Source organism: Neolamprologus multifasciatus, chromosome 3 (genome assembly GCF_963576455.1).
Source record: "Neolamprologus multifasciatus chromosome 3, fNeoMul1.2, whole genome shotgun sequence".
Lineage (NCBI taxonomy): Eukaryota > Metazoa > Chordata > Actinopteri > Cichliformes > Cichlidae > Neolamprologus > Neolamprologus multifasciatus.
Window position 1 is genome coordinate 37,337,396 of NC_140441.1, and position 288,358 is coordinate 37,625,753.

At 39.8% G+C, this 288,358-nt stretch overlaps 16 protein-coding genes, 2 long non-coding RNA genes and 2 pseudogenes across 25 annotated transcripts; 11 read left to right on the plus strand and 9 right to left on the minus strand.

Moving 5' to 3' along the window:
- Nucleotides 1-7,995: 7,995 nt before the first annotated feature.
- LOC146522988 (type-2 ice-structuring protein-like) lies at nucleotides 7,996-96,438 on the plus strand. Of its 2 annotated transcripts, none has more exons than XM_085142822.1 (7): nucleotides 7,996-8,159; nucleotides 8,247-8,334; nucleotides 8,530-8,592; nucleotides 8,857-8,963; nucleotides 9,072-9,206; nucleotides 9,297-9,405; nucleotides 96,082-96,438. In XM_085142822.1, the coding sequence occupies exons 2-7, from the start codon at nucleotides 8,274-8,276 to the stop codon at nucleotides 96,156-96,158; spliced, it is 552 nt and encodes a 183-aa protein (XP_084998948.1). In that variant the 5' UTR covers nucleotides 7,996-8,159; nucleotides 8,247-8,273; the 3' UTR covers nucleotides 96,159-96,438. The 2 variants fall into 2 exon arrangements, with proteins under 2 accessions (XP_084998948.1, XP_084998940.1); XM_085142814.1 differs by lacking the exons at nucleotides 7,996-8,159; nucleotides 8,247-8,334; nucleotides 8,530-8,592; ... (1 more) ...; nucleotides 9,072-9,206; nucleotides 9,297-9,405 and adding exons at nucleotides 93,567-93,703; nucleotides 93,791-93,878; nucleotides 94,074-94,136; ... (1 more) ...; nucleotides 94,585-94,719; nucleotides 94,809-94,917 and having other exon boundaries at nucleotides 96,082-96,436.
- Nucleotides 9,757-25,633, minus strand: LOC146522989 (uncharacterized). Its single transcript, XM_085148067.1, has 16 exons — nucleotides 24,941-25,633; nucleotides 24,594-24,818; nucleotides 24,046-24,399; nucleotides 23,690-23,920; nucleotides 23,319-23,567; nucleotides 22,522-22,806; nucleotides 22,297-22,384; nucleotides 22,150-22,207; nucleotides 13,479-13,653; nucleotides 12,249-12,605; nucleotides 11,902-12,126; nucleotides 11,354-11,707; nucleotides 10,998-11,228; nucleotides 10,627-10,875; nucleotides 10,249-10,509; nucleotides 9,757-9,970 (listed from the first exon to the last, which is right to left on the minus strand). Exons 1-16 carry the CDS (start codon nucleotides 25,140-25,142, stop codon nucleotides 9,828-9,830), a joined length of 3,687 nt encoding a protein of 1,228 aa, XP_085004193.1. The 5' UTR covers nucleotides 25,143-25,633; the 3' UTR covers nucleotides 9,757-9,827.
- On the minus strand, nucleotides 44,856-47,694 carry LOC146522990 (sialoadhesin-like; the record flags this gene model as incomplete). The annotated part of the gene is made up of 6 exons (XM_085148079.1): nucleotides 44,856-45,202; nucleotides 45,715-45,963; nucleotides 46,086-46,316; nucleotides 46,442-46,795; nucleotides 46,987-47,211; nucleotides 47,334-47,694. Coding segments are annotated over 6 exons (1,752 nt in total), but the record flags the coding sequence as incomplete, so codon positions are not given.
- Nucleotides 57,087-59,848, minus strand: LOC146522991 (ladderlectin-like). The gene is made up of 5 exons (XM_085142934.1): nucleotides 59,613-59,848; nucleotides 58,147-58,256; nucleotides 57,757-57,891; nucleotides 57,479-57,590; nucleotides 57,087-57,405 (listed from the first exon to the last, which is right to left on the minus strand). Exons 1-5 carry the CDS (start codon nucleotides 59,674-59,676, stop codon nucleotides 57,338-57,340), a joined length of 489 nt encoding a protein of 162 aa, XP_084999060.1. The 5' UTR covers nucleotides 59,677-59,848; the 3' UTR covers nucleotides 57,087-57,337.
- LOC146522992 (ladderlectin-like) lies at nucleotides 82,428-122,468 on the plus strand. Of its 2 annotated transcripts, none has more exons than XM_085142998.1 (6): nucleotides 82,428-82,578; nucleotides 82,659-82,736; nucleotides 83,010-83,116; nucleotides 83,914-84,048; nucleotides 84,318-84,429; nucleotides 122,386-122,468. In XM_085142998.1, exons 2-6 carry the CDS (start codon nucleotides 82,676-82,678, stop codon nucleotides 122,451-122,453), a joined length of 483 nt encoding a protein of 160 aa, XP_084999124.1. In that variant the 5' UTR covers nucleotides 82,428-82,578; nucleotides 82,659-82,675; the 3' UTR covers nucleotides 122,454-122,468. The 2 variants fall into 2 exon arrangements, with proteins under 2 accessions (XP_084999124.1, XP_084999115.1); XM_085142989.1 differs by lacking the exon at nucleotides 122,386-122,468 and adding an exon at nucleotides 84,576-85,942.
- Nucleotides 113,376-114,158, plus strand: LOC146522993 (uncharacterized; the record flags this gene model as incomplete). The annotated part of the gene is made up of 1 exon (XM_085148092.1): nucleotides 113,376-114,158. A coding segment is annotated over one exon (714 nt), but the record flags the coding sequence as incomplete, so codon positions are not given.
- Nucleotides 122,469-130,093: 7,625 nt separating the features above from the next.
- On the plus strand, nucleotides 130,094-131,301 carry LOC146522994 (ladderlectin-like). Its single transcript, XM_085143057.1, has 4 exons — nucleotides 130,094-130,233; nucleotides 130,490-130,624; nucleotides 130,798-130,909; nucleotides 130,983-131,301. Exons 1-4 carry the CDS (start codon nucleotides 130,213-130,215, stop codon nucleotides 131,048-131,050), a joined length of 336 nt encoding a protein of 111 aa, XP_084999183.1. The 5' UTR covers nucleotides 130,094-130,212; the 3' UTR covers nucleotides 131,051-131,301.
- Nucleotides 131,302-137,457: 6,156 nt separating this feature from the next.
- Nucleotides 137,458-138,179, plus strand: LOC146522995 (uncharacterized). Its single transcript, XR_014871158.1, has 2 exons — nucleotides 137,458-137,934; nucleotides 138,095-138,179. It is a non-coding gene; the product is annotated as an uncharacterized LOC146522995 (long non-coding RNA).
- Nucleotides 138,180-140,970: 2,791 nt separating this feature from the next.
- Nucleotides 140,971-143,668, minus strand: LOC146522996 (ladderlectin-like). The gene is made up of 7 exons (XM_085143144.1): nucleotides 143,651-143,668; nucleotides 143,480-143,546; nucleotides 143,343-143,393; nucleotides 141,980-142,089; nucleotides 141,765-141,893; nucleotides 141,481-141,589; nucleotides 140,971-141,332 (listed from the first exon to the last, which is right to left on the minus strand). The coding sequence occupies exons 2-7, from the start codon at nucleotides 143,544-143,546 to the stop codon at nucleotides 141,250-141,252; spliced, it is 549 nt and encodes a 182-aa protein (XP_084999270.1). The 5' UTR covers nucleotides 143,651-143,668; the 3' UTR covers nucleotides 140,971-141,249.
- A 12,672-nt stretch (nucleotides 143,669-156,340) lies between these two features.
- Nucleotides 156,341-158,594, plus strand: LOC146522997 (ladderlectin pseudogene; annotated as a pseudogene).
- A 4-nt stretch (nucleotides 158,595-158,598) lies between these two features.
- On the minus strand, nucleotides 158,599-178,001 carry LOC146522998 (titin-like). The gene is made up of 16 exons (XM_085154177.1): nucleotides 177,686-178,001; nucleotides 176,811-177,167; nucleotides 176,464-176,688; nucleotides 175,916-176,269; nucleotides 175,560-175,790; nucleotides 175,189-175,437; nucleotides 174,413-174,676; nucleotides 162,322-162,546; nucleotides 161,774-162,127; nucleotides 161,418-161,648; nucleotides 161,047-161,295; nucleotides 160,669-160,929; nucleotides 160,309-160,390; nucleotides 159,568-159,622; nucleotides 159,175-159,317; nucleotides 158,599-159,079 (listed from the first exon to the last, which is right to left on the minus strand). The coding sequence occupies exons 1-16, from the start codon at nucleotides 177,825-177,827 to the stop codon at nucleotides 159,007-159,009; spliced, it is 3,495 nt and encodes a 1,164-aa protein (XP_085010303.1). The 5' UTR covers nucleotides 177,828-178,001; the 3' UTR covers nucleotides 158,599-159,006.
- LOC146522999 (uncharacterized) lies at nucleotides 162,523-164,299 on the minus strand (annotated as a pseudogene). The gene is made up of 2 exons (XR_014871089.1): nucleotides 163,898-164,299; nucleotides 162,523-163,025 (listed from the first exon to the last, which is right to left on the minus strand). The product of XR_014871089.1 is annotated as an uncharacterized LOC146522999 (transcript).
- A 10,457-nt stretch (nucleotides 178,002-188,458) lies between the features above and the next one.
- LOC146523000 (ladderlectin-like) lies at nucleotides 188,459-191,455 on the minus strand. The gene is made up of 5 exons (XM_085142963.1): nucleotides 191,211-191,455; nucleotides 189,543-189,652; nucleotides 189,153-189,287; nucleotides 188,875-188,986; nucleotides 188,459-188,801 (listed from the first exon to the last, which is right to left on the minus strand). The coding sequence occupies exons 1-5, from the start codon at nucleotides 191,272-191,274 to the stop codon at nucleotides 188,734-188,736; spliced, it is 489 nt and encodes a 162-aa protein (XP_084999089.1). The 5' UTR covers nucleotides 191,275-191,455; the 3' UTR covers nucleotides 188,459-188,733.
- Nucleotides 191,456-209,306: 17,851 nt separating this feature from the next.
- LOC146523001 (uncharacterized) lies at nucleotides 209,307-212,440 on the minus strand. Its single transcript, XM_085141797.1, has 2 exons — nucleotides 209,759-212,440; nucleotides 209,307-209,664 (listed from the first exon to the last, which is right to left on the minus strand). The coding sequence occupies exons 1-2, from the start codon at nucleotides 212,438-212,440 to the stop codon at nucleotides 209,428-209,430; spliced, it is 2,919 nt and encodes a 972-aa protein (XP_084997923.1). The 3' UTR covers nucleotides 209,307-209,427.
- Nucleotides 212,441-226,406: 13,966 nt separating this feature from the next.
- On the plus strand, nucleotides 226,407-228,308 carry LOC146523002 (type-2 ice-structuring protein-like). Of its 2 annotated transcripts, XM_085143069.1 has the most exons (6): nucleotides 226,407-226,831; nucleotides 226,926-227,003; nucleotides 227,109-227,159; nucleotides 227,405-227,514; nucleotides 227,615-227,651; nucleotides 227,991-228,308. In XM_085143069.1, the coding sequence occupies exons 2-6, from the start codon at nucleotides 226,943-226,945 to the stop codon at nucleotides 228,026-228,028; spliced, it is 297 nt and encodes a 98-aa protein (XP_084999195.1). In that variant the 5' UTR covers nucleotides 226,407-226,831; nucleotides 226,926-226,942; the 3' UTR covers nucleotides 228,029-228,308. The 2 variants fall into 2 exon arrangements, 1 of the variants encoding a protein (XP_084999195.1); XR_014871130.1 differs by lacking the exon at nucleotides 227,109-227,159 and having other exon boundaries at nucleotides 226,411-226,831.
- Nucleotides 228,309-238,161: 9,853 nt separating this feature from the next.
- LOC146523003 (uncharacterized) lies at nucleotides 238,162-239,692 on the minus strand. Its single transcript, XR_014871169.1, has 2 exons — nucleotides 238,623-239,692; nucleotides 238,162-238,402 (listed from the first exon to the last, which is right to left on the minus strand). It is a non-coding gene; the product is annotated as an uncharacterized LOC146523003 (long non-coding RNA).
- Nucleotides 239,693-240,330: 638 nt separating this feature from the next.
- Nucleotides 240,331-241,532, plus strand: LOC146523004 (ladderlectin-like). The gene is made up of 4 exons (XM_085143045.1): nucleotides 240,331-240,464; nucleotides 240,721-240,855; nucleotides 241,029-241,140; nucleotides 241,214-241,532. The coding sequence occupies exons 1-4, from the start codon at nucleotides 240,444-240,446 to the stop codon at nucleotides 241,279-241,281; spliced, it is 336 nt and encodes a 111-aa protein (XP_084999171.1). The 5' UTR covers nucleotides 240,331-240,443; the 3' UTR covers nucleotides 241,282-241,532.
- A 4,570-nt stretch (nucleotides 241,533-246,102) lies between these two features.
- On the plus strand, nucleotides 246,103-249,085 carry LOC146523005 (type-2 ice-structuring protein-like). Of its 4 annotated transcripts, none has more exons than XR_014871132.1 (6): nucleotides 246,103-247,055; nucleotides 247,216-247,609; nucleotides 247,704-247,781; nucleotides 247,887-247,937; nucleotides 248,182-248,291; nucleotides 248,392-248,761. XR_014871132.1 is itself a non-coding variant. In XM_085143085.1 (6 exons), exons 2-6 carry the CDS (start codon nucleotides 247,721-247,723, stop codon nucleotides 248,803-248,805), a joined length of 297 nt encoding a protein of 98 aa, XP_084999211.1. In that variant the 5' UTR covers nucleotides 246,109-247,609; nucleotides 247,704-247,720; the 3' UTR covers nucleotides 248,806-249,085. The 4 variants fall into 4 exon arrangements, 1 of the variants encoding a protein (XP_084999211.1); XR_014871137.1 differs by having other exon boundaries at nucleotides 246,103-246,944; XM_085143085.1 differs by adding an exon at nucleotides 248,768-249,085 and having other exon boundaries at nucleotides 246,109-247,609; nucleotides 248,392-248,428.
- A 19,871-nt stretch (nucleotides 249,086-268,956) lies between these two features.
- LOC146523006 (E3 SUMO-protein ligase ZBED1-like) lies at nucleotides 268,957-270,515 on the plus strand. Its single transcript, XM_085143167.1, has 3 exons — nucleotides 268,957-269,476; nucleotides 269,765-269,915; nucleotides 270,021-270,515. Exons 1-3 carry the CDS (start codon nucleotides 269,172-269,174, stop codon nucleotides 270,465-270,467), a joined length of 903 nt encoding a protein of 300 aa, XP_084999293.1. The 5' UTR covers nucleotides 268,957-269,171; the 3' UTR covers nucleotides 270,468-270,515.
- Nucleotides 270,516-279,039: 8,524 nt separating this feature from the next.
- On the plus strand, nucleotides 279,040-282,479 carry LOC146523007 (ladderlectin-like). Its single transcript, XM_085142878.1, has 6 exons — nucleotides 279,040-279,073; nucleotides 279,183-279,218; nucleotides 280,144-280,253; nucleotides 280,352-280,480; nucleotides 281,683-281,791; nucleotides 282,126-282,479. Exons 1-6 carry the CDS (start codon nucleotides 279,055-279,057, stop codon nucleotides 282,206-282,208), a joined length of 486 nt encoding a protein of 161 aa, XP_084999004.1. The 5' UTR covers nucleotides 279,040-279,054; the 3' UTR covers nucleotides 282,209-282,479.
- Nucleotides 282,480-288,358: the final 5,879 nt, after the last annotated feature.

The window sequence follows — 288,358 nt, forward strand, 5'->3', positions numbered from 1 at the left end:
AGTTTTCCTGCATCTTGACTCATGTGTGTAGAGAGTTCATAGCATCAGCATCATGTTTTTGTTTATTTGTTTTGTTGGGTTAAAAAATAATTAAATAAACTTGTGATCATATTTATGGATCACCATAGCACATGCCATTGGCCAAATGATTTATTTATGCAGATGAAAAAAGTGAGTGTGAATGTGTCTGACGTCACAGTGTTTGTGCGCTGTGTAAAAGTAATTGCCTCTGATTGTGAGAGCGGTGATTCTGCAGGTCACCAGCTATTGAGAAAAAAAAAAGGTACAAAAGAGACAAAATTTACATTGTAAATGAAAAATAATCATAGGAAAAAGGTTTTGTGTTTATCAGCCAAGAACAACTACTATCTCATTTTCTGCTTTTAAGAAAGGAGAGTTCACAAAAACAGAGAGAGAGATGTGTGTTGATTAAGCAGTGATGACAATAATGACAATGTCTTAGTTTGTCACTTTCAGATGAAAAGCAGACCTGAATCAATTTTCCACATGCAGCGGTCGGAAGAAAGTTATAGTTTAACATCATTGGAAATGTTCAGGCCAAGTTTCTGGCTAACTTATTTACAGCTCCATGTGTCCCTCAATCTCACAAGCGAGCTCTCACTCCTCCCTGAAGACAAGGAATGCAGCTCCAAAGAGCAATAACATGGCAGATAAAGAGACAGCAGCAGAGTCCTGAGCAAAAACTCCCGAGCAAAGACTCCCAGCAAGCAGCAGCAGTGTGGACAAACAGCATCAGAGAAGAAGAGCAAACCCATCATCCTGCCTGATTGGATGAATGGCACTGTGTTTCCAACAAGCTGCAACTTCACTGTGCATGTGAAAAGAACGTTTGAGGAGAACTGAGGAGACTGTTGGAGTTTGACATTTGCCACCTTTGGAGAAAATGGCAAGAAGAGACAGTGAAACACAGGACAAAGCTGAAGGAGAACTGCCTGCTATTGGACTGTTGAAGTGGGAGAGGACAACAGAGTGACAGCAGTGGTGAGAACACATAGGAATTTTGTTTTCAATATGGGAAATCAAACTTGGGGTTAGCAAACCTGGGGAAAAGAAAACTGACTGCTTAAGTTGGAAAATTGTGAAGGAGTCTGAAACACTGCAAAAAGAAACATACAAAATCACACACACAAGCAAAACATGCATTAACCCTACTAACACAAACACAAGAGAGCTCATGAAGATTAGACAACATCTTGAGCATGTGAGTCTTTTTATCATCTTGTCCAAGTCACCTCGTGTGATGAGAAGTGATGCAAAGACCAGTGGACTCATAGCACATCAGTTAAGAAATGATCAAATAATAGCAGAGAAGTGTGTAGGAAAGGCAGCTTTAAGAACATGCTCTGCTGGAGATGCAGCTCCACAGACATGCATTAAACCTGCCTAATAACACAAACACACATGCAATGAAGATCAGCGTGTTGTCTCTCATCAGTGTTAAAATAGTGTGAATTTAACAGACACTTGTTATCAAATACTGAATTTATCCAATGCTGACAATTGACTCTCTAGTTGCAGGACAACAGTTTAACTTTTGTGGAAAAAAACGATTCTGGTTTGATCACCCAGAAATCAGACAATAAATTTAGTTGTTAATATAGTGAATTGGGAGATGCTTCCTGCTTGATTGATGCAGCACAAATAATTTACTGTATGAGGGGAATTCTATTTTTGTGATAACATTTTGAACATGAATTTCTGTTGTCCTGCCAACTTAGTGGGTTAATAGCTGATATGCAAATTTGTTGATTGTTCTTAGATTAAGGAAAGGTGACTGAATTCTAGCACGAGTGAATGAGATGTGTTGGAGTTTGTTGTGTGTTGAGTGGAGACTCTAAAACACTGAGTTTCCTGTTTTGATGTGCGAGTGAATCCTGTACCTAGATACACAACTCTGAATACGTCAGAACAAACTTCTTTTGTGAAGTGCATGACAACATGTCACATGTTTTATGATGAAGGGAAAAAGGAAAACTGAATAAAATGGGTCTGTGGCCTAACTGAGTGAAAAGCACAGACCTGGCTTATGTTGTGTGTTGTGCAGCTGATGGTTGGTTTGGAGTGAATCTAGCTGATGATTTTTCTTTTGTTGTGAAGTTGAGCCTGCCAATTAGTATGATGGTATGATAAATCATGCTAATGGTATGATTTACCCTCCTGAGATGAGGAGCTTGTGTCATGACTTAACAAGGCCTTTTTATTTTGTTACTTTCACTGTGCACTGAAAGTTTTGTTCGATAATCTCTGTTTGAGTAGATCTGCACGATTAGAACAGAAAGCGCTGTACGACACGTCGTCGAGAAAATTGTTACAAGTGAGCTTCTCCACATTAAAATGGGCTTGGGAGAAAGTCACTTATCTGGGACAATTAGAAAGTAAGTTCCTGCCCAAAAAGGATTCAGCGAGGTAATCCGATCTAAAGTTCTTCTTTTTCTTTTTGAAATGACGTCATTTTGCTGAGAGTGGAAACTAAATGCGACGATAGGTTCCACTATCAGCAAAGAAAGAATGAATGTATGAATGAATGAGTGAAAGCTGACAAGACTTTACTGATGTAACACGACTGTGCGAAGTTAACCCCCACCTGACAAAGGTGCAGATGAATCTATGTGTGTTTCTTTTTAAAGGTACAGTAAGATGCCAGCAACATTCGAGGTTGCGTGACAATTTAACCTTTTAAATGCCACTTTCTGTGTCTGTGCATCTACCAGGGGTGTTATTCACTACCTTGTGTTGCTCACAGAGGAAACTGTGAGAAAGAGTGTATACATCTGCGCAGCGCTAACATTTGCATTTTCTTTTCTACAGCATTACAGTTCTTCATGTGACTTGATCATGTGATTTATACCAGGACAGCTGGTTGATGTTTTTTCCTACTACAGGATTTCTGGGTTTATGTGTGAAGAAAACTGTGTTTATAGGTTATGAGTGGTGATGCTGTTGCACTGAGTTTTGGGAAAATGTGAAGGTTACTTTGACAATGTGAATAACATGTGAGAAATTTCCTGTGTTGAAAACTAGTGTCACTTCTGTCCACAGCTATGGATGGTTAACTTTATGGTCCTTTTATAGCACCTCTGGAACCTGTCGACCTGCGTCTGACCACCGGGATGGTCAATGTGTGTTGCTAATGTTTGTTTTTCTAAGAGTACATGTAGAGGATTCGGCAGAAGCGGACAAGTGACATAAGAAAAACAAATAAGTTTTTTGAGCTCCTAGTGATACATGAGTGGAGTGACTTTGCTTAAGGGAAGTCACCGATTACATTAATATTAACTGAGTACATGGGATGATCCATGTCTGAGGCTAATTATGGAAATAATTGTAGTTTACTGATTTGAGAAAACCTGCACATGACACTTGTCTTGCTGATGTTGAATGCTTTATTACTCTTATGATACAATTGTTTACAAGTGTGAAGTTTGATTTCACTTCCAGATCTTGTTTTCCAGGCCATGATGGTGTGTATGCAGGCTCCTGGCAGAGCCGGGTGTTAAGCAAACTTAATATGCAAAACACACTAACATCTTTTATTGCAGGGTTACGGAGCTACTCCAGAGGAGACACCCTGTTGTTGCCTGAGACATGATCTAGCTAACCTTTTTTCTTTAAGACAGGAATCTAGGTTTGATGAGTTGACTCATGGGAGTGTCCATGAGTCAAGAGGAGGGGTCCAGGATTAACATGAAACAATGTTTTTTTTATTATTGTTGTGTGATTAACAGTTCATTTATGGGTATTAAACCTATGCAAGTGGAGCATCCATGTTCAGATGAGGCTTTGATGGCCTATAAGTGAAGTTCACTGAACTAAAGAATGTGGTTTGATGATTGTTGACATGCTCTCCAAATAGAAGTTTTTCCTCCTAGCAAGGAAATATAGGTGCAGCAGTCAGAGTATTGCTGAAAGGGATCTCCTGAGAAATCTCCAGAGGCCCAGTGAGAAACAAGAACCATTCCAGGCATAGCTGACAGCCCAGGCAGTGGTTGAGGTCAAAGGTCGAGCTGTTTGGGCCCATCATGAGATCAGATTCCGGAGCCGCAGCAAGGAACTGAAGCTGCGTTGGAATGAGCGCTGTGCCAAGGGGGCTTTCCAGAGGCCAACAGAGGAGATTGTGGACAACAGACGGGCACCTGAAGGATGAGGGGAGCGTGCCAAGCTCCATCGACAGCGCAGGGGGAGTCCAAGGATGACATCATGATTCTGTGAAGAGCACAGGAACCAGAAGCTATGGTGGTGATGACAGCAGTTTCCTATGAACATCACCTAATGCTGTGTCACTGTACTGTGCATATGATGACACTCTGAAGACTGCTGGGATCTTAAGAGCAGCAAGATAACTGGACCCAGCACCCTTTCCACAGAGGGTTTTTTCTGCAGAGCATGGACAATGGAGGAGTCATAAGTATCCCCCTCGCAGGACGAAGGCCTGAAGTGAGGTGATGGGGGTTGATAGAGGCCATAAAACTAGAGTGCTGAAGAGGTCTGCAGCTTTCAAGATAACTGAGACCCATGTTGACAAACAACAAAACTAACTGGTATGTTTGAATGTCTATTCTACATACATTTGGACTCTGGTCCTATGGACAGTGATGGAAACAACTGGAAGAGACATTTATGACGCCCTGCAGAACTTAAACCACTCTGCAGAGAGACATGTGATTTGCACGCCCAGAGGAGCACCACCAAGCTGAGATGTTTTTGAAAATCTTACTTTCTTATTTTAACTATTAACTTAACAATTCATTTGTTTGCTCGTAGGATGCAGTTTGCCATTGGATGACATCAATGAGGAATGGGATAACTGCTAATACATTTGTTAAACTGTGTACTTTTACAGTAATTTAGGGTGATTGACATATGCTGTGTATAAAAATGTTTGCATTGACACTGTCAGACATTAGATGATCATAACTGGGAACTTTTCTAGCATAAAGGTCAAAAAGGGGGGAATGTTAGGTTTTGCAATGTTGATTGTCATTTATGCTTAGAAATATCTACTTATATATGCTTAGAGGTGTATAATCAATTGTGTAGTGATAGAATGTGTGATCTTTAGCAGGCTGCAAAGGCTTGGTGTAGATTCCAGAGTGTTCTGGAATCCACACCTACATCCTGGGAGCATGGGAGGAGGTCGTACCTTGTTTTATTGTTTTATGGTAGGATAAACGTGGCTATATCTGTTTTAGTCTGAGTGCCTTTTGTTTAGATGAACTGGTGGACTTTCCAGACCAGTAGGTTTAGGGAAGTCATTTATGGGGTCACGCTCTGACCCCACAAACACACACACACACAATCCTTTGTTCACATGTTTACCTATGTAAGATGTTATATGTTAATGACCCTATGCATATTCATGTAACCACAATAAAAGGAGTGCTATGGGGAACCTGGCTGAGAGTCTGACGGGGGTCAAGTGGTGGAACGACACTTGGCTCCAGGCAGGTCTCCCTCATGCATGAGTAACATGAAGAACTTTGCCTACTTTGGGTCTTGCTTTGCTGTGTAATTATATTGTCTTCAACGTTCCAGCGAATAGGTTTAAGCTACAAACCTATCAGTGACGCTATAGTACATGTTTAACACATGTTTTGCTGGTTGCTACAAGGCCACATAATGTAAAATTTGTGGGGGAGGGTTTGTTTGTTTGTTTTTTGTTTCTAGTTTGAACATTAATATGAGTAAATCAGACTCTCAGGTTTACTGTTACGGGTGATTTCTTTTTCTTTTCTTTTTTTTTGAAGGCTTAAACAGTTAGAGCCCTGCTGTCTAGCCAGAGCCTTATTTTTGCATTATTGATATGATATTTTAAGACATCAACCTCAAACATGATGCAAACCTTTTCTTTTTAACTTTTGTTTAAGAACATTAAAGAAAACAAGATTATTTTAATAATGTAGTAAGATTAAGGCAACCTGATCTCCTTAACAGAATTGATTGTTGATTGCTATACTGAGAGAAGACACCAAGAGTGTAGTAAGATTGAAGGAATTTAAACCACTCAAAGTTAGAGAAAGAACCTTTGTGTGGTTATATCGCAATTTCTACTTTGATACGGTAAGTCACTGAAGAGCAGGCGGTTGTCACTCTGATATTTTGTTTCCCTCTAGTGACATCATTACTCACAAATGCTCAACACTGTTCCTACTAAAGCCACAAACTACCAGACCACGTTTGCCTGGAAGCTTGTAATTCAAAATGAAGGATTTTAGTGGCCATTAAAATATGTTCATAATTTCCAAATAGAAATAAAAATCATGACACAGTGCTCTCCTGTACAAGCTGCCTTTTTTTTTGGTTAAGAGTATCAGTATTGGTACTGGCATCAACAATACTGCCTCTGTATTTTCTTGGTATCAGATCAATACTAAAATCTGTAGTATCACACAGGACTGTTTTTGTGTCTCTTGGCTGACTAAAACACATATGTTTTATAGCAGCCACTATAACTAGGACCTTACACTTTTAATCTGGAGGGCTAAGAAATCTGACCTGTTATCTACACTTTACTGACATCTAGCTAACATTTAACACTGACATTTACTGACATAAATACAATAAAAATACAATATATAAACACATACTGATATGTACTAAAAAGTACATACTTTTAGAAGCATATATAACCCTATGTTCATACATATCCATTAAGATTTGAAGACTGGGTATAAGAATATTGCATGTTTGAACTGAAAATTAGTTATTTCCAGGCTATACACACAACTGGGGTCTTTAATCATTCTGCACTTACTGTGTGTGTGTGATAGAGAGTGAAGATGTGAGATGCTGTGTTTGCTCCAGTAATACGTGGCAGTGACAGAGTTCCTCTGCTTGTGTTTCCAAGAACAGAAAAAGAAACCTGGTGCTGGCGCGACTGGGAACAGGATGTTCTAAAATAAATAAATATTCGTGTATACACATATGTTGTAAATAGTAACATCCTCAAGGTCATTTATTTTACAAGTTTTACTCTCTGGTTCAGTTTATTTAAATGATTTCCAAATGTGTCATAGGTTACACATATTCTGCTGAACCTAATCAGTGTTCACAACCTAAATGCAAAGACATGTTTATTTTTGATAATGCAAGGTAAGGAGTTGCTTTTCACATTAGATAACTCTACTCTAAGAGATTATATTTTAATGGGAGTAATCGTCAGATGTTATTTCTAAAAATCAACTTTAACCAACACGGTGAATTAAACCTCGAAACAATTAAATAATCTTTTTCAAATCATTCCGCCAAAGATCATCTGCAGTTTGGAGGGTAACTGTTTACTATAATGCTGTTTGGCACTGTTGCTGCATCCTGCTACACTGACCAACAGACACCCTCATATCAAATACTGGATATGCAAATATGGGTGGGGAAGTTTTTCTGGGTAGGGTGACACAGGGTACTCAGAAAAGCTGTCAAGTACAGTTTATGCAAAACAGGGACCTTAAACACATGCAAGTCATGACTGTGACGTCTGTTATTATAAGCATTGGCTACAAACATATTGTGTGTAATTCACAGAGGAGAGAAATACACAGTACATGTTCATAGTTTGTTTTTTATGTGCACTGTTATCAGAGTGGTTTTCTAGTTGATTGCAATAATAAGCCAGACTAGCGAAAGACAGGGTAGAAATAGAAAAGAGGGAGAAAACATTTAAAAGAATGGAGTTGGAGGAAAAGGTCAAAGATAAAGTAAACAGATACGCAGGGTGTCTAGTCTAACTGCTGCTTTTTTAACAAAGAATTGCAGACATCACAGGATTAAATAATAAAGCCTCTTTGTGGATGGTAGGGCTGGTGCTGGGTCATGTCTCATATTCAAACACAAATCTATCACATTTCTTTACTGATAAATCCTTGAATAAACATGAACATTATAAACTGAACTTTGCTTGTGCTGGAGAAAAATCAGGTGATCTTCCGGAGGTTCATTGACACAGGATGAGGGCGTTTATGTGCCAGTAAAAGCCCCGGTTCATTTTTCATGCTAAATTTATATTTGCTTTTCTTTCTTTGTGTGTTATGAGTATGTATGACCTCTTTTCTTGTCCCCCCCTGTGAACAGGCATATTTAAGACCAGCAGTCTTCAGCTCCCCACACAGGATCTGCAGACTGAGACCAAGAAAGAAGAACAGAAGGTAACATTGCAAAAGTTTTTTCTTTTCATTAAAATGAATGTTCTCACCACTGGTTTGTAAACCCAATGCAAATGAAACCCCCTTTAGGTCTTTATGAGAGGTTAAGGCTCCGTGATGAAGGCGCTTACTGTGCCTCTGCTTGTGTGCACCATGATGGCTCTTGCCCAAGTTTCTTGTGAGTATTTAAAGGCAAATGTGTAGATATTTTTAGATTTTACATACAAAACGTGATTGAAGAATAGCAGATTTTAGATGTTTCAATCAGTCTGATTTTTTTAAGTGTTAATTGTTCATGAGCATTTTATCTTTGTGGTACTGAATTTATGATACTGTTTTAACTCTCTTGTTTATTTCTTGTCTGTGGCTGAAGCTGTGCCTGCAACTGTTCCAGTTTACAGTAATATACCCTTGACAGATGCTCCTCCTGTACCAGGTGAATGTAAGATGGTTATTTTAGGATGAATATCTCGATGATCCACCTGTAAAAAATTAGAAGAGCACATGCTCTACATTAGTAAAACATTTTCAGCCCATGCCGATGCAGACGTCTGCTGAATGAAACCATTTACAACAGATGCAATATAACAATATTTATTTATTTTAGTTTTTCCCATAAAAGCCAAAAAATGAAGAGTGACAACAGATTAACTATTCACTGGCAGCTCAATATCAACATTTCTTGTCCATTTGTCCTCAGACGACCCTTTTGGTGGCTGGTTTCCATCTTGCCCTGATGGATGGAGTATGCACAGTCAACAGTGCCTCCTCTTTGTTCCAAGATACATGACCTGGGCTGAGGCTCAAGTAACAAAGATATTGATTTTTACACTAAGTATACTATGAAAGCTTGGAGTACATTAATGATGTAAAATTTCTTGGTCACTTAATTCTGTCTGTTTGTCTGCGCTGTAGGAAAACTGTCAGAATCGTGGAGGACAGCTTGCATCTGTGTATAGTGCCAATCAAGCTAACGAGATTCAAAAGGAGGTGCAGCGTGCTGGACGTGGCTATGGACAGTTTTGGGTTGGAGGCCATAATACTCCAGCGGTAAATAGCATGGTGTCTAGCAGTTTATGAAACAATTGCATTTTTAATTAATATGAATTAGCAATTTTTTTTTAAATTTTGCTTTAACAGGATCCTTCCTGGTCCTGGAGTTATTATATGGGCGTGTCTGCTTTTGCTGAGTTTTGCAGAGGAGAGGAAGCTAAACATAAGCACCACTGTTTGCAGATAACTTTTGGTGGTAAGTCTACCCCCCAACCCCCATCAAAAAAAAGAAAAAAACTGCTAGATTCAAGAAGTTTATTGTCATATACACTGCAAAACATAAATGGTGATGCAGAGCAATGAAATTCTTACTTTGCAGGTTCCCTTCACACAACTAAATAATCAACTAACTAAAATAAAGAGTAAACTTAACTCTGAGCGTAGAACATAGCACAGAAGATAATAAAGTAAAACAAGGGCTTTGTAGCTTATCTGTGGGTGTAGACAGAATTTAGAATAAAGTGCAAGTAGTTGCAACACTGTCACAGTGGTAATATTTACAGAGTATGCAATATTAAAGATGCCATGAAATCACACAAATCTGACAAAAACTAGGTTATGAGACTAACATATCAAAGTTGAATATTTTTGACAGAAAATGTATTTCTGACTATTGTCTTAAGATTGACTTGAACAAAAAACACCTTTAAAATCCAAATCAGTTATTAAAACATCCCACCTAATCCAGAGCAGGAGAAAGAGGAGTATGATGACCAGAGCAGTAACAGAGACTGAGAGCATTACAGGAAGTTCCCATGAGCCTGGAAGTAAGTGAAACAAAAACATTGAACTTGATGGGTTAATCAGTGATTGATCATTAAATAATACAATTTTCTCTAAAAATGTTAGAATATCAGGACTTAATGCTGTGAACTAAAACCAAAACTGGATAATCGAGGATTCCAGGATGTTTTTTATTTTTTCAGTTTAATTTCATTTGTGAAAAATTACAACAGTCCCCTCACAGTAGTTTTTATTGTGAGGTGAAAACCAAACAATAATATTATCAGTTTCAACATCAGGTGCATCAGTAACTTACCTGTCACAACAGTGAGATGATGGGAGGTGGAGCTGCGACGTCCTCTTGTGTTCTGGGCTTCACAGTAATAACTCCCACTGTGTTCAGGTCTGAAGTCAGTGATGATGAAGTTCTGTCCAGATGCTTTTGCTGAGTTATCATTCTCCTTGTACCAGGTGTAGTTAGCTGCTGGGTTAGCATCACTGCTACAGGTCAGAGTCACTGAACTGCCCTGCACTAACTCAGAGGGACTGACTGACACAGAGGGAATCTTTGGAGCATCTGGAGGAAACCGAGAAAAATTATTTACATTCAGTGTGAGAAAATTTCCACCAAGAATGAAAACATTACAGGAAACTGTTATCCAAACCGATCACTGATCTGCTGATGTTTACTTACACTGGACATCTATGAATAAAGACACAGAGAGCTGATCCTCAGTCTTGCAGTCGTAGATTCCTCTGTCCTCAGAGCTGATGGAGGTGAAATTATAAATACCTTCTGGTGTTAGAGGCAAGATTTGGTTGCCTTTGTACAAAGTGTTCTTAGCTGCTGGATTAGCATGTGTACGACAGGTCAGAGTGACTGAACTGCCCTCCACTATCTCACCAGAGGGACTCACTGACACAGAGGGAAGCTTTGACGGATCTGCAGATAAAAGATTTCTTTATTAAAGTTGGCGTTTAAACTCATGTAACATTACAGCATGATAAACTGTAGCTGGTTTGGAGCTGTGATATGTTGTTGGTGACACCGTGAATTAAACTCACACACTGATGGAGAGCAGTAATCCTCGTATCCAGAGAAAGCACAGGAGATGTTGTCTCCAGGATTAAAGTAGTCTGTATAAGCAGAGGTTTGCTGTGTCGTGTTTTTCTGTCCGTTCTTGAACCAGACGTAAGAAAGACGACCAGCTGGACTGCAGCTGCTTTGACACTTGAGCTCTGCCTCAGTCTGAGTCTGCTGGACTGATATTATTCTGCTCACCTTCACCTGCAGAGCTGAATATGACAGCACAGCAGTGACATCATGTAGAGAGAGGCTTTATGTGTGGATATGTAAGTCTACATTTGATATCTGAGATCACAAAAACAAAAACCTGCTAACAGTGTGTGTTCTTCAGTACCTGTGACAGTCAGAGTTGTTCCAGGTAAACTACTCTTCAGTTCAAAGCTTTGTGTTTTGAATTTAAAGTGATACTCGGCTGAATCCCTCTCTGTCAGGTCTCTGATTCTCAGATTAGAGCGTCCTTTCCCTGTTTCAATGACCTCAACACGACCTGCATAGTGGGAGTCTGTTCTGAGGTCCTCGGGGTGTGAGCGATGCTGCCACTGATGACTACGTTCAGGACTGAACCAGAATTTGGACACAGCAGGATGTGTATGACTGTAGATGCAAGAAATGTCCACTGATGAACCTTTGAGGGCACAGATGCTTCTGCTGGTGTAAGTCACTCTGTTACAGGTTTGATCACCAACACCTAAAATATATGAAACAGATTTGTTAGAGGAAGATTTGACTGCAGCACCACAGAGCAGGAGGCTGTTGGGACTTATTGTTGATTTATTGGCTTTACTGAGATATAAAATAAACATGAAGATGCAGCAACATCTTTTTTATTAGAAACAGAAATGAATGATATGTTTTGTCAGTGTAAGACTGAAGTAAACTCACACACTGAAGGAGAGGGAAGCTTCTCGTATCCTTTTACAGCACAGGAAATGCTGTCTGTATGATCAAAGGATTTTTCAAAAGAAGACTCCCTTCTGTCAATTTTCAATTCGTTCTGGTACCAGACATATGAATGAGGATCAGGTAGACGACAACTGCTCTGACACGTCACCTTTTTCCAAGTAGGATACAAGATTGGCCAAGTTTTTATCACTTGTGCCTGGAGAACTAAAAATTATACACAGCAAAATATAAAATATACACAACATTTATAGCTTGTAGTGTCTCAAAGTTCCACCAAAACATTTTATTTTGAAAACATGTTATACATTTAAATATAAAAATCATACCTGTGACAGACAGAGTGACTCCAGGTGATCCAGTATATTTCACTCCTGGTTGGTTTGTCACAAATCTGAACTTGTACTCAGCTGAGTCGCTCTCTCTCAGGTCTGTGATTCTCAGAGTGCAGTCTTTGTTATTACAGTGATAATGAACACGACCTGCAAACTCTGCCTCTGTCCTCACATCCACATGTTCATCACCTTTCATTTTAGTAAACCACACAGCTTTTTCAACTACAGTCACGTTCCCATTTACTCTGGATGGGTACGTGTAGGTGCAGCGTATGTCCACTGTTGATCCTTTTAAGGCACAAATGTGAGTAGAGGTGTAAGTCACTGACCAACCATCCTCACCCTGAACTGCTGAAACACATCAGAAACAAAACAATGAATTCTTCTGCTTTTAAAGGTGTGTCCACGCTCTCTACAGTTAACCTGTATGTGAGCTGAGGCAGGAGGACACACACTCTGAAGGTGCAGCGAAGGAATTTCACCTGTGAGCCACGAGGAGGCTGAACTGAAGAGAAAGGTTTTTGTGAGAAAAGAGATGTGACCGAAATAAATGAGAAAAGCAGAAACTGATGTGTGGAACTTTACAGCTGATGGGAAAGTTTCTTAAAACATTGGTCAACCTTTGTCTGCATGTGAGCAGTTATTTATGATGCACTTGCGGGAAGAATTGTCAAACAGGAAAAGTGCTCTCGAAAAAAAACTGATGCTGAAACGAACTAAAAGCAGGTTACAGCTGAGTGATAATAAGAATAATAAGAATAAGACCAAGCAGTCCCAGCGTGACTGCATTCACAGTTGTAAACTCAATACATTTAAAGTACTGATTGTGTAACTGAGGATACAAGCTCTCTGTGAGAGAGGTCGAGACAATTTACGGTTCAAAATATTAAAAAAAAATGTTTTACAGACTGTGTTCAGGTGTTATTTTATATCAACATCATTAAAATGACACTTGGACCTTTGTGTGATTTTAGTGTAGCTTCATTGTTTAACTCAGTTTGTTTCTTTGTGTTGTGTCTGTGTGTTTTCTTGCTAATGTGACAAAATGGAGGCAGAGGAAAGTTTAACAGAAACTTTTTTCTCTTCAACTTTTGCATAAACAGAGCTGGAGCTTAAAATATTTAGAAAGTACTAAACTACAAATGTTCCATATTTCTGTGTATTTTCTTATAGTTAATCAAAAGTCTGTTATCTGTAAAATATGAAAATGTAAATATAAAATACCTGACAAAGTGAGAAGACAGATGATTGCAGCTTGTGCTCCTTTCAGTCTCATGGTTGGTGTCCTCCTCTCTTTGCTGTGGCTGCAGACAAGTTCAAACACATCAGCAGGTAAATGATATATACAAGAAATGATGTCCATCATATTGATCTGATGTGTAGCTGATGGTGCTGTCCACTATAGTTAGTGTGCACAGTTACTGTAAATGCCTAAAAGATTATCGGAGTGCAGAATTTCTGCTTTGCAATCTCACTGTGTTCGAGACACAAACTTCTTAGTTTAACCTGCTGCTTCCTTCCTCTTTCTGACAACTAAAAGTCCTGCAATTTCATCATTTTACTTCTGCATATCCATCCAGTTACAAGAATAAACAGCCAAAGACAAACTGAAGTGGTCCGCACAGCCGAGACAAATATACCACCTCTCACACACTATTATTACACATATGTGAAAATAATAAAACCCTATAGGGTACACGTGACATTTAGGTTCGATGCAGTGCTTTAGGTTCGGCATGCATTGTATCGAACAATACAATTTATTATTTTTATTTTATCAACTTTTCTTTTGACGATGCTGTCTGTGTTGAGCGCTCACTGGATCTGCGTTCGACTACTCCGCCTAGGCTGCACTCCACTGAACGCTACCCAAAATTGAACCTCCCCCACCCTCATTCAGATCTGGTGTTTGGAACTATTTTGGTTTTCATGTGAGGTATGACCCTGAAGGTAAGCGCGTCATGGACTAAAGTAAAACAGTATGTTGGATGTGCCACGCAATGCTCAATTACATTGGTGGGAACTAGTGTGTTAGCGCAGTTAGCTTGTTAACGTGTTAACGTGTTGATGCCGTCCAGCCCCACGCACGGGGCGATCCGCGGTAACTCGTTAACGGAGATTTGCCGTGTTGTGGTGTTAATGTCATTTTAACAAGATTAACGCTGACAGCACTAGTGGGAACACAACGAATATGACTGCACATTTACTCCGACATCATCCTAGTGCAAAGACAAGTGGAAGCAGACAAAAACAACAAGCACGCATGCTACAAACTTTACCCGAGTCATTTAGACAGCCGTTAGCACATGATTCTCCTTATGGGGACCTGATATGTTTAATATGCTGCTGAGAATATAGCCCAGAAGAAGTGTATAGTATAGCTTTTATTTTGGAAAGAGACATTTCTCTGTAATAAACTCTCTTTTCCAAAAATGAGTGATTTCTCGATCAGATAGATTTATTTATTTTTATTATTTTGTTGTTTCAGCGACATTAAATTTAAAAACTGTACTTTTGAGTTAAAATATATATTTATAATTTCAATAAATGACAAAAGGCATGAACATTTTTTTGTATCAAAAAAATATCGAACCGTGACACTAAAGTATCGAACCGAACCGTGAATTTTGTGTATCGTTGCACCCCTAATATATATATATATGTATAATATATATATATATGTATATATATATATATATATATATATATATATATATATATATATATATATATCAATACAGCCACGTAAGACAACTATTGCCTGTAGGGTTTATCTAGGCCAGTGGAACACAAGACCAACAAACTGCACGACAAAACAAGATAAGACAGAGTTTTTTGTCTTTGTGGCTCGCAAGGGAAGCCAGCCCAGGCCTTCACCTGTCCTTAGCCAACTTCAACTGATTCCTTTGCTACAGCACTTTTTATTGTCAGCATGCAATCATTCATGAATATGCCATTACAAATACATGTGACCAATATTCCCTCTAATTTTTTATGTGTCTGAGCGACTGCACAAACTTCCTGAGCGATCTCTTGGACCACTGTGAGCAACAGCAGACATGTGCACTGTGGTCACGCCAGCATCGAATCCATCCAAGTTACAAGTTAAATTACAGTATTTACATTTATGTTAGACTACTTTTAATTAACTGCTTTAGCCCACTTACAATGAAAATTAAAAAAAAAAATCTTGTTTATGACCTGTGTAGTATGTTAACACTCTTGGAAGTAAAAATAACTTGAACTCCAACTTTGAAAACAAATGAGCAGTGTTGGGACTAACGCGTTATTAAGTAACGCGTTACAGTAGCTACGTTATTATTGTGGTAACGAGCATGGTAACTAGTTATTATGCCAAAATCAGAAACGCGTTACTCGTTACTGGGATTTAGATCGTTATTCGTTACTTCGTGTGGTGGCTATTGCGGCGCTTCCACAGATTCAGTAACATTAGCAAGTGGTGGAGGCCAACAGGTGGATGAGAGAAAGGGGAGGCAAGAGGAGAGACCCGAGGCGGCCGCCCGTCCGAGTGTCAGGTGAACTGAACTTCAGGTAAGAAGTTATGACCTGCAGTCTATCTGGGTCAGATATAAACCAAGTTTAGGTGCAGTTTATTTTCGTTATTCTGACTTTTTCGTACTGCGTACTAGCTAGCATGACAGGGTTTCTATACAGCTGGGTGGGTGCTATGATGTTACTGAGCTTGAACTTTATTTTGTTCCTAAGGTTAATTATTAGAGTTTCCAACCATCCCCTAAAAAACAGAATCCTCTCGTATTCAGAGAAAACATTATGCGTTTTGTAATGAGGTGAAAAGGAACGCACTTTGTCCCGGACTTCAGATAGAATAAAAAAGACACAAAGCTGGAGTTATTCTGCGCCTTTAAGCTGTCAGCTGCCTCTTCTTCTCTCATTCTCTCTCCCTCCCTCTCCTGTTTTTACTTCAATCATGAAACTGATCAATGATCAGCTGATCGGCTTTTCTCTCTTGTTTGTTTATCGCCCACTTCGCGCCAGAAAGAGGAAACCAGCAGATGTCGCATTAAGCAACAGCAGCACGTTTGATCAGCTGTTGTTAGAATTTATTTAATATTAATTTCTAGTACAGCTGATGTTTGCTGGAGCCACAGCTGTAAAAGCTGCTGGTCATGATATCGGTTTGGATATCTGGTGAGAGGGAAACATGAAGATGAAACCAGGAGACGTCCTTACTGAATCATCAGAGCTGTGATGAAGAAACAGGTTTACATTTTAGGTGACATGAATGAGTTGAAGGGAAGTTATGAACTGTTTCTGAGAGATAAATAACACCAGGATCCTTTTCTAAGTAGCTGACAGCTGGTTACTGTGCAGGGGCGGGTCTAGCAAAGTGTTACCAGGGGGGCAGGTAGGGCATTAACAGGGAAAGGGGGGCACAAAGAAATACTTTCTTATTCTCATTTAAAATGTCTCACTTTTAATAAATAATTATCTGAGACTTACAACAAACGATTGATAGATTGATACATATACACCATCAAGACAGTGAACATCACTGTCACAACAGTGTTTGTTTTCATTCAAAGGCTTTATGATTTTTCCTATAATGGTGGGCCGGTCTCTAGTCAAAATGCCGATATTTTGTCCCAGTGACGTAGGCTGGAATTATGGCGGCGGTCAATGACGGTCCAGGCGTGGGATTTCTCTCGTGGAAATATGCACATTATCTTTTCCTTTCTATTGGTAGGTGGCACAGTGCACTTGTGGCAAGTAAGCAAGCTAGAAGACTGGCAAAGTTGCTGGGTATCCAGTTACGGAAGCAACACATTAACAAGAGAAGTCTGAGTAAAACCAAAGTTACTTTCCCTATAACTAGTTACTTTGAAAGTAACGAGTAACTTGAAGTAACTGAGTTACTTTTGATGGAAGTAACTAGTAATGTAACTAAATTACTAATTTAAAGTGACTTACCCAACACTGATTATGAGTCTGTGGTCTGGGAGAGAGTTCTGTAACTCCCTGTCTGCAAAATACAGTAAATAAAGACCAATGTTTGGCAATTAATTATATAGTTACTTCTTCAAAAAAGTAACTGAGTTTTGCAAACAACAATTTTTTTTGCAGCTGTTTATCTAAAAATGCAGCCAAGGCATTTTTTAAACAAACATTTTAAACTATTTACAGAACAATCAGCTGTTCTGCATCAAATTTGATGCCACACAAATTATTTGTGTCACTCCAAAAAATAATTTCTGTCCACTATGAGATAAAGGAGAACAACAGCCTGATACCTACAGTCCTGACAACAGCAGATGTATCACTCCTGTAACACCTGCAACATTCAGCAGTTGCCTCATTGTTCTGACACACACAACAAAACTATTGACTACACTACACACTAACTACACAACATTTGCGCTAAACGTTGCAAATGTCTCACATCTCAAAGCACCGTATCTTAACAACTAAATGCCATGTTTTGATTGGTTGACATGGTACATTTTTCGAGCAATGGGAAAGGGTAGGGGGTGTATTGGTTTTGTCTTTGCTCACAGGTGGACAGTGCATTCGAGCGTTTTCCTTAAAAATCACAGTTTTCAGCATTTCTTCCCACAGTAAATATGAACAACGGTAGTATCCAGGAAAACCAAACATTGCATATTTTTTTATCACAACTCTGGTTTTTCGTGGCCTATCAACACAATTTAAAAACTGGTGTAAAGTCCACAAGTTTTCCGTCAATTGTTCCGTCTGTCCTGCTCACATCTCCAGTGGTTGTACACGTTGTCATTAACGTGGCTTCAGTCCACGTCAGCTGCTTTGCTAGCTAAAACACCGGTGGCACATATTTACTTTAATTTCAATTCAGGTTAGAATCTGTGCAGCTTAGAGGGAACATTGTGTGACATTCTTAAGCAACATCAGTGTCTATATTCTGTATGTGTGTGTGTGTGTATGTTTCCAGCTATACCATACATAGACATACGACGTTTCCATCCAACCATCCATCCATTTGCTTCCGCTTATCCTTTTCAGGGACGTGGAGGGCGCTGGAGCCTATCCCAGCTGTCATAGGGCGAGAGGCGGGGTACACCCTGGACAGGTCGCCAGTCTCTCGCAGGGCCACATACGACCTTTCAATTAACTTAAACTGTGTGTATGAGGTATGAAGAAAAGCAGAAGTACGCGTCTTGCTAAAATATAAAAACATGAACTTGCAGTTTGACATTTAAAGGTGTGAAGTCTTACAATTTAAGACAACAAATAAGACAGTCTGGTTTCTACAGCTATAATGGAAATTATAACGTCAAGGCTGCTTCCGCTTATCTCATGGTGCACAAGTGCACACAGACTCTTATCAGACCTAATAAGGATAAGATACTTTATCGGCATACAAATGATTATATATTTCTAAGAATAAATGACAATACAAAAAATATCAATTCCGACATTGCCCATAGTACAAGATACTGAAAAACAAAGACTCACTGAAAGAAAAGAAAAAAAAAAGAATAAATGGCTAAAAATAATGGCTGGCTATTTTACAAAGGATGTGAATCTTCAAGAAACATCAACCTGCCATTGCTGTACCCGACTTGTTTGCATGGGTGTTTGGTTCAGCTGGTGATTCACCATTTAGCCAATTGGGCCACTTAACAGTTTGACTAAGTTTCTGTTGCTTACAGATATCCAAAACACAACACTAAAGAAAAAGAAAAACAGATTCAACAAATGCATGACAAAGGAGAATCATCATGGTTTAATCGCTGTGAAAATGAGAAACAAACATGAATATTGCTGGTGCCCCTTTTTGCACACAGCTTAAATACATCATAATAAAGCTTTGAATCAACACTGTTCTAAGATATTTATAACATTCAACATATTTCACAATGTGAGCTTTAACTGAAGTCTAAGAGAAATGATTTTGTGTGTATAAGTTATTTTATTGTAGTGTCTTTGCTTAACAATATCTTCAGGCAGCTGCTGTGATTTAGTGCTACATAAACTTACCTTTTTTGAGTGCAAGGTTTAAGTAAATGACTATAAATGTATGTTATCGGGTCCTTAAGACTTATTTATTATGGAGTGGAAGGCCAGACTCTGAGTTAGCATCAGTTAACTCAGAGTCTGAATGGAAGCCATGCAGAGTGACACTGCTGCTATTCTTTGGGTCCCAAAGGCTTGCTGTTTTTCTAAGACTGGACATGAACCAGCTTATTTGCAGCCATTTTGCTCTCCAAGTCTGCTTTATATTTCCGTCAGACTTTCAATTTTCAGCTCCTTACTGGCTATCTGGAGGTCAGAAGGTGTACCATGTTTAAAGATATGATTCCTTTTCTGTATGCTGGACTTCACAGATTTAGTCACCCAAGGTTTATTGTTAGGATACATTTTAACTCGCCTTGAAGGAATTATCATGTCTCTACAAAACAGTGCAAAAAAATAAAAATACTGACAGCTGGCCTTGCTTGCCAGGGGTTGAAAGGGTCCCACACCTTTGATGTCCTAGCTGATGCCCTTGATGACATTCATTGTCAATACAGAATAAGGTGGGAAGTCGTAAGAACTACACCAGACAGTGGCTCAAACTTTATAAAAGCATTCCTTGTGTTTGGTGAACAACGTCGGCCTGAGAAAGCAGCATCAGAGTCGGATCAAGACTTCTGAAGAGACCAAAGGGGACTACCCAGACATTCATCATCCTGGAGCAAGATGCCAGTCTTGAGTATCAGATTCTTCCACATCAAACGTGTGCATGCCACCTATTAAATTTAGTTGCCACAACAGATGCTGCAAGAGATGCATGATGCATACAAATGGCTATCACCTGGAATAAGTCGGGTCGGTCCTACATGGCAGAAATTGTGGAAAGTAAATGAATTTTCCAACTTATCCGGCCCAATCAAACTCAGTGGAACTCAACATACATAGATCTGGAAAGAATCACACGGCTCATGCAAGAGAAGGGGGAGGATGCTATCAGGAATGACTGTGAAGAATTCATAGTGAAAAGTTTTTTGTTTCTAAACTATGGAGTAAAAGACAAATGGAAAACAATGGCTGAAGCTACCTCAGTTATTAGTTTATTAGCCCCTCCCTGAGCCTGGTTCTGCCGGAGGTTTCTTCCTGTTAAAAGGGAATTTTTCCTTTCCACTGTCGCCAAAGTGCTTGCTCATAGGGGGTCATATGATTGTTGGGTTTTTCTCTGTATCTATTATTGTACGATCTGTACAATATAAAGCGCCTTGAGGCAACTATTGTTGTGATTTGGTGCTATATAAATAAAATTGAATTGAATTGAATGGGCAGTAGATCAGCTCTCCAAGGTTTCCTCATCTATCCAAAGAGCTGTGACCCCTATGAAACTTTGCTGGTGTGCTGTCCAACAATCTGTAATGGTGGCAACATGGCTGACTTTACTGAGGTGCAACATCAAAGTTTTTTTCTTCTTATTGGCAGCCTCCTCTATTATGGTCGAGTATGCCTGCAAATGACTTTTCATTGTGGATTCAGTGTCAATGAAAGTTATCTAAAAGAAGGTTGTTCAACCACAGAAAATGACCTTCACAAATGAAATTAATCACGAGCTTGTCAACCTTCGCCTGTAGTACTTGTATGTTTGCACCCACTGTCATCACATCACTGATTTTTATTTTCTTCCTACTCAGATTTTATGTTTTTTGTCTGAATTTAGATTAATTGTTCTAATAGAGTACGTGAAGGTGAATAAATGGATTCTTGTCCTGAATCACTGCTTGTGAGTGTGTCGGCTCCTTGTCACAGTGTACTACATAAAGGTAGACTCTAGCTAAATTGTTTGGTGCTGGTAAAGATCATTATGAGGTCAAGCTCATCATTATTTTTATCTTTGCATATGCATCCAATGACTGCTTTAATGTAGGTCACATATAGCATGCTGTGTCAGGTCTTGGGATTGTGCTTGTAAATCTATCCAGCTGCTGATAACTGGCAGAGTTTATAATCTTGGCATTTTTTTTTTCATATCAAATCCAGCGATGTCTGAATTCATGAAGCAGTTATTTTTGCTTTATGGTGTGTTCTACCTTTGTAATAATGTGTTGCAATGACAAGCATCAACCTCTGAAAGAGAAGTACATGAAACGTCTATTTTGAAAAAATAAAGAGTTTATTTCAACTCGAAAAACAAAACTTGTTGCATAATGATGACCTCTGTAGCATTCACAGGGAAGTGATCTTCAATATACAGAGCTGTTGTAGCTGCAGGTTTTTCTCTTTTGTTAACAAAAAACAAGCCGCAAGTGCTGTAAAATATTTTCTTCTAGATCAGCATCTTTTTGTTGGGAAAGCAGTTTTTACTGCATCTTTAACTTTTACAAACAAATGAATCTAAAAATACACCTCGGATAAGAACTTCTGTACTACACATAATCTGAACAGGTAACAGAAGACCAAAAATAAGCTGTAATTCTAGTCTAACGTCTAATGACAAATAAACTTTATATAACTGGAGCTAAAAGTAAAAATATAAATCTGTATGCATCAGCATCACTCTCCACTGTGCTGTTTTTTTACTTTCTGTTTCCATCAGCTGAGTCCTGTTTATGATTTGACTGCATCTGTACAAAGTAACAGAGTTTCTGATTAGATCTTCTCAAAAATTAGATGGTGAACTTTTGCTTGGAGGTTGGCCTGATGTTTCCATCCAACAAACTCAAAACAGATTGTCATGGATACAATCAGATTTCTTTTTAAAATGTGGTCAAATGTTTTTACAGAAATTAACTTTTCTACTAAAAATCAATTTGTAATAAACTACTAAAATATTTACAATAGCATGGATAATGATAGTATATTAAACAGAGTAAGAGATTAGACAAGATGTTTCAACAACATCAATTCAATTCTGACACTGTCTCTATCTCACTCTCACCTCCATTGTCTCCATACGTTCATTTGATTCAGCTGTAGAGCTCCAAGGTTTCTTCTTGCTAATAATAAATAATCACATTTTAAATGTAAAACTATTAAATTAGAAAGTCAAAGACCACTTCTGCAACAGAGCGATGTTTTATTTTACCTCATCCACAAAATCACAAGAAGCAGAGGAATCAGCATCAGGACCACCAAAGTTAATCTGATAATATTCTGTATTATTATTGATTTCCCTAAAAATGGAGAAAGAAATTTGATGGGATTGAGAGAGAGCATACACTTTGTTTTTGAAAACCTGGAGAGGAATCTTATTTTCTTTGTAACTGTTGTTTTAGTAATGCATCAGTGAAAATTGTTGCGGTAAACAGACTTGTAAATGTAGAAAGAGCACCTGTCACAACAGTGAGATGATGGGAGGTGGAGCTGCGACGTCCTCTTGTGTTCTGGGCTTCACAGTAATAACTCCCACTGTGTTCAGGTCTGAAGTCAGTGATGATGAAGTTCTGTCCAGATGCTTTTGCTGAGTTATCATCCTCCTTGTACCAGGTGTAGTTAGCTGCTGGGTTAGCATCACTGCTGCAGGTCAGAGTCACTGAACTGCCCTCCACTAACTGACCAGAGGGACTGACTGACACAGAGGGAATCTTTGGAGCATCTGGAGGAAACCGAGAAAAATTATTGTGAAATTTTTACAGCAACATTTTAATATTCAGTGTGAGAAAATTTCCATCAAGAATAAAAACATGACAGGAAACTGTTAATCACTGATATAATGATCATATGATGTGATATGATCATAATTCATATGAAAATAAGAATTCTTATAATACTATGATATTAACTATTATCATAATTTGTGCTATGTGTGCTGTATATATTATATTAGAAATACGTTCAATATTATTTGTGCAGATTTTATCAGTAAGGAAGCTCAAATATTGATCGATAACTTATGGTGAAAGGGGCATTAAAGAAGTGTGAACTTCTTCCAACTCATTTTTGATATTTAGCTGAATCAGAACAGGTGAAGCGATATTGAAATGTAGTTGCGTTATTTGTATAGCCTTTTGTATTCTTTGCTCAATGAACTTCTGTGTATTGTTCATATGATGGAAATAAATTGAACACAACTCCCAGCTGATCACTGATCTGCTGATGTTTACTTACACTGGACATCTATGAATAAAGACACAGAGAGCTGATCCTCAGTCTTGCAGTCGTAGATTCCTCTGTCCTCAGAGCTGATGGAGGTGAAATTATAAATACCTTCTGGTGTTAGAGGCAAGATTTGGTTGCCTTTGTACAAAGTGTTCTTAGCTGCTGGATTAGCATGTGTACGACAGGTCAGAGTGACTGAACTGCCCTCCACTATCTCACCAGAGGGACTCACTGACACAGAGGGAAGCTTTGACGGATCTGCAGATAAAAGATTTCTTTATTAAAGTTGGCGTTTAAACTCATGTAACATTACAGCATGATAAACTGTAGCTGGCTTGGAGCTGTGATATGTTGTTGGTGACACCGTGAATTAAACTCACACACTGATGGAGAGCAGTAATCCTCGTATCCAGAGAAAGCACAGGAGATGTTGTCTCCAGGATTAAAGTAGTCTGTATAAGCAGAAGTTTGCTGTGTCGTGTTTTTCTGTCCGTTCTTGAACCAGACGTACGAAAGACGACCAGCTGGACTGCAGCTGCTTTGACACTTGAGCTCTGCCTCAGTCTGAGTCTGCTGGACTGATATTATTCTGCTCACCTTCACCTGCAGAGCTGAATATGACAGCACAGCAGTGACATCATGTAGAGAGAGGCTTTATGTGTGGATATGTAAGTCTACATTTGATATCTGAGATCACAAAAACAAAAACCTGCTAACAGTGTGTGTTCTTCAGTACCTGTGACAGTCAGAGTTGTTCCAGGTAAACTACTCTTCAGTTCAAAGCTTTGTGTTTTGAATTTAAAGTGATACTTGGCTGAATCCCTCTCTGTCAGGTCTCTGATTCTCAGATTAGAGCGTCCTCTCCCTGTTTCAATGACCTCAACACGACCTGCATAGTGGGAGTCTGTTCTGAGGTCCTCGGGGAGTGAGCGATGCTGCCACTGATGACTACGTTCAGGACTGAACCAGAATTTGGACACAGCAGGATGTGTATGACTGTAGATGCAAGAAATGTCCACTGATGAACCTTTGAGGGCACAGATGCTTCTGCTGGTGTAAGTCACTCTGTTACAGGTTTGATCATCAACACCTAAAATATATGAAACAGATTTGTTAGAGGAAGATTTGACTGCAGCACCACAGAGCAGGAGGCTGTCAGGACTTATTGTTGATTTATTGGCTTTACTGAGATATAAAATAAACATGAAGATGCAGCAACATCTTTTTTATTAGAAACAGAAATGAATGATATGTTTTGTCAGTGTAAGACTGAAGTAAACTCACACACTGAAGGAGAGGGAAGCTTCTCGTATCCTTTTACAGCACAGGAAATGCTGTCTGTATGATCAAAGTATTTTTCAAAAGAAGACTCCTTTCTGTCAATATTCACTTCGTTCTGGTACCAGACATATGAATGAGGATCAGGTAGACGACAACTGCTCTGACACGTCACCTTTTTCCATATAGGATACAAGATTGGCCAAGTTTTTATCACTTGTGCCTGGAGAACTAAAAATTATACACAGCAAAATATAAAATATACACAACATTCATAGCTTGTAGTGTCTCAAAGTTCCACCAAAACATTTTATTTTGAAAACATGTTATACATTTAAATATAAAAATCATACCTGTGACAGACAGAGTGACTCCAGGTGATCCAGTATATTTCACTCCTGGTTGGTTTGTCACAAATCTGAACTTGTACTCAGCTGAGTCGCTCTCTCTCAGGTCTGTGATTCTCAGAGTGCAGTCTTTGTTATTACAGTGATAATGAACACGACCTGCAAACTCTGCCTCTGTCCTCACATCCACATGTTCATCACCTTTCATTTTAGTAAACCACACAGCTTTTTCAACTACAGTCACGTTCCCATTTACTCTGGATGGGTACGTGTAGGTGCAGCGTATGTCCACTGTTGATCCTTTTAAGGCACAAATGTGAGTAGAGGTGTAAGTCACTGACCAACCATCCTCACCCTGAACTGCTGAAACACATCAGAAACAAAACAATGAATTCTTCTGCTTTTAAAGGTGTGTCCACGCTCTCTACAGTTAACCTGTATGTGAGCTGAGGCAGGAGGACACACACTCTGAAGGTGCAGCGAAGGAATTTCACCTGTGAGCCACGAGGAGGCTGAACTGAAGAGAAAGGTTTTTGTGAGAAAAGAGATGTGACCGAAATAAATGAGAAAAGCAGAAACTGATGTGTGGAACTTTACAGCTGATGGGAAAGTTTCTTAAAACATTGGTCAACCTTTGTCTGCATGTGAGCAGTTATTTATGATGCACTTGCTGCAAGAATTGTCAAACAGGAAAAGTGCTCTCGAAAAAAAACTGATGCTGAAACTAACAAAAAGCAGGTTACAGCTGAGTGATAATAAGAATAAGAAGAATAAGACCAAGCAGTCCCAGCGTGACTGCATTCACAGTTGTAAACTCAATACATTTAAAGTACTGATTGTGTAACTGAGGATACAAGCTCGCTGTAAGAGAGGTCGAGACAATTTACGGTTCAAAATATTTAAAAAAATGTTTTACAGACTGTGTTCATGTGTTATTTTATATCAACATCATTAAAATGACACTTGGACCTTTGTGTGATTTTAGTGTAGCTTCATTGTTTAACTCAGTTTGTTTCTTTGTGTTGTGTCTGTGTGTTTTCTTGCTAATGTGGCGATCGTGGCTCAAGAGTTGGGAGTTCGCCTTGTAATCGGAAGGTTGCCGGTTCGAGCCCCGGCTTGGACAGTCTCGGTCATTGTGCCTTGGGCAAGACACTTCACCCATTGCCTACTGGTTGTGGTCAGAGGGCCTGGTGGCGCCAGTGTCCGGCAGCCTCGCCTCTGTCAGTGCGCCCCAGGGTGGCTGTGGCTTGCCATCACCAGTGTGTGAATGGGTGGATGACTGGATATGTAAAGCGCTTTAGGGTCCTTAGGGACTAGTAAAGCGCTATATAAATACAGGCCATTTACCATTTATTTAATGTGACAAAAGGGAGGCAGCAACTTTTGCATAAACAGAGCTGGAGCTTAAAATATTTAGAAAGTACTAAATTACAAATGTTCCATATTTCTGTGTATTTTCTTATAGTTGATCAAAAGTCAGTTATCTGTAAAATATGAAAATGTAAATATAAAATACCTGACAAAGTGAGAAGACAGATGATTGCAGCTTGTGCTCCTTTCAGTCTCATGGTTGGTGTCCTCCTCTCTTTGCTGGGGCTGCAGACAAGTTCAAACACATCAGCAGGTAAATGATATATACAAGAAATGATGTCTTTGCGATCTCACTGTGTTCAAGACACAAACTTCTCAGTTTAACCTGCTGCTTCCTTCCTCTTTCTGACAACAAAAAGTCCTGCAATTTCATCATTTTACTTCTGCATATCCATCCAGTGACAAGAATAAACAGCCAAAGACAAACTGAAGTGGTCCGCACAGCCGAGACAAATATACTCACACACACTATTATTACACATATGTGAAAATAATAAAACCCAATAGGGTACACGTGAAGTTTAGGTTCGATGCAGTGCTTTAGGTTCTGCACGCATATGTACCGAACAATACAATTTTTTTTAAATTTTTTTATCAACTTTTCTTCTGACAATGCTGTCTGTGTTGAGTAGTGATGTGCGGATCGATACTGAAATATCGATTCCTCCGATACCAGTCAGTTATGTTCTAGAATTGATACTCATATTAAAATATCGATATTTTAGTACTTTAGGGTAAATTTGTAGTTTATCATTAACAGGAACAGAGTGGGAAGAAACTATATCATTTGGATTGTCTACATTGGAAGGAACTACTTAGACTTCCGCCTGTCATAGTCATGTGCGAAGTACATCTGTATAAATGTGTCCAGCCCCTTTGGTGTGCACACTCACAACAATGGCTGAGCGTAAATGGAGTCATGTGCAGACGTATTTTACTTCCACAAACGGTTGAGACGTAGTTTGAAATACAGGTGGCAAGAAAGTGAGGTGTTGTGGCAACACTACTAACCTCATCAAGCACTTCAGAGTAAATCATATCACAGAATATGATAAACTTATGTTGAGGCGAACTGAAGAGGAGGACAGGGACAGGTGCTGCTAGGGCGAGACAGACGTCTCTCAGGGAGTCCTTTAGTGCTGCAGGCAGGCAAGGTGTTCAAATAGCGCACTTCAGTGTTTTTTTATTTCTATATGATAACTGTGCATTATTAAGCGATAAGAATAAGTAATCCGATGTCCATATATATATATATATATATATATATTTATATATATATATATATATATATATATATATATATATATATATATATATATATTTTATATATATATATATATATATAAAAAATATATAAAATATATATATATATATATATATTTTATATATATATATATATATATATATATATACAGCCACATCAGACAACTATTGCCTGTAGGTAGTGATGGTGAGATGAAGCCTCATGATGAACTGAAGCTTTCCACCCAATTGGTCGACTCATGATTCGAAGCATTGTGATGATTCATTTGCTCTACTGCGCCATCAAGTGGACAATTCAAGTGAAGCGGGCTCTGTGATTATAATGATGTGTAAACCTCTAAACTGAATAAATAAATTGTTTTCTTGGTTATTTATCCCGAATATTGTCTCAGTATGTCTGATACAAAAGAGAAAGTGGAAACTATCAGGACAGAGTTTTGGTATGATTGTGTAACTGTTAGCCTCAGACAGTCAGTCAATAGTATAATTCAGATCATAGATCAGTACATTTGCATATTTTTATAACTATAAAAAGAAAGCTGACACTTTCGAGACTTTATCTAATGTGTAAGCATCACATCAGATGCCTTAGATTAGAATCAGTGAGCTGTCGGCTTTCAGCCCCGACCGTGTCCGTGCTGTCTGGTGAGAAAGGCGACATCTCACTGATTCTGACGCGTCAGCGCTTTGTGTTTACGTCTTTGTGCAGAATCGGTGTACCTGCTCTCATTTACTGTTTTAGCTGTTTGGTGGTGGTTGAAATGTAGTAATATTTATATTAAAAATCGATTCAGGATTTTAATGAATCGATATCACGTTATCCAAGCTAGAATCGATTTTAATCGATAATCAAAACCCGCTAGTACCTGTGTAATCATGCTTATGTACATCTGGATAATGACACAAACTAGTATTTGGCGCTTCACTTTTTAATAAACTAAAAGACAGAAATCAGATTATAGGATCTGTAGTGTTGTTTATTTATATTATGGTGCTTATCATTTGTGATATTTATTACTGTGTGCATACTTTATTAGGAGAGATAAAATGAAATAAAAAATCTCTTCCTTCCTGGTTCCATCGAAGAAGAAATGCTCAAGTAACCATGTAACACGTACGTAATCCAATTCCACGACACAGTGTGATGGGAAATCAGCTGTGTTTTTCTGCCCATTTTATTTTGAATCTGGCGCGAACCGGTGAACCAGTCCCTGAATCAGTCACGTGGTACGGACTGCCCGCGAGGCCTCGAACGTCACTGCATACGTAATCAAAGCAAGCCCCGATACGCGCTTCACAGAAACGCCCCCGAGATTACCCGACACACGATTCGACGCTTCGACACACAGGACACATCACTACCTGTAGGGTTTATCTAGGCCAGTGGAACACAAGACCAACAAAGTGCACGACAAAACAAGATAAGACAGATTTTTTTGTCTCTGTGGCTCGCAAGGGAAGCCAGCCCAGGCCTTCACCTGTCCTTAGCCAACTTCAACTGATTCCTTTGCTACAGCACTTTTTATTGTCAGCAAGCAATCATTCATGAATATGCCATTACAAATACATGTGACCAATATTCCCTCTAATTTTTTATGTGTCTGAGCGAATGCACAAACTCCCTGAGCGATCTCTTGGACCACTGTGAGCAACAGCAGACATGTGCACTGTGGTCACGCCAGCATCGAATCCATCCAAGTTACAAGTTAAATTACAGTATTTACATTTATGTTAGACTACTTTTAACTAACTGCTTTAGCCCACTTACAATGAAAATTAAAAAAAAAAATCTTGTTTATGACCTGTGTAGTATGTTAACACTCTTGGAAGTAAAAATAACTTGAACTCCAACTTTGAAAACAAATGTGCAGTGTTGGGACTAACGCGTTATTAAGTAACGCGTTACAGTAGCTACGTTATTATTGTGGTAACGAGCACGGTAACTAGTTATTATGCCAAAATCAGAAACGCGTTACTTGTTACTGGGATTTAGATCGTTATTCGTTACTTCGTGTGGTGGCTATCGCGGCGCTTCCACAGATTCAGTAACATTAGCAAGTGGTGGAGGCCAGCAGGTGGATGAGAGAAAGGGGAGGCAAGAGGAGAGACCCGAAGCGGCCGCCCGTCCAAGTGTGAACTGAACTTCAGGTAAGAAGTTATGACCTGCAGTCTATCTGGGTCAGATATAAACCAAGTTTAGGTGCAGTTTATTTTCGTTATTCTGACTTTTTCCGTACTGCGTACTAGCTAGCATGACAGGGTTTCTATACAGCTGGGTGGGTGCTATGAAGTTAATGATGTTGAACTTTATTTTGTTCCTAAGGTTAATTATTAGAGTTTCCAACCATTCCCTAAAAAACAGAATCCTCTCGTATTCAGAGAAAAGATTATGCGTTTTGTAATGAGGTGAAAAGGAACGCACTTTGTCCCGGACTTCAGCTAGAATAAAAAAGACACAAAGCTGGAGTTATTCTGCGCCTTTAAGCTGTCAGCTGCCTCTTCTTCTCTCATTCTCTCTCCCTCCCTCTCCTGTTTCTACTTCAATCATGAAACTGATCAATGATCAGCTGATCGGCTTTTCTCTCGTTTGTTTATCGCCCACTTTGCGCCAGAAAGAGGAAACCAGCAGATGTCGCATTAAGCAACAGCAGCACGTTTAATCAGCTGTTGTTAGAATTTATTTAATATTAATTTCTAGTACAGCTGATGTTTGCTGGAGCCACAGCTGTAAAAGCTGCTGGTCATGATATCGGTTTGGTTATCTGGTGAGAGGGAAACATGAAGATGAAACCAGGAGACGTCCTTACTGAATCATCAGAGCTGTGATGGAGAAACAGGTTTACATTTTAGGTGACATGAATGAGTTGAAGGGAAGTTATGAACTGTTTCTGAGAGATAAATAACACCAGGATCCTTTTCTAAGTAGCTGACAGCTGGTAACTGTGCAGGGGTGGATCTAGCAAAGTGTTGCCAGGGGGGCAGGTAGGGCATTAACAGGGAAAGGGGGGCACAAAGAAATACTTTCTTATTCTCATTTAAAATGTCTCACTTTTAATAAATAATTATCTGAGTCTTACAACAAACGATTGATAGATTGATACATATACACCATCAAGACAGTGAACATCACTGTCACAACAGCGTTTGTTTTCATTCAAAGGCTTTGTGATTTTTCCTATAATGGTGGGCCGGTCTCTAGTCAAAATGCCGATATTTTGTCCCAGTGACGTAGGCTAGAATCATGGCGGTCAATGACGGTCCAGGTGTGGGATTTCTCTCGTGGAAATATGCACATTATCTTTTCCTTTCTATTGGTAGGTGGCACAGTGCACTTGTGGCAAGTAAGCAAGCTAGAAGACTGGCAAAGTTGCTGGGTATCCAGTTACGGAAGCAACACATTAACAAGAGAAGTCTGAGTAAAACCAAAGTTACTTTCCCTATAACTAGTTACTTTGAAAGTAACGAGTAACTTGAAGTAACTGAGTTACTTTTGATGGAAGTAACTAGTAATGTAACTAAATTACTAATTTAAAGTAACTTACCCAACACTGATTATGAGTCTGTGGTCTGGGAGAGAGTTCTGTAACTCCCTGTCTGCAAAATACAGTAAATAAAGACCAATGTTTGGCAATTAATTATATAGTTACTTCTTCAAAAAAGTAACTGAGTTTTGCAAACAACAATTTTTTTTTGCAGCTGTTTATCTAAAAATGCAGCCAAGGCATTTTTTAAACAAACATTTTAAACTATTTACAGAACAATCAGCTGTTCTGCATCAAATTTGATGCCACACAAATTATTTGTGTCACTCCAAAAAATAATTTCTGTCCACTATGAGATAAAGGAGAACAACAGTCTGATACCTACAGGCCTGATAACAGGAGATATATCACTCCTGTAACACCTGCAACATTCAGCAGTTGCCTCATTGTTCTGACACACACAACAAAACTATTGACTACACTACACACTAACTACACAACATTTGCGCTAAACGTTGCAAATGTCTCACATCTCAAAGCACCGTATCTTAACAACTAAATGCCATGTTTTGATTGGTTGGCATGGTACATTTTTCGAGCAATGGGAAAGGGTAGGGGGTGTATTGGTTTTGTCTTTGCTCACAGGTGGACAGTGCATTCAAGCGTTTTCCTTAAAAATTGCAGTTTTCAGCGTTTCTTCCCACAGTAAATATGAACAACGGTAGTATCCAGGAAAACCAAACATTGCATATTTTTTTATCACAACTCTGGTTTTTCGTGGCCTATCAACACAATTTAAAAACTGGTGTAAAGTCCACAAGTTTTCCGTCAATTGTTCCGTCTGTCCTGCTCACATCTCCAGTGGTTGTACACGTTGTCATTAATGTGGCTTCAGTCCACGTCAGCTGCTTTGCTAGCTAAAACACCGGTGGCACATATTTACTTTAATTTCAATTCAGGTTAGAATCTGTGCAGCTTAGAGGGAACATTGTGTGACATTCTTAAGCAACATCAGTGTCTATATTCTATATCTGTGTGTGTGTGTGTGTATGTTTCCAGCTATACCATACATAGACATACGACGTTTCCATCCATCCATCCATCCATTTGCTTCCGCTTATCCTTTTCAGGGACGTGGAGGGCGCTGGAGCCTATCCCAGCTGTCATAGGGCGAGAGGCGGGGTACACCCTGGACAGGTCGCCAGTCTCTCGCAGGGCCACATACGACCTTTCAATTAACTTAAACTGTGTGTATGAGGTATGAAGAAAAGCAGAAGTACGCGTCTTGCTAAAATATAAAAACATGAACTTGCAGTTTGACATTTAAAGGTGTGAAGTCTTACAATTTAAGATAACGAATAAGACAGTCTGGTTTCTACAGCTATAATGGAAATTATAACGTCAAGGCTGCTTCCGCTTATCTCATGGTGCACAAGTGCACACAGACTCTTATCAGACCTAATAAGGATAAGATACTTTATCGGCATACAAATGATTATATATTTCTAAGCATAAATGACAATACAAAAAATATCAATTCCGACATTGCCCATAGTACAAGATACTGAAAAACAAAGACTCACTGAAAGAAAAGAAAAAAAAAAAGAATAAATGGCTAAAAATAATGGCTGGCTATTTTACAAAGGATGTGAATCTTCAAGAAACATCAACCTGCCGTTGCTGTACCCGACTTGTTTGCATGGGTGTTTGGTTCAGCTGGTGATTCACCATTTAGCCAATTGGGCCACTTAACAGTTTGACTAAGTTTCTGTTGCTTACAGATATCCAAAACACAACACTAAAGAAAAAGAAAAACAGATTCAACAAATGCATGACAAAGGAGAATCATCATGGTTTAATCGCTGTGAAAATGAGAAACAAACATGAATATTGCTGGTGCCCCTTTTTGCACACAGCTTAAATACATCATAATAAAGCTTTGAATCAACACTGTTCTAAAATATTTATAACATTGCAAGGTTTAAGTAAATGACTATAAATGTATGTTATCGGGTCCTTAAGACTTATTTATTATGGAGTGGAAGGCCAGACTCTGAGTTAGCATCAGTTAACTCAGAGTCTGAATGGAAGCCATGCAGAGTGACACTGCTGCTATTCTTTGGGTCCCAAAGGCTTGCTGTTTTTCTAAGACTGGACATGAACCAGCATATTTGCAGCCATTTTGCTCTCCAAGTCTGCTTTATATTTCCGTCAGACTTTCAATTTTCAGCTCCTTACTGGCTATCTGGAGGTCAGAAGGTGTACCATGTTTAAAGATATGATTCCTTTTCTGTATGCTGGACTTCACAGATTTAGTCACCCAAGGTTTATTGTTAGGATACATTTTAACTCGCCTTGAAGGAATTATCATGTCTCTACAAAACAGTGCAAAAAAATAAAAATACTGACAGCTGGCCTTGCTTGCCAGGGGTTGAAAGGGTCCCACACCTTTGATGTCCTAGCTGATGCCCTTGATGACATTCATTGTCAACACAGAATAAGGTGGGAAGTCGTAAGAACTACACCAGACAGTGGCTTGAACTTTATAAAAGCATTCCTTGTGTTTGGTGAACAACGTCGGCCTGAGAAAGCAGCATCAGAGTCGGATAAAGACTTCTGAAGAGACCAAAGGGGACTACCCAGACATTCATCATCCTGGAGCAAGATGCCAGTCTTGAGTATCAGATTCTTCCACATCAAACGTGTGCATGCCACCTATTAAATTTAGTTGCCACAACAGATGCTGCAAGAGATGCATGATGCATACAAATGGCTATCACCTGGAATAAGTCGGGTCGGTCCTACATGGCAGAAATTGTGGAAAGTAAATGAATTTTCCAACTTATCTGGCCCAATCAAACTCAGTGGAACTCAACATACATAGATCTGGAAAGAATCACACGGATCATGCAAGAGAAGGGGGAGGATGCTATCAGGAATGTCTGTGAAGAATTCATAGTGAAAAGTTTTTTGTTTCTAAACTATGGAGTAAAAGACAAATGGAAAACAATGGCTGAAGCTACCTCAGTTATTAGTTTATTAGCCCCTCCCTGAGCCTGGTTCTGCCGGAGGTTTCTTCCTGTTAAAAGGGAATTTTTCCTTTCCACTGTCGCCAAAGTGCTTGCTCATAGGGGGTCATATGATTGTTGGCTTTTTCTCTGTATCTATTATTGTACGATCTGTACAATATAAAGCGCCTTGAGGCAACTATTGTTGTGATTTGGTGCTATATAAATAAAATTTAATTGAATGGGCAGTAGATCAGCTCTCCAAGGTTTCCTCATCTATCCAAAGAGCTGTGACCCCTATGAAACTTTGCTGGTGTGCTGTCCAACAATCTGTAATGGTGGCAACATGGCTGACTTTACTGAGGTGCAACATCAAAGTTTTTTTCTTCTTATTGGCAGCTCCCTCTATTATGGTCGAGTATGCCTGCAAATGACTTTTCATTGTGGATTCAGTGTCAATGAAAGTTATCTAAAAGAAGGTTGTTCAACCACAGAAAATGACCTTCACAAATGAAATTAATCACGAGCTTGTCAACCTTCGCCTGTAGTACTTGTATGTTTGCACCCACTGTCATCACATCACTGATTTTTATTTTCTTCCTACTCAGATTTTATGTTTTTTGTCTGAATTTAGATTAATTGTGCTAATAGAGTACGTGAAGGTGAATAAATGGATTCTTGTCCTGAATCACTGCTTGTGAGTGTGTCGGCTCCTTGTCACAGTGTACTACATAAAGGTAGACTCTAGCTAAATTGTTTGGTGCTGGTAAAGATCATTATGAGGTCAAGCTCATCATTATTTTTATCTTTGCATATGCATCCAATGACTGCTGTAATGTAGGTCACATATAGCATGCTGTGTCAGGTCTTGGGATTGTGCTTGTAAATCTATCCAGCTGCTGATAACTGGCAGAGTTTATAATCTTGGCATTTTTTTTTTCATATCAAATCCAGCGATGTCTGAATTCATGAAGCAGTTATTTTTGCTTTATGGTGTGTTCTACCTTTGTAATAATGTGTTGCAATGACAAGCATCAACCTCTGAAAGAGAAGTACATGAAACGTCTATTTTGAAAAAATAAAGAGTTTATTTCAACTCGAAAAACAAAACTTGTTGCATAATGATGACCTCTGTAGCATTCACAGGGAAGTGATCTTCAATATACAGAGCTGTTGTAGCTGCAGGTTTTTCTTTTTTGTTAACTCAAAACAAGCCGCAAGTGCTGTAAAATATTTTCTTCTAGATCAGCATCTTTTTGTTGGGAAAGCAGTTTTTACTGCATCTTTAACTTTTACAAACAAATGAATCTAAAAATACACCTCGGATAAGAACTTCTGTACTACACATAATCTGAACAGGTAACAGAAGACCAAAAATAAGCTGTAATTCTAGTCTAACATCTAACGACAAATAAACTTTATATAACTGGAGCTAAAAGTAAAAATATAAATCTGTATGTGTAACAGGTGTATTAAAAAATAATTTATATTTCACCAAAGATCCATCCTGCAGTGTTATCTTGCTTTGTTAGTATTGGTTATGTATATGTGTTTATTTTCTGTATTTATATTTTGGGAGCTTTTATTTTGTTTGTGTGACCTTTGACTTCCCGCGAAGTCACTTCCTGTAGCTGTGCTATTTTCCTCAGTCGCCTAGAGGCCCCGCTGAGGAGAGGTGAGCGTACGCTAGTGTTCTCAGTTACAGAGCGAATAAACACAGTTAAAGTAACTAAAAGAAATTCAAACACTGCTCGTTCCCTTTGTGCATTTTGTCTCACAGTTCTGTTTGATGTTTTAGTGTAAATTAGTTTTTCTGTCAAGTACAGCACTTTATTGTAACATGCTAGTTAGCTAATCTCAGATGAGAGCATAGGAGCATGCACGTGGCTTCACATGTGGTCCGCTATCCTTCTCTCTCCCTTGAAGGTGTTCATGCAGAAGTCCAGTAGTGAAGTGAAGTCGCTGTACTGTTTTGTTTTTATTTTAAACAGGTATGTGAGCTCCCTCTTTTATTTTTGTGTCATGTGAATTGGTTATATCTTTTGTTTGTGATTCATGTTCACTGTTTCAACTTGCTGTTAGATGCATGTAACTAAAAAAATATGTAAAATTGCCACTGGTAAATGAAGTCTCTCTAAAGTATAATTTTGTTGATGAGGTAATTGTCACTATATGTTCACGATGCAGTGCATTTTCGTTTGTTATATATGATTATAAATACATTTTAGTAGTATTGTTTGTTAATTGGATTTATTGTGATGTTGCACCTCAGTCGCCTAGAGGCCCCGCTGAGGAGAGGTGTTCATGCAGAAGTCCAGTAGTGAAGTGAAGTCGCTGTACTGTTTTGTTTTTATTTTAAACAGTTCTGGGAGAATAAATCCATCCAGCTGGCAAAGTGAGAGCTGACTCCTCTGGTCATTCGCACAACACAACGCAGAGAATTAACGGCAATCAGAGTTTAAGGCCAGACCGGCTACAGTGGTGCCGTGACCCGGATCCACACCACTTCAGACTTGCTCATCGTGGTTCGTGGAGACGCGATCAACATCAGTTTGGTCACCAGAGGTTGCTGTAATGGACAATGTAATGTAAGCTTTGAACACAAATTCCAAGCGTTCTAGGAAACACTTGCACCCTTTTTTTTGGACTGTTGTTTACAAGGTAAATTTAATTCTGCTGTTTGCATTGTACATATGTTAGAGCAATGGATGATGAAAAATTTTCAAGTGACGGGTTCAGCTTTGCCATGGGAAGAGGGAGGGTAATTGAGGGGTTGCCTAGTACACCAGTTCGTAGTGCAGGCTCCCCAGCTTTCTGTTCCACTTGCATACTTGGTTGCACATCTTCCAGTAGTGGTAAAGGTAAATCATTCTCAGACCCTTCAGCCACAGCAGACCCAGCATTAAATGACCTGATAACACACATAGCTCAACAGGTGGGGCAGACCATTAGGGATCAGTTGAAAAAGGAATGTGGGGAAAGGGATGACGGGGCCGCACAAGCTCAGAGCAGTGTAAGCCAGCCACCCAGTGAGCCCACTTACCTTAACCTGACTGGGGCAAAGCTAGTCCTGCAGTCAGATGTGAGAGAGCCTCCAGTCTTCAGAGGAGATGGGTCGGATAAACATACAGTCTGTGAGTGGGAGGAGCTGATGAGAATGTATGTCAAGAAGCGAGCAACACCCCTTCAGGAACAGTACCAAGAAATAATGTTCAAGTTGATGGGCAAAGCTAAGGACATTGTAAGAATAACTCTGAGAAGCACCCCATCGTTAAAACCTTGTGAGAATCCAAATGTTATATATGACATACTGAGGCAACATTTCAGTGACATGACATATTCGTGTATGCCTATGGCCGATTTCTACAGCACAGTTCCAGTGCCAGGAGAAACTCCTGTAGAATATTGGGTCAGACTGAATAAGGCAGTTGATGCAGCAGAAGAAAGCCTGAAGAGGCTCGGACGGCACATGGAGGATCCCTGCCAGGAGGCAGCCATGATGTTTGTGAAGTACTGCCCTGATCCCACCCTTGCTGCTGTTTTCAAGTTCAAGGCACCAGATAAGTGGACAGCCAGTGAGATTCAGGAGCATGTGAATCGGTACCAGCTTGAGATGAAAGAGCGTATGCTCCCCAGGTCTAAGTGTCTCACACCAGTTAAAGCTAACATCCAGACCCCTGCAGCTGATGGTCTAGCGACATCAATGCACCCGGGAGAAACACAGGTGCAGGCGGGATCAAATGAGACAGTAAAGGCCCCTTGTAACGACAGTTGCCTGAAATTACTAATCAGCCTTTTTGACCATGCTTTGTCGCAGAATAACCAGGTTGCAGACAAGCAGCTTCCTCCAGGTCAGGCCCGACCCAGATGTTGTAGAGTATGCCAGTCCCCTGAACATTCTACCCTTGCGCATTGTAGGCAGAAACACCTATGCCTTGCATGCTTTGAGCCAAACCATATTAAGAGAAACTGCCCTCGTCGCTCACCTATTCAAAGGCACCCTGCCTCCCAACCTCATGACACCCAGCCTTTAAACTAGCTGGCCCGCATTTGGTGAGGGAATGTGTGGGCACAGATGTTGAAACCCTCGGCAGTGATGATGTTGAAAAGCATTACATTAAAGCATGTGCAGCCGCACCAGATGGTGTTAAGGTGGTAGTACAAAACACACAGAGAGTTGGCCCGTTTGACAAACTGTTTTACACTCCTGTCAGCATTAATAACAGACACCACATGCAGGGTATGCTTGACTCTGGTTCCATGGCGTGCACACTCAGTGAGCAAGCAGAACAGAGTATGCTGAGTGAGAATATACTGCCAGAACCCACTCCCCTGCCTCAAGAAATAGTGCTAGTAGGCTGTGGTGGCACACTTACCAAGCCCAAATGCATGTATGAAGTTGAAATGAAACTGTATGGAGAGACCTGTATTGTTCCCATCCTTGTAGTGCCAGGTCAGCGTGATGATATAATCATTGGCACGAATGTCGTCCGGTTTCTCATGCATCAGTTGAAAATAACCAATGACTATTGGCGCCTCGTGTCAGGTGGCGGTTGTCCTCCAGAGTGTGAGCAGTTTCTTGACCTCATGGCTAATTCATCCCGATGGAGAGGTGAAGAACTCCCAGACAAGATCGGCACAGTCAAGCTTCAGCAGTCAGTCACCTTGTTAGCAAGACAAGAGCATCTAGTCTGGGGCAAGCTGCCGAGTAATGTTTCTATGTCACCAGGGAGCACAGTGATTGTTGAAGCCACTTCATCAAAGTCCATGCCACGTAACATCATGGTTGGCCGCATCATAACGCCATTGTGGGGTGATAGGTGGGTTCCCATGAAGGTCACTAACCTGTTGGATAAACCAGTCACCCTGAAAAGAAACAGTAAGTTGGCTGACGTGTCCCCTTGTGTTGCTGTTGAGGATTTTGAAGTTTTCCAGGGCACCTGTCGACCCCAGAAATCTGTGCAGGAGGAGGAGAAGGATGATGCACACCTCACTGATCTTAAACAGAGACTAAAACACGTTGGGCTCAGTGAAATTGATATTGACCTGTGCCATGTTGGTCAAGGGGGGAAGGAGAAATTGGTTAAAATGCTTGAGAAGTACAATGACATTTTCTCCAAGCATACACATGACTGTGGCAAGGCCGAAGGCTTTGTACACCGCATCAGGCTCACTGATGAGAGGCCATTCCGCCTTCCTTACCGCCGAGTCCCTCCAGCACATTACCAAAAGCTGCGACAAGTTTTGTCTGAAATGGAAGAACAGGAAATCATCAGAAGGTCCGTGAGCGAGTATGCCTCTCCACTGGTGTTAGTGTGGAAAAAGGATGGTAGTTTAAGAATCTGCACTGACTTCAGATGGCTGAATGCAAGGACCCTCAAAGATGCACACCCACTGCCACACCAGTCTGACTGCCTTGCTGCATTGGGTGGAAATACCTACTTCAGCACCATGGATCTGACCTCGGGATTTTATAACATCCCTATGGCAGAGGAAGACAAGAAATACACAGCATTTACAACCCCAATGGGATTGTTCGAGTACAACAGAATGCCCCAAGGACTCTGTAACAGCCCCGCCTCATTCATGCGAATGATGCTCAGTATTTTTGGGGATCTGAACTTCAGTAGTCTGCTGTGCTATCTCGACGATCTGCTTGTATTTGCTCGGACAGAAGAGGAGGCCTTGGAGCGGCTAGAGACTGTGTTTCAGCGCTTGCGCATCCATAACCTCAAACTAAGTCCTAAGAAATGCCACTTAATGAGGTCATCAGTCAAGTTTTTAGGCCACATTATAGATGGCAATGGAGTGGCTGTGGACCCAGCAAAGGTTGAGGTCATAGCAAAGATGACAAAGGCTGAATTGATGGAGGATGATGGCTGCACCCCGTCAGTTAAGAGGATTAAGTCATTCCTGGGGATGATATTCTACTATCAGCATTTCATCCCTAGCTGCTCCTCTATGGCCAAGCCTTTGTTTGCCCTCACTGCTGGACAAAAGAGGAGAGGGAGAGTTAAAACAGGCACCAATGCTGGTGTATACAGAAAGCTGAAGCCCTCTGACTGGACAGATGAATGTGACACAGCTCTGTCTAATCTGAAAGAGAAGCTGTTGAATTGTGTAGTCCTTACACATCCAGACTTTTCTTTGCCTTTGATATTGTCCATTGATGCTTCATTAGATGGGCTCGGTGCTGTATTGTCGCAAATACCAGCTGGACAGCAGAAAGCTCGTCCAATTGCTTTTGCAAGTAAGACCCTGAGCAATTCACAGAAAAAGTACCCAGCCCACAGGCTAGAGTTTTTGGCATTGAAATGGAGTGTGTGTGAGAAGTTCAGTCACTGGCTAAGAGGTCATCCCTTTACAGTGTGGACAGATAACAACCCCCTCACCTACATCATGACAAAACCAAAGCTTGATGCTTGTGAGCAGCGTTGGGTGTCCAAGCTTGCTCCTTACACATTTGATCTGAAGCACATACCTGGTACCAAGAACGTCGTAGCTGATGCTCTCAGCAGAGACCCCTTTGCAACAACAGTCAGCCATAGGCTGATCACAGAGCAGTACAGTCACCTCCTTGCTGAATCTGAGAGTGTCAGTTCTGAGGGAATACAAAATGCATTCCGTTTGAAGGTCCAAGGTCAACGTGTGGACACACCACCTTTCCGCACCACAGGACTGCAGCCGCCCTCGTCTCAGCCTGGGTGTGATGCTATGGATGTTAAGGCAATCCTGGATTTTCACAGTGAGTGGGATCTGGCTGCTGAAACAAGGGCTGTGGAACTGTTCCAGTCAGTTCAGGACTTAGTGTTGCCAGGACAGGAGTCATTTCCTGTGTCCACACTAGAGGAACTCCAGCATAGCCAGGAACTTGATCCCAGTATTTCAAAGATCTTACCATTTGTCACAAGGAGAAGGCGACCTTCCAGGCGTGAAAGGGCAGGATTTGATGCGAAAGCCATGGTGTTATTTAAACAGTGGGAAAGGCTTAGGATCCAAAATGGAGTTCTCTATCGGATCACAAAGGACCCCCTGGGTAAACAAAGGAGACATCAGTTTGTTTTGCCTGACAGTCTCAGAGCAAAAGCATTGAATGGTGTCCATGATATTGCAGGACATCAGGGGCAAGCGAAGACTTTATATCTGGCAAGACAACGTTTTTTTTGGCCAAAGATGGAGTCTGATATAAAAGAGTATGTCAAATGTTGTCAAAGATGCATCCTGGCCAAAACACCAGAACCCTCTGCTCGAGCCCCACTTGAGAGCATCAGAACTTCCGCCCCTATGGAGCTGGTGTGTTTGGATTTTTGGAGTGCGGAGGATAGTAAGCAATGCTCAGTAGATGTTCTTGTCCTTACGGATCACTTCACTAAGCTAGCCCATGCCTTCCCTTGCACAAACCAGACTGCAAAACAGGTGGCTAAGAAACTATGGGACCATGTTTTCTGTGTGTATGGGTTTCCTGAGCGGATTCACTCCGATCAGGGGGCAAATTTTGAAAGTGAGCTCTTGGCAGAACTGCTCAAGTTCTCGGGGGTCTCCAAATCCCATACTACGGCATACCATCCCATGGGAAATGGAGAGGTTTAATAGGACACTTGGCAACATGCTTAGGTCCTTGCCCCTCAGAGAAAAGAACAAGTGGCCTCAACAAATACAGAGTCTGACATTTGCATATAATGCAACTGTACATGAGACCACGGGTTTTGCCCCATTTCAGCTCATGTTTGGCCACATCCCGAGGCTCCCCGTTGATGTGATGTTTAAACAGGTGCTCTGTGATCCTGTAGTTGTGGATCAAAAAAGTTATGTGAAAACACTCATGTCACATCTTCATGAGGCAGCTAAGATTGCCCAGACTCATGCCATCAAGGAACAAGACAAACAGGCAAAAGGATATAACAGAAAAGTAAAGGGCACTCATCTGAACATAGGAGACAGAGTACTCATTGCAAATAAGGGTGAAAGAGGAAAGAAGAAACTTGCTGACAAGTGGGATGCAACAGTGTACACAGTCAGAGACAGAAATCTGCAGACTCACACATACAAGTTGGAAGATGGCAGAGGCAACATAAAGGTGGTACATCGCAACCTGGTTTTAAATATCAGCTTCCTGCCAGTAGTGACCGCTGAACTGTGTGACACTGGATCAGAGGGAGGGTCATGTGCGTCAGACCAGTTAGATTCCTTGGATGAGGAGACTGCAGAGGACAGGACCAGTGCTTGGATCAACTCAGATGATGATGAGAGTCAGGAGACCCTGAGTGAGGGACTCTCAGGATTGGGCAAGACAAGTCAACAAGCTCCAGAGGTGGTTGCAGGGGATTCAACCCAGTGTTCCCTGGTAGGAGAGGACTGCCCAGACAGAGACACAGACTTGGACAGTTTGGTAGCAGAACCTGACTTAGACTCCCCGTCTGTGTTAGATACATTTTCAGAAACTGCACTCACTCACTCGCATCCATCAGACACAGATCGTGATGCACACACCAAGCCCCTACCAGTAGCCCCAGTGCATGTCGCCGACGCGCAGATGCCTCCAACAGATGTGTGTCATGATGTGGGTCCACAAGGACAGCCACGGGCAGGCCCGGACAATGTTGTCATGACGCGAGCCGGCCGAGTCAGTAAAAGAGTTAATCGACTCATTGAGTCCATGGTTCAGAAGCCTTTTGGCTTTAAGCGTTTGGCAAATTCAGTTAGCAGAAGGTCTCAGTCTCTTCTTACGCTGTTTTAAGTAAACCCAGGTGTTTAGAGATCTTTCTGTATTTTGATTCTAGGGGACAGTATTATTATGGCACAATTAAATACATAGTGTGTTTTTAAGGTATTGATGTGTGTGGATGGCTGGGAATGTGTGTGGTGTAAATGGCATCACACTGATCTAAGAAAGGCTGAGGCCTGATCACCCTCATGCTCTTTCTGAACCTATCTGGTAGGTGGCTTATACAGCTGATACTAGAGCTTATAGCTCGGAGGTTTAAACCCGTGCCCAGGAGCCATAAATTCTGCAGATTTGTCCCTGTGTTCCAATTAGATTGTTCACCTGACTGTTCTGGATTTTGGTGAAATCTAGGAGGGGTGGATGTAACAGGTGTATTAAAAAATAATTTATATTTCACCAAAGATCCATCCTGCAGTGTTATCTTGCTTTGTTAGTATTGGTTATGTATATGTGTTTATTTTCTGTATTTATATTTTGGGAGCTTTTATTTTGTTTGTGTGACCTTTGACTTCCCGCGAAGTCACTTCCTGTAGCTGCGCTATTTTCCTCAGTCGCCTAGAGGCCCCGCTGAGGAGAGGTGAGCGTACGCTAGTGTTCTCAGTTACAGAGCGAATAAACACAGTTAAAGTAACTAAAAGAAATTCAAACACTGCTCGTTCCCTTTGTGCATTTTGTCTCACAGTTCTGTTTGATGTTTTAGTGTAAATTAGTTTTTCTGTCAAGTACAGCACTTTATTGTAACATGCTAGTTAGCTAATCTCAGATGAGAGCATAGGAGCATGCACGTGGCTTCACATGTGGTCCGCTATCCTTCTCTCTCCCTTGAAGGTGTTCATGCAGAAGTCCAGTAGTGAAGTGAAGTCGCTGTACTGTTTTGTTTTTATTTTAAACAGGTATGTGAGCTCCCTCTTTTATTTTTGTGTCATGTGAATTGGTTATATCTTTTGTTTGTGATTCATGTTCACTGTTTCAACTTGCTGTTAGATGCATGTAACTAAAAAAATATGTAAAATTGCCACTGGTAAATGAAGTCTCTCTAAAGTATAATTTTGTTGATGAGGTAATTGTCACTATATGTTCACGATGCAGTGCATTTTCGTTTGTTATATATGATTATAAATACATTTTAGTAGTATTGTTTGTTAATTGGATTTATTGTGATGTTGCACCTCAGTCGCCTAGAGGCCCCGCTGAGGAGAGGTGTTCATGCAGAAGTCCAGTAGTGAAGTGAAGTCGCTGTACTGTTTTGTTTTTATTTTAAACAGTTCTGGGAGAATAAATCCATCCAGCTGGCAAAGTGAGAGCTGACTCCTCTGGTCATTCGCACAACACAACGCAGAGAATTAACGGCAATCAGAGTTTAAGGCCAGACCGGCTACATATGCATCAGCATCACTCTCCACTGTGCTGTTTTTTTACTTTCTGTTTCCATCAGCTGAGTCCTGTTTTTGGTTTGACTGCATCTGTACAAAGTAACAGAGTTTCTGATTAGATCTTCTCAAAAATTAGATGGTGAACTTTTGCTTGGAGGTTGGCCTGATGTTTCCATCCAGCAAACTCAAAACAGATTGTCATGGATACAATCAGATTTCTTTTTAAAATGTGGTCAAATGTTTTTACAGAAATGAACTTTTCTACTAAAAATCAATTTGTAATAAACTACTAAAATATTTACAATAGCATGGATAATGATAGTATATTAAACAGAGTAAGAGATTAGACAAGATGTTTCAACAACATCAATTCAATTCTGACACTGTCTCTATCTCACTCTCACCTCCATTGTCTCCATACGTTCATTTGATTTAGCTGTAGAGCTCCAAGGTTTCTTCTTGCTAATAATAAATAATCACATTTTAAATGTACAACTATTAAATTAGAAAGTCAAAGACCACTTCTGCAACAGAGCGATGTTTTATTTTACCTCATCCACAAAATCACAAGAAGCAGAGGAATCAGCATCAGGACCACCAAAGTTAATCTGATAATATTCTGTATTATTATTGATTTCCCTAAAAATGGAGAAAGAAATTTGATGGGATTGAGAGAGAGCATACACTTTGTTTTTGAAAACCTGGAGAGGAATCTTATTTTCTTCGTAATGCATCAATGAAAATTGTTGCAGTAAACAGACTTGTAAATGTAGAAAGAGCACCTGTCACAACAGTGAGATGATGGGAGGTGGAGCTGCGACGTCCTCTTGTGTTCTGGGCTTCACAGTAATAACTCCCACTGTGTTCAGGTCTGAAGTCAGTGATGATGAAGTTCTGTCCAGATACTTTTGCTGAGTTATCATCCTCCTTGTACCAGGTGTAGTTAGCTGCTGGGTTAGCATCACTGCTACAGGTCAGAGTCACTGAACTGCCCTCAACTAACTGACCAGAGGGACTGACTGACACAGAGGGAATCTTTGGAGCATCTGGAGGAAACCGAGAAAAATTATTGTGAAATTTTTACAGCAACATTTTAATATTCAGTGTGAGAAAATTTCCATCAAGAATAAAAACATGACAGGAAACTGTTAATCACTGATATAATGATCATATGATGTGATATGATCATAATTCATATGAAAATAAGAATTCTTATAATACTATGATATTAACTATTATCATAATTTGTGCTATGTGTGCTGTATATATTATATTAGAAATACGTTCAATATTATTTGTGCAGATTATATCAGTAAGGAAGCTCATATATTGATCGATAACTTATGGTGAAAGGGGCATTAAAGAAGTGTGAACTTCTTCCAACTCATTTTTGATATTTAGCTGAATCAGAACAGGTGAAGCGATATTGAAATGTAGTTGCGTTATTTGTATAGCCTTTTGTATTCTTTGCTCAATGAACTTCTGTGTATTGTTCATATGATGGAAATAAATTGAACACAACTCCCAGCTGATCACTGATCTGCTGATGTTTACTTACACTGGACATCTATGAATAAAGACACAGAGAGCTGATCCTCAGTCTTGCAGTCGTAGATTCCTCTGTCCTCAGAGCTGATGGAGGTGAAATTATAAATACCTTCTGGTGTTAGAGGCAAGATTTGGTTGCCTTTGTACAAAGTGTTCTTAGCTGCTGGATTAGCATGTGTACGACAGGTCAGAGTGACTGAACTGCCCTCCACTATCTCACCAGAGGGACTCACTGACACAGAGGGAAGCTTTGAAGCATCTGCAGATAAAAGATTTCTTTATTAAAGTTGGCGTTTAAACTCATGTAACATTACAGCATGATAAACTGTAGCTGGCTTGGAGCTGTGATATGTTGTTGTTGACACCGTGAATTAAACTCACACACTGATGGAGAGCAGTAATCCTCGTATCCAGAGAAAGCACAGGAGATGATGTCTCCAGGATTAAAGTAGTCTGTATAAGCAGAAGTTTGCTGTGTCGTGTTTTTCTGTCCGTTCTTGAACCAGACGTAAGAAAGACGACCAGCTGGACTGCAGCTGCTTTGACACTTGAGCTCTGCCTCAGTCTGAGTCTGCTGGACTGATATTATTCTGCTCACCTTCACCTGCAGAGCTGAATATGACAGCACAGCAGTGACATCATGTAGAGAGAGGCTTTATGTGTGGATATGTAAGTCTACATTTGATATCTGAGATCACAAAAGCAAAAACCTGCTAACAGTGTGTGTTCTTCAGTACCTGTGACAGTCAGAGTTGTTCCAGGTAAACTACTCTTCAGTTCAAAGCTTTGTGTTTTGAATTTAAAGTGATACTCGGCTGAATCCCTCTCTGTCAGGTCTCTGATTCTCAGATTAGAGCGTCCTCTCCCTGTTTCAATGACCTCAACACGACCTGCATAGTGGGAGTCTGTTCTGAGGTCCTCGGGGTGTGAGCGATGCTGCCACTGATGACTACGTTCAGGACTGAACCAGAATTTGGACACAGCAGGATGTGTATGACTGTAGATGCAAGAAATGTCCACTGATGAACCTTTGAGGGCACAGATGCTTCTGCTGGTGTAAGTCACTCTGTTACAGGTTTGATCATCAACACCTAAAATATATGAAACAGATTTGTTAGAGGAAGATTTGACTGCAGCACCACAGAGCAGGAGGCTGTTGGGACTTATTGATTTATTGGCTTTACTGAGATATAAAATAAACATGAAGATGCAGCAACATCTTTTTTATTAGAAACAGAAATGAATGATATGTTTTGTCAGTGTAAGACTGAAGTAAACTCACACACTGAAGGAGAGGAAAGCTTCTCGTATCCTTTTACAGCACAGGAAATGCTGTCTGTATGATTAAAGTGTTTTTCAAAAGAAGACTCCTTTCTGTCAATATTCACTTTGTTCTGGTACCAGACATATGAATGAGGATCAGGTAGACGACAACTGCTCTGACACGTCACCTTTTTCCAAGTAGGATACAAGATTGGCCAAGTTTTTATCACTTGTGCCTGGAGAACTAAAAATTATACACAGCAAAATATAAAATATACACAACATTCATAGCTTGTAGTGTCTCAAAGTTCCACCAAAACATTTTATTTTGAAAACATGTTATACATTTAAATATAAAAATCATACCTGTGACAGACAGAGTGACTCCAGGTGATCCAGTATATTTCCCTCCTGGTTGGTTTGTCACAAATCTGAACTTGTACTCAGCTGAGTCGCTCTTTCTCAGGTCTGTGATTCTCAGAGTGCAGTCTTTGTTATCGCAGTGATAATGAACACGACCTGCAAACTCTGCCTCTGTCCTCACATCCACATGTTCATCACCTTTCATTTTAGTAAACCATACAGCTTTTTCAACTACAACCATGTTCCCATTTACTCTGGATGGGTACGTGTAGGTGCAGCGTATGTCCACTGTTGATCCTTTTAAGGCACAAATGTGAGTAGAGGTGTAAGTCACTGACCAACCATCCTCACCCTGAACTGCTGAAACACATCAGAAACAAAACAATGAATTCTTCTGCTTTTAAAGGTGTGTCCACGCTCTCTACAGTTAACCTGTATGTGAGCTGAGGCAGGAGGACACACACTCTGAAGGTGCAGCGAAGGAATTTCACCTGTGAGCCACGAGGAGGCTGAACTGAAGAGAAAGGTTTTTGTGAGAAAAGAGATGTGACCGAAATAAATGAGAAAAGCAGAAACTGATGTGTGGAACTTTACAGCTGATGGGAAAGTTTCTTAAAACATTGGTCAACCTTTGTCTGCATGTGAGCAGTTATTTATGATGCACTTTCTTACATCATGTCAGGGAGCAGCTGTGTGCAGGCAGGAAAAGACCCAGATGCAGACTCGGAAGTGGAGCATAACTCAAAAAATGGCTTCATTTACAGACTGGGGAAATAAACAATACAAACCTAAACTGGGAAAAGCTAGTTAGCTGACCACTCAGGAAACACATGGAGAATTCCACAAAACCAAGGATGACATGACACGGAACTGAGGGAGACTGTGACATAAATACACAGAAAGCTAACAAGGAACAGCACAGGGGACCCAGCTGACACTAATAATAATAATGAGATGGGGAAAGACCAAACACAATATGATGCACACTGACGAGAGACTGTTAAAGTAAAACAGGAAGTACACGACAGACACACAGACCCAGAATAGACACTGAACAGAAGTAAACCAACACAGAACATGGGGGTACAGAGTCCAAAAGCTAAGCAGTAGAAATCTCAAACCAAGGAGAACAGAAGAGCTAGAAGCACAAACTGAAACCTGAAACACAACCATCCTAAGAAATTAAAAGCACAAAGCTCAATACACTGGTTTACTGACCGCGGACACAATAGTGCTCAGCCTATGTCTGCATCTGATCAGTTATTTATGATGTACTTGAAGAAAGACTTGTCAAACAGAAAAAAAACACACTTGAAAAAGAAATTTACTGTTAAAGAAGTTTAACAGAAACTATTTTCTCTTCAAGTCTTGCATAAACAGAGCTGGAGCTTAAAATGTTTAGAAAACCATCAACTGCAAATGTTCCATATTTCTGTGTATTTTCTTATAGTTGATCAAGAGTCTGTTATCTGTAAAATATGAAAATGTAAATATAAAATACCTGACAAAGTGAGAAGACAGATGATTGCAGCTTGTGCTCCTTTCAGTCTCATGGTTGGTGTCCTCCTCTCTTTGCTGTGGCTGCAGACAAGTTCAAACACATCAGCAGGTAAATGATATATACAAGAAATGATGTCCATCATATTGATCTGATGTGTATCTGATGGTGCTGTCCACTATAGTTAGTGTGCACAGTTACTGTAAATGCCTAAAATGTGATCAGAGTGCAGAATTTCTGCTTTGCAATCTCACTGTGTTCGAGACACAAACTTCTTAGTTTAACCTGCTGCTTCCTTCCTCTTTCTGACAACTAAAAGTGCTGCAATTTCATCATTTTACTTCTGCATGTGCAACCAATGACTGTATTAAAGTAAGTTGCTGCTACAGCAAAGCTATTTCACACTGTGTTGTTTTATGTTGTGTGACCAGAAATTTACTTTGCAAAGGTTATAAATCATCAAGAAAGATCGACCTGCCAACTGCTGTAACCGACTCGTTTCGAGGGTGCTTGGTTCGCCAATCAGCCAGTTAGACCACTTAACAATTTGACTAAACTTCTGTTCTTTACAGATATCCAAACCATAACGATAAAGAAAAACATGAAACAGATTCATTAAAATGCAATAAAAGAGAATCATCACGGTTTAATCACTGTGGAAACAAACATGGGAATCACCGGTGGCCCTTTTTGCACACAGCTTAAAATTTAATTAAAGTAAAATTAAGCTTTGTATCAACAACTGTTCCCAGATATTTACTGAATAGATTCCACAATCTGGCCTTTAATAGAAGTTTGACTCAAAAATGAGTCAACACCTATTGTACAAAAAGTACATGCACAAAATCTGCCATAAAACCCTGACATAGCATTTAACCCTTTAACCCTTTAAGACCTACCATAGAACCAAGTCCGCCAGAGCTTATATTATATTTTTACATGCTGTAGTGCCATTTTTGGGAGCATTTCAAGTTGCTATACATCAATACAACCATTATAGCCCAGATTGTAATAATATGTCTGCATTAAGTGCATAGTAATAACATAAATTGCAAAAAAGTGCAATAAACTACAAAAAAATTGAAAATCGTTTTTGTTTTTTTAACATATATTTCTAGTTAGAGAAATTTAAGAGGCTTATCCCTCAAAACTGTAAATACAAAAAAGTTGCACAAAATAGTTTCCCACCACAGGAAATTTATTTTGAGTGTCTTCATAGTTTTATTTTTGAAATACACCAATTTTTATATACTGCAGGAAAAACAAAAATAAATATTATAATGCAAATTTGCATAAAAGCAGCATATGCATCAAAATAAACTATTTCCAGCAGTGCAATATGAGTCCTAAGCATCCCAGAAACGATACAGAAAGTCATAAAGTCAAAGATAACTTTTAAAAACACCAGTATAGGCTCATGAGGACCTGATGGTAAAAAACTACATTTCCGCGAGAATGACATCACTTCCGGTTTCGGGCAGGTCATGGCGGACATGCAAAAGTTCGCGCTGACTTCTATTCCAACGTAGGAAGTGTTGCAAACAGCTGATCAGATCAGCAAAGCGTGTTTCTGGAATATTATGTTTTTGTTGCTGCAAGTGCTTTTTATGCAGTTTTTGCAAAGCTATATGTGGAAGGAAACTGTGACCGAGGACAAGCTGATGGCATAAGATGTAAGTACAACTCCTCCGGTTTCATATGCAAAAAAAATTATTGCGCTAGCTCACGTGGTTGCAGAGCTACCGGGATTTAAAAATAGTGACGCAAAACAGAGCGTGCCTGCTCCGACCGGCTTTAAAGGGTTAAATGGGGATGGGACATTTGTGGTGATGTGTAAAATTATCAGAGGACCTTTTTAATTTTCAGAAACACTTCAAATGTTTTAACATAAAGAGCAAACCAGTGACACACTCCAGGGGAACCACAGACTCTAGACTGAAGGTGGACTGAAGTATGAGGTAGCTGAACTGAAGAGGATAAACATAAGAGAAGCCTTTCTGAGAGAGAAGTCACTGAAAAAATAGTCCCTCTGTTTAACACATTCATCATTCTTCATTTACTGTGAGATAAGATCACAGCATGCTTGGTGAGAAAAAGGCAGAGAAATGCAGAACTAACATGTGAAACACTGAACTGTGATGAAGGTATTTTGATAACAAAACGTTGCTGTAATCATGTTTTTTCAACATGTTAAATGTCTGTATTCTACGGAGCCCCGCAGGGGACATGGGAGGAAAAAAATTAAGACGGACTTTTGCGAGATCTCGCAAAACTAACTCGGGATCTCGCAAAAGTTTTGCGAGATCTTGCAAAACAAATTCAGGATCTCGCAAAACTTTTGCGAGATCTTGCAAAACAAACTTGGGATCTCGCAAAACTTTTGCGAGATCTCGCAAAAGTCCGTCTTAATTTTTTTTTCTCCCATGTCCCCTGCGGGGCTCCGTAGAATACAGACATTTAATAAGATCTCGCAAAACAAACTCGGGATCTCGCAAAACTTTTGCGAGATCTCGCAAAAGTTTTAGCCGCATTCTTCCCATTAGCTCGAAGGTAAGGGGAGGTCGAGACCTACTACAGCCGGGAGGAACACCGCTTTCCCGGCACATCAAGCCTCGACCTCCCGGTCGGCTTCGAGCCAGCGTCCGAAGAATGCGGCTAAAACGTTTGCGAGATCTCGCAAAAGTTTTGCGAGATCCCGAGTTTGTTTTGCGAGATCCCGAGTTAGTTTTGCGAAATCTCGCAAAAGTCCGTCTTCATTTTTTTTCTCCCATGTCCCCTGTGGGGCTCCGTAGTATTCGACATATAAGTCATACATAACACGAAGCAGAATCAAAGTTATATAAATGGCACTCTTATATTGGCTTGAAGGGATATAGAATAAAACACGAGTGTTTAAAGCCATTACATGTAAACGTTTTATTAACTTTATTGTTTCCTTTAGAATTAAGCTGATAAATGATTTCATGTTTCATGGTTGGTGTCCTCCTGTCTTTGCTGTGGCTGCAGACAAGTTCAACGACAATAGCAGGCAAATAAAATACAAGAAATAATGTCCATCACATCAATAAATACACTGATCTGACCTCAAATGTAGTTCATGGTACTGTATACTCCACTGTACTTGTTTGGCCAAATATCATGATTAAAAATCTGGTAAAATTAGTAAAATTGTAGAAAAAACATCTTTAATTCAGATTATTACTGAAAATTAAATGTGAGAAAAATATGATTATAATTCCCTCATTTTACTTTTAAGGTAAATGGTCTTTACCTTACAATATAAAGCCCATTAAGGTAACTGTTTTTATGACTTAACACTTCTTAAACAGGCCCTAGCAGGGCCTCCTGAAACTGCCCTTGTGGGGGTGTGGCCTCTTTCCGCCTTCTCCTCTCTTGCTCCACCCCTCTGTGTCTCTCTGACAGAGGGGTGACATCTGGTGGCCACAAATATGAAGAGCAGCTTGAATCCACAAAATAAAACCAACTGCTTCATTATGATTGCTCACTCTACAGAGTGGAGTTCTGTCTGATTGTGTGGAATTTGGTTGTATTGCTTTGAACATGTATTCTTTGGTGGTTAAAAAAATGTGGTTTATTTGTTTAATAAATAATCGTGACCAGTAATCTTTCCTTGTTCAAACACGCACCATTGTGTGGTCTTTCTTTGCTTGTGACTTCTTGATGTTGGTAAATACAATAATTGAAAAATACCACGTTACATACAATATACATATGATAATGTACAACACATTATGGAGTATGCTTCTGCTGTGAGGTCCTGCCTCCATGCACTTATGCAATCAACCGCTAGACGGGTATATTTATAAATAATATTATATTGGGGAAATTTTTCCAGACATATTTTTGACCTGGGGGTAGAATTGATTGTGAAATGGAAAGGGAAAATGCTTATGAACTTGCAAATTAAAAATATGATGCATTTAAAGTCCTTTTTCATTTGTATTTAAGAAGAAAATTTGTTTCACTGTGCGATGGCCAAACCTGTTCCTTTTCGTGGAGATAATTTCTTCTGCATTAAGGGAAATCCCTTCACATGGCACAGAAGATGCTGGAGTGCAGAGAAACTGGTAGAGACGCAGTTATACAGTCTACCTGGGCCCCACAAACTATCAGCTAAAGAGAATAAACAAATTAAATTGCTGCACATTTGGCAGACTAACATTTTCAGATTAATTAAACAATAAAATATATATTTTTACAAAATTACATGTAAAGAGTCAAGTGGAAGTTTTTCTAAAGTTATTTAATGATATTTATATTATGGAAGCAGATTTTTTGACATTTTACCTTTTTCCCGTTTTCAGATATAATAAACACGCACAAAACAAAAGCAAACAGCCAGAACACAAAGCTGGAAAACCCACCCGATCGACCAAAATCAACTCAAAATTCTCCCACACATCAGAACCTCCTCTATTCCTCGCTGGCTCCAAATCTCTCAGTGGAATGATCAGTGGTTCACTATCTGTCACCATCAAAACACCACAAATCCCACGAATGATTCATTTCCTTATAAACCATTGAATCAGATACCGAAGCAGTCACGTTCTAAATGAAGCTTCGGACGTCACTGATCACGTGACTCTGGCCAAACGAATCAAGCTTCGACACAGTGCTTCTGAAGCAGTGTGTTGATTTTTTTGACACACGCACCGGAGCTTCAGCTTCAAGCGGGCCATCACTAGCTTGTAGCCTTCATGTGAGTGGTATGGGCTTGTGGGCCTCGACAGCAGCAGCAGTGAAGCTTGCTGGGCTTGTGGGCCCCCAGATGTGCCTCTTCGTAGTGTGGAGATTTTTGTTTGGTTGTTGCGACATTTTTCTTTTTCTAGTGTTATTGGAAAAAACATTGGTGGTGTTGCCGGCTCTTTCAGTAAAGATTATTTGTAATAAAGCTGTAATATATACTGAACAGTCTGTATGGTTTCCTTTCATTCAGTTCCTGACCCATTTGTTACCAGTCCCCACACACCCCCCTAGACCTCTACGTGGGGACGCAACAATACAAAGAAACAAACTCAGTCAAACAATAAAGCTACACTAAAATCACAGAAAGTTGAGGCGGAGGAAAGTTTACGTGGAGTGACACAACCCTAGTAAAGTGCACACACACCTCATTACCCAAGCCACTCCACAAGGAGCTAAAGAAGTATTTGGAGGACCTGCTGAAGAAGAGGATGAATTCAGAAATCATGGTCCCCATACTCATCAACCACAGTCTGTGTGCGACTGCATGGGAGTGCACTGCTTCTCAGTGTTGGACGTATCATTAGGGTTTTCTGGAGGAGAGTAGCAGATCACTCACATCCTTTATTACACCTTTGACTTTTACTCGCCTCCAGTGCAGTATGGAGGAGTGCCGATGAAATATCTCAGCCATATGTGGATAACAATTATGTCCACAGCAAACAATTTGAGTACCATCTGTGTGATATTATGTACAACTATCAAGCACATGGTGTGGAGCTGACTCCAAACAAGTGTGAGGTGTTTAAGGCTTGAAGACCTACCATAGAACCAAGTCCGCCAGAGCTTATATTATATTTTTACATGCTGTAGTGCCATTTTTGGGAGCATTTCAAGTTGCTATACATCAATACAACCATTATAGCCTAAATTTTAATAATATGTATGCATTAAGTGCATAGTAATTACATAAATTGCAAAAAAGTGCAATAAACTATAAAAAAATTGAAAATTGTTTTTTTTTAACATATATTTCTAGTTAGAGAAATTTAAGAGGCTTATCCCTCAAAACTGTAAATACAAAAAAGTTGCACAAACTAGTTTCCTACCACAGGAAATTTATTTTGAGTGTCTTCATGGTTTTATTTTTGAAATACACCAGTTTTTATATACTGCAGGAAAAACGAAAATAAATATTATAGTGCAAATTTGCAAAAAGGCAGCATATGCATCAAAATAAACTATTTCCAGCAGTGCAATATGAGTCCTAAGCATCCCAGAAACGACACAGGAAGTCATAAAGTCAAAGGTAACTTTTAAAAACACCAGTATAGGCTCATGAGGCCCTGATGGTAAAAGACTACATCCGTCCTGAACCACCTGGATCTGGTGGTGTATTTTGAGGCTGTCGGGAGCCAGCTGGGGGTGGTGGTGGTGGTGGTACTGTCATGATCCTGGGTCGTTTACCCAGCGTTTTGTGTTTCATTTTGGATTCATCTTATGTTTTCTGTTAATTCTTATTTTGTATTAGTGCTTAGGGTTTGGTTCTTCTGTGTAGCACTTTAGTGTTCTCCCTCCTTTGCTCTGTTTGTGTCCCTGAGTTTGTCTTTGTGAATTTCCTGTTTTACTTTGAAGGTCTGTGTCTGTTATCACTGTGTCAGCTTGTGTCTTCCTGTCATCTTGTGAATTAGGATCAGCTGTGCTCCTCTCCTGTGTGCCATTACCTGATTACCTTGTGTGTGTATATATAGTGGGTGTCAGTCAGTGTTCCTTGTCGGTTTGTCTGTGTCACTCTGTGTTATTTTGGTGTTTCTCTGCTCCTCGCCTCGTGTCCTCCCTTTGTGTTATGATTTCAGGTTTGGTTTTTAGTTTTCCCAGTTTAGGTTTTGCTTGGCTTGTTCCTCATTTTCTGTTTTTCACTTTGCAACGCTGTAAATAAAACCTCACTCGCATCTCCATCGCTGTCTGCAACTTGGGTCCTCATTCACTCCATCACACGTCTGGTGCCCCAGCCGTGACAAATAAAGTTGGAATTATTTTCTTAAAAATAAAACATATAATTATTTTATTGTTGTTTTTAAATATTTTTTTTAAATTACACACCAACACAAATTCTCCTGTGTGCAGAGCTTCTCACCTCGAAGCTCCCCTGGGTTTACTGAAGTACACAACACTCTCCTCCTGAAAACGCCGGACTTGACCCTAGCTCATATTTAAATAGATGGAATCTTCTTGGAATGTAACGATTTGGACAGACGGCATTCTAATGTTTAGTTTCCCCAAACCAGTCCACCAGAAATACACATCCAGCAGGCTAAAGTTTCCAACAGGAATGGTAAAATATCTTCTTGTAAGACAACAGAAGATCAGAGAATTGTGCCCCAAGGCCTAAACAGTATTCAAGGTTATTAGGAAGAAACAACGATAGGAAAATAACACATAAGACCAAACAATTTAATGGAACTTGGAGCCTAATTCAATAAACACTGCTTTGTTTCACTGAAATCTGACAGAGCCCAAAATATCTAAAGATACAAAGATATGTTTCTCTGACGTGTGTGGTCTAAAAAGTGAACTCAACCCGTTAGAAATGTTGCTAAAGTCATGAAAGTTCCTTCTCTCTTTTTCTTTTCCAAGATTGCTTGATAAATTTTCTATAGGCTCCTCTTGTTCAGGTTTTTCTTTTATCTGTTTATTTCTTCATTTCCATTCGTGTTCTTTTTGTGCTACTACATTATTTGTGGTATACAATTTGACATGTCTGAGGCAGGACAGGCAGAAAAAAGAGAGGGTTGTAGGGGTATGTAATAAAAAGATACAACATAAATAGAAATGCACAATGTGTGTGTGTGTGTGTGTGTGTGTGTGTGTGTGTGTGTGTGTGTGTGTGTGTGAAAGAGAGAGAGAGAGGGCCAAGTGTGAGTTTGTATGTGTCTTTCCTAGGGTAGCATTGCATTGGTACCCTACATTGGCAGTAGTAGGGTAGCACAGCTCTTGTTTATACAAGCACTCTCATGCAGTAGTAATGACTTGAACAATAGCCATTTTGTTTCCGTTTTCTTTGGCACATGCACTGAAATGTTCTGCAGAGAGAACAGAGTATGATGCAACTACAGCCCAGCCCATACAGCAGTATATTAATGACTAACTTTATATTGCAGTTGTTCTCCTCACTGAATTTTGTTCTGATTACAGCATCCTCCCATGCAGTTACATTTGTTCCTAACCCTTCGGGAACCCTCATGTTAACTTTTATCGAGTGGAAAAAAGTTAGCATTCATCCCCCAGCTTCACTGTGTTTATATTATGCTAACCATAGCTGTGTAGCTAGCCACCATATAGCACATCATTATATACCAGCTAGCCCAACTTCAGTAACCCTACAAACGCCACTTAAAAAAAGATTTCCAGATTTTCTATTATATTCCATGACTTTGTAGCTCCAGATGTTGCGAATATTAAACCACACAGTGATAGTTGCAGAACTGTACAGATTCTGAAGTACATATTGCAAAGCTTTAATGGATTTAAGACAGATTAATGACACACCTTCATTCAATGCTCTTTCTTTATTGATTTAGAAGATGAGAGATAAGAGTTCAGTCTACATCTAAATGAAACTGTGCTAAAAGCATTCTTTCCACAACAAATGCATTTCTCTTGCATTAAGAGACAACCCAGGTCTTGTTTATGTTACTTGTCGCTTCATTCCTTGCGTAGCATTACAGCAATAAAGGAGATAAAAGATGTATAATGACACACAGATTCTTCAGGTGATATCTTGTGTGAAGTATTTGTGCTTTCATCAGATTTTCTTGGCGCAGACAGATGGAATAACATATTCACAGCCATAGTCATCCCAGCACTTTTTGTCTGTAAGTACCAAAAACCTAGTTAGTGCTAAGTAAACACATGATTATTTTATCATGACCACACAGTGATTTACCTGACCAATTTACATATGCACAGTTCTGATTGCCCTGATAGTTATCAGGCTGTCCAGTACACCAGTTTGTGTATTTGAGAGGGGTCCCGTCACTCCAAAACCAAACCTTTTCCTGGGAAACACAAAATAATAAATAATGCTTTCTAAAAAAGGCACATTGATAGTTTTCTTTTGTCTATAAAGGCATAAAAAAACTTTTTGTTTTTTGCATATGGAATTCTTTTTTATTCTTGTTTTTCTTAATTTCCTGGTAAATAACTTTATGTATTTTAGCATACCTTTATTGCATCCGAAGCTCCAATCCAAGCATTTCCATCCTGCTTAGTAGCATCAGATATCAGCCTCTGAATCAGCTGATAGTCCTCAAGGCTGTGCACAGATGCAAGGTTTGCATTCATGGACTGACAGTTTATCTACAGCGAAGAGACAGCAGAATTGCTAAAAAAAATATTTTTTTCTTTACATTGGTAAAGCGGAAAAAAAGTGCAAGAGCGAGGGTGAGAGAAAGAAAAAAAACCCACGGCTCGCGATAAGGAGCCGGTTCGCGTCGTTCACGTCAAAGATCCAGCTCTAAGAGCCGTTTTGTTCGCGACCGACACATCACTACTGGCTAGTGACCAAAAGAGTGAGACTGCAAGCAACTGGTTGGTGATAATCACTGATATTACCTCAGCCTGAGCCCAGCTCATGGGCTTAGCAACATAGATGAAGCACTGGTCGTAGTACTCAGTCCAACCACAGGGACAAGATGGGGACTTCTTGACAAGATACCATTCTCCTATTGACAAACAACATGATTTTGAATTGAGTCATTGTATGTGATTAACTGGTTTCATTGACACAAGTACTGCTTACTAGGGGTGCAACGATACACAAATTCACGGTTCGGTTCAATACTTTGGTGTCACGGTTCGATATTTTTTCGATACAGAAAAATGTTCATGCCTTTTTAATTTGTCATTTATTGAAATTATAAATATATATTTTAACTCAAAAGTACAGTTTTTAAATTTAATGTCGCTGAAACAACAAAATAATAAAAATAATTAAATCTATCTGATCGAGAAATCACTCATTTTTGGAAAAGAGAGTTTATTACAGAGAAATGGCTCTTTCCAAAATAAAAGCTATACTATGCGCTTCTTCTGGGCTATATTCTCAGCAGCATATTAAACATATCAGGTCCCCATAAGGAGAATCATGTGCTAACGGCTGTCTAAATGACTCGGGTAAAGTTTGTAGCGTGCTTGTTGTTTTTGTCTGCTTCCACTTGTGTTTGCACTAGGATGATGTCGGCGTAAATGTGCAGTCATATTTGTTGTGTTCTCACTAGTGCTGTCAGCGTAAATCTTGTTAAAATGACATTAACGCCATAACGTGGCAAATCTCCGTTAACAAGTTACCGCGGATCGCCCCGTGAGTGGGGCTGGACGGCATCAACACATTAACAAGCTAACTGCGCTAACGCACTAGTTCCCACCAATTGAGCGTTGCGTGGCACATCCGACATACTGTTTTACTTTTGTCCATGACGCGCTTACCTTCAGGGTACAGACAGCATCGTTAGAAGAAAAGTTGATAAAATAAATGTAAAAAATTGTATTGTTCGATACATGCGTACCGAACCGAAAGCACTGTATCGAACGGTTCAAGTTCAGTATTGTTGCACCCCTACTGCTTACGATATTCATAATTAGAATCTGAATTTAAAAAAAAAAAAACAATTATTAGATATGTTTGGTTTAATTTGATCAAATAAGCCTTTAACATCATTGTATTTACCACAGACTTTGCAGATTAACATGATAATATTATGTGGTGTTTAAACTATATATTTAAAATTTTCTTTGTATGAGCAAATATGTATTCCAACAACTGCCTCCAACTAATTCTGAAAAAAAGAAAAATAGACATTATATCATATTTAGGAAAGTTGTTTTTTTTATGGTTGAGGTTAAAGATAGAAACTCTAGAGGCTTTTATGGCGGTTTAGAATTTAAATTTTCAGTTCAGGTTAACCAGACATACTAAATATTATCTCAAAGTAATCAGAGCACTGAGAAGTCAAAATTATTGCATCTGTGTTGTTCCCTGCCTTTACAGTATGATAAAAGAAATATACAATAATATTCACCAGCAGCAGTGGTCAGGGTCGCCATTGCACAGAGAAGTGCAGAAGCAGTCATCAGCTTCATCATGGTGATCTTTAGTATCTGCAGGAAACAGAAGACCCAAAGTGACCAGCAGTTAATAAAAGGAAGGATGGAAGATGATCAGGAATCTTATGTCACAAATATTGTAGGATATCTTCTCTTCTTGTCAGTGTCAGACTATAACCTCAGTCTTACAGAGTGGATGTGCTAAATAAGTCTCAGTCCTGCACTTATATTCACTCTTAGATACACATCTCAAAACCACAAGCAAACACTTGGCATCAGTGGCGGTCCTAGCCTGTTTGGCGCCCCGGGCGAACACTCCCTCTGTTGTCGGAACCATACTGAATTTTGCCAGAGAAACACACACAGACACACACATATGAAGAGAGAGAGAGTATGCATCGATGCATAGTATGCAAACAGCTATCAAACAGCCATCATAATTCGTCATACAATGAGAACAGGACAAATCAACAATTTACAATGACTAATTAATATTAAAATCTGTAACATAATGTATTGTTTGGAGTTTAGTCTGTTACTGTTACTATTTTTACCATTTCTTTTTGGAGCAACTGTAACACACATAATTTCCTTAGGGATTAATAAAGTATTTTGATTCTGATTCTGATTGTTTCAGGATGACCTGCCATTATCCAATGACACATCTGCTTTCCTGCATCTTTTGCTCATTTCTCCTCCTCGTCTTTTCTCTTTTTTCTAAACTGAGCACCTGATGGCTTTGAACTTTTCTTGTTGATCTTGGTTTTACTTTTGCACTCCAGTATGAACACAAATCCCCCAACTCGAGGATCACCACAACATAACCTAATAGACCTACACCTTAGTTCACAAATTCACTTTGTCTAAGGTGCATTTCTGAGATTTCACACAACCCAGGATTCAAATCATGAATACATAATGGGCTTGGATTTACATCATTATGAATGAAATGTGCTCTATCTGGAAGCAGCCGGCCCCCTTTCGACGGGTTGTGTGTGAGACTTTAAATCATCAAACTGTAAATTATAAATTTTAAATTGTTATTGATCCCTTTACCCCGATCCTAAAGTGTATATTTATTTTCTTACTCTTCTTATATTTGTGTGTCACAAGTTGACCTGGCTGTAGGTTGTGGCACTTGGCCAGAGGTGGCGCTGGTTGATTCGAGTCCATGTTAGTGCACAAAGTAAACTGCAGCTTTAGTTGCGAAGCAAAAACGCAGAAACCGGAGAAATAAAACATGCGAGGGGGACGATAACGACGACAAGAGTCTCCCAATTGTTTACTCTTGCTGTCCTGTGAACAACATCGGCGTGGTGTTAATTGTTTGCTGTTTTCCCGATCGCGTCGCGCATGAGGATATCACCAGGTAAACTCGTGACATTTTTAAACATTTTGTTGTTCAACAGCATCAAGACTGTGACACTTGTGAGGTTTGAGATAACCTCACAAGTGTCACAGATAGGGTTGCCAACCGTCCCTTAAAAAACGGAATCGTCCCGTATTTAGAAACAAAAGTACACGTCCCGTATTGAGCTAATAAGGGACGCACTTTGTCCCGTAATACAGTGAGAATCAAAAGTAGTCTTTAAGTTTTAATGTAATTAACGCTTTGTTTGAAAACATAATTCCCAGCCCCGCCCCTGCTTTGTGACCAATGAGCTGACAGCACACTTATGACAATTCGAGTATGACAATTCAGATTACCGCTCATCTCATTGGTTGAGGAAAGGTCGCTTGCGGAGAAAATACCGGAAGACAACAGATGACCACAACAAAAAGCATGACCAACAGGGAAACAAACGCCGACACTGCGGTGCAAGTCTCAGACGACAGTACACCTGAAGTTGGGCAAACACTGTGCGATTTTCAAACTGCACGATTGGCTCGCAGGGGTTAGACGTTCGTAGGTGACGATGCAGGTCTCACACTATACCGCCCGATGCTCTGATGTGACCTGAGTCACACTGTGCCTCCATAAAATGAAGGTTATAACAGAAAATCTGTCGCTCGCTCTCCCTCTCTGTCTTTCACTCACACAGACACACACCACCATCAACTTTGCTAAATTACTAATGACAAACATGATCAGGCAACTGTGATTGAGCAGCAATGTAAATCCAACTATTTTCACGGTTGTTGTGGTCGTGATAATTTGGTGATGCCACATCGAAAAGGCTCAGATGAGCTTTCCAAAGTTCTACAAGTTGTGCCTCCATCGCTTGTATCCAGATCACACGCTGCACTGCTGCTCCGTCTTTTTCACCGACGTTTACGTGTTTGCTCGTGAGCAGTGTGAGCGGCTGCGGTGACACCCTCAGAGCGATTGATGATCGGGAGCTGGTCGTGAGGTGTTAATCGCTTCTCGTTACCCCACGTATACTACACGATGCACGATGAAGGCCAAAATCGGGCCGATCACCAAATTGGTCGCACGACTCAAAAATCGGCTCAAAATGGGCCAAAAATTGCACAGTGTGAGCCCAGCATTAGACCAGCAATGTTTGTTCCTCTCAGAGAAAGAAAAAAAGGCTGCAAAAGTGCAGGGAAGAATGGGAAAAGGAAAACACCTGGCTGGAAAAGTGCACGATAACACCTATAAAGCGCACTGCACTGTGTGCCGGCGCACTTTTTCCATAGGCATGCTTCTAATGGTGGGCACATGAAGAACATGAGGGGCGTGAAAGCTCGGGGAACCCTTAACCAATTTTTGTCCACCAGGCCACGGCGGAACCAGATATGGTAAACACTGGTTTGTTTGTTTTTAAACCCTCTGGTTAAGGTTAAAATGGGCATTTGCAGTGAATATCAGCGCTATGTGGCCAGAAGTGTGATAATATAATTTATTTTGTGTAGTAAACAACTGCAAGGATAGATGATTACAACGAATAGATGAGTAATACATAAAAGTAATACATAGATGAATAATGATGGTGAGTTATGATGCGTAATCATGGGAACAAGTGGGTTTACAAACGGGAGCAAAAGCTGAAATAATGCCTCTACTGAAGCCAATTGCACTAAATGCACTAAATGTGCACTGTTACAAGAATATTTTTCTTTCTATTGTTTTCTATTAATTTATATAATTTTAAGTTAAGCAGGACAGAGTTCTTTTAAAGAAAGATTTACTTTTATTATCAAAAGTTAAGCATGACAGGCTTCTGTTTAAGAAAGAGACCTGTTTTATTGTGTTAATGTTGTCATTTTGAGCTAAAAATAAATGGCTAAATGATTTTTGTTTCCCATGTGTTGATATCACACAGAATATACGCATCTACTTAAATCAAATTCAAGCCAAATGGTTAAAAAAATAATTTCACACACAAAAAAAGAGCTAAAAAATTCACCACACTGGGAAGGGTGAAGACAACTGGGTCGCCCGGCCCTGGCCACGAGGTGTCCCTTATTTATTTCTCAGGGAGTTGGCAACCCTAGTCACAGATGACACATTTGGCGTTTTTTTTTTTTTTTTTGCTGGTTTGTCGTTAGCAGCTCCTGAAACGCATCCAGTTAATCTGGAACACCGGAACAGAGCAGGAGGGAGAGACAGAAAGAGTCAGGGACAACAACGTCACATCAGAAAGGTATAGTAATCATCCACAACTATTTTCAGTTGTGGATGATAAAGGATTCAGAAAGTTTATTCATGCGGGCCCATATGACAGAGAATATGCATCTTCTTTTTGTTTTCATATTTTAATTTATATTTAATTGTGTTGTGGTTTTCAGTGTTTTGTGTTGTTTCACTTTAAATTTGTAAAAGGAAAAAAGGTGAAAATTTAAATAGTTAAAAGCTGAACTGTGAATAGTTGGTTTTTGTAATATATGATTTATTTATTACATTTTATGTGGAGTGAATAAATAAAAGTATATTTATGGTGGCCCCTAGAGACAAAGCACATACAAACTCCAAAACATGTACAAAAGACAACAGTGTTGAGCCTTTGTTACCGAGTGGCTACACAAGCCAGGAAGTACCAACGACCGGATTTGGTGTGTGGTAGTAACAGGTAAATGAACTTTTTTTTAAATTATTTGAATATATATGAGTGCTTGTGTATAAATACACAAACAATACACATATGCTTTCAGTTGTGTAATTTAAGTGATCTAGGTAGCTCTGTTTTGGAAGCTCAGTTAACGCTAGAAATGTGTTTTGGAGTTTGTACGTGCTTTGTCTCTAGGGGCCACCACATATATTTATATATGAACATATGTAAATAAAACTTTTTTTTTACATTAGATTATTCCTTTTGTGCATAATTTTATATTATTGCTAATAATAAATAAATTAAAACAACAAAACTCCCTGAAGAGCCAGTTCAGTGCCGAAAGAGCCGGTTCTCTAAAAAGAGCCGGAAATCCCATCACTTGCTGGGTCCGTGTAATGGTCGTGATCTACTGTCATGTTTGGGCTTTGTGCAGGCAGGAGTAGGACCGAAACGCAAAACTCACCACGCAGGAATTAAACTCAAAAAGCTGCTTTATTGCAGAATGGCACAAAAAATATAACGAAACTAAACTGGGACATGGATAAACTGACACACAGGGAAACACAGCCATGAGGGAGATCACGACACTGACACACTGACACACAGGGCTTAAATACACTGGGAAATAATGAGGGGAATGAGACACAGAAGGGGAGCACAGCTGGGAGAAACCGGATATAACGAGACCAAAGGGAAGCGAAACTCAATAGGGGAGACAGAGCAACTAAGAAACACAGAGAACAATAACAAGGAGACACAGAGGGCAGCTACTAAATACTCAGAAAACTAAAGAGAATACAAGAAAGCCGAACTAAGACACTAGACCAGGGGTCTGAAACCTTTAACACCCAAAGAGCCACTTGGACCCGGTTTCCACGCAAAAGAAAACACTGGGAGCCGCAAATACTTTTTGAAATCTAAAATGAAGATAACACTGTATATATTGTTTTTTACTTTTATGCTTTGTGTGAACAACTAAAGTAAGTAAAGTTTATTTATTAAGCGCTTTTCACAGACAGGCAGTCACAAAGCGCTGTACACAAATATTCAATTCAATTGTATTTATATAGCGCCAAATCACAACAAAAGTCGCCTCAAGGCGCTTCATAGATACAGAGAAAAACCCAACAATCATATGACCCCCTATGAGCAAGCACTTTGGCGACAGTGGGAAGGACAAACTCCCTTTTAACAGGAAGAAACCTCCTGCAGAACCAGGCTCAGGGAGGGGCGGCCATCTGCTGCGACCGGTTGGGGTGAGAGAAGGAAAACAGGATAAAAGACATGCTGTGGAAGAGAGACAGAGGTTAATAACAGATATGATTCAATGCAGAGAGGTCTGTTAATACATAGAGAGTGAGAAAGGTGACTGGAAAGGAAAAACTCAATGCATCATGGGAATCCCCCAGCAGCCTACATCTATTGCAGCATAACTAAGGGAGGATTCAGGGTCACCTGGTCCAGCCCTAACTATATGCTTTAGCAAAAAGGAAAGTTTTAAGCCTCATCTTAAAAGTAGAGATACTGGTTTCCTAAAATACTTTTGTTATGGTTTCAATCATGATCACTTTTTCATTACTGTTAATCCAGACTGTCTCTCACTGTCACGGTCCTGGGTCGGTGACCCAGTGTTTTGAGTTTCTTGTGTCTGAGTTTTTGTATTATGATCTTTGTTCTCTTTGTTGCCCCAGTTTATGCTTTAGTCTAGTGCAGGGGTCGGCAACCGATAATCTCAGTAGAGATTAAAAATATTAAAATAAACAACACAATCAATAGACATTATACACAATGTAAAAGATCAAATGTAAATAATGTAAAGAATATAAAATACGTAGATCAACAAAAGGCTTGTTTGAACAGAAAAGTTTTTAACTGCTTTTCAAAAGAATCCACAGAACAACTAAAGTGTGTTGCTTATGAAATCCATGAAGTGCTACAGAGAAAATTACATTTTATTTATGTAATTAACACATTTTGAACTCTTAAAGAAATATAACAAAAGGAAAGACACCCAGCTAAACTAAAATGATCCAGCAAACAAAAACTGTTGTGAGCCACCCTTATATCGCCTTTGGGCTTTTGGAGCCTCGACCTGACTTTTAAAAAATAATTGGAAAAAAGCACTATGCTGCTAAAAAAGGAAAATTAGATGTTTGCAAAATTCTGCCTAAATATGTATTTTACCTGGTTAATGTGTGTGGCGGGGCGTGGTCTGCAGCGCCGCTGCAGGGGAGGCGGACGCACCTGAGCTGCACCCGCAATCACGCCTCACCGCCTTAAAGTCTGTGCTCTCTCTGCTGTTGTGTTGTCGGGCTGTGAACTGAAAAGCTACAGCCGGCTGTATGCGTACAGCAACCGTGTGTGAAAAGTGGTCAGTAAAGAGATGCTGAAAAGCGTGTTCATGCAAACATCGTCGGGTCTGCCGTGATATGTTTACAATAAGACTTCTGGTCCCGAACCTCTGCGCACAGCGTCTGCAAAACGTGGCTTTCATCTTTACGCAGGACTGTAAGCTGTCATCTGTGAGGCGTGAGCGGTGTTTGTTTTAACATAGTTCATGGTGGAGCTGCTGACATAATGTGGATCCGAAGATCCATAACTGGCCTACCTGGGGTCGAAAGTGTGTGACGCTTATTTTGAGTGATGAAAAAATAATATAATATAATTTTATTTTTATATTTCAAAATCACAATAATCTTCCAATTTAGAACTACAAGTTAAAAAAAAGAACTAAACACAAATAAAATACACTTCAGCTAAATACTTCTAATTTATTTTCCCAAACCACCCGGAGCCGCAGTATAAGGACAAAAGAGCCGCAGGTTGCCGACCCCTGCACTAGACTAAAGAATAAACTGGGGCAACAAAGAGAACTAAGATCATAATACAAAAACTCAGACACAAGAAACTCAAAACACTGGGTCACCGACCCAGGACCGTGACAGCGAGAGACAGTCTGGATTAACAGTAATGAAAAAGTGATCATGATTGAAACCATAACAAAAGTATTTTAGGAAACCAGTATCTCTAAAGATTTGAAGAGAAAAGGAAGTTAATGATATTCTGAACAGTGATTTATGTGCTTTTCATACTGACCACAGAGATGCAGGAGTTAAACACAACTACAGTACAGACTAATGATTCATTTTAATTTTCAGTTCAGTTTTATTTATGTCACATCACTTCACAAGATGCTTGACGTGCATGAGACACATGTTTACTCTGTTCTGTAATATGAGAATGTTCTTCCAACTCCCATTAAAGAAACATGTTTTTGGCACCATCAGTCTCACATGATACTGAATAAGGATGTTTTTTTAGAAAAGGGTTGGGTGCTCAGTCAACACACTGAATAAATACCAGAGAAATTAAACAATGGTTTGAAGCTTGTTATTATAGTTATTCACTTCATCAGTATTTTCAAGTCATTCTTTGATAATGATGGATCTTTGATTGAGTAATATGATTGAACATGAAAACTGCAGCTACAGGTGAAATAATGTCTGACATTATTGTGCTGCAAGCTGTAAATTCTGTAACCTCAAAAAAGTGTTTCTGTTGTAAAGATCTTTGGGACGGCATGAGGCTGAGGGTTGAAGTGTACACTGTCAGGTTTCGAAGGTTGTTCACAGAGTAAACTGTGATGAATTTTAAAATCTACATCCTTCCTTCCCTTTAGACATTAAAACTGTTGTGGGAGAATTGCAGTTCGTATATTTACTGTAATATGAGAATGTTTTCAGATCCACTGTATCAGCTAAAGTATCACATGTGTTACCAACTCTTGTTAAAGAAACAAACTGTGTTTGCATCATCAGCCACACAGGGAACTGAATCAGGATGTTGCTCTAAGGTTATGTGCTCAACCAACAGCCTGAATAAATAAAACTAAAAAACTGATATTAAAGAATAGTTTAAAGTCTGAAGTGTTGTCTTCGTCATTTATTTCATGTGACAGTGATGCCTAGATCCCTGATTTCTGTGTTTATGAAGACAAAGATCAGTTTTAATAATTCTTTTGTAATTGTCTGCAGTGTTAAATAATAATTATGATCCCATAAGCAATGGATGCCATTAGCAGGTCACACTGAGTGTAGCTGACATCACTTTGTGATTTCTTTCTGTGTCTCAAATCAGGTCTAAACTTTCTGAAATGTTTGTTGTTCCCTATGGAAATATCTGTTTTTGGTATTATTGCTGTGACCAAACAGCAGCTACATGTGAAACAGTGACAAACTGTGTACAGGAAGTTCTTTCTTATTTTGTGGGACTGATGGATTTTTGTTTTTTGTTTTTTTTGCTGCATTAAACATTTCAGAAGCGACTGCCAGATTGTTTATCCTGTGTAGGCTCTTTGGTCAAATATTTCTCGAGGCAGAAGACTTGCTTGTACTTTATTAAAACGGTGGTATGACCTTGGTCATAATTTGCATTGTGGGAATATCATTTGTGTTCCTCCCTCCACGAGGACGATGGTGTTAACGCTATCTTGTGTTTTCCTTCTTAAATTGGATAAAGACTGATTATGTCTCCACTGATTTAGGAGTCGACTCTGTGTTTTGGCTCCACCTTCTTTCCACCTGTCAAACAGACCGTGTGCGTACTGCCATGTTTTGATGCCCAGAAGAACTTAGTACATTTTGTAAATACCTTTACAGCGCACGCCTGATAGCTTACAGGTGGGAGTCCTTTTTTCTCTTTATTTTGGTGAGGTTGGTGCCATCTGACCTCTGTATACATCACATCATTCTCCACTCTCTCATCAGACCACCTGGTGGAGTCTGTCGGGCTGCTGAAGGGACTCATTACTCTTTATGTAATTAATAATGTCTCTATCTGCTAGAAAGGATGTTAGTGAACCCAGAACCTCTCCTTCTTTGTCTTTGTCTCACACACACACACACACACACACACACATTCACACAAACAGTGTGTGTGTGTGTGTGTGTGGGGGGGGAGAGAGAGAGAGAGAGAGAGAGAGAGAGAGAGAATCAACAGTAAAAAAATTATCTTAAAACTACAAACACTGTCTTTTATTTATTTTCTCCTGAAACAATGTCTCCCATTTTTGAACACAACTGTTACTGTCCAATGTGATTTAATTGAATCAGTAACTATTTTGAGAAAACTTTAAACTTTTTAAATAGATTTTTATTTAAGGATCTTATTTAATTATATTATTATTCATTAATTAATATTTAATATTATTAATATTATTTATTGTGGACTTGTGGAACCACACAGCCCCACTTACCCCCACCATGCTTACTGACACCCTCATCACCACTGTGGATTCATTCCACTTCCGGGTACCACCATCACCCAGGACCTCAAGCAGGAAACCACCATCCAAGGGCGTAGATTTGGGATGGGAACGGACATGTCCCCATCAATATCCAGCAATTATTGAAATGTCGCCACCAGTAATTTGATCTCTTTGAGTAAAAAAAACTAACCGATCTGTCAACGTCTCATTCACCTAGTGGTGCAGAAAGAGTTAAATTACGTTCTCTACTGGAGTCTTACCTCATGTGACAAATATGGCCAATTTGATTGGCTGTGCCCTTCAGGGAGCTCTGTTTAGTTTTAGCAGTGGCAAGCCTGCGCAGTGAGGACCTGCAAGGAAGAGAGGAGGATGGCAGCAAAAAGGAAGAACCTGGATATAAGAAAGTATTTTTCAAAGAAACCTGTAAGTGACTTAAAGTCAAGTTCACTCATATAATGTGTCCGTCATAATAACGTTACAGGCTATGCTACGCCATACATGCCAACCCTCCTGATTTTTCCGTCACTTAAATAACTTAAACATGTTATTGTTTGGCCTTTTTCAATGTTTTATTTGTCCGTGAATAAAATGGTTTGGCTGAGATTAAAGTTATTAGATTAGATTAGATTAAATAAAACTTTATTATAATTTAAATTTCTCTAACTAGAAATATATGTTAAAAAAACAAAAACGATTTTCAATTTTTTTGTAGTTTATTGCACTTTTTTGCAATTTATGTAATTACTATGCACTTAATGCAGACATATTATTAAAATCTGGGCTATAATGGTTGTATTGATGTATAGCAACTTGAAATGCTCCCAAAAATGGCACTACACCATGTAAAAATATAATATAAGCTCTGGCGGACTTGGTTCTATGGTAGGTCTTAAAGGGTTAACTGCAAATAATATAATATAATAGTTTGTCTTTGTTTCAGTGTAATCTATCAGGACAGGAAAAACAGCAATGTGACTTGAAGTGTAAATTATTTATTTCATTTTATGCAGGTTAAATGTCGCATCTGTTCTGCGGAGCTTTCTTACACAAACAAAAGCACCTCCCCAGTGTTTAGACCATGTTTTTTACAGTCAATGGTTTAGACATTACAGAGCCAAACATGAAAATAAGACAAACACACCGAGAATGAACACAGGTCGGCCTATATAGACACTGAACAGCTTTATCGTCATTTTTTTTATTAATATGTGTTTTATTATTTTGAAATCAAGTATCTAGGAAGAATGTTCTGGACCAGGCAGTCCTGAATTTTATTAGGACTGCCAACCCCTTAGTATTGTGGAGAGTGTCGGAGAGAAACATGCCACGATCAGAGGATCCTTTAACATACTGGGGGAATAGGAAGACATCTTATCAGAACCTTTTCCACCTGGCTTTACAGTTTTTGTGTACCAGCTTCATCTGTTCCTGTGAGTTTTCCGAAGCTGTGGAAATGGTGTAAAAAAACACAATAGACTGAATGCTAAAACATTGGATAAACTTATTTTTCTGAATAGAAATTTATAATAAACTCTGAGTCAATTACATTTAAATGGGTAATATTACATTCACAATACTTTCATTTTAATTTTCACTTAATGTCATTCACAATATATTTTAAAGATGTCTACAATATTTGCAATACAAAAGATATAAAATGATTCTATGGACAGTACAATACCTTACAGTGTACAAGTATGACTAGGTCATTGAATCAGTGTCTGTTGTGAGTCTCAAGTAAGTTGCCTGCAATGATATTTAAGGTCCAGCAGGTGTCAGTATGGAGCAAAACAGCAACACTGTGTCGACACAGTGTCGATACAGTTTGGGGAATGTGCTGAAACGCTTCATGAGGCCTCATCTACCCATCACTACTGTGTGGAGGCAGGAGTAGGACCCAAACGCAAAACTCACCACACAGGAATTAAACTCAAAAAGCTGCTTTATTGCAGAATGGCACAAAAAATATAACAACTAAACTGGGACATGGATAAACTGACACACAGGGAAACACAGCCATGAGGGAGATCACAACACTGACACACAGACACACAGGGCTTCAATACACTGGGAAATAACAAGGGGAATGAGACACAGAAGGGGAGCACAGCTGGGAGAAACTGGACATAACGGGACCAAAGGGAAGCGAAACTCAATACATTCACAAAGGGCACAGACCTTCAAAGTAAAACAGGAAATGTAACATAGACTTGACTTGACTAGGGGAGACAGAGCAACTAAGAAACACAGAGAACAATAACAAGGAGACACAGAGGGCAGCTACTAAATACTCAGAAAACTAAAGAGAATACAAGAAAGCCGAACTAAGACACTAGACCAGGGGTCTGCAACCTTTAACACCCAAAGAGCCACTTGGACCCGGTTTCCACGCAAAAGAAAACACTGGGAGCCGCAAATACTTTTTGAAATCTAAAATGAAGATAACACTGTATATATTGTTTTTTACTTTTATGCTTTGTGTGAACAACTAAAGTAAGTAAAGTTTATTTATTAAGCGCTTTTCACAGACAGGCAGTCACAAAGCGCTGTACACAAATATTCAATTCAATTCAATTCAATTTTATTTATATAGCGCCAAATCACAACAAAAGTCGCCTCAAGGCGCTTCATAGATACAGAGAAAAACCCAACAATCATATGACCCCCTATGAGCAAGCACTTTGGCGACAGTGGGAAGGACAAACTCCCTTTTAACAGGAAGAAACCTCCGGCAGAACCAGGCTCAGGGAGGGGCGGCCATCTGCTGCGACCGGTTGGGGTGAGAGAAGGAAAACAGGATAAAAGACATGCTGTGGAAGAGAGACAGAGGTTAATAACAGATATGATTCAATGCAGAGAGGTCTATTAATACATAGAGAGTGAGAAAGGTGACTGGAAAGGAAAAACTCAATGCATCATGGGAATCCCCCGGCAGCCTACGTCTATTGCAGCATAACTAAGGGAGGATTCAGGGTCACCTGGTCCAGCCCTAACTATATGCTTTAGCAAAAAGGAAAGTTTTAAGCCTCATCTTAAAAGTAGAGATACTGGTTTCCTAAAATACTTTTGTTATGGTTTCAATCATGATCACTTTTTCATTACTGTTAATCCAGACTGTCTCTCACTGTCACGGTCCTGGGTCGATGACCCAGTGTTTTGAGTTTCTTGTGTCTGAGTTTTTGTATTATGATCTTTGTTCTCTTTGTTGCCCCAGTTTATGCTTTAGTCTAGTGCAGGGGTCGGCAACCGATAATCTCAGTAGAGATTAAAAATATTAAAATAAACAATACAATCAATAGACATTATACACAATGTAAAAGATCAAATGTAAATAATGTAAAGAATATAAAATACGTAGATGAACAAAAGGTGTGTTTGAACAGAAAAGTTTTTAACTGCTTTTCAAAAGAATCCACAGAACAACTAAAGTGTGTTGCTTATGAAATCCATGAAGTGCTACAGAGAAAATTACATTTTATTTATGTAATTAACACATTTTGAACTCTTAAAGAAATATAACAAAAGGAAAGACACCCAGCTAAACTAAAATGATCCAGCAAACAAAAACTGTTGTGAGCCACCCTTATATCGCCTTTGGGCTTTTGGAGCCTCGACCTGACTTTTAAAAAATAATTGGAAAAAAGCACTATGCTGCTAAAAAAGGAAAATTAGATATTTGCAAAATTCTGCCTAAATATGTATTTTACCTGGTTAATGTGTGTGGCGGGGCGTGGTCTGCAGCGCCGCTGCAGGGGAGGCGGACGCACCTGAGCTGCACCCGCAATCACGCCTCACCGCCTTAAAGTCTGTGCTCTCTCTGCTGTTGTGTTGTCGGGCTGTGAGCTGAAAAGCTACAGCCGGCTGTATGCGTACAGCAACCGTGTGTGAAAAGTGGTCAGTAAAGAGATGCTGAAAAGCGTGTTCATGCAAACATCGTCGGGTCTGCCGTGATATGTTTACAATAAGACTTCTGGTCCCGAACCTCTGCGCACAGCGTCTGCAAAACGGGGCTTTCATCTTTACGCAGGACTGTAAGCTGTCATCTGTGAGGCGTGAGCGGTGTTTGTTTTAACATAGTTCATGGTGGAGCTGCTGACATAATGTGGATCCGAAGATCCATAACTGGCCTACCTGGGGTCGAAAGTCTCGATAAATGCATGGCGTTTCGGCGGGTATACCGGCTTCCGCGAGTGTGACGCTTATTTTGAGTGATGAAAAAATAATATAATATAATTTTATTTTTATATTTCAAAATCACAATAATCTTCCAATTTAGAACTACAAGTTAAAAAAAAGAACTAAACACAAATAAAATACACTTCAGCTAAATACTTCTAATTTATTTTCCCAAACCACCCGGAGCCGCAGTATAAGGACAAAAGAGCCGCATGCAGGTTGCCGACCCCTGCACTAGACTAAAGAATAAACTGGGGCAACAAAGAGAACTAAGATCATAACACAAAAAAACTCAAAACACTGGGTCACCGACCCAGGACCGTGACAGTGAGAGACAGTCTGGATTAACAGTAATGAAAAAGTGATCATGATTGAAACCATAACAAAAGTATTTTAGGAAACCAGTATCTCTAAAGATTTGAAGAGAAAAGGAAGTTAATGATATTCTGAACAGTGATTTATGTGCTTTTCATACTGACCACAGAGATGCAGGAGTTAAACACAACTACAGTACAGACTAATGATTCATTTTAATTTTCAGTTCAGTTTTATTTATGTCACATCACTTCACAAGATGCTTGACGTGCATGAGACACATGTTTACTCTGTTCTGTAATATGAGAATGTTCTTCCAACTCCCATTAAAGAAACATGTTTTTGGCACCATCAGTCTCACATGATACTGAATAAGGATGTTTCTTGGAAAAGGGTTGGCTGCTCAGTCAAGACACTGAATAAATACCAGAGAAATTAAACAATGGTTTGAAGCTTCTTATTTATAGTTATTCACTTCATCAGTATTTTCAAGTCATTCTTTGATAATGATGGATCTTTGATTGAGTAATATGATTGAACATGGAAACTGCAGCTACAGGTGAAATAATGTCTGACATTATTGTGCTGCAAGCTGTAAATTCTGTAACCTCAAAAAAGTGTTTCTGTTGTAAAGATCTTTGGGACGGCATGAGGCTGAGGGTTGAAGTGTACACTGTCAGGTTTCGAAGGTTGTTCACAGAGTGAACTGTGATGAATTTTAAAATCTACATCCTTCTTTCCCTTTAGACATTAAAACTATTGTGGGAGAATTGCAGTTAGTATATTTACTGGAATATGAGAATGTTTTCAGATAAAGTATCACATGTGTTACCAACTCTTGTTAAAGAAACAAACTGTGTTTGCATCATCAGCCACACAGGGAACTGAATCAGGATGTTGCTCTAAGGTTATGTGCTCAACCAACAGCCTGAATAAATAAAACTAAAAAACTGATATTAAAGAATAGTTTAAAATCTGAAGTGTTGTCTTCTTTCTTATTTTGTGGGACTGATGTTTTTTTTGTTGGATTCAATATTTCAGAAGCGACTGCTAGATTGTTTATCCTGTGTAGGCTCTTAGGTCACATATTTCTCGAGGCAGAAGACTTGCTTGTACTTTATTAATTCCAAAGTGCTCAGTCTTGTGGCTCATTATGTAATGTAACTGATATTTGCACAAAGCAGTGAGGCAGAGTTGAAAGGGAAGGTTTACAAGATGGTAGTGAGTCCTGCTGCGATGTATGGTTAGGATAGGGTGGCACTGGCAAAAAGAGCTGGAGCTGAGCTGGAAGTAGCAGAGTTAAAGATGCCAAGATATTCAATCAAAGTGACAAAAGGCACAGGATTAGCAATGAATATATTGGACAGGTCAGGTCTAGTAGTTTGGAGACACGTGTATAATTCATACTAGGGTGAGAAATGCAGTCCATGGAAGAAATATGAACAACACTCCTTAGCAAGAAAGTCAGAATAAGTATTAAGTAAGTATAAGTATAATAATAATAAGTATTAAGTAAGTAAGTGTGGCGAAATGATTGATTGATCTCACCTATTAGTTCATTGAGATGTTGAGATCTTGTACTGGTTGTTTACACATGGCAACAATATTGAATATAACATTTGTGTATTTGCATGGAGACTAAACACACCTTACTCTGTTTCTGTAATTACAGTTTTACTAAAGAATGAAAGTATTTTCAAATGCCAATCAGTAAGGCTCTGAAGAATACGACACAGTCTCCTGAGTGTTTACTCAAGTCATTTAATATTTAGCTCTCTGCATAAGCGGGATAGAGACATTCAGCTGAGGGCAGAAGAATTTATTCGAAAATGTACCTGAAAACTTCATCCCCATGCATTGCTCATTGTCTCTGTAGTTGTTAGGCTCCTTCTGAAACCAGCTCGATCCAAAACCAGTAACCCTCCTTAAAAACAGAATAATACAATAAATAGATTTTTACTCTCAGATCATAAATAGATGTATATCCAAACGATGTTCTCAAAGTAAATATTCATGGGAAGATTCTTTTTAACTGTCAGACTTTGTACAGTAAAAACTAAAATATCTGCCAATCCATGTTCGCTCACTTGCTTTAGTGGCATCAAATATCACCGTCTGTGCCATCATTGCACAGAGCAGGGAAGACGCAGTCAGCAGCTTCATGATGATATTTAGTATCTCTGTAAGAAACAGATGAAATAGGTAACTGGCAGTTACTGGCTGAAAGAATAGAAGATCTTCAGCATATTTGTAACACACCTGTCGTAGAATATTGTCTCATCTTTTAAGCATCAACTTGTAGCTTCTGACTTCCAGAGTGGAGACCGGTGATTATATACACTTTCCTGTATTTACATCTTATTACAGACACACTGAAAATACACTGAAGCATGTTTTGATTCCATGCTTCACTGCCCCAGTGTTTACCAACCTTGCATAATTTTCTCCACCCAGCTTGAATTTCATGGCTATTTAAATTAAAAAACATTTGTGCTCTGGGGAAAAAAAAATATTGTGCCATTAAATACAATTCATCACAATTAATAAATTACAAAGCCTCCAATTAATAAGAATGTTTTTTTTAATCGAGCCCCACCCCTAACTTATATATTTGTGTTCTCTTTCTGGAATGCTCCTTGAGGAAAGAAGCAGCATGTGAATGAAACCAGAGCTGGATTTTCCTCTGCTTTCAATTAGGCTCATTTGCTCATCTTTATTTTGTAGGTAGGTTAAAGTGTAGCTACCTTTTGAAGTAAAATAAAAAGTCTGAAAAATGAACTGAAAGAAACTGAGCATCCATGAGTCTTGAATTCCATTAAAGTTAAAACAACATGAGTAATATCAGGCCAGTATGTTGGATGAAGACCCTGACAATAGGACCCCCAATGATTCCTGTTGATCAGCACATTGTAATAGTGGGGAGAAAAAAATAACCAAGCAGAACAGACTCATGGTCCTATGTACATCTACCAGGTGGTATTACAAGAGTGGACCCATACGGTAAAAAAAATACATTTTTCCTGGCCAAAATATATTTCAAATATATGGTAAATATATTTTGTATTTGTGATGCTCAAAACAAATTAAATTAAATTAAAATAAAATATATATTTCTTTCAAACCAAAATACATTTCAAAAGATATTTACGTTGAAGAAAATACATTTCCAACCTTACAGTTGAATGTATATCAAAGTATCCCTTATTTAAAATGTATTTAGTGCAATAATAATAATAAAAGTAACAACATCTGCATCTCATTGCATCTGCAAAAACAGCTGGATTCAAACAAAACAGTGTCAGAGGTCTAGCAAGAATTAGGTTATTTATTCATTTTGTCACGGTCTTTCCGGGGCAAGCCGTGTGGTAATTATTTAGGACCCGGAAGCGGCAGCTCTGGTGCAGGTGAGTATTTATTTACAAAAGAAAATACAACAGAAATGGCGCGGGTGAAGCTGTAACAGAAAACCTAAACTGGGCAAACTAACAAAACAAACCAGAACAAAGATGCAGGGAGGTCCGGGGAAATATACACAGAGAGATGGATGGAGAGACGCAGGGAGACCGAGGGGAAACAACACAGACGAACCAGCAACGACTAAGACAGAAGACACGACTTAAAAACACTCAGAGAACACAGGGAGATTACACACAGGTGGGGGACACAGCTGGGAGTGATTAACGTGACGAGACTAGGGAGGCAAACTGAAAACACTCACATAAGACGCAGACCTTCACAATAAAACAGGAAACACACACACGCAAAGACACAGACTAGAAAACGCGGACTTAACACAGGAATAGATGGGCAGAACAGAATAACACTAAACAGAAGGAACAACAGAACCAAAATCACTAATAGAAAACACAAAACGCTGGGTCAACAGGACCCAGGATCATGACACATTTGCTTACAGTATTTCACATTACACAATATTAGCATTCACTTGACTTTGAAATTATCTGTCAGTGATACAGTACACAAAATATAACAACTGCTATATACACTTTAGTTTTTGGCAATATATACAATATAGTACTTAAAGAAACAGTCCACTTTTTTGGAAATAGGCTCATTCTCCATCTCCCTCAGAGTTAAAAAGTTGAGTTTGACCATTAAGTCTTTGGTCATTTTTCAACTCGATGCTCACGGTCCCTTCGGATTCAATGATGTATGCTAAGCTATGTTAAAAGTGTTATCACCATACAAATCGGCTGTATGGATTCCAAAATGGTCAGACTCAACGTATTAACTCTGAGGGAGTGTTCCTTTAATGATGCAATATAATATTGCACTTAATGACTTAATGTAATGTATATCTGATGTTTTGCCATTTAATGTTTAATTATGTATGTTTTTTAATGAACTGGTTTAAAATCACTTCAGAAAAATACCACATGGCACTGAAGAAAATCATGTTTTCTCTTATTTAACCTCATTTAAGGAATTAACACTGATTAATGCTTCTAAAAATGTAATTAACTTTTAATTTTTCAGTGTGAATGATCAGACATTTGCATTTGATCTCTGCAGCAAGAATACCTGTAAGATGTCCAAGACGTTTTGATACTGGTTCAAAATAACTTGGATTTGAGGCACAGAGACTATGCTTTGCTCGTTCATAGACTCTTCCGATGGCATAACACGTCTCTCCACTTTCATTTTGACATATTACAAATCGTTTAAAGTTAAAGAAATTTTGATCATCATCATTCAACATAACAGTGAATGAATGACGTTTGAGTACACGACTGTAATCTTCTAAGTGAAACACCTCACCATCTGTAATGATTCGTTGAAAGTACTTTACTCTGCTCCTTTGTACCCCATAACGACTCAGTGCCATATAGTCATCCCTCCTAATTAATCGCACTTTAGGATGATTAAGTGCAGTGATACCATGTGTGTGAGTTACATGTTTTAACTGTTTAGGTCTTGTTAGAGATTCAAATATCTCCTTGCATTCATTTGAGGCATCTTTCAGTAAAGTCTGGCCATAAAATGGTAAGGCCTTCTGTAGCCAGAACATTTTTACAATCTGTAATGCAACCCCTTGAGTGCTTTTGATCATGTCTAGTAGTTTAGCATTGTAAGACTCAAACACAAAGGCGGAATGAGCCCACAAAGGCCCCCAGTTAACTACAGTTCTTGGTAAATGGAGGCAAAGATGGACATTATAAGACAGATTAGCTTCCCCATAGAATACCTCCATGTCTTTCACAAAATCTGTTAGAAGTGCTTCAGACTCAGTAATCTGCTGTCTAGTTATATTTTCGCCCAACAGAAGGGATACTCCCTTGACTAGTTTAGACCAGTGATTCAGTAGTGGTTCTGGCAAGACACCTTTTAGTACAGGTAAGCTATAATAAAAGAGCCACATCTACCAATTGTGCTTTGGCTGTCTGTGTTGGGGCGTGGTCTGCGGTGCCGTGCCGACGCACCTGCAAGGCATCCGCAATCACGCCCGCCGTGTTAAAACACGGGGACTCAGGGGTTGGCGTGGGGTTGTGGTGGTGTGATGCAAATATTAAATAAAGATGGCTCAAATCATGGATCTGTGGTCCTGTCGTGCCTTAATTCCACCACATTGGTGCCGAAACCCAGGAGGCGGCAAGACGGGCCCACAACAGAGCCAGGGAAGGGAGGAGCTGTCCCAGATGATGGCTGAGACGGCGGCTATCCAGCGGGAGCAGGCGGCGGAGGTGCGTCGCCAGCAGGAAGAGCTGCGGGACCAGACCGAGCGCCACCTGAAAAGGATTGGAGATCTGGCGGCGCTGCTCTGGGCCTGGGCGCCACCCCCACAGGGGTGTCCCCACGGTGGTGAAGCAGTGGAGGCACTTCAGCAACCGGAGGTGGTAGACGAGGGGCGCAGCGGTCCGCTCCGGCCGGAGGAGGAAGAGCAGCCGGGTGAAGGGCTGCTCCTGCCGGGAGCGGTGGAGGAACCGCTCCAGTCGGAGGCGGCGCACGAGGCACGCGAGGGTCTACACCTGCCGGAGGTAGAGGAGCCGCTGCAGGAAGGGCTGCTTCAGCCGGGAGCGGCGCTCCAACCGGAGGCGGCGGACAAGGCGCGCGAGGGTCTGCGCCGGCCGGAGGAAGAGGAGCCGCGCGAAGGTCTGCTTCTGTCGGGAGCGGTGGAGAAGCTGCTCCAGCTGAAGGCAGCGGACGTGGTACGTGAGGGTCTACACCTGCCGGAGGGAGAGGAGCCGCTCCACCCAGAGGTGGGCGAGAGGGGCTGTGCCTGCTAGAGGCGGAGGCGCAGCGCGGGGAGCCGTTTCAAACGGGAGCGGTGGTGGAGCAGCTGTGCGAGGAGACGGAGGTCCCTGGTCCAGGGCAGCCTGCGCAGCCGGAGTTGGAGGCAGAGGAGGACAGCGGGACAGCGCGGGACAGCCCCGCTAAGCCGGGGGTCGGCGGGCTGGCCAGTCCAGCCTTGCTGCCACCAGTCGATTCTGTGCGCCTGACGTCTGCCTAGCCGCCTGTGTGCAGGAGCTCACGGCCATGCCTGTGGGGCTGTGTCCGCTTGCTACGCGGCCGCCCTCCGGACCAGCTTCGCCGTCGCCGCTGGATGCGCGGGCGGCCACCAGAATGGACGCTCCCCCGTCGCTTGGCCAGGGGCTGGGGGCGCCGATGTTTTGGGCCGAGTCTCGCCCCAGTTCGCGGGGGGGGGGGGGGGGGGAGTAGTACAGCTTCTGTCCTTTTGTGATAGCTTTCACTCTCTCAAAACAAGTGTAATGTTTGTGAAATGCTGACTGTTCCTTATTGAAATATCAGATTTTGTTTCTGTTACTAGGTCATACTTTGTATTTATTGAGGGTGTAAAATCATATTGGATATATATGGACTACGTAATGTTAGGAAATAATGGATGTTACGTAGTTTGAAGAAAACCAACGATTTTTGGGAAAAGCCTAAAAATCATTGTCAAAAAATGATGCAACAGGAAAGTCAATTTTGGAAAGGTTAACATAAAATAATGTTGATAACCAAACAGTTGCTGATCCCCATTGACATCATATGGACATAGTATAAAATAACAATACTATGGAAGTCAGTAGGGACAAGAAACTGGGTACCAACATTCTTGAAAATATCTGCTTTTGTGTTCAACAGAACAAATTAACAGGTTTAGAACAACTTGAGGGTGATGATTACCAAAATAAAGTTTTATTCCTTTTATCTTATTATCCATTTTATCTTATCCCTTAGCATTTAATTACTTCAGTTATACCAAATAATAAATGACCATCTTATTGGTCTCTTTTTAAGGTTAGTGTTGGAATACAAACATTTTGGGTTAACTGTAATGAAAACACATTTAATGCATAAACCTAAATTGAATTTATTATGAATATTGGACTATAGATTTGTCGAAATAAGTACACAATAGTTAGTTGAATTTTCAAGTCAAGAAATGAAATCAAAAATATCATGACATTTCTAAACGTATTATTTTTTTAAAGAATATTCATGTATTAGTGCATTGAACAAGAAAAAAATAAAACAAGTAATCATTGTACTAATTATGATTTTTACGGTAATTCCTACTTTCTACTGCAATCATATATTCTTACAGAATTTATCATGAAAGAAAGCACTAAGCATTCATTTTGAGAGTTAATCTTGGACAGTGTGGTGGAATTAAGGCACGACGGGACCACAGATCCATGTTTTGAGCCATCTTTATTTAATATTTGCATCACACCACCACAACCCCACACCAACCCCTGAGTCCCCTTGTTTTAACACGGCGGGCGTGATTGCGGATGCCGTGCAGGTGCGTCTGCACGGCACCACAGACCACGCCCCACCACACACCCCCATCGCCCGATTGAGGCCGGGGAGCAATCTTGCACACAAAACAAAAAAGAGACAAAATCAAATAAAAACTTGAAAATGCTACAAACAACAATAAGCATAAGAAAACTGTAAAAAAAAAAAAAAAAAAACCTGTTGAATTTTAGTGGTATTTGATGAGGGTGTTGACTGAGGATCCACCCATCTCTAAAGAAACAACAGTTTCATGTGATGGTGCCAACAGTGTTTTTTTAATGGGAGTTGGTACAGTAGCACATGAGGAAGTGAGTCTGTGGCTGATACAGTGACTTTGTAAACACTCTCATATTACAGCAAATATTATAATGATACTTCTCTCATGACAACTTGCCATCTACAACTAACTATTTTCCCATAAAGGTGAAGATGGTCTCCAGAGCTGGCATATTCATGACCTTTCTTTTTAAGGTGTAAACTGTAGTAGGATAAATGATACATTTTCTCACAATCAGCTTCTTGTATGGACTTACAAATATTTACAAATACAAACACATTTTCAGTTTTTGCAGTTGATGTTAAAATCATTCAATCCAAGCTGTAACTTGCTTGGTGCATCACAATGACCAAGCCATGTTATGCTATGTGTAAATGATGCTTTTCTTTGAGTTGCTGCAATGAAACTTTGTCAAATCAAATCGTATCAAATCTGATTTGTTCGTTTCCTTTTTTTTAAACTGTCTATTTTATGGCTGTCCAAAGTTCTTTATTGATCTGTTACCCATTTTAGGTATTTTGTTTTTTATAGAAATACTCCGATATCACCATGAAGCACTTGGGTGTGACACTGAGACCAGTGGAGAAACATACATGGGAACAAGACTGACTGGGAGATAGAAAGAGAACACCGAATGCAGAGACAAGACTAAATGGAAGGGATAAGGCTGACTCAACATGGGGCATGGAAACTCCCCTGTTCCGTGCTCCATGATAACAGAAACCTACAGACTAGAAAACAAAACTAAGAAGACCTAAGAAAACAAATATAAACAGAGGGATCACAACTGTAAACCAAAACGAGGAACAGAACCTTAACCATAGAACATTAAACAACCCAGAATCAAAAGTCCAAACACATTTACACTGGGCCAAAGACCCAGGAGCGTGACATCTTTGTTGACCAGTAGTCAATAAATGAAATTAAACATCCATGAAATTCAAGCTGGGTGGAGAGAATTGCGTGAGGTTGGTAAAGACAGGAGTAGTGAAGCATGGAATCAAAACATACTCTGTATTTCTAGTGCATTTCTTCCTGGTATTGAAATGTAAATATAAGAAAGTGTATATAAGTGCTCATCTCTACACTGGAGAGGTTAAACTACAGGCTGACACTTGAAAGAGGAGAAGACATTCTACAGACAGGTATGTTACAAATACGCTGAGGATCTTCTATCCTTTCTATATCAAACTGCTAATCACTTTTGTTAATGTGTTTCTTACAGAGACACTAAATATCATCATGAAGCTGCTGATTGCATCTGCACTTCTCTGTGCAATGATGGCTCTGACCACTGCTCAGGGTAAGTATAAAAGTATGTTACTAGTATCATACTGAATGTTGTGCATGTCAATGGGCTATATACAGCTGTCCAAATAATAAGATCTATTTTTAAATACATGTTTTTAAAAATAGAAATCTAAAGGAAGAAAATGACACATTTTCCAGTTGAAATTTGTTGAAAAGTAAAACTATTACCAATAAAACACAAGTTAATGACCATAAATATAATTATTCCAGTAAAGGGGGAATTGAGTCAGCATTTTGTCACATAATATGTTTGCTTTGTCTTCAGATGAGTGCTATGTTCTCAAGAAGTCCTCATGTCCCGGTGGTTGGACTGAGTACAACAACAAATGTTACTTCTATGTTTCTACACCCTTACCCTGGGGTGATGCTCAGGTAATAACATCAGGACTCACCAGTTACTGTGACTGTGTTTCTTTGATTCTTTAATATTTGGATAAGACCTTATAATAATAATTTTTTTAATATTATATTAAACACTTTTATATTGACAATTATTAAAATTTTATCAAAGCCAATGTACTGTTAAAATTTGTCTAAAATTATAATAGTATGTATTGATCATTGTTAATGTTATCATTTATTGAATTTTAATAATGCTATCATTTGTTCTAATATGTATGTATGTCATATATGGCTTTACTTTTTAACAAGCAAACAGTAACAATATATTAGTAAACAAGAAATACAAACAAAGAAGCAAACAAACTAAAGTCTCCAGTTTCACGTTCCTACAATTTATGCCATGGATAAATCACCTGTCAGTTTTTGCTTTGATTAAAACCAGTTCTTATATGTACTGTGAAATATGCATCCAAGCTTATAATAGTAAATATTATTTTTTTTAATTTATAAAAATAATGCTAATTATTGCAGTAAATGGTTTAAGCCACCAACAATAACTGCATGAAATAATTCTGAATAATAAATGATTGTAAATGTATTAATCATTAGTCCTTTCAGTATAATAATTATTAAAAAGCATTACTTTTTATTACTTGTTGAATGGTAAGCTATTAATAAAAGGTCAGATAATTAAAATCAATAATTTTGTCAGTCAATGTAAATATTTCTTAGTATGTTTTATTATTATTTGTATGTTTGTGGTGGTGTAATCATGAAGCTTGTTTTATAAATCTTCTGTAACTCTTCTGTCTTTTTGTTTACTGTAGAGACACTGTCAGTCCATGAATGCAAACCTTGCATCTGTACAGAGCCTTGAGGAATACCAGCTGATTCAGAGGGTGATATTTAATGGGAGTAGAGCTAATGGACGAACATGGATTGGTGGTACTGATGGTCAACAGGTATGCCAGTCTGCCAGTTAAAACATAAATCTATCCATTGGATATTTTACTTATTTTTCACTCTTATCTTTTTTTTCGATTGCCAAATAATATATCTTGTTTCATATATTTGATGTCTTCAGTTTGTATCTACAATGTCGGTAGTAGTGAAAGTAAAGACAAACCAATAAATGAGAAGGTGTGTCCAAACTTGGTAGTCGATGTATAATGTTAAAGTGTAGTTTCGTTAAAAAACGATTTCTTATTTTTAACTTTTTTCTGTTCTGTAGGAGGGTTACTGGTTTTGGATCGATGGAACACGTTTCCAATACGCAAACTGGTGTCAGGGGGAGCCTAACAACTGGGGGGGCAACGAGCAATGCATAGAAATGAATTTTACAGGTATAATATTGTACATAATATATACAAGTGCTATTGTCATTATACATAAAACAAAAAAAAAACAAAAAACATTTTACTCATATATTCTATATTTTTGTGTCCATGCAACAAAAATTTCGGTTAAAGTTGATTTTTGGTGCTTACAGGAGACCTGTGTATGAATGATATGTCTTGCCAGCACCGAGACCCTTCTGTCTGCATTAAGAGTAAGTCATGATTCCTGGGCTGACATGAAGGGACGTCATCTGAAAAAGAAAGAAATCGTCTCATATATCACTCAAAATATCTGTTTTCACATCTTTACCTTTCTCTTTTGCTGTAACGATGCATAAGGAATGAAGCGACAAGTGACATAAAATAGTGTGATTGTGTCTTTTAAAAGGAGCAATTGAAATGTGTAATGGAAAGAACGCTTTTAGCAAAAACTTAAAAACAAAACTTTTTTTCTCTTCTGCATCATTAAACTATTAAGCATTGAATCAAACTGGTCTGTGAGTATCTGTGTTTTTGTGTAACATTATGTAAGCTTTCAGTTCAGTTTTTAAACACTCACTGATTAGATTAACTCACTGATAGATTAACCCACGTATAAATCTGCTTGAAATTACACTATTTTCTCTTGAAATTACTTTAATATTTTTAATCTGATGCTGTTTGCTTCTGTGTCCTCCATCTAATTCCTGCTTTTGATGGCATGAGCACACACGAGCATACAATTAGACACACACACACACACACACAAAAAAAACACACACATGATGAGGTCTCTTTAAATAAGTCTCCCCTCCTTTGCTTCCCTCTTCCCAAAATTTTTATTTCAGCTAATAGTGCTAAATTTCAGAAATAACCAAATATTTTGCTAAATCTTTTGTACATTGTCATAATTGCTAAGATACAACCTTGCACCCTTTTCACAAACCTCTAAACACAAACTGAACTTTTTTTCACAAAACCTCTGCAAATACATAATAAAACCATGCTGGGTTACTTTTCTAACTACTTCTGGGTAAAAGCCGTAGGTTTGTTAGTTTAAATGTTGGTTTAAAAGTCGTGACTCAAGAGTTGGGTTGGCGATGTGCTGGGTTCTTTAATTAACTCCCTGGCTTGAATAATTCTATTGGGTCATAGGTTCGCTAGCTTTGATCAAATATTGGGCCAAAATTTTACCCAACTGTTTGTGTAGAAGATACGCTTCAGAAGAAGCCACATTATTCTTCTGAAACTGCCATTTTCAACTAGACTGTGACCTGATCAGATATCACTGATTTCTCCTCTACTATGAAATAAAACATGGTAAGCAAAAAGTGAATTCCAACACTCTAAAAATCACTGGGTTATTTTTGATAATTACACTTTACTGGTATATTCTAGAACTTTACTTACTGATTAAAGGCCTTTTTTACAGACAACACGAGCTAGCTCGTAATGAAGAAAGATAAAATTATTTCTACTTAAAAATGCTTGATAATGTCTTTTAAACTTATTATTTGAAATGAGGCTGAGGTTGCTCTGTTTGACAAATTATCTAGAGATTACTACATCTAGAACATTTTTTGGTTTTGCATCTTTTGTTGAATAGATGAATCTCAGGACATGAATCAAATATGACCAAATTAACGAGGGCTCATTTAGCTATGATGGAAGCATAAAATGTTGCTCATTAAGGTGTATGAAATGATCTGAGAGGGAGAGTCCCTCTTGCCACTTGTAATGTTGGGTTGTGTTCAGTGGTTGAGAATAGCCGGTAGAAACCTTAGCAGGATAGTAGGAAGGATACACGATCATACTGGTACTGGCAATTCCACAGCGTATCCTCTAATGCACATTCTCTTCATCAACCACACAAGGCCTTGCAGGAAGTCTCCTCTCTTCAGGAACTCACTCTGCAGGAGGGGGAGATACAGGAGAGGTGGAGGAAGATCTCAGCCTGGGCGTCTATTGTCTTGTGTAGTCTGGAAGATGAGTGGATGACGGGGTGGGTGCAGTTTTCTCTGTGGTGGGGTCGGGTGGGCTGTCCTGGGCTCTGCGGGGCCAGGCGGCGCTGCCGAACTAGGGCCCCCCTTTCCCTGGCGGGTTGCAGAGTATGGGGGTGCCTACTGGGGTCAGCGGGGGAGCTGGCCACAGGGAGGGGTCACTTGCCCCTCCCTTCCTTCCTTCACCATCTCCAGCTGCCTCCCTTTTCCCGCTCCACCACAATCACCCACACATCCCCCCCTCTGTCCCCTTCTGGCTGCTTGTGCCTCAATTTTATCCCACAACTTAGACATTCACATTACTCACACTCTCACTACACATACATATAGGATCTTGGGGGTGGGCACGCTACACTGTACCCAAAAGACCATCAGGGTGTACAACCTCACCCCTGGCGTCATTGCCCACCTCTCAATTTTAAATACATGTAGACATCGACGGCTATCAGGAGGGGCTATGCGCTTACCTGCTGCTCTCTGGCAGGTAGCTCCATGCCCTCCTGGGTTTTAAACGCACCTTAGAACACACATGCATCAACACTACATATGAGCGAGCCGAGGGAGGTTTGGAGTCTTCACACCCCCCCGTTCTATCGTGGGTGGGGTGCCCTCGGCCTCTCGGCCTGGGGCTCGGTCACTCTGGCACAGCTGGCTGTCGGCGGAGCTCACGGGCACGTCACTGCAACCCCCCCTGGCTTCTGCTCCGCGGCTGCTGAGTGACCCCTCATCTGGGACTCTCCTCAGCTCTTTCTGGGACAGTGGCACAGCTGCCCCTCTGTTGGTCTTCCTTGGTCTCTTGTGTTCTGGGGGCCTCTGGATGTCTGGAGTCTTGATCTCCTCCATACCTGCTTCATGCCCTGGAGGACGGGGCTGTGGGTCCCCACACCCTCTAGCAGATCATTACATGAAGGAACCTTTTAAAAACAAGCGCGTCCATGCTCATAGGTGTACACACGGGTGCTCACACACACAAACTACACCCTTTTTGGCTCCTACCTCAAAGCACACTGTGTGCTGTCGATATTACGTGCTGCACAATAATGTTTAATATTTAATATTTACTGTTATATTCCCATATATCATCGTGATGTTGTTTATTGTATTGCTCTCGTTTTCTTCTGCTTGTTTTCCTTTTTCTTTCTCAACAGGTGATCCAGGTGATTGATATATGTATTTTTTTGTCTGCTTATTTAGTTGGTTTTTGGTTTTTTGCCCTTTATCCCCGTCCCTTTTCCAAAATGTCAGGAGTAGTTTGTCATTACGACAAGTGTTTGTGAACTAAAAATCAAGAATGTGGGATACTGTTTGTCTGTGATTTGAAGAGCCCAGCGCGTGCTCTCGATGCAGGGAAAGGAAGGGAAAACCAATTTTGCAGGGGAGACCTACCTCGACACTTGTGCAGGTGAAACCAAAGGGAAGATTTGCTTCACCATATTTTCTAGTCTTTGGCTTGGAATGAAGTTGGTTTGGAAACATATTCAGCGATGCTTCATCTTGCGTTTCTGTAGGCGCCCTGTGCTAGCAGTGTCCAAGCCTTTTTGTCCCCCCCCCCTTTTCATCATGCCCCCCCCCCCCCCCCTCCCGTCATGGCTCTGCGCCCCCCCCTAAGGGGCAGGCATCACACTTTGGGAAGGTCTGCACTAGGCAATGAGGCAATTTAAATAAACAAAAAAACAAACAACTAATATATTCAAATAACACAAGAACACTAATAGAACACTAATCATCTCACAGGCAGCAACTCAAAAACAGAGATTCAAAAGGCACCGGCACAAAGGCAGAGGCAGGAGGGACAAACTACACAGTCTGTTCAAACCAAAGATTCCTCCACAACTGAAGAATCCTCACTGTCCGTACATACATCTGTGGGGATCGGTAGTCGCCAGCGCCAGGCCGTTACAATGGTGAGGTCTATCCTGAGAACAGAACACGAGCAGCATGTAATGGCTGCCACGCTATACTCACACACACCCCTAGGAGACTCCCTCCCTAGTGGTGCTATAAAACAATAAGGGTTGTTACACCAGGTAAAAGCAGGCAGTCACATCAGTGGTCCACTGCGTCTGAGGATGCAGCAGCAGCCAATGGTGTGTGCGGACTGGCACACTGCAATCTGCATGAAGTTTGGCGGGCATAGGTCCCTGGCCAGCCAATCACCTGTGATTCCTGGCATACTCCTTTCCATACAGGAAGGCGGACCGACATGAGGCCGGAAGTGGCTGATGCCTCACTTCTTTGGAGTGATTCAATATTTGTTTTTGTTTGTTCAGTTCACTTCAGATATAAAATACATAACTGTTTTGCTACAAATTTAGCTGGACATCATAAAGGACACTGAGGTGCTTTTCTTCTGTTCACCATAACAGAAATGTGAGTAGTTCTCAGAACCATTATGGCACAGAGAGGTTCAGACACAGGCTGTATCCCAATTCAGGGTCTGCAGCCTTAAAGTACGCAGCCTCAACGGTCCTCAAGGGCCGCATACTCAAAGACCGCTAAGGCCTGAAGTGCGAGGCTTGTGAAATGGGACAGTCTAGCCTCTGTCGCGCTGCCCAGGTCGCCTAGCAACCATGATAGCTGGAAACGTGTGGTTGACAGAAATGAAGGAGAACATATTTTGTTCGTTTGTTTGTTTGTTTCTACACAAGCTTTGTGTGATTTAATAAGTATCTGAGGCTGAGACCACAGGACTGTAAAATATGATTGTTGGGCTTCATTTCTGTACTGAACAGTCATTTAAGATTAGCTAGTAAATAACAATTAGTTAATGTTGTTCATGAGACTAAAGTCAGTGTAAACATGATATGGCCAATATTATAGTTATTGTATTAAGATAAAAGTTACACTGATACTTATTGTTCAAAAGTGGATAGAATTTGCTGAGGTTTTATTGGATCCAGAGCTTCGTTCCCATCAAAGTTTCAGATACCTGCAAGACTACAAACTTTCTTTTTTCAGCGGTAGGACAACAGTTAAATAAACAGAACAGGTCCCAATGATCCATCAGTCATCAGACATTATTTATTCATACATATACATATGACTCAGAGAAAAGCTGTATGTGCGCACTTTAATTTAGTTTGTTATTCTTTTCTTTTTTTTTGTGTGTGTGTGTGTGTGTGGGGGGGGGGGATATTTAGCATTTTATTTTATTGTTTTAAGTACATTTATTTGCAGCTGATATAGTCAAATATAACAATTTGTGCACTGTTTACCCTGGTGTGGTCCTTCCGATGTTTATACCTTGGCTTCCTGCCAATCCTAGATCATCTTATACTGGCCTATTGGGACTTTTCTTGCTAATAAACCTTCAGTAGGGTCACACATCAGTACAGCTTAAATGGGCTCGCTTCTGATTTAATTATTTCCAGTTTTTCCACAAGGTGCCGCTATAGTACATGTTTAACACATGTTTTGCTGGTTGCTACAAGGCCACATAATGTAGAATTTGTGGGGGAGGGTTTGTTTGTTTGTTTTTTGTTTCTAGTTTGAACATTAATATGAGTAAATCAGACTCTCAGGTTTACTGTTACGGATGATTTCTTTTTCTTTTCTTTTTTTTTTTTGAAGGCTTAAACAGTTAGAGCCTTGCTTTCTAGCCAGAGCCTTATTTTTGCATTATTGATATGATATTTTAAGACATCAACCTCAAACATGATGCAAACCTTTTCTTTTTAACTTTTGTTTAAGAACATTAAAGAAAACAAGAATGCCAAAAAAACATAAACATCTTAAATTATTTTAATAATGTAGTAAGATTAAGGCAACCTGATCTCCTTAACAGAATTGATTGTTGATTGCTATACTGAGAGAAGACACCAAGAGTGTAGTAAGATTGAAGGAATTTAAACCACTCAAAGTTAGAGAAAGAACCTTTGTGTGGTTATATCGCAATTTCTACTTTGATACGGTAAGTCACTGAAGAGCAGGCGGTTGTCACTCTGATATTTTGCTTCCCTCTAGTGACATCATTACTCACAGATGCTCAACACTGTTCCTGCTACAGCCACAAACTACCAGACCATGTTTGCCTGGAAGCTTGTAATTCAAAATGAAGGATTTTAGTGGCCATTAAAATATGTTCATAATTTCCAAATAGAAATAAAAATCATGACACAGTGCTCTCCTGTACAAGCTGCCTTTTTTTTTTTTTGGTTAAGAGTATCAGTATTGGTACTGGCATCAACAATACTGCCTCTGTATTTTCTTGGTATCAGATCAATACTAAAATCTATAGTATCACACAGGACTGTTTTTGTGTCTCTTGGCTGACTAAAACACATATGTTTTATAGCAGCCACTATAACTAGGACTTTACACTTTTAATCTGGAGGGCTAAGAAATCTGACCTGTTATCTACACTTTACTGACATCTAGCTAACATTTAACACTGACATTTACTGACATAAATACAATAAAAATACAATATATAAACACATACTGATATGTACTAAAAAGTACATACTTTTAGAAGCATATATAACCCTATGTTCATACATATCCATTAAGATTTGAAGACTGGGTATAAGAATATTGCATGTTTGAACTGAAAATTAGTTATTTCCAGGCTCTACACACACAACTGGGGTCTTTAATCATTCTGCACTTACTGTGTGTGTGTGGTAGAGAGTAAAAATGTGAGATGCTGTGTTTGCTCCAGTAATACGTGGCAGTGACAGAGTTCCTCTGCTTGTGTTTCCAAGAACAGAAAAAGAAACCTGGTGCTGGCGCGACTGGGAACAGGATGCTCTAAAATAAATAAATATTCGTGTATACACTGAAAAAAAGGGATTGGCCAGCTCTTGGATTTACGTAAGCATCTTGCGTGTATTTAACACAATTGCCTCATGCTTTAAAGTTAAGTGTAACTATATAGTGTAGAAACTACATAATATGCAGAGAGGGTAGATTAAATTGTTCATATCATGTTCAAGTGAAGTAAGTCAATAATATAGCAATGTTAAATCCCGCGACACTGCACGGGATTTCAGTCTCGCACTCTTTGGATCGTGATTTCAGGAAGGCATCCATCTCAGTCAAGTCGAGCAGCCACCTCTACTTTTTTTGGTATACCAAAAAAAGTAAATTGGGTGGTTGTTACATTAAAAAAGTCTACCTTGTAATTTGAACACAATAATTTCATGTTTCTATGAACGTAATTAAATCATGTAGGATTTGCATGGAATTCAAAAACTTAATTTGTTCTTGTTGAGATGACATGATACAATCTAGTAAGAGTGGTTAGTTGCTGAACTCATGAAATTCACAAGATCGCACAAGATCTCAAACTGCAGGAAAATCAGTGGAGTTATAAGAGGCAGAGAACTACACACACACCACGTGCATGCTATTGCTATTTATTGTGGATTAACCTGTCGAGGACAAAAACAAAAAAATTCTGCATCAAATACAGGAAATCATAGCTTTCCTGTATTTCCTAGATTGTTGGCATGGTGGTTAGTGCTGTTACTTCACAGTAAGAAGGTCCTGGGTTCAAATCCACATTCTGGCTAGTTTGCAGTGGCTTCTCTCTGGGTATTCTGGTTTCCTCCCACAGTTAAAAATCATGCAGTTATTAGAGTTAGGGTTAACTGGTGGTTCTAAATTACCCGTGAATGTAAGTGCACGTGGTTGTTTGTTTCTATGTGATAGACTGGTCCAGGGTGTACCCTGCCTCGTAACCTATCACTTCAGGGTTATTTCCCAGCCCTCCTGCAACCCGGAGGATGGTAGTCATTGTAAATCCATTCAATTTTTATGGTAACCAGGATCTAGACTTTGTTGAACATTATGTAATATGAAGACAACATGTAGTATTTAAGTGACCAAGTAGTATTGAGGTAAAAGTTATTGAATAGTGTTGAAATAAAATGACAAAATTGTGAAGGATTAAAATATTCCAAGAGCTCAACTTACTCCATCTGAACATGTTTCAATCGTGTTTTATGAACACAAAATGCACAGGTTTACTGAATATGAAAAAGTTGTGTTGATTTAACTCAGTTGTTTAAGTTTCTGCCAAAGCAAAACATTTGTGTGCAACAAATGTCCACTATTGAATCAAGTAAATCCAACATGGCCTTTTTTTCAGTGTACACATCTGTTGTAAATAGTAACATCCTCAAGGTCATTTATTTTACAAGTTTTACTCTCTGGTTCAGTTTATTTAAATGATTCCCAAATGTGTCATAGGTTACACATATTCTGCTGAACCTAATCAGCGTTCACAACCTAAATGCAAAGACATGTTTATTTTTGATAATGCAAGGTAAGGAGTTGCTTTTCACAGTAGATAACTCTACTCTAAGAGATTATATTTTAATGGGAGTAATCGTCAGATGTTATTTCTAAAAATCAACTTTAACCAACACGGTGAATTAAACCTCGAAACAATTAAATAATCTTTTTCAAATCATTCCGCCAAAGATCATCTGCAGTTTGGAGGGTAACTGTTTACTATAATGCTGTTTGGCACTGTTGCTGCATCCTGCTACACTGACCAGCAGACACCCTCATATCAAATACTGGATATGCAAATATGGGTGGAAAGTTTTTCTGGGTAGGGTGACACAGGGTACTCAGAAAAGCTGTCAAGTACAGTTTATGCAACACAGGGACCTTAAACACATGACTGTGACGTCTGTTATTATAAGCATTGGCTACAAACATATTGTGTAATTCACAGAGGAGAGAAATACACAGTACATGTTCATAGTTTGTTTTTTATGTGCACTGTTATCAGAGTGGTTTTCTAGTTGATTGCAATAATAAGCCAGACTAGCGAAAGACAGGGTAGAAATAGAAAAGAGGGAGAAAACGTTTAAAAGAATGGAGTTGGAGGAAAAGGTCAAAGATAAAGTAAACAGATACACAGGGTGTCTAACTGCTGCTTTTTTAACAAAGAATTACAGACATCACAGGATTAAATAATAAAGCCTCTTTGTGGATGGTAGGGCTGGTGCTGGGTCATGTCTCATATTCAAACACAAATCTATCACATTTCTTTACTGATAAATCCTTGAATAAACATGAACATTATAAACTGAACTTTGCTTGTGCTGGAGAAAAATCAGGTGATCTTCCGGCAGTTCATTGACACAGGATGAGGGCGTTTATGTGCTAGTAAAAGCCCCGGTTCATTTTTCATGCTAAATTTATATTTGCTTTTCTTCCTTTGTGTGTTATGAGTATGTATGACCTCTTTTCTTATTCCCCCCCTGTGAATAGGCATATTTAAGACCAGCAGTCTTCAGCTCCCCACACAGGATCTGCAGACTGAGACCAAGAAAGAAGAACAGAAGGTAACATTGCAAAAGTTTTTTCTTTTCATTAAAATGAATGTTCTCACCACTGGTTTGTAAACCCAATGCAAATGAAACCCCCTTTAGGTCTTTATCAGAGGTTAAAGCTCCACGATGAAGGCGCTTACTGTGCCTCTGCTTGTGTGCACCATGATGGCTCTTGCCCAAGTTTCTTGTGAGTATTTAAAGGCAAATGTGTAGATATTTTTAGATTTTATATACAAAACGTGATTGAAGAATAGCAGATTTTAGATGTTTCAATCAGTCTGATTTTTTTAAGTGTTAATTGTTCATGAGCATTTTATCTTTGTGGTACTGAATTTATGATACTGTGTTAACTCTCTTGTTTATTTCTTGTCTGTGGCTGAAGCTGTGCCTGCAACTGTTCCAGTTTACAGTAATATACCCTTGACAGATGCTCCTCCTGTACCAGGTGAATGTAAGATGGTTATTTTAGGAAGAATATCTCGATGATCCACCTGTAAAAAATTTGAACAGCACATGCAGATGCAGACGTCTGGTGAATGAAACCATTTACAACAGATGCAATATAACAATATTTATTTATTTTAGTTTTTCCCGTAAAAGCCAAAAAATGAAGAGTGACAACAGATTAACTATTCACTGGCAGCTCAATATCAACATTTCTTGTCCATTTGTCCTCAGAGGACCCTTATGGTGGCTGGTTTCCATCTTGCCCTGATGGATGGACTATGCACAGTCAACAGTGCCTCCTCTTTGTTCCAAGATACATGACCTGGGCTGAGGCTCAAGTAACAAAGATATTGATTTTTACACTAAGTATACTATGAAAGCTTGGAGTACATTAATGATGTAAAATTTCTTGGTCACTTAATTCTGTCTGTTTGTCTGCGCTGTAGAGAAACTGTCAGAATCGTGGAGGACAGCTTGCATCTGTGTATAGTGCCAGTCAAGCTAACGAGATTCAATTGGAGGTGCAGCGTGCTGGACGTGGCTATGGACAGTTTTGGGTTGGAGGCCATAATACTCCAGCGGTAAATAGCATGGTGTCTAGCAGTTTATGAAACAATTGCATTTTTAATTAATATGAATTAGCAATTTTTTTAAAATTTTGCTTTAACAGGATCCTTCCTGGTCCTGGAGTGATTATATGGGCGTGTCTGCTTTTGCTGAGTTTTGCAGAGGAGAGGAAGCTAAACATAAGCACCACTGTTTGCAGATAACTTTTCCTGGTAAGTCTACCCCCCAACCCCCATCAAAAAAAAGAAAAAAACTGCTAGATTCAAGAAGTTTATTGTCATATACACTGCAAAACACAAGTGGTGATGCAGAGCAATGAAATTCTTACTTGGCAGGTTCCCTTCACACAACTAAATAATCAACTAACTAAAATAAAGAGTAAACTTAACTCTGAGCGTAGAACATAGCACAGAAGATAATAAAGTAAAACAAGGGCTTTGTAGCTTATCTGTTGGTGTAGACAGAATTTAGAATAAAGTGCAAGTAGTTGCAACACTGTCACAGTGGTAATATTTACAGAGTATGCAATATTAACATATTTATAAAAATATTAACATGTTTATATTGTATGAAGTTGTATTGTATTGATTGTATATGTACAAAATAGAAATTTTTCAAGTCAAAGATAATCAACAACAACTAGTCAGTGATTCAGTAGACTGATGGCCTGTGGATAGAAGCTGTTCTTTAGTCGGGTTGTCGTTGCTTTCATCCTGTAGCGTTTGCCAGTTGGCAGGAGTGTGAACAGTGTGTTGTGGGCGTGTGTGTGGTCCTTGATGATGTTGTGTGCCCTTTTCCTGACCCGACTGTTGTAAATGTCCTGTAGTGGTGGGAGGGGCACTCTACTGATGAAGTGTGCCTTTTTAATGACACGCTGGAAAGCCTTCCTGTTGTTGTAGTATCCTTCCAGCTTCAGTCTGTACTGCCTCTTGGTTTCCATGATGTATCTACGCAGATCATATCTGGCCTTTTTGTTTCTATCTGCATCACTAGAGGCAAATGCAGCGGAGCATGCATGTAGCATGGCATGTACCTCACAGTTCAACCGTGGCTTCTGATTTGGATACGTTTTGTAGCATGACAATATTGTCAATGCATGTGCTGATGTAGCTGGTGAACACTGATGCACATTCCTCTGAATCCACAGAACTGTCCTCTGCTTTTAACTGTGTACACATGCATCAATGATGATACAGCCAAATGTAATTAATTAAAATACAAATATTGTATTTAGTTGTGTCTTAGCAACTAGCTACACTCATTTTTTTGCTAAAAATCGTCCCCTCATTTCAGAAATTTTTTGTTACATTTTACAAATTTTGATGAAAGAGGATTGTTGAGTCATAGTGTGTTTTGTTTTTTGTGTTTTTTTGCAGAAGGAAAGGCAGGATGCTTGGATGACATGAGGTGTGAGACTAAGCTCCCATCTATCTGTGGTAGCCTTATCATGTGATCTCATCACTAATGCAAACCTACACTTCATCAGTAAAAACACTGACGTGTTTTTCAGCTATTGAGTCTTTCTTGGTATTTCTGTTCTGTTGCTACAGCATAAGGGATCAAACGACACATACAATAAACTGCAGAAGAATTTTATGTTTGGAAAGTCTTTAAAAATAAAAGAATGCTTTCACACAATGTACACATTTGTTTTGGAAAGTGGACTGTATTTCATATTCTTATGTAAATTAAAACACTAAAGCATTGAACGAAACTGGTGGTCTGTTGCTCCATGTTACAGCTATAGTTCTACTATATTCAAAGCACAACATGAAGTAAGTAATTTTTAGTGTACAGCTATACAGCTGGGATAGGCTCCAGCGCCCCCTGTGACCCTGAAAAGGATAAATGGGCTGTATTTGTATAGTGCTTTACTAGTCCCTAAGAACCCCAAAGCGCTTTACACAACCAGTCATCCACCCATTCACACACACATTCACACACTGGTGATGGCAAGCTACATTGTAGCCACAGCCACCCTGGGGCGCACTGACTCACTGGCACCACCGGGCCCTCTGACCACCACCAGTAGGCAACGGGTGAAGTGAAGAACGACCGGCAACCTTCCAATTACAAGGAGAACTCCCAACTCTTGAGCCACGATCGCCCCCAAGCGGAAGCGAATGGATAGTTTTCAGAGTAAGGCTTGCGGGAGTGATAGTGAAGAGGAAAAACTACACTTTCGAATGTAAAAAAAAAATGTCCATCAGAACTGACTCAAATAAAACGATTCCAGCTATAATGTAATTCATTGCTCTTGTGAAACATCATTTTTATGGTAGCACATGTAAAGAGAGTTTTTGTGGCTATGCACTCTAAAATTTATATTTCCCTCCTATGCTTTACATGTGCTTTATAAAATGAGTTATAATCGCCACCAAGTCCTGTCGTCACTGCTCATGTTTTTTTTGTTTTCTATCCCTCAGTTAAATCTTGAGTTATCATGGACTGAAAACTGTTGACCTTTCCCTGCAACCAATATTGTCATAGTGACACCTGATGGTGATACTGGAAACTTTCCAAATTATACTTTGAATAACTGCACCACTGAAAATTTGTTTATTTATTTAAAGTGTGATAAATGTCTGTCATGGAGGGAAGAGAGGCTCCAATAATCTTCTCATCCGTTCTCACTATCCTTTGTAGGGTATTGCTAAACGATATGGTGTGGTTACCCTACTAGACAGTGATGCAACGGCTCAAGACGCTCTCAATAGTCCCTCTGTAGAAGGTGGTGAGAAAGAATGGAGGGAGATGGACTGTTCTCAGCTTCCACAGGAATTTTTTAGATGCTGTTGGGCCTTCTTAGTTATGGAGCTGGTATTGAGGGAAATTCTATGCCAGGTGAACACCACAGCAGTGTTGGGGAGCAGCGTTGGTCAAGTTACTTGACCATTGGTCATGAAGTAATCAGTAACTAATTACTGATTACCTCCCAAAAAAGTAATCCCATTACTTTATTGATTACTTATTTTCAAAAGTAATTAATTACTTAGTTACTTTTAAAAACATGATTTACAACCTGAATAGGTGATAAAGCGATAGATCTTTCAGCCCAATTCTACTTTTTCTGCATAATCCATCATACAAAATGTAATCACATGGAAAAGTTTATTTTTAAAACTTGTTTTATTAGTTTTAATCTTTTAACTTTATGCATCAAGCAAAAATCAAATTACATGCAACATTCTCTGACTGGAGAAAATTTGTTTAACATATAAACTTTTTTCTGCACATTACAGCACATAAAATATTTTTTGTGTTTACACTCAGTCTTTCAAATAGATGCAAGGAAAACGCAGCAGAAAATAAATAAAATGAAAGACTCAGCGGTCCTGTTGCTCTATTTTCTCCTGTAAAGCAGGCGAATGTTTGCCCTGGTGCAGGTGTGAATCCGCGAGTTTCTCTGTGGATTTCCCATTACGTGGTAGCGTTCTCGGTGCTTGCTCGGAAGTTTAGGGGTTTTTTCGCTGTAAAAAGAAGTTTTCTTCCCACGCAGTGAACAGCAGACGCTAATGTTTTTGTCACCTTTTATGTAGTCAAAAGTAAGGTCAGTACTTCCACGCTTTAAACGCTGCACGCTCATACTCTCTCCCGCACTCGATATATTATCCATTGTCGATCTGCACACAGCTGTTGCCACAAACGTCGCACTCGCTTACGTCATTGTCTCGAGACACACTCGCAAAAAAAAATCATGGTTTTAGTAACGCAGTAATGCAGTGTGCTTACGGGAAAGAAACAGTAATCTAATTACCTTTTTTGCAATAGTAATAAAATAATTACTTAACTTGTTACTTGAAAAAGGTAATCAGATTACAGTAACACGTTACTTGTAATGTGTTACTGCCCATCTCTGTTGTGGAGTAACGAAATACATGTAATGGAGTTAGGTATTTAAGATACAAAATACGAGTAACTATATTCCGTTACAGTTACTGCTTAAATGGGTGATAATCAGAATACAGTTTCTTTGTTGCAGTAAACGGAATACACAACAGTCATTTCCTGCTTCATATCCTAGGCCATCCCCTCTCTACCCCTTCTCCAGTTTTGATGATTAAACACCATCATGCACTGGTTTAGCTCATTTGGATGAGCATGCAATTTAATTGCACATGGCTGGAATTAATCCAGTTTATCAGATTCTGATTCTGATTGAATTTATCCTCAGCCGCAGAGGTGACGCTTGGTCTTCCTTTGCTGGGGCGGTGCTCGTGTGAGCCAGTATATGTATAATATGTATAACAGTTGTCAAATAGGGCTGTCAGCTGCGTACCTACCTGACTTCTGCACAACACAACTGATGGTCCCAACCCGTACAACTCGAATAAGAAGGCAAGCAATTCCACCAATGTACCCTGACAAGTCACACCTGTGAAATGAAAACCATTTCCGGTGACAACATCATGAAGCTCACTAAGATAAGGCCAAGGTTTGACACATTTTCAACAAAACAAAAAGTGGCTACTTTAGGAATCTAAAATATAAGACATATTCAGAGTTATTTATACTTTATTTCTTTGTTACATAATTTTATATATCTTGCTTTATATATTTGATGTTTTCAGTATGCATCTACAATGTAGAAAGTATTAAAATATAGAAAAAAAAATTAAATAAGCCTTCAAGCTTTTGATATACTCCCCAACTCACTCAGAAACAAAAAACAAAACTATGTGTTGCATAACTGCATGATTTATAATCAACAGTCTGTGGCGATTACATTAGCACTCACTGTAACTTAATCATTATCACCGCACAGAGCTGTGTTTCTAAAAACACACACATACACACAGTACTCACCATAACAACATACCCCACTGTAACTGACATTTCATGCAGTTCTCCATCAAACTTACAATGTTTATATTCATGTTTATATTTTTTCATAGTACAACATACTACTGGCTTCTTACAATCACTCCTCCCTTAGCCAAAGTACATGCAGCAGTAGCGTGTAACCTGGCAGTGTTGCATACAGTTATGTACAACTATGTACTCTGCATCTTTCTGTCAGTCACTCAGGATTACCAATGAGAGAGCTCATGTATACCTTTTGTGGGGAATTTAAAAACAAACAAACAAAACAAATATTCTTATGCCAAAACATTGTTTCTGTTCATCTGGTTAGATGGTGTTGTGGAAGTTTTCCATTTAAATAAAGCCTGCAGACGAGCGGTGAGCGGTAGCTAACATTCTTTAATCCAAACACACAAAGACAACAGACAACCAAGTTGGTGGAGAGCCTACATGACCGCGGGGCAGGTCAGCAGAGGCTCTCTGAGCCTAGCATGGCTCTCAGTTAAATACCTTCTCCAGGAACGAAAGGCAGTACACAGCTGTTTCACACCTTAAGGTTCACACTCCCTTGCTACTTCCCAGAGTCCTCAAAGAGACAAAAGATTCTTCCTGTGGAGTTGTCTGCTTCCCCCAACTTCCTTACTACACCCCCACCATTTGTCTTACAGTATGGGTGTCAGACATGTTAAAATCCAGTGGCACCAAGGCATTATACAATAAAATAATGTGATTAATACATAAGTAAAAGAAATTCCTATACAATCCCACCCTTTGATTCTTAAATCAAAGAATCACATTAAAACTTTTTCATTTTGTGATGTGCTAAGGTACGGACAAGGCCCCCTTGCAAGTAAAAAGATCGATCGCTGTTGCCTTGTCTTTCTTTCATGGGAATAAGTTCTGGGATCAGCGGGGTCTGACTTTAGACCCAACAAAAGTCAATTTTGGAAAGGTTAACATAAAATAATGTTGATAACCAAACAGTTGCTGGTCCCCATTGACATCGTATGGACATAGTATAAAATAACAATACTATGGAAGTCAGTAGGGACAAGAAACTGGTTACCAACATTCTTGAAAATATCTTCTTTTGTGTTCAACAGAACAAAGAAAAAGGTTTAGAACAACTTGAGGGTGATGATTACCAAAATAAAGTTTTATTCCTTTTATCTTATTATCCATTTTGTCTTATCCCTTATGTAACCCCCCTCAGTCTCTATCTCCGGTGCTGCATGAGTAAAACTCTCTGGACTCGAGATGGGTAGAGCTCAGGCGTGGTTTATTCCCCTTTTTGTGGGTCTCTGCAATAACATGGGAACATGGATAACCATGGGTTTTCAGCAATAGGATTCCGCCCAAACACAGCAAAAGCTTCATTGCTACTAACGGATAAGCTAATGATGGTATAGTGGAACTCTCAGTTTTCTTAAAATAAATAAAAAACAAATATTGATTGAAAAATAAAATGGCAACAAAACTTATTACGGAAAATAAAATAAAAACATTACTGCATTGTGGTTTAGGTAACAAAAGAGAAATTAATTCACTTAAATGCACGGTCATGTAAATATAAATAAACTTCCAGACCAAAGCCAAATTTCCTTTCATGTACAATAATAAATGGAACAATGCTGCCATCTACTGGGCAAAACTTAACAAGCAGTATTTCTTAAACAGAATTAGCCTGCAGCTCAACCAAATACATGTTTCAAAATACACATACCTGCAATAACATGGGAACATGGATAACCATGGGTTTTCAGCAACAGGATTCCGCCCAAACTATCAAAAGAAGTTTCAAAGTTATTAGACACGAAAGTCTCCTCTAGCTGTTAGCCGCTAGCTCAGCGTGTCCATTTTTCCTACCGTCTAACCCGTTAATTGCAAAACAAGATCATAAAACTGAAATCTACTCAGATGCTACTGTATGGGCAGCTCATGCTGTTAATGCACTGCCATGTTAACTTCAATGAGGATTTTCAAATATGTTTTAAACTCATGTTCAGTCAGGGCGGACTGAGGAAGGACTTACCACAGCAAAAGCTTCATTGCTACTAACGGATAAGCTTAGGGAAAGCCCGTTTACCAGTAGCAGACTTCTGCTGCGGATTTTCAAAATAAAAGTTTCGAAATAAACCCATGGTTGCGAACCCAAGTTTAACAGGAATTTAACAACAACAAAACCATATTCATTCTTTTACATCGTTACATACACCCCCCTTAAATTCTCTTAAACTCCAAGCCAGTTCAAAGGAGTATCAAGGGCCAGAAACAAAAGAAACTATGAACAGCAGGTGCTTCGGGGTGAAATCAATACACTAATATTAATCGTCGTCGATACAGAATCCTTTTATATAAAAGTGTCAAGACATTGGGTGGTACCAAGCCCAATACCTTCAACAGACTAGAGAAGATGCCATCTACACCTCCTTAACATCACATATAAGAGCACACAAAATAATACCCCAAAATCACATCCTGGACCACAAAAAAAATAGGTCATAAGATACATAAAACCAAGTTAATTCCCTTAGATCTAAAACATACTAGTCAGAAATGCAAAAACTGACCCTGAAACAGAATAAGTTTCCTCAACTTTCTGCGCCGCCATCTCACAAATCAGCCTCTTGGGAGGCCTAACACTCCTCCCATACCTAGTGGTAGCTAGCCCATCCAAGCCCGCCTGAATACTCTGAGGCTGTGTGCAAATAGCAACATCTAGGTTAACATCAGCCATGGGAGCTACAGGAGCCATGGCAACAGGTTCAGCGCTTTGATGGAGAGCAGCATCACTGATCACGGGAGCAGGCAAGGGGGACTCACTAATGGAGTTTTCAAACACTTCAGCGTTAACTTCAGGGGGTGGGTCCTCCGCTGTGATAGAACCACTGCTGGGGTCCACATTGCAGAGAGAATGGCGTCTCACGTTGAGGGAACCTTCAACTTCCACCGGCTCATCATCAGCGAGACCCTGTATCTCCGGCGTTTTCAGTAGCCAGTCCAGTGTCCTGTCATGATGATCCATCTGTGTTGACTTCACAGACCCTTGGTCATCTCCATTATTCGGATTCCCTCTGCTCAAGTCAACAAGGGAGGCCGGGCTCCCCTCCACACCTAAGCCCAGGAAGTTAACAGGGAGAAGGAGGTTTCTGTGTACAACTTTTTCCTTGCCTGTATGGCTCTCTCTTATCCTGTACACATTGATCCCAGACCTAACTGACACAACATCATAAGGCGTGGGATCCCACTTGTCGGCTAACTTTCTTTTTCCCCTTTCACCACGATTGGCCAACAACACTCTATCACCTACAGCCAGAGGTGAGCCTTTGACTTTACGGTTGTAGAGTCTGGCATGGCGTGCTTGCTCATGCAAAGCATGGTTCTGGGCAATCTGTGAGGCATCAAACAGGTCTTTCCGCAACCGTGAGACAAACTCATGGTGGCTGATCACATCATCATTTTGCAGCACATGTTGGAACATTATGTCAACAGGAAGGCGTGGAACTCGCCCAAAAATGACATAAAAGGGGGCCAAACCAGTCGTCTCATGCACTGTGCAATTGTAGCAGAACGTGAGAGTGCGTAACATCTGAGGCCACCTAGCCTTGGCTGTTGGAGGGAGAGTCCTCAGCATATTCCCAAGTGTCCTGTTGAACCGTTCAGTGACCCCATTGCCCATAGGATGGTATGGCGTAGTATGCGATTTCTGCACACCTGCCATCTCTAAGAGGTCCTTCAACAGTCTGCTTTCAAAATTTGATCCCTGATCCGAATGAATCCTCTTAGGAAAGCCATAAACACAAAAGAAATCATCCCACAACCTGCGCGCTACATGTTTTGCAGACTGGTTTCGACAGGGGAAAGCATGTGCCAATTTGGAGAAATGGTCAGTTACGACCAGAACATCCACCTTCTTATTATCACTGAGCTCAGCGGTCCAAAAGTCTATGCACACTAGTTCCATCGGCTCTGACGTCTGGATGTTTTCCAGTGGTGCACAAGCATGAGGTTCAGGTGTTTTTCCAACCACACATCTCTCACACTGTCGAACATGGTTGGTTATGTCTTTCTCCATCCCGACCCAGAAAAACCTCTCACGGGCGAGGGAAAGTGTTCGTGCCTGGCCCTGATGGCCTGCATTATCATGAAGGCTGAGGAGGACTTGATCTTCTTGCTCAAGCGGTGATGCTTTATCACCCTGTACAGGATGCCGTTCTGTACTTTAAGCTTCTTCCACTGCCTGAGAAGCCCACCAACGCCACCTGGTTCTGAAGCTGCCTCTCGCCCAGTAGCCTTCCTTTTTCTTCGCACATAGAAAAGGACTCTGTTTATTGCCTGATCTTGTTGTTGAAGACTTGAGAGCTGGCTTTGTGGGAGAGGAACGACAGGGTCCTCCTCAGGAAGCTGTGATAAAGGTGGATTGACATTGGTCAAACCAGGGTCACACTGCGCACTCAACACAGCTGACACATCATCAGCATCGATCGAACCCCTCTCACTCTGATGGTCACACTCAGAAACAGAGTCTGGTGAGTCTGGCTCTGTGTCCTGAACAATGTGGCAATTGTTAGTCAGCCGAAAAGCATCCTGCACAGTACCTCTCACAACCCCGTTGACCTCATCTAGTAGAGCAACATAAGGCTCTTTCAGCAAACGATGACCAATACATGACTCGACAAATGGCTCACGGCTTAAAGCATCAGCCACCGTATTTTTAACCCCTGGCACATACTTTAGATCAAAATCATACGCCGCGAGCTTCGCCACCCATCTCTGCTCGCAAGCATCTAAACGTGGCTTTGTCAAGATGTAGGACAAGGGATTATTGTCTGTCCAAGCCGTGAAGTGCCTTCCTTTTAGCCAGTGGCCGAACTTGTCACACACGGCCCATTTAAGCGCCAAGAACTCTAGTCTGTGTGCTGGGTAGTTCATCTGAGACCGTGACAATGTCTTGCTGGCAAAGGCAACAGGTCGAGCCACTGTCTTGCCAGGAGAAACTTGTGAGAGCACTGCCCCGATGCCATCAAAGGAGGCATCAACTGCAATGATGAAAGGCTCATTAAAGTTGGGATGAGCAAGGGTGACAACATTAGCCAGTTCCATCTTGAGCGTTTGAAATGATGTGCGACACGCTGATGTCCAGTCACTTGGTGTCAGAGATGGCTTGGCAGAGGGTTGCTTCCTGGGCTTCCTTCCTTTCCTCCCATGGGGAATTGCCTGTCGTCCTGAAAGCAACCTGAACAGGGGCTTGGCCTTCGCAGAACAATCAGGAATGAAATGTAGGTAATAAAGGATCATTCCTAAGAAGGACCGGATCTTCTTCTGGGAGGGAGTCACACCATCGCTCTCCATAAGCTGTTCCTCCCTAATGTTGGTAATGGTGTTAACCTTGTCTGGATCAGTTCTCACACCATCCGCACAAACGACATGTCCAAGAAATTTAACTGACCTCTTAAGAACAAGGCTCGCAAAATTTCAAAATCTCTGGTAGCCCTTCGGGCAGGCATTCTTCAGTTTTTGGTAGCCCAAAATAAATTTAAGTAGCCCGAATAAAAAATGAATTTTTTTTTACGTTTTGTTTCCTTTACAATATTATACATTAAAGTATAATATTGTAACGGAAACAAAAATTAATCAAAAAAATTGTTAAAATACAAATCACAACAACTGTATAACAATTAAAACCATCAACTCAAATACTTGGTTCTAATTGAACAGAAATTTCTATGAACTTGTAAGAACTGTGTAGAACATGAATTAGTCTGTGTCAGATCCTGAATTTGAAATTTCCACTGAAATCACGGGTAAGAAGTAAGTGGAACCAAGATCTAGGCCATTTGCTTTTTGAAGTTTGCAAAGACTGCTAAATTCTGCCAATGGTAGTTCACTCTTTGCAATATAGCACGCTGTTCTAAACAGCTTTTTCAGGAGTTCTTGTTGTGCTTGGTTTATTTGTAGTATGTTTTTTTGCAATTGGTGTTTGTTCTGGGAAAGATATTGCAGACTGGGCAATAATGCATTTCTTGCATTTCTCATGGGTTCTGATGGGGTCTTTCTTAAAATGACTGGTCCCAGTAACAAAGGCGCTTGTCGACTCAGAAATCAAATGAAACTCACAACACACCTGGCAGAACATCATGTTATTTAGCTCGTCATATTCCAGCCACAGAAATTCTTTTGTCCATGAAACCAAAAGAGCTGCGCTTTCTTTTTGCCTCATAGTCTGATTTGTCCAACATCTTCTCACTCCCAAAGCCTAACATTTTAGGCTAGGTGACAAATCGTCAACACATTACGTTTTCGGCTACCCACCACGTTCCTAAATGACGACCTCGGAAAAATGAGGAAATATGAGAACCGTATGGACTCAATTTACACATGTTCGCTCTTTTCCTTCAAATAGCTTAGAAACACGCTATTTAACATCATTAAAGTCCTGTTTAAGGTGAGGAAAAAGGTTATGGTTAGGGCTAGGGATAAGCTTATGGTTAGGGCTGGAATACAGGGCTGGAACATCTATTACCGCAGGAGCGTCATTGCACTGGATTTCAGCCATAACCCGCCGCGTACCATAAGAATGCCGAAAGTCTCCTTTCGCGTTCCTCAGGAACGCCACGGGACGTGACAAAACGTCGCCATGTTACGCCTCGGGAGTGAGAACGGGCTCGATTTGTCATATCTTTTCCGTTTTGTGATCGGCTTTTCTTTAGCTGCCCCTTCTTCACTCTGACCTGTCTTATTTGGCTCTGCAGAACTAAAATACCAGCGTAAATCCTGCTGCTTTTACACACGTACTTACATAATGATCAGCGATTCTTTGCGCACTCAACCTCTCACATGTTTAAGCTTGCTGCGAGAGATTTCACTTGTCGCGTTTGAATAGTAAGCTAATGAGTGATAAGACGATGTCAGAGGAATTGGTGCGCAATTAATCGTCACTCACCAATCAGTGCTGCCGCTCTCTATACACCGTTCGCGCGATCGCAAAATGAAAATGAAAGCAAAAAGCAAGCGCAAATTCAAACGCGATTTCAATATGTCACATATTGACAGTGGCTCATCGATGCCAATGACATAATTACTCAGCTACATTGGCGAAAGAATGCAAAAGCACTGACATATATTTTCCTATGATAGCCCGACGGGCAGGGCTGAGTTAGATTTTGGTAGCCCGACTGGAAAAATCGCTAGCCCCGGGACGTCGGGCTAGCGATTTTGCGAGCCCTGAAGAAGATGGCATTTCTTAGGGGCCAGCTTAAGGTTGTGACTCCTCAACCGAGAGAAGACCATCTCAAGACGTTGAAGGGCGGTCACCTCGTCAGGTGCAAACACCATCAAGTCGTCCAAGTAACAAAGCAAGCTGCTGAAATTCTCGTCACCAAAGATCGACATCATCATTCGCATGAAGGTCGCCGGACTGTTTGACAGGCCCTGAGGCATCCGGTTGTACTCATGGAGACCAAAGGGTGAGGAGAATGCTGTGTATTTCTTGTGAGGCTCGTAGAGAGGCACATTGTAAAATCCAGAGGTCAAATCCATTGTCGAAAAGAAAACATTTCCACTGAGAGCAGCCAGGGCGTCAGCTTGGTGTGGCAGCGGGTGCGCGTCTTTAGCAGTTTTTGCATTGAGCCATCTGAAATCAGTGCAAATGCGCAGGCTGCCATCCTTCTTCCACACCAAGACCAGCGGCGATGCGTACTCACTGTTTGACTTCCGGATTATGTCCCTTTCTTCCATCTCATTCAGAGCAGTTCTCAGCTTCTCATACTGACTCGGCGGTACCCTGCGATAAGGCAAACGAAAAGGCCTCTCATCCACAAGGTGTATTTTGTGGACAAAATCGGTAGCTTCTCCACAGTCCATTTTATCCTTAGAAAAGATAGACTCATACTTTTCCACAAGCTGCAGAAGCTGATCTTTCCATCTGTCAGACACCTCACAACTGTCTAAGTCCAAGTCTTGTAGTCCTAGTCTGTGCAAGAGTTCCTTCCTTTGTTCAACAGACCTTATAGGCACAGAACCCTGTTCAACAGAGTGGCTGTTAGCCATGATCTTTTCAGGAGGAGACAGCTCTTCAACTGCGATACAAGGGTAGACATCAGCGATTTTACAGTTCTTCCTCAGAGTCACACGCTTGTTGCTGGGGTTAATCAGCTTGAGGGGAACCCATTTGTCACCCCACAGTGATGAGATGGAACGGCCAACCAGGATGTCTCTGGGTCTACATCTTGACTGTGTAGGCTCAACAATAACAGTGCAGCCTGCTGATAGAGGTGAAGAGGGAGGTAATTTACCCCACACGAGGTGTTCCTGAAGAGGTTCCAGCGTAACACGCTGTCTCAACTTCACTGTGCCAATCTTATCAGGCACCGCCCCGCCCCTCCAACGCTCAACATTGGAAAGCATGGATAAAAACTGGCTACAGTCATCATTGGTGACATCACCTGAAATAGATAGAAGCCTCCAATACTCATCCGTATTCTTCATCACATGAATCAACGACTTAATAGCGTTACTGCCAATAATCATGTCATCACTTTGGCCTGGAATAACCAGCGTGGGGATGAGCAGCTTGAAACCATAAATAGTCACTTCCAAATCACAAACTGCTTTTGGTTGGAACTGGTGACCCCCAGCACCAACAACAACAATGTCATTAGCTGGTTCAAGCTTCAGATCAGGGCAGGACTGTAAAAGCCGCGTAGCAGCAGCCTCACTAATAGAGCACGACATAGAGCCACTGTCGATTATGGCTCTCAGTGAAACTCCACCCACAGTTCCCACAGTTGTGTAAAACAAACTGTCAGATTTCTTAATTCTTTGCGTCATTTGGAAGACAACTGTCATACCAGGTGACGAAGCAGAACACAGAGATCCATACATGGATTCCAGGTCATCATTGTCGCAGATGGGAGAGTCACTCAGATGATCCACACCTTCCTCCCTCAAATGTGGATCAAGTAGTTTTCCGACCGTTGAGGGGCAGAAGACGATGAGGATCTAGGACAGGCACGCCTGGCATGGTCAGGTGAGTGGCACAGAAAACAGAGTTTGTGATCTCGGCAGTGCATAAAAGCTGTGTGAGACATATCATGACAGACGGAGCAGGGTTTATCATGTAGGCCCTCAATCCTGGAATGTCTGGAATTAGGCCGCGTGGTCACACCAGGCTGAAAGGATCCTTGCAGAAGAACCTTCTCAAGCATGCCTATGAGCCGCTCCAAAGTAGCTGAATCTGTCGACTGTGGCTGAATGTGTTTCTCTGTTGGTTGGGCAGGCAATGCTGCTGATATCTGCTGTGCATTCATCGCAACTCTCCCAGTTGTCATGCTGCTTGAATTCAACGTTCCTCCCGAGTGGGACTCACATAGGATTTCCTGGACCTCGTGGGCCGTCCATCTATCAATTGTTTTTGATCTAAAGATCATGGCAAGCTCAGGAGAGGGACAGTTTTTGATGAACATTCGGGTGACCTCAGTGCTGGGGCTACCCAACGCCTGTCCTCGTTCCTTCAGGCGCTCAACAGCAAGATCAACAGCACGGTGCAGCCTAAGCCAGTAATCAAATGCACTTTCACCTTTCTCTGGGAGAGTGGTGTAGAAGTCTGCCAGCGGAAGAGGTGAGCACTGAGCAGAGTCAAAGTGTCTCCTCAGGATTCCATAAATAGCCTCAGGATCACGTGTGACATCTACGACACTGTTTCTAATGCCAACCTGGACCACATCCTTAGCCTTGCCTCTCAAATGAACAAGGATCTCTTCAGCCTGTTCTTCAGATCTCAGACTCCCCAGCTTTATAAAGGCTCTCATCAGATCCTCCCACTCTCTCACAGAAATGAGATCAGAACCATCCCCTCTGAAGCACGGTGGGTCCTTAAGCTTCCTGTGGGACACAAACTGCACATGCGCAGCATCAACAGCAGGTGTAGACGACACAGCATGGAAAGATGTGGCAGTAGGTGCAGGTAAAGGGGTACTAGCAGACGGGCTGAGCTGGGTTAAGATACTCTGCGCTACCCTCTGACCAACCAACTGGATCACATCCCCCATCTGACTCACAATCTCCGTGGCAATAGTATCTGGGTTAGGAGAAGGTGGACTGTTGTTCTGAGACATGTGTGACACAGGGCTAGGGGGAGGGACAACAACCCCTTCACTAGACTGGGACCCTGGGATCCTCTGACTATGCCCTCTGATAAAACCACGCTCACTAACAGGAGTGTCATAACGCAAACGCAAACGCAAAGGGGAACATAACAACCCCCTACCCCTACCAACAACATTAGGAGTACTCGATCCCTCCTCTGTGATGTCCATCACAGCGACTAGAATAAAACAAAAATGCTATATTTGTTCCTTTAAAAAAAATGTGCCAGAAAGAACACAATAAATCACAAATGTGCAGCGCTGAAACTGGCCCCACGTTGCTGAGAGGAGTCCACCGTCCAAACAGTTGATATCCGGGTCACGGCACCAATGTAACCCCCCTCAGTCTCTATCTCCGGTGCTGCATGAGTAAAACTCTCTGGACTCGAGATGGGTAGAGCTCAGGCGTGGTTTATTCCCCTTTTTGTGGGTCTCTGCAATAACATGGGAACATGGATAACCATGGGTTTTCAGCAACAGGATTCCGCCCAAACACAGCAAAAGCTTCATTGCTACTAACGGATAAGCTAATGATGGTATAGTGGAACTCTCAGTTTTCTTAAAATAAATAAAAAACAAATATTGATTGAAAAATAAAATGGCAACAAAACTTATTACGGAAAATAAAATAAAAACATTACTGCATTGTGGTTTAGGTAACAAAAGAGAAATTAATTCACTTAAATGCACGGTCATGTAAATATAAATAAACTTCCAGACCAAAGCCAAATTTCCTTTCATGTACAATAATAAATGGAACAATGCTGCCATCTACTGGGCAAAACTTAACAAGCAGTATTTCTTAAACAGAATTAGCCTGCAGCTCAACCAAATACATGTTTCAAAATACACATACCTGCAATAACATGGGAACATGGATAACCATGGGTTTTCAGCAACAGGATTCCGCCCAAACTATCAAAAGAAGTTTCAAAGTTATTAGACACGACAGTCTCCTCTAGCTGTTAGCCGCTAGCTCAGCGTGTCCATTTTTCCTACCGTCTAACCCGTTAATTGCAAAACAAGATCATAAAACTGAAATCTACTCAGATGCTACTGTATGGGCAGCTCATGCTGTTAATGCACTGCCATGTTAACTTCAATGAGGATTTTCAAATATGTTTTAAACTCATGTTCAGTCAGGGCGGACTGAGGAAGGACTTACCACAGCAAAAGCTTCATTGCTACTAACTAGTGATGGGTCGTTCGCGAACGAAATGGCTCTTAGAGCCGACTCTTTGAAGTGAACGATGCGAGCCGGCTCCTTATTGGGAGCCGTGAGGTTTTTTTTTTTCTTTCTCTCACCCTCTCTCTCGCCCTTTTTGCCGCTAAACTCCGCACGCGCGGCCTGTACTTTGCGCTGGGCAGAGGGGGGAGGGGCGTTAGTTACACTGGCAGTAGCACAGGAACAGAGCCAGAGAGAAAGAGAGCGAGGGACAACAACGTCACATTAGAAAGGTATAGTAATCATCCACTATTTTCAGTTGCAGATGATAAAGGATTCAGAAATCATGCAGGCCCATATGACAGAGAATGTGCATCTTCTTTTTGTTTTAATATTTTAATTTATATTTAATTGTGTTGTGGTTTGCAGTGTTTTGTGTTGTTTCACGTTAAATTTGTTTAAAAGGAAAAAGCTGAAAATTTAAATAGTTAAAAGTTTAAAATGTAATTAGTTGTTTTTTGTATTATATGATTTATTTATTACATTTTATGTGGAGTGAATAAATAAAGTATATTTATGGTGGCCCTTAGAGACAAAGCACGTACAAATTCCAACACACGTACAAACTCCTAAGCATGTACAAACTCCAAAACACGTAAAAACTCAGAATCACGTACAAAACACAACAGAAGTGCTCCAGGATGCTAGGGCGCAGTGTTGAGCTTTTGTTACCTAGTGGCTACACAAGCCAGGAAGTATCAACAACCAGATTTGGTGTGTGGTAGTAACAGGTAAATGAACTTTTTTTTAAATTATTTGAATAAATATAAGTGCTTGTCTATAAATACACAAACAATACACACATGCTTTCAATTGTGTAATTTAAGTGATCTGGGTAGCTCTGCTTTGGAAGTTCAGTTAACATTAGAAATGTATTTTGGAGTTTGTACGTGCTTTAGAGTTTGTACGTGATTTGTCTCTAGGGGCCATATATAAACATATATAAATAAAACCACTTTTTTTACATTAGTAATTCCTTTTCTGCATAATTTTATATTATTGTTAATGATTAAATAATTAAAGCAACAAAACAACCTGAAGAGCCGGTTCGGAGCCGAAAGAGCCGGCTCTTTTTAGTGAGCCGAGCCGAAAGAGCCGGATCTCTAAAAAGAGCCGGAAATCCCATCACTACTACTAACGGATAAGCTTAGGGAAAGCCCGTTTACCAGTAGCAGACTTCCGCTGCGGATTTTCAAAATAAAAGTTTCGAAATAAACCCATGGTTGCGAACCCAAGTTTAACAGGAATTTAACAACAACAAAACCATATTCATTCTTTTACATCGTTACACTTAGCATTTAATTACTTCAGTTATACCAAATAATAAATGACCATCTTATTGGTCTCTTTTTAAGGTTAGTGTTGGAATACAAACATTTTGGGTTAACTGTAGTGAAAACACATTTAATGCATAAACCTAAATTGAATTTATTATGAATATAGGATTATAGATTTGTCGAAATAAGTACACAATAGTTAGTTGAATTTTCAAGTCAAGAAATGAAATCAAAAAGATCATGACATTTCTAAACGTATTATTTTTTAAAGAATATTCATGTATTAGTGCATTGAACAAGAAAAAAATAAAACAAGTAATCATTGTTCTAATTATGATTTTTACGGTAATTCCTACTTTCTACTGCAATCATATATTCTTACAGAATTTATCATGAAAGAAAGCACTAAGCATTCATTTTGAGAGTTAATCTTGGACAGCCAAAGCACACTTAGTTTTTGGCAAGACTGAATGGACATTTCAAATAGTGCACAGTTAGTGAATAAGGCCAATTTCAAATGTCTGCTGTAATCCACTAGGCTAATGCTCTTACACTGAAGATTTATAATGTGATGTTTACAGGACCCATAATTCTCTCCTTCTTCTCTTTTCAAGGAAATCCCAGACACCCTTCCAGAAGACAGAACTCTGCTGATGACTAATGATGAAGAGTGCACTGCAGGTCCTGCTCAGATAGAGGTCCCAGTGGATTCAAGTCAAACTAAAGAGCAAAACCAACTACTACTTCTGGCACTCAAGCTCAAACACAGTTTGACCAATGACTGTGAAGATATCATGAAAACCCTTAATGTTGTTGGTGGCAGTGATTCAGCATGCAGGACAAAATATTCATTTTACAAAGCTTTTGATGATACAAAAGCCATCATGAAAATCTGTTATGTGTGTGAACAGGGTAGTAATATAATGTCAGCTGAGCTGGACCAAGTTCATTGTGTTCAATGCAACATCACCTATGACAAAGCAAGTAGGTTTACCAATAACTTTTTTATATACCTCTCCTCGGAAGATCAAATCAAAAATGTCTTGAGAATGCCAGGAATTACAGATTAATTAATAGGAAGGCAAACAGAAACATCTACTTCTCTCAGTGACATTTGTGATGGTTTTTTGTATCAGAAAGCTTTAAGTGGTTCAGAAACGGCCCTTCAAACCCTCAGCTTAACATTTAGCTGTTATGGTGTGCCATTTTTAAAATAAAAAAAATCCCTTTTATGCACCATTAATGAATTGCCATTGAAAACAAGACAGGATAATGTACTCCTTTGTGGACTATGGTTCGGGGATGAGAAGCCTCACATGAGAAGTTTCTTAAAACCTTCCATTGATGAGTGTGTGGACCTACAGGACAGTGGTTTCAGATGGGAAAATGACAAAGGCGTTTCTGTCAATACAAAAGTAATCCCTCTAATTCTAATGAGTGACTCAGTTGCCAGACCTCTGGTCCAGAATTTTAAACAGTTTAATGGTGAACATGGATGCTCCTACTGCCTTCATGAAGGAAAGGAAGTTGAAAAAGGCAGAGGATCCACTCGTGTATATCCTTTTCAGAAGGACATTCAGCTCCACAATCAGGAACAAACTAATGAATTTAGAGAAGCTGCGCTACAGTCTGGTAAAGCTGTTATGGGTGTTAAAGGGCCGAGTATGTTGTGTAGACTTCCCAGTTTTGATATTATCGAAGGGTCTGTCCCAGACTATATGCATTCAGTACTTTTGGGTGTTACAAGAACTGTAACAGGGCTGTGGTTAAACAGTGAAAACCATGAAAAATACTGGTATATAGGTAGGGTCTCCAAAAAACTGTTAGATAAAATGCTTTTAAAGATTAAACCGCCATGTAATGTACCTCGTGTGCCTTGTGGAAAGCCCACAATTGGTATATGTGGCTCTTTTATTATAGCCTACCTGTACTAAAAGGTGTCTTGCCAGAACCACTACTGAATCACTGGTCTAAACTAGTCAAGGGAGTATCCCTTCTGTTGGGAGAAAATATAACTAGAGAGCAGATTACTGAGTCTGAGGCACTTCTAACAGATTTTGTGAAAGACATGGAGGTATTCTATGGGGAAGCTAATCTGTCTTATAATGTCCATCTTTGCCTCCATTTACCAAGAACTGTAGTTAACTGGGGGCCTTTGTGGGCTCATTCCACCTTTGTGTTTGAGTCTTACAATGCTAAACTATGAGACATGATCAAAAGCACTCAAGGGGTTGCATTACAGATTGTAAAAATGTTCTGGCTACAGAAGGCCTTACCATTTTATGGCCAGACTTTACTGAAAGATGCCTCAAATGAATGCCAGGAGATATTTGAATCTCTAACAAGACCTAAACAGTTTAAACATATAACTCACACACGGTATCAGTGCACTTAATCATCCTAAAGTGCGATTAATTAGGAGGGATGACTATATGGCACTGAGTCGTTATGGGGTACAAAGGAGCAGAGTAAAGTACTTTCAACGAATCATTACAGATGGTGAGGTGTTTCACTTAGAAGATTACAGTCGTGTACTCAAACGTCATTCATTCACTGTTATGTTGAATGATGATGATCAAAATTTCTTTAACTTTAAACGATTTGTAATATGTCAAAATGAAAGTGGAGAGACGTGTTATGCCATCGGAAGATTCTATGAACGAGCAAAGCATAGTCTCTGTGCCTCAAATCCAAGTTATTTTGAACCAGTATCAAAACGTCTTGGACATCTTACAGGTATTCTTGCTGCAGAGATCAAATGTAAATGTCTGATCATTCACACTGAAAAACTAAAAGTTGATTACATTTTTAGAAGCATTAATCAGTGTTAATTCCTTAAATGAGGTTAAACACGAGAAAACATGATTTTCTTCAGTGCCATGTGGTATTTTTCTGAAGTGATTTTAAACCAGTTCATTAAAAAAACATAAATAATTAAACATTAAATTTCAAAACATCAGATATACATTACATTAAGTCATTAAGTGCAATATTATATTGCATCATTAAAGGAACACTCCCTCAGAGTTAAGTACTATATTGTATATATTGTCAAAAACTAAAGTGTATATAGCAGTTGTTGTATTTTGTGTACTGTATCACTGACAGATAATTTCAAAGTCAAGTGAATGCTAATATTGTGTAATGTGAAATACTGTAAGCAAATGAATAAATAACCTAATTCTTGCCAGACCTTTGACACTGTTTTGTTTGAATCCAGCTGTTTTTGCAGATGCGATGAGATGCAGATGTTGTTACTTTTATTATTATTATTGCACTAAATACATTTTAAATAAGGGATACTTTGATATACATTCAACTGTAAGGTTGGAAATGTATTTTCTTCAACGTACAGTGGGGCAAAAAAGTATTTAGTCAGCCACCGATTGTGCAAGTTCCCCCACTTAAAATGATGACAGAGGTCAGTAATTTGCACCAGAGGTACACTTCAACTGTGAGAGACAGAATGTGAAAAAAAAATCTATGAATTCACATGGTAGGATTTGTAAAGAATTTATTCGTAAATCAGGGTGGAAAATAAGTATTTGGTCACCTCAAACAAGGAAAATCCCTGGCTCTCACAGACCTGTAACGTCTTCTGTAAGAAGCTTTTCTGTCCCCCACTCGTTACCTGTATGAATGGCACCTGTTTGACCTCATCATCTGTATAAAAGACACCTGTCCACAGCCTCAACCAGTCAGACTCCAAACTCCGCCATGGCCAAGACCAAAGAGCTTTCGAAGGACACCAGGAAAAGAATTGTAGACCTGCACCAGACTGGGAAGAGTGAATCTACAATAGGCAAGCAGCTTGGTGTGAAAAAATCAACTGTGGGAGCAATCATCAGAAAATGGAAGACATACAAGACCACTGATAATCTCCCTCAATCTGGGGCTCCACGCAAGATCTCATCCCGTGGGGTCAAAATGATCATGAGAACGGTGAGCAAAGATCCCAGAACCACACGGGGGGACCTGGTGAATGACCTGCAGAGAGCTGGGACCAAAGTAACAAAGGTCACCATCAGTAACACACTACAACGGCAGGGAATCAAATCCCGCAGTGCCAGACGTGTTCCGCTGCTGAAGCCAGTGCATGTCCAGGCCCGTCTGAAGTTTGCCAGAGAGCACATGGATGATACAGCAGAGGATTGGGAGAATGTCATGTGGTCAGATGAAACCAAAGTAGAACTTTTTGGTATAAACTCAACTCGTCGTGTTTGGAGGAAGAAGAATACTGAGTTGCATCCCAAGAACACCATACCTACTGTGAAGCATGGGGGTGGAAACATCATGCTATGGGGCTGTTTTTCTGCCAAGGGGACAGGACGACTGATCCGTGTTAAGGACAGAATGAATGGGGCCAAGTATCGTGAGATTTTGAGCCAAAACCTCCTTCCATCAGTGAGAACTTTGAAGATGAAACAGGCTGGGTCTTCCAACATGACAATGATCCAAAACACACCGCCCGGGCAACAAAGGAGTGGCTCCGTAAGAAGCATTTGAAAGTCCTGGAGTGGCCTAGCCAGTCTCCAGACCTCAACCCCATAGAAAATCTGTGGCGGGAGTTGAAAGGCCGTGTTGCTCGGCGACAGCCCCAAAACATCACTGCTCTTGAGAAGATCTGCATGGAGGAATGGGCCAAAATACCAGCTACTGTGTGTGCAAACCTGGTAAAGACCTATAGTAAACGTTTGACCTCTGTTATTGCCAACAAAGGTTATGTTACAAAGTATTGAGTTGTATTTTTGTTATTGACCAAATACTTATTTTCCACCCTGATTTACGAATAAATTCTTTACAAATCCTACCATGTGAATTCATGGATTTTTTTTTCACATTCTGTCTCTCACAGTTGAAGTGTACCTCTGGTGCAAATTACTGACCTCTGTCATCATTTTAAGTGGGGGAACTTGCACAATCAGTGGCTGACTAAATACTTTTTTGCCCCACTGTAAATATCTTTTGAAATGTATTTTGGTTTGAAAGAAATATATTTTATTTTAATTTAATTTAATTTTTTTGAGCATCACAAATACAAAATATATTTACCATATATTTGAAATATATTTTGGCCAGAAAAAATGTATTTTTTTTACCATATGGGTCCACTCTTGTAATACCACCTGGTAGATGTACATAGGACCATGAGTCTGTTCTGCTTGGTTATTTTTTTCTCCCCACTATTACAATGTGCTGATCAACAGTAATCATTGGGGGTCCTATTGTCAGGGTCTTCATCCAACATACTGGCCTGATATTACTTGTTGTTTTAACGTTAATGGAATCCAAGACTCATGGATGCTCAGTTTCTTTCAGTTCATTTTTCAGACTTTTTATTTTACTTCAAAAGGTAGCTACACTTTAACCTACCTACAAAATAAAGATGAGCAAATGAGCCTAATTGAAAGCAGAGGAAAATCCAGCTCTGGTTTCATTCACATGCTGCTTCTTTCCTCAAGGAGCATTTCAGAAAGAGAACACAAATATATAAGTTAGGGGTGGGGCTCGATTAAAAAAAAACAATCTTATTAATTGGAGGCTTTGTAATTTATTAATTGTGATGAATTGTATTTAATGGCACAAGAAAAATTTTTCCCCAGAGCACAAATGTTTTTTAATTTAAATAGTCATGAAATTCAAGCTGGGTGGAGAAAATTATGCAAGGTTGGTAAACACTGGGGCAGTGAAGCATGGAATCAAAACATGCTTCAGTGTATTTTCAGTGTGTCTGTAATAAGATGTAAATACAGGAAAGTGTATATAATCACTGGTCTCCACTCTGGAAGTCAGAAGCTACAAGTTGATGCTTAAAAGATGAGACAATATTCTACGACAGGTGTGTTACAAATATGCTGAAGATCTTCTATTCTTTCAGCCAGTAACTGCCAGTTACCTATTTCATCTGTTTCTTACAGAGATACTAAATATCATCATGAAGCTGCTGACTGCGTCTTCCCTGCTCTGTGCAATGATGGCACAGACGGTGATATTTGATGCCACTAAAGCAAGTGAGCGAACATGGATTGGCAGATATTTTAGTTTTTACTGTACAAAGTCTGACAGTTAAAAAGAATCTTCCCATGAATATTTACTTTGAGAACATCGTTTGGATATACATCTATTTATGATCTGGGAGTAAAAATCTATTTATTGTATTATTCTGTTTTTAAGGAGGGTTACTGGTTTTTGGATCGAGCTGGTTTCAGAAGGAGCCTAACAACTACAGGGACAATGAGCAATGCATGGGGATGAAGTTTTCAGGTACATTTTCGAATAAATTCTTCTGCCCTCAGCTGAATGTCTCTATCCCGCTTATGCAAAGAGCTAAATATTAAATGACTTGAGTAAACACTCAGGAGACTGTGTCGTATTCTTCAGAGCCTTACTGATTGGCATTTGTAAATACTTTCATTCTTTAGTAAAACTGTAATTACAGAAACAGAGTAAGGTGTGTTTAGTCTCCATGCAAATACACAAATGTTATATTCAATATTGTTGCCATGTGTAAACAACCAGTACAAGATCTCAACATCTCAATGAACTAATAGGTGAGATCAATCAATCATTTTGCCACACTTACAGATTATGCCTTTTCAAGTGCAACAGATGCAGGAATATTCAGAGAGACGGAGAAAAAAACCTTCCCTGTCGAGCGCTGGGAGAAAACCCCTACTTGTGCTCTTAAATGGCGCTTCCTCTGTCTACCCACTAGGCAGGCTTTGCCATGAGAAGATCATTGAAATGTGTATCCCATTACTTAGAGAAGAAATGACTATGACCCGTCATATAACAAACTTATAAAAAACATACCTCAGAAATAACTAGTTGCTAGTTTTCTAGTATTATTATGTACACTGTCTTGTTGGTATATATGTATCAATCTAATAAACTTAAACCTAAACCATCCTCCCAATTCTGGTATTCTAAACAAAAGACTGCTTGGTCGAGTTAACCTCCTGAACTATCTACAACAACATTTTAGCCACACTATTGCCCCGATCAAATCAGTGAGCTGGGATTTTTTATTCTAAACATGAACTACTGTTGCATCAACAGACATGGACTACCGGTGTCCCACACAACAACTTAATGTCCAGTATGTTAAGGAGCCAAACACATGCCTTCTCCTCTTGTTAACTGAGATAAACTGGTGGCATATTGGTTTTACATCATACACTGTCCAGTCTGTCCTGGTGGACATGGCAACACGTTATTCATGGTTACATACAATTTTAGACTGATGTGGGCCAAAGCTTGCGTATGGCATACTTGCCATCCTTGAGACCTCAGAATTAGGGAGACATTCAAAAGGGCTGTTTGGGGGAGATATACTAAAAACCCTTGAATTTTACAATGTATCTGATAAAATAAGTTAAATGTCACTGTTATTATTGGCCGGGGCCAGAAACAGCGGGGGTGTCCAAATTCAGAGGCTGCATCCACCTGAGGACCAGGTGTTGTGACTAAAAGTGTCTGCAAAAAACTGATTGCTTGTATTTAAACTGCTATAAATAACTTGTTGGTCTATAATATGTGAAACATATGTCAAATGTATCCCTCGTGAATGATATCAAGTCATCTTGAGCAACAAACAACATTCCTGTAACAAGGTAGAAGCCGCAATCAGTTTTTGGCAGTGACCTTTATGTATCCTTTATTTATGCACTTAAAAAAAATTCTTGTTGATTTTAAAAATGTCTCTTTTAAGAGAAATCTGGCCAAGAGGACAGCTGAAATTGCAACACATGCAAAAATAGTTCTGTAAACATTTTTTAAGAGGACAAAAGGAAGCTGATCGATTATAATGCAGGTACAATAACACAGTTACAAAGATACTTGAGAAACGGGTAATTTTTAAATTTTATATATAACCCTTTTGTAATACCTGTTCACAGAAGTCTATTTAGCATCATATGTAATGATATTACACATAAAAAACACACGGAAACATTGGAAATCACTTTTTGGCACAACACCAGCTCAGATATTTGAAGTTTACACAGCTACATTCTCGCCTGAAAATATGTTTAAAGATTATTTTGCGACCCAGAAAGAGTAATAAGAGTAATATTAAAACTAAGTAGCTGCAGTAATAGTAGCCATTGTTGGAAACTGGAATTGGCTGGGATATGGTTTTTCAATTTTGTTGTCTGGGTGGAAAATCAGGACAAATTGGGGAGAATGGTGGCTCCGGGAGATTTTCAGGAGGGAGCCCTGAAATTCGGGATTCTACCGGAAAAATCGGGAGGGTTCGCATGTATGGTGTAGCATAGCCTGTAACGTTATTTTGACGGACACATTTTATGAATGAACTTGACTTTAAGTGACTTACAGGTTTCTTTGAAAAATACTTTCTTGTATCCAGGTTCTTCCTTTTTGCTGCCATCCTCCTCTCCTCCTCACAGGTCTTCGCAGCGCAGTCTTGCCACTGCTAAAACTAAACATAGCTGCCTGAAAGGCACAGCCAATCACATTGGCCATATCTGTCACAGTGCTAATGTAACAGTGTTTATGTGGTATTATTCCACTTGCCACAAATGTCAGTGTAATGGGGAAACAGCGCCCCCCTCTCGGTGTGGCTGGTTAGGTGAGGCTGGCTGCAGTAATCGCTGCCAGTCTGCCGTAGCCATACGAGAGGTGAGTTGTATTGTTCCGCACACGATATAGCTAAGTAGTACATCACATAAAACATGTTTGATTAGTTGATGGGCACCGAGTCTAATAAGTGCTTAGTGGACACATGTCAAACATCAGTTTTATGTACTTTTCATTTGTTTATTATTGTGTAAAACTGTATGCTAAAGCGGAATGCTAATGGGATGTTCTGCCGTAGTGTGCTGTGCGGAGTGGTGTGTGGCGAGCCATTTGCACTGATACAACACCGTTGTTTCCATTCAGGAAATAAAGTGGCAACGATCGATCAGAGACTCCTTGTCTTCTTAAAAACACAACACAACGCAGAGTCAAGGAGTCTGTTTAGGCCGAATTGTTGCAGCGGGATGAAGCAGAAACCGGTTACACTACTCCCTTTTAAAATCCTGAATAACATTGCGCCCAGTTACCTCACTGACCTCCTCAATTTGTACACTCCTTGTCGTGCATTAAGATCATCAGGTCAATTACTCCTGGCCCAACCTAAGTTTAGACTGAAGACCAGAGGCGATCGTGCCTTTGCTTCAGCTGCACCCAACCTTTGGAATAGCCTCCCTGCTTCTATTCGAGCGTTGGACTCTATCCAATCCTTTATATCAAGATTAAAAGCATATCTATTTGACTTGGCCTTCCTGACCAGTTAATATCCTTTTAAATATTTAAAATTTGAAACTTTTAAATCTTTTATTAGATTTTAATAAATTTATTATTTTTTATTAATTTTACTGCTGTTTTTGTCTTCTTAGCAGATTTTGTATTTATCTAACTCTCCTGGTCTATTAGTGCCTCTATCCTGTCTGTGCTAGTGCCCGATTTGTACCCTGTTATTGACTTATGTTGACTCTCCATATTACTGTGAAGCACTTTGGTGTGCCTTCGGGTTTTTAAATGTGCTATATATAAAATTGTATTGTATTGTATTGTATGAGGTAGGACTCCAGTAGAGAACATAATTTAACTCTTTCTGCACTACTAGGCGAGTGAGATGTTGACGAATTGTGTTTTTCTTTCTATCGGTTTTGTTTTCTTTACTCGAAGAGATCAAATTATTGGTGGGGACATGTCCCTTCCGTCCATGCCAAATCTACGCCCTTGTCTCCACCACTTGCTAATGTTACTGAATCTGTGGAAGCTCTTGCATAGCCACCACCAAACAATTGAGTTATTTTTACACATTTGGCAGCATTTGTCTGAAGGGCTTGTTTCTTTTTTGGCCCTAATTTTTTGTGCACCTCCTTTGCGCTTTTTGTTCTCCATTTTCTTCTATTTGTCTGTGTTAATATTGCTGTCAGAGCCGTCACCAAATCGATGGGGAGGGTTCATCCGACATCCTCGGCTGTGATTGGTCCAGTCCAGAGTCGATCATGACCAATTGGCCAATCCACCACCTTTTATTGTTTATACAGTTATGAAAAACAACAAACAGACATCGGCCCATAAAAACGAAAAATCACCATTGGCCCACCAGGCAAATGCACGGTATGCCTGATGGCCAGTCCAGCTGTGCCTCTGGTTAGATATATTTGTGTCCATGTGATCATGATTTCAGTGCATGATGATTTTTGGTGTTTGCAGGAGACAAGTGTATGAATGATCAGAATTGTCAGGACCAATTCCCATCTGTCAGCGTTAAGAGAATCTGATGATTCCTGTCCTGACATGAGGCACAGTCATCTGGAAACGAAGCAAATAATCTCATAAATCACTTAAAATTTCTGTTTTCGCATCTTTACTTTTTTTGTTTTGCTGTAACGCTGCATAAGGAATGAAGCAACAAGTGGTATAAAATAGAGTTGGACTGCCTCTTTTAAAAGGAGCAAATGAAATGTGTAATGGAAAGATTGCTTTTACCAAAAATGTTTTTTCTTCATCATTAAAATGTTTAGCACTAAATCAAATTGGTCTCTGAGTTTATGTGCCACTGCTCAAGGTTATATAAGCTTAGAAGTCAGTTTTTAACACTCACATTGACTCACATCTAACTTCTCTGCCATCATATCTGTTACAGATACAGTTTGTCATGTAAGAAATTCTGCTCTGAACAGTTAATGTACTACACATATTATTATGAAAAAAGACCAAATGACTATTTCAAGGGGATTTTATTTGTACAATTTGACAGTCAGAAATTGCCTTTTCAAAAGATTTATGTTATATGATCAGGAACAATCCTCAGGCAGGGTGTGGTGTTTGATCAATAGTCAGATGGTACAAAGGAGCCCAAAGCGTGCAAAGAAAATATCTCCCATACCAGCAGCAGGAGTATGAACCACTGATACAAAGCAGAATTTGTGACATGCATTCGTGTTGTTCATCTTGCCACATTTGGACCATAATTGCATCACAAATAGAACCTTTTGTCCAATTTTGATGAGCCCTTATGAATGGAAGAATCATAGTCCTTCCCCATTTTCATCCCCATTTTTCCCCATTGATATTTAAACTTTACCAGGTCCTCTATAAAATGTCTACCTATCTAAATCCATTACGTTTCTGCAGTGAGCTGATTAGATATTTTCACTAACAAGATAACACACAGGCTGCCTGCCCATGTGTTATGTAGGGGCTGTGAGTGTATGCCTCAGACTATAACTGACTCATGAAGGTGGTCTGTTTCATATTTTTCTTTATACATAAAAAACCCCACTAAAATAATTTCAATAGGAGAAACCTTCATGAGTGCATGATCATTTCACAGCAACAAGACTGAACTGATTTAAGATGTGTACTGTAGTTGTGTTTGACCCTTTAGGAACCCCACAACGAAAAAAAGAATGGATTGTTTTTTGTTTCCATTTCTTATTGATTTGGGGAGATAACAGTGTAGTATCCCCAGTGCTGTCTCTGCTGTCTCCCACAAGAAAGCTTAATTTCTGCTGTTCAATACAGAAGAAATGTAAACTTTTTAAATTATGCCATATGTAAAACACTTAGCTGTTTCTCTAATAAAACCTCTGTAACTTTGGTCAGCAGCATCAGGTAATGTTCATATGTTAACTCAAGGTTTTCTTCAACAATCACCAAACAGCTAAAACATCAAATATGAATACAACTGACTCATGAAGGTGGTCTGTTTCGTATTTTGCTTTATATAATTTTCTTTATACAATTTTTGATCTACTGCAGAATATTTTAAGGGATTATCTGCTAAAGGCCAGGAAAATCTCCTTCATGTTTTTTCTATGTTTTACTCTCAGTTACATTGATACAAATGGATCTGCTGTGATGCTTTCACACTGCTTGATAAAGTCTCACAAGTGTCAACTTTGTGTTTATACATAGATATAAAAATATGGATATGTACTGATAAATGATCAGAATTATAATCCATAATTATATTATTATGTCATGTTGCTATAGGCTTGATGCATAATGAAGATGATAATTTTTTCTTTTTATTAAATGGCCTGTTTTTGTATAGCACTTTACTAGTCCCTAAGGACCCCAAAGCACTTTACACATCCAGTCATCCACACATTCACACACTGGTGATGGCAGCTACATTGTAGCCACAGCCACCCTGGGACGCACTGACAGAGGCGAGGCTGCCGGACACTGGCGCCACCTGGCCCTCTGATCACCACTAGTAGGCAAACGGTGAAGTGTCTTGCCCAAGGACACAATGACCAAGACTGTCCAAGCCGGGGTTCGAACCAGCAACCTTCCATTACAAGGTGAACTCCCAACTCTTGAGCCATGTTCGCCCCGAGAAAAAAACTTATTCTGACTTTCTTGCTAAGGAGTGTTGTTCATATTTCTTCCATGGACTGCATTTCTCACCCTAGTATGAATTATACATGTCTCCAAACTACTAGACCTGACCTGTCCAATATATTCATTGCTAATCCTGTGCCTTTTGTCACTTTGTTTGAATATCTTGGCATCTTTAACTCTGCTACTTCCAGCTCAGCCTCCTGTCTTTTTGTCAGTGCCACCCTATCCCTTTCAACTCTGCCTCACTGGTTTGTGCAAATATCAGTTACATTACATAATGAGCAACAACTCCTGCCTCCTTGTGGTTACCACTATGTATCACAAATAAATTAGTGTTTAGTTTTTTGCAAAATAATTAAATAAGATCCTCAAATTAAAATCTATTTAAAAAGTTTAAAGTTTTCTCAAAATAGTTACTGATTCAATTAAATCACATTGGACAGTAACAGTTGTGTTCAAAAATGGGAGACATTGTTTCAGGAAAAAATAAATAAAAGACAGAGTGTTTGTAGTTTTAAGATATTTTTTTTACTGTTGATTCTCTCTCTCTCACTCACACACACACACACACACACACACACACACACACACACACACACACACACACACACGGTTTGTGCAAATGTGTGTGTGTGTGTGACAAAGACAAAGAAAGAGAGGTTCTGGGTTCACTAACATCCTTTCTAGCAGATAGAGACATTATTAATTACATAAAGAGTAATGAGTCCCTTCAGCAGCCCGACGGACTCCACCAGGTGGTCTGATGAGAGAGTGGAGAATGATGTGATGTATACAGAGGTCAGATGGCACCAACCTCACTAAAATAAAGAGAAAAAAGGACTCCCACCTGTAAGCTATCAGGCGTGCGTTGTAAAGGTATTTACAAAATGTACTAAGTTCTTCTGGGCATCAAAACATGGCAGTACGCACACGGTCTGTTTGACAGGTGGAAAGAAGGTGGAGCCAAAACACAGAGTCGAGTCCTAAATCAGTGGAGACATAATCAGTCTTTATCCAATTTAAGAAGGAAAACACAAGATAGCGTTAACACCATCGTCCTCGTGGAGGGAGGAACACAAATGATATTCCCACAATGCAAATTATGACCAAGGTCATACCACCGTTTTAATAAAGTACAAGCAAGTCTTCTGCCTCGAGAAATATTTGACCAAAGAGCCTACACAGGATAAACAATCTGGCAGTTGCTTCTGAAATATTGAATCCAACAAAAAATCAAAACAAAACATCAGTCCCACAAAATAAGAAAGAACTTCCTGTACACAGTTTGTCACTGTTTCACATGTAGCTGCTGTTTGGTCACAGCAATAATACCAAAAACAGATATTTCCATAGGGAACAACAAACATTTCAGAAAGTTTAGACCTGATTTGAGACACAGAAAGAAATCACAAAGTGATGTCAGCTACACTCAGTGTGACCTGCTAATGGCATCCATTGCTTATGGGATCATAATTATTATTTAACACTGCAGACAATTACAAAAAAAGTATTAAAACTGATATTTGTCTTCATAAACACAGAAATCAGGGATCTAGGCATCACTGTCACATGAAATAAATGACGAAGACAACACTTCAGACTTTAAACTATTCTTTAATATCAGTTTTTTAGTTTTATTTATTCAGGCTGTTGGTTGAGCACATAACCTTAGAGCAACATCCTGATTCAGTTCCCTGTGTGGCTGATGATGCAAACACAGTTTGTTTCTTTAACAAGAGTTGGTAACACATGTGATACTTTAGCTGATACAGTGGATCTGAAAACATTCTCATATTACAGTAAATATACGAACTGCAATTCTCCCACAACAGTTTTAATGTCTAAAGGGAAGGAAGGATGTAGATTTTAAAATCCATCACAGTTTACTCTGTGAACAACCTTCGAAACCTGACAGTGTACACTTCAACCCTCAGCCTCATGCCGTCCCAAAGATCTTTACAACAGAAACACTTTTTTGAGGTTACAGAATTTACAGCTTGCAGCACAATAATGTCAGACATTATTTCACCTGTAGCTGCAGTTTCCATGTTCAATCATATTACTCAATCAAAGATCCATCATTATCAAAGAATGACTTGAAAATACTGATGAAGTGAATAACTATAATAACAAGCTTCAAACCATTGTTTAATTTCTCTGGTATTTATTCAGTGTGTTGACTGAGCACCCAACCCTTTTCCAAGAAACATCCTTATTCAGTATCATGTGAGACTGATGGTGCCAAAAACATGTTTCTTTAATGGGAGTTGGAAGAACATTCTCATATTACAGAACAGAGTAAACATGTGTCTCATGCACGTCAAGCATCTTGTGAAGTGATGTGACATAAATAAAACTGAACTGAAAATTATAATGAATCATTAGTCTGTACTGTAGTTGTGTTTAACTCCTGCATCTCTGTGGTCAGTATGAAAAGCACATAAACCACTGATCAGAATATCATTAACTTCCTTTTCTCTTCAAATCTTTAGAGATACTGGTTTCCTAAAATACTTTTGTTCTGGTTTCAATCATGATCACTTTTTCATTACTGTTAATCCAGACTGTCTCTCACTGTCACGGTCCTGGGTCGGTGACCCAGTGTTTTGAGTTTTTTTGTGTCTGAGTTTTTGTATTATGATCTTAGTTCTCTTTGTTGCCCCAGTTTATTCTTTAGTCTAGTGCAGGGGTCGGCAACCTGCGGCTCTTTTGTCCTTATACTGCGGCTCCGGGTGGTTTGAGAAAATAAATGAGAAGTATTTAGCTGAAGTGTATTTTATTTGTGTTTAGTTCTTTTTTTTAACTTGTAGTTCTAAATTGGAAGATTATTGTGATTTTGAAATATTAAAATAAAATTATATTATATTATTTTTTCATCACTCAAAATAAGCGTCACACTCGCGGAAGCTGGTATACCCGCCGAAACGCCGTGCATTTATCGAGACTTTCGACCCCAGGTAGGCCAGTTATGGATCTTCGGATCCACATTATGTCAGCAGCTCCACCATGAACTATGTTAAAACAAACACCGCTCACGCCTCACAGATGACAGCTTACAGTCCTGCGTAAAGATGAAAGCCCCGTTTTGCAGACGCTGTGCGCAGAAGTTCGGGACCATAAGTCTTATTGTAAACATATCACGGCAGACCCGACGATGTTTCCATGAACACGCTTTTCAGCATCTCTTTACTGACCACTTTTCACACACGGTTGCTGTACGCATACAGCCGGCTGTAGCTTTTCAGCTCACAGCCCGACAACACAACAGCAGAGAGAGCACAGACTTTAAGGCGGTGAGGCGTGATTGCGGGTGCCGCTCAGGTGCGTCCGCCTCCCCTGCAGTGGCGCTGCAGACCACGCCCCGCCACACACATTAACCAGGTAAAATACATATTTAGGCAGAATTTTGCAAATATCTAATTTTCCTTTTTTAGCAGCATAGTGCTTTTTTCCCAGTTATTTTTTAAAAGTCAGGTCAAGGCTCCAAAAGCCCAAAGGCGATATGAGGGTGGCTCACAACAGTTTTTGTTTGCTGGATCATTTTAGTTTAGCTGGGTGTCTTTCCTTTTGTTATATTTCTTTAAGAGTTCAAAATGTGTTAATTACATAAATAAAATGTAATTTTCTCTGTAGCACTTCATGGATTTCATAAGCAACACACCTTATTTGCTCTGTGGATTCTTTTGAAAAGCAGTTAAAAACTTTTCTGTTCAAACAAGCCTTTTGTTGATCTACGTATTTTATATTCTTTACATTATTTACATTTGATCTTTTACATTGTGTATAATGTCTATTGATTGTATTGTTTATTTTAATATTTGTGTATATTTGTGACTGCCTGTCTGTGAAAAGCGCTTAATAAATAAACTTTACTTACTTTAGTTGTTCACACAAAGCATAAAAGTAAAAAACAATATATACAGTGTTATCTTCATTTTAGATTTCAAAAAGTATTTGCGGCTCCCAGTGTTTTCTTTTGCATGGAAACCGGGTCCAAGTGGCTCTTTGGGTGTTAAAGGTTGCAGACCCCTTGTCTAGTGTCTTAGTTCGGCTTTCTTGTATTCTCTTTAGTTTTCTGAGTATTTAGTAGCTGCCCTCTGTGTCTCCTTGTTATTGTTCTCTGTTTCTTAGTTGCTCTGTCTCCCCTAGTCAAGTCTGCGTCTATGTTACATTTCCTGTTTTACTTTGAAGGTCTGTGCCCTTTGTGAATGTATTGAGTTTCGCTTCCCTTTGGTCTCATTATGTCTGGTTTCTCCCAGCTGTGCTCCCCTTCTGTGTCTCATTCCCCTCGTTATTTCCCAGTGTATTTAAGCCCTGTGTGTCTGTGTGTCAGTGTCGAGATCTCCCTCATGGCTGTGTTTCCGTTTATCCATGTCCCAGTTTAGTTTTGTTATATTTTTTTATCCCATTCTGCAATAAAGCAGCTTTTTGAGTTTAATTCCTGCGTGGTGAGTTTTGCGTTTGGGTCCTACTCCTGCCTCCACACAGTAGTGATGGGTAGATGAGGCCTCATGAAGCGTTTCAGCACATTCCCCAAACTATATCGACACTGTGTCGACACAGTGTTGCTGTTTTGCTCCATACTGACACCTGCTGGACCTTAAATATCATTGCAGGCAACTTACTTGAGACTCACAACAGACACTGATTCAATGACCTAGTCATACTTGTACACTGTAAGGTATTGTACTGTCCATAGAATCATTTTATATCTTTTATATTGCAAATATTGTAGACATCTTTAAAATATATTGTGAATGACATTAAGTGAAAATTAAAATGAAAGTACTGTGAATGTAATATTACCCATTTAACCCTTTAAGACCTACCATAGAACCAAGTCCGCCAGAGCTTATATTATATTTTTACATGCTGTAGTACCATTTTTGGGAGCATTTCAAGTTGCTATACATCAATACACTCATTACAGCCTAAATTTTAACAATATGTATGCATTAAGTGCATAGTAATAACATAAATTGCAAAAATGTGCAATAAACTACAAAAAAATTTAAATTGTTTTTGTTTTTTTTAACATATTTCTAGTTAGAGAAATTTAAGAGGCTTATCCCTCAAAACTGTAAATACAAAAAAGTTGCACAAAATAGTTTCCCACCACAGGAAATTTATTTTGAGTGTCTTCACAGTTTTATTTTTGAAATACACCAATTTTTATATACTGCAAGAAAAACGAAAATAAATATTATAATGCAAATTTGCAAAAAAGCAGCATATGCATCAAAATAAACTATTTCCAGCAGTGCAATATGAGTCCTAAGCATCCCAGAAACGACACAGAAAGTCATAAAGTCAAACATAACTTTTAAAAAACACCAGTGTAGGCTCATGAGGCCTTGATGGTAAAAAACTACATTTCCGCAAAAATGACGTCACTTCCGGTTTCGGGCAGGTAATGGCGGACATGCGAAAGTTTGCTGATGGATGTAGGAAGTGTTATGAACAGCTGATCAGATCAGCACAGCCTGTTTCTGGAATATTATGTTTTTGTTGCTGCAAGTGCAGTAAGCAGTACTTGTGTCAATGAAACCAGTTAATCACATGCAATGACTCAATTCAAAATCATGTTGTTTGTCAATAGGAGAATGGTATCTTGTCAAGAAGTCCCCATCTTGTCCCTGTGGTTGGACTGAGTACTACGACCAGTGCTTCATCTATGTTGCTAAGCCCATGAGCTGGGCTCAGGCTGAGGTAATATCAGTGATTATCACCAACCAGTTGCTTGCAGTCTCACTCTTTTGGTCACTAGCCAGTAGTGATGTGTCGGTCACGAACAAAACGGCTCTTAGAGCCGGATCTCTGACATGAACGACGCGAACCGGCTCCTTGTCGCGAGCCGTGGGTTTTTTTTTCTTTCTCTCACCCTCTCTCTTGCACTTTTTTTCCGCTTTACCAATGTAAAGAAAAAAGTTTTTTTTTTGGCAATTCTGCTGTCTCTTCGCTGTAGATAAACTGTCAGTCCATGAATGCAAACCTTGCATCTGTGCACAGCCTTGAGGAGTATCAGCTGATTCAGAGGCTGATATCTGATGCTACTCAGCAGGATGGAAATGCTTGGATTGGAGCTTCGGATGGAATAAAGGTATGCTAAAATACATAAAGTTATTTACCAGGAAATTAAGAAAAACAAGAATAAAAAGAATTCCATATGCAAAAAACAAAAAGGTTTTTTATGCCTTTATAGACAAAAGACGAAAGAAAACTATCAATGTGCCTTTTTTTAGAAAGCATAATTTATTATTTTGTGTTTCCCAGGAAAAGGTTTGGTTTTGGAGTGACAGGACCCCTCTCAAATACACAAACTGGTGTACTGGACAGCCTGATAACTTTCAGGGCAATCAGAACTGTGCATATGTAAATTTCTCAGGTAAATCACTGTGTGGTCATGGTAAAATAATCATGTGTTTACTTAGCACTAACTAGGTTCTTGGTACTTACAGACAAAAAGTGCTGGGATGACGGTGGCTGTGAATATGTTATTCCATCTGTCTGCGCCAAGAAAATCTGATGAAAGCACAAATACTTCACACAAGATATCACCTGAAGAATCTGTGTGTCATTATACATCTTTTATCTCCTTTATTGCTGTAATGCTACGCAAGGAATGAAGCGACAAGTAACATAAACAAGACCTGGGTTGTCTCTTAATACAAGAGAAATTCATTTGTTGTGGAAAGAATGCTTTTAGCACAGTTTCATTTAGATGTAGACTGAACTCTTATCTCTCATCTTCTAAATCAATAAAGAAAGAGCATTGAATGATGGTGTGTCATTAATCTGTCTTAAATCCATTAAAGCTTTGCAATATGTACTTCAGAATCTGTACAGTTCTGCAACTATCACTGTGTGGTTTAATATTCGCAACATCTGGAGCTACAAAGTCATGGAATATAATAGAAAATCTGGAAATATTTTTTTAAGTGGTGTTTGTAGGGTTACTGAAGTTGGGCTAGCTGGTATATAATGATGTGCTATATGGTGGCTAGCTACACAGCTATGGTTAGCATAATATAAACACAGTGAAGCTGGGGGATGAATGCTAACTTTTTTCCACTCGATAAAAGTTTACATGAGGGTTCCCGAAGGGTTAGGAACATATGTAACTGCATGGGAGGATGCTGTAATCAGACCAAAATTCAGAGAGGAGAACAACTGCAATATAAAGTTAGTCATTAATATACTGCTGTATGGGCTGGGCTGTAGTTGCATCATACTCTGTTCTCTCTGCAGAACATTTCAGTGCATGTGCCAAAGAAAACGGAAACAAAATGGCTATTGTTCAAGTTATTACTACTGCATGAGAGTGCTTGTATAAACAAGAGCTGTGCTTCCCTACTATTGCCAATGTAGGGTACCAATGCAATGCTACCCTAGGAAAGACACATACAAACTCACACTTGGCCCTCTCTCTCTCTCTTTCACACACACACACACACACATTGTGCATTTCTATTTATGTTGTATCTTTTTATTACATACCCCTACAACCCTCTCTTTTTTCTGCCTGTCCTGCCTCAGACATGTCAAACTGTATACCACAAATAATGTAGTAACACAAAAAGAACACGAATGGAAATGAAGAAATAAACAGATAAAAGAAAAACCTGAACAAGAGGAGCCTATAGAAAATTTATCAAGCAATCTTGGAAAAGAAAAAGAGAGAAGGAACTTTCATGACTTTAGCAACATTTCTAACGGGTTGAGTTCACTTTTTAGACCACACACGTCAGAGAAACATATCTTTGTATCTTTAGATATTTTGGGCTCTGTCAGATTTCAGTGAAACAAAGCAGTGTTTATTGAATTAGGCTCCAAGTTCCATTAAATTGTTTGGTCTTATGTGTTATTTTCCTATCGTTGATTCTTCCTAATAACCTTGAATACTGTTTAGGCCTTGGGGCACAATTCTCTGATCTTCTGTTGTCTTACAAGAAGATATTTTACCATTCCTGTTGGAAACTTTAGCCTGCTGGGTGTGTATTTCTGGTGGACTGGTTTGGGGAAACTAAACATTAGAATGTCGTCTGTCCAAATCGTTACATTCCAAGAAGATTCCATCTATTTAAACATGAGCTAGGGTCAAGTCCGGCGTTTTCAGGAGGAGAGTGTTGTGTACTTCAGTAAACCCAGGGGAGCTTCGAGGTGAGATGCTCTGCACACAGGAGAATTTGTGTTGGTGTGTAATTTAAAAAAAATATTTATAAACAACAAAAAAATAATTATATGTTTTATTTTTAAGAAAATAATTCCAACTTTATTTGTCACGGCTGGGGCACCAGTCGTGTGATGGAGTGAATGAGGACCCAAGTTGCAGACAGCGATGGAGATGCGAGTGAGGTTTTATTTACAGTGTTGCAAAGTGACAAACAGGAAATGAGGAACAAGCCAAGCAAAACCTAAACTGGGAAAACTAAAAACCAAACCTGAAATCATAACACAAAGGGAGGACACGAGGCGAGGAGCAGAGAAACACCAAAATAACACAGAGTGACACAGACAAACCGACAAGGAACACTGACTGACACCCACTATATATACACACACAAGGTAATCAGGTAATGGCACACAGGAGAGGAGCACAGCTGATCCTAATTCACAAGATGACAGGAAGACACAAGCTGACACAGTGATAACAGACACAGACCTTCAAAGTAAAACAGGAAATTCACAAAGACAAACTCAGGGACACAAACAGAGCAAAGGAGGGAGAACACTAAAGTGCTACACAGAAGAACCAAACCCTAAGCACTAATACAAAATAAGAATTAACAGAAAACATAAGATGAATCCAAAATGAAACACAAAACGCTGGGTAAACGACCCAGGATCATGACAGTACCACCACCACCACCACCCCCGGCTGGCTCCCGACAGCCTCAAAATACACCACCAGATCCAGGTGGTTCAGGACGGAGGGCCAGGAACAGAACAAAACAAGAGCCCCCAGGAGTCCAAACAAAGCGTCCATAATACACTCACAGGAGCAGAGTCCAAAACATCAGCTCGGGGACTGATAGCACAACAGTTCACATAGTTGCTGGCTCAAGACCCAGGATCATGACATCATTGTTTACTTTCAAAAAACAAAATCAGCCCAATATGGTGAATGTATCTGCCACATATACTACTGTTTGGATAAATTGCAGAGTGTGAGCATAACCTTTATGGTCCACAGATATGTGGCCAAAATGTAATATTAAGGCAACAGCATTTCAGTATTATACTAAAACCAAATAAATATTATAAACTAACTGAGAATAACACAGTGGCGTTTTTGTCATAACAGTTTAAAGGCAAACTGTATTGTTGCTGTATATGTGCAGAAATATATTTAATATACGTATTATAAAAGCCCCTTGATGGAAATGTTGGATTGTTTTTAGGTCATGAGTAGGGATGGGTATCGTTTAGGTTTTATCCGATACCAGTACCAAACCGGTACTTTTGAAACGGTGCCGGTGCTTAAACGGTGCTCAAACCAGTGCTTAAAGAATGGAGAACACAAAATTGGTCCAAAAACCTCTCATGTTCAGCTGTTTTTTTGTAAAAAGATAACAATGTTAGCCTTTTCTGCAGCTATAGGGGATTTATGGCATCACTCTTTGCTGGAAGCAGTGCTTAAACAATGGAAAAAACACAAACTTTGTCCAAAAACCTCTCATGTTTAACTGTTTTCCACTTTTTCTTTGGTCATTTTAGCTTTTTTGGCCAGGGTGAAGGGAGTATCTGACATTAAACAAGAAGACAGCTGCATGTAACTGTTGCTAGTTCACCTTACATGCATTAATGTAATAACGTGGTTAGCCTACTCAGCGTAAATTACACATGAACAACATTAAGCTACTCACGCAGAGAAGAACGACTGCTGCTGCCATCATCATCCTCATCATTTCTGCTACACTGGCAGGGCTAGGGGCCAGGACTCTCCTCTTTGGGTTTTTGGGGGATGTTGCTAACTCCGGGTCCAATAACAGGCACCACACCCGCAGTAGATGTGCTCGGTGTGAGGTCTCGCAGCAAGCTATCAAATACGGCGCATTTCTTGGCTTTTAACACACTATGAGTCGGTTTTCTCTGTTCTGTCACGGGGACAAAAGAATCAGGGTTAATAGGTCCTTGTATATGCATCTAGTTATCTCAAATCTCTAAATGATTTCACACTGTTTGTTCTAAAATAAGATGAAGCGAGAATCCTTTAAAAACTGGTAAGGTCAGACATTATAAAGAATAATTCTGCATGTTCTTTAACTCTTGCTGTTTGCCTGCAATCCAAACAGTGGAGTAGAAGATGTTGTGGTAACTTTATTTTGCTTGTTTGTTAAGCATCTTGCAAACAGTTATATATTAACCAGTTAAAAGAATTTGAGACACCAGGGCTATTATATTTTTATAGACCGGTCACCACCCATGTAAAATCTAGGAGGACTTTATTTTTTTGTCTGTGAAACACAATATCATTCTCTCCTTAATAAAAGTGGCAGATAAAAGCATTGATAATGACATTTTTAATCATTACTTTGTTTCAGCATGGCTTCTATTACTACAACCAGTCACCATCTGATAATCCCCTGATGCATTTCTTAAGCTAAACATGCAATTTCCTGTTTTAAAGCACTTTCATCCAGTTGAGGAAAACTGGTTAGTATAGCATGAACACGATCACCCCAATGTGAACATTAGGCCAGTTTTATTTTGACCAGTAAAAGTTTTGATCAATCACTGCAGAGGTGCATTTTTCCCAAGTAGTAGCATGTGCATTTAAAAAAGAGCCACTCCAGATGTTACTTTGAAGCAACACGAGGAGTAGGTATGCTCGGCCGTTACCCTTCAGGTAAATTCAGCTTTCATTCTTATTTAGCAGTTTTTAAATGAAACAAACCAGAGCAGAATGCTAGAATTGGCTATCTTTGATTTGTGGAGAAGAAAAAGACCCAAAGGAAACAAAGATTAAAAAATTTAAAAAATACATTAAAAACTTGAGTCTTTGGTGTTGATCTCTAGTTTCCAAACTATAATAAAAGAGAGGGAAAAAGTCAAAATTCCTTCTCCACCAGTTCTTTCAAAGCTTTGAATTTTTCAGTATGCAAGCAGGTGGCTTGGTGATGCAGGAGAGGCTGGATCTTTGCATGGTTAGAGGTCAATTATTGATGAATGCTGCAAAGGACAGTGGTGCTGCGCCTTCCACAACCCTGAATTGGACAAGAGAACATGGATGGCATCTCATTTTTGTGTACTGGACATTTTAAATATGTGTTCCCCTTTCTTTCTTTTCTTTCTTACCAGAAATATTTTGAAATTCTTTGAAATATTTTTCAGGTTGACAATTGTATATTGTCAATTTGTATTTATATTATATTGTATTGACTATTTTCTGGTAACATTTCTGTAAACAGACACTCTCTATTTTATAAATACAGGGAAGGTTGGGCAATGAACTACCAATTAAAGAAATTAAAAATACTTTATCATCTGGAAAAACTGAGACACAGCCACAACTTTACTTTTTTTGTGGAGCACAAAGCATTTTCATCAGAAGGTGGCAGCAGAGATCTCTAATCTGAATCTCCTCTTTTAACTGACACGTTTACAATTTTTACAGATTGAACTCTCTTTGAAGTTTAAACACGATATTGAAAGAACAGTTTACACTGAACTGTCACACAGTTAGTCTGAGAAATAAAATCTGCATACCTACTGACTACTTGTGAGATAAAGCAACAGAAACTAACATTGGAAATATAAAGAGATGTTTCAAAATAGATCAGTCATATAGCAAAGTTATTAATGAGCTGTGATGACATTGAGCTTAGAGCTGGGTATCGTCACTGATTTCTAGAATCGATTCAATTCCGATTCACAAGGTCCCGAATCGATTCGATCCACGATTCGATTTAATTCGATTCGATTCGATTCACTTCGATTTGAATCTGGGAAATTTTGACAGTCAGAAATATTATAATTCAGATCAGTACATTTACATATTTTTGTATCTATAAAAAGGATGCTGACATACGCAAGACTTTATCAAAGGTGTGAGCATCACAGCAGATGTCTTTGTGTCAAAATAGCTGAAGATAAAACACAGAAAAACATGAAGGTGATTTTCCTGTTCTGGGATTTTATAAAAATATTCTGCAGTAGATCAAAAACGAAAGAAAACCATTAATCAACACATGAACATTACCTCTGAAGTTACAGCGGTTTTATTAGAGACATGGCTAAGCGTTTTGCATTTTGCATAATTTTAAAAAGTTTAAATTTGTTCAGTATTGAACGGCAGAAATTAGGTTTTCTTTTCGGAAGTAAGTAAAACGAAAAGAAAAAAAACGTCAGCCGACAGCGCTGTAAACAACGGTAGACTTGTGCGTAACAAGCAAGCGAATAATCAAGAAAACAGTACAGAGAGAGAGAGGGAGAGAGAGGGAGAGAGCTGTGCATCGTGGTCGAAGCAAAACAGTAAAAGTCAGAGTGAATACATGACGATGTTTATGTGAAGCCTAGTTTGGATCTTCTTTTGCTGCTGGTTCGTCAATATTATTTGGAGAGACATCAAACTAACAGCTTTAGAATCAGCGCATAAAGGACGTGAACACAAAGCGCGGATCCGCCGACAGATCAGAATCAGCGAGCTGTCGGCTTTCAGCCCCGACCATGAGAAAGGCGACATCTAACTGATTCTGATCCGCGGGTTGCGCTGTGTGTTTTGTGCAGAATCCGTGTTCCTGCTCTCATTTATTGTCTTAGCTGTTTGGTGGTTGTTGAAATTTTGTGAGATTTCACCAGAGATTCTGGCATTTCGGGCAAAATAAATTTATATTAAAAAATCGATTCAGGATTTTAATGAATCGATTTTACGTTATCCAAGCCAGAATCGATTTTAATCGATAAATCGATTATAAAAACCCACCCCTAATTGAGCTGTGTTTGTTTAATAGGAGTTGGTAGCAAATGGAGAGGTGATTCTTTAACTGATACAGTGGCTTTGTAAACATTCTCATATTACAGTACACAGAGTAAGTCATATATTATTATGTGAAGTGGCGCAATATAAATAAAACTGAATTAAAAATTGAAAGGAATCATTCAGGGTGGTCAGGACGCAGTCTATTGTTGCATCCGTACCTGTTCCTCTGGTGAGAATGACTACTGTCCAGCTAACCTCTGCACCCACACTGTCCCAGGGTAAGGGAATCCTCCAGTCACCAGAGGAAGCAGCTGAGTTCAACCCCTGACTATGCATCCAGAGCTGTCAGAGTATTCAGAACACCTAGAGTTCCCAAGGTACTGTAGGAGAAATATCAAATGACAAACATAGACCCAGCAGAGACGTAAAGCTTCATTTTATCTTGCAAGAGGAGTAACAGCATTCATGCAGAAACCTGAATTGGGGAAGTCTGTCACTGTTTTATACACTTCTCCTTCCTAGATGAAAATCATTGTTCATTGGTGTACTAATAGACAATCTAATGACTTTTATTTTACATGGAAGTCATTCCTAACTGTCCTTTTCTGTCTCATTTTCCAATTGGCTGTTCGCCGAATTGCTCTTCAGGTTGCTCCTCAATTTCAGGTGTGTCCTCAGTCAGAACTGGGAAGAAAAAAGAAACATACTGTTGGCATGTTTTGCCAACAGTATGTTTGGATAATGATGAGTAAAGGACAAATACATTCACCATGAAAAAAAAGAAAAAGAAAAAACTGTGACACAAAGATCAGGTGATGTATCTCTTTGTTGAGTCAATGTGCCAAATTAAACAGCAGTGGAGGCTGTGGAGAGCCGGTCCAGCCATCGCCTGCAGCTTCACCACCTGCTGCTTCCGCTGGCGGCTCTGGAGAGCCCTTGGTTCTTCTTACCTTGCCTTTCCCGTGTTCTGTGTGTTTTTTCCAGTCAGTCATGTCTCAGTGTCATGTCTGCATTTCCATGTCTGTCTTGAATTTCCTGTTTTACTTTAACAGTCATGTGTGAGTGTATTCAGTTTTAAGCCCTCGCTGTCTTGTCTCATCAGATTTGGTTCAGACTAAGTTAGGGCAAGTTGTTCATTATGAGTACATGATATTAAGATAACTTGATTTTTCTGACTGAGCAATACTAAAGGAATTAGTTCCACTGACATAACATTTGTTAATGTAACTGTCATGGTTCTAGGTCATTTTGACCCAGCATTTTCAGTTTCTTGTATTTTTGTATTTATCTGTATTATGGTTTATGTTCTGATTCTTTAGTTATCCCGTTCTGAATATTATAATTCTATGTTTCAGTTTGTTGTGGTTTAGGGTTTTGTTTTTAGGTTTTGTGTCTTGTGCCCTCGTGTTTAGTGTAGGTTTAGTTCAGTGTCAAGTCTGTCTTTGTGAATTGTTTCTTGTTTCCTATTTTACTTTGAAGGTCCATGTCTTATTTTATTGTATTCAGTTTTGCTTCCCCCCGTCTCGTCAGGCTTATCAGGTCCAGCTGTGTTCCCCACCTGTGTGTAATCTCCCTGTGTTCTTCTGTGTGTATTTAAGTCGTGTCTACTTTTGTGCTGATTGCTGGTCTGTCTGTGTATCAACCGTGTGTTCTCCCTGCTGTCAGCCTTCATGTGCCATCGCCCACCTTCCTTTGTGTTCAGGTTTGCTGTTTAGTAGTGATGGCCATATGAAGCTTTCTGAAACACTGAAGCTTGTATTGAAAAATGGTTCATTACTCAAAGCTTTTCAACACAATCCTCTCTGGTGACATCTGGTGGCCAAAAATATGAAGAGCAGCTTGAATCCACAAAATAAAACCAACTGCTTCATTATGATTGCTCACTCTACAGAGTGGAGTTCTGTCTGATATTGGGCCACCGTTGTGTTGCTTTGAAGGTGTATTTTTGGGGGTTAAAAAAAATGTGGTTTATTTGTTTAATAAATAATCTTGTTCAGTAAACTTTCCTTGTTCAAACATGCACCATGGTGTGGTCTTTCTTTGCTTGTGACTTCTTGATGTTGGTAAATACAATAATTGAAAAATACCACATTACATATAATATACATATAATAATGTACAACACATTATGGAGTATGCTTCTGCTGTGAGGTCCTGCCTCCATGCACTTGTGCAAGTGCTAGACGGGTGTATTTATAAATAATATTATATTAGGGAAATTTTCCTATACATATTTTGGACCTGGGGGTAGAATTGATTGTGAACTGGAAAGGGAAAATGCTTATGAACTTGCAAATTAAAAACATGATGCATTTAAGGTAACCCTTTTTCATTTTTATTTAAGAAGAAAATTTGTTCCACTGTGCGATGGCTGAACCTGTTCCTTTTATATTTAGATAATTTCTCCTGCCTTAAGAGAAATCCCTTCACATGGCACAGAAGAGGCTGGAGTGCAGAGAAACTGGTAGAGATGCAGTTATACAGTCTAACTGGGCCCCACAAACTATCAGCTAAAGAGAATAAATACATTAAATTGCTGCACATTTGGCAGACTAAAATTTTCAGATTAATTAAACAATAAAATATATATTTTTATAACATTACATGTAAAGAGTCAAGTGGAAGTTTTTCTAAAGTTATTTAATGATATTTATATTATGAAAGCAGATTTTTTGACATTTTAAGTTTTTTCCCATTATAAGATAAAATAAACATGCACAAAACACAAGCAAACAGCCAGAACACAAAGCTGGAAAACCCACCCGATCGACCAAAATCCACTCAAAATTCTCCCACACATCAGAACCTCCTCTATTCCTCGCTGGCTCCAAATCTCTCAGTGGAATGATCAGTGGTTCGCTATCTGTCACCATCAAAACACCATAAATCCCGCGAATGATTCATTTCCTTATAAACCATTGAATCAGACACCGAAGCAGTTAGACTCTAAATGAAGTTTCGGACGTCACTGATCACGTGACTCTGGCCAAACCAATCAAGCTTCGACACAGTGCTTCTGAAGCAGTGTGTTGATTTTTTTGACACACGCACCGAAGCGTCAGCTTCAAGCGGGCCATCACTACTGTTTAGTTTTCCCCAGTATAGATTATCTTTAGTTCCATTTTGCCATTTTCACCTTGTGCTTTATTTTGCAATAAACCTTCTTCACATCTCAGCTAGTGCCTGCTCTTGGGTCCCCAAATATTTCCTCCACACAGCTCACTTCACTAGCCGTGACAGTAACTACATGAAAATACAGATTTTGTTATAACTTACTATTTTCAAAATTGTTTCTTGCAAATGTATTGCAACTTAAGTACCACATTTCTTTTTTTTATCATAGTTTAACTGTTACAGAAAGACTCACAAAGACAAATGATTTCCAAATCAGCATTACTGTTGGCAGAAAAACAAAATGTAACTGAGCTAGACAATAAAAACAGTAAGTGTAGGTAAATATTACCCACTCAATAAGTACCCCATATTAATGCATGTTATGACTATTGAATTTATATGTAGCTACACAACAGACACAGGTAGATGCTTGCCCAAAAGATTTAATGTAGCAAGAAGGAAACTTAAAAACAAAGAATTAAAACAGAATAGTTTTCTTGGAAGACAATACAAAGAAACATGGTAAAATCAGTCTACTGATGACACAATCACACTTCTGTTGACTTGTGATTTTGTTGTTTAAGTGTTAAACAGAGAGGAAAATAGAATGCTGCACATAAAGATATAGGAGCAAAACAGAAACATTGTATTTCAGTCTGCTGTTTTGATTCAAATGTCTTGTGTAAGTGTCAGTCCAGGAGTCCTGATCTCTTCTTGGCACAGACAGAAGGACGGAGATTATCACACCACACATCATCCCAGCATTTGCCATCTGCGAGGTTCAAAAGCAGAAATCAGTAAAATGTCACACAAAGTGTTAAAGATGCAATCCAAAGCAAGATTGTAAGTTTTGATTGATGTAGTATTTTATTTAAAGCACTTAAATTATTCACAAATTAAGCAACCATGTTCTGAATTACCACTATAATTAATCTGTAGGCAAAATGGACGGGAACCACTAATGGGCTCTCCTGGGCACCAGTTTGTGTACTGGAAAGGCCTCCCATCACTCCAAAACCAAATATGCTCCTGAAATTAAACACAGCATTAGTTCAAAAGGTCAAGCCTTGTCACAGTCCCTGTATTAGTGCAACCCATCTCCACCCTAGATCCTCTATTCACATATTTTTTTTTTGACAAAATGTAACATCTTCTATCATTAATACAAAAAGAGAAATACTGTGTAAAGATAAACAAAAAGTACCCCTGGTGCATTGGTTCCTCCAACCCAAGTTGTTTGGTAGCCATGAGGAGCAGTCATCTTCTGAATCATATGGTATTCGCTGCTGCTGTGCACAGATGCAAGGTTTGCGCCCATGGACAAGCAGTTTCTCTTCAATGGAGAGTGGAGTTTTATTCATGTATGTATTTTATGTATTTTAATCAAGTGTTGAAGACAATACAAATAAGTTAACCTACCTCAGCTCTAGGCCAAGTCATGGATGTTGGAACGTAAACAAAGCAGCGATCTCTAAACTCAGTCCAGCCATGAGGACAACAACAGGATGTCTTGATTAGGTCACGCTTTGCTGGGGGTCAATAAAAAGTTGTACATGTTGGGTCTCCAGTTGATATCTTATTTTGTAATATCTTAATCCTGACATCTACTATAAATGAAAACGATCATACAAGCAATATCTTGAAAAATAAACATTAGTTAAATGATCGACAATGAACAGAATATTTTGACTCCTTCACATTTATGTAGTGTAATTCTACGCATGCCTCTGTAAACTTTATAGTGATTATTAGTGATGTGCGATACCACTGATTCCCTTTCCGATCTGATACCGAGTAAAATTCAGGGTGGTATCAACGATACTGATCCGATACCGAAAACGTAATGTTTCATTGTATTTCATAATACAATATATAATTGTATTATGTAATTTTAATAATAATATAATAATAGAGCTTCATAATGATTATAGGATATCAGATTACTGATGTCCTATACGAGGTTAGTGGTGTTGCCACAACATCTCACTGTCTCACCACATATATTGCAAACCACGTCTTGGCTGTTTGTGGAGGTAAAATACGTCCACACATGACTCCGTTTACGCTCAGCCATTGTTGTGAGTGCACACGAGGTGCTGCGACACATTTATACAGCTGTATTTTGCATTTGACTATGAAAGGCGTAAGAGGAAGTAGTTCCTTCCAATTTAGATGATCCGAATGTTTCTTTCCACTCTGTTCCTGTTAATGATAAACTACAAATTTACCGCAAAGTGCTAAAATATCGATATTTTAATATGAGAATCAATTCTAGAACATAGAAGACTGGTATCGGAAGAATCGATAATTCAGTATCGATCGGCACACCACTAGTGATTATTAGTAATGCCTTTCTAGGTATTAAAATGATAGATTATTTATACAGTACCTTTAAAAAGGATTTGCAAAGTTGACAAACAAAATCAAGGAAGAAGGTAAATTCAAACAGAGAGTTAAAATGTGAGGTTAAACAAAACTAAGTACAGTATCAAGAAAATGTGAATTAAATAAAAAAAAAAACACAAAAAACTTTGACTGTGTTTGTGAAACGCAGAAACTGCTCTGCGTTTCATTTTCTCTCACCCTCTCTATCTTGCTATTATATTCTCTAGTGCTATACTCTCTTTTATATTTAGCTATTTTTTAGAAATAAAATGTATTATTTTCTCTTCTTATAGTGTATCCTTTGTACTATAAACTGAGGTGCACATCTTCCATGAGAAAGGTGCTTTTCTTTTCTTTAGAGATGTGATTACTTTTAGTCAGGAAAATGTCCACTAACCTCTTGGGATGAATCCCTTTGCACCACTGCTGATCTCTTTATCTGGCAGAGCTGAACAAATTAAAACAGCAATTGTTGACTGATTATTGAAATACTTACACACACTTGCATATTGCAACTTGTCCTGCAGTACTCACTAGCAGCAGTGGTCAGAGCAGTCATTGCACAAAGAAGTGTAGACACATTGAATAGCTTCATTTTCATCTGTGTAAAAAAACAGAAATGTTAAAATAAGTGATGGTTCAATAAGAAAAGAGAGACGATAATTTATGAGTCTCCTTCTACAGAAAGGTCTGCTCTCTTTTCACCTTTTCAGTCAGTAGCTTCAGAGTGGAGGTGATGAACAGCTCTAAGATTATTGTTTATATACTGTTTCAATATTTACATAGTTGCAAAACCGTTAACCACCCTCTTTCTCAACAAGAGATGACACAATACCACTTTTTTATGTCCGATACCAATATCATAAATTTGGATATCTGCTGATGCCGATACGAATCCGATATAGTGTATTTTTTAATCAATAAAACTGTTTTTAATATCTTGCTGCATTTTGTATAAGTTCATACTCAAGTTTTAAAAAACAAAACACTAAAGCTATTCTTTTATACTTATATGAAAAAAAAATAACTGTCTCTCTGTCTCTCTTCCTTCTCTCACCCCAACCGGTCGTAGCAGATGGCCCCGCCCCTCCCTGAGTCTGGTTCTGCCGGAGGTTTCTTCCTGTTAAAAGCGAGTTTTTCCTTCCCAATGTTGTTAAAATTGAATTGAAATTGAATTAACTGTTGTTGAAATATCTTGTTTGTCTGTCTTGTTGAGGAAGCCCACTTCCGCCGCTTGTATTCGCGATCTCGTTCTTTCAGTCACAGCTCGTGACCATAGGTGAGGGTAGGGACATAGATCGACCGTTAAATGAGAGCTTCGCTTTTACACTCAGCTCTCTCTTCACCACAACAGACCGGTACTGCGTCCGCTTTTTACTGAAATGGTGCACCTAAAACCAGAGAAGTAGTTACAACGTTACAATAATGCACTGAAATGGGAAATGGAGCATATTCTCCTTGTTTCCAACACAATATATTTTATTCTTGGATTCCTAAGCAGCTTCGGATGGTTCAGAGTTCAAAATACTTTGATTTTAGCCTCAGTTTGACACTTCAGTTCATCTTCTGTCTTTTCTTGGCTCCTTTCCCTATAAGCCAACTTTCGTCTGATTGGTTTCTCTCATAGACAGAAGATTTGAATTGTAAGGGGACCTTTTGTGCTAATGGTCAGAACTGCGTGTCTCAGATGAAAGTATTGAGGATATAACAAAATAAAAGTGAATGTCTAGAGCATTATGAAGCGTTCGGCTTACAAAGATTACATGATCACATTATCTGAAACTTTCCCATCTATTATACTGAACATTCACAACTACAATTTATGTGGTTTAAGTTGGGTAAAGATTCCTTTAATAGGTACTCCATGGAGGTCAAAGGGCCTTTTTCATCATTGGTTCAATAATAAATACACATTTAAGGTTGTGGAACAGTCATGGACACTACAGATGCTAGAAGCCCTCTAACAAAGTAAGAAATGTAACAACCAATTTGCACAGATGAACTCAGGGCTTGTTTGAGTTATTGCCATTCATAAATGCACACAGAAGTCCAGACTGAGAGACTAAAGCCACACTGAAGACTGTTTAGGCACAGGTGCTTTGTTCAGGGATACTGACAATGACAGTCACTGTATTCACATAAACTCTTTCTCAAAGCCTGTTTTCCTGTCATTGAAATGTGTAGCTTCTTCAGCTGCTCTCCTGCTTCCTCCAGATATTTCAGAAGCTCCACTTCCTGATCTTACTTGATCTGAAGTTCTTACCCCTCTGGATTTGTGTGTTTTTTATCAAAGTTATTGATAGGTTTGTAGCTTGAACCTATTCGCTGGAACGTTGAAGACAATATAATTACACAGCAAAGCAAGACACAAAGTAGGCAAAGTTCTTCATGTTTCTCGTGCACGGGAGAGAACCGGACAAACGCCGTTCCTTCTATTGACCCCAGTTACTCTCGTCCGCTCCCCCGTAACACTGCTCTTTTATTGAGGTTACATGAATATGCATAGGTTCATTAACATATGACGTCTACATACAAACAAAGAGTACCTTGCCTGTGTGTGTGTGTGTGTGTGTGTGTGTGTGTGTGGGGTCAGAGTATGACTCCATAAATGACTTCCCTAAACCTGCTGGTCTGGAAGTCCAGCAGTTCATCTAAACAAAAGGCACTTAGACTAAAACAGATATAGATACGTTTATCCTACCATAAAACAATAAAACAAGGTACGACCTCTCCCATGCTCCCAGAGTGTGGGTGTGGATGCCAGAACACTCTGGAATGCGCACAAAGTCTTTGCAGACTATTAAGGATCAAACCTCTACCAATCTAAAACTAATTATAAAACTCTAAGCATATATAAGTAGATATTGCAAAGCATAAATGACAATCAACATTACAAAACCTAACAGCTATTCCTTGTGGTGTTTACACATCTGGATTCTTGAGCATCACCTCTTTTTCAGCATGTTCAGTAATCCTAGTTAAAAAATACAATGTTAACTTGTCATTTTGTGTTCTTTGTGATTACATAAAACAATGTATACAATTCACAGAGGAGAGAATTCACTTGTGTTTCAATAGTTCAGTTTATCCCACTTTTTAAAGTATTTTTCTGAAAATTTGGAATTGACTTATTTTGATTCTTCATAATTGAAAAAAGAAGTTTAGGGTCATGGTACATGCTTGCGATGGTTTCACAGATATCAGTATGGACAATTTCATGTTTATGTAATGACAAAAACACTATTTTAAAATGAAAAAAGAGAGACATGTTTACCTTAGTCGCTATCTGTGAATGAAAAATCCCTCTACTCCATGACACTAAAGGATAACTTGATCTACTTTGTAAATGGTAAATGGCCTGCATTTGTATAGCGCTTTACTCAGTCCCTAAGGACCCCAAAGCGCTTTACACTACATTCAGTCATCCACCCATTCACACACACATTCACACACTGGCAATGGCAAGCTACATTGTAGCACAGCTGCCCTGGGGCGCACTGACAGAGTCGAGGCTGCCGGACACTGGCGCCACCGGGCCCTCTGACCACCAACAGTAGGCAAACACTGGGTTAGTATCTTGCCCAAGGATATTTGGCATGTAGCCAGGAGGCAGCCTGGGATCGAACCACCGACTTTGTGATGTTTCCATGAGAACAACAAGACAGTGTCTCCATTCTAAAGACAAAAATACAATATGTGACAACAATCATGATCTGTTCAGGCAACAAAAACCAAACGATTTCTTCAAAATGTCATTTTTACTTTTTTTTTTCTTAGTAATAGTTTAAGCAGGGGAAACACAAAAGGTTGCATAAAAAAACATATAGCACTTGACAATTACGCACTAAAAAAAATTAATATGCATCTAATGGCGACATCAAAGGAGCGTTCAGTAGAACAAAGTATACAAAAGACTACACAAAGAAATGCTTGATGGGGGTTGTTGTCTGAAATGCTTTGTGGGTTGGCTGTTTGCTTCTCTAGGAGGAAGTTACTGATCTCATAAAGCCACAACTGTTTAGCACGTAGTTAAGAGGCAGCGTGTGCAATCTGATGTGCAAAGACAACACGTTGATAAAACTATGAACTCACCTCTGGGTATCAGGAGAAGGCAGACAATTATGTCAAATTCAAATTCAAATTTTTATTTGTCACATACACAGTCATACACAGTACGATATGCAGTGAAATGCTTAGACAACTGCTCGTGACCTAAAGAAAAAAAGAAAAGGCTATGAATAAGATAGGAAATAAATATGAAAATTAAAAAGGGTAAAGTTAACTAGGAAGGAATAAAATAAAATAAAATATAAAAATTAAAGTTAAAAATGAAATAACTGTACAACACAAATTAGAATGAAGGGTAAATTTAACTGGGAAAGAATAAGATAAAATATATAAATTAAAGTTGAAAATAAAATAACTGTACAACAAAATACACAATACACAGTATAGAAATATATAAGAATGTATGAATAAATATAAATATATATATATATATATACACAATAACAGCAGCTGTACAAGTATTAACTGGAAATGAAGAATATAATGTTCAGTGTTGTGCAATCCACATTTGTAAGTGTCTTGTGCAGTGCAAATATACTTAAAGTGATTTAAGTGATGAAGTGAAAACAATGTCCAGAATGTCCAGTGTGTGTGTAAGAACCATATGTGTGGGTCAGTACTGTGTGGTGGTGTGATTGAGAGACCGTATCGCCTGCGGGAAGAAGCTCCTCCTCAGTCTCTCTGTGTTGGTCTTCAGGGAGCGGAATCGCTTTCCTGACCTCAACAGAGAGAACAGTCCGTTGTTGGGATGGCTGAGGTCCTTCACGATCTTCCTGGCCTTGGTCCAGCACCGCCTGCTGTAGATTGAGTGCAGGTCAGGGAGCTCTGAGCGGATGGTGCGCTCAGCTGAACGCACAACCCTCTGTAGAGCTCGTCTGTCCTGCATGGTGCTGTTCCCGAACCAGGTTAAGATGTTTCCCGTCAGGATGCTCTCTATGGTGCAGGAGTAAAAGTTCCTGAGCACCTTGGAGGGCAGTCGGAAGTCTCTCAAGCGTCTGAGGTGGTAGAGACGCTGACGGGCCTTTTTCACCACGGTGTTGATGTGACAGGACCATGACAGGTCCTGCGTGATGTGAACTCCGAGGTATTTGAAGCTGTCCATTCTCTCCACTGCGCACTCGTTGATGACGGGGGTCTGGTAGTTCCTCTCGTGCTTAGTGCGAAGTCCACTATCAACTCCTTTGTCTTACTGACGTTTAGGAGGAGGTTGTTCCTCTGGCACCAGTTCTCCACATTCCTAATCTCCTTCAGGTAGGGCGTCTCGTTGTTGTCAGAGATCAGGCCCACCACGACGGTGTCGTCAGCAAACTTGATGATGGTGGTGGAGCTGGTAGTGGCCACACAGTCATATGTGTACAAAGAGTACAGCAGGGGTGCTGTGCTGTGAAATCATGGCTCTGTAACCTCTCAAGGATTATTTACACCTCCACAGATGCATTTTGGAAATCTTAGAAAAAAGAAAAGACATTAAAGTCAACCTTGAAAATTAATCATGCAAATTATGCAATTTCCCTCCAAGTAAAAGGCATTTACTGTTCATTTTGTCCTCTTTTCTTCATCTTTTACTGTTTAACTTTCTTCTTGTCATGTGTAATTCTTTTTTTGAAATTTGCTTTTAAAACAGTGAACTCGCCCTCACGGATCTTCTCATACAAACTCGTTGTCAAAGTTTCTGCACAGGCTTCCTATCAGGTTCAATGTTCTTGCTGCAGCCATGAGCTTCGTTGCTTTGCTGTTGTGTTAAAGGGCATTAAATATCAAAGTTAAATCAAAATTTAGAATCACAAATAACTGTTGATTAGATATATCTACAGTTATTAAGACACTTTTTCACCCAGCTCATCATCTTTTCAGTTTAATGCTTTCAGGCAAGCACTACAGGTCGATGAGAGCCTGCACTATGAAAAACTGTTTTTAATCCAGGGGCCATTAGAGCTGTGTGCACAAGAGCATTTTAACCTTGAACAATCTCCTACTGTGAACCTCTATCTTGTGGAATATATTTATAATATTTAGTATTTTTAATTGTCAATTTCAAATTAGATATTTTATATTGATGTTTAAAGGGAGACACAACTATGATTTTATTATGTCATATAATGAGAATAAAGCAATTATATTCTATACTATGATTTTAATCTCAAAGCCAGTAAACGACAAAGACATATAAACAATGCTAGGAGGGATATAATATCCCCTCTGTCAAACCGAGTGATTTATGACCCCAATAAAATAATTGATGGCATATGATGTCATAAAGAATATAATAAATGTTTATGGTAGTTGTAAAAATATGCTATTAATAACATTATTTTATTAATAACATTATGATATTTCATAACTAATGAATGCTTAATGCTAATTTTCAATAACTGAAAAATATGATCATGAAAAATATAGAATTATTTATCATCAAAAGCCTTTTTCTCATTTTAAGCCAAAAAAATAAGTTAACTTTTTTATGGCCAAAAATGCCATGTGTTTATGGGCCTGTGTGTGTGCGAAAATGTGTTAAACCATAGCAGAGTTAAACTTCTTTTAAAAAACTCGTGCTTACGAGTTTTTTAAAAGCTCTTTGTTTTTCTTTACCTTTTTTAGACTCTGAATTAAGCCAGTTGGGTTCTATCCCTCTTTCTCTCGATGATATTGGTAAGTTTTTTCATTCTTGCTCTCCCGATTAACAGTTTATTGTACACAATAACATTAACCATCTTATATTTTTCAAACTGTTTAGACATCTCAGAATTGGATGATTAGCGTTTACTACAACATGCTCCCGTGGCAGGACGGAAAAAATGTTTGCCTCTCAGACACGGAAACACGGAAACACACGTGTTGTTAACCGAGCTAGGCCCGTGGTTCCCAGCACTCAACGCTCCCTCTGGCAACCAGCGAGACCGGCGCCCTGTCTTGGCAATGCAACACACCCAAGCCCCGCTGCGTTAACTGTATGTACCCCGCAGACACGGTGAGTTTCCTGGTGTAACCCATGTGAAATACAGGGCTGCAAAATCCCTTTTTGTTATCTAAGGCTTTAGCCTGTTATTGTCACAAGTGCTGTAATGCAGTCTTGTGTTCTGACAACCTTGCGTCTAGTGCGCAGGAAGCATTACCTGTCTCTTCCTGTGAGAGGGAAAAAATATCTTGGTATGCAATGCTGCAACCCCGTTAATGAGACCAGATTGTTTTACATATAAATGCTAATAAGTTACTCTTTTATTAGGCCCCGAAATCAAAGGGAATAACGTCTGTCGAGTTATTTGTGTTGGGAAATCCCAGTGAGTCATATACTTTTGTTAGCTACCTGTTATGTTAGATAATGTATTTCACTTGGTTAGGTCTTAATAGAAATGGGCATATTTCAAGTTTAGTTAACCTTAGGGTTAGGGTTAGGGGTTAGGGTAGGGTAACCCAGACCTCTACATCGGAGAGACCAAACAGCCACTTCACAAGCGCATGGCACAACCTAGAAGAGCCACCTCCACGGGACAAGACTCAGCAGTCCATCTGCATCTAAAGGACAAAGGACACTCTTTCGAGGATGCCAATGTTCACATTTTGGACAGAGAGGACAGATGGTTTGAAAGAGGAGTAAAAGAAGCCATTTACGTCCACTGTGAGTGACCATCTTTGAACAGAGGCGGTGGTTTACGACACCAACTGTCTGCCATCTATAATCCAGTTTTGAGATCCCTTCCCAGACGCCTTAACGCCCACTCACATCCTGGACCATCTGACCTCAGGAAATCACATGAAAGGGTGGGGCCAGGTTTCACAATGAGCTCACCCGAAACCCTGGCTGATTGTGACCCACACCCGTTTTCACACCTTGGCTCATGTGATTAGATTGAGGATCATCAGGGGGTCCTTTGTCCCTCTTGGGGGGAAACTCCCACTGGGTTTAAATCTGGGACTCTCCACCATTTGACCTTAGAACTGAAGAAACTTCTCGGATGAGAGGTGAAACGTCTTCAAGCAACTTAAAGAAGTCCTGGATGACCTGGATGACTGAGAACCTTCACAGACAATACATTACAAGGAAATCACCTTAAGAATTAAATAATCATGTACACACACACACACACACACACACACACTAAAAACCTACACTGGAGTATTTATACATACTCCTTGTTTTAAGATTTAATAATTAGGATTAATTTGCAACTTTTTACCATGTTATGACCTGTTGTGTTAAGGCAAAACAAAGGGTTAATCAAAGACGGCCCATCTACAGATAACATTTAGTGATAGGGACCTTGGTACTTGACCCTGCACCTGCTGTTTTTGGCACTTCTGCCCTGGTGCCTGTGCAGCCCCCGGTGAGCTGGCTGTGGTGTCTATAATGGCTGGGACCTGTGGAGAAAGCCCAGAATAAAAGGGGTTAGTCGCTTGAAAGACCTCCTGGAAGGCCTGGGGAAGCAGTTTCTGTTATAGAAAATGCTGGGGTCAATCCAGACCACTAAATAAATACAATACATTTGTAAAAGTCTGTCTTGCTTGTTCTTCAAGAAGTAGAGCAGGGCAACCCACTGGATTTCAGAGACATTGGACTCCATCTCCCAAATGTCCTTTCTCCGTAGGGAAAACATGACATCTATATTTTCTCTTGAGAGTTGCATGTTTTGTTCACTCTTTTTTTTCATTGCATCAGTCCAGATACTTATTTTGGCCATCCCATGCAACATCAATGTACGGTCATACCTGTCCAATTGGATAGGGACAGAACAAAACTAAAAACCCCTGATGTTAAAAATAAATGTGTAATTTGAAACAACAATTTTTGATGTTGCTGATAATGAGAAGCAGTAACCATTTCCCTAAAGTGGATGAAACTGCTTAAAAAAACAGGAAATTGCATATTTTGGTTCCTAAGTAATTCACTTGAGGGTTATCAGAGAAATACTGGTTTAGTAGTGACACAAGTCATGTTGAAAAAAGGAAGTCATAATATAATTGGTTGAATTTTTGAGTAAGAAATAGATATTTTTTTATCAATACTTTGATCTGAATTCATTTTTAAGAACAGAATTACATGGTGTTTATAGCTGCACAGTACAGTATTGTGTTGGTGGTGAACATTGTTGCCTCACAGCAGGAAGAATCCAGCATATGACTGGGGCATTTCTGTGTGGACTTGGCATGTTCTTCATTTATCTGTGCTCATTCTGGGTATCATGGCTTCTTTCCACAGTTCAAAGACATCCGTGTTAGGATAAATCTCAATTGGCCATAGGGATGGATGTGAGCGCGAATGTTTTTTCAGTCTTGCGTCATATTATTGGGAAGAACCTATGACCGCCGGCCAAAACTGAGAGAGCTATGTAGAAAAAAAAAAAATTTCCTAAGGAGATCTATTTTCTTCACTATACAGTTTGCCAAGAAGAGCATATCAAAACCTATGATTTGCTCTTGATCGTTTTTTATCCCACAGGGACATAAGGCAGTAGTGCAAACCACTGTGCCAAGATGCTTCTGGTAGAAAAAGCTATTATGATATTTTGTTAGACATGCACTTGAGGTATGATAATCAAACCCTTTGACCTTCGGTGTACTGTGGGACCAGAGACCTGCTCCACTCAGCAGAGCAACAATTTTGTTCCAATGTGCAGCAGAGGGCCCACTTGGTTTGCTTCCATATCCTCTGGCCATATCACAGGTGATGCTGTACAAATTACACTACAACCTCAGCTTCCTGCCCAGGTACATGCCGTGGCTGACATCCAGGGAAGTTTTGAACCCTGAAAGACTGTAGTGAAAGATTGCAGCAGAGGAAGTCAAGGTTTTGTTTAGATGATGACTCCAAAAGGTGAAGAACACCATGTAGAGCAGGGATTTAGTTGAACATGATGAACTTTCATTTGCCAATTTATATATAAAAGCAACAATATTTTCAGTCACAATGATGGTATCAAGGGGTGGCAATACATTTTTGTATGTGTTTTATTCTCCTTCAACAGAGTTTCTCTTTAACACCGTAACTTTTCCTATGTGATACAAGAAAGATTTATAAGGTGTTCTGTCGCTGGACCCTTTGGAAATTTTCTGTCGACCATGAGTTAATATGATTTTGATTTTGATTGTTTGTAAAAGGACTTTCTAAACTTTATTCAAAATAGCCCCGCCGCGTTAACTGTATATATCCCCGCAGACACGGTGAGTTTCCTGGTGTAACCCATGTGAAATACAGGGCTGCAAAATCCCTTTTTGTTATCTAAGGCTTTAGCCTGTTATTGTCACAAGTGCTGTAATGCAGTCTTGTGTTCTGACAACCTTGCGTCTAGTGCGCAGGAAGCATTACCTGTCTCTTCCTGTGAGATCTTCCCTCTGATGGCGGTCAAGTGCATGTCGGAGCGCAGGGAAAAAATACCTTGGTATGCAATGCTGCAACCCCGTTAATGAGACCAGATTGTTTTACATATAAATGCTAATAAGTTACTCTTTTATTAGGCCCCGAACTCAAAGGGAATAACGTCTGTCGAGTTATTTGTGTTGGGAAATCCCAGTGAGTCATATACTTTTGTTAGCTACCTGTTATGTTAGATAATGTATTTCACTAGCCAATTCAGCTCAGAAACCTTTGAACAAAAACCAATCGGGAGCTATGAGAATCTGGTGTGTTGTTTTACTTCTCTTGTTGTTCTTTACAGTGTGTTATAAGTGTTGAATGCTTTGAGCTAAAGATGTTTTACTGTCGATGCTCGATGTGATGCTAGCTGCTAATAGCTGTTAGCTGTTAGCCACCCCACCCACCCGAAGCCATATTCCGATCGGGGAGGTATTCAGATAGAAGCACTAGCTCTGTGTATATTAGAATGGTTAGGTCTTAATAGAAATGGGCATATTTCAAGTTTAGTTAACCTTAGGGTTAGGGTTAGGGGTTAGGGTAGGGTAACCCAGACCTCTACATCGGAGAGACCAAACAGCCACTTCACAAGCGCATGGCACAACCTAGAAGAGCCACCTCCACGGGACAAGACTCAGCAGTCCATCTGCATCTAAAGGACAAAGGTCACTCTTTCGAGGATGCCAATGTTCACATTTTGGACAGAGAGGACAGATGGTTTGAAAGAGGAGTAAAAGAAGCCATTTACGTCCACTGTGAGTGACCATCTTTGAACAGAGGCGGTGGTTTACGACACCAACTGTCTGCCATCTATAATCCAGTTTTGAGATCCCTTCCCAGACGCCTTAACGCCCACTCACATCCTGGACCATCTGACCTCAGGAAATCACATGAAAGGGTGGGGCCAGGTTTCACAATGAGCTCACCCGAAACCCTGGCTGATTGTGACCCACACCCGTTTTCACACCTTGGCTCATGTGATTAGGTAGAGGATCATCAGGGGGTCCTTTGTCCCTCTTTGGGGGGATACTCCCACTGGGTTTAAATCTGGGACTCTCCACCATTTGACCTTAGAACTGAAGAAACTTCTCGGATGAGAGGTGAAACGTCTTCAAGCAACTTAAAGAAGTCCTGGATGACCTGGATGACCTGGATGACTGAGAACCTTCACAGACAATACATTACAAGGAAATCACTTTAAGAATTAAGTAATCATGTACACACACACACACACACACACACACACTAAAAACCTACACTGGAGTATTTATACATACTCCTTGTTTTAAGATTTAATAATTAGGATTAATTTGCAACTTTTTACCATGTTATGACCTGTTGTGTTAAGGCAAAACAAAGGGTTAATCAAAGACGGCCCATCTACAGATAACATTTAGTGATAGGGACCTTGGTACTTGACCCTGCACCTGCTGTTTTTGGCACTTCTGCCCTGGTGCCTGTGCAGCCCCCGGTGAGATGGCTGTGGTGTCTATAATGGCTGGGACCTGTGGAGAAAGCCCAGAATAAAAGGGGTTAGTCGCTTGAAAGACCTCCTGGAAGGCCTGGGGAAGCAGTTTCTGTTATAGAAAATGCTGGGGTCAATCCAGATCACTAAATAAATACAATACATTTGTAAAAGTCTGTCTTGCTTGTTCTTCAAGAAGTAGAGCAGGGCAACCCACTGGATTTCAGAGACATTGGACTCCATCTCCCAAATGTCCTTTCTCCGTAGGGAAAACATGACATCTATATTTTCTCTTGAGAGTTGCATGTTTTGTTCTCTCTTTTTTTTCATTGCATCAGTCCAGATACTTATTTTGGCCATCCCATGCAACATCAATGTATGGTCATACCTGTCCAATTGGATAGGGACAGAACAAAACTAAAAACCCCTGATGTTAAAAATGAATGTGTAATTTGAAACAACAATTTTTGATGTTGCTGATAATGAGAAGCAGTAACCATTTCCCTAAAGTGGATGAAACTGCTTAAAAAAACAGGAAATTGCATATTTTGGTTCCTAAGTAATTCACTTGAGGGTTATCAGAGAAATACTGGTTTAGTAGTGACGCAAGTCATGTTGAAAAAAGGAAGTCATAATTTAATTGGTTGAATTTTTGAGTAAGAAATAGATATTTTTTATCAATACTTTGATCTGAATTTATTTTTAAGAACAGAATTACATGGTGTTTATAGCTGTACAGTACAGTATTGTGTTGGTGGTGAACATTGTTGCCTCACAGCAGGAAGAATCCAGCATATGACTGGGGCATTTCTGTGTGGACTTTGGCATGTTCTTCCTTTATCTGTGCTCATTCTGGGTATCATGGCTTCTTTCCACAGTTCAAAGACATCCGTGTTAGGATAAATCTCAATTGGCCATAGGGATGGATGTGAGCGTGAATGTTTTTTCAGTCTTGCGTCATATTATTGGGAAGAACCTATGACCGCCGGCCAAAACTGAGAGAGCTATGTAGAAAAAAAAATATTTTCCTAAGGAGATCTATTTTCTTCACTATACAGTTTGCCAAGAAGAGCATATCAAAACCTATGATTTGCTCTTGATTGTTTTTTATCCCACAGGGACATAAGGCAGTAGTGCAAACCACTGTGCCAAGATGCTTCTGGTAGATAAAGTTATTATGATATTTTGTTAGACATGCACTTGAGGTATGATAATCAAACTCTTTGACCTTCGGTGTACTGTGGGACCAGAGACCTCCACTCAGCAGAGCACCAATTTTGTTCCAATGTGCAGCAGAGGGCCCACTTGGTTTGCTTCCATGTCCTCTGGCCATATCACAGGTGATGCTGTACAAATTACACTACAACCTCAGCTTCCTGCCCAGGTACATGCCGTGGCTGACATCCAGGGAAGTTTTGAAGCCTAAAAGACTGTAGTGAAAGATTGCAGCAGAGGAAGTCAAGGTTTTGTTTAGATGATGGCTTCAAAAGGTGAAGAACACCATGTAGAACAGGGAATTGCTTTTATATATAAATTGCCAATTTATATATAAAAGCAACAATATTTTCAGTCACAATGATGGCATCAAGGGCTGGCAATACATTTTTGTATGTGTTTTATTCTCCTTAAACAGAGTTTCTCTTTAACACCGTAACTTTTCCTATGTGATACAAGAAAGCTTTATAAGGTGTTCTGTCGCTGGACCCTTTGGAAACTTTCTGTCGACCATGAGTTAATATGATTTTGATTTTGATTGTTTGTAAAAGGACTTTCTAAACTTTATTCAAAATAGGGGTATAAACAGATTAGGTATTACTGTAATAACTAGAATTATATGATTAATAATTATGAAAAAAATTACACTTGCATACATATAATTACACTTTATAACTGTGAAGGAGTAAAAGTGCCCTGTTTTCTTCTTTCATTGTATTTGTCATTATCTAAAATAATGTAGAATAAATATCAGCTGGAGTCACGTATAAAACTATTTTTCCCCAGGAAGTAGTTACCAGGTCAACATGTCCTCTAGTTGTCCTCGTGGTTGGACTCGGTTCTATCGTCGCTGCTTTGTCTATATTCCAAGAGCCATGAGTTGGGCTCACGGTGAGGTAAGTTCCTCCTAATTGTTTTGCCTTCAGTACTTGAGAAAAATATCTTAAAACACATTTTCTTTCTCTGTCTCTTGCAAGTGAAGAGAAACTGCTTGTCCATGGGGGTCCACCTTGCATCTGTGCACAGCAGCAGCGAGTACCTTCTAATTCAGAAGCTGACTGGCCCTCATGGCTTCAAAACTACTTGGATTGGAGGAACTGATGCATCTGGGGTACTTTTATTCAATCGTTACATTTTCTGTTTCACAAGACTTTGGCCTGCCTGAAATAATGCCATCAACTTCTGTCTTCAAGGAAAATGTTTGGTTGTGGAATGATGGGAGCCATTTCCGCTATACACACTGGCACCCGGGAGAGCCCAGTAATGGCTATGGCAAGCAGCATTGTCTGCAGATAAATTATAGTGGTAATTCAGAGTACAATATTTAATATGAATGCTTTATATATATGACTTATAAAAAATAAAAATACATTTACTGATTTCTGTAATTGAACTTTCTTAGGTTAGAAGCAGCCTTGACGTTATAATTTCCATTATAGATTTAGAAACCAGACTGTTCAAGTGCAAGACTTCATACCTTTAAATGTGCATTTGAGACATGACCCATTGCAAATTCCTGACGCTTACTTCTGCTTTTCTGCATAGCTCATACACACAGTTTAAGTTCATTGAAAGGTCGTATGTCTATGTATGTATAGCTGGAAACACACACACACAGACAGGCGTAAAAAACTGTCACATGGTTAACTGAATTATGTGTAACCTCGCAGAGGAGTTCGAGTTGCTTGGACAGGCGAGTGACAACACTGCTCTCCAACGCTCCCCTTGCAAGTAAAAAGTACACTAGTGTCTGTGTGGTTGCTTTCAGTAACAGCTTCTGTTTACCAGCAGGGTTGAATTAAACCCAACAGTTAACCTCCCTTTTGTCTGGCCGTGCCCAGGAGTGGACAACAGCCCTTTACAACGGCAGGTTTCATGCCTGCAATAATTAAGCCTTGTTTGTGGAGGAGTTAAAGAAAAGCTTTGTTCCCCCTTTTCAGGAAGTATAGGTGGAGTCAAAGTTACTTCATTTACATCAGGGTAATCAGTCCATGTGCCACTTTATCTCAGAGTTCTGTGATCTAGCTACAAAATTGACCTGGGGAGATACGGCGCCCCGGTCATTTTTTATGGAGAGGTTGGCCGATTACATCCAAGATGAGATAGCAGGACGTGAGGCGCCCAAGACTGTGGGTAGACCAACAAATTATGTCATGGTTTCTTCATGCTACAGCTACGCCCCCAGCATTTGGTTTATTACACATGGGCCAAAAGTGCAAGTCACTCTTTACTGATGTTACAATATGGCAGACGTGACCCCGTGTTCTCAGGTTTCTGCCATAACTTTTATTATTTGCATAACACCTCCCCCCTCTGGTTTCCACATGAACTGCATCTGAATCAACAACTATTCATACACATCATGACATGCCCTCTTTTTTTTCTTTTTTTCCCTATTGATAAATACCACTTCATTACTATTCATATTACAACTAAGTAGTTATTAAATAATATATAAAATATTAAATAATAGAAAAAATTCCTGACTATAAAAAATAAAGCTTTTACAAAAAAGGCAATTTTCTGCTAACATTGCTGTAAACAGAAATTTTATAAATAGATTACCATTTCTTTATCTGGAAAAACTGAGACAGTCAAAACTTTACTTTTTTTGTTGAGCACAAAGTATTTTTGTCTGAAGGTGGCACCAGAGATCACTAATCTGTCTCTTTGAACTTTAAACAAGATATTTAAACTACAGTTAACCTAAACTACTGGTGAGATAAAGCAACAGAAATTAACATTGGAAATATAAAGACATTTCAAAATTGATCATACATCCAGCAAAGTACTCGGTTATGAGCTGTGATGACGAAGAAATAAAAATACACAAACATAAAATGAGAAGTTTGTTCACATTATGGTCATTTTGGAGGTTTGTGTTGATGATTTATATTCATGGCAAGTCACTTATTACCCCCAGAAACAGAGGAGCCTGATGAAACACACAGCAGCTCCAGGCTGTGTTCACACTCTGGGATGTTTGTTAACGGTGCTGTACAGTGCAGAGGCATCCTCCACAGCAGCTTGGTGTTTTGATCTGTGAAGTAAACATTAGAATGATACTACTATCATATGCAAAGTATTAAAACAATAAACGTGAGGTGCAGTTATCCTGTGTGAAGAGCTGCTCACCTTCTAGCACTTCTGACATTCATAGTGGAGTATATAACACTCTCTTCCTGATATCTGTCACGCTGAGCTGAGCTGAAGTTGGAGCTAGCAAAGTCTGGCCGGTTTGTACTAAATTGTACAGCAGCATATTGAATTTCATCCGTCTATGAAACACATGGATGAACATTTTTTAGGGCTTTTTGACTTTTTGCAAATGGAACTAAATATCTGTTACTACCTCAAGGTGTCTTGATTTTGCTAATAAGTGGAAGGACGAGATGAATAATATGGGTGAACATTGATACAATGGATGTAATCAGTCTGTGTGATGGGTTGAGCTAATTGGTGACTCTGAAGTCTGAACATTATGTTTTAGGATGTTTTCACTGGAATATCTGAAGTCTCATCACTCACCTGTGCTCCATTGTCTGGCCTCTCTGCAGCCTCTGATTGGTGTTTCAATGATCTTCTGATAAGACAATAAAATACACATTTCAGCAAACAGGATGGATTCATGTTTTAATGATACAAATGTCCAGTGGAATAAATTCACAAACTATGAACAAGATAAATTATCACAGCTAACAGAAGCAGTCTTCAGCCAACCAAACCTGCAGGAAAGTGATGTTATGAGCATAAGTTGTAATGTAAATATATCAGAAAAGTGCAGAAAAGTCTGGATAAACATTCAAAGGAAGTCAACATTAGATAAGAGGCCATATCTCTATGCAGCTCTCTTTTAAAATTCTTGCCAGTATAAAAGGTTTTGGCTCACAATCATTCTGCGATTTTCAAAACGAGTGAAATCCATGGACTGAGCTGGTTAGTCATAAGTTTTAATGCTACACAAACCCTTTGCTGGATGTTTTTCCAGCACTTATTGATTGCTTGCTTGTTTAGCGATGTTCTTATAATCTGTACTAACTAATCAGCTTCACACCATGTAGCCAAAACCCCGACAACGCTGAAGGATTACATCACGTGTTTTTGTTAAAGATGCCATGAAATCACACAAATCTGACAAAAACTAGGTTATGAGACTAACATATCAAAGTTGAATATTTTTGACAGAAAATGTATTTCTGACTATTGTCTTAAGATTGACTTGAACAAAAAACACCTTTAAAATCCAAATCAGTTATTAAAACATCCCACCTAATCCAGAGCAGGAGAAAGAGGAGTATGATGACCAGAGCAGTAACAGAGACTGAGAGCATTACAGGAAGTTCCCATGAGCCTGGAAGTAAGTGAAACAAAAACATTGAACTTGATGGGTTAATCAGTGATTGATCATTAAATAATACAATTTTCTCTAAAAATGTTAGAATATCAGGACTTAATGCTGTGAACTAAAACCAAAACTGGATAATCGAGGATTCCAGGATGTTTTTTATTTTTTCAGTTTAATTTCATTTGTGAAAAATTACAACAGTCCCCTCACAGTAGTTTTTATTGTGAGGTGAAAACCAAACAATAATATTATCAGTTTCAACATCAGGTGCATCAGTAACTTACCTGTCACAACAGTGAGATGATGGGAGGTGGAGCTGCGACGTCCTCTTGTGTTCTGGGCTTCACAGTAATAACTCCCACTGTGTTCAGGTCTGAAGTCAGTGATGATGAAGTTCTGTCCAGATGCTTTTGCTGAGTTATCATCCTCCTTGTACCAGGTGTAGTTACCTGCTGGGTTAGCATCACTGCTGCAGGTCAGAGTCACTGAACTGCCCTGCACTAACTCAGAGGGACTGACTGACACAGAGGGAATCTTTGGAGCATCTGGAGGAAACCGAGAAAAATTATTTACATTCAGTGTGAGAAAATTTCCACCAAGAATGAAAACATTACAGGAAACTGTTATCCAAACCGATCACTGATCTGCTGATGTTTACTTACACTGGACATCTATGAATAAAGACACAGAGAGCTGATCCTCAGTCTTGCAGTCGTAGATTCCTCTGTCCTCAGAGCTGATGGAGGTGAAATTATAAATACCTTCTGGTGTTAGAGGCAATATTTGGTTGCCTTTGTACAAAGTGTTCTTAGCTGCTGGATTAGCATGTGTACGACAGGTCAGAGTGACTGAACTGCCCTCCACTATCTCACCAGAGGGACTCACTGACACAGAGGGAAGCTTTGAAGGATCTGCAGATAAAAGATTTCTTTATTAAAGTTGGCGTTTAAACTCATGTAACATTACAGCGTGATAAACTGTAGGTGGCTTGGAGCTGTGATATGTTGTTGGTGACACCGTGAATTAAACTCACACACTGATGGAGAGCAGTAATCCTCGTATCCAGAGAAAGCACAGGAGATGTTGTCTCCAGGATTAAAGTAGTCTGTATAAGCAGAGGTTTGCTGTGTCGTGTTTTTCTGTCCGTTCTTGAACCAGACGTAAGAAAGACGACCAGCTGGACTGCAGCTGCTTTGACACTTGAGCTCTGCCTCAGTCTGAGTCTGCTGGACTGATATTATTCTGCTCACCTTCACCTGCAGAGCTGAATATGACAGCACAGCAGTGACATCATGTAGAGAGAGGCTTTATGTGTGGATATGTAAGTCTACATTTGATATCTGAGATCACAAAAACAAAAACCTGCTAACAGTGTGTGTTCTTCAGTACCTGTGACAGTCAGAGTTGTTCCAGGTAAACTACTCTTCAGTTCAAAGCTTTGTGTTTTGAATTTAAAGTGATACTCGGCTGAATCCCTCTCTGTCAGGTCTCTGATTCTCAGATTAGAGCGTCCTCTCCCTGTTTCAATGACCTCAACACGACCTGCATAGTGGGAGTCTGTTCTGAGGTCCTCGGGGTGTGAGCGATGCTGCCACTGATGACTACGTTCAGGACTGAACCAGAATTTGGACACAGCAGGATGTGTATGACTGAAGATGCAAGAAATGTCCACTGATGAACCTTTGAGGGCACAGATGCTTCTGCTGGTGTAAGTCACTCTGTTACAGGTTTGATCATCAACACCTAAAATATATGAAACAGATTTGTTAGAGGAAGATTTGACTGCAGCACCACAGAGCAGGAGGCTGTTGGGACTTATTGTTGATTTATTGGCTTTACTGAGATATAAAATAAACATGAAGATGCAGCAACATCTTTTTTATTAGAAACAGAAATGAATGATATGTTTTGTCAGTGTAAGACTGAAGTAAACTCACACACTGAAGGAGAGGGAAGCTTCTCGTATCCTTTTACAGCACAGGAAATGCTGTCTGTATGATCAAAGTATTTTTCAAAAGAAGACTCCCTTCTGTCAATATTCACTTCGTTCTGGTACCAGACATATGAATGAGGATCAGGTAGACGACAACTGCTCTGACACGTCACCTTTTTCCAAGTAGGATACAAGATTGGCCAAGTTTTTATCACTTGCACCTGGAGAACTAAAAATTATACACAGCAAAATATAAAATATACACAACATTCATAGCTTGTAGTGTCTCAAAGTTCCACCAAAACATTTTATTTTGAAAACATGTTATACATTTAAATATAAAAATCATACCTGTGACAGACAGAGTGACTCCAGGTGATCCAGTATATTTCACTCCTGGTTGGTTTGTCACAAATCTGAACTTGTACTCAGCTGAGTCGCTCTTTCTCAGGTCTGTGATTCTCAGAGTGCAGTCTTTGTTATTACAGTGATAATGAACACGACCTGCAAACTCTGCCTCTGTCCTCACATCCACATGTTCATCACCTTTCATTTTAGTAAACCACACAGCTTTTTCAGCTACAGTCATGTTCCCATTTACTCTGGATGGGTACGTGTAGGTGCAGCGTATGTCCACTGTTGATCCTTTTAAGGCACAAATGTGAGTAGAGGTGTAAGTCACTGACCAACCATCCTCACCCTGAACTGCTGAAACACATCAGAAACAAAACAATGAATTCTTCTGCTTTTAAAGGTGTGTCCACGCTCTCTACAGTTAACCTGTATGTGAGCTGAGGCAGGAGGACACACACTCTGAAGGTGCAGCGAAGGAATTTCACCTGTGAGCCACGAGGAGGCTGAACTGAAGAGAAAGGTTTTTGTGAGAAAAGAGATGTGACCGAAATAAATGAGAAAAGCAGAAACTGATGTGTGGAACTTTACAGCTGATGGGAAAGTTTCTTAAAACATTGGTCAACCTTTGTCTGCATGTGAGCAGTTATTTATGATGCACTTGCGGGAAGAATTGTCAAACAGGAAAAGTGCTCTCGAAAAAAAACTGATGCTGAAACTAACTAAAAGCAGGTTACAGCTGAGTGATAATAAGAATAATAAGAATAAGACCAAGCAGTCCCAGCGTGACTGCATTCACAGTTGTAAACTCAATGCATTTAAAGTACTGATTGTGTAACTGAGGATACAAGCTCTCTGTAAGAGAGGTCGAGACAATTTACGGTTCAAAATATTTAAAAAAATGTTTTACAGACTGTGTTCAGGTGTTATTTTATATCAACATCATTAAAATGACACTTGGACCTTTGTGTGATTTTAGTGTAGCTTCATTGTTTAACTCAGTTTGTTTCTTTGTGTTGTGTCTGTGTGTTTTCTTGCTAATGTGACAAAATGGAGGCAGAGGAAAGTTTAACAGAAACTTTTTTCTCTTCAACTTTTGCATAAACAGAGCTGGAGCTTAAAATATTTAGAAAGTACTAAACTACAAATGTTCCATATTTCTGTGTATTTTCTTATAGTTAATCAAAAGTCTGTTATCTGTAAAATATGAAAATGTAAATATAAAATACCTGACAAAGTGAGAAGACAGATGATTGCAGCTTGTGCTCCTTTCAGTCTCATGGTTGGTGTCCTCCTCTCTTTGCTGTGGCTGCAGACAAGTTCAAACACATCAGCAGGTAAATGATATATACAAGAAATGATGTCGATCATATTGATCTGATGTGTAGCTGATGGTGCTGTCCACTATAGTTAGTGTGCACAGTTACTGTAAATGCCTAAAATGTGATCGGAGTGCAGAATTTCTGCTTTGCAATCTCACTGTGTTCAAGACACAAACTTCTCAGTTTAACCTGCTGCTTCCTTCCTCTTTCTGACAACAAAAAGTCCTGCAATTTCATCATTTTACTTCTGCATATCCATCCAGTGACAAGAATAAACAGCCAAAGACAAACTGAAGTGGTCCGCACAGCCGAGACAAATATACCACCTCTCACACACTATTATTACACATATGTGAAAATAATAAAACCCTATAGGGTACACGTGACATTTAGGTTCGATACAGTGCTTTAGGTTCAGCATGCATTGTATCGAACAATACAATTAATTTTTTTTATTTAATCAACTTTTCTTCTGACGATGCTGTCTGTGTTGAGCGCTCACTGGATCTGCGTTCGACTACTCCGCCTAGGCTGCACTCCACTGAACGCTACCCGAAATTGAACCTCCCCCACCCTCATTCAGATCTGGTGTTTGGAACTATTTTGGTTTTCATGTGAGGTATGACCCTGAAGGTAAGCGCGTCATGGACAAAAGTAAAACAGTATGTTGGATGTGCCACGCAATGCTCAATTACATTGGTGGGAACTAGTGTGTTAGCGCAGTTAGCTTGTTAACGTGTTAACGTGTTGATGCCGTCCAGCCCCACGCACGGGGAAATCCACGGTAACTCGTTAACGGAGATTTGCCGTGTTGTGGCGTTAATGTCATTTTAACAAGATTAACGCTGACAGCACTAGTGGTAACACAACGAATATGACTGCACATTTACTCCGACATCATCCTACTGCAAAGACAAGTGGAAGCAGACAAAAACAACAAGCACGCATGCTACAAACTTTACCCGAGTCATTTAGACAGCCGTTAGCACATGATTCTCCTTATGGGGACCTGATATGTTTAATATGCTGCTGAGAATATAGCCCAGAAGAAGCGTATAGTATAGCTTTTATTTTGGAAAGAGCCATTTCTCTGTAATAAACTCTCTTTTCCAAAGATGAGCGATTTCTCAATCAGATTATTTATTTTTATTATTTTGTTGTTTCAGCAACATTAAATTTAAAAACTGTGCTTTTGAGTTAAAATATATACTTATAATTTTAATAAATGACAAATTAAAAAGGCATGAACATTTTTTTGTATCAAAAAAATATCGAACCGTGACACTAAAGTATCGAACCGAACCGTGAATTTTGTGTATCGTTGCACCCCTAATATATATATATATGTATATATATATATATATATATACAGTGGGGCAAAAAAGTATTTAGTCAGCCACCGATTGTGCAAGTTCCCCCACTTAAAATGATGACAGAGGTCAGTAATTTGCACCAGAGGTACACTTCAACTGTGAGAGACAGAATGTGAAAAAAAAATCCATGAATTCACATGGTAGGATTTGTAAAGAATTTATTCGTAAATCAGGGTGGAAAATAAGTATTTGGTCAATAACAAAAATACAACTCAATACTTTGTAACATAACCTTTGTTGGCAATAACAGAGGTCAAACGTTTACTATAGGTCTTTACCAGGTTTGCACACACAGTAGCTGGTATTTTGGCCCATTCCTCCATGCAGATCTTCTCAAGAGCAGTGATGTTTTGGGGACTTTCAACTCCCGCCACAGATTTTCTATGGGGTTGAGGTCTGGAGACTGGCTAGGCCACTCCAGGACTTTCAAATGCTTCTTACGGAGCCACTCCTTTGTTGCCCGGGCGGTGTGTTTTGGATCATTGTCATGTTGGAAGACCCAGCCTCGTTTCATCTTCAAAGTTCTCACTGATGGAAGGAGGTTTTGGCTCAAAATCTCACGATACTTGGCCCCATTCATTCTGTCCTTAACACGGATCAGTCGTCCTGTCCCCTTGGCAGAAAAACAGCCCCATAGCATGATGTTTCCACCCCCATGCTTCACAGTAGGTATGGTGTTCTTGGGATGCAACTCAGTATTCTTCTTCCTCCAAACACGACGAGTTGAGTTTATACCAAAAAGTTCTACTTTGGTTTCATCTGACCACATGACATTCTCCCAATCCTCTGCTGTATCATCCATGTGCTCTCTGGCAAACTTCAGACGGGCCTGGACATGCACTGGCTTCAGCAGAGGAACACGTCTGGCACTGCGGGATTTGATTCCCTGCCGTTGTAGTGTGTTACTGATGGTGACCTTTGTTACTTTGGTCCCAGCTCTCTGCAGGTCATTCACCAGGTCCCCCCGTGTGGTTCTGGGATCTTTGCTCACCGTTCTCATGATCATTTTGACCCCACGGGATGAGATCTTGCGTGGAGCCCCAGATCGAGGGAGATTATCAGTGGTATAATATATATAATATGTCTTCCATTTTCTGATGATTGCTCCCACAGTTGATTTTTTCACACCAAGCTGCTTGCCTATTGTAGATTCACTCTTCCCAGTCTGGTGCAGGTCTACAATTCTTTTCCTGGTGTCCTTCGAAAGCTCTTTGGTCTTGGCCATGGCGGAGTTTGGAGTCTGACTGGTTGAGGCTGTGGACAGGTGTCTTTTATACAGATGATGAGGTCAAACAGGTGCCATTCATACAGGTAACGAGTGGGGGACAGAAAAGCTTCTTACAGAAGACGTTACAGGTCTGTGAGAGCCAGGGATTTTCCTTGTTTGAGGTGACCAAATACTTATTTTCCACCCTGATTTACGAATAAATTCTTTACAAATCCTACCATGTGAATTCATGGATTTTTTTTTCACATTCTGTCTCTCACAGTTGAAGTGTACCTCTGGTGCAAATTACTGACCTCTGTCATCATTTTAAGTGGGGGAACTTGCACAATCGGTGGCTGACTAAATACTTTTTTGCCCCACTGTATATATATCAATACAGCCACGTAAGACAACTATTGCCTGTAGGGTTTATCTAGGCCAGTGGAACACAAGACCAACAAACTGCACGACAAAACAAGATAAGACAGAGTTTTTTGTCTTTGTGGCTCGCAAGGGAAGCCAGCCCAGGCCTTCACCTGTCCTTAGCCAACTTCAACTGATTCCTGCGCTACAGCACTTTTTATTGTCAGCATGCAATCATTCATGAATATGCCATTACAAATACATGTGACCAATATTCCCTCTAATTTTTTATGTGTCTGAGCGACTGCACAAACTTCCTGAGCGATCTCTTGGACCACTGTGAGCAACAGCAGACATGTGCACTGTGGTCACGCCAGCATCGAATCCATCCAAGTTACAAGTTAAATTACAGTATTTACATTTATGTTAGACTACTTTTAATTAACTGCTTTAGCCCACTTACAATGAAAATTAAAAAAAAAATCTTGTTTATGACCTGTGTAGTATGTTAACACTCTTGGAAGTAAAAATAACTTGAACTCCAACTTTGAAAACAAATGAGCAGTGTTGGGACTAACGCGTTATTAAGTAACGCGTTACAGTAGCTACGTTATTATTGTGGTAACGAGCACGGTAACTAGTTATTATGCCAAAATCAGAAACGCGTTACTCGTTACTGGGATTTAGATCGTTATTCGTTACTTCGTGTGGTGGCTATCGCGGCGCTTCCACAGATTCAGTAACATTAGCAAGTGGTGGAGGCCAACAGGTGGATGAGAGAAAGGGGAGGCAAGAGGAGAGACCCGAAGCGGCCGCCGGTCCAAGTGTGAACTGAACTTCAGGTAAGAAGTTATGACCTGCAGTCTATCTGGGTCAGATATAAACCAAGTTTAGGTGCAGTTTATTTTCGTTATTCTGACTTTTTCGTACTGCGTACTAGCTAGCATGACAGGGTTTCTATACAGCTGGGTGGGTGCTATGATGTTACTGATCTTGAACTTTATTTTGTTCCTAAGGTTAATTATTAGAGTTTCCAACCATCCCCTAAAAAACAGAATCCTCTCGTATTCAGAGAAAACATTATGCGTTTTGTAATGAGGTGAAAAGGAACGCACTTTGTCCCGGACTTCAGATAGAATAAAAAAGACACAAAGCTGGAGTTATTCTGCGCCTTTAAGCTGTCAGCTGCCTCTTCTTCTCTCATTCTCTCTCCCTCCCTCTCCTGTTTCTACTTCAAACATGAAACTGATCAATGATCAGCTGATCGGCTTTTCTCTCTTGTTTGTTTATCGCCCACTTCGCGCCAGAAAGAGGAAACCAGCAGATGTCGCATTAAGCAACAGCAGCACGTTTGATCAGCTGTTGTTAGAATTTATTTAATATTAATTTCTAGTACAGCTGATGTTTGCTGGAGCCACAGCTGTAAAAGCTGCTGGTCATGATATCGGTTTGGATATCTGGTGAGAGGGAAACATGAAGATGAAACCAGGAGACGTCCTTACTGAATCATCAGAGCTGTGATGAAGAAACAGGTTTACATTTTAGGTGACATGAATGAGTTGAAGGGAAGTTATGAACTGTTTCTGAGAGACAAATAACACCAGGATCCTTTTCTAAGTAGCTGACAGCTGGTTACTGTGCAGGGGCGGGTCTAGCAAAGTGTTACCAGGGGGGCAGGTAGGGCATTAACAGGGAAAGGGGGGCACAAATAAATACTTTCTTATTCTCATTTAAAATGTCTCACTTTTAATAAATAATTATCTGAGACTTACAACAAACGATTGATAGATTGATACATATACACCATCAAGACAGTGAACATCACTGTCACAACAGTGTTTGTTTTCATTCAAAGGCTTTATGATTTTTCCTATAATGGTGGGCCGGTCTCTAGTCAAAATGCCGATATTTTGTCCCAGTGACGTAGGCTAGAATCATGGCGGCGGTCAATGACGGTCCAGGCGTGGGATTTCTCTCGTGGAAATATGCACATTATCTTTTCCTTTCTATTGGTAGGTGGCACAGTGCACTTGTGGCAAGTAAGCAAGCTAGAAGACTGGCAAAGTTGCTGGGTATCCAGTTACGGAAGCAACACATTAACAAGAGAAGTCTGAGTAAAACCAAAGTTACTTTCCCTATAACTAGTTACTTTGAAAGTAACGAGTAACTTGAAGTAACTGAGTTACTTTTGATGGAAGTAACTAGTAATGTAACTAAATTACTAATTTAAAGTGACTTACCCAACACTGATTATGAGTCTGTGGTCTGGGAGAGAGTTCTGTAACTCCCTGTCTGCAAAATACAGTAAATAAAGACCAATGTTTGGCAATTAATTATATAGTTACTTCTTCAAAAAAGTAACTGAGTTTTGCAAACAACAATTTTTTTTGCAGCTGTTTATCTAAAAATGCAGCCAAGGCATTTTTTAAACAAACATTTTAAACTATTTACAGAACAATCAGCTGTTCTGCATCAAATTTGATGCCACACAAATTATTTGTGTCACTCCAAAAAATAATTTCTGTCCACTATGAGATAAAGGAGAACAACAGCCTGATACCTACAGGCCTGATAACAGCAGATGTATCACTCCTGTAACACCTGCAACATTCAGCAGTTGCCTCATTGTTCTGACACACACAACAAAACTATTGACTACACTACACACTAACTACACAACATTTGCGCTAAACGTTGCAAATGTCTCACATCTCAAAGCACCGTATCTTAACAACTAAATGCCATGTTTTGATTGGTTGACATGGTACATTTTTCGAGCAATGGGAAAGGGTAGGGGGTGTATTGGTTTTGTCTTTGCTCACAGGTGGACAGTGCATTCGAGCGTTTTCCTTAAAAATCACAGTTTTCAGCATTTCTTCCCACAGTAAATATGAACAACGGTAGTATCCAGGAAAACCAAACATTGCATATTTTTTTATCACAACTCTGGTTTTTCGTGGCCTATCAACACAATTTAAAAACTGGTGTAAAGTCCACAAGTTTTCCGTCAATTGTTCCGTCTGTCCTGCTCACATCTCCAGTGGTTGTACACGTTGTCATTAACGTGGCTTCAGTCCACGTCAGCTGCTTTGCTAGCTAAAACACCGGTGGCACATATTTACTTTAATTTCAATTCAGGTTAGAATCTGTGCAGCTTAGAGGGAACATTGTGTGACATTCTTAAGCAACATCAGTGTCTATATTCTGTATGTGTGTGTGTGTGTATGTTTCCAGCTATACCATACATAGACATACGACCTTTCCATCCATCCATCCATCCATTTGCTTCCGCTTATCCTTTTCAGGGACGTGGAGGGCGCTGGAGCCTATCCCAGCTGTCATAGGGCGAGAGGCGGGGTACACCCTGGACAGGTCGCCAGTCTGTCGCAGGGCCACATACGACCTTTCAATTAACTTAAACTGTGTGTATGAGGTATGAAGAAAAGCAGAAGTACGCGTCTTGCTAAAATATAAAAACATGAACTTGGAGTTTGACATTTAAAGGTGTGAAGTCTTACAATTTAAGATAACGAATAAGACAGTCTGGTTTCTACAGCTATAATGGAAATTATAACGTCAAGGCTGCTTCCGCTCATCTCATGATGCACAAGTGCACACAGACTCTTATCAGACCTAATAAGGATAAGATACTTTATCGGCATACAAATGATTATATATTTCTAAGAATAAATGACAATACAAAAAATATAAATTCCGACATTGCCCATAGTACAAGATACTGAAAAACAAAGACTCACTGAAAGAAAAGAAAAAAAAAGAATAAATGGCTAAAAATAATGGCTGGCTATTTTACAAAGGAATCTTCAAGAAACATCAACCTGCCGTTGCTGTACCCGACTTGTTTGCATGGGTGCTTGGTTCAGCTGGTGATTCACCATTTAGCCAATTGGGCCACTTAACAGTTTGACTAAGTTTCTGTTGCTTACAGATATCCAAAACACAACACTAAAGAAAAAGAAAAACAGATTCAACAAATGCATGACAAAGGAGAATCATCATGGTTTAATCGCTGTGAAAATGAGAAACAAACATGAATATTTCTGGTGCCCCTTTTTGCACACAGCTTAAATACATCATAATAAAGCTTTGAATCAACACTGTTCTAAGATATTTATAACATTCAACATATTTCACAATGTGAGCTTTAACTGAAGTCTAAGAGAAATGATTTTGTGTGTATAAGTTATTTTATTGTAGTGTCTTTGCTTAACAATATCTTCAGGCAGCTGCTGTGATTTAGTGCTACATAAACTTACTTTTTTTGAGTGCAAGGTTTAAGTAAATGACTATAAATGTATGTTATCGGGTCCTTAAGACTTATTTATTATGGAGTGGAAGGCCAGACTCTGAGTTAGCATCAGTTAACTCAGAGTCTGAATGGAAGCCATGCAGAGTGACACTGCTGCTATTCTTTGGGTCCCAAAGGCTTGCTGTTTTTCTAAGACTGGACATGAACCAGCTTATTTGCAGCCATTTTGCTCTCCAAGTCTGCTTTATATTTCCGTCAGACTTTCAATTTTCAGCTCCTTACTGGCTATCTGGAGGTCAGAAGGTGTACCATGTTTAAAGATATGATTCCTTTTCTGTATGCTGGACTTCACAGATTTAGTCACCCAAGGTTTATTGTTAGGATACATTTTAACTCGCCTTGAAGGAATTATCATGTCTCTACAAAACAGTGCAAAAAAATAAAAATACTGACAGCTGGCCTTGCTTGCCAGGGGTTGAAAGGGTCCCACACCTTTGATGTCCTAGCTGATGCCCTTGATGACATTCATTGTCAACACAGAATAAGGTGGGAAGTCGTAAGAACTACACCAGACAGTGGCTTGAACTTTATAAAAGCATTCCTTGTGTTTGGTGAACAACGTCGGCCTGAGAAAGCAGCATCAGAGTCGGATAAAGACTTCTGAAGAGACCAAAGGGGACTACCCAGACATTCATCATCCTGGAGCAAGATGCCAGTCTTGAGTATCAGATTCTTCCACATCAAACGTGTGCATGCCACCTATTAAATTTAGTTGCCACAACAGATGCTGCAAGAGATGCATGATGCATACAAATGGCTATCACCTGGAATAAGTCGGGTCGGTCCTACATGGCAGAAATTGTGGAAAGTAAATGAATTTTCCAACTTATCCGGCCCAATCAAACTCAGTGGAACTCAACATACATAGATCTGGAAAGAATCACACGGCTCATGCAAGAGAAGGGGGAGGATGCTATCAGGAATGACTGTGAAGAATTCATAGTGAAAAGTTTTTTGTTTCTAAACTATGGAGTAAAAGACAAATGGAAAACAATGGCTGAAGCTACCTCAGTTATTAGTTTATTAGCCCCTCCCTGAGCCTGGTTCTGCCGGAGGTTTCTTCCTGTTAAAAGGGAATTTTTCCTTTCCACTGTCGCCAAAGTGCTTGCTCATAGGGGGTCATATGATTGTTGGCTTTTCTCTGTATCTATTATTGTACGATCTGTACAATATAAAGCGCCTTGAGGCAACTATTGTTGTGATTTGGTGCTATATAAATAAAATTTAATTGAATGGGCAGTAGATCAGCTCTCCAAGGTTTCCTCATCTATCCAAAGAGCTGTGACCCCTATGAAACTTTGCTGGTGTGCTGTCCAACAATCTGTAATGGTGGCAACATGGCTGACTTTACTGAGGTGCAAAATCAAAGTTTTTTTCTTCTTATTGGCAGCTCCCTCTATTATGGTCGAGTATGCCTGCAAATGACTTTTCATTGTGGATTCAGTGTCAATGAAAGTTATCTAAAAGAAGGTTGTTCAACCACAGAAAATGACCTTCACAAATGAAATTAATCACGAGCTTGTCAACCTTCGCCTGTAGTACTTGTATGTTTGCACCCACTGTCATCACATCACTGATTTTTATTTTCTTCCTACTCAGATTTTATGTTTTTTGTCTGAATTTAGATTAATTGTTCTAATAGAGTACGTGAAGGTGAATAAATGGACTCTTGTCCTGAATCACTGCTTGTGAGTGTGTCGGCTCCTTGTCACAGTGTACTACATAAAGGTAGACTCTAGCTAAATTGTTTGGTGCTGGTAAAGATCATTATGAGGTCAAGCTCATCATTATTTTTATCTTTGCATATGCATCCAATGACTGCTGTAATGTAGGTCACATATAGCATGCTGTGTCAGGTCTTGGGATTGTGCTTGTAAATCTATCCAGCTGCTGATAACTGGCAGAGTTTATAATCTTGGCATTTTTTTTTTTCATATCAAATCCAGCGATGTCTGAATTCATGAAGCAGTTATTTTTGCTTTATGGTGTGTTCTACCTTTGTAATAATGTGTTGCAATGACAAGCATCAACCTCTGAAAGAGAAGTACATGAAACGTCTATTTTGAAAAAATAAAGAGTTTATTTCAACTCGAAAAACAAAACTTGTTGCATAATGATGACCTCTGTAGCATTCACAGGGAACTGATCTTCAATATACAGAGCTGTTGTAGCTGCAGGTTTTTCTCTTTTGTTAACAAAAAACAAGCCGCAAGTGCTGTAAAATATTTTCTTCTAGATCAGCATATTTTTGTTTGTCTGAACAGGTAACAGAAGACCAAAAATAAGCTGTAATTGTAGTCTAACATCTAACGACAAATAAACTTTATATAACTGGAGCTAAAAATAAAAATATAAATCTCTATGCATCAGCATCACTCTCCACTGTGCTGTTTTTTACTTTCTGTTTCCATCAGCCGAGTCCTGTTTTTGGTTTGACTGCATCTGTACAAAGTAACAGAGTTTCTGATTAGATCTTCTCAAAAATTAGATGGTGAACTTTTGCTTGGAGGTTGGCCTGATGTTTCCATCCAGCAAACTCAAAACAGATTGTCATGGATACAATCAGATTTCTTTATAAAATGTGGTCAAATGTTTTTACAGAAATTAACTTTTCTACTAAAAATCCATTTGTAATAAACTACTAAAATATTTACAATAGCATGGATAATGATAGTATATTAAACAGAGTAAGAGATTAGACAAGATGTTTCAACAACATCAATTCAATTCTGACACTGTCTCTATCTCACTCTCACCTCCATTGTCTCCATACGTTCATTTGATTCAGCTGTAGAGCTCCAAGGTTTCTTCTTGCTAATAATAAATAATCACATTTTAAATGTACAACTATTAAATTAGAAAGTCAAAGACCACTTCTGCAACAGAGCAATGTTTTATTTTACCTCATCCACAAAATCACAAGAAGCAGAGGAATCAGCATCAGGATCACCAAAGTTAATCTGATAATATTCTGTATTATTATTGATTTCCCTAAAAATGGAGAAAGAAATTTGATGGGATTGAGAGAGAGCATACACTTTGTTTTTGAAAACCTGGAGAGGAATCTTATTTTCTTTGTAACTGTTGTTTTAGTAATGCATCAATGAAAATTGTTGCGGTAAACAGACTTGTAAATGTAGAAAGAGCACCTGTCACAACAGTGAGATGATGGGAGGTGGAGCTGCGACGTCCTCTTGTGTTCTGGGCTTCACAGTAATAACTCCCACTGTGTTCAGGTCTGAAGTCAGTGATGATGAAGTTCTGTCCAGATGCTTTTGCTGAGTTATCATCCTCCTTGTACCAGGTGTAGTTAGCTGCTGGGTTAGCATCACTGCTGCAGGTCAGAGTCACTGAACTGCCCTCCACTAACTGACCAGAGGGACTGACTGACACAGAGGGAATCTTTGGAGCATCTGGAGGAAACCGAGAAAAATTATTGTGAAATTTTTACAGCAACATTTTAATATTCAGTGTGAGAAAATTTCCATCAAGAATAAAAACATGACAGGAAACTGTTAATCACTGATATAATGATCATATGATGTGATATGATCATAATTCATATGAAAATAAGAATTCTTATAATACTATGATATTAACTATTATCATAATTTGTGCTATGTGTGCTGTATATATTATATTAGAAATACGTTCAATATTATTTGTGCAGATTTTATCAGTAAGGAAGCTCAAATATTGATCGATAACTTATGGTGAAAGGGGCATTAAAGAAGTGTGAGCTTCTTCCAACTCATTTTTGATATTTAGCTGAATCAGAACAGGTGAAGCGATATTGAAATGTAGTTGCGTTATTTGTATAGCCTTTTGTATTCTTTGCTCAATGAACTTCTGTGTATTGTTCATATGATGGAAATAAATTGAACACAACTCCCAGCTGATCACTGATCTGCTGATGTTTACTTACACTGGACATCTATGAATAAAGACATAGAGAGCTGATCCTCAGTCTTGCAGTCGTAGATTCCTCTGTCCTCAGAGCTGATGGAGGTGAAATTATAAATACCTTCTGGTGTTAGAGGCAAGATTTGGTTGCCTTTGTACAAAGTGTTCTTAGCTGCTGGATTAGCATGTGTACGACAGGTCAGAGTGACTGAACTGCCCTCCACTATCTCACCAGAGGGACTCACTGACACAGAGGGAAGCTTTGAAGGATCTGAAGATAAAAGATTTCTTTATTAAAGTTGGCGTTTAAACTCATGTAACATTACAGCATGATAAACTGTAGCTGGCTTGGAGCTGTGATATGTTGTTGGTGACACCGTGAATTAAACTCACACACTGATGGAGAGCAGTAATCCTCGTATCCAGAGAAAGCACAGGAGATGATGTCTCCAGGATTAAAGTAGTCTGTATAAGCAGAGGTTTGCTGTGTCGTGTTTTTCTGTCCGTTCTTGAACCAGACGTAAGAAAGACGACCAGCTGGACTGCAGCTGCTTTGACACTTGAGCTCTGCCGCAGTCTGAGTCTGCTGGACTGATATTATTCTGCTCACCTTCACCTGCAGAGCTGAATATGACAGCACAGCAGTGACATCATGTAGAGAGAGGCTTTATGTGTGGATATGTAAGTCTACATTTGATATCTGAGATCACAAAAACAAAAACCTGCTAACAGTGTGTGTTCTTCAGTACCTGTGACAGTCAGAGTTGTTCCAGGTAAACTACTCTTCAGTTCAAAGCTTTGTGTTTTGAATTTAAAGTGATACTCGGCTGAATCCCTCTCTGTCAGGTCTCTGATTCTCAGAGTGGAGCGTCCTCTCCCTGTTTCAATGACCTCAACACGACCTGCATAGTGGGAGTCTGTTCTGAGGTCCTCGGGGAGTGAGCGATGCTGCCACTGATGACTACGTTCAGGACTGAACCAGAATTTGGACACAGCAGGATGTGTATGACTGTAGATGCAAGAAATGTCCACTGATGAACCTTTGAGGGCACAGATGCTTCTGCTGGTGTAAGTCACTCTGTTACAGGTTTGATCATCAACACCTAAAATATATGAAACAGATTTGTTAGAGGAAGATTTGACTGCAGCACCACAGAGCAGGAGGCTGTTGGGACTTATTGTTGATTTATTGGCTTTACTGAGATATAAAATAAACATGAAGATGCAGCAACATCTTTTTTATTAGAAACAGAAATGAATGATATGTTTTGTCAGTGTAAGACTGAAGTAAACTCACACACTGAAGGAGAGGGAAGCTTCTCGTATCCTTTTACAGCACAGGAAATGCTGTCTGTATGATTAAAGTATTTTTCAAAAGAAGACTCCTTTCTGTCAATATTCACTTCGTTCTGGTACCAGACATATGAATGAGGATCAGGTAGACGACAACTGCTCTGACACGTCACCTTTTTCCAAGTAGGATACCAGGTTGGCCAAGTTTTTATCACTTGTGCCTGGAGAACTAAAAATTATACACAGCAAAATATAAAATATACACAACATTCATAGCTTGTAGTGTCTCAAAGTTCCACCAAAACATTTTATTTTGAAAACATGTTATACATTTAAATATAAAAATCATACCTGTGACAGACAGAGTGACTCCAGGTGATCCAGTATATTTCACTCCTGGTTGGTTTGTCACAAATCTGAACTTGTACTCAGCTGAGTCGCTCTCTCTCAGGTCTGTGATTCTCAGAGTGCAGTCTTTGTTATTACAGTGATAATGAACACGACCTGCAAACTCTGCCTCTGTCCTCACATCCACATGTTCATCACCTTTCATTTTAGTAAACCACACAGCTTTTTCAACTACAGTCACGTTCCCATTTACTCTGGATGGGTACGTGTAGGTGCAGCGTATGTCCACTGTTGATCCTTTTAAGGCACAAATGTGAGTAGAGGTGTAAGTCACTGACCAACCATCCTCACCCTGAACTGCTGAAACACATCAGAAACAAAACAATGAATTCTTCTGCTTTTAAAGGTGTGTCCACGCTCTCTACAGTTAACCTGTATGTGAGCTGAGGCAGGAGGACACACACTCTGAAGGTGCAGCGAAGGAATTTCACCTGTGAGCCACGAGGAGGCTGAACTGAAGAGAAAAGTTTTTGTGAGAAAAGAGATGTGACCGAAATAAATGAGAAAAGCAGAAACTGATGTGTGGAACTTTACAGCTTTCTTAAAACATTGGTCAACCTTTGTCTGCATGTGAGCAGTTATTTATGATGTACTTGAAGAAAGACTTGTCAAACAGAAAAAAACACACTTGAAAAAGAAATTTACTGTTAAAGAAGTTTAACAGAAACTATTTTCTCTTCAAGTCTTGCATAAACAGAGCTGGAGTTTAAAATGTTTAAAAAGTACTAAACTACAAATGTTCCATATTTCTGTGTATTTTCTTATAGTTGATCAAAAGTCTGTTATCTGTAAAATATGAAAATGTAAATATAAAATACCTGACAAAGTGAGAAGACAGATGATTGCAGCTTGTGCTCCTTTCAGTCTCATGGTTGGTGTCCTCCTCTCTTTGCTGTGGCTGCAGACAAGTTCAAACACATCAGCAGGTAAATGATATATACAAGAAATGATGTCCATCATATTGATCTGATGTGTATCTGATGGTGCTGTCCACTATAGTTAGTGTGCACAGTTACTGTAAATGTCTAAAATGTGATCGGAGTGCAGAATTTCTGCTTTGCAATCTCACTGTGTTCGAGACACAAACTTCTTAGTTTAACCTGCTGCTTCCTTCCTCTTTCTGACAACTAAAAGTGCTGCAATTTCATCATTTTACTTCTGCATGTGCAACCAATAATTGTATTAAAGTAAGTTGCTGCTACAGCAAAGGTAATTCAGTGTTGTTTTATGTTGTGGGACCAGAAATTTACTTTGCAAAGGTTATAAATCATCAAGAAACATCAACCTGCCAACTGCTGTAACCGACTCGTGTCGAGGGTGCTTGGTTCGCCAATCAGCCAGTTAGACCACTTAACAATTTGACTAAACATCTGTTCTTTACAGATATCCAAACCATAACGAAAAAGAAAAACATGAAACAGATTCATTAAAATGCAATAAAAGAGAATCATCACGGTTTAATCACTGTGGAAACAAACATGGGAATCCCCGGTGGCCCTTTTTGCACACAGCTTAAAATTGAATTAAAGTAAAATTAAGCTTTGTATCAACAAATGTTCCCAGATATTTACTGAATATATTCCACAATCTGGCCTTTAATAGAAGTTTGACTCAAAAATTAGTCAACACCTATTGTACAAAAAGTACATGCACAAAATCTGCCATAAAACCCTGACATAGCATTTAACCCTTTAAATGGGGATGGGACATTTGTGGTGATGTGTAACATTATCAGAGGACATTTTTAATTTTCAGAAACACCTAAATGTTTTAACATAAAGAGCAAACCAGTGACACACTCCAGGGGAACCACAGACTCTAGACTGAAGGTGGACTGAAGTATGAGGTAGCTGAACTGAAGAGGATAAACATAAGAGAAGCCTTTCTGAGAGAGGAGTAGTCACTGAAAAAATAGTCCCTCTGTTTAACACATTCGTCATTCTTCATTTACTGTGAGATAAGATCACAGCATGCTTGGTGAGAAAAATGCAGAGAAATGCAGAACTAACATGTGAAACACTGAACTGTGATGAAGGTATTTTGATAACAAAACGTTGCTGTAATCATGTTTTTTCAACTTGTTAAATGTCTGTATTCTACGGAGCCCCGCAGGGGACATGGGAGAAAAAAAATTAAGACGGACTTTTGCGAGATCTCGCAAAACTAACTTGGGATCTCGCAAAAGTTTTACGAGATCCCGAGTTAGACATTTAACAAGATTGAGTACAGACATTTAACAAGATCTCGCAAAACTAACTCGGGATCTCGCAAAACTTTTGCGAGATCTCGCAAAACTTTTAGCTGCATTCTTCCCATTAGCTCGAAGGTAAGGGGAGGTCGAGACCTACTACAGCCGGGAGGAACACCGCTTTCCCGGCACATCATGCCTCGACCTCCCGGTCGGCTTCGAGCCAGTGTCCGAAGAATGCGGCTAAAACGTTTGCGAGATCTCGCAAAAGTTTTGCGAGATCCCGAGTTAGTTTTGCGAGATCCCGAGTTAGTTTTGCGAGATCTCGCAAAAGTCTGTCTTAATTTTTTTTCTCCCATGTCCCCTGTGGGGCTCCGTAGTATTCGACATATAAGTCATACATAACACGAAGCAGAACCAAAGTTATATAAATGGCACTCTTATATTGGCTTGAAGGGATATAGAATAAAACACGAGTGTTTAAAGCCATTACATGTAAAAGTTTGATTAACTTTATTGTTTTCTTTAGAATTAAGCTGATAAATGATTTTATGTTTCATGGTTGGTGTCCTCCTGTCTTTGCTGTGGCTGCAGTCAAGTTCAACCACAATAGCAGGCAAATAAAATACAAGAAATAATGTCCATCACATCAATAAATACACTGATCTGACCTCAAATGTAGCTCGTGGTACAGTATACTCCACTGTACTTGTTTGGCCAAATATCATGATTAAAAATCTGGTAAAATTAGTAAAATTGTAGAAAAAACATTTTTAATTCAGATTATTACTGAGTAGGAAGCAGTAGGAAGAGTAGCCTTCATGTGAGTGGTGTGGGCTTGTAGTAGTGATGGCCAAATGAAGCTTTCTGAAGCTTGTATTGAAAAACGGTTCATTACTCGAAGCTTTTCAACACAATCCTCTCTGGTGACATCTGGTGGCCACAAATATGAAGAGCAGCTTGAATCCACAAAATAAAACCAACTGCTTCATTATGACTGCTCACTCTACAGAGTGCAGTTCTGTCTGATTGTGTGGAATTTGGTTGTATTACTTTGAACATGTATTCTTTGGTGGTTAAAAAAATGTGGTTTATTTGTTTAATAAATATTCTTGACCAGTAATCTTTCCTTGTTTAAACATGCACCATGGTGTGGTCTTTCTTTGCTTGTGACTTCTTGATGTTGGTAAATACAATAATTGAAAAATACCACGTTACATATAATATACATATGATAATGTACAACACATTATGGAGTATGCTATGAGGTCCTGCCTCCATGCACTTATGCAATCAACCGCTAGACGGGTATATTTATAAATAATATTATATTGGGGAAATTTTCCCACACATATTTTTGACCTGGGGGTAGAATTGATTGTGAAATGGAAAGGGAAAATGCTTATGAACTTGCAAATTAAAAACATGATGCATTTAAAGTCCTTTTTCATTTGTATTTAAGAAGAAAATTTGTTCCACTGTGCGATGGCCAAACCTGTTCCTTTTCGTGGAGATAATTTCTTCTGCATTAAGGGAAATCCCTTCACACGGCACAGAAGACGCTGGAGTGCAGAGAAACTGGTAGAGATGCAGTTATACAGTCTAACTGGGCCCCACAAACTATCAGCTAAAGAGAATAAACAAATTCAATTGCTGCACATTTGGCAGACTAACATTTTCAGATTAATTAAACAATAAAATATATATTTTTACAAAATTACATGTAAAGAGTCAAGTGGAAGTTTTTCTAAAGTTATTTAATGATATTTATATTATGGAAGCAGATTTTTTGACATTTTACCTTTTTCCCGTTTTCAGATAAAATAAACACGCACAAAACAAAAGCAAACAGCCAGAACACAAAGGTGGAAAACCCACCCGATCGACCAAAATCAACTCAAAATTCTCCCACACATCAGAACCTCCTCTATTCCTCGCCGGCTCCAAATCTCTCAGTGGAATGATCAGTGGTTTGCTATCTGTCACCATCAAAACACCACAAATCCCACGAATGATTCATTTCCTTATAAACCATTGAATCAGATACCGAAGCAGTCACGTTCTAAATGAAGCTTCGGACGTCACTGATCACGTGACTCTGGCCAAACAAATCAAGCTTCGACACAGTGCTTCTGAAGCAGTGTGTTGAATTTTTTGACACACACACCGGAGCTTCAGCTTCAAGCGGGCCATCACTAGCTTGTAGCCTTCATGTGAGTGGTATGGGCTTGTGGGCCTCGACAGCAGCAGCAGTGAAGCTTGCTGGGCTTGTGGGCCCCAGATGTGCCTCTTCGTAGTGTGGAGTTTTTTGTTTGGTTGTTGCGACATTTTTCTTTTTCTAGTGTTATTGGAAAAAAACATTGGTGGTGTTGCCGGCTCTTTCAGTAAAGATTATTTGTAATAAAGCTGTAATATATACTGAACAGTCTGTATGGTTTCCTTTCATTCAGTTCCTGACCCATTTGTTACCAGTCCCCACACACCCCCCTAGACCTCTACGTGGGGACGCAACAATACAAAGAAACAAACTCAGTCAAACAATAAAGCTACACTAAAATCACAGAAAGTTGAGGCGGAGGAAAGTTTACGTGGAGTGACACAACCCTAGTAAAGTGCACACACACCTCATTACCCAAGCCACTCCACAAGGAGCTAAAGAAGTATTTGGAGGACCTGCTGAAGAAGAGGATGAATTCAGAAATCATGGTCCCCATACTCATCAACCACAGTCTGTGTGCGACTGCATGGGAGTGCACTGCTTCTCAGTGTTGGACGTATCATTAGGGTTTTCTGTAGGAGAGTAGCAGATCACTCACATCCTTTATTACACCTTTGACTTTTACTCGCCTCCAGTGCAGTATGGAGGAGTGCCGATGAAATATCTCAGCCATATGTGGATAACAATTATGTCCACAGCAAATAATTTGAGTACCATCTGTGTGATATTATGTACAACTATCAAGCACATGGTGTGGAGCTGACTCCAAACAAGTGTGAGGTGTTTAAGGCTTGAAGACCTACCATAGAACCAAGTCCGCCAGAGCTTATATTATATTTTTACATGCTGTAGTGCCATTTTTGGGAGCATTTCAAGTTGCTATACATCAATACAACCATTATAGCCTAAATTTTAATAATATGTATGCATTAAGTGCATAGTAATTACATAAATTGCAAAAAAGTGCAATAAACTATAAAAAACTTGAAAATTGTTTTTTTAACATATATTTCTAGTTAGAGAAATTTAAGAGGCTTATCCCTCAAAACTGTAAATACAAAAAAGTTGCACAAAATAGTTTCCTACCACAGGAAATTTATTTTGAGTGTCTTCATGGTTTTATTTTTGAAATACACCAATTTTTATATACTGCAGGAAAAACGAAAATAAATATTATAGTGCAAATTTGCAAAAAAGCAGCATATGCATCAAAATAAACTATTTCCAGCAGTGCAATATGAGTCCTAAGCATCCCAGAAACGACACAGAAAGTCATAAAGTCAAAGGTAACTTTTAAAAACACCAGTATAGGCTCATGAGGCCCTGATGGTAAAAGACTACATTTTCGCAAAAATGAAAATGACGTCACTTCCGGTTTCGGGCAGGTCATGGCGGACATGCGATAGTTCGCGGTGACGTCTATTCCAACATAGGAAGTGTTATGAACAGCTGATCGGATCGGCAAAGTGTGTTTCTGGAATATTATGTTTTTGTTGCTGCAAGCGCTTTTTATGCAGTTTTTGCAAAGCTATGTGTGGAAGGAAACTGGACAAGCTGATGGCATAAGATGTAAGTACAACTCCTCCGGTTTCATATGCAAAAAAAATTATTGTGCTAGCTTATGTGGTTACAGTGCTACCGGGATTTAAAAATAGTTACGCAAAACAGAGCGTGCCCGCTCCGACCGGCTTTAAAGGGTTAAAGAAGTTATGGACATTTAATTAACAAAGCCTGCAGAGATACAATGAGGAGTAGCTAACATATTTTAATAAAAACCAAGCTTGAGTGAAAGAGAGGCCATCACAGCACTGACAGCAGTCTTTCTCTGCCCTTCCCTGCACAGCCCTGGGTTTAAATACAGTCAAGAGAACAAAAGGTATTACACAGCTGTTGTTTACACCTATGATTTCCTCCAAGGAAAGAGTTTACCCTAATCACCTCTTTACAGGGTCAACCCAGCTCTTTGCCACTCTGCCACTTGCCCCATTCTCAAAGACATGGTGAACAAAAGACTTCACTACCTGTGGAATCCTGCCCCACTCTGGAGTCAGCCTGCCTGCAATAAAGTTAAAGCTCAATGTTCCTCCACTTCCCAAGACACAATCACCAGGCCCCACCATCTAACTGTGTCCAATAAAGTGTGAAACATACATATTAAAACCAAGTGACCAATACATCAGTAAAAGAAATTCCAAAACAAAGACAAGGTGACATTTTTGGGAAGAATTGTGTCTAAAGGGTACTGCATGGATCACACTGAGTTAGCACCCGTTTAGGCACTGAAAACTTGCAAGTCTGAGACGGTGGGAGATTTGAGAAAAATGCTGGTTTTCCTTGTTCTACTACCGTCCATATATACCAAACTTCTCATGCACTCCCAGGCCACTTTACAGTCTGTTGTCTGCCCAAAAGACAAAGACAAAGGACCGAATGGAAGCATGCACAAGAAGAGACAGAAGAAATTAGACCAAATTCCCTCAAGCCAGCCAATCACATTGACAGACCAACATCAGGCAGTGCTCTACCATCTTATTGACAATCTGCTAAGTCCACCACTCTGGGGCTATCCTGATTTTGAAAAACCATTAGTTTTGCACTGTGATGCCTCCCAAAAAGAACTGAAGCTGCACTGAACCAGAGACAACAGGGTAAACTGGCTGTCATTTGTTATGGTTCGAGAACACCCAGCTGCTCTTGAAACTAACAACCACATTGATTCACATTCACATTATTAGTATAATAGTTTATGTTAGTCAAACATTGAGTACCAGAACCTAGACCATTTACACAGAAAGAGACACTGGGATGTATGTGAGGCATACAGTAGTAGATGTGTGTATGTGTAATAGGTTACAGGGTAGCAAAATAGATCAAAACCTTCAGTCTGACACAGAACATGGACGAACGATGAACTAACTTTACAGACATTACCTGGCACATGACATAAAGTGGGAGATGTATGTCCTGTCAAAGACTGTTGCTGTGAAGAGTATCTTGAGTGACTGACTCCCAGAGAAGCTCCTACTTTAACCCTCTGTTGAAGATATTTATGTCCTGGGTCTTAAAGTATAAAATATTTGCTTATTTGTTTAAAAACATTTCATTTAAATTCACATCTGCATACCAGCGGAACTTTATGTACCTGCACAGGTTAAAGAATATGGTGCTGCTGACTGTCCTTACTATGTAATTTGCTAATGTGTCATCCACAGCATCAGTAACACACTACGCCAGTGGTCCCCAACCCCCCGGCCACGGACCGGTACCGGTAACCAAAGTTACATCATGTTGCTTACATGTCAGAAACTCAAAGTTTTGTTCTCTCTTCCAGTTCAGTGTTACAGCAAATTTTAAATGTAAAATGCTAATGGATAGACAAAGAACAATACAAACATTTAATAATCAGTGGTCATAATGACATATAAACTCATAAAATGGAAAGTTTCTTCAAATTATTTAGTAGGCACACAGGATTCACTTTGTCACTTTAGAGGAAGCGGTGGTGATGATGAATAATAATCAATAAAAATAACACATGACTAGGGATGGGTACCGGTGGTTCTGACATAAACGGTAGTAACCAGACCGAAAAGCAGCTCACATTTCGATGCTTTATTTCGGTGCTTTTTTTTCCTAAAATGTCATACAGTTTGTATTCTAGCCAATCATTTTACCTTTGCAAGCGTAGTAGGCGGGCCCAGGTACGTAGGTTCTTTTAGAGCAAAGCTACAAATTAAAAATGCCCAAGGCAAAGCGGTCAAAGTCTGGCTGTACTTCACAGCAAAAGATGCAAACTCAGCAGCCTGCAACAAGTGCTTTAAGGTGATACTGTGAAAAGGAGGTAACACCTCGAATCTGATGAAACACCTGGCGACGTATAGCATTTTGGTAAAAGCTGAGAAATGCGCCGTATTTGATAGCTTGCTTAGAGACCTCACACCGAGCACATCTACTGCGGGTGTGGTGCCTGTTATCGGACCCGGAGTTAGCAACATCCCCCAAAAACCCGAAGAGGAGAGTCCTGGCCCCTAGCCCTGCCAGTGTAGCAGAAATGATGAGGATGATGATGGCAGCAGCAGCCGTTCTTTGCGTGAGTAGCTTAATGTTGTTCGTGTGTAATTTACGCTGAGTAGCCTAACCACGTTATTACATTAATGCATGTAAGGTGAACTAGCAACAGTTACATGGAGCTGTCTTCTTGTTTAATGTCAGATACTCCCTTCACCCTGGCCAAAAAAGCTAAAAAATGACCAAGTGGAAAACAGCTAAACATGAGAGGTTTTTGGACAAAGTTTGTGTTTTTTTCCATTGTTTAAGCACTGCTTCCAGCCAAGAGTGATGCCATAAATCCCCTATAGCTGCAGAAAAGGCTAACATTGTTATCTTTTTACAAAAAAACAGCTGAACATGAGAGGTTTTTGGACCAATTTTGTGTTCTCCATTCTTTAAGCACTGGTTTGAGCACCGTTTAAGCACCGGTACTGTTTCAAAAGTACCGGTTTGGTACTGGTATCGGATAAAACCTAAACGATACCCATCCCTACTCATGACCTAAAAACAATCCAACATTTCCATCAAGGGGCTTTTATAATACGTATATTAAATATATTTCTGCACATATACAGCAACAATACAGTTTGCCTTTAAACTGTTATGACAAAAACGCCACTGTGTTATTCTCAGTGAGTTTATAATATTTATTTGGTTTTTGTATAATACTGAAATGCTGTTGCCTTAATATTACATTTTGGCCACATATCTGTGGACCATAAAGGTTATGCTCACACTCTGCAATTTATCCAAACAGTAGTATATGTGGCAGATACATTCACCATATTGGGCTGATTTTGTTTTTTGAAAGTAAACAATGATGTCATGATCCTGGGTCGTTGAGCCAGCAACTATGTGAACTGTTGTGCTATCAGTCCCCGAGCTGATGTTTTGGACTCTGCTCCTGTGAGTGTATTATGGACGCTTTGTTTGGACTCCTGGGGGCTCTTGTTTTGTTCTGTTCCTGGCCCTCCGTCCTGAACCACCTGGATCTGGTGGTGTATTTTGAGGCTGTCGGGAGCCAGCCGGGGGTGGTGGTGGTGGTACTGTCATGATCCTGGGTCGTTTACCCAGCGTTTTGTGTTTCATTTTGGATTCATCTTATGTTTTCTGTAATTCTTATTTTGTATTAGTGCTTAGGGTTTGGTTCTTCTGTGTAGCACTTTAGTGTTCTCCCTCCTTTGCTCTGTTTGTGTCCCTGAGTTTGTCTTTGTGAATTTCCTGTTTTACTTTGAAGGTCTGTGTCTGTTATCACTGTGTCAGCTTGTGTCTTCCTGTCATCTTGTGAATTAGGATCAGCCGTGCTCCTCTCCTGTGTGCCATTACCTGATTACCTTGTGTTGTATATATAGTGGGTGTCAGTCAGTGTTCCTTGTTGGTTTGTCTGTGTCACTCTGTGTTATTTTGGTGTTTCTCTGCTCCTCGCCTCGTGTCCTCCCTTTGTGTTATGATTTCAGGTTTGGTTTTTAGTTTTCCCAGTTTAGGTTTTGCTTGGCTTGTTCCTCATTTTCTGTTTGTCACTTTGCAACACTGTGAATAAAACCTCACTCGCATCTCCATCGCTGTCTGCAACTTGGGTCCTCATTCACTCCATCACACGACTGGTGCCCCAGCCGTGACAAATAAAGTTGGAATTATTTTCTTAAAAATAAAACATATAATTATTTTTTTGTTGTTTTTTAATATTTTTTTTAAATTACACACCGACACAAATTCTCCTGTGTGCAGAGCTTCTCACCTCAAAGCTCCCCTGGGTTTACTGAAGTACACAACACTCTCCTCCTGAAAACGCTGGACTTGACCCTAGCTCATGTTTAAATAGATGGAATCTTCTTGGAATGTAACGATTTGGACAGACAGCATTCTAATGTTTAGTTTCCCCAAACCAGTCCACCAGAAATACACACCCAGCAGGCTAAAGTTTCCAACAGGAATGGTAAAATATCTTCTTGTAAGACAACAGAAGATCAGAGAATTGTGCCCCAAGGCCTAAACAGTATTCAAGGTTATTAGGAAGAAACAACGATAGGAAAATAACACATAAGACCAAACAATTTAATGGAACTTGGAGCCTAATTCAATAAACATTGCTTTGTTTCACTGAAATCTGACAGAGCCCAAAATATCTAAAGATACAAAGATATGTTTCTCTGACGTGTGTGGTCTAAAAAGTGAACTCAACCCGTTAGAAATGTTGCTAAAGTCATGAAAGTTCCTTCTCTCTTTTTCTTTTCCAAGATTGCTTGATAAATTTTCTATAGGCTCCTCTTGTTCAGGTTTTTCTTTTATCTGTTTATTTCTTCATTTCCATTCGTGTTCTTTTTGTGCTACTACATTATTTGTGGTATACAATTTGACATGTCTGAGGCAGGACAGGCAGAAAAAAGAGAGGGTTGTAGGGGTATGTAATAAAAAGATACAACATAAATAGAAATGCACAATGTGTGTGTGTGTGTGTGTGTGTGTGTGTGTGTGTGTGTGTGTGTGTGTGTGTGTGTGAAAGAGAGAGAGAGAGGGCCAAGTGTGGGTTTGTATGTGTCTTTCCTAGGGTAGCATTGCATTGGTACCCTACATTGGCAATAGTAGGGAAGCACAGCTCTTGTTTATACAAGCACTCTCATGCAGTAGTAATGACTTGAACAATAGCCATTTTGTTTCCGTTTTCTTTGGCACATGCACTGAAATGTTCTGCAGAGAGAACAGAGTATGATGCAACTACAGCCCAGCCCATACAGCAGTATATTAATGACTAACTTTATATTGCAGTTGTTCTCCTCACTGAATTTTGGTCCAATTACAGCATCCTCCCATGCAGTTACATTTGTTCCTAACCCTTCGGGAACCCTCATGTTATCTTTTATCGAGTGGAAAAAAGTTAGCATTCATCCCCCAGCTTCACTGTGTTTATATTATGCTAATCATAGCTGTGTAGCTAGCCACCATATAGCACATTATTATATACCAGCTAGCCCAACTTCAGTAACCCTACAAACACCACTTAAAAAAATATTTCCAGATTTTCTATTATATTCCATGACTTTGTAGCTCCAGATGTTGCGAATATTAAACCACACAGTGATAGTTGCAGAACTGTACAGATTCTGAAGTACATATTGTAAAGCTTTAATGGATTTAAGACAGATTAATGACACACCTTCATTCAATGCTCTTTCTTTATTGATTTAGAAGATGAGAGATAAGAGTTCAGTCTACATCTAAATGAAACTGAGCTAAAAGCATTCTTTCCACAACAAATGCATTTCTCTTGTATTAAGAGACAACCCAGTTCTTGTTTATGTTACTTGTCGCTTCATTCCTTGCGTAGCATTACAGCAATAAAGGAGATAAAAGATGTATAATGACACACAGATTCTTCAGGTGATATCTTGTGTGAAGTATTTGTGCTTTCATCAGATTTTCTTGGCGCAGACAGATGGAATAGGATATTCACAGCCACCGTCATCCCAGCACTTTTTGTCTGTAAGTACCAAAAACCTAGTTAGTGCTAAGTAAACACATGATTATTTTATCATGACCACACAGTGATTTACCTGACCAATTTACCAATGCACAGTTCTGATGGCCCTGAAAGTTATCAGGCTGTCCAGTACACCAGTTTGTGTATTTGAGAGGGGTCCCGTCACTCCAAAACCAAACCTTTTCCTGGGAAACACAAAATAATAAATTATGCTTTCTAAAAAAGGCACATTGAAAGTTTTCTTTTGTCTATAAAGGCATAAAAAAACTTTTTGTTTTTTGCATATGGAATTCTTTTTTATTCTTGTTTTTCTTAATTTACTGGTAAATAACTTTATGTATGTTAGCATACCTTTATCGCATCCGAAGCTCCAATCCAAGTATGTCCATCCTGCTTAGTAGCATCAGATATCAGCCTCTGAATCAGCTCATACTCCTCAAGGCTGTGCACAGATGCAAGGTTTGCATTCATGGACTGACAGTTTATCTACAGCGAAGAGACAGCAGAATTGCCAAAAAAAAAATTTTTTTCTTTACATTGGTAAAGTGGAAAAAAAGTGCGAGAGACAGGGTGAGAGAAAGAAAAAAACCCCACGGCTTGCGATGAGGAGCCGGTTCGCATCGTTCACGCCAAAGATCCGGCTCTAAGAGCCGTTTCGTTCGTGACCGACACATCACTACTGGCTAGTGACCAAAAGAGTGAGACTGCAAGCAACTGGTTGGTGATAATCACTGATATTACCTCAGCCTGAGCCCAGCTCATGGGCTTAGCAACATAGATGAAGCACTGGTCGTAGTACTCAGTCCAACCACAGGGACAAGATGAGGACTTCTTGACAAGATACCATTCTCCTATTGACAAACAACATGATTTTGAATTGAGTCATTGTATGTGATTAACTGGTTTCATTGACACAAGTACTGCTTACTAGGGGTGCAACGATACACAAAATTCACGGTTCGGTTCAATACTTTGGTGTCACGGTTCGATATTTTTTTGATACAAAAAAATGTTCATGCCTTTTGTCATTTATTGAAATTATAAATATATATTTTAACTCAAAAGTACAGTTTTTAAATTTAATGTCGCTGAAACAACAAAAATAATAAAAATAAATAAATCTATCTGATCGAGAAATCACTCATTTTTGGAAAAGAGAGTTTATTACAGAGAAATGGCTCTTTCCAAAATAAAAGCTATACTATACGCTTCTTCTGGGCTATATTCTCAGCAGCATATTAAACATATCAGGTCCCCATAAGGAGAATCATGTGCTAACGGCTGTCTAAATGACTTGGGTAAAGTTTGTAGCGTGCTTGTTGTTTTTGTCTGCTTCCACTTGTGTTTGCACTAGGATGATGTCGGAGTAAATGTGCAGTCATATTTGTTGTGTTCTCACTAGTGCTGTCAGCGTAAATCTTGTTAAAATGACATTAACGCCATAACGTGGCAAATCTCCGTTAACAAGTTACCGCGGATCGCCCCGTGAGTGGGGCTGGACGGCATCAACACATTAACAAGCTAACTGCGCTAACGCACTAGTTCCCACCAATTGAGCGTTGCGTGGCACATCCGACATACTGTTTTACTTTTGTCCATGACGCGCTTACCTTCAGGGTCATACTTCACATGAAGACCAAAATAGTTCCAAAGGCCAGATCTGAATGAGTGTGGGGGAGGTTCAATTTCAGGTAGTGTTGAGGCAGTTGCCATGTTGCAATGAGCTTAGCTTCTGTCTTGCTAGCTTGCGCTGCGCTCAGTGGATCTGCACTCGACAGTGTAGCCTAGGTGGAGTAGTCAAACGCAGATCCACTGAGCGCTCAACACAGACAGCATCGTTAGAAGAAAAGTTGATAAAATAAATGTAAAAAATTGTATTGTTCGATACATGCATACCGAACCGAAAGCACTGTATCGAAAGGTTCAAGTTCAGTATTGTTGCACCCCTACTGCTTACGATATTCATAATTAGAATCTGAATTTAAAAAAAACAAAACAATTATTAGATATGTTTGGTTTAATTTGATCAAATAAGCCTTTAACATCATTGTATTTACCACAGACTTTGCAGATTAACATGATAATATTATGTGGTGTTTAAACTATATATTTAAAAATTTCTTTGTATGAGCAAATATGTATTCCAACAACTGCCTCCAAGTAATTCTGAAAAAAAGAAAAATAGACATTATATCATATTTAGGAAAGTTGTTTTTTTTATGGTTGAGGTTAAAGATAGAAACTCTAGAGGCTTTTATGGCGGTTTAGAATTTAAATTTTCAGTTCAGGTTAACCAGACATACTAAATATTATCTCAAAGTAATCAGAGCACTGAGAAGTCAAAATTATTGCATCTGTGTTGTTCCCTGCCTTTACAGTATGATAAAAGAAATATACAATGATATTCACCAGCAACAGTGGTCAGGGTCGCCATTGCACAGAGAAGTGCAGAAGTAGTCATCAGCTTCATCATGGTGATCTTTAGTATCTGCAGGAAACAGAAGACCCAAAGTGACCAGCAGTTAATAAAAGGAAGGATGGAAGATGATCAGGAATCTTATGTCACAAATATTGTAGGATATCTTCTCTTCTTGTCAGTGTCAGACTATAACCTCAGTCTTACAGAGTGGATGTGCTAAATAAGTCTCAGTCCTGCACTTATATTCACACTTAGATATACATCTCAAAACCACAAGCAAACACTTGGCATATGTCTGTTGACTCAGAGCCAACAGACATTGTTCATGCACAGATCAACAAACAAAGTGTAAGTTTCTCTTTAAGGGCTTTGTCTCTGAAAAGGAAAGCAGTGTTCAGGGTAAAATGTAATGTGCTTTTTACGTTTCAGTTTTTGAATTCTAAAATACACTTTGCAGACAAAAACTATTGAGCTAACTAAAAATTACCCCTACATGAGATTTTATGACATCTCGTTCTGAACTGTTTCCTGTTGCAGGTATAACAGCTTCCACTTTTTAGTGGAGACTTTCTGTCTGACTTTAGTGTCAACCCAAATGTTGTTAGGACTTTAAGTTGTCTTGAAAGAAATATAGCAACTGTATCACCACACACCTCTCCATGTGCTATCAACTCCCATAAAAAACATTGGGTTTAAACCATCAGTCCTGCATGAAACTGAATCAGGATGTTTCTTCAGGGAAAGCTGGATGCTCAGTCAACATACTCAACAAATACCAGTGAAATTCAGTAGTTTTCTTAAACTTAATGTCTTTATAACTATTTTATGTTTTTGTAAATAAAAAAAGGATGGTTATGTATCACCACATCTCTGATATGCATATTTACTAATTTGGATTAAATAGTTGTCTGCAGTATTAAATAATAACGATTATCCCATAAATAATGGATGGCAGAAAATACACTGGAAGAGTACAGGTGATGTCACTTTGTGATAGTTTTTAGTTTCTCAAATTTAAGGTATAGGTTAACATTTTTCAAATGGTCTGTTCCCTATGACAATATGAGGCGTTGTTAGTGCTGTCTCATCTGTGGGTAAGATGCATGGTTTCTATAACCAAACTGCAGTTACATGGTCATAATGTGTATTGAGTGTGTTTATATTGTTTTAATTGTTCTCTTCATGAAGATGAATCTCTTCTTCCTCTTTACTGGGGCTTGATTAGACTGAGCTCCACCTTCCTACAGTGTTTCAACCAGGCTGTGCTGCCACACGGAGAGTAGCATGTGACCCTTTTGTTTTTGCTGTTTTCACTATTTCAAGGCATTTTAAAGTGTTATGGCCTGTCTAGGGGTGGTCAGACCACAACATAAAGGTGATCCATCCTCGTCAGACCTCAAGAAGCCACAGCACACAGTTAGTACAATTTTACAATGATTAACACAGAGAAGGAGCTGGATGCAACTTCAGGGTGGACCAAAGGAAACTATCTGAAATATTATAACTTAGCTATCCAGTTTTTAAGTATGATGTCATTAGCCATGTCTGGGCCCAAACTCCACTGCAGGTCCCAAAGTCAAACGGTCAGTGCAGCATCACTGAGAGTTGAAAAACTGTCTAAATTCTTTCATCTGTAATAAAATTATCAGTGTGGCTGCTCTACCAGGTGTAACAATTAAGTTTAACATCCAGGCATCCATGAAAATTGAATTTATGAAATTTAACTGAGTTAGAAGTTAGCAGGAAGTTAGCTCGCTAGTTTCCACCTAAACATTTTATCGAGAGATTTCTGAAACAAATTAAAAGGTACAGCTCTGCTATCACTTTTGACATAAATGAAGACAGAAAAGTAAACAGCAGTGACATTTGTAGGGTTACTGAAGTTTGGCTAGCTGGTATATAACAATGTTCTACGTGATCACTAGCAACTCAGCTATGGTTAGCATAATATAAACAGTGAAGCTGGAGGATGAACGCGAACATTTTTGCACTCGATAAAAGTTCACGTGAGGGTTCCCGAAGGTCAGGGACAAATGCAATCGCATGGCAGGATGCTGTAAACGGACCAAACTTCAGCCAGGAGAACAACTGAGATAATCCATCCACAATACGAGGTTAGTTATTAATATACTGCTGCATGGGCTGAGCTGTAGTTACATCGTAAAGTTTTAAAAACTGAGCTTTAAAATGAATAGCGGTAATAAAACCTAAGAGAGGCCGACAGTGATCACTGACTGTTCTTAGGGGCTTGTTGAGATTAAATAGAAACGGATACAAAGCATTAAATCAAAACACAACAGCCTTATTAAACACAGGGTAGTTTGGGCCCAGAAGCAGGATTCATCACATCATCACTTAAAGACTGGATTCAAAATGAACCAGATGACAATAACTTACCTTCCTAACTAAGATAAATGGGAGGAAACTAGGATCAAATAAAAGGCAGTCTACTCCTACAAACCCCTTGATGTAGCAACTACCATTAAAGGTATTTACAGAGGTGCTTCACAGGTAATGGTGTGGCTGGTTGAGATGAGCAGAGGTTGAAGTGCTGGCAGTCTGCGGCAGTGTCATCTTATATGTCATCTCCATTTGGGTAACCAATCCATATTTGTCCTTCCACACTTAGATTTAAAAACAGATTTTAAAAACAGCACCTTACAAAATTAAATGTAACAAAAGACACACATTTTTATATTTTTGTCTTCTGTGTTAAGCATGTTAAGCTTACATGGAAGGAAATATAATATATAAATACAATTGCTATTGCTATGCAACTGATTTTCCTGAGAAGATTTATGATGTTCTTTAAATTTAATAGAATTAAGAATTTGTGAGAGACAGTCTGGATTAACAGTAATGAAAAAGTGATCATGATTGAAACCAGAACAAAAGTATTTTAGGAAACCAGTATCTCTAAAGATTTGAAGAGAAAAGGAAGTTAATGATATTCTGATCAGTGATTTATGTGCTTTTCATACTGACCACAGAGATGCAGGAGTTAAACACAACTACAGTACAGACTAATGATTCATTATAATTTTAAGTTCAGTTCAGTTTTATTTATGTCACATCACTTCACAAGATGCTTGACGTGCATGAGACACATGTTTACTCTGTTCTGTAATATGAGAATGTTCTTCCAACTCCCATTAAAGAAACATGTTTTTGGCACCATCAGTCTCACATGATACTGAATAAGGATGTTTCTTGGAAAAGGGTTGGGTGCTCAGTCAACACACTGAATAAATACCAGAGAAATTAAACAATGGTTTGAAGCTTCTTATTATAGTTATTCACTTCATCAGTATTTTCAAGTCATTCTTTGATAATGATGGATCTTTGATTGAGTAATATGATTGAACATGGAAACTGCAGCTACAGGTGAAATAATGTCTGACATTATTGTGCTGCAAGCTGTAAATTCTCAAAAAAGTGTTTCTGTTGTAAAGATCTTTGGGACGGCATGAGGCTGAGGGTTGAAGTGTACACTGTCAGGTTTCGAAGGTTGTTCACAGAGTAAACTGTGATGAATTTTAAAATCTACATCCTTCCTTCTCTTTAGACATTAAAACTATTGTGGGAGAATTGCAGTTCGTATATTTACTGTAATATGAGAATGTTTTCAGATCCACTGTATCAGCTAAAGTATCACATGTGTTACCAACTCTTGTTAAAGAAACAAACTGTGTTTGCATCATCAGCCACACAGGGAACTGAATCAGGATGTTGCTCTAAGGTTATGTGCTCAACCAACAGCCTGAATAAATAAAACTAAAAAACTGATATTAAAGAATAGTTTAAAGTCTGAAGTGTTGTCTTCGTCATTTATTTCACGTGACAGTGATGCCTAGATCCCTGATTTCTGTGTTTATGAAGACAAAGATCAGTTTTAATGCTTCTTTTGTAATTGTCTGCAGTGTTAAATAATAATTATGATCCCATAAGCAATGGATGCCATTAGCAGGTCACACTGAGTGTAGCTGACATCACTTTGTGATTTCTTTCACACTTTTGATTTCAACAAACTTTCTGAAATGTTTGTTGTTCCCTATGGAAATATCTGTTTTTGGTATTATTGCTGTGACCAAACAGCAGCTACATGTGAAACAGTGACAAACTGTGTACAGGAAGTTCTTTCTTATTTTGTGGGACTGATGTTTTTTTTTTTTGTTGGATTCAATATTTCAGAAGCGACTGCCAGATGCTTTATCTGGCATGACTGATTATGTCTCCACTGATTTAGGACTCAACTCTGTGTTTTGGCTCCACCTTCTTTCCACCTGTCAAACAGACCATGTGCGTACTGCCATGTTTTGTTGCCCAGAAGAACTTAGTACATTTTGTAAATACCTTTACAACGCACGCCTGATAGCTTACAGGTGGGAGTCCTTTTTTCTTTTTATTTTAGTGAGGTTGGTGCCATCTGACCTCTGTATACATCACATCATTCTCCACTCTCTCATCAGACCACCTGGTGGAGTCTGTCGGGCTGCTGAAGGGACTCATTACTCTTTATGTAATTAATAATGTCTTTATCTGCTAGAAAGGATGTTAGTGAACCCAGAACCTCTCCTTCTTTGTCTTTGTCTCACACACACACACACACATTCACACAAACAGTGTGTGTGTGTGTGTGTGTGGGGGGGGGGGGGAGAGAGAGAGAGAGAGAGAGAATCAACAGTAAAAAAATTATCTTAAAACTACAAACACTGTGTCTTTTATTTATTTTTTCCTGAAACAATGTCTCCCATTTTTGAACACAACTGTTACTGTCCAATGTGATTTAATTGAATCAGTAACTATTTTGAGAAAACTTTAAACTTTTTAAATAGATTTTTATTTAAGGATCTTATTTAATTAATTAATTAATTAATTAATTAATATTATTTATTGTGGACTTGTGGAAGCACACAGCCCCACTTACCCCCACCATGCTTACTGACACCCTCATCACCACTGTGGATTCATTCCACTTCCGGGTACCACCATCACCCAGGACCTCAAGCAGGAAACCACCATCCAAGGGCGTAGACTTGGGATGGGAACGGACATGTCCCCATCAATATCCAGCAATTATTGAAATGTCGCCACCAGTAATTTGATCTCTTTGAGTAAAGAAAAACTAACCGATCTGTCAACGTCTCATTCACCTAGTGGTGCAGAAAGAGTTAAATTACATTCTCTACTGGAGTCCTGCCTCATGTGACAAATATGGACAATGTGATTGGCTGTGCCCTTCAGGGAGCTCTGTTTAGTTTTAGCAGTGGCAAGCCTGTGCTGCGAGGACCTGCAAGGAAGAGAGGAGGATGGCAGCAAAAAGGAAGAACCTGGATATAAGAAAGTATTTTTCAAAGAAACCTGTAAGTGACTTAAAGTCAAGTTCACTCATATAATGTGTCCGTCATAATAACGTTACAGGCTATGCTACGCCATACATGCCAACCCTCCTGATTTTTCCGTCACTTAAATAACTTAAACATGTTATTGTTTGGCCTTTTTCAGTGTTTTATTTGTCTGTGAATAAAATGGTTTGGCTGAGATTAAAGTTATTAGATTAGATTACATTAAATAAAACTTTATTATAATTTAAATTTCTCTAACTAGAAATATATGTTAAAAAAACAAAAACGATTTTCAATTTTTTTGTAGTTTATTGCACTTTTTTGCAATTTATGTAATTACTATGCACTTAATGCAGACATATTATTAAAATCTGGGCTATAATGGTTGTATTGATGTATAGCAACTTGAAATGCTCCCAAAAATGGCACTACAGCATGTAAAAATATAATATAAGCTCTGGCAGACTTGGTTCTATGGTAGGTCTTAAAGGGTTAACTGCAAATAATATAATATAATAGTTTGTCTTTGTTTCAGTGTAATCTATCAGGACAGGAAAAACAGCAATGTGACTTGAAGTGTAAATTATTTATTTCATTTTATGCAGGTTAAATGTCGCATCTGTTCTGCGCAGCTTTCTTACACAAACAAAAGCACATCCCCAGTGTTTAGACCATGTTTTTTACAGTCAATGGTTTAGACATTACAGAGCCAAACATGAAAATAAGACAAACACACCGAGAATGAACACAGGTCGGCCTATAGAGACACTGAACAGCTTTATCGACATTTTTTTTATTAATATGTGTTTTATTGTTTTGAAATCAAGTATCTAGGAATTCTGGACCAGGCAGTCCTGAATTTTATTATAAAGGACTGCCAACCCCTTAGTATTGTGGAGAGTGTTGGAGAGAAACATGCCACGATCAGAGGATCCTTACTGGGGGAATAGAAAGACATCTTATCAGAACCTTTTCCACCTGGCTTTACAGCTTTTGTGTACCCCAGCTTCATCTGTTCCTGTGAGTTTTCTAAAGCTGTGGAAATGGTGTAAAAAACACAATAGACTGAATGCTAAAACATTGGATAAACTTATTTTTCTGAATAGAAATTTATAATAAACTCTGAGTCAATTACATTTAAATGGGTAATATTACATTCACAATACTTTCATTTTAATTTTCACTTAATGTCATTCACAATATATTTTAAAGATGTCTACAATATTTGGAATACAAAAGATATAAAATGATTCTATGGACAGTACAATACCTTACAGTGTACAAGTATGACTAGGTCATTAAATCAGTGTCTGTTGTGAGTCTCAAGTAAGTTGCCTGCAATGATATTTAAGGTCCAGCAGGTGTCAGTATGGAGCAAAACAGCAACACTGTGTCGACACAGTGTCGATACAGTTTGGGGAATATGCTGAAACGCTTCATGAGGCCTCATCTACCCATCACTACTGTGTGGAGGCAGGAGTAGGACCCAAACGCAAAACTCACCACGCAGGAATTAAACTCAAAAAGCTGCTTTATTGCAGAATGGCACAAAAAATATAACGAAACTAAACTGGGACATGGATAAACTGACACAGGGAAACACAGCCATGAGGGAGATCACAACACTGACACACAGACACACAGGGCTTAAATACACTGGGAAATAACGAGGGGGATGAGACACAGAAGGGGAGCACAGCTGGGAGAAACCGGATATAACGAGACCAAAGGGAAGCGAAACTCAACACATTCACGTAGGACACAGACCTTCAAAGTAAAACAGGAAATGTAACATAGACTTGACTTGACTAGGGGAGACAGAGCAACTAAGAAACACAGAGAACAATAACAAGGAGACACAGAGGGCAGCTACTAAATACTCAGAAAACTAAAGAGAATACAAGAAAGCCGAACTAAGACACTAGACCAGGGGTCTGCAACCTTTAACACCCAAAGAGCCACTTGGACCCGGTTTCCACGCAAAAGAAAACACTAGGAGCCGCAAATACTTTTTGAAATCTAAAATGAAGATAACACTGTATATATTGTTTTTTACTTTTATGCTTTGTGTGAACAACTAAAGTAAGTAAAGTTTATTTATTAAGCGCTTTTCACAGACAGGCAGTCACAAATATACACAAATATTAAAATAAACAATACAATCAATAGACATTATACACAATGTAAAAGATCAAATGTAAATAATGTAAAGAATATAAAATACGTAGATCAACAAAAGGCTTGTTTGAACAGAAAAGTTTTTAACTGCTTTTCAAAAGAATCCACAGAACAAATAAGGTGTGTTGCTTATGAAATCCATGAAGTGCTACAGAGAAAATTACATTTTATTTATGTAATTAACACATTTTGAACTCTTAAAGAAATATAACAAAAGGAAAGACACCCAGCTGAACTAAAATGATCCAGCAAACAAAAACTGTTGTGAGCCACCCTTATATCGCCTTTGGGCTTTTTGAGCCTTGACCTGACTTTTAAAAAATAATTGGAAAAAAGCACTATGCTGCTAAAAAAGGAAAATTAGATATTTGCAAAATTCTGCCTAAATATGTATTTTACCTGGTTAATGTGTGTGGCGGGGCGTGGTCTGCAGCGCCACTGCAGGGGAGGGGATGCACCTGAGCGGCACCCGCAATCACGCCTCACCGCCTTAAAGTCTGTGCTCTCTCTGCTGTTGTGTTGTCGGGCTGTGAGCTGAAAAGCTACAGCCGGCTGTATGCGTACAGCAACTGTGTGTGAAAAGTGGTCAGTAAAGAGATGCTGAAAAGCGTGTTCATGCAAACATCGTCGGGTCTGCCGTGATATTTTTACAATAAGACTTATGGTCCCGAACCTCTGCGCACAGCGTCTGAAAAACGGGGCTTTCATCTTTACGCAGGACTGTAAGCTGTCATCTGTGAGGCGTGAGCGGTGTTTGTTTTAACATAGTTCATGGTGGAGCTGCTGACATAATGTGGATCCGAAGATCCATAACTGGCCTACCTGGGGTCGAAAGTCTCGATAAATGCACGCCGTTTCTGCAGGTATACCGGCTTCCGCGAGTGTGACGCTTATTTTGAGTGATGAAAAAAATAATATAATATAATTTTATTTTTATATTTCAAAATCATAATAAGAACTAAACACAAATAAAATACACTTCAGCTAAATACTTCTAATTTATTTTCCCAAACCACCCGGAGCCGCAGTATAAGACAAAAGAGCCGCACGCGGCTCTGGAGCCGCAGGTTGCCGACCCCTGCACTAGACTAAAGAATAAACTGGGGCAACAAAGAGAACTAAGATCATAATACAAAAACTCAGACACAAAAAAACTCAAAACACTGGGACACCGACCCAGGACCGTGACAGTGAGAGACAGTCTGGATTAACAGTAATGAAAAAGTGATCATGATTGAAACCAGAACAAAAGTATTTTAGGAAACCAGTATCTCTAAAGATTTGAAGAGAAAAGGAAGTTAATGATATTGATGTAGCAACTACCATTAAAGGTATTTACAGAGGTGCTTCACAGGTAATGGTGTGGCTGGTTGGGATGAGCAGAGGTTGAAGTGCTGGCAGTCTGCGGCAGTGTCATCTTATATGTCATCTCCATTTGGGTAACCAATCCATATTTGTCCTTCCACACTTAGATTTAAAAACAGATTTTAAAAACAGCACCTTACAAAATTAAATGTAACAAAAGACACACGTTTTTATATTTTTGTCTTCTGTGTTAAGCACGTTAAGCTTACACGGAAGGAAATATAATATATAAATACAATTGCTATTGCTATGCAACCAATTTTCCTGAGAAGATTTATGATGTTCTTTAAATTTAATAGAATTAAGAATTTGTGAGAGACAGTCTGGATTAACAGTAATGAAAAAGTGACCATGATTGAAACCAGAACAAAAGTATTTTAGGAAACCAGTATCTCTAAAGATTTGAAGAGAAAAGGAAGTTAATGATATTCTGATCAGTGATTTATGTGCTTTTCATACTGACCACAGAGATGCAGGAGTTAAACACAACTACAGTACAGACTAATGATTCATTATAATTTTCAGTTCAGTTTTATTTATGTCACATCACTTCACAAGATGCTTGACGTGCATGAGACACATGTTTACTCTGTTCTGTAATATGAGAATGTTCTTCCAACTCCCATTAAAGAAACATGTTTTTAGCACCATCAGTCTCACATGATACTGAATAAGGATGTTTCTTGGAAAAGGGTTGGGTGCTCAGTCAACACACTGAATAAATACCAGAGAAATTAAACAATGGTTTGAAGCTTCTTATTATAGTTATTCACTTCATCAGTATTTTCAAGTCATTCTTTGATAATGATGGATCTTTGATTGAGTAATATGATTGAACATGGAAACTGCATCTACAGGTGAAATAATGTCTGACATTATTGTGCTGCAAGCTGTAAATTCTGTAACCTCAAAAAAGTGTTTCTGTTGTAAAGATCTTTGGGACGGCATGAGGCTGAGGGTTGAAGTGTACACTGTCAGGTTTCGAAGGTTGTTCACAGAGTAAACTGTGATGAATTTTAAAATCTACATCCTTCCTTCTCTTTAGACATTAAAACTATTGTGGGAGAATTGCAGTTAGTATATTTACTGTAATATGAGAATGTTTTCAGATCCACTGTATCAGCTAAAGTATCACATGTGTTACCAACTCTTGTTAAAGAAACAAACTGTGTTTGCATCATCAGCCACACAGGGAACTGAATCAGGATGTTGCTCTAAGGTTATGTGCTCAACCAACAGCCTGAATAAATAAAACTAAAAAACTGATATTAAAGAATAGTTTAAAGTCTGAAGTGTTGTCTTCGTCATTTATTTCATGTGACAGTGATGCCTAGATCCCTGATTTCTGTGTTTATGAAGACAAAGATCAGTTTTAATAATTCTTTTGTAATTGTCTGCAGTGTTGAATAATAATTATGATCCCATAAGTAATGGATGCCATTAGCAGGTCACACTGAGTGTAGCTGACATCACTTTGTGATTTCTTTCTGTGTCTCAAATCAGGTCTAAACTTTCTGAAATGTTTGTTGTTCCCTATGGAAATATCTGTTTTTGGTATTATTGCTGTGACCAAACAGCAGCTACATGTGAAACAGTGACAAACTGTGTACAGGAAGTTCTTTCTTATTTTGTGGGACTGATGTTTTTTTGCTGGATTCAATATTTCAGAAGCGACTGCTAGATTGTTTATCCTGTGTAGGCTCTTTGGTCACATATTTCTCGAGGCAGAAGACTTGCTTGTACTTTATTAACTCCAAAGTGCTCAGTCTTGTGGCTCATTATGCAATGTAACTGATATTTGCACAAGCCAGTGAGGCAGAGTTGAAAGGGAAGGTTTACAAGACGGTAGTGAGTCCTGCTGCGATGTATGGTTAGGATAGGGTGGCACTGACAAAAAGACAGGAAGCTGAGCTGGAAGTAGCAGAGTTAAAGATGCCAAGATATTCAACCAAAGTGACCAAAAAGCAATGAATATATTGGACAGGTCAGGTCTAATAGTTTGGAGATGTGTATAATTCATACTAGGGTGAGAAATGCAGTCCATGGAAGAAATATGGACAACACTCCTTAGCAAGAAAGTCAGAATAAGTATTTTTCTCCGGGCAAACGTGGCTCAAGAGTTGAGAGTTCACCTTGTAATCGGAAGGTTGCCGGTTCGAGCCCCGGCTTGGACAGTCTCGGTCGTTGTGTCCTTGGGCAAGACACTTCACCCGTTGCCTACTAGTGGTGGTCAGAGGGCCAGGTGGCGCCAGTGTCCGGCAGCCTCGCCTCTGTCAGTGCGCCCCAGGGTGGCTGTGGCTACAATGTAGTGTGTGTGGATGACTGGATGTGTGAAGCTCTTTGGGGTCCTTAGGGACTAGTAATGCGCTATACAAAAACAGGCCATTTAATAAAAAGAAAAAATTATCATCTTCATTATGCATCAAGCCTATAGCGACATGACATAATTATATAATTATGGATTATAATTCTGATCATTTATCAGTACATATCCTTATTTTTATATCTATGTAGAAACACAAAGTTGACACTTGTGAGACTTTATCAAGCAGTGTGAAAGCATCACAGCAGATCCCTTTGTATCAAAGTAGCTGAGAGTAAAACATAGAAAAAACGTGAAGGAGATTTTCCTGGCCTTTAGCAGATAATCCCTTAAAATATTCTGCAGTAGATCAAAAATTGTATAAATTGTATAAAGAAAATTATATAAAGCAAAATACGAAACAGACCACCTTCATGAGTCAGTTGTATTCTTATTTGGTGTTTTAGCTGTTTGGTGATTGTTGAAGAAAACCTTGAGTTAACATATGAACAATACCTGATGCTGCTGACCAAAGTTACGGAGGTTTTATTAGAGAAATAGCTAAGTGTTTTACATATGGCATAATTTAAAAAGTTTAAATTTCTTCTGTATTGAACAGCAAGTTCAAGTCCTGACAAGTCCTGCATCTGTTGCACTTGAAAAGGCATAATCTGTAAGTGTGGCGAAATGATTGATTGATCTCACTTATTAGTTCATTGAGATGTTGAGATCTTGTACTGGTTGTTTACACATGGAAATAATATTGAATATAACATTTGTGTATTTGCATGGAGACTAAACACACCTTACTCTATTTCTGTAATTACAGTTTTACTAAAGAATGAAAGTATTTTCAAATGCCAATCAGTAAGGCTCTGAAGAATACGACACAGTCTCCTGAGTGTTTACTCAAGTCATTTAATATTTAGCTCTCTGCATAAGCGGGATAGAGACATTCAGCTGAGGGCAGAAGAATTTATTCGAAAATGTACCTGAAAACTTCATCCCCATGCATTGCTCATTGTCCCTGTAGTTGTTAGGCTCCTTCTGAAACCAGCTCGATCCAAAAACCAGTAACCCTCCTTAAAAACAGAATAATACAATAAATAGATTTTTACTCCCAGATCATAAATAGATGTATATCCAAACGATGTTCTCAAAGTAAATATTCATGGGAAGATTCTTTTTAACTGTCAGACTTTGTACAGTAAAAACTAAAATATCTGCCAATCCATGTTCGCTCACTTGCTTTAGTGGCATCAAATATCACCGTCTGTGCCATCATTGCACAGAGCAGGGAAGACGCAGTCAGCAGCTTCATGATGATATTTAGTATCTCTGTAAGAAACAGATGAAATAGGTAACTGGCAGTTACTGGCTGAAAGAATAGAAGATCTTCAGCATATTTGTAACACACCTGTCGTAGAATATTGTCTCATCTTTTAAGCATCAACTTGTAGCTTCTGACTTCCAGAGTGGAGACCAGTGATTATATACACTTTCCTGTATTTACATCTTATTACAGACACACTGAAAATACACTGAAGCATGTTTTGATTCCATGCTTCACTGCCCCAGTGTTTACCAACCTTGCATAATTTTCTCCACCCAGCTTGAATTTCATGGCTATTTAAATTAAAAAAAACATTTGTGTACTGGGGAAAAATTTTTCTTGTGCCATTAAATACAATTCATCACAATTAATAAATTACAAAGCCTCCAATTAATAAGATTGTTTTTTTTAATCGAGCGCCACCCCTAACTTATATATTTGTGTTCTCTTTCTGAAATGCTCCTTGAGGAAAGAAGCAGCATGTGAATGAAACCAGAGCTGGATTTTCCTCTGCTTTCAATTAGGCTCATTTGCTCATCTTTATTTTGTAGGTAGGTTAAAGTGTAGCTACCTTTTGAAGTAAAATAAAAAGTCTGAAAAATGAACTGAAAGAAACTGAGCATCCATGAGTCTTGAATTCCATTAAAGTTAAAACAACATGAGTAATATCAGGCCAGTATGTTGGATGAAGACCCTGACAATAGGACCCCCAATGATTCCTGTTGATCAGCACATTGTGATAGTGGGGAGAAAAAAATAACCAAGCAGAACAGACTCATGGTCCTATGTACATCTACCAGGTGGTATCACAAGAGTGGACCCATACGGTAAAAAAAAAAAAAAACAAACATTTTCCTGGCCAAAAAATATTTCAAATATATGGTAAATATATTTTGTATTTGTGATGCTCAAAAAAAATTTATTTTTGAAATTGAAAATATATTTCTTTCAAACCAAAATATATTTCAAAATATATTTACGTTGAAGAAAATACATTTCCAACCTTACAGCTGAATGTATATCAAAGTATCCCTTATTTAAAATGTATTTAGTGCAATAATAATAATAAAAGTAACAACATCTGCATCTCATCGCATCTGCAAAAACAGCTGGATTCAAACAAAAAAGTGTCAGAGGTCTAGCAAGAATTAGGTTATTTATTCATTTGCTTACAGTATTTCACATTACACAATATTAGCATTGTCAGGGTGAATTGTTAAATATTGTCATTTTATGCTTGCCATTTGTACATAGGTTTAAAGAATCCTTTCTGTCCTCCCCTCCCCAGATCCTTAAGATTCTGGGAGGGGGGCAGTAGTGTTTCTGATCACAGGAACACCCTCTGTGAAGGTCTGTTTGATGTGGTAAACTTCCTCCCCTTTGTAGGGCTTCATTGTGTTATCTAGGGTAAGGGGAGATTGCCCTCTTTATGACCAAGGATGTTCCTGTGCTTTTATGTTATATGACCCTTTGATCAGCAGCATACACACACACACACACACACACACATTCTCACATAACACACACACAGTGCCTTGTCATTTGTAACCAAGGGGGGTTACGGGGGGAAGGTACGTGTTGTAAACTATTGTTTATTGTGTGAACGTTGTCAATAAAAGGGAGCAAGAGGGGCCAGTCGAGGAGGTCATTTTGTGATGTGCTGAGGTACGGACAAGGCCCCCCTTGCAAGTAAAAAGATCGATCGCTGTTGCCTTGTCTTTCTTTCATGGGAATAAGTTCTGGGATCAGCGGGGTCTGATTTAGACCCAACAAGCATTCACTTGACTTTGAAATTATCTGTCAGTGATACAGTACACAAAATACAACAACTGCTATATACACTTTAGTTTTTGACAATATATACAATATAGTACTTAAAGAAACAGTCCACTGTTTTGGAAATAGGCTCATTCTCCATCTCCCTCAGAGTTAAAAAGTTGAGTTTGACCATTAAGTCTTTGGTCATTTTTCAACACGATGCTCATGGTCCCTTCGGATTCAATGATGTATGCTAAGCTATGTTAAAAGTGTTATCACCATACAAATCGGCTGTATGGATTCCAAAATGGTCAGACTCAACATATTAACTCTGAGGGAGTGTTCCTTTAATGATGCAATATAATATAGCACTTAATGACTTAATGTAATGTATATCTGATGTTTTGCCATTTAATGTTTAATTATGTATGTTTTTTAATGAACTGGTTTAAAATCACTTCAGAAAAATACCACATGGCACTGAAGAAAATCATGTTTTCTCTTATTTAACCTCATTTAAGGAATTAGCACTGATTAATGCTTCTAAAAATGTAATCAACTTTTAATTTTTCAGTTTAAATATCAGACATTTGCATTTGATCTCTGCAGCAAGAATACCTGTAAGATGTCCAAGACGTTTTGATACTGGTTCAAAATAACTTGGATTTGAGGCACAGAGACTATGCTTTGCTCGTTCATAGAATCTTCTGATGGCATAACACGTCTCTCCACTTTAATTTTGACATATTACAAATCGTTTAAAGTTAAAGAAATTTTGATCATCATCATTCAACATAACAGTGAATGAATGACGTTTGAGTACACGACTGTAATCTTCTAAGTGAAACACCTCACCATCTGTAATGATTCGTTGAAAGTACTTTACTCTGCTCCTTTGTACCCCATAACGACTCAGTGCCATATAGTCATCCCTCCTAATTAATCGCACTTTAGGATGATTAAGTGCAGTGATACCATGTGTGTGAGTTACATGTTTTAACTGTTTAGGTCTTGTTAGAGATTCAAATATCTCCTTGCATTCATTTGAGGCATCTTTCAGTAAAGTCTGGCCATAAAATGGTAAGGCCTTCTGTAGCCAGAAAATTTTTACAATCTGTAATGCAACCCCTTGAGTGCTTTTGATCATGTCTCGTAGTTTAGCATTGTAAGACTCAAACACAAAGGTGGAATGAGCCCAGTTAACTACAGTTCTTGGTAAATGGAGGCAAAGATGGACATTATAAGACAGATTAGCTTCCCCATAGAATACCTCCATGTCTTTCACAAAATCTGTTAGAAGTGCTTCAGACTCAGTAATCTGCTGTCTAGTTATATTTTCTCCCAACAGAAGGGATACTCCCTTGACTAGTTTAGACCAGTGATTCAGTAGTGGTTCTGGCAAGACACCTTTTAGTACAGGTAGGCTATAATAAAAGAGCCACATCTACCAATTGTGGGCTTTCCACAAAGCACACGAGGTACATTACATGTGTTGTGGAAATTTCAATTACCAAGTCCTGCAGACACGATGAGTTGTAACAACACCTTTATTTCAGCTATCTCATGCATAAGGAGGGACGTCAGTCAGGGGGCACTGAAAGTCGTCTCTGACAATGAACAGTTCAGGTCCTTTTTATACAGTCACAGAACAAAAGGCTTTTACAGTTTCAGTTCACACCTTGGCTCTAACCAGACAGACTCTCTACCATCTGTGTGAATCTCCCCCACTCTGGGGTCAAGCCTTCCTGTGTGAGCTTCCCCATCCTGGGAGACATTCACCAGTTTCTCACTGTCTGTTTCCCAGCGTGAATAAGGTGTGAACCAGACATACTAAACTAAGTGACATGAAAGCATTTCATCAGGACAATACATTAAAGAGAAATCCCACCACCCATACTAGACTAGGTAACATGAAAGCAAGACAATACATTAAAGGACAATACACTAAAGAGAAATCCCACAACAGTTCCCACCCTCTTGATTGTATCTCAATCACTAGTACCAAGGATTTCTCTTCCTAACATTCTGTTAATTACATCAGCCATATTGCACACTCAAAAGGTTTCACAATATGCATCATTCTTACAGTGTCAGGAAAATAATTTCACTCATCACAATCATCCTCGCTTTCGCTATCCTCAGTGTAATCTTCAGCCTGCAATAGGGGAAGCTGCAACTTGGGAGACTCGCTTTCTCTTGTCAGTGCCACTGTGATTAATCTTTATTATGCCCATTGTGTCTGCACCGGCCTGGTCCACTCCTATGATTAAATAAAAGGAGTCTTCTTTGGAGTCGTGGCATTGTCCTGGGAAGTTTGGTCTCCTGGAAAATGGGTTCCAATTCAGGTTCTTAATCGTTAGCAGTAATGGGTTCAGGCCGGTACCAGTCGCCAATTGGGCTCTAACAAAGGAAAAACTGTTCTTACTTTTCATCTTACCCTCTGTTGATTTTGCCTGTTCTCCCCAGTACCCCAGCCTGGAGTGCCACCACACAAAACTCCAACTTGGACACCACTTCTGGTATCCCGGAACGCCATGTCCAAATATGCACAAATAAACATCATAACCTCTCCAGCTTTCATTATAGCCTTTACAGTCTATCACATTGCACAGATCAAAACTGAAAGTCTGGGTAGTTGCATACGTATAGTGTAGCTCAATGTACCCGCCATACTCAGTAAGGCATTTGTCTCTCATCTCGTGGTTTGCTCCTTCTGTTGCACGAACCTCCTTGGATGTTGGCATGGTGCTTGGCTGCTGCTCTCTCCAGAGGCTCCACCAGAGGGCAACCATCAGCCCACTGAAGAGCATCAGAGCTACCCCAGTGATGAGGTGCTTCCTGGCTTGTCGCATTGTTGCAGGTAGAGGGTAGACTGCCCACTACCTGAATGAGGTGCGGGGATTATTCTGCCCCGTTTGTCTTTTCTAGTTGCTCCTCCGTTCTGGGTGGTTCTCCTCCAAACAGCTTACAGTGGCTGGCGTGGATCCAAGTAACTCGTTCTCCAACCTTTACCGCTGTTTGTGTGGTCAGTAGGACTTGGAATGGGCCCAGCCACCGCTTCGCCTTCCAGTGTCTCCTCCTGAAGTCCTTCACTAACACCCAGTTCCCTGGTTTGAACGGGTGCAGGGGTCCTTCTGCTGGCCTGGGCAGGGCTGCTTTCACTGCTCGGTGTACCTGCGAGAGAGTCCTGGAGAGATTTTGACAGTACACAATCATTTCGCTGTTGCACAACTCTGTGGATATGCCAGTCCATTTGGGGGGTTCTGCCCCCACTCTGGCAGGTCGTCCATACAACACCTCATAAGGGCTGAGGTGTGCTGGAGGTCTGGCTCGCGTGCGCACATACATCAGCACGAGGGGAAGTGCTTTTGGCCATGTGAGGCCAGTTTCTTCACAGCACTTTGCCAGCTTGGATTTTAAGGAGCTGTTCATTCTCTCCACAGCACCTCCAGATTGTGGGTGATATGCACAGTGTGTTTGCAATTTGAAACCTAGTTGCTTGCTGATTTCCTTCAATGCCTGGTTCACAAAGTGAGTACCATTATCACTTGTGATTTTTTCCGGGATGCCCCACCTGGGAATGATATCTGACAGGAGGGCTTTTGCCACTGCACTGCTGTCTGCACTTTTAGTGGGGAATGCTTCTACCCACTTAGAGAACATGTCCACTACTACCAGACAATACTTCTTTCCCTCGGCTACTGTCAATTCAATGAAGTCCATCATTAGATGGTCAAAAGGCATGTCTGGTGGGGGGTGTGCTGCAGTGTTTACCTGTACTGGGCGTCCCACATTGTTGGTCGCACAAATGAGACACCTTTTACAATACCTCTCAGCTGCTGTGGAAAACCCTTTGGTGAACCATAGCGATGTTACTGCTTGTAGCATCCCCCCTTTGGACGCATGGTCTAACCCATGTGTCCATTTTAGAAACCAGGGGAAGAAGTGTTTAGGTAGACATGGGCGGCCGTCCGGAGATCGCCAGACAGATTCGACCAGTGTGCAGCCATGTTTGCGCCAGAGAGTTTTCTCTGGCTGGGAGGCAAATGACTGTACAGCAGGAAGATCAGCGAGGTTGGGTGTGGACAGTGGTGCCAAGACCAGTTGGAAGGGTAGGCCTCCTTCGGCTGCTGCTTTGGCTGCTGCATCGGCGGCGGCATTTCCTTGGGAGACAGAATCAGTTTTACCTGTGTGTGCTGCACACTTCACTACAGCAATGCGAGCAGGCAGAAGGATGGCATCTAGCAGCGCTGCTACCTGGTTAGCATTGAGGATGGGCTTGCCATCAGATTTCAGGAACTTTCTGTGCCTCCACAAGGCGCCAAAATCGTGCACCACACCGAACGCGTAGCGAGAGTCGGTGTAGATGGTGGCCGACTGACTCTCCGCAAGTTTACAGGCTTCTGTGAGCGCCACCAGTTCTGCAGTCTGTGCTGAGAAGTGTCTGGGCAACGAGCCTGAAACGAGAGTGGCATGATCAGAACACACAGCAAAACCTACCCGGTTAGTTCCACGTGAATCACGTGAGGAGGAGCCATCTACATATAACACTATGTCAGAGTTGTCGATGGGAACATCTAACAAGTCAATTCGAGGTGTACAAGTTTCACCCAATACAGCAGTGCAGCTGTGTGGTTCACCATCCTCTCGCGTGGGGAGAAGAGTGGCTGGGTTAAGTGTTGTGCATCGTTTCACTGTGATGTTGGGCATGTCAAGCAGTATGGAAGAGTACCTGAGCCAACGAGCTGCAGAAAGGTGTGAAGTTTTCTGCTCCAGCAAAATGAGAGAAACTGCATGGGGTACCTGCACTGTCAGAGGAGAGTACCCTACAATGTCACGTGAGGCGAGCACGGCCTTCTCACACGCAGCTACTGCTCGTAGGCATCCAGGCAGTCCTGCAGCCACTGGGTCAAGCTTGGAAGAGTAATAACCCACCGGGCGAAGTGAATCACCATGCTGCTGTAAAAGAACAGAGGACATGAAACCATTCTTTTCATCCACCATTTGTGTATATGGTTTGGATGGATTTGGAAGCGCTAAAGCGGGCGCTGTTTGCAGCAGCTGTTTTAAGGAAGTGAAGGCAGCTTCAGCCTCTGGTGTCCAAGAAATGTGATCATTGGCTGACAGACTTGCACCATGAATGAGTGCAGTGAGTGGGGCTTCCACAGAGGAGTAGTGTGGAATGAAATTGCGGCAGTATGATGTGGTTCCTAGGAATGACATCATCTGTTTTTTGGTGAGAGGTTTTGGAATGGTCATTACAGCTTCCACCCTCTTGGAGGAAATCTGGTGGGAGTTGTAAGAAATCACATGCCCTAAGAATGTGACTTGCTCTTTACAAAACTGCAGTTTTGACTTACTAGCTTTGTGGCCCTTGTGATGCAAATGTGTCAGTAAAGTGAGAGAATCTGCCAGACACTGCTCTTGTGTGGGCGCACACAGTAGCAGATCATCGACATATTGCAGTAACACTGTGCCTTCGGAGAGGATCAAGTCTGACAGGGAGTCTCTTAAGGCGGCATTGTAAATCGTGGGGGACTCACAGTAGCCTTGACACAACCGAGTGAATGTGTAAGCCTTTCCCTGGAACTCAAAAGCAAACCAGAACTGGCTATCTGGGTGAACTGGAACAGAGAAGAATGCATTAGTCAGGTCAGCAACAGTAAACCACATAGCGTCAGATGGGATTTGGGCCAAAATGGTGTGGGGGTTCGGAACCACAGGGGCTCTGGGGATTACAGCCTTGTTCACAGCTTGTAAGTCCTGCACAAACCGCCACTCAACAGGTTCATTAGGTCCTCTGATTTTCTTCACAGGGAATAATGGAGTGCGAACCGGAGAGGTGGGGCATGGGATAATTACTCCGGCCTTTAACAGGGATTCAAACACAGGAGTAATCCCCTCTATGGCTTCCCGTTTCAGAGGATATTGTCTTTGGCATGGTCTAAACGAGGACTTTGGAGTGATTACCACTGGCTCACAATCTGTAATCAGGCCTACATCATACTTAGATGAGGCCCACAGGCTGTCAGGCACCTCTGTCAGCAGGGGGTGTGAGGAGTTTAGAGGAGGTGTCGTTTGAAACAGACAGTGTGCGACAGCTATGTTCACTAGCTCAACTGAGCGGACACACTGGACTGTATATGTCATGGTCTTTTTGTAGGCTTTCATTTCTCGAGAAAACAGTACTGTGGGATTCTCTGTAGTCTCCCAATCGCAAGCGCGGTAGCACCGGTGCATAAATTCTCCCATGTCTTCCCACTGGCAGCTGTGAGCTTTTGCCAGGGGAACATGTGGGACGGATGCATCCATAGTAAACATGTTTCTTTGCTCATCGGTGAGAGAAATCGCAAGCGCAGCAAATGTGGAGCTCCAAAACATACATTTCACAGTTAGCAAATCATTCTCGGTTCTGTACCATTCTACCTCATAACTGTCATCAGGCCCATGCAGAGAAAAGTGAGACATGCAACTCAACTCTCCAGGAGCCATAAAACAGACATCTGGAGGCATGCAGTTGCGAGTCGCTTGCATGAATTCTGTAACAAGCGGCCCCTCCTCCAGCTTCCACCCGTAAGCGAAAGCTGGAGTCACGGGGTCATATTTCACCATCATATAATCATAGTCAGATTGCGTGATTGTGATGCCATTATAGCAGGAGATTAAACTTATTTTCAGTTTGCATATCAAATCTCTTGCAAGCAAATTGACCGGGCACAGGTCTGAACACAAAAACTCGTGTGTGAATTTTCTACCCTGTCCGTCTACACAATACAGGGGTACGGTGAAAGTTTCTCTCTGTATAGTTCCTGATGCTGATACAGAATGAGTGAACCTCTCACCCAGCACGGGCTGGGGTGAGAGGTAATCTGAGCGTAGTACAGAGTGGGTGGCCCCGGAATCTACAAGAAATTCTACTTCCTGATTACAAACTAACATTTTATACAAGGGCAGTAGTTTATAAGGCGCAGTATTTAAATGTACATATGTACCAACTGGTGACAAAGAAATCTGCTCTACATGCTCAAAAGTGTGCTGTCTTAAAGTGTGTGTGTCTGTGTGTAAAACACTTTCTACATCAGTGGGTGTGTGTATGTGTGTGTGATTTTCACTTCCCTGCTCTGATGAGGTGGGCAAACCACAGCCTGAAGCGTACTCTGGCGTCCTTTCCCCCCGGCCTCAATCCGCCTGCACCCACTGCTGGCCCTGGTCACTTTGCCGTTGATGCTGGTCACCCCCAGGGTGGCTGTATCTAGGGCAGTTTCGCCTCCAATGTCCATGTTCACCACAGAGAAAACAGGTATCTGGATCTCCTCCAAACTGTCGTCGTTGTCGATCGCGTCCTCGATCACGTCTTCCTCCCCGGGCTCGGTCGCGCCAGCTGCCTTTACCATGGAAGTCACTCCGCGGGTTCGTTGCAGTCTTGTACAGCGTTAAGGCCGCGTTGTGGAGGTCGGTGCTCTGTTTTTCCTCTTTCTTGCGTTTTCTTTCGTCAAGGTGGTTCTGAGCATGGCGTGCATGGTGTCGCAGTTCCGTTAGCCGAGGTTCATCTTCTCCTCCCACATATGAACTCCTCACCTCGGCTGCCACATCTGGTCTCAGTCCCCGGAAAATATGGCCGCAGAGATGGTGCTCATATGTGGAGGCGGAGGCGCCCGTCATGTCATCTTTGGGTATTCCACCATTAACTTCAAACACAGTTGTCATGCGATGTATGAAATCATCCACAGATTCCTCCTTTCTTTGTTTGCAAGCTTGAATCTTTAACATGTCCACCTTATCCGGGAAAACCTCCTTTAGCTTATCCATCAGGTGGGTTACTGCAGTACAATATTCACGGTTTTCGCCATGCTCATAGGTCAGGTGTCGTATCCTCAGCGTAGGATCAGGCAAGTGAGGTGATATTCTCCTCAGGTCGCATGGTTTCAGCTTGCCTGCCACTGCGCGTCTAATTTCTTGACCTGTGGGACGATATTCTTGGCAGAAAATTAGGAGCTGCTCACCGAACCTTGCCCCCGACATGAGAGGGTCAGGTAGATGACTTGTGGCGTCAGCAATGTCCGATTGTGTCCAGGGTCTGTGAACTAAAATGGGTCCCTCGGGCCCTGCCACTTCCACCATCGGGAGCTGCAGGTCTTCTCCTCCTGCCTGTCGCCACTTCCGCATTCTCCGCACAGTCTGGAGGTTTTCGACTTCCTCGCTGCTGTCTGCACTCTCCGTATCGTCCCGGTCGTCATCAGTGGGACAATATTCAGGCTGATCCGCGGCAAAAGGCAGGACGTAATATCCATGGCGGCTGTCCTTACTTCTCCACTTTCCTCTCTCTTTCCTCCATCCCTGTGTTTTCTCTTTCATCTCTCCAGCTCGCGACGCGCTCCGTGTGTGACTGTGCGCTTGGAGGGCCTCTCTCGGCCCTCTGTTGGGTCTGAGTGTCATTTTTTTCGCTTCCTCCTGGCGGGCTTGCCGCTCCTCAGTCGCTGAACTGGCGCTGGCATCTTCTGGCGGTGAGTCGTGTGGTGCAGAGCGGGATATGGGGGGAAAGGAGTCCAGGTCCGCATCGGCTTTCAGGCTCTGCAAAACAGCCTGTACTGGGGAAGCACAGACAGTGCGTGAACAGGGAAATGATGTTTTGTTCTCCGTGTTATACGGAGGTGGAAGAGGCGCTGAGGCAGATTCTGCATCAGCCTCCCTTCCACGCACTTCTCTAGGTAATTCTTTCAGAGCTGCTTTATTTTCTCTCCTTTCTAGTTCCCTCATCCACATTTTCAAACATTCCTTCTCATCGCTTACCCTACGCAGATCTACAGTCCTAACTTTCCCTTTCTTCAATAATTTTGCTTCTTCCTCCCGCAACTGTTCCTCTATTTTCTTTAACTGGTTAACACTCAGCGATCCCTTTTCAGGAAACCCGTTTACTTTTTTCCACTTAACAACATATTTCATACACCCAATTCCCCATTTTTTAACCATACAGTCAAATATTGAGTTTTGTCCCTGGCCGCCTGGTGGAACGTCTGCCGATCTACTGGATCTAGATCCCATTTTACTACACGAGGCGTCCCCCGTGAGGCCCTTGCCTTCTACGGACCAAGGAGCGAACACCGCCACTCCGTTCACTGTAGTACACGGAAATGGATTTCGACAGTGTACCCGAGTTGCTGTCCCTGTGACGTACTTGGACCGAACACAGGTCTGGGCCGGCTTCTCCCCAACAGCGCGCTCGAGCCAATGTCCTTGTGATGGGCCGTACCCAACACAAGCCTGGGGCCTCACACCACCAGGTTTTTCTCCCGGAGACTCGAACTCTGGGGTCGGCAGGCGTTCTCCCCCTTTTTCAGCCAGACAAAAAACTCTCGTGACTTGTATAAATGGTAGATACAGCTCACCGTTCTGCAGGAGTTTCCCCTCGATTCGTCAAGGTGATCTCGGTGGTCGCTGAAACACAGGCTCCGCAACTCTGCCTTTCTCTTTGCTTTAAACAGCTGGCAGGACCGAAGCGTCTTGTTACCTCGGGGTGATCAGCCGTCACAGAGCCGTCCTTCAGCGAGAACACTGGATCACCCTGCTCGCAGCGCCAACTGTTGTGGAAATTTCAATTACCAAGTCCTGCAGACACGATGAGTTGTAACAACACCTTTATTTCAGCTATCTCATGCATAAGGAGGGACGTCAGTCAGGGGGCACTGAAAGTCGTCTCTGACAATGAACAGTTCAGGTCCTTTTTATACAGTCACAGAACAAAAGGCTTTTACAGTTTCAGTTCACACCTTGGCTCTAACCAGACAGACTCTCTACCATCTGTGTGAATCTCCCCCACTCTGGGGTCAAGCCTTCCTGTGTGAGCTTCCCCATCCTGGGAGACATTCACCAGTTTCTCACTGTCTGTTTCCCAGCGTGAATAAGGTGTGAACCAGACATACTAAACTAAGTGACATGAAAGCATTTCATCAGGACAATACATTAAAGAGAAATCCCACCACCCATACTAGACTAGGTAACATGAAAGCAAGACAATACATTAAAGGACAATACACTAAAGAGAAATCCCACAACACATGGCGGTTTAATCTTTAAAAGCATTTCATCTAACAGTTTTTTGGAGACCCTACCTATATACCAGTATTTTTCATGGTTTTCACTGTTTAACCACAGCCCTGTTACAGTTCTTGTAACACCCAAAAGTACTGAACGCATATAGTCTGGGACAGACCCTTCGATAATATCAAAACTGGGAAGTCTGCACAACATACTCGGCCCTTTAACACCCATAACAGCTTTACCAGACTGTAGCGCAGCTTCTATAAATTCATTAGTTTGTTCCTGATTGTGGAGCTGAATGTCCTTCTGAAAAGGATATACACGAGTGGATCCTCTGCCTTTTTCAACTTCCTTTCCTTCATGAAGGCAGTAGGAGCATCCATGTTCACCATTAAACTGTTTAAAATTCTGGACCAGAGGTCTGGCAACTGAGTCACTCATTAGAATTAGAGGGATTACTTTTGTATTGACAGAAACGCCTTTATCATTTTTCCATGTGAAATTATCTGAGAGGGAGAGTCCCTCTTGCCACTTGTAATGTTGGGTTGTGTTCAGTGGTTGAGAATAGTCGGTAGAAACCTTAGCAGAATAGTAGGAAGGATACACGATCATACTGGTACTGGCAATTCCACAGCGTATCCTTTAATGCACATTCTCTTCATCAACCACACAAGGCCTTGCAGGAGGTCTCCTCTCTTCAGGAACTCACTCTGCAGGAGGGGGAGATACAGGAGAGGTGGAGGAAGATCTCAGCCTGGGCGTCTATTGTCTTGTGTAGTCTGGAAGATGAGTGGATGACGGGGTGGGTGCAGTTTTCTCTGTGGTGGGGTCGGTTGGGCTGTCCTGGGCTCTGCGGGGCCAGGCGGCGCTGCCGACCTAGGGCCCCCCTTTCCCTGGCGGGTTGCAGAGTATGGGGGTGCCTACTGGGGTCAGCGGGGGAGCTGGCCCCAGGGAGGGGTCACTTGCCCCTCCCTTCCGTCCCTCCCCATCTCCAGCTTCCTCCCTTTTCCCGCTCCACCACAATCACCCACACATCCCCCCCTCTGTCCCCTTCTGGCTGCTTGTGCCTCAATTTTATCCCACAACTTAGACATTCACATTACTCACACTCTCACTACACATACATATAGGATCTTGGGGGTGGGCACGCTACACTGTACCCAAAAGACCATCAGGGTGTACAACCTCACCCCTGGCGTCGTTGCCCACCTCTCAATTTTAAATACATGTAGACATCGAGAGCTATCAGGAGGGGCTATGCGCTTACCTGCTGCTCTCTGGCAGGTAGCTCCATGCCCTCCTGGGTTTTAAACACACCTTAGAACACACATGCATCAACACTACATATGAGCAAGCCGAGGGAGGTTTGGAGTCTTCACACACCCCCGTTCTATCGTGGGTGGGGTGCCCTCGGCCTCTCGGCCTGGGGCTCGGTCACTCTGGCACAGCTGGCTGTCGGCGGAGCTCACGGGCACGTCACTGCAACCCCCCCTGGCTTCTGCTCCGCGGCTGCTGAGTGACCCCTCATCTGGGACTCTCCTCAGCTCTTTCTGGGATAGTGGCGCAGCTGCCCCTCTGTTGGTCTTCCTTGGTCTCTTGTGTTCTGGGGGCCTCTGGATGTCTGGAGTCTTGATCTCCTCCATACCTGCTTCATGCCCTGGAGGACAGGACTGTGGGTCCCCACATCCTCTAGCAGATCATTACATAAAGGAACCTTTTAAAAACAAGCGCGTCCATGCTCATAGGTGTACACACGGGTGCTCACACACACAAACTACACCATTTTTGGCTCCTACCTCAAAGCACACTGTGCGCTGTTGATCTTACGTGCTGCACAATAATGTTTAATATTTAGTATTTACTGTTATATTCCCATATATCATCATGATGTTGTTTATTGTATTGCTCTCGTTTTCTTCTGCTTGTTTTCTTTTTTCTTTCTCAACAGGTGATCCAGGTGATTGATATATGTATTTTTTTGTCTGCTTATTTAGTTGGTTTTTGTTTTTTTGCCCTTTATCCCCGTCCCTCTTCTCCGTTTTTTTTCCCCCTCTTCCTTTCTCCCTTTTCTTTTCCTCATTCAAGTCTGTCCCGTATCTAGCAAGTGAAAATAAAAAATAAATAAAATAAACAATAAAAGATGAATCAAATAGACCATTACGGCAAGACTGGGATGGTCAATTTGGTAAAGTAAATCTGTTGGGCATCTTTCTTCGCCTTTAGATAATAATTCTGATGGCAAAAGAACCAAACGGGACAGGCAAAAAAACCAAACAAAAAAAACCCCAAAAAAACAAAAGGAACACCATCCATTAAGGGAAAGAGACAGGGTACAGCACGAACAGGTCACAGGGCTACCACATAGAGACAAACAACCGTTCACAACTATGGGCAATTTAGAATCATCAGTTAACCTAACACAATTAACTGCATGCCTTTGGACTGTAGGGGGAAGCCAGAGTACACGGAGAGAACCCACGTGAAAATGGGGAGAACATGGAAACTGATGGTTTTTGAAGTTATTTACAGAAGAATTTGCATCTGTTTCCCAGGAAAACAGTTCAAAATGACGTGAGATTAAGTGACTCCATAATATGGCCCGCACTCCAGAAAGTACAGGGTACTTACAGTGCACTTGTTTCATTGTTTCCTGCAGAAACCTGACTTGTTGCCTGCAAATTGCCTGCAAGTACAGGGTACTTGTGCTTTATTTGCGCATCAAGTTATAAAGTGTTACCCTGATATGTTCTCTGTCAACCATCGTCTCTTTATAAATATAAGGAGCAAACTTAAAGATAAGGCTGCAACCTAACCAAATATATTTTAAATGGAGTTTAAAACTCCAAGAGTTGAACTTCTTGGAGTTTGTCAGAATTAGTGGGTTTTTGTTTGTCCACCTGCCTCTTGAGGTTTGGCCACAGGTTCTCAATTGGACTGAGGTCTGGGGAGTTTCCAGGCCATGGACCCAAAATTATTTCTTCCCCGAGCTACTTACGTATCACTTGGCCTTATGGCACGGTGTTCCATCATGCTGGAAAAGGCATTGTTCTTCATCAAACTGTTCTTGGATGGTTGGAAGAAGTTGCTGTTGGAGGGTGTTTTGGTACCATTCTTTATTCATGGATGTTTTTTGGCAAAATTGTGAGTGAGCCCACTCCCTTGGATGAGAATCAACCCCACACATGAATGGTCTCAGGATGCTTTACTGTTGGCATGACACAGGACTGATGGTAGCGCTCACCTTTTCTTCTCTGGACAGGCCTTTTTCCAGATGTCCCAAACATCAGAGAAAATGACTTTGCCCCAGTCCTCAGCAGTCCACTCGCTGTACTTTTTGCAGACTATCAGTTTGTCCCTGATGGGTTTTTTTGGAGAGAAATGGCTTCTTTGCTGCCCTTCTTGACACCAGGCCATCTTCCAAAAGTCTTCGCCTCACTGTGCGTGCAGATGGACTCACACCTGCCTGCTGCCATTCCTGAGCAAGCTCTGCCCTGGTGGCACTCTGATACCGCAGCTGAATCATCTTTAGGAGACGATCCTGGTGCTTGCTGGACTTTCTTGAGCGCCCTGAAGCCGTCTTCACAAGAATTGATCCCCTTTCCTTGAAGTTCTTGATGATGTGATAAATGGTTGATTTAGGTGCCGTCTTAGTAGCAAAAACATCCTTGCCTGTGAAGCCCTTTTTATGCAACGCAATGATGGCTACATGTGTTTCCTTGCAGGTCACCATGTTTAATAGGAAGAACAACGATTTCAAGCATCACCCTCCTTTTAATGCATCCAGTCTGTTATTCTAACTCAGTCAGCATCAGAATCAGAATCAAAATTAATTAAGTTCATTAATTAAGTTCATTTTCGTGGCAAAGAAGGATTTTGCAATTCATCTGATCACTCTCCATAACATTCTACTGTAGAGTATATGGAAATTGCTATCATAAAAACTGAAGCAGCAAACTTTGTGAAAACAAGTATTTCTGTCATTCTCAAAACTTTTGGCCACGACTGTACAGTATAGATTTTTCTTATACTCAACTTTAATTTTAAAGAAGGAAAAAAATAAAATAGAATAAAATAAAATCACATACTCCAATAAGTACTCACCTTCTGTAGATGGTGGCGGTGTTCCCCAATTGTCTTCATCTGCATGAGTTAAAATGTTCTTTGGTTACAATTAATTTTGTAGCGCAATAACTTCCATTATTTATTAGTGGATTGAAAAAATATATTCTCATTAAAAGACAACTTTTAGATTCACCTGGCACAGTTGTTTCCTCTGGAAGAGCTGCAAAGACAGTTTGAACCACAGATATTTTTTAGTGTATCATTGCTGTGGTGTCATTGATTACCTTCTACATTCTACAACATTAAAAAGAAATACAAAATGCAGGAAAATTACAGAAGTGAAGATATATTAGCAAAATATAAACTAAGAAATAAAAATAAATTATGTTACCTAGCATGTCCTTATATACAGTGTAATCACTGTATGATTACATAAGCTTATGATGTGTATTATATGACCTTATTGTACAATATTTTTTTAAACAACTAAATAAAGAAGAGTGTATGAAACTGAGTGTACAGTTGTGGCCAAAAGTTTTGAGAATGACACAAATATTAGTTTTCAAAAAGTTTGCTGCTTCAGTGTTTTTAGATCTTTGTTTCAGTTGTTTCTGTGATGTATTGAAGTATAATTATACAAGCACTTCATAAGTTTCAAATGTTTTTTATTGAGAATTACATCACGTTTATGCAAAGAGTCAGTATTTGCAGTGTTGGCCCTTCTTTTTCAAGACCTCTGCAGTCGGCCTTGGCATGTTGTCAATCACCTTCTGCGCCAAATCCTGACTGATGGCAACCCATCCTGTCATAATCACTTCTTGGAGTTTGTCAGAATTAGTGGGTTTTTGTTTGTCCACCTGCCTCTTGAGGTTTGGCCACAGGTTCTCAATTGGACTGAGGTCTGGGGAGTTTCCAGGCCATGGACCCAAAATTATTTCTTCCCTGAGCTACTTACGTATCACTTGGCCTTATGGCACGGTGCTCCATCATGCTGGAAAAGGCATTGTTCTTCATCAAACTGTTCTTGGATGGTTGGAAGAAGTTGCTGTTGGAGGGTGTTTTGGTACCATTCTTTATTCATGGCTGTTTTTTGGCAAAATTGTGAGTGAGCCCACTCCCTTGGATGAGAATCAACCCCACACATGAATGGTCTCAGGATGCTTTACTGTTGGCATGACACAGGACTGATGGTAGCGCTCACCTTTTCTTCTCTGGACAGGCCTTTTTCCAGATGTCCCAAACATCAGAGAAAATGACTTTGCCCCAGTCCTCAGCAGTCCACTCGCTGTACTTTTTGCAGACTATCAGTTTGTCCCTGATGGGTTTTTTTGGAGAGAAATGGCTTCTTTGCTGCCCTTCTTGACACCAGGCCATCTTCCAAAAGTCTTCGCCTCACTGTGCGTGCAGATGGACTCACACCTGCCTGCTGCCATTCCTGAGCAAGCTCTGCCCTGGTGGCACTCTGATACCGCAGCTGAATCATCTTTAGGAGACGATCCTGGTGCTTGCTGGACTTTCTTGAGCGCCCTGAAGCCGTCTTCACAAGAATTGATCCCCTTTCCTTGAAGTTCTTGATGATGTGATAAATGGTTGATTTAGGTGCCGTCTTAGTAGCAAAAACATCCTTGCCTGTGAAGCCCTTTTTATGCAACGCAATGATGGCTACATGTGTTTCCTTGCAGGTCACCATGTTTAATAGGAAGAACAACGATTTCAAGCATCACCCTCCTTTTAATGCATCCAGTCTGTTATTCTAACTCAGTCAGCATCAGAATCAGAATCAAAATTAATTAAGTTCATTAATTAAGTTCATTTTCGTGGCAAAGAAGGATTTTGCAATTCATCTGATCACTCTCCATAACATTCTACTGTAGAGTATATGGAAATTGCTATCATAAAAACTGAAGCAGCAAACTTTGTGAAAACAAGTATTTCTGTCATTCTCAAAACTTTTGGCCACGACTGTACAGTATAGATTTTTCTTATACTCAACTTTAATTTTAAAGAAGGAAAAAAATAAAATAGAATAAAATAAAATCACATACTCCAATAAGTACTCACCTTCTGTAGATGGTGGCGGTGTTCCCCAATTGTCTTCATCTGCATGAGTTAAAATGTTCTTTGGTTACAATTAATTTTGTAGCGCAATAACTTCCATTATTTATTAGTGGATTGAAAAAATATATTCTCATTAAAAGACAACTTTTAGATTCACCTGGCATGGTTGTTTCCTCTGGAAGAGCTGCAAAGACAGTTTGAAAGACGTTTTATTTGACATACAATTCTTTTTTGTGAAAAATCTAAGATATTCCATTCTCTGGTCATGTGTTGCATGTATATTCTGTATCTGTAGAGTATATAGATATATATATATTTATGTATAAAGTAGAAAAAGTGAGAGGAAAAAAATACTTGTTTTAAATACTCACAGAGACTGTGTGTGAAAGTCATCATGACACACACATGCAGGAACACAGTCAGCATATTCATGGTGCAGAAATTAAATATGATGATAACATTTGAAAAACATATTTGGAAAATGTTACTTTTGCAGTCAGCTCATAATGCTGTACTGATATTTAATAGATAACTACTAATTATTCATTAATAATGAAGAAGAAATCGACTGTAAAATTACCTTTTGTTTGTCCTTCTCAGTGTCAGTTTGCCTGTGTTGAGCAACTGTATGCAGCTTCAAGTCAGAAAGAAATGACTAATTCAAACACGATGAAGAGCTTTTATTTGCCTGACAACACCCTCATCCTTGTCCAATGAATTATTTTTGTTCTGGAGGCAGTAAGGTAAACTCTATAACGTTCATGTGTATTCAAGGCAGTGGATATATAAACAAAAGCAAATAATCATTGTCTATTGTGGATTTCTCTCTACATGTCACTTGACGAGTACAACACATTATGTTTGTGGCTAGTCCTCACAATAATAGACCACTGAGACACCACACCTGTGCAGCATCCTTTCACAAATACTTTCACATGATGAAGCTGACCCTGCTAGAGGCCAGCTGAGAACAAGCCCATGGAAATCAATTTAAGCCGAGCATACACTGAACGCTAATTCTTTATAATGGTAGAATGACAAATTGATTATTATTATTAAAAATGACTACATTATATTGTAAATGTTGGAGGCTCAGCCAATGAAATTGGGGCTAGACTACCCTAGTTTACACCCCGAATGGTAATATCTAGCCAAAAAATGTATTTCCACCATGCCATCTGCATGTTCTTTCTGGGGTAATTCAGTTGGTTTGGTCTTTTTATTTTAGTGTAACAACAAGACACCAGCAGCTCCTGGACAGACTTCCGGTTTTATAACGTGGTACTTTAACCTCCTAACACCCGAACTCTTTCATGGCATGCATTTTTGATTTCCAGTGTTGGGTGTAATACGTTACTAAGTAACGCGTTACAGTAATTAAATTACTTTTCCACAGAAAAAGTAGAGTAACTAATTACTGGGGCCAGGTTTCACAATGAGCTCACCCGAAACCCTGGCTGATTGTGACCCACACCCGTTTTCACACCTTGGCTCATGTGATTAGGTAGAGGATCACCAGGGGGTCCTTTTGTCCCTCTTTGGGGGGAAACTCCCACTGGGTTTAAATCTGGGACTCTCCACCATTTGACCTTAGAACTGAAGAAGCTTCTCGGATGAGAGGTGAAACGTCTTCAAGCAACCTAAAGAAGTCCAGACGCTTTTCTTTGCAAGCTCCTTAGACTACGATGACCTGGATGACTGTGTATGTGACAAGCAAGGCCACTAGAGGGAAGCAGAGTATCAGAATGATAACCAGTGATTTCCATTAACTTGGTCTTTTCTAAGAGTGTAACAACGATTAGTTTAATAAGAATTTAAAAAGACAGATTTTAAATAGATATTTAACTGATCTTGCTTTCTTTTTTCTTGTATTCCAGCAATTCACAGAATAAAAATATTTGTGTAAGACTTCCTCATTACTGTCAACCAATTGGCCTGGTTTGCTGGCTGCTTGGGGCAATCTGCTGTGGGAGCAATAGCGGTTGCTAAACTGTGGCTGCACTGATTACACAGGCTTAGCTAGCTACAGGTTTATTTGAAGTCTTTTAGATGCTGGTATGGTCTGTCATATCCTTAGTATCCTTATTTTCTTATTATATTGTTTTATGTACTTTATTAATGAAGGCTTGTAGAGCAAGGCCACTTTTGACTCACAAACTAAGTGCTCAGCCACACTGAAAAACAGTCTGGCTGAGCACAGGCATATTAATAGATAAGACTCAGAAAAGAGGAACTTTGCCATATAAGCAATGTTTGAAACTGTGTGACGACTGAAGTACAGAAATAACACCATATAAGACACATGTTGAGCTAAAAATGTTAGAGCTCTTGCATCTGGCGTTTGAGCTGTGCAGGGGTCTTTCTCTTCCGGAAGATGATTGAATAAAAAGAAATATAGATGTTTTAACACACTATGAGTCGGTTTTCTCTGTTCTATCACGGGGACAAAAGAATCGGGGTTAATAGGTCCTTGTATATGCATCTGGTTATCTCAAATCTCTAAATGATTTCACACTGTTTGTTCTAAAATAAGATGAAGTGAGAATCCTTTAAAAACTGGTAAGGTCAGACATTATAAAGAATAATTCTGCATGTTCTTTAACTCTTGCTGTTTGACTGCAATCCAAACAGTGGAGTAGAAGATGTTGTGGTAACTTTATTTTGCTTGTTTGTTAAGCATCTTGCAAACAGTTATATATTAACCAGTTAAAGGAATTTGAGACACCAGGGCTATTATATTTTTATAGACCAGTCACCACCCATGTAAAATCTAGGAGCACTTTATTTTTTTGTCTGTGAAACACAATATCATTCTCTCCTTAATAAAAGTGGCAGATAAAAGCATTGATAATGAGATTTTTAATCATTACTTTGTTTCAGCATGGCTTCTGTTACTACAACCAGTCACCATCTGATAATCCCCTGATGCATTTCTTAAGCTAAACATGCAATTTCCTGTTTTAAAGCACTTTCATCCAGTTGAGGAAAACTGGTTAGTATAGCATGAACATGATCACCCCAATGTGAACTTTAGGCCAGTTTTATTGTGACCAGTCAAAAGTTTTGATCAATCACTGCAGAGGTGCATTTTTCCCAAGTAGTAGCATGTGCATTTAAAAAAGAGCCACTCCAGATGTTACTTTGAAGCAACACGAGGAGTAGGTATGCTTGGCCGTTACCCTTCAGGTAAATTCAGCTTTCATTCTTATTTAGCAGTTTTTAAATGAAACAAACCAGAGCAGAATGCTAGAATTGGCTATCTTTGATTTGTGGAGAAGAAAAAGACCCAAAGGAAACAAAGATTAAAAAAATAAAAAAATACATTAAAAAGTTGAGTCTTTGGTGTTGATCTCTAGTTTCCAAACTATAATAAAAGAGAAGGAAAAAGTCAAAATTCCTTCTCCACCAGTTCTTTCAGAGCTTTGAATTTTTGGCTTGGTGATGCAGGAGAGGCTGGATCTTTGCATGGTTAGAGGTCAATTATTGATGAATGCTGCAAAGGACAGTGGTGCTGCGCCTTCCACAACCCTGAATTGGACAAGAGAACATGGATGGCATCTCATTTTTGTGTACTGGACATTTTAAATATGTGTTCCCCTTTCTTTCTTTTCTTTCCTACCAGAAATATTTTGAAATTCTTTGAAATATTTTTCAGGATGACAATTGTATATTGTCAATTTGTATTTATATTATATTGTATTGACTATTTTCTGGTAACATTTCTGTAAACAGACACTCTCTATTTTATAAATACAGGGCAGGTTGGGCAATGAACTACCAATTAAAGAAATTAAAAATAATTTATCATCTGGAAAAACTGAGACACAGCCACAACTTTACTGTTTTTGTGGAGCACAAAGCATTTTCATCAGAAGGTGGCAGCAGAGATCTCTAATCTGAATCTCCTCTTTTAACTGACACGTTTACAATTTTTACAGATTGAACTCTCTTTGAAGTTTAAACACGATATTGAAAGAACAGTTTACACTGAACTGTCACACAGTTAGTCTGAGAAATAAAATCTGCATACCTCCTGACTACTTGTGAGATAAAGCAACAGAAACTAACATTGGAAATATAAAGAGATGTTTCAAAATAGATCAGTCATACAGCAAAGTTATTAATGAGCTGTGATGACATTGAGCTGTGTTTGTTTAATAGGAGTTGGTAGCAAATGGAGAGGTGATTCTTTAACTGATACAGTGGCTTTGTAAACATTCTCATATTACAGTACACAGAGTGAGTCATATATTATTATGTGAAGTGGCGCAATATAAATAAAACTGAATTAAAAATTGAAAGGAATCATTCAGGGTGGTCAGGACGCAGTCTATTGTTGCATCCGTACCTGTTCCTCGGGTGAGAATGACTACTGTCCAGCTAACCTCTGCACCCACACTGTCCCAGGGTAAGGGAATCCTCCAGTCTCCAGAGGAAGCAGCTGAGTTCAACCCCTGACTATGCATCCAGAGCTGTCAGAGTATTCAGAACACCTAGAGTTCCCAAGGTACTGTAGGAGAAATATCAAATGACAAACATAGACCCAGCAGAGACGTAAAGCTTCATTTTATCTTGCAAGAGGAGTAACAGCATTCATGCAGAAACCTGAATTGGGGAAGTCTGTCACTGTTTTATACACTTCTCCTTCCTAGATGAAAATCATTGTTCATTGGTGTACTAATAGACAATCTAATGACTTTTATTTTACATGGAAGTCATTCCTAACTGTCATTTTCTGTCTCATTTTCCAATTGGCTGTTCGCCGAATTGCTCTTCAGGTTGCTCCTCAATTTCAGGTGTGTCCTCAGTCAGAACTGGGAAGAAAAAAGAAACATACTGTTGGCATGTTTTGCCAACAGTATGTTTGGATAATGATGAGTAAAGGACAAATACATTCGCCATGCAAAAAAAGAAAAAGAAAAACTGTGACACAAAGATCAGGTGATGTATCTCTTTGTTGAGTCAATGTGCCAAATTAAACATCAGTGAAATTTTATCTGGGTGGAGGTAGAAAAGGTTGTAAAATCAATAACAGTGTTTTTTTAGTGTGTTTGTTCCTGGTTTTGAGTAAAGGTACAGAAACAGTATATAAGTGCTAGTGTCAGGTTTGATCATCACCTCCACACTTGAAGGCTGAAGTTACAAGCTGATACTGATAAGAAGGAAGATAAGGTATTATATCAAAGGCTTGCTGGAAACTGTCAAATTACTGTCTATCTTTTCTTTAATAAACTACCAGCCACTTTAAATTTTCTGATTTGTACAGAGACACTAAACATCACCATGAAGCTGCTGACTGTGTTTACACTTCTCTGCGCAATGGTGGCTCTGGGCACTGCTGGTAGTGAGTATTCCAGTATGCTGTGCATCATCTATACATCTTATGCATGAATATATTAAACTGAAAATGAATGACCAAAATCAACATTTGCTGATGTAATTTGTTTAGGACGTCCAGCACCTATGGTGCACATGTCGTTAAATGCATTACTTCCAGAAGGTCAGTGGACTTTTTTTTTCACCAAAACTAATCATATTTTTATCATTCTGTACAGAAGAAGAGTACATCAGCTTTCCTATGTCAGTTTTCATAAATTATTTTTCATGTATGATGGACAAGTATGTTTATAGCTAAAAAAAAAAAAAGTTAATCTTTAACACTTAAACATATTTTTCATGAATTTATATTTTAACATTTTTTTTCTTATACAGTAAAGTAACTCAATAATCTTTGATTGCCTTCAGGAGACCATCGTGTTGAGAAGAGAGCACCATCTTGTCCAGATGGCTGGGCTCAGGATGGGAATCAATGTTTTTTCTACAATCGCGATCAAATGACTTTGGATGAGGCGCAGGTAAAAGCAGTGGTCTAAATTTATCATTTATTCTTTGTGAAATCTTAAATCTTTCTGTTTACGTTGTCATTTCTATGAACTCTGTTGATTTCCATTGTAGCAATTCTGCCGAAACATGAATGCAAACCTGGCATCAGGTAAACCTTCTGTGAAATCCCTAAAAGTACAATGTATGAGCACTGTAAATGTTAAAGAAAAAAGGAAACAATACCCACAATTCCCCAAATATTTTTTATGCATTTAATGAGACAAACAGTAATGTGTGACAGAAATGTAAAACAAGTAGTGTAATTTATTTTCAACAAAGACAGCAGTTCAATTTTTTATCATATTGAATATTTACATAGTGTTTTGATGCAGCAGTAAACACATGTATGCATCAGGTGCTACTGTTATACAGAACAAAATATTTAGATTAGTAATCATTTCTCCATGTGATTATGATTTCAATTCATGCTGATTTTATGTACTTACAGGAAACCAATTCCCATTTATTTGTGTCAGGCCCATCTGATGATTCCTGGGCTGTCATGAAGGTGTGGCCCACCTGACGACAAAGCAAATACTCTAATATATCACAATAAGAATCTGGTTCTGATTTGATTTACTTCTTTTCTTTTACTGTAATGCTGCATAAGGAATGAAGCGACACGTGACATAAACTGGAGGAGCTCTTTTAACAGGAGCAAATTGCATGTGTACATGAAAGAATGCTTTTAGCAAAACTTTGTTTCCCAGAATGAATTGTTGTTTCTCATCTTCTTCATCATTAAAATCTTAAGCATTGAATCAAACTGGTCTGTGCATTTAAATGCTTAATACTCATGAGTGTACTTTTAACCTTCACATACATCTGCACTGTAAAATCTAACTAGTTCTCTGAGCTCAAAAAAAAAAAACATATGCAAACGTGTTGCCTAGAAAAAAAAACTAACAACACTTACTTAAGATGATTAAGTTAGGACAACTTAATCATTGTGAGTACAAAGTACCAGAGATGACTTATTTTTTTCTGAGTGAGCAATACTAATTGTTTAACCACTGAAAAAGATTTAAAATTTAACTAAATTAAAAATATATATTTCGTGGTAGCTTACTAGTTTAAATTTTGCTTATGTTTTATCATCCTTGAACTTGAGATTTGTAGTAGAACACTTAAACACTATAAACACTATAAGTATAGCTCAAAAAAAAAAAAAATAACAGCACTTCTTGTAATGCAGTTAAACTCAGTCCAACTGTGATTTTCAAATGCAAAAAAGTATATCAGTAAACATCCTGGACATTGTTCTGCTGAATAACAAACAAGTATATTCCTACTATTGTAACTTGTGCTATTTAATAATACCTAAACAATTATTAAATTGGCATTTGCATATCTTTTGTTACACAATTTAAAACTTTAAAAAAACTTTAAAGTATTTCTCAACCTCATGCACTAGCTCAGGGTCCCTCCACACTGCAGAATGCTAAAAAATAAAAAAGTTCATGAGTGGAAAAATTAAAAAAATGATAAGCTGTCAACTTACCATAGTTGGTTTTAGTACATAAATATCGGCTTGACTGTGTATCTGGTGGGGCCAGGAACCATTTTGACAATATTAGCAGCACTAAGTCTACCCTGTTGTTGGAGTTGGGCAAGGGACCATGTGATCTTTCCATTCTGAAAGGAACTGTGTCTGCTGGTGCTTGAGAGGCAACAGCAGGGCCACCACTGTTATTCTTATCACATGAGAATGAATCAAAATCAGGGTCCTTCTCAACACAATCCTCTGTCTCTGACACATTCTCCTCTGTGTCACTTTGACTGTCAAAGAGTTGTGCCAAAACCTCACTGACAGTAAAACTTTTCCCAGAGGACATTTTTTTTAGAGAGCATACAGATTGCAGAGTACACAGTGCACCAAGAGTAATGATTTAGATAGAAGGCTCCCTTATTTTGCTTTAGCTGTCAATGTCCTTGCTGAGAATTCTTGCCCACATCCCCCCTCACAAGAAATATCCACTCTGATACTTGGATGTGAACAACTCGCAAGCCACACTGTGACAAATATCATAGTCCTGGGAATGTTGTTGGAGGCTGTGGAGAGCCGGTCCAGCCATCGCCTGCAGCTTCACCATTGCTGCTTCCGCTGGCGGCTCTGGAGAGTTCTTGGTTCTTCTTACCTTCTCGTTCCCGTGTTCTGTGTGTTTTTTCCAGTCAGTCATGTCTCAGTGTCATGTCTGCATTTCCATGTCTGTCTTGAATTTCCTGTTTTACTTTAACAGTCATGTGTGAGTGTATTGAGTTTTAAGCCCTCGCTGTCTTGTCTCATCAGATTTGGTTCAGACTAAGTTAGGGCAAGTTGTTCATTATGAGTACATGATATTAAGATAACTTGATTTTTCTGACTGAGCAATACTAAAGGAATTAGTTCCACTGACATAACATTTGTTAATGTAACTGTCATGGTTCTAGGTCATTTTGACCCAGCATTTTCAGTTTCTTGTATTTTTGTATTTATCTGTGGGTGGCTGTAGCTCAGGTGGTAGAGCAGGTCATCTACTGATCGGAAGGTTGGTGGTTCGATTCCTGGCTTCCCCTAGTCTGCATGCCAAATATCCTTGGGCAAGATACTAACCCCAAATTGCTCTCCGATGCATCCATCGGAGTATGAATGTGTGTGAATGTTAGCTATAAAAAAAAGCACTTAGAAAGATGTGCTTGTGCGAATGGGTCTGAATGGGTGAATGCACAAGTTGTGTAAAGCGCTTTGAGTGCTCAGATGAGTAGAAAAGCGCTATATAAGAACCAGTCCATTTACCATCTGTATTATGGTTTATGTTCTGATTCTTTAGTTATCCTGTTCTGAATATTATAATTCTATGTTTCAGTTTGTTGTGGTTTAGGGTTTTGTTTTTAGGTTTTGTGTCTTGTGCCCTCGTGTTTAGTGTAGGTTTATTTCAGTGTCAAGTCTGTGTCTTTGTGAATTCTTTCTTGTTTCCTATTTTACTTTGAAGGTCCATGTCTTATTTCATTGTATTCAGTTTTGCTTCCCCCCGTCTCGTCAGGCTTATCAGGTCCAGCTGTGTTCCCCACCTGTGTGTAATCTCCCTGTGTTCTTCTGTGTGTATTTAAGTTGTGTCTACTTTTGTGGTGTTGCTGGTCTGTCTGTGTATCAACCGTGTGTTCTCCCTGCTGTCAGCCTTCATGTGCCATCGCCCACCTTCCTTTGTGTTCAGGTTTGCTGTTTAGTAGTGATGGCCAAATGAAGCTTTCCGAAGCACTGAAGCTTGTATTGAAAAATGGTTCATTACTCAAAGCTTTTCAACACAATCCTCTCTGGTGACATCTGGTGGCCAAAAATATGAAGAGCAGCTTGAATCCACAAAATAAAACCAACTGCTTCATTATGATTGCTCACTCTACAGAGTGCAGTTCTGTCTGATATTGGGCCGCCGTTGTGTTGCTTTGAAGGTGTATTTTTGGGGGGTTAAAAAAATGTGGTTTATTTGTTTAATAAATAATCTTGACCAGTAAACTTTCCTTGTTCAAACATGCGCCATGGTGTGGTCTTTCTTTGCTTGTGACTTCTTGATGTTGGTAAATACAATAATTGAAAAATACCACATTACATTGAATATACATATGATAATGTACAACACATTATGGAGTATGCTATGAGGTCCTGCCTCCATGCACTTATGCAAGTGCTAGACGGGTGTATTTATAAATAATATTATATTAGGGAAATTTTCCTATACATATTTTGGACCTGGGGGTAGAATTGATTGTGATCTGGAAAGGGAAAATGCTTATGAACTTGCAAATTAAAAACATGATGCATTTAAAGTCCTTTTTCATTTGTATTTAAGAAGAAAATTTGTTCCACTGTGCGATGGCCGAACCTGTTCCTTTTCGTGGAGATAATTTCTTCTGCCTTAAGGGAAATCCCTTCACATGGCACAGAAGACGCTGGAGTGCAGAGAAACTGGTAGAGATGCAGTTATACAGTCTAACTGGGCCCCACAAACTATCAGCTAAAGAGAATAAATAGATTAAATTTCTGCACATTTGGCAGACTAACATTTTCAGATTAATTAAACAATAAAATATATATTTTTATAACATTACATGTAAAGAGTCAAGTGGAAGTTTTTCTAAAGTTATTTAATGATATTTATATTATAAAAGCAGATTTTTTGACATTTTAAGTTTTTTCCCATTATAAGATAAAATAAACACGCACAAAACAAAAGCAAACAGCCAGAACACAAAGCTGGAAAACCCACCAGGTTGACAAAAATCAACTCAAAATTCTCCCACACAACAGAACCTCCTCTATTCCTCGCCGGCTCCAAATCTCTCAGTGGAATGATCAGTGGTTTGCTATCTGTCACCATCAAAACACCACAAATCCCGCGAATGATTCATTTCCTTATAAACCATTGAATCAGATACTGAAGCAGTCACGTTCTAAATTAAGCTTCGGACGTCACTGATCACGTGACTCTGGCCAAACGAATCAAGCTTCGACACAGTGCTTCTGAAGCAGTGTGTTGATTTTTTTGACACACGCACCGGAGCTTCAGCTTCAAGCGGGCCATCACTAGCTTGTAGCCTTCATATGAGTGGTATGGGCTTGTGGGCCTCGACAGCAGCAGCAGTGAAGCTTGCTGGGCTTGTTGGCCCCAGAAGTGCCTCTTCGTAGTGTGGAGTTTTTTGTTTGGTTGTTGCGACATTTTTCTTTTTCTAGTGTTATTGGAAAAAACATTGGTGGTGTTGCCGGCTCTTTCAGTAAAGATTATTTGTAATAAAGCTGTAATATATACTGAACAGTCTGTATGGTTTCCTTTCATTCAGTTCCTGACCCATTTGTTACCAGTCCCCACACACACCCCTAGACCCTCTACGTGGGGACGCAACAATACAAAGAAACAAACTCAGTCAAACAATAAAGCTACACTAAAATCACAGAAAGTTGAGGCGGAGGAAAGTTTACGTGGAGTGACACAACCCTAGTAAAGTGCACATACACTTCATTACCCAAGCCACTCCACAAGGAGCTAAAGAAGTATTTGGAGGACCTGCTGAAGAAGAGGATGAATTCAGAAATCATGGTCCCCATACTCATCAACCACAGTCTGTGTGCGACTGCATGGGAGTGCACTGCTTCTCAGTGTTGGACGTATCATTAGGGTTTTCTGGAGGAGAGTAGCAGATCACTCACATCCTTTATTACACCTTTGACTTTTACTCGCCTCCAGTGCAGTATGGAGGAGTGCCGATGAAATATCTCAGCCATATGTGGATAACAATTATGTCCACAGCAAATAATTTGAGTACCATCTGTGTGATATTATGTACAACTATCAAGCACATGGTGTGGAGCTGACTCCAAACAAGTGTGAGGTGTTTAAAGAAGTTATGGACATTTAATTAACAAAGCCTGCAGAGATACAATGAGGAGTAGCTAACATATTTTAATAAAAACCAAGCTTGAGTGAAAGAGAGGCCATCACAGCACTGACAGCAGTCTTTCTCTGCCCTTCCCTGCACAGCCCTGGGTTTAAATACAGAGAACAAAAGGTATTACACAGCTGTTGTTTACACCTATGATTTCCTCCAAGGAAAGAGTTTACCCTAATCACCTCTTTACAGGGTCAACCCAGCTCTTTGCCACTCTGCCACTTCCCCCATTCTCAAAGACATGGTGAACAAAAGACTTCACTACCTGTGGAATCCTGCCCCACTCTGGAGTCAGCCTGCCTGCAATAAAGTTAAATCTCAATGTTCCTCCACTTCCCAAGACACAATCACCAGGCCCCACCATCTAACTGTGTCCAATAAAGTGTGAAACATACATATTAACCTATCCCCACCTTGTGGGGATAGGTTAATTGGATAATCCAAATTGCCACAAGGTGTGAGTGTGTGAGTGAATGTGAGTGTGAATGGTTGTCTGTCCCTGTGTGTTGGCCCTGCGACAGACTGGCGACCTGTCCAGGGTGTACCCCGCCTCTCGCCCTATGACAGCTGGGATAGGCTCCAGCACCCCCCGCGACCCTGAAAAGGATAAGCGGAAGTGAATGGATGGATGGACATACATATTAAAACCAAGTGACCAATACATCAGTAAAAGAAATTCCAATACAAAGACAAGGTGACATTTTTGGGAAGAATTGTGTCTAAAGGCTACTGCATGGATCACACTGAGTTAGCACCTGTTTAGGCACTGAAAACTTGCAAGTCTGAGACGGTGGGAGATTTGAGAAAAATGCTGGTTTTCCTTTTTCTACTACCGTCCATATATACCAAACTTCTCATGCACTCCCAGGCCACTTTACAGTCTGTTGTCTGCCCAAAAGACAAAGACAAAGGACCGAATGGAAGCATGCACAAGAAGAGACAGAAGAAATTAGACCAAATTCCCTCAAGCCAGCCAATCACATTGACAGACCAACATCAGGCAGTGCTCTACCATCTTATTGACAATCTGCTAAGTCCACCACTCTGGGGCTATCCTGATTTTGAAAAATCATTAGTTTTGCACTGTGATGCCTCCCAAAAAGAACTGAAGCTGCACTGAACCAGAGACAACAGGGTAAACTGGCTGTCATTTGTTATGGTTCGAGAACACCCAGCTGCTCTTGAAACTAACAACCACATTGATTCACATTATTAGTATAATAGTTTATGTTAGTCAAACAGTGAGTACCAGAACCTAGACCATTTACACAGAAAGAGACACTGGGATGTATGTGAGGCATACAGTAGTAGATGTGTGTATGTGTAATAGGTTACAGGGTAGCAAAATAGATCAAAACCTTCAGTCTGACACAGAACATGGACGAACGATGAACTAACTTTACAGACATTACCTGGCACATGACATAAAGTGGGAGATGTATGTCCTGTCAAAGACTGTTGCTGTGAAGAGTATCTTGAGTGACTGACTCCCAGAGAAGCTCCTACTTTAACCCTCTGTTGAAGATATTTATGTCCTGGGAAATTGTCTTAAAGTATAAAATATTTGCTTATTTGTTTAAAAACATTTCATTTTAATTCACATCTGCATACACTGTAAAAAAGAAAAAGTTGAGAAAACGTAAAATTTCAAGGCAACATGATGCAAGAGATTTTTGAGTTTTCTCAACTTTTGCAACTGTTTTTGACTTAACTAAGATTTACAAGTTCTGCCAACTTGGTTTTTCTTGTTCACCTAATTAGGATAATCCTGGAAGTCTAATGTAGAAATTCTGGTTTCAATGCCATGTTTTTCTGCCTTCACCAAACAAGGATATTCTTGTTGAGTAATCATACAATTCTTACTCCAGTGAGTTGAAAATGTACCTATATAAACAAAGGAAAATGTATGCTGTTATTATACTTGAAAGAACACTCAATAAATAGATATAGAATAAAACAAAGCACAATTCAATGTTATCTAAAAGCTTATTTATTTTGTTCAACAGTGCTTTCAGTACATTTCAGAATGTCATGGGCAGTAGGGTGAATTTCTGTTAAAAAAAAAAACAAACAAAGAAAAATAAATAACAAACAAACAAAAACGTGTTGCCAGTTTCTTTTGGGTGCTTTGAGCACCCCAGCAGAGACGTTAAAATTCCAGAGTCCTGAACCAAAAAAGAAAAGTGTCCAGCAACTTAATAATTCACGCACACACACCCTGACCGTCTTGTAAAAGCTGAACATAACTATTTCACCTTAAATAGGGTAATGCCACAAACGATTGCCTATGTACCCAGACATTGACATTTTACATGGGCTTACTATGATGAACTATGGAAGTTAAAAGTTATTAGAAATGTTACCATCAATGAAGAGGAAACTAACAGGTAAAACACCAGTTCTATGCTTCACGTGAAGTGGAAAACACTATAACAAATCTTTTAAAATACTACAAGACAAATTGCTAATCCTGTGCCTTTTGTCACTTTGATTGAATATCTTGGCATCTTTAACTCTGCTATTTCCAGCTCAGCCTCCTGTCTTTTTGTCAGTGCCACCCTATTCTAACCATACATCGCAGCAGGACTCACTACCATCTTGTAAACCTTCCCTTTCAACTCTGCCTCACTGGCTTGTGCAAATATCAGTTACATTACATAATGAGCCACAAGACTGAGCACTTTGGAGTTGTGGTGTTTAACAACGGAGGTATGTGCTGTAATTGTGTCTAACTCCTGCCTCCTTGTGGTTACCACTATGTATCACAAATAAATTAGTGTTTAGTTTTTTGCAAAATAATTAAATAAGATCTTTAAATTAAAATCTATTTAAAAAGTTGAAAGTTTTCTCAAAATAGTTACTGATTCAATTAAATCACATTGGACAGTAACAGTTGTGTTCAAAAATGGGAGACATTGTTTCAGGAAAAAATAAATAAAAGACACAGTGTTTGTAGTTTTGTAGTTTTAAGATGTCTTAAGTCGCTTCTGAAATATTGAATCCAACAAAAAAAAAAAAAAAAAACATCAGTCCCACAAAATAAGAAAGAACTTCCTGTACACAGTTTGTCACTGTTTCACATGTAGCTGCTGTTTGGTCACAGCAATAATACCAAAAACAGATATTTCCATAGGGAACAACAAACATTTCAGAAAGTTTAGACCTGATTTGAGACACAGAAAGAAATCACAAAGTGATGTCAGCTACACTCAGTGTGACCTGCTAATGGCATCCATTGCTTATGGGATCATAATTATTATTTAACACTGCAGACAATTACAAAAGAAGTATTAAAACTGATCTTTGTCTTCATAAACACAGAAATCAGGGATCTAGGCATCACTGTCACATAAAATAAATGACGAAGACAACACTTCAGACTTTAAACTATTCTTTAATATCAGTTTTTTAGTTTTATTTATTCAGGCTGTTGGTTGAGCACATAACCTTAGAGCAACATCCTGATTCAGTTCCATGTGTGGCTGATGATGCAAACACAGTTTGTTTCTTTAACAAGAGTTGGTAACACATGTGATACTTTAGCTGATACAGTGGATCTGAAAACATTCTCATATTACAGTAAATATACTAACTGCAATTCTCCCACAATAGTTTTAATGTCTAAAGGGAAGGAAGGATGTAGATTTTAAAATTCATCACAGTTTACTCTGTGAACAACCTTCGAAACCTGACAGTGTACACTTCAACCCTCAGCCTCATGCCGTCCCAAAGATCTTTACAACAGAAACACTTTTTTGAGGTTACAGAATTTACAGCTTGCAGCACAATAATGTCAGACATTATTTCACCTGTAGCTGCAGTTTCCATGTTCAATCATATTACTCAATCAAAGATCCATCATTATCAAAGAATGACTTGAAAATACTGATGAAGTGAATAACTATAATAACAAGCTTCAAACCATTGTTTAATTTCTCTGGTATTTATTCAGTGTGTTGACTGAGCACCCAACGCTTTTCCAAGAAACATCCTTATTCAGTATCATGTGAGACTGATGGTGCCAAAAACATGTTTCTTTAATGGGAGTTGGAAGAACATTCTCATATTACAGAACAGAGTAAACATGTGTCTCATGCACGTCAAGCATCTTGTGAAGTGATGTGACATAAATAAAACTGAACTGAAACTTATAATGAATCATTAGTCTGTACTGTAGTTGTGTTTAACTCCTGCATCTCTGTGGTCAGTATGAAAAGCACATAAATCACTGATCAGAATATCATTAACTTCCTTTTCTCTTCAAATCTTTAGAGATACTGGTTTCCTAAAATACTTTTGTTCTGGTTTCAATCATGGTCACTTTTTCATTACTGTTAATCCAGACTGTCTCTCACTGTCACGGTCCTGGGTCGGTGACCCAGTGTTTTGAGTTTTTTTGTGTCTGAGTTTTTGTATTATGATCTTAGTTCTCTTTGTTGCCCCAGTTTATTCTTTAGTCTAGTGCAGGGGTCGGCAACCTGCGGCTCTTTTGTCCTTATACTGCGGCTCCGGGTGGTTTGGGAAAATAAATTAGAAGTATTTAGCTGAAGTGTATTTTATTTGTGTTTAGTTCTTTTTTTTAACTTGTAGTTCTAAATTGGAAGATTATTGTGATTTTGAAATATTAAAATAAAATTATATTATATTATTTTTTCATCACTCAAAATAAGCGTCACACTCGCGGAAGCCGGTATACCCGCCGGAACGCCGTGCATTTATCGAGACTTTCGACCCCAGGTAGGCCAGTTATGGATCTTCGGATCCACATTATGTCAGCAGCTCCACATGAACTATGTTAAAACAAACACCGCTCACGCCTCACAGATGACAGCTTACAGTCCTGCGTAAAGATGAAAGCCACGTTTTGCAGACGCTGTGCGCAGAGGTTCGTGACCATAAGTCTTATTGTAAACATATCACGACAGACCCGACGATGTTTGCATGAACACGCTTTTCAGCATCTCTTTACTGACCACTTTTCACACACGGTTGCTGTACGCATACAGCCGGCTGTAGCTTTTCAGTTCACAGCCCGACAACACAACAGCAGAGAGAGCACAGACTTTAAGGTGGCGAGGCGTGATTGGGGGTGCCGCTCAGGTGCGTCCGCCTCCCCTGCAGCGGCGCTGCAGACCACGCCCCGCCACACACATTAACCAGGTAAAATACATATTTAGGCAGAATTTTGCAAATATCTATTTTTCCTTTTTTAGCAGCATAGTGCTTTTTTCCAATTATTTTTTAAAAGTCTGGTCAAGGCTCCAAAAGCCCAAAGGCGATATAAGGGTGGCTCACAACAGTTTTTGTTTGCTGGATCATTTTAGTTTAGCTGGGTGTCTTTCCTTTTGTTATATTTCTTTAAGAGTTCAAAATGTGTTAATTACATAAATAAAATGTAATTTTCTCTGTAGCACTTCATGGATTTCATAAGCAACACACCTTATTTGCTCTGTGGATTCTTTTGAAAAGCAGTTAAAAACTTTTCTGTTCAAACAAGCCTTTTGTTGATCTACGTATTTTATATTCTTTACATTATTTACATTTGATCTTTTACATTGTGTATAATGTCTATTGATTGTGTTGTTTATTTTAATATTTGTGTACAGCGCTTTGTGACTGCCTGTCTGTGAAAAGCGCTTAATAAATAAACTTTACTTACTTTAGTTGTTCACACAAAGCATAAAAGTAAAAAACAATATATACAGTGTTATCTTCATTTTAGATTTCAAAAAGTATTTGCGGCTCCCAGTGTTTTCTTTTGCGTGGAAACCGGGTCCAAGTGGCTCTTTGGGTGTTAAAGGTTGCAGACCCCTGGTCTAGTGTCTTAGTTCGGCTTTCTTGTATTCTCTTTAGTTTTCTGAGTATTTAGTAGCTGCCCTCTGTGTCTCCTTGTTATTGTTCTCTGTGTTTCTTAGTTGCTCTGTCTCCCCTAGTCAAGTCTGCGTCTATGTTACATTTCCTGTTTTACTTTGAAGGTCTGTGTCCTTTGTGAATGTATTGAGTTTCGCTTCCCTTTGGTCTCGTTATGTCTGGTTTCTCCCAGCTGTGCTCCCCTTCTGTGTCTCATTCCCCTCATTATTTCCCAGTGTATTGAAGCCCTGTGTGTCTGTGTGTCAGTGTTGTGATCTCCCTCATGGCTGTGTTTCCCTGTGTGTCAGGTTATCCATGTCCCAGTTTAGTTTTTATATATTTTTTGTGCCATTCTGCAATAAAGCAGCTTTTTGAGTTTAATTCCTGCGTGGTGAGTTTTGCGTTTGGGTCCTACTCCTGCCTCCACACAGTAGTGATGGGTAGATGAGGCCTCATGAAGCGTTTCAGCACATTCCCCAAACTGTATCGACACTGTGTCGACACAGTGTTGCTGTTTTGCTCCATACTGACACCTGCTGGACCTTAAATATCATTGCAGGCAACTTACTTGAGACTCACAACAGACACTGATTCAATGACCTAGTCATACTTGTACACTGTAAGGTATTGTACTGTCCATAGAATCATTTTATATCTTTTATATTGCAAATATTGTAGACATCTTTAAAATATATTGTGAATGACATTAAGTGAAAATTAAAATGAAAGTACTGTGAATGTAATATTACCCATTTAACCCTTTAAGACCTACCATAGAACCAAGTCCGCCAGAGCTTATATTATATTTTTACATGCTGTAGTACCATTTTTGGGAGCATTTCAAGTTGCTATACATCAATACACTCATTACAGCCTAAATTTTAACAATATGTATGCATTAAGTGCATAGTAATAACATAAATTGCAAAAATGTGCAATAAACTACAAAAAAATTTAAATTGTTTTTGTTTTTTTAACATATTTCTAGTTAGAGAAATTTAAGAGGCTTATCCCTCAAAACTGTAAATACAAAAAAGTTGCACAAAATAGTTTCCCACCACAGGAAATTTATTTTGAGTGTCTTCACAGTTTTATTTTTGAAATACACCAATTTTTATATACTGCAAGAAAAACGAAAATAAATATTATAATGCAAATTTGCAAAAAAGCAGCATATGCATCAAAATAAACTATTTCCAGCAGTGCAATATGAGTCCTAAGCATCCCAGAAACGACACAGAAAGTCATAAAGTCAAACATAACTTTTAAAAAACACCAGTGTAGGCTCATGAGGCCTTGATGGTAAAAAACTACATTTCCGCAAAAATGACGTCACTTCCGGTTTCGGGCAGGTAATGGCGGACATGCGAAAGTTTGCTGATGGATGTAGGAAGTGTTATGAACAGCTGATCAGATCAGCACAGCCTGTTTCTGGAATATTATGTTTTTGTTGCTGCAAGTGCAGTAAGCAGTACTTGTGTCAATGAAACCAGTTAATCACATGCAATGACTCAATTCAAAATCATGTTGTTTGTCAATAGGAGAATGGCATCTTGTCAAGAAGTCCCCATCTTGTCCCTGTGGTTGGACTGAGTACTACGACCAGTGCTTCATCTTTGTTGCTAAGCCCATGAGCTGGGCTCAGGCTGAGGTAATATCAGTGATTATCACCAACCAGTTGCTTGCAGTCTCACTCTTTTGGTCACTAGCCAGTAGTGATGTGTCGGTCACGAACGAAACGGCTCTTAGAGCCGGATCTCTGACATGAACGACGCGAACCGGCTCCTTGTCGCGAGCCGTGGGTTTTTTTTCTTTCTCTCACCCTCTCTCTTGCACTTTTTTTCCGCTTTACCAATGTAAAGAAAAAAAATTTTTTTTTTGGCAATTCTGCTGTCTCTTCGCTGTAGATAAACTGTCAGTCCATGAATGCAAACCTTGCATCTGTGCACAGCCTTGAGGAGTATGAGCTGATTCAGAGGCTGATATCTGATGCTACTCAGCAGGATGGAAATGCTTGGATTGGAGCTTCGGATGGAATAAAGGTATGCTAAAATACATAAAGTTATTCACCAGGAAATTAAGAAAAACAAGAATAAAAAAGAATTCCATATGCAAAAAACAAAAAGGTTTTTTATGCCTTTATAGACAAAAGACGAAAGAAAACTATCAATGTGCCTTTTTTAGAAAGCATAATTTATTATTTTGTGTTTCCCAGGAAAAGGTTTGGTTTTGGAGTGACGGGACCCCTCTCAAATACACAAACTGGTGTACTGGACAGCCTGATAACTTTCAGGGCAATCAGAACTGTGCATATGTAAATTTCTCAGGTAAATCACTGTGTGGTCATGATAAAATAATCATGTGTTTACTTAGCACTAACTAGGTTCTTGGTACTTACAGACAAAAAGTGCTGGGATGACGGTGGCTGTGAATATGTTATTCCATCTGTCTGCGCCAAGAAAATCTGATGAAAGCACAAATACTTCACACAAGATATCACCTGAAGAATCTGTGTGTCATTATACATCTTTTATCTCCTTTATTGCTGTAATGCTACGCGAGGAATGAAGCGACAAGTAACATAAACAAGACCTGGGTTGTCTCTTAATACAAGAGAAATGCATTTGTTGTGGAAAGAATGCTTTTAGCACAGTTTCATTTAGATGTAGACTGAACTCTTATCTCTCATCTTCTAAATCAATAAAGAAAGAGCATTGAATGAAGGTGTGTCATTAATCTGTCTTAAATCCATTAAAGCTTTGCAATATGTACTTCAGAATCTGTACAGTTCTGCAACTATCACTGTGTGGTTTAATATTCGCAACATCTGGAGCTACAAAGTCATAGAATATAATAGAAAATCTGGAAATATTTTTTTAAGTGGTGTTTGTAGGGTTACTGAAGTTGGGCTAGCTGGTATATAATGATGTGCTACATGGTGGCTAGCTACACAGCTATGATTAGCATAATATAAACACAGTGAAGCTGGGGGATGAATGCTAACTTTTTTCCACTCGATAAAAGTTAACATGAGGGTTCCCGAAGGGTTAGGAACATATGTAACTGCATGGGAGGATGCTGTAATCGGACCAAAATTGAGTGAGGAGAACAACTGCAATATAAAGTTAGTCATTAATATACTGCTGTATGGGCTGGGCTGTAGTTGCATCATACTCTGTTCTCTCTGCAGAACATTTCAGTGCATGTGCCAAAGAAAACAGAAACAAAATGGCTATTGTTCAAGTCATTACTACTGCAAGAGAGTGCTTGTATAAACAAGAGTTGTGCTTCCCTACTATTGCCAATGTAGGGTACCAATGCAATGCTACCCTAGGAAAGACACATACAAACTCACACTTGGCCCTCTGTCTCTCTCTCTTTCACACACACACACACACACATTGTGCATTTCTATTTATGTTGTATCTTTTTATTACATACCCCTACACCCCTCTCTTTTTTCTGCCTGTCCTGCCTCAGACATGTCAAACTGTATACCACAAATAATGTAGTAGCACAAAAAGAACACGAATGGAAATGAAGAAATAAACAGATAAAAGAAAAACCTGAACAAGAGGAGCCTATAGAAAATTTATCAAGCAATCTTGGAAAAGAAAAAGAGAGAAGGAACTTTCATGACTTTAGCAACATTTCTAACGGGTTGAGTTCACTTTTTAGACCACACACGTCAGAGAAACATATCTTTGTATCTTTAGATATTTTGGGCTCTGTCAGATTTCAGTGAAACAAAGCAGTGTTTATTGAATTAGGCTCCAAGTTCCATTAAATTGTTTGGTCTTATGTGTTATTTTCCTATCGTTGTTTCTTCCTAATAACCTTGAATACTGTTTAGGCCTTGGGGCACAATTCTCTGATCTTCTGTTGTCTTACAAGAAGATATTTTATCATTCCTGTTGGAAACTTTAGCCTGCTGGGTGTGTATTTCTGGTGGACTGGTTTGGGGAAACTAAACATTAGAATGCCGTCTGTCCAAATCGTTACATTCCAAGAAGATTCCATCTATTTAAATATGAGCTAGGGTCAAGTCCGGCGTTTTCAGGAGGAGAGTGTTGTGTACTTCAGTAAACCCAGGGGAGCTTAAAGGTGAGAAGCTCTGCACACAGGAGAATTTGTGTTGGTGTGTAATTTAAAAAAAATATTTAAAAACAACAAAAAAATAATTATATGTTTTATTTTTAAGAAAATAATTCCAACTTTATTTGTCACGGCTGGGGCACCAGTCGTGTGATGGAGTGAATGAGGACCCAAGTTGCAGACAGCGATGGAGATGCGAGTGAGGTTTTATTTACAGTGTTGCAAAGTGACAAACAGAAAATGAGGAACAAGCCAAGCAAAACCTAAATTGGGAAAACTAAAAACCAAACCTGAAATCATAACACAAAGGGAGGACACGAGGCGAGGAGCAGAGAAACACCAAAATAACACAGAGTGACACAGACAAACCGACAAGGAACACTGACTGACACCCACTATATATACAACACAAGGTAATCAGGTAATGGCACACAGGAGAGGAGCACAGCTGATCCTAATTCACAAGATGACAGGAAGACACAAGCTGACACAGTGATAACAGACACAGACCTTCAAAGTAAAACAGGAAATTCACAAAGACAAAATCAGGGACACAAACAGAGCAAAGGAGGGAGAACACTAAAGTGCTACACAGAAGAACCAAACCCTAAGCACTAATACAAAATAAGAATTAACAGAAAACATAAGATGAATCCAAAATGAAACACAAAACGCTGGGTAAACGACCCAGGATCATGACAGTACCACCACCACCACCACCCCCGGCTGGCTCCCGACAGCCTCAAAATACACCACCAGATCCAGGTGGTTCAGGACGGAGGGCCAGGAACAGAACAAAACAAGAGCCCCCAGGAGTCCAAACAAAGCGTCCATAATACACTCACAGGAGCAGAGTCCAAAACATCAGCTCGGGGACTGATAGCACAACAGTTCACATAGTTGCTGGCTCAACGACCCAGGATCATGACATCATTGTTTACTTTCAAAAAACAAAATCAGCCCAATATGGTGAATGTATCTGCCACATATACTACTGTTTGGATAAATTGCAGAGTGTGAGCATAACCTTTATGGTCCACAGATATGTGGCCAAAATGTAATATTAAGGCAACAGCATTTCAGTATTATACAAAAACCAAATAAATATTATAAACTAACTGAGAATAACACAGTGGCATTTTTGTCATAACAGTTTAAAGGCAAACTGTATTGTTGCTGTATATGTGCAGAAATATATTTAATATACATATTATAAAAGCCCCTTGATGGAAATGTTGGATTGTTTTTAGGTCATGAGTAGGGATGGGTATCGTTTAGGTTTTATCCGATACCAGTACCAAACCGGTACTTTTGAAACGGTGCCGGTGCTTAAACGGTGCTCAAACCAGTGCTTAAAGAATGGAGAACACAAAATTGGTCCAAAAACCTCTCATGTTCAGCTGTTTTTTTGTAAAAAGATAACAATGTTAGCCTTTTCTGCAGCTATAGGGGATTTATGGCATCACTCTTTGCTGGAAGCAGTGCTTAAACAATGAAAAAAACACAAACTTTGTCCAAAAACCTCTCATGTTTAGCTGTTTTCCACTTTTTCTTTGGTCATTTTAGCTTTTTTGGCCAGGGTGAAGGGAGTATCTGCCATCAAACAAGAAGACAGCTGCATGTAACTGTTGCTAGTTCACCTTACATGCATTAATGTAATAACGTGGTTAGCCTACTCAGCGTAAATTACACATGAACAACATTAAGCTACTCACGCAGAGAAGAACGACTGCTGCTGCCATCATCATCCTCATCATTTCTGCTACACTGGCAGGGCTAGGGGCCAGGACTCTCCTCTTCGGGTTTTTGGGGGATGTTGCTAACTCCGGGTCCGATAACAGGCACCACACCCGCAGTAGATGTGCTCGGTGTGAGGTCTCGCAGCAAGCTATCAAATACGGTGCATTTCTTGGCTTTTAACACACTATGAGTCGGTTTTCTCTGTTCTATCACGGGGACAAAAGAATCAGGGTTAATAGGTCCTTGTATATGCATCTAGTTATCTCAAATCTCTAAATGATTTCACACTGTTTGTTCTAAAATAAGATGAAGTGAGAATCCTTTAAAAATTGGTAAGGTCAGACATTATAAAGAATAATTCTGCATGTTCTTTAACTCTTGCTGTTTGCCTGCAATCCAAACAGTGGAGTAGAAGATGTTGTGGTAACTTTATTTTGCTTGTTTGTTAAGCATCTTGCAAACAGTTATATATTAACCAGTTAAAGGAATTTGAGACACCAGGGCTATTATATTTTTATAGACCGGTCACCACCCATGTAAAATCTAGGAGGACTTTATTTTTTTGTCTGTGAAACACAATATCATTCTCTCCTTAATAAAAGTGGCAGATAAAAGCATTGATAATGACATTTTTAATCATTACTTTGTTTCAGCATGGCTTCTATTACTACAACCAGTCACCATCTTATAATCCCCTGATGCATTTCTTAAGCTAAACATGCAATTTCCTGTTTTAAAGCACTTTCATCCAGTTGAGGAAAACTGGTTAGTATAGCATGAACACGATCACCCCAATGTGAACTTTAGGCCAGTTTTATTGTGACCAGTCAAAAGTTTTGATCAATCACTGCAGAGGTGCATTTTTCCCAAGTAGTAGCATGTGCATTTAAAAAAGAGCCACTCCAGATGTTACTTTGAAGCAACACGAGGAGTAGGTATGCTCGGCCGTTACCCTTCAGGTAAATTCAGCTTTCATTCTTATTTAGCAGTTTTTAAATGAAACAAACCAGAGCAGAATGCTAGAATTGGCTATCTTTGATTTGTGGAGAAGAAAAAGACCCAAAGGAAACAAAGATTAAAAAATTTAAAAAATACATTAAAAACTTGAGTCTTTGGTGTTGATCTCTAGTTTCCAAACTATAATAAAAGAGAAGGAAAAAGTCAAAATTCCTTCTCCACCAGTTCTTTCAAAGCTTTGAATTTTTCAGTATGCAAGCAGGTGGCTTGGTGATGCAGGAGAGGCTGGATCTTTGCATGGTTAGAGGTCAATTATTGATGAATGCTGCAAAGGACAGTGGTGCTGCGCCTTCCACAACCCTGAATTGGACAAGAGAACATGGATGGCATCTCATTTTTGTGTACTGGACATTTTAAATATGTGTTCCCTTTTCTTTCTTTTCTTTCCTACCAGAAATATTTTGAAATTCTTTAAAATATTTTTCAGGTTGACAATTGTATATTGTCAATTTGTATTTATATTATATTGTATTGACTATTTTCTGGTAACATTTCTGTAAACAGACACTCTCTATTTTATAAATACAGGGCAGGTTGGGCAATGAACTGCCAATTAAAGAAATTAAAAATACTTTATCATCTGGAAAAACTGAGACACAGCCACAACTTTACTTTTTTTGTGGAGCACAAAGCATTTTCATCAGAAGGTGGCAGCAGAGATCTCTAATCTGAATCTCCTCTTTTAACTGACAAGTTTACAATTTTTATAGACTGATCTCTCTTTGAAGTTTAAACACGATATTGAAAGAACAGTTTACACTGAACTGTCACACAGTTAGTCTGAGAAATAAAATCTGCATACCTACTGACTACTTGTGAGAAAAAGCAACAGAAACTAACATTGGAAATATAAAGAGATGTTTCAAAATAGATCAGTCATACAGCAAAGTTATTAATGAGCTGTGATGACATTGAGCTGTGTTTGTTTAATAGGAGTTGGTAGCAAATGGAGAGGTGATTCTTTAACTGATACAGTGGCTTTGTAAACATTCTCATATTACAGTACACAGAGTAAGTCATATATTATTATGTGAAGTAGCGCAATATAAATAAAACTGAATTAAAAATTGAAAGGAATCATTCAGGGTGGTCAGGACGCAGTCTATTGTTGCATCCGTACCTGTTCCTCGGGTGAGAATGACTACTGTCCAGCTAACCTCTGCACCCACACTCTCCCAGGGTAAGGGAATCCTCCAGTCACCAGAGGAAGCAGCTGAGTTCAACCCCTGACTATGCATCCAGAGCTGTCAGAGTATTCAGAACACCTAGAGTTCCCAAGGTACTGTAGGAGAAATATCAAATGACAAACATAGACCCAGCAGAGACGTAAAGCTTCATTTTATCTTGCAAGAGGAGTAACAGCATTCATGCAGAAACCTGAATTGGGGAAGTCTGTCACTGTTTTATACACTTCTCCTTCCTAGATGAAAATCATTGTTCATTGGTGTACTAATAGACAATCTAATGACTTTTATTTTACATGGAAGTCATTCCTAACTGTCATTTTCTGTCTCATTTTCCAATTGGCTGTTCGCCGAATTGCTCTTCAGGTTGCTCCTCAATTTCAGGTGTGTCCTCAGTCAGAACTGGGAAGAAAAAAGAAACATACTGTTGGCATGTTTTGCCAACAGTATGTTTGGATAATGATGAGTAAAGGACAAATACATTCACCATGCAAAAAAAGAAAAAGAAAAACTGTGACACAAAGATCAGGTGATGTATCTCTTTGTTGAGTCAATGTGCCAAATTAAACATCAGTGAAATTTTATCTGGGTGGAGGTAGAAAAGGTTGTAAAATCAATAACAGTGTTTTTTTAGTGTGTTTGTTCCTGGTTTTGAGTAAAGGTACAGAAACAGTATATAAGTGCTAGTGTCAGGTTTGATCATCACCTCCACACTTGAAGGCTGAAGTTACAAGCTGATACTGATAAGAAGGAAGATAAGGTATTATATCAAAGGCTTGCTGGAAACTGTCAAATTACTGTCTATCTTTTCTTTAATAAACTACCAGCCACTTTAAATTTTCTGATTTGTACAGAGACACTAAACATCACCATGAAGCTGCTGACTGTGTTTACACTTCTCTGCGCAATGGTGGCTCTGGGCACTGCTGGTAGTGAGTATTCCAGTATGCTGTGCATCATCTATACATCTTATGCATGAATATATTAAACTGAAAATGAATGACCAAAATCAACATTTGCTGATGTAATTTGTTTAGGACGTCCAGCACCTATGGTGCACATGTCGTTAAATGCATTACTTCCAGAAGGTCAGTGGACTTTTTTTTTCACCAAAACTAATCATATTTTCATCATTCTGATCAGAAGAAGAGTACATCAGCTTTCCTATGTCAGTTTTCATAAATTATTTTTCATGTATGATGGACAAGTATGTTTATAGCTAAAAAAAAAAAAGTTAATCTTTAACACTTAAACATATTTTTCATGAATTTATATTTTAACATTTTTTTTCTTATACAGTAAAGTAACTCAATAATCTTTGATTGCCTTCAGGAGACCATCGTGTTGAGAAGAGAGCACCATCTTGTCCAGATGGCTGGGCTCAGGATGGGAATCAATGTTTTTTCTACAATCGCGATCAAATGACTTTGGATGAGGCGCAGGTAAAAGCAGTGGTCTAAATTTATCATTTATTCTTTGTGAAATCTTAAATCTTTCTGTTTACGTTGTCATTTCTATGAACTCTGTTGATTTCCATTGTAGCAATTCTGCCGAAACATGAATGCAAACCTGGCATCAGGTAAACCTTCTGTGAAATCCCTAAAAGTACAATGTATGAGCACTGTAAATGTTAAAGAAAAAAGGAAACAATACCCACAATTCCCCAAATATTTTTTATGCATTTAATGTGACAAACAGTAATGTGTGACAGAAATGTAAAACAAGTAGTGTAATTTATTTTCAACAAAGACAGCAGTTCAATTTTTTATCATATTGAATATTTACATAGTGTTTTGATGCAGCAGTAAACACATGTATGCATCAGGTGCTACTGTTATACAGAACAAAATATTTAGATTAGTAATCATTTCTCCATGTGATTATGATTTCAATTCATGCTGATTTTATGTACTTACAGGAAACGAATTCCCATTTATTTGTGTCAGGCCCATCTGATGATTCCTGGGCTGTCATGAAGGTGTGGCCCACCTGACGACAAAGCATATACTCTAATATATCACAATAAGAATCTGGTTCTGATTTGATTTACTTCTTTTCTTTTACTGTAATGCTGCATAAGGAATGAAGCGACACGTGACATAAACTGGAGGAGCTCTTTTAACAGGAGCAAATTGCATGTGTACATGAAAGAATGCTTTTAGCAAAACTTTGTTTCCCAGAATGAATTGTTGTTTCTCATCTTCTTCATCATTAAAATCTTAAGCATTGAATCAAACTTGTCTGTGCATTTAAATGCTTAATACTCATGAGTGTACTTTTAAATTTCACATACATCTGCACTGTAAAATCTAACTAGTTCTCTGAGCTCAAAAACAAACATATGCAAACGTGTTGCCTAGAAAAAAAAAAAAACTAACAACACTTACTTAAGATGATTAAGTTAGGACAACTTAATCATTGTGAGTACAAAGTACCAGAGATGACTTATTTTTTCTGAGTGAGCAATACTAATTGTTTAACCGTCTGTGAAGGTTCTCAGTCATCCAGGTCATCGTAGTCAAAGGAGCTTGCAAAGAAAAGCGTCTGGACTTCTTTAAGTTACTTGAAGACGTTTCACCTCTCATCCGAGAGGCTTCTTCAGTTCTAAGGTCAAATGGTGGAGAGTCCCAGATATAACCCTAGTGGGAGTGTCCCCCCACAGAGGGACAAAAGGACCCCCTGATGATCCTCTAATCGCCTGAGCCAAGGTGTGGAACTGGGTGTGGGTCCCAATCAGCCAGAGTTTCGGGTGGGTTCATTGTGAAACCTGGCCCCACCTTATCATGCGAATTCCTGAGGTCAGATGGCCCAGGGTGTGAGTGGGCATTAAGGCGTCTGGGAAGGGATCTCAAAACTGGATTATAGATGGCAGAGAGTTGGTGTCGTAAACCACCGCCTCTGTTCAAAGATGGTCGCTCACAGTGGACATAGATGGCTTCTTTCACTCCTCTTTCAAACCATCTGTCCTCTCTGTCCAAAATGTGAACATTGGCATCCTCGAAAGAGTGTCCTTTATCCTTAAGATGCAGATGGACAGCTGAATCTTGTCCTGTGGAGGTCGCTCTTCTGTGTTGTGCCATGCGCTTGTGAAGTGGCTGTTTGGTCTCTCCAATGTAGAGGTCTGGGCATTCCTCGCTGCACTGTACGGCATACACCACATTGTTAAGTTTGTGTTTTGGCGTTTTGTCTTTCGGGTGAACCAGTTTTTGTCTGAGTGTGTTGCTGGGTCTGAAGTACACTGGGATGTCATGCTTGGAGAAAACCCTCCTGAGTTTCTCTGATACACCGGCTACATAGGGGATGACAATGTTGTTGCGCCTGTCCTTCTTATCCTCCCTCGCTGGTGTCTGATCTTCTTTTCTGTGCCTCTTTGCTGACTTTAAAAACGCCCATTTGGGATAGCCGCACGTTTTGAGTGCTTCCTTTACATGTGTGTGTTCCTTCTTTTTCCCTTCAGGCTTAGAGGGAACATGTTCTGCCCGGTGGTGTAGGGTCCTAATTACTCCAAGTTTGTGTTCCAGAGGGTGATGGGAGTCAAACAGGAGGTACTGGTCCGTGTGTGTGGGCTTCCGGTAAACTTCGATGTTGAGGTTGCCATTCTCTTCAATGTGCACAGCGCAGTCCAGGAAAGGCAAACAGTCATCCTTCGTGTCTTCCCTGGTGAACTTGATGTTTTTATCCACAGCGTTGATGTGCGCAGTGAAGGATTCCACTTCTTGTGTCTTGATTTTGACCCAGGTGTCGTCTACATATCTGTACCAGTGGCTGGGTACTCTTCCTTTGAAAGAGCCAAGAGCCTTGCTTTCCACTTCCTCCATGTAAAGGTTGGCTACAATAGGTGACACGGGGGAGCCCATGGCACAGCCATGTTTTTGTCTGTAATAGCCTTCGTTGTATTTGAAATATGTAGTGGTGAGGCAGAGGTCTAACAGTGTGCAAATCTGATCGGGTGTGAAGTTGGTCCTGTCCTCCAAGGAGTTGTCTTCTTGTAGTCGTTTTCTGACAGTCTCCACTGCCTCCGTGGTGGGTATGCAAGTGAAGAGAGAGACTACATCAAAGGACACTATGGTTTCATCTGGATCCAGGGTAAGTTTCTGGACCTTGTCAGTGAAATCGGTGGAGTTCTTGATGTGGTGTGGGGTGTTCCCCACGAGAGGAGCAAGGATGGTAGCAAGGTGTTTTGCAATGTTATAAGTGGCTGAGTTTATGCTACTGACTATGGGTCTGAGTGGGACAGCTTCCTTGTGGATTTTTGGAAGTCCGTAAATGCAGGGTATGGCATCCCCTGGGTAAAGGCGGTGATAAGTAAGGCGGTCAATGATTTTGTCCTTTTCCAAGTCTTGAAGGCAAGCTATAACTTTCTTTTTGTAGCTGCTTGTGGGGTCTCGCTTTAAGGCTTCGTAGGTATTGTTGTCACTGAGGAGAGTAGTGATCTTTGTATGGTAATCTGTAGTGTTTAGGACCACGGTGCATCTTCCCTTATCCGCGGATAAGGGAAGATGCACCGTGGTCCTAAACACGACTGTCAGACTGTCAGAAAACGACTACAAGAAGACAACTCCTTGGAGGACAGGACCAACTTCACACCCGATCAGATTTGCACACTGTTAGACCTCTGCCTCACCACTACATATTTCAAATACAACGAAGGCTATTACAGACAAAAACATGGCTGTGCCATGGGCTCCCCCGTGTCACCTATTGTAGCCAACCTTTACATGGAGGAAGTGGAAAGCAAGGCTCTTGGCTCTTTCAAAGGAAGAGTACCCAGCCACTGGTACAGATATGTAGATGACACCTGGGTCAAAATCAAGACACAAGAAGTGGAATCCTTCACTGCGCACATCAACGCTGTGGATAAAAACATCAAGTTCACCAGGGAAGACACGAAGGATGACTGTTTGCCTTTCCTGGACTGCGCTGTGCACATTGAAGAGAATGGCAACCTCAACATCGAAGTTTACCGGAAGCCCACACACACGGACCAGTACCTCCTGTTTGACTCCCATCACCCTCTGGAACACAAACTTGGAGTAATTAGGACCCTACACCACCGGGCAGAACATGTTCCCTCTAAGCCTGAAGGGAAAAAGAAGGAACACACACATGTAAAGGAAGCACTCAAAACGTGCGGCTATCCCAAATGGGCGTTTTTAAAGTCAGCAAAGAGGCACAGAAAAGAAGATCAGACACCAGCGAGGGAGGATAAGAAGGACAGGCGCAACAACATTGTCATCCCCTATGTAGCCGGTGTATCAGAGAAACTCAGGAGGGTTTTCTCCAAGCATGACATCCCAGTGTACTTCAGACCCAGCAACACACTCAGACAAAAACTGGTTCACCCGAAAGACAAAACGCCAAAACACAAACTTAACAATGTGGTGTATGCCGTACAGTGCAGCGAGGAATGCCCAGACCTCTACATTGGAGAGACCAAACAGCCACTTCACAAGCGCATGGCACAACACAGAAGAGCGACCTCCACAGGACAAGATTCAGCTGTCCATCTGCATCTTAAGGATAAAGGACACTCTTTCGAGGATGCCAATGTTCACATTTTGGACAGAGAGGACAGATGGTTTGAAAGAGGAGTGAAAGAAGCCATCTATGTCCACTGTGAGCGACCATCTTTGAACAGAGGCGGTGGTTTACGACACCAACTCTCTGCCATCTATAATCCAGTTTTGAGATCCCTTCCCAGACGCCTTAATGCCCACTCACACCCTGGGCCATCTGACCTCAGGAATTCGCATGATAAGGTGGGGCCAGGTTTCACAATGAACCCACCCGAAACTCTGGCTGATTGGGACCCACACCCAGTTCCACACCTTGGCTCAGGCGATTAGAGGATCATCAGGGGGTCCTTTTGTCCCTCTGTGGGGGGACACTCCCACTAGGGTTATATCTGGGACTCTCCACCATTTGACCTTAGAACTGAAGAAGCCTCTCGGATGAGAGGTGAAACGTCTTCAAGTAACTTAAAGAAGTCCAGACGCTTTTCTTTGCAAGCTCCTTTGACTACGATGACCTGGATGACTGAGAACCTTCACAGACATATTGCCGTACATTTTGGGAGGAACACCCTTCAACTGGTGCGGGAGTATGAAAGGGAATCAAGGAAACTAGCGGATTATAGGAACCATCTCCGTTTCAACCTAAGATGCAGACAAACCAGAGTTGTTCCCAAGAGCCTGCGCCTTGGATCCACTGTCAGGGGATACAGAGCAGACTTGATTCTACAGAGAGCGCAAAATCACCTTTTAAGTGAAAGGATAAGACAGGTCCATTTCACTATAGATGCCCTCCAGATCAAGATCAGCCAGACTCTGCAGGAACTGGAAACCCTTCTACCCTCTCCAATCTTAGAAGAGGTTTACAAGTTTGTGGACAAGGCTCAGCGGGCCCAACACTCGAAAGGAAAAGAAAGACAACGCAGGAAATTTCACACCTTGCTTTCAAAAACACACACTCCTCATTCTGAATCTGAACCTACACAACCCATAGAAGAAAACACACCTGAAGACAGTCAGGAGAAATGGGTTAAGAACTTTTCAGACAGGAATCTCACTGAACCTGAAAAGAGAGTATTAGCCAAAGGTCTCAATTTTGCCATTTCTCCACAACAGTTGCCCATAGTGGACCTCATCACAGCCACAGAATCTGCCATTCGGATTAATAAATTATCACAGACAGAAGCAGAGCTAATCAGGATGAAAGTCTCAGCCACCCTCTCCAGTGCCAAAGTCCCTCCGTCCAACCTCACAATACAGGAAAAGAAGGCCGTCGCTTCCCTGAGCAAAGACCACAACATCACTGTTTTACCAGCGGATAAGGGAAGATGCACCGTGGTCCTAAACACTACAGATTACCATACAAAGATCACTACTCTCCTCAGTGACAACAATACCTACGAAGCCTTAAAGCGAGACCCCACAAGCAGCTACAAAAAGAAAGTTATAGCTTGCCTTCAAGACTTGGAAAAGGACAAAATCATTGACCGCCTTACTTATCACCGCCTTTACCCAGGGGATGCCATACCCTGCATTTACGGACTTCCAAAAATCCACAAGGAAGCTGTCCCACTCAGACCCATAGTCAGTAGCATAAACTCAGCCACTTATAACATTGCAAAACACCTTGCTACCATCCTTGCTCCTCTCGTGGGGAACACCCCACACCACATCAAGAACTCCACCGATTTCACTGACAAGGTCCAGAAACTTACCCTGGATCCAGATGAAACCATAGTGTCCTTTGATGTAGTCTCTCTCTTCACTTGCATACCCACCACGGAGGCAGTGGAGACTGTCAGAAAACGACTACAAGAAGACAACTCCTTGGAGGACAGGACCAACTTCACACCCGATCAGATTTGCACACTGTTAGACCTCTGCCTCACCACTACATATTTCAAATACAACGAAGGCTATTACAGACAAAAACATGGCTGTGCCATGGGCTCCCCCGTGTCACCTATTGTAGCCAACCTTTACATGGAGGAAGTGGAAAGCAAGGCTCTTGGCTCTTTCAAAGGAAGAGTACCCAGCCACTGGTACAGATATGTAGATGACACCTGGGTCAAAATCAAGACACAAGAAGTGGAATCCTTCACTGCGCACATCAACGCTGTGGATAAAAACATCAAGTTCACCAGGGAAGACACGAAGGATGACTGTTTGCCTTTCCTGGACTGCGCTGTGCACATTGAAGAGAATGGCAACCTCAACATCGAAGTTTACCGGAAGCCCACACACACGGACCAGTACCTCCTGTTTGACTCCCATCACCCTCTGGAACACAAACTTGGAGTAATTAGGACCCTACACCACCGGGCAGAACATGTTCCCTCTAAGCCTGAAGGGAAAAAGAAGGAACACACACATGTAAAGGAAGCACTCAAAACGTGCGGCTATCCCAAATGGGCGTTTTTAAAGTCAGCAAAGAGGCACAGAAAAGAAGATCAGACACCAGCGAGGGAGGATAAGAAGGACAGGCGCAACAACATTGTCATCCCCTATGTAGCCGGTGTATCAGAGAAACTCAGGAGGGTTTTCTCCAAGCATGACATCCCAGTGTACTTCAGACCCAGCAACACACTCAGACAAAAACTGGTTCACCCGAAAGACAAAACGCCAAAACACAAACTTAACAATGTGGTGTATGCCGTACAGTGCAGCGAGGAATGCCCAGACCTCTACATTGGAGAGACCAAACAGCCACTTCACAAGCGCATGGCACAACACAGAAGAGCGACCTCCACAGGACAAGATTCAGCTGTCCATCTGCATCTTAAGGATAAAGGACACTCTTTCGAGGATGCCAATGTTCACATTTTGGACAGAGAGGACAGATGGTTTGAAAGAGGAGTGAAAGAAGCCATCTATGTCCACTGTGAGCGACCATCTTTGAACAGAGGCGGTGGTTTACGACACCAACTCTCTGCCATCTATAATCCAGTTTTGAGATCCCTTCCCAGACGCCTTAATGCCCACTCACACCCTGGGCCATCTGACCTCAGGAATTCGCATGATAAGGTGGGGCCAGGTTTCACAATGAACCCACCCGAAACTCTGGCTGATTGGGACCCACACCCAGTTCCACACCTTGGCTCAGGCGATTAGAGGATCATCAGGGGGTCCTTTTGTCCCTCTGTGGGGGGACACTCCCACTAGGGTTATATCTGGGACTCTCCACCATTTGACCTTAGAACTGAAGAAGCCTCTCGGATGAGAGGTGAAACGTCTTCAAGTAACTTAAAGAAGTCCAGACGCTTTTCTTTGCAAGCTCCTTTGACTAATTGTTTAACCACTGAAAAAGATTTCAAATTTAACTAAATTAAAAAAATATATTTCGTTGTAGCTTACTAGTTTAAATTTTGCTTATGTTTTATCATCCTTGAACTTGAGATTTGTAGTAGAACACTTAAACACTATAAACACTATAAGTATACCTCAAAAAAAAAAAAAAATAACAGCACTTCTTGTAATGCAGTTAAACTCAGTCCAACTGTGATTTTCAAATGGAAAAAAGTATATCAGTAAACATCCTGGACATTGTTCTGCTGAATAACAAACAAGTATATTCCTACTATTGTAACTTGTGCTATTTAATAATACCTAAAAAAATATTAAATTGGCATTTGCACATCTTTTGTTACACAATTTAAAACTTTAAAAAAACTTTAAAGTATTTCTCAACCTCATGCACTAGCTCAGGGTCCCTCGACACTGCAGAATGCTAAAAGAAAAAGTTCATGAGTGGAAAAATTAAAAAAATGATAAGCTGTCAACTGACCATAGTTGGTTTTAGTACATAAATATCGGCTTGACTGTGTATCTGGTGGGGCCAGGAACCATTTTGACAATATTAGCAGCACTAAGTCTACCCTGTTGTTGGAGTTGGGCAAGGGACCATGTGATCTTTCCATTCTGAAAGGAACTGTGTCTGCTGGTGCTTGAGAGGCAACAGCAGGGCCACCACTGTTATTCTTATCACATGAGAATGAATCAAAATCAGGGTCCTTCTCAACACAATCCTCTGTCTCTGACACATTCTCCTCTGTGTCACTTTGACTGTCAAAGAGTTGTGCCAAAACCTCACTGACAGTAAAACTTTTCCAAGAGGATATTTTTTTAAGAGAGCATACAGATTGCAGAGTACACAGTGCACCAAGAGTAATGATTTAGATAGAAGGCTCCCTTATTTTGCTTTAGCTGTCAATGTCCTTGCTGAAAATTCCTGCCCACATCCCCCCTCATAAGAAATATTCACTCTGATACCTGGATGTGAAAAACTCGCAAGCCACACTGTGACAAATATCATAGTCCTGGGAATGTTGTTGGAGGCTGTGGAGAGCCGGTCCAGCCATCGCCTGCAGCTTCACCACCTGCTGCTTCCGCTGGCGGCTCTGGAGAGTTCTTGGTTCTTCTTACCTTCTTGTTCCCGTGTTCTGTGTGTTTTTTCCAGTCAGTCATGTCTCAGTGTCATGTCTGCATTTCCATGTCTGTCTTGAATTTCCTGTTTTACTTTAACAGTCATGTGTGAGTGTATTCAGTTTTAAGCCCTCGCTGTCTTGTCTCATCAGATTTGGTTCAGACTAAGTTAGGGCAAGTTGTTCATTATGAGTACATGATATTAAGATAACTTGATTTTTCTGACTGAGCAATACTAAAGGAATTAGTTCCACTGACATAACATTTGTTAATGTAACTGTCATGGTTCTAGGTCATTTTGACCCAGCATTTTCAGTTTCTTGTATTTTTGTATTTATCTGTATTATGGTTTATGTTCTGATTCTTTAGTTATCCCGTTCTGAATATTATAATTCTATGTTTCAGTTTGTTGTGGTTTAGGGTTTTGTTTTTAGGTTTTGTGTCTTGTGCCCTCGTGTTTAGTGTAGGTTTAGTTCAGTGTCAAGTCTGTGTCTTTGTGAATTCTTTCTTGTTTCCTATTTTACTTTGAAGGTCCATGTCTTATTTCATTGTATTCAGTTTTGCTTCCCCCCGTCTCGTCAGGCTTATCAGGTCCAGCTGTGTTCCCCACCTGTGTGTAATCTCCCTGTGTTCTTCTGTGTGTATTTAAGTTGTGTCTACTTTTGTGGTGTTGCTGGTCTGTCTATCAACCGTGTGTTCTCCCTGCTGTCAGCCTTCATGTGCCATCGCCCACCTTCCTTTGTGTTCAGGTTTGCTGTTTAGTAGTGATGGCCAAATGAAGCTTTCCGAAGCACTGAAGCTTGTATTGAAAAATGGTTCATTACTCAAAGCTTTTCAACACAATCCTCTCTGGTGACATCTGCTGGCCAAAAATATGAAGAGCAGCTTGAATCCACAAAATAAAACCAACTGCTTCATTATGATTGCTCACTCTACAGAGTGCAGTTCTGTCTGATATTGGGCCGCCGTTGTGTTGCTTTGAAGGTGTATTTTTGGGGGGTTAAAAAAATGTGGTTTATTTGTTTAATAAATAATCTTGACCAGTAAACTTTCCTTGTTCAAACACGCACCATGGTGTGGTCTTTCTTTGCTTGTGACTTCTTGATGTTGGTAAATACAATAATTGAAAAATACCACATTACATATAATATACATATGATAATGTACAACACATTATGGAGTATGCTTCTGCTGTGAGGTCCTGCCTCCATGCACTTATGCAAGTGCTAGACGGATATATTTATAAATAATATTATATTAGGGAAATTTTCCTATACATATTTTGGACCTGGGGGTAGAATTGATTGTGAACTGGAAAGGGAAAATGCTTATGGACTTGCAAATTAAAAACATGATGCATTTAAGGAAGCCCTCTTCCATTTTTATTTAAGAAGAAAATTTGTTCCACTGTGCGATGGCCGAACCTGTTCCTTTTATATTTAGATAATTTCTTCTGCCTTAAGGGAAATCCCTTCACATGGCACAGAAGAGGCTGGAGTGCAGAGAAACTGGTAGAGATGCAGTTATACAGTCTAACTGGTTCCCACAAACTATCAGCTAAAGAGAATAAATAGATTAAATTGCTGCACATTTGGCAGACTAACATTTTCAGATTAATTAAACAATAAAATATATATTTTTACAAGATTACATGTAAAGAGTCAAGTGGAAGTTTTTCTAAAGTTATTTAATGATATTTATATTATGGAAGCAGATTTTTTGACATTTTAAGTTTTTTCCCATTATAAGATAAAATAAACATGCACAAAACAAAAGCAAACAGCCAGAACACAAAGCTGTAAAACCCACCCGATCGACCAAAATCAACTCAAAATTCTCCCACACATCAGAACCTCCTCTATTCCTCGCCGGCTCCAAATCTCTCAGTGGAATGATCAGTGGTTTGCTATCTGTCACCATCAAAACACCACAAATCCCGCGAATGATTCATTTCCTTATAAACCATTGAATCAGATACCGAAGCAGTTAGACTCTAAATGAAGCTTCGGACGTCACTGATCACGTGACTCTGGCCAAACGAATCAAGCTTCGACACAGTGCTTCTGAAGCAGTGTGTTGATTTTTTTGACACACGCACCGGAGCTTCAGCTTCAAGCGGGCCATCACTAGCTTGTAGCCTTCATGTGAGTGGTATGGGCTTGTGGGCCTCGACAGCAGCAGCAGTGAAGCTTGCTGGGCTTGTTGGCCCCAGAAGTGCCTCTTCGTAGTGTGGAGTTTTTTGTTTGGTTGTTGCGACATTTTTCTTTTTCTAGTGTTATTGGAAAAAACATTGGTGGTGTTGCCGGCTCTTTCAGTAAAGATTATTTGTAATAAAGCTGTAATATATACTGAACAGTCTGTATGGTTTCCTTTCATTCAGTTCCTGACCCATTTGTTACCAGTCCCCACACACCCCCCTAGATCTCTACGTGGGGACGCAACAATACAAAGAAACAAACTCAGTCAAACAATAAAGCTACACTAAAATCACAGAAAGTTTACGTGGAGTGAAACAACCCTAGTAAAGTGCACATACACTTCATTACCCAAGCCACTCCACAAGGAGCTAAAGAAGTATTTGGAGGACCTGCTGAAGAAGAGGATGAATTCAGAAATCATGGTCCCCATACTCATCAACCACAGTCTGTGTGCGACTGCATGGGAGTGCACTGCTTCTCAGTGTTGGACGTATCATTAGGGTTTTCTGGAGGAGAGTAGCAGATCACTCACATCCTTTATTACACCTTTGACTTTTACTCGCCTCCAGCAGAGTTCCAGTGCAGTATGGAGGAGTGCCGATGAAATATCTCAGCCATATGTGGATAACAATTATGTCCACATCAAATAATTTGAGTACCATCTGTGTGATATTATGTACAACTATCAAGCACGTGGTGTGGAGCTGACTCCAAACAAGTGTGAGGTGTTTAAGGCTTGAAGACCTACCATAGAACCAAGTCCGCCAGAGCTTATATTATATTTTTACATGCTGTAGTGCCATTTTTGGGAGAATTTCAAGTTGCTATACATCAATACAACCATTATAGCCTAAATTTTAATAATATGTATGCATTAAGTGCATAGTAATTACATAAATTGCAAAAAAGTGCAATAAACTATAAAAAAACTTGAAAATTGTTTTTTTTAAACATATGTTTCTAGTTAGAGAAATTTAAGAGGCTTATCCCTCAAAACTGTAAATACAAAAAAGTTGCACAAACTAGTTTCCTACCACAGGAAATTTATTTTGAGTGTCTTCATGGTTTTATTTTTGAAATACACCAATTTTTATATACTGCAGGAAAAACGAAAATAAATATTATAGTGCAAATTTGCAAAAAAGCAGCATATGCATCAAAATAAACTATTTCCAGCAGTGCAATATGAGTCCTAAGCATCCCAAATGACGTCACTTCCGGTTTCGGGCAGGTCATGGCGGACATGCGATAGTTCGCAGTGACGTCTATTCCAACATAGGAAGTGTTATGAACAGCTGATCGGATCGGCAAAGTGTGTTTCTGGAATATTATGTTTTTGTTGCTGCAAGTGCTTTTTATGCAGTTTTTGCAAAGCTATGTGTGGAAGGAAACTGGACAAGCTGATGGCATAAGATGTAAGTACAACTCCTCCGGTTTCATATGCAAAAAAAAATTATTGTGCTAGCTTATGTGGTTACAGTGCTACCGGGATTTAAAAATAGTTACGCAAAACAGAGCGTGCCCGCTCCGACCGGCTTTAAAGGGTTAAAGAAGTTAAGGACATTTAATTAACAAAGCCTGCAGAGATACAATGAGGAGTAGCTAACATATTTTAATAAAAACCAAGCTTGAGTGAAAGAGAGGCAATCACAGCACTGACAGCAGTCTCTCTCTGCCCTTCCCTGCACAGCCCTGGGTTTAAATACAGTCAAGAGAACAAAAGGTATTACACAGCTGTTGTTTACACCTATGATTTCCTCCAAGGAAAGAGTTTACCCTAATCACCTCTTTACAGGGTCAACCCAGCTCTTTGCCACTCTGCCACTTCCCCCATTCTCAAAGACATGGTGAACAAAAGACTTCACTACCTGTGGAATCCTGCCCCACTCTGGAGTCAGCCTGCCTGCAATAAAGTTAAAGCTCAATGTTCCTCCACTTCCCAAGACACAATCACCAGGCCCCACCATCTAACTGTGTCCAATAAAGTGTGAAACATACATATTAAAACCAAGTGACCAATACATCAGTAAAAGAAATTCCAATACAAAGTCAAGGTGACATTTTTGGGAAGAATTGTGTCTAAAGGCTACTGCATGGACCACACTGAGTTAGCACCCGTTTAGGCACTGAAAACTCGCAAGTCTGAGACGGTGGGAGATTTGAGAAAAATGCTGGTTTTCCTTGTTCTACTACCGTCCATATATACCAAACTTCTCATGCACTCCCAGGCCACTTTACAGTCTGTTGTCTGCCCAAAAGACAAAGACAAAGGATCGAATGGAAGCATGCACAAGAAGAGACAAAAGAAATTAGACCAAATTCCCTCAAGCCAGCCAATCACATTGACAGACCAACATCAGGCAGTGCTCTACCATCTTATTGACAATCTGCTAAGTCCACCACTCTGGGGCTATCCTGAGTTTGAAAAACCATTAGTTTTGCACTGTGATGCCTCCCAAAAAGAACTGAAGCTGCACTGAACCAGAGACAACAGGGTAAACTGGCTGTCATTTGTTATGGTTCGAGAACACCCAGCTGCTCTTGAAACTAACAACCACATTGATTCACATTCACATTATTAGTATAATAGTTTATGTTAGTCAAACATTGAGTACCAGAACCTAGACCATTTACACAGAAAGAGACACTGGGATGTATGTGAGGCATACAGTAGTAGATGTGTGTATGTGTAATAGGTTACAGGGTAGCAAAATAGATCAAAACCTTCAGTCTGACACAGAACATGGACGAACGATGAACTAACTTTACAGACATTACCTGGCACATGACATAAAGTGGGAGATGTATGTCCTGTCAAAGACTGTTGCTGTGAAGAGTATCTTGAGTGACTGACTCCCAGAGAAGCTCCTACTTTAACCCTCTGTTGAAGATATTTATGTCCTGGGAAATTGTCTTAAAGTATAAAATATTTGCTTATTTGTTTAAAAACATTTCATTTGAATTCACATCTGCATACACTGTAAAAAAGAAAAAGTTGAGAAAACGTAAAATTTCAAGGCAACATGATGCAAGAGATTTTTGAGTTTTCTCAACTTTTGCAACTGTTGTTGACTTAACTAAGATTTACAAGTTCTGCCAACTTGGTTTTTCTTGTTCACCTAATTAGGATAATCCTGGAAGTCTAACGAAGAAATTCTGGTTTCAATGCCATGTTTTTCTGCCTTCACCAAACAAGGATATTCTTGTTGAGTAATCATACAATTCTTACTCCAGTGAGTTGAAAATGTACCTATATAAACAAAGGAAAATGTATGCTGTGATTATACTTGAAAGAACACTCAATAAATAGATATAGAATAAAACAAAGCACAATTCAATGTTATCTAAAAGCTTATTTATTTTGTTCAACAGTGCTTTCAGTACATTTCAGAATGTCATGGGCAGTAGGGTGAATTTCTGTTAAAAAACAAAAAAAACAAAGAAAGAAAGAAAAATAAATAACAAACAAACAAAAACGTGTTGCCAGTTTCTTTTGGGTGCTTTGAGCACCCCAGCAGAGACGTTAAAATTCCAGAGTCCTGAACCAAAAAAGAAAAGTGTCCAGCAACTTAATAATTCACGCACACACACCCTGACCGTCTTGTAAAAGCTGAACATAACTATTTCACCTTAAATAGGGTAATGCCACAAACGATTGCCTATGTACCCAGACATTGACATTTTACATGGGCTTACTATGATGAACTATGGAAGTTAAAAGTTATTAGAAATGTTACCATCAATGAAGAGGAAACTAACAGGTAAAACACCAGTTCTATGCTTCACGTGAAGTGGAAAACACTATAACAAATCTTTTAAAATACTACAAGACAAATTGCTAATCCTGTGCCTTTTGTCACTTTGATTGAATATCTTGGCATCTTTAACTCTGCTATTTCCAGCTCAGCCTCCTGTCTTTTTGTCAGTGCCACCCTATTCTAACCATACATCGCAGCAGGACTCACTACCATCTTGTAAACCTTCCCTTTCAACTCTGCCTCACTGGCTTGTGCAAATATCAGTTACATTACATAATGAGCCACAAGACTGAGCACTTTGGAGTTGTGGTGTTTAACAACGGAGGTATGTGCTGTAATTGTGTCTAACTCCTGCCTCCTTGTGGTTACCACTATGTATCACAAATAAATTAGTGTTTAGTTTTTTGCAAAATAATTAAATAAGATCTTTAAATTAAAATCTATTTAAAAAGTTGAAAGTTTTCTCAAAATAGTTACTGATTCAATTAAATCACATTGGACAGTAACAGTTGTGTTCAAAAATGGGAGACATTGTTTCAGGAAAAAATAAATAAAAGACACAGTGTTTGTAGTTTTGTAGTTTTAAGATGTCTTAAGTCGCTTCTGAAATATTGAATCCAACAAAAAAAAAAAAAAAAAACATCAGTCCCACAAAATAAGAAAGAACTTCCTGTACACAGTTTGTCACTGTTTCACATGTAGCTGCTGTTTGGTCACAGCAATAATACCAAAAACAGATATTTCCATAGGGAACAACAAACATTTCAGAAAGTTTAGACCTGATTTGAGACACAGAAAGAAATCACAAAGTGATGTCAGCTACACTCAGTGTGACCTGCTAATGGCATCCATTGCTTATGGGATCATAATTATTATTTAACACTGCAGACAATTACAAAAGAAGTATTAAAACTGATCTTTGTCTTCATAAACACAGAAATCAGGGATCTAGGCATCACTGTCACATAAAATAAATGACGAAGACAACACTTCAGACTTTAAACTATTCTTTAATATCAGTTTTTTAGTTTTATTTATTCAGGCTGTTGGTTGAGCACATAACCTTAGAGCAACATCCTGATTCAGTTCCATGTGTGGCTGATGATGCAAACACAGTTTGTTTCTTTAACAAGAGTTGGTAACACATGTGATACTTTAGCTGATACAGTGGATCTGAAAACATTCTCATATTACAGTAAATATACTAACTGCAATTCTCCCACAATAGTTTTAATGTCTAAAGGGAAGGAAGGATGTAGATTTTAAAATTCATCACAGTTTACTCTGTGAACAACCTTCGAAACCTGACAGTGTACACTTCAACCCTCAGCCTCATGCCGTCCCAAAGATCTTTACAACAGAAACACTTTTTTGAGGTTACAGAATTTACAGCTTGCAGCACAATAATGTCAGACATTATTTCACCTGTAGCTGCAGTTTCCATGTTCAATCATATTACTCAATCAAAGATCCATCATTATCAAAGAATGACTTGAAAATACTGATGAAGTGAATAACTATAATAACAAGCTTCAAACCATTGTTTAATTTCTCTGGTATTTATTCAGTGTGTTGACTGAGCACCCAACGCTTTTCCAAGAAACATCCTTATTCAGTATCATGTGAGACTGATGGTGCCAAAAACATGTTTCTTTAATGGGAGTTGGAAGAACATTCTCATATTACAGAACAGAGTAAACATGTGTCTCATGCACGTCAAGCATCTTGTGAAGTGATGTGACATAAATAAAACTGAACTGAAAATTATAATGAATCATTAGTCTGTACTGTAGTTGTGTTTAACTCCTGCATCTCTGTGGTCAGTATGAAAAGCACATAAATCACTGATCAGAATATCATTAACTTCCTTTTCTCTTCAAATCTTTAGAGATACTGGTTTCCTAAAATACTTTTGTTCTGGTTTCAATCATGGTCACTTTTTCATTACTGTTAATCCAGACTGTCTCTCACTGTCACGGTCCTGGGTCGGTGACCCAGTGTTTTGAGTTTTTTTGTGTCTGAGTTTTTGTATTATGATCTTTGTTCTCTTTGTTGCCCCAGTTTATTCTTTAGTCTAGTGCAGGGGTCGGCAACCTGCATGCGGCTCTTTTGTCCTTATACTGCGGCTCCGGGTGGTTTGGGAAAATAAATTAGAAGTATTTAGCTGAAGTGTATTTTATTTGTGTTTAGTTCTTTTTTTTAACTTGTAGTTCTAAATTGGAAGATTATTGTGATTTTGAAATATAAAAATAAAATTATATTATATTATATTTTTCATCACTCAAAATAAGCGTCACACTCGCGGAAGCTGGTATACCTGCCGAAACGCCGTGCATTTATCGAGACTTTCGACCCCAGGTAGGCCAGTTATGGATCTTCGGATCCACATTATGTCAGCAGCTCCACCATGAACTATGTTAAAACAAACACCGCTCACGCCTCACAGATGACAGCTTACAGTCCTGCGTAAAGATGAAAGCCCCGTTTTGCAGACGCTGTGCGCAGAGGTTCGGGACCAGAAGTCTTATTGTAAACATATCACGGCAGACCCGACGATGTTTGCATGAACATGCTTTTCAGCATCTCTTTACTGACCACTTTTCACACACGGTTGCTGTACGCATTTTAGCTCACAGCCCGACACATGCCAACAACAGCAGAGAGAGCACAGACTTTAAGGCGGCGAGGCGTGATTGCGGGTGCAACTTAGGTGCGTCCGCCTCCCCTGCAGCAGCGCTGCAGACCACGCCCCGCCACACACATTAACCAGGTAAAATACATATTTAGGCAGAATTTTGCAAATATCTATTTTTCCTTTTTTAGCAGCATAGTGCTTTTTTCCCAGTTATTTTTTAAAAGTCAGGTCAAGGCTCAAAAAGCCCAAAGGCGATATAAGGGTGGCTCACAACAGTTTTTGTTTGCTGGATCATTTTAGTTTAGCTGGGTGTCTTTCCTTTTGTTATATTTCTTTAAGAGTTCAAAATGTGTTAATTACATAAATAAAATGTAATTTTCTCTGTAGCACTTTATGGATTTCATAAGCAACACACTTTAGTTGCTCTGTGGATTCTTTTGAAAAGCAGTTACAAACTTTTCTGTTCAAACAAGCCTTTTGTTGATCTACGTATTTTATATTCTTTACATTATTTGCATTTGATCTTTTACATTGTGTATAATGTCTATTGATTGCATTGTTTATTTTAATATTTGTGTTTTTCAAATTTCACAAATGCCCTGCCCGTCGGCCTATCGTAGGAAGGAAAAATATATGTCAATGCTTTTGCATTCTTTCGGAAATGTAGCTGGGTTATTATGTCAATAGCATCGGTGAGCCACTGTCAATATGTGACATATTGAAATCGCGTTCGAATTTGCGCTTGTTTTTTGCCTTCACTATGCAATCGCGTGAACTGTGTATAGAGAGCGACAGCACTGATTGGTGAGTGATGATAATTTGCGCACCAATTCCTCTGACATCATCTTATCAATCGTTAGCTTACTATGCAAACATGACAAGTGAAATCTCCCGCAGCAAGCTTAAACATGTGAGAGGTTGATCGCGCAGAGAATCGCTGAGCGTTATGTGAGTGCGTGTGTAAAAGCAGCAGGATATATATTTTAGTTCTGCTGAGCCAAATAAGACAGGTCAGGGTGAAGAAGTGACAGCCAAAGAAAAGCTTACCACAAAATGGAAAAGTTATGACAAATCAGACTATAAGGCAAAAAGAAAGTGCAGCTTTATGGTTTCATGGACAAAATAATTTCTGTGGCTCTAATATGACAAGCTAAATAATAACCAGGGCTGCACATAAGTGGTCCGCAGGTGCGCATTCGCTGTCAAAATAAAAAACGCGCACAAGATAAGAAGTTGCAACGCGTGTTTGCGTACATAAGATTTTCTGGAGGAGGACAGACATTTGTTTAGAACTCTTAAAGATGTCGAAGGAGCTCCTTAACCAATTACTTTGGTGTTCCTCCACCTCCAAAGAAATGTCAGAAGGAGTCCGAACCACAAAAGAAGCGCGTATTCTCGGAAAAGTGGTTGCAGGAGGTGAGCTGGCTTCAAACAAATGATGAACGCACAGAGAGGTGGTGCAGAATGTGCCGTGAAAATTTAATAAATGACAAATTAAAAAGGCATGAACATTTCTTTTGTATCCAAAAAATATTGAACCGTGACACCAAAGTATTGAACCGAGCCGAACCGTGAATTTTGTGTATCGTTGCACCCCTAATATATATATGTATATATATATATATATATATATGTAGACTCAAAAGCACAACAGAAAACAAACTAACTAACTAAAAATTTCACATGTGTCCAATAATGATAAATGACAAAAAGGACCAAACCATGTCTTTGACCTGTTTTATTGTTTTCCAAAAATAATTTCAATTTCTGATATGTCTGACCACAGAACAGTTTTCAATTTGGCCTCAATTGAACTATTGAGCCAAATTATTCACCTTTCTGGATTAATTACACATATAGATTTTTTTTGCATGAGTTTTAACCAGCAATTGTGGATCACCTAGTGAACTATGCTGACACTATTTTCCTTGTAAGTAAACCTCCAATACAGTGAACAGAATGTTTTCAATGTAGCACTGCCTGACAGCCCAAAGATCATGTCTATGCAGTTTTTATTTGTTTGTCTTTTTGGCCTTTGTCTTGAGCACAGAGATTTCTCCAGATTCTTAAAATCTATTGATGATAAACATAACTGTAGATGATGAGAGACTCAATCTATTTGTATTATTACATTGAGAAAAAATTTCTAATATGATTTACTTTTTTTTTTGTTTCCCGTTTGGATCTTTAGCCATCAGAATTGTTGTCTTAAGGCCAAGAAAGATGCCAAGCGGATTTATTTTACCAAGTGGATCATCATGGCCTTGCCATATTGGTCCATTTGATTGACCTTTATTATAATTATGAATTTATTTTATTTTCGGTTGCTACAAATGGGACAGACATGACTGGGAGATAGGACAGGGAGAAAGAATGAAAGAAAGAGAGGGAGAGAAAGAAAAACAGAGGGGAGAAGAGACAGTGAGAAAGTGGGGAATAAAGAAAGAAAAACAAACAAAACACCTGGATCACCTGTATGGAGAAAAAGGAATGAGCCGGTACATACATGAGCGCCCAGCCCCAGTCGAAAAGGACCACCAACACACCAACGTCTGAGGGCATCAGCCACCGGCAGGGAGTGTGGTGAGGGGAGAAAGGCCTCTGTACTTTGGAGGGCCTGAGATGTACCCAGAGAGGTTGAGTCTAGGGGTGGGTTTAAAAAATCGATTCATCGATTAAAATCGATTCTAACTGGAATAAAACGATATCGATTCATTAAATCCTGAAATCGATTTTTTTTATATATATATGTAGTTTGCCGCGTATGAAACTTGCAAGCGGTTAACATGAGGAAGTCACGCGAGAGTTAAGTGACCTGGACGCATGAACCATCATGGCTACTCCTGGGAATGTGCCACCGAGCCTAAAGGCAGATGTCTGGCAACACTTTGGATTTAAGAACTGTGAAGACAGTGAAGAGCCGGACAAAAGCAAAGCCGTATGTAAGATGTGCAAAATGGAGGTAAAGCACTGTGGAAATACCACAAATCTCAGAAATCATTTAACGAGGCATCATCCAGATATCCCGCTAGCAAAAACGGCCGACACCAAGCAACGCTCACTCGAAAAGGCATTTGCAGTGAAGTTGGCATCCACTTCTCCACGTGCCCAAAAAATAACCCAGTCTGTCGCAACTTTCATATGTAAAGACATACGTCCGTACAGCGTTGTTGAAAATGATGGCTTCCAAAACCTCATTAGTACGCTAGAACCACGCTATGTTTTACCAACACGCAAACATTTGAGTGAAGTGGTAATCCCAAACATGTATGAAAAAGTGAAACACGATGTTACAGCCTCACTCAAGTCAGCAGAGAGAGTCGCTATAACCTGTGACAGCTGGACATCCAGAGCAACAGATAACTACCTGACTATCACCTCACACCATATTGACAAGGAGTGGAGACTCGTGTCTCATGTCTTACAGACAAGAACCACTGAAGCAAGCCACACAGCAGTTAATTTATCTGAAATTATGTTCAAAGCAATCGAAGAATGGGAGCTTACAAACAAAAATCCAGTCATCGTAACTGACAATGCTGCAAATATGGTGCGAGCTGTGGAAATAACGGACTGGTTGCACATTGGTTGTTTTGCCCACACACTCAATTTAGCTTCACAAGCAGGACTGAAAGTTCCAGCTGTTGCTCAGCTGCTTGGCCGAGTGAGACGCATAGCATCCTTTTTTCATCGCAGCACTGTTGCAAGTCGCAAGCTTAAAGAGAAGCAAAAGATACTGAATCTACCTGCCCATAAGCTGGTGACTGATGGGGTGACCAGATGGAACAGCACGTTGGAGATGCTGGAACGCTTCCTGGAGCAACAACCAGCAATCTCTGCAGCTCTACTCTCACCTGAAGTGAGGAGAAGTGACAGTAATCTCTGTAGTCTTACAGAGGCTGACATAACTGATGGAGAAGATATAGTGAAAGCTTTGAAGCTGCTGAAAGCAGCCACACTGGTTATGTCTGAAGAAAAGTCCCCGACCCTTTCCATCATTGCACCTTTGCATGCACAGCTGCTGGAGAAGATGATCAGTGTCTCTCACGACTCCTCACTGATTAAAGACCTCAAGACTGCTGTATATGACAACCTGAAGTCAAGGTATGTTTATGAATTGTGTGTATATGCAGTGAATGAGTGTAACTGTATGGATGCATGTATTACATGAAAATTCTTACTATAGTGAAAAAAATATAAAAATGTTAGTTATGCCCTCTTGTCGAGTAACAGGCCTTTTGATTTTATATCTATCTATCTATAGATGTTTATATATAAATTATGGAAACAAAGTTGTATATTAATGTTTCTGATCTTGCATGAGTGTATGTAACATGCACATGAATATCCAACATGATAAACTGAGTTAAATGTGCAAAATCTCTTTTCAAGATATGTGGCCCTAAAGGACAAGCTGTACATTGCATCAGCATTAGATCCTCGCTTTAAGGCCCTGCCATTCTTGTCCAAAGAGACCTGTAACAACACATTCTCTCAGTTGGTGTTGGAAGCAGCAGGTTTGGAGAACGTGGACACAGCTAATGTGAGTTACAGAAAGAAAAACAAAAAATTATTGTTTTTTTTGCACTACTCGAGTTAGAATATAAATAGTAATTTCTTTATTAATTAAGTTTTCATTTTTCTACAGCGACAGTCTGATGGTGACACATCTGAGGAAACTGTCCCTGACATCTCTCTTGGTGGTGTTGATGAAGTGGATTATGCCCCTCCAATTAAGAGGTCAAAGGACTCTGCATTAATTTTTCTCCTTGGGCCAGCCTACTCAACAAAAACCACAGCACCACAGAAAACACCAACTCAGAAGGCAAAGGAAGAAGTGAATCGATACAGGGACGTTGAGCCTGTTGCACTTTCTGAGGATCCTTTGATCTGGTGGAGGGACCATGAAAGGGAGTATCCTCTTTTGGCTGTACAAGCAAAGCAGTATCTTTCCATACCTGGGACCAGTGTTCCTTCTGAAAGAGTGTTTTCAACTGCTGGTGACATTGTTACTGCACAAAGGAGCTGCCTGACTCCACAACATGTAGACCAGCTTCTCTTCTTGCAGAAAAACCTTACAGTCTCAAAGAAGTGAGAGGGTAGTTATAAATGAGGCTAAATTGCATGAGTTTCACAGAGGTTTTACAATACTGTTCAGTATTTTTTCATTTTTTGAAGTATTTTAAAAGGCAGTTTTTCATTTTCTGATCGGTCAGTTTCTGTCAGTTCACTTGTACACGCTGTGTTATCCTGTGTGTCTCCAAAACACAATAGTGGATTTCAGAAAAGCTGTGTGAGACACTAACAGCAAAACTATTACTCTGAGGTTTTACTGATGTTTACAAAAGATATGTTCTATTTGCACTGCATCCCTGATCCACTTGAAATTTATGTATGAAAATAAATATATACTAATGTTAATTAAAAATTACATTATTGTAACTGCTTTAGTATCTGTTCTTAATTTTGAAATTTATATAATTCATTCACAAGGCTTAGAGGGTTCTTTTGACAGTACATATACAAGGTGAATTATCATAATTTTATATATATTATGGTTCATATAATAATATTTCGGACTGATTCAAAATCGGATTGGATTGGATTGAATCGAATCGAATCGAATCGAATCGAATTGTGGATCGAATCGATTCAGGACCTTGTGAATCGGAATTGAATCGATTCTAGAAATCAGTGACGATACCCAGCCCTAGTTGAGTCTAAGACCCAACCTGACATATAGACACAGACGAACAGGCGCACGCGGACACAAACATGCATTCCCACCCCATATGCACAACCAAATACTCGGCACTCACCCAACGTGTAGACAGACACAAATAGACACTTCTCAGACAGTCACACTCCCCAAACATACTCTATATCCCAGGTCCAGGTACCCCCGCCCCCAGAGGGGCAAGCTGCACCTAGACCCAGGAGATGTAACCCTTCTCTCTGGGGTGGAGGCAAGCGGACCACCTCCTTATCTGCAGTAGCAGGGAGGCCCCGCATCCCAGACCCCAATCTGACGGCCAGCACCTTCTCCCAGCCCCCCAGCCCTGACGGCTAACAGAACCGGTGTGAGTGAAGACCCCAAACCTCCCTACGCCCGCTCATATGTAGTGTTGCTGTGTGCTGTTCTAAAGTGCATTTAAAACACAGGTGAGCATGGTTCCTGCTTCCTATCAGAGAGCAGCACGGCTCCTCCTGAAAACCCTTAGTGTCTATATGCATTTAAAATTGAGGGTAGGGCACCAGCGCCAGAGGTGGGTTGGAATACACCGACCATCCTCTGGATGCTCTAAAACGTGCCCACCCCCAAGGCCCTATATGTATGTGTTATGTGAGAGTGTGAGTAATGTGGATGTCTAGGTTGCAGAATAAAATTGAGGCACAGGTGGCCAGAAGGGGACAGAGGGGGAGTGCCTCCCCTGCACCTTGGTGACATACCTGCACCCCAAGCCCTGCGTGTGTGTGTGGGTGTGGTAGAGCGGGAATAGGGAGGCAGCTGAGGATGGGGAGGGAAGAAAGGGAGGGGCAAGCAGCCCCTCCCTGGGGCCAGCTCCCCCGCTGAACCCAGTAGGCACCCACACACTCTGGAACCCACCAGGGCAAGGGGGCCCAGGCCCATCCGGACCGGGGCCCGCAGCAGCAGCATCGCCCAGCCCCACAGAGTCCGGGGCAGCCCACCTGACTCCACCCCAGAGAAAACTGCACCCACCCCATCCAATCATCCAATCATCTCCCAAACTACACAAGACAATAGACACCCAGGTTGAGTTCATTCTCCACCTCTCCTATATCTCTCCCCCCACCTGCAGAGTGAGCTCCTGTAGAGAGGAGACCACCTGCAAAGATATAACAACCTCCCCACCAGTTAGAGAGCCCCCTAGTTGGGCCGATGCACTAGAGGTCCCCTGCACTGGGGCTGAGCACCCACCCGCCCACAGCTCCGGCGACACAACAGCCAGGACCCAAGCCCCCAAGGCCCAGCCAGCACCCCAGACCGGGGGGCGGAGCACCCCCAGACCCCCAAGCCTCCACGCCACGTAAATATGATTTACTTTTAAGAAAACTGCCTGTCTAAGTTACTATTATTATAGAATATATCATGTTACTACCCTGTTGCCAATTAATCCAATTAGCTGCCAGCTGTTTTTTACAGTATCACTGACTTTTCAAGCTAGATGTGTTGCTATTAAATTTAAGACGAGTTGTTGTTTTTCATATAATGTTACGTTTTCTCAGTTCAAGCATTGTTGTATGTTTCCTGTGCTTTGTTATGCATAAAATCTGGGTTCATGAGTTTGGAAATCATTCAATTATTGCATTATGTGTATTTATTTATATAATCACATTTTTTCTGTCATTAAACTTCCTTGGAACTGGGGCTGTCTAGACAAATGTCTAGACAATGTTGTTTTGTAACTTCTGTTTTGTTTGACAAAAGGAATTTCATCATAGATTTTTTTTCAAAAGTTCTGCTTTTTACTTGAAAGTTTTATTAATTATTCTATGACAAGAAAAATGTAGTTCTCTTACTTATCATGTTCTCACATCTTAAATAACATTAAAAGTGAAATAACAAGCTATGAAATCAAAATTCAACATATTAAAAACAACTTCAGATATTCTGTCTGGTTCACTTTCATGAACAAATAAGGGAGTAGGCCTCATCTGGCCATGAAACTGCTTTTAAGGTAATTGTCCAATGAAATACGAACATGGGAGAAAATGGGAGACTGTGTATAAAAAGCAGCACGGTGGTTAGCACTGTTGCCGCACAGCAAGAAGGTCCTGAGTTCAATTCTAACATCAGGCCGGGGTCTTTCTGTGTGGAGTTTACATGTTCTCCCCGTGTTTGCGTGGGTTCCCTCCGGGTACTCCGGCTTCCTCCCACCGTCCAAAGACATGCAGCTTGTGGAACATTAGGTTAATTGGATAATCCAAATTGCCACTAGGTGTGAATGTGCGAATGAATGTGAGTGCGAATGGTTGTCTGTCCCTGTGTGTTGGCCCTACCCCTCCAGGGTGTACCCTGCCTCTCGCCCTATGACAGCTGGGATAGGCTCCAGCACCCCCCGCGACCCTGAAAAGGATAAGCGGAAGCGGATGGATGGATGGATGGATGGATGTGTATAAAAATGACTGTGACTGTGCTTTATCTCTTGAGTTAAAGCTGAAAGTCTGTACTTCAGTCACATGTTGATTTTTTGATGTACAATCCACTGTGGTAGCGTGCAGAGACAAAATGACAAGTGTTAAGTTTGTGTCTCTGTACCTACGCTTCATGTTGTCTCTTTTGCTCTTTTGTTTATAGTTTAGTGTGCTTAGGTTGTGTGCCTAGTTTTGCTTCCCTTGTCTCATCCTGCCTAATTAGGCCCAACTGTGTTTCCCTTCTGTCTCCTATTTTCTCATAACTCTGCTGTGTAATTTAGCCCTCTGTCATCACCTGCTTATTATCGTGTTGTACCCTTACGTTAGTGAGAGTACGACAAGCACATTATGTGTTTCCTCTATGCTCCTGGTTCAAAGTGTAACTTGTTCGTTTCTTAGTCTCTAGTCTCTTAGTTCTCTATTTCCAAGTTTAGTTTCCTTGTTTCCAGTTATTCTGTTCTGTTGCCTGTATTTTGGCATCTGAGTTTTCACAGCACAATAGAAACTGCCTCTTCTTGTTCATCCCTCTTTTTTCCAAGTCTTGCGTTTGGGTCTTTTATTGCAGTGAATCATGACACTTTCAGCTCCTGTGCAGAGCTGGTTTTTAAATTTAAATTTGTCTCTTGCCACATCTGCAAGGACAGAAACACCAAATTAAAAGACGCGCTTGCACTTCAGTGACCCCTCATTGATAATGAACTACACATTAAAGTAGCAAAGTCCAATATTTATGTGCTAAAACCAATTACGGCCGTTTGGCAGCTTAAGTTAAAATTTATGGTTAAGTTTTCCACTGGTGATTTTTTTAGCAGACTTTGTTTTGTTGTTGTTGTTGTTGTTTTCCTGAGTTTGTTTAAAATGTTCAGGCTAAAAAACAGTCTAATTATTGTTAACTGTTCACAAAGTTACATGAACAGTACTCTGTACAACTTACATAAATAATTTAAAGTGTTAATATTTGCTGTCAAATACCTAAGCAGCACAAACACTAGTTATGACACCTATGTTGGTGACCATGATGCAGCAGCAGATTGAGCCAGGACTGGAAACTTTTTCCATCATCTCATCTTTGCAGATCTCCATTTAAAAAGCACCAATTACTCAAAGATAAATATTAGCCTGGATAATCTGATAGTATATAAGGTTTTTTTGAAGTAACAGGTAATGTCAGCTGTCAGCAGAACTGAAGAGCTGAAAAACATGTAAGAGTAAAACTTCAGATCCTGATGTGTGTGAGGACATGGAAGGATTAGCTGTATTTCAGATTTGAGAGACACACTTTATATTTCATAGCTTGTGATGATTCTGTTCTCTTTGTTATTACAGAAGCTGGTCTCAGATTCAGACCTCAGGACTATCCGGTGACAACAGTAACTGCAGCTGTTTTACTGATAAAGTTAAAGACAAACAGTCAAAGTGATTAAGCATCCATGTAACTGTGACTATATATCAGCAATAGTAGTTCAAACAGTATCTCAGTTTGATGTTTCAGAAAGCTGCTGATCTCAGATCTTCACGGCTTGTTTTAAATACTTCATGCCTGTGGAGATGGCCACAGGCATGAAGAAGACACAATGTTCTCGCTAGCAGCATTAAATAAAACTTTATTTAGGTCAAAGGTCTTCACATGTATGTTGAACTAAAAACTATAATCTGGAATTATTTCACACGTTTTTTTGCCAATAGTGTGTTATTTACCATAACGTAATTCAGAGTAATTCATACCAGAATAACCAGAGAGGATAATATATATTGAATATATATCTTTCTGCAGGACTGAATCCTCTGAGGATTATCTGAGTACTTCTGAAATTACAAAGAGGATAGGTCTCTATCATGCTGTTCATGAAATCTTGGGTTATTCATCTTCTGGGGCAGGTCTACAGTGGAGCTTTGACGAGTTCCCAGTAAGGGAGTTGGTGGTGAAGATCTTGAGTCCTGTGTGATGCCTGCAATAAACTTCAGGCTTTCCTGATGTTTCTGAAACGATGCCTCTCTCAATGGGTCAACATGACAGCTGTGATGAAAGAAAGGGAGGAAGTTTCTCCAAACCTCTAGACTCAAGAATCCCAGCTTGGTCTTAATGGTCTCCCTCACTAGTTTTCCCACATAGTGGATATAGCTGTTGGTAATCAGAATACTTTATTGATCCCTAGGGGAAATTATTTTGGTTACAGTGCTCCAGTATAAACAGTAACACAGACAGACAATACACTAAGTAAGGAATAGCACAATATATACAATGTATGCATGCATATATGTATACAGATTTAAGTCACTTATTGATAAATAGCTGAATAAGAAAGAAGAGCATGTGCAAAATGGGTGTAGCTATTGCAGTATACAGTGTGTTAGGTGGATGAGTTGTAGAGGGAGATGGCCACAGGCAGGAATGATTTCCTGTGTTGTTCAGTGGTGCTTTTTGGTAATCTCAGTCTCTCACTGAACATGCTCCTGTGACTGACCAGCATGTCGTGGAGTGGGTGGAAGGTATTATCCCAAATTGTCTTTAACTTGGACAACATCCGCCTCTCCGACACCACCTTAAGGGAGTCCAGCTCCATCCCCACAACATTACTGGCCTTACGGATCAGTTTATTGAGTCTGTTGGCATCGGCGATGATTCTGCTCACACCACGTGACAAAGGAGTCGACCACAGCCCGGTACTCTGTCTCATCATCCCTGCTGATGCATCCAACCACCGCAGAGTCATCAGAAAACTTCTGAAGATGGCAGGTCTCTGTGCAGTGGCTGAAGTTTGTGGTGTAGAGGGTGAAGAGGAAGGGGGAGAAGACAGTCCCTTGTGGTGCCCCTGTGTTGCTGATTACCTTGTCAGACACACACTGTGGGAGACGTACATATTGTGGTCTTCCTGTCAGGTAATCAACAATCCAGGACACCAGAGAAGCATCCACCTGCATCGCTGTTAACTCCCAGGAGGATCGGCCTGATGGTGTTGAAAGCACTGGAAAAGTCAAAAAACATGACCCTCACAGTGCTCTCCGGCTGGTCCAGATGGGTATAGGCATGATTGAGGTGTCAGGACTCTCACAAGAGACAACAGCGCTATGTGAAGAGAGAGGGAGGTACAGTGGTGTTGTTCTGGATTCCAGGCTGACTACAGGTGAGGTTTTTTGGGGGAGGGGGGGAGGGGGGGAGAGCAGTCACTGCAGTTTCGAATCTGTTGAAGAACAAATTCAACTCATTAGCTCTATTCTCACCTCCCTTACCTCCCCTGCTGTTGGTTGGCCTGAATCCAGTGATGGTCTTCATGCCATTCAAAACCTCTCTCATGCTGCTTTGCTGGAGTTTCCACTCCAGCTTCCTCCTGTAATTGTCCTTAGCCTCTCTGATCTTGTCCTTCAGTAACACCTGAACCCTTCTCACCTCTTTACCTTAGTCACCCACAACGTGTTATTTGGGAAACAATGAACAGTCTGAGCTGGAACAATGGAGTCTGTGCAGAAAGTTATGTTGTCCGTGATACACTCAGTAAGCCCATTGATGTCCTCGGCGTGAGGCTCACAGAGTATCTCCCAGTCGGTCACCTCAAAACAGCCCTGTAGTTCCACCAAGGCCTCCTCTGACCACCTCCTAATGCTCCTCGTGGTGACAGGTTCCCTCCTCACCATTGGCACATAGTAGGGGGTGAGGTGAATCAGGTTGTGATCTGACCTTCCAAGTGGGGGGAGGGAGGAGGAGCTGTATGCATCCTTAGCATTAGCATACAGTAAGTCTAAGATTCTCTCCCCCCTGGTGGGACAGTCCACATATTGTTTAAATGCTGGTAATGTATTGTCCAATGTAACATGGTTGAAGTCACCCGAGATCAGAATGAAGGCACTTGGGTGCTGAGTGGGTAGTGTCACATGCAGCTCTGGGGTTAGCCGAGGGAGGAACATAAAAAGCCAGCAAGATGATATGAGTAAATTCCCTGGGCAAATAATACGGCCCGAGTCCAACAGCACACAGTTCAATGTCCGGGCAACAAAACCTTTCTTTTATTGTATTGTATAACAAAGACAGCAAGCCCACCTCCTTTCTTCTTACCACTACTGATGCTGTCCTTGTCTGCCCGAACAGTATGGAAGTCTTCCAAGGATGTGTTATCATTGGGAATGTCCTGGTGCATCCATGATTTAGTGAAAAACATAATACTACACTCCCGGTCTTCTCTCTGGCTCCGTACAAGCGCTGAGAGCTCATCAATTTTATTTATTAATGATCGCACATTTCCCGTTACGATAGATGGCAGACATGGTTTAAGATAAGATAAGATAAAACTTTATTAATCCCTCGGGTGGGTTCCTCTGGGAAATTCGGTTTCCAAAGGCACAGCACCGACAGAAGTTACAGAGTGTGAGCAGAATATTATATATATACAAACACACACACATATATAAATACAGAGACCTATATAAATAAAATATACAAAGGGGATAAATAAAATAAATAGGAATAAAAATAAAAATAAAGTACAAGTGAATTGCACATTTAAAGTATTGAGGTCTATTGCACCGTTGACTATTAACAAAAGTATTGCACAAAAGGTATTGCACATTGAAGTGAAGAGGCACTACAGCTTAGTTGTTCCCCCCTCCTTTGTCCTCCTGTTTCCCCTCCCTCTCCCCTCCAGAGTGGAGTTAAACAGTCTGATGGCGTGTGAGACAAAGGAGTTTTTAAGTCTGTTGGTTCTTGTCTTTGGGAGAAGCAACCTGTCACTGAACAGACTCTTCTGGTTGTTTGTGGCCATTTGCAGAGGATGCCCAGCATTGTCCATAATGTCCAGCAGTTTTTTTAGTGTCCTTTTCTCTGCCACTGACACCAGAGTGTCCAGCTTCATGCCGACCACAGAGCCACAGAGCGACAGAGCGACAGAGCCTCCTTGCTTCGAGCCTCCGCTGTCTCTCCTTCTTTCTTCTCTTCTGTCCTTGACCTCTGCATCCCCAATGTGTTTTTCTCCTAATTTCAGCTGGCACGTCTGCAGGTCTGGCCAGCGAGACTAAACAGTCCTTGCAGTATGTAGGTGTTGTCCCGTTCCTCGACAAAAGTAGCACTTCTGCGGCCACCAGCAGAACAGAAACTCTCTCAATCCACTTGATTGAGGGAAAGATAATAAACAGATAAAAGTACAAGTAAGGAACAAAAGCTAAACTAATGAGAAAAAGCAGGACTAACTGTAACAGGCTACATGCTGGTTGGCGCATGCACACTATTATACTATAGTATAATAGACCTTACTACTATAATAATGTGGACTCTATTAAATGAGAAGAATAAATTACACATCTATGAAACCTGCAGCTACTGTCTTTATTTACATTTGTAAGTATTTATAGTCCATGTTACCGGGCTGTAGAGTTCTCTGTTAGTGTAATGGATTTACCATTTACAAAAGGTCTGGTACAAACTCTTAAATTATCTTATCTCCTTTCTTTAAAGATTTGTCAGTACTTATTGTCTTCTGTTTTTTCACAGAGACACCATGAAGCTCCTGGTTGTGGCTGCACTTCTTTGTGGATCGATGTTTCTGACCACTGCTTGTGAGTATTGCCATATAATGTAAAGTATGTAAATATATGTCAGTATGTACGTGTTTAAATAATCAGCCACCATCTATTGTTTTGCTGTGTTCATTTCTGACACGTGAAGACGTCAGCAGTGGTGCAGGAGGTTTAATTCCAACTGGTCAGTGGACATTTCCATATTTTCACCAGAGTTAATCACATTTATAAAGAAAATAAAATCAATTGTGTCATGCATGATGCGACTCTCAGTTTAGAATGTAGAGAACACATTTTAAGGAATGAAAGAAAAACAAAAATGCATTTTAAAATTTATATTTATATATCACAGAGTGAGAGAGAGAGAGAGAGAGAGAGAGAGAGAGAGAGAGATTGTGAAATTTAACTTTGACGTAGAAATAGTGTCCAAAGAAAACGAAAATAAAAACAGTCACAAGCCAATTTAAAGACCTTTTAGATACATTAAAGTTGTTCATTGAGTATAAATTGTATAACTAAAAAGACCATATTGGTTTCTCACAGCTGTCTAAGTCTGAACACAAGTTAAATACCAGAAATGTCAACCTCATATCAGCCCTTCTGGCTACTAAAATGTTGAAAGTTGAAATCCAAAGCTGACCATACTTTGCCATCATGTCCCCTCAGCTTTAGAATGACTAGAGATAAGACTTGCAGAATCAGCTGCTAAAACACATCTGCATTGACTTGTATTTAAGTGATCATGTTTTGTTCTGTTCAGTTCTCTTTGTAAATATACTAATAATCATAAAATCAATAACAATTTTTAATGAAACTTTGTGTTTTGAAATTTTACTGCCTATTACTTGAAATGATTAATATGATGAAAATGATTAATAATCAATAAAAAAAAGATTACAGCATTGATATAATTACAATATATAATTGTGAGGTAGTCAAAGTGCCCTGTATATTGTCGATCACTTAAATATGTAATATTTAATTGTCAAGCTGGTATTTGTATGGTTGTTTTTTTTTTCTTCTATATTGTACATGTCATAATAAAAAATCAAACAGTACAATATCAGCTGGAGATACATACATACATACAGCTATTTATTTGTTCCCAGCAAAGAGTTACCGGTTCAACATGTCCTCTGGTTGTCCTTATGGTTGGACTCATTTCAATCAACGCTGCTTTGTCTACATTCCACGATCCATGAGTTGGGCTCAAGCTGAGGTAAGTTTCTCTTATTTGTATTGTCTTCAAAACTTGATTAAAACACATCTAGCCTCGTTGTGACTTTAAAAACCTCTCTCTGTCACTCTTCACTGAAGAGAAACTGCTTGTCCATGGGCGCAAACCTTGCATCTGTGCACAGCAGCAGCGAGTACCATCACATTCTGAAGCTGACTGGTGATCATGGCTACAAAGAAACTTGGATAGGAGGAACTGATGCATCTGAGGTACTTTTTTAAATCATCACGTTATGTTTCTGTTTCTCTTAACCCTTTAAGACCTACCATAGAACCAAGTACGCCAGAGCTTATCTTTATATTTTTACATGCTGTAGTCCCATTTTTGGGAGCATTTCAAGTTGCTATACATCAATACAACCATTATAGCCCAAATTTTAATAATATGTATGCATTACATCTATAGTAACTTCATAAATTAAAAAAAAAAATTGCAATAAAGTCCACAAAAAATAAAATACTTTTTGTTTTGTTTTTACACATATTTCATTTTATCTCTCAAAACTGTAAATACAAAATAGTTGCACAAAATAGTTTCCAACCACAGGAAATTAGTTTTGAGTGTCTTTATAGTTTTATTTTTGAGATTATTATTTTTTTTATATACTGCAGGGAAATACTAATAATAATGATAAATAAATAGTATAATGCAAATTAGCAAAGAAAACAGCATGTGCATCAAACTAAACTATTTCCAGCACTGAAATTTTAGTTCTAAGAATCCCAGAAACTATACAGAAAAGCATAAAGTCAAACATAACATAACATTAAAAACACCAGCATGGGTTTATAAAGGTCGTTAAGGGAAAACCAAACTAAGTTTCCCACGAAATATGACGTCACTTCCGGTTTTAGCAGGTAATGGCGGACATGCGACAGTTCGCACCAATGTCTATTCTAACATAGGAAGTGTTACGAACAGCTGATCAGATCAGCAAAGCGTGTTTCTGGAATATTATGTTTTTTTTGTTTTTTTACTGCAAGTGCTTTTTATGCAATTTTTGCAAAGCCATATGGGAAAGGAAACTGTGACCTAGAACAAGCTGAATGCATAAGATTTAAGTACAACTTCTCCGGTTTGCTATGCAAAAAAATAAATAATAAAAATAATAATGTGCTAACTTATGTGGTTGCAGTTCTGCAGGTATTTAAAAACAGATACACAAAACGAAGCATCCCTGCTCCGATAGGTCTCAAAGGGTTAATGATGACACATTACCATTATCTCAAAATGTAAAATCAATTGACATGAATCAATTAAAAGCAGCTTAAATTATATAATAAATAATATTTGAGATCCACCAGCTGCCTACATTGGTTATGTCAGTTAAATAAAGCTGATTTCACAAGACTTTGGCTAGGCATGATCTTTTGGCCTGCCCGAAATGATGCTATCAATTTCTGTCTTCTAGGAAAATGTTTGGCTGTGGAGTGATGGGACCCCTTTCAGCTATACACACTGGTGCCCCGGAGAGCCTAATAATGCAGGCAAGCAGGATTGTCTGCAGATGAATTATGGCGGTAATTCAAAGCACAATATTTAACATGATTGCCTAATTTCTGAATGATTTTTTTTAAAATGAATTTACTAGTGCCGTCAGTGTTAATCTTGTTAAAATGACATTAACGCCATTACCGTGGCTCACGCCGTGCATGGGCTGCATGGCATCAACCTGTCAGTGTGGTTGGTTCATTAACGCTTTGCAGCCGTGTGCAGCCCCTTGCATGGGGCGAGCTGTGTTAACTCGCTAAGGGCGATTTGCCGCGTAAATGACGGTATGGCGTTAACGTCATTTTAACACGAATAACGTTGACAGCACTAGAATTTACTGATTTCTGGTTTTGAAATTTGCAGTTTCCAAGTGTTGGGATGATATGCAGTGTTACACAGATCGGCCATCTGTCTGTGCCAAGAAAATATCAAAACACCAGGGCTGAGACTGAAGCATAAATTTTCCAGTAAAACACAAACCGATGTATAATAGTGTTTGTGTTATGCTTGCTTCTACTTCTTTTCCTAGTTACATTTTTCCTTTCTTGGTACCAATCTAAACATCAAAATGACAAATCAGCAAAAGCTGCATTGTCTTTTAGGCCTTGTGTCTTTAACAAGAGCAGACTGATTGTGTTACCACAGCATTGATCCTACAAAACTGTTGCTTCTTTGTTTTTTCTTGTTTTGCAACATTAAAGCTTTAAGTGAAGCATCTGTCTGTGTTACATCTCTTGTGTCAAGGCATATATATATTCAGCAGTCATAATATACATATATTAAAATTAGGGAATTAAATATGTATCTGCACTTGCTGGTGTTAATAATATGTCCTTCTAGTCCAAGACTTTGGACAGTTAGAAAACAATATGTTGTCATGGGCATTACAATTTGATCCCCCCCTTTTGTTTTGTTTTTTTACTACTGTGTGGCTTCTATTAATAATATTCCAAATACAATAGCCACTTTTTAGATGTCTCTGTACAGTTGAAGTAAGGGGAAACAAATATGAGTCTCTTATTTCCCCTTACTCCTGTGGGTGGTTTTTATCCTTCAAGCTTGGGTTCTCTACCAAAGGCCTGGGAGCTTCAGACAGTGTTGCCAACTTAGTGACTTTGTCGCTATATTTAGCGAGTTTTCAGACCCCCTAGCAACTTTTTTTCTAAAGAAAAGTCGCTAAAAAAAGACGTGAAAGCGCATATCGCTTTTACTCTCAACAAGCAGCGGGTGCTGTAACGCAGTCAGTTCTCTTTTACTCTTATGCTGTTTTGTGGATCACAAGGTTTAAAACTACTTATAAACACACACACACACAAAGTAACTCCACCAGAGTGCCTATTTCGGGTCACTTTTGCCGGTCCAAGCCCGGGTAAAGGAGCAGGGTTGGAATTGTGACATTAAAAAAACAATAATTGCTCAAATAAATTTAATTTGTAGTTCTAAATAAATTCTAAATGCATTTAGGACATTTTTTACTCACTTTATGTCTCTTCCATGATGTTATTTCTCTCTCCAACAACATAGATTACAATAACATTAGCATGACCAATTATGCAAATTAGGTGATGACATCATTTAGCGACTTCTAGCGACTTTTAGGACAGCCAATAGCGATTTTCCTTACTGAGGAGTTGGCAACACTGGCTTCAGAGTATCTTTGCTGTTCCTAGGACTGCGCTCTTCTGGACAGAGATCTCAGATGTTATTCATGGTATCTGCTGGAGCCACTCACCTAGTTTGGGATTTACCGCAACTAGTGCTCTGATTACCACTGTTACCTTAAACTTCCAACTTTTTTTTCTTAAGATAAAGTGAACCAATTTTTTTGGAAATGATCATGACTGATGCTGCTGGTATTTCATAAACTCTCAGCTTGAACTTTGACAATGCTGCTGCCAGTAAATGAACTGGCCCTAGAGAAAACACCTCTTTCACAACCTAAAAAGAGACAACCAAAGGTAAAGACAGAAAACAACAATTGTTGACACACATGACCAAAACACAGGCAGTTCTGATGAAGAATACACTTGCCAAAGGATTCTGTGTTAATGTTTGGAATTGTTGTCCATTTTTGTAAACTTCCCTTGCCATCCATCCCCAGAAGTTCTCAACTTGATTTAGATCAGGGGAACACATAGCATGGTCCAAAACAGTGATGTTATCCTCCTGGAAGGAGTCCCTTGTCCTGCGAGCATTGTGTACTGTAGCCTTGTCTTTTTTAAAAACCCAGTTGTTACCACACAGACGAGGGCCCTCAGTCATGAAGGATGCCCTCTGTAACATCTGGACATAGTTAGCAGCTGACACCCTTGCAACTCCTGAAGCTCTATTGTTCCACTGAGGGAAAAAGCTCCCCAGACCATTATGGTGCCCCCTTCACTGTGGCATGTAGAAAACATCTGTTGTGGAAGTTTTTCCACTTAAATAAAGCCTGCAGACGAGCGGTGAGCGGTAGCTAACATTCTTTAATCCAAGCACACACAGACAACATACAAACACACTTGTGGAGCCCCCATGACCGCGGGACAGACGGTCAGCAGAGTCTCACTGAGCCTAGCATGGCTCTCAGTTAAATACCTTCTCCAGGAACAAAGGCAGTACACAGCTGTTTCACACCTTAAGGTTCACACTCCCTTGCTACTTCCCAGAGTCCTCCAAGAGATGAAAGACTGGTCCTCTGGAGTTCCTGTTTCCCCCCAACATCCTTGCTACACCCCCTACCATTTGTCTTAAGTATGAGTGTCAGACATGTTAATACAATAACATAATGTGATTAAATACCTAGGTAAAAGAAATTCCTATACAATCCCACCCTTTGATTCTTAAATCAAGAATCACATTAAAACCAGAATTTCTTTCCTGACATTCTGTATATCACATCAACATTATTGTACACTTAAAGGAGTTTCACACTGTGTATCCTCACTTCACTGTTCTCCCACCACCCTTTGTTCATCTTTAATCTTCCCCACAATCTAAGCTCTCACATGCAAATGGAAACAACAATGATACAGAGGAAAGGTCTTCTCCAGGGTGTCAAAGTACTTTGCATGGCAAAGTGAAACAGCATTAGGTGGTCATTCTCAGTCACGGTCATGGCTCCTGGTGTCTGTGCCATTTACAGAGTCATAATTCCAATGCTGATCTTCCTTGCGCTGTCACTTTTGGAGCTTGGCATGCTCTCTCCATCCCTCGATTTCTGTTCCAACGCGGCTGTAGATTTAAGGTAGAGCACGTCGTACACCTTAGTTGTCTTCCTCAGCGTCAACGGCGAAATCTCTTTCATTTTATTTTACGATTTTGCTGTTCAAAATCTCCTGGTGACAATCCTTTGGAAGCCCACTGTTGTTTGGCTGCTGTCCTGCAGATGGTTCCTGCTTCTCACTGGTCCTCTTGAAGCGTTCTCTCCTAGTCATGGTCTGCATCTGCGCCTCAGTCAATCCTTCCATATCCCTCATGTCACGGTTCCTGCAATTTAAAAATGAAAGCTCCCCCGGAAAACCCTCTTTTGCCCTATGTCAGCTTAACACAATTAGACATGCACAATGAAGTTGTGCATTGTCTCTTAAAAATTCCCAGGGCTTCTCCCCTAGAGTAGCTTCACTCCAGGCCCTGTCGTAAGAAAAAACATTAGCCAGTGGTGTGTCCTGCTGTAAATCATGTGATTAGATCATATGATTATGCTCTCTGCTGTGGAAAAAGTGATATAGATGTTAGCGCAGCGCGTCTGTATGCACACTTTCTCACAGTGACCTCTGCACTGTAAACAATACAAGGTCATGAATAACACACCGCTGGTAAATTCACAAAGACACAGAAAGTGGTGATTAAAAGGTTAAATCAGCACGGCTCAAAAGCCCATGCAACCCGTTGCTGTCACCTTTCTGCTCCTGTAAAAAGAAACATACATACATACATACATCCACCCTTTTGTCAGGTTAAGGTGGAGGTGCAATCTTGCATACTGGTGTCAACTTTCAAAGCTTTTGTCAGTCCAGTCAGTCCCCATTTTTATTTGCTGACAGTAGAACCTCTCGTGACGCAATAAGTTTCTACTGCCAGCAATGACGTCATTTCAAAAAAGAAAAAGAAAGAATTTAGACTGGATTACCTCGCTGAATCCTTTTTGCCAGGGACTTGTTTTCTGATTGTCCCAAATAAGTGGCTTTCTCCCGAGCCCATTTTAATTTTGGAGAAGCTCACTTGCGATTGTTCAACATGTTGTATAGCGCTTTCGATTCCGATCTTGCAGGCCTGCTTGAAAAAGAGAAAATTGCCAAACAAAAATCTCAGTGCACTGTTAAAAATCAAAAAATATGAAGGTCTCTTTTAGAAGTTGTCTAAGCATACTCCCTTAGAATGATAGATCAAAACAACTAATTGGCAGGTTCAAGGTGGTACCAAAAGAAAATGCATCAGTAAATCTCCAAAACTTTCATCCACCAGTCACACACCTCACACAACAGCAATATTCTATTAGAAAATGAGTTTTTGTTTTCCCCATGTACCCAGATGTGTGTCATGATAAGACCTCCCTCACACATCAGAAACTCAATAATCTATTAGTCTCCACTCATCTGACCCTCCCGCAGCATTCTGTTCACCGCTGATTCAATCATCCTTCCCCAAAAATAATACTAGTTCACTAGTCTATGTATCACCGCTTAACCCACTAAGTGAACCGGACAAGATGATGGTAACAGAAATGCTTAAAATGCTATTTGGTCTTCATGAGCTTCATTGCATGTGTGTTTGTGTTAGTAGGATTAATGCATTTTTCTGTTTGTGTAATTTTATGTGTACCTCTCCTCTTTGCGGTGCTCCAGACACTTTTCAATTCTCCACGCAAGGCAGTCGTCTTTCCTTCCCAGTTTCCTAAACCCAAATTTAATTCCCACACTACAACAGCTTTACATGTAGTCCCCTTCTCCTTTGACTGTGGTCTCATCTCATCTCTCCCCCTTGCAGCAGTCCAGTGAGAGTCAGTTGTCTTTCAGCTTTGTCCTGTGTTTTCCACTGTCTCATTTTGCCATTTTTGCGCCGAAAGTGGCAAATGTCCAACTCAAGCAGTCTTTTCAAAGGTCCATTCACACACAGTGAAGGTGCAGCTCGTTGGAAATGCACATCCATCCATCCAGTCATGATGATGCCATTTTTCTCCTTGCTGTCGCTGTCTTGCACAGCTGCTGCTGCTGGACCTTTTCTTCAGTGCTCAGGATGCTGCTGTGAGCTCTTGAGATCCATCTCGTTGCTCTGGAACTGCATTTCTTGTCTTCAGGGAGAGATTTTGTAGCTTGTGTTCTCAGGGTGACAAACACGTGGAAGTTAAGCTGTAAAACAATTCAGCCAAAACTTGGCTTGAGTGTTTCTAATCATGTTAACCTATAATTTTCTTCCGACTGCTGCACGTGGAAAATTGATCCAGGTCTGCTCTTCACCTGCAAGTGACACACTGAGACATTTTGATCATTAAACACAAAACCCTTGCCCTAATTTTATTGCTCATTTTCATCAACAATTCTGCTAATTTTGTGTGTGTCCACCCTAGGGGAGCTGGTGGCCTGCAGTACCACCTTCTCCCTCTAGTTGGAAACAACACATTTCTACACTCCTCTCTCTCTTTTTTTTTTCTTTTTTTTCTTGTTTTTGTTCCCCATTTTCAACATTTTGTAACCCAATTTTTCACTGTTTTTACACACACATCAACGTTTCCCACACAACCATTCTCTGCAATCTTACACACTACACATTTACTCAATTCTTACCATACAGTCATGTATTGAGTTTTGTCTCTGGCCGCCTGGTGGAACGTCTGCCGATCTACTGGGTCTAGATCCCATTTTACTACACGAGGCGTCCCCCGTGAGGTCCTTGCCTTCTACGGACCAAGGAACGAACACCGCCACTCCGTGCACAATAGTACGCAGAAATGGATTCCGACAGTGTACCCGAACCGCTGTCCCTGTGACGTACTTGGACCGAACACAGGTCTGGGCCGGCTTCTCCCCAACAGCGCGCTCGAGCCAATGTCCTTGCGATGGACCGTACCCAACACAAGCCTGGGGCCTCAAACCACCAGGTTTTCCTCCCGGAGACTCGAACTCCGGGGTCGGCCAGCGTTCCCCCCCCTCGGCCAGACAAAAAACTCCTCATAACTGTATACAAAGTTAGCTACAACTCACCCATCTGCAGAAGTCCCCTCAAAATCGATGATTTCGGTGTTGACTGAAACACACGGCTCCGTGACTCCTCCATTTCCTTTGCTTCAACAGCTGGTAGGACAAAGGTACCTTTTCCCTCAGGGGTGATCAGCCCGTCCACGGAACCGTTGTTCAGCGACCACACGGACCACCCTGCTCACAGCGCCATTTTGTTGTGGAAGTTTTTCCACTTAAATAAAGCCTAAAGCTTGTGGAGCCCCCATGGCCGCGGGACAGACGGTCAGCCGAGTCTCTCTGAGCCTAGCATGGCTCTCAGTTAAATACCTTCTCCAGGAACAAAGGCAGTACACAGCTGTTTCACACCTTAAGGTTCACACTAATGGACAACTGTACCCTCAGACACACAATAATAACATGGACTTACCCACATTAAAC

Excerpts from the sequence above, each read along its gene's own strand:
- LOC146522988 (XM_085142822.1), top strand. The coding sequence starts at position 8,274 with ATGAAGGCGCTTACTGTGCCTCTGCTTGTGTGCACCATGATGGCTCTT. Across the intron at positions 8,964-9,071 it reads TGACCTGGGCTGAGGCTCAA|GAAAACTGTCAGAATCGTGG; the intron begins GTAACAAAGATA and ends TCTGCGCTGTAG. Across the intron at positions 9,406-96,081 it reads TTTGCAGATAACTTTTGGTG|AAGGAAAGGCAGGATGCTTG; the intron begins GTAAGTCTACCC and ends GTTTTTTTGCAG.
- LOC146522989 (XM_085148067.1), bottom strand. The coding sequence starts at position 25,142 with ATGAAAGGTGATGAACATGTGGATGTGAGGACAGAGGCAGAGTTTGCA. Across the intron at positions 22,385-22,521 it reads TGCTCTTTCTACATTTACAA|GGAAATCAATAATAATACAG; the intron begins GTCTGTTTACCG and ends CTCCATTTTTAG. Across the intron at positions 12,606-13,478 it reads CTGTCTTCTCACTTTGTCAG|CAGTTCAGGGTGAGGATGGT; the intron begins GTATTTTATATT and ends GATGTGTTTCAG.
- LOC146522991 (XM_085142934.1), bottom strand. The coding sequence starts at position 59,676 with ATGATGAAGCTGATGACTGCTTCTGCACTTCTCTGTGCAATGGCGACC. Across the intron at positions 58,257-59,612 it reads GACCCTGACCACTGCTGCTG|GAGAATGGTATCTTGTCAAG; the intron begins GTGAATATTATT and ends GTTTGTCAATAG. Across the intron at positions 57,892-58,146 it reads TGAGCTGGGCTCAGGCTGAG|ATAAACTGTCAGTCCATGAA; the intron begins GTAATATCAGTG and ends TCTTCGCTGTAG.
- LOC146522992 (XM_085142989.1), top strand. The coding sequence starts at position 82,676 with ATGAAGCTGCTGATTGCATCTGCACTTCTCTGTGCAATGATGGCTCTG. Across the intron at positions 82,737-83,009 it reads GGCTCTGACCACTGCTCAGG|ATGAGTGCTATGTTCTCAAG; the intron begins GTAAGTATAAAA and ends CTTTGTCTTCAG. Across the intron at positions 83,117-83,913 it reads TACCCTGGGGTGATGCTCAG|AGACACTGTCAGTCCATGAA; the intron begins GTAATAACATCA and ends TGTTTACTGTAG.
- LOC146522994 (XM_085143057.1), top strand. The coding sequence starts at position 130,213 with ATGAGCTGGGCTCAGGCTGAG. Across the intron at positions 130,234-130,489 it reads TGAGCTGGGCTCAGGCTGAG|ATAAACTGTCAGTCCATGAA; the intron begins GTAATATCAGTG and ends TCTTCGCTGTAG. Across the intron at positions 130,910-130,982 it reads TGCATATGTAAATTTCTCAG|ACAAAAAGTGCTGGGATGAC; the intron begins GTAAATCACTGT and ends TGGTACTTACAG.
- LOC146522996 (XM_085143144.1), bottom strand. The coding sequence starts at position 143,546 with ATGAAAATGAAGCTATTCAATGTGTCTACACTTCTTTGTGCAATGACT. Across the intron at positions 143,394-143,479 it reads TGCTCTGACCACTGCTGCTA|CTCTGCCAGATAAAGAGATC; the intron begins GTGAGTACTGCA and ends TAATTTGTTCAG. Across the intron at positions 141,894-141,979 it reads TGACTTGGCCTAGAGCTGAG|AGAAACTGCTTGTCCATGGG; the intron begins GTAGGTTAACTT and ends TCTCCATTGAAG.
- LOC146522998 (XM_085154177.1), bottom strand. The coding sequence starts at position 177,827 with ATGATGGACATCATTTCTTGTATATATCATTTACCTGCTGATGTGTTT. Across the intron at positions 174,677-175,188 it reads TTTATTCATAGATGTCCAGT|ATGCTCCAAAGATTCCCTCT; the intron begins GTAAGTAAACAT and ends GGTTTCCTCCAG. Across the intron at positions 162,547-174,412 it reads TCATCTCACTGTTGTGACAG|TTCTCCAGGTGCAAGTGATA; the intron begins GTGCTCTTTCTA and ends TATAATTTTTAG.
- LOC146523000 (XM_085142963.1), bottom strand. The coding sequence starts at position 191,274 with ATGATGAAGCTGATGACTACTTCTGCACTTCTCTGTGCAATGGCGACC. Across the intron at positions 189,288-189,542 it reads TGAGCTGGGCTCAGGCTGAG|ATAAACTGTCAGTCCATGAA; the intron begins GTAATATCAGTG and ends TCTTCGCTGTAG. Across the intron at positions 188,802-188,874 it reads TGCATTGGTAAATTGGTCAG|ACAAAAAGTGCTGGGATGAC; the intron begins GTAAATCACTGT and ends TGGTACTTACAG.
- LOC146523001 (XM_085141797.1), bottom strand. The coding sequence starts at position 212,440 with ATGTTAGTTTGTAATCAGGAAGTAGAATTTCTTGTAGATTCCGGGGCC. Across the intron at positions 209,665-209,758 it reads CCATCCTCAATGCTAACCAG|GAAATGCCGCCGCCGATGCA; the intron begins GTAGCAGCGCTG and ends CTGTCTCCCAAG.
- LOC146523002 (XM_085143069.1), top strand. The coding sequence starts at position 226,943 with ATGAAGCTGCTGACTGTGTTTACACTTCTCTGCGCAATGGTGGCTCTG. Across the intron at positions 227,004-227,108 it reads GGCTCTGGGCACTGCTGGTA|GACGTCCAGCACCTATGGTG; the intron begins GTGAGTATTCCA and ends TAATTTGTTTAG. Across the intron at positions 227,652-227,990 it reads GAATGCAAACCTGGCATCAG|GAAACCAATTCCCATTTATT; the intron begins GTAAACCTTCTG and ends ATGTACTTACAG.
- LOC146523004 (XM_085143045.1), top strand. The coding sequence starts at position 240,444 with ATGAGCTGGGCTCAGGCTGAG. Across the intron at positions 240,465-240,720 it reads TGAGCTGGGCTCAGGCTGAG|ATAAACTGTCAGTCCATGAA; the intron begins GTAATATCAGTG and ends TCTTCGCTGTAG. Across the intron at positions 240,856-241,028 it reads GAGCTTCGGATGGAATAAAG|GAAAAGGTTTGGTTTTGGAG; the intron begins GTATGCTAAAAT and ends TGTGTTTCCCAG.
- LOC146523005 (XM_085143085.1), top strand. The coding sequence starts at position 247,721 with ATGAAGCTGCTGACTGTGTTTACACTTCTCTGCGCAATGGTGGCTCTG. Across the intron at positions 247,938-248,181 it reads AAATGCATTACTTCCAGAAG|GAGACCATCGTGTTGAGAAG; the intron begins GTCAGTGGACTT and ends GATTGCCTTCAG. Across the intron at positions 248,429-248,767 it reads GAATGCAAACCTGGCATCAG|GAAACGAATTCCCATTTATT; the intron begins GTAAACCTTCTG and ends ATGTACTTACAG.
- LOC146523006 (XM_085143167.1), top strand. The coding sequence starts at position 269,172 with ATGCTGGAACGCTTCCTGGAGCAACAACCAGCAATCTCTGCAGCTCTA. Across the intron at positions 269,477-269,764 it reads TATGACAACCTGAAGTCAAG|ATATGTGGCCCTAAAGGACA; the intron begins GTATGTTTATGA and ends TCTCTTTTCAAG. Across the intron at positions 269,916-270,020 it reads AGAACGTGGACACAGCTAAT|CGACAGTCTGATGGTGACAC; the intron begins GTGAGTTACAGA and ends ATTTTTCTACAG.
- LOC146523007 (XM_085142878.1), top strand. Across the intron at positions 279,219-280,143 it reads AGGAGGTTTAATTCCAACTG|CAAAGAGTTACCGGTTCAAC; the intron begins GTCAGTGGACAT and ends ATTTGTTCCCAG. Across the intron at positions 280,254-280,351 it reads TGAGTTGGGCTCAAGCTGAG|AGAAACTGCTTGTCCATGGG; the intron begins GTAAGTTTCTCT and ends TCTTCACTGAAG.